Source organism: Rattus rattus, chromosome 8 (assembly GCF_011064425.1).
Source record: "Rattus rattus isolate New Zealand chromosome 8, Rrattus_CSIRO_v1, whole genome shotgun sequence".
Classification (NCBI taxonomy): Eukaryota; Metazoa; Chordata; class Mammalia; order Rodentia; family Muridae; genus Rattus; species Rattus rattus.
Genome location: NC_046161.1, coordinates 88,831,575 through 89,119,932, shown reverse-complemented (window position 1 = coordinate 89,119,932; position 288,358 = coordinate 88,831,575). Strand labels below are relative to the sequence as shown.

General features: G+C 44.2%; 1 protein-coding gene and 1 non-coding gene across 2 annotated transcripts; both read left to right on the top strand.

Annotated features, from left to right (window-relative positions):
* Positions 1-125,903: 125,903 nt before the first annotated feature.
* Clstn2 (calsyntenin 2) lies at positions 125,904-257,883 on the top strand. Its single transcript, XM_032910066.1, has 13 exons — positions 125,904-126,156; positions 126,997-127,205; positions 139,711-139,860; positions 167,399-167,584; positions 176,724-176,972; positions 181,789-181,910; positions 226,640-226,802; positions 239,662-239,828; positions 246,656-246,804; positions 248,776-248,999; positions 252,308-252,478; positions 252,874-253,253; positions 255,856-257,883. Exons 4-12 carry the CDS (start codon positions 167,440-167,442, stop codon positions 253,041-253,043), a joined length of 1,560 nt encoding a protein of 519 aa, XP_032765957.1. The 5' UTR covers positions 125,904-126,156; positions 126,997-127,205; positions 139,711-139,860; positions 167,399-167,439; the 3' UTR covers positions 253,044-253,253; positions 255,856-257,883.
* A 13,096-nt stretch (positions 257,884-270,979) lies between these two features.
* Positions 270,980-271,108, top strand: LOC116908391. The gene has a single exon (XR_004388936.1). It is a non-coding gene; the product is annotated as a small nucleolar RNA SNORA17 (small nucleolar RNA).
* Positions 271,109-288,358: the final 17,250 nt, after the last annotated feature.

Sequence of the window (288,358 nt, the reverse complement as noted above, 5' to 3'; positions counted from 1 at the left end):
AGGAAAGATTTCATTATTGCTGACTCAATTTCTGAGTACATGAACCCAATTCTTGAACCCATGGAGAATCACCCCAAGCATTATTAGAAATCGGGACTGTAGAGTCTGTTGGTTTGTTTTTAAATTGTGAGTGTAGGTGGGACTGCAGGCCCAGGCATATGGGGATGGGTTGTTGAGTTCAGATGACAACTTTGAAGGTCCTTCACTGTCCACCTTGATTGAGACAGAATATCTTGTTTGCAGCTGCCTAGAGGAGGGTAGCTTCCTGGGATTTCTTCTCTGCTTCTCCACCTGCGGTAGAGGTACTAGGATTGGGGGAAATGCTACTGTATCCAGCATTACACGGATTCTGGGATTCTTAATGCAAGTCTTCATGTTTGAGTGGCAAGTACTTCCTAGGCAAGGGCTCCACTTCTCTCTTCAGAGCTTAAAATGTTGTTAAGAAAAAACACGTGCTCCTGCATTCAAATACTAGCTCCAACTCTCACTAGACATGTGGTCCTCTCAAAGCTACAGGTCCTCCAGGACTCTCAGCAGCCTTGTCTGTACAGCCGTGATTATAATTGCATATACCTAGAGTTTTATGAAGACTTGCAGAGTTCTGAAGCAATCAACCTGGAAAGAAAGAAAACGAACAGAGAGGACCTATAGGAAGCTTTGCTTGATTCACTACTTATAGCATGTATACTCTTCTTGGCCAACATGTATCATCAACTCACTTTTATGGATGAACATGCCAAGAGAATTAGAAAGAATACAGTCTAGTGCTCACAAGGGCCCTGGTGAATAAAGATTTGACACTCACCATTACCAAAGGGCTTTTCCTTGTTCACTTGCCTTACACAGAAGCTGTGCATATACGTGAGGAGATCGACACTTAGGGACCAAAGGACCTGTCGGAGCTCTACCACATCTTGTACCAGTTCCTGGGCTCCATCTATAGGATGCCCTGGGCCCAGTGGCCCTGGGAAGGATGCAGCTAAATGAAAAATGGTTGTGATAGATAGTTTTAACCACCTTTGTGATAGAATGTGGGCGAGTCCTGATGAAGAGGTGCCTGAAATGTGGCTATGAGGGCAGAGTGCACGAGCTAGAAACAAACTACAAAAACCACAAAAGACCCAATGTCTCCATGGAAATGGTTCATGTGTTAGACCAATTAAAAAACATGCATACTTCTTCCCATTAGAACTAACTGTGGGTGCATACAAGAATATGGAAAGGAGGAACAGGATGGAGACAAATAGATCCACAGGGTGTGTCTCTGGATCAGCACCTGGAATTTCTGGTACAGGATTAGTAATTACAAGGGACATTCGACATTTCTGAGTGCTATACCAACAGTCCACAGGACAGCCTGAGCATCCCTCTTCTTTCAAAAGGATGCAAGTCACCACCTGGTTATTGAGAACAGAGTTGTGGACCCTGTGGTCCATACATCCAGGGATGGCCGTAAATCCATGGTCTGTCCCCAATGTCATTCCTCTCAACAGACTGGAAGTGTTTATGCTTTGACCTTTCATCCTTGCCCAAAGAGAATTCATCACCATTGGATACTCTGGCAAGAAAGTAATAGTTTAAGAGGAATCACTTCCTCATGTGCTCAAGCTGGACAATTCTTTGCAACATCTCTGGGGACTTTATTCCCGGGGACCAGAGTCATTTGCACTGGCTCACCAAACAGCCGATGACTCAGTGCATCATTGCCCCCAATCACATCCATTTAGAGGGACACACATTCCATGGTCATCTCCCTGCGTCTCTCAGAGGTCACCTCTGCTCACCAAGCTCTCAAATGTACCAGGACAGAAGCCTGAGTGTCAGGCGGTTCCCAAGCAGAAAGATAACAAGTAGCAGTTTGTTTGGTAGTCCACCTTTCTCCATCATCATGTTCTTATGTTACTGAAAGATCTGGTCAGTCTGCCAAACAAAAAAAATTACAGAACAAGTTATAAACCACGGGAGTTTATATCTCATAGTTTGGGGGCTCGGGGAGTCCAAGATTAAAAGAAAGTCAATTTGGTCTCTGATGAAGGTACTTCCTCATAGTTGAGGTTGCTTCATAGTTGGGGATTGCTCTGTGTCCTCATAGAGTAGAGGAGGAAAATGAACCAAAATTACCCATGGGTCCTTGAGTGAGAGCACTAATCCAGTGTATGAGGGCTCCACCCTCATGACCTCATTATCTCTCTAAGGTCTTGCTTCTAATCCTATCACCTTTGTAAGTTGGTTTCTACATTACTGATTTTGGAGAATTTCAAACAATCCTTAACTCACGAAGCTACCTGCAGAGGGCTTACTCCTTGTAAAAAAGGAAATCTATGAAATTCAAGCTGTGTCTATGTAATATAGACAATTCAAATGCACATAGGCTCTCAGCAGAGAACAAAACATGTTTACTTAAATCAACTAGTACAGCTTCCAGTACAGAAGTACAAAGAGAGGCCAAGTCTACATTCTCTAAGCCCCTCCTTCTTTTTCTTAGTCACCATAATAGAAGTATTTAGAGCAGCTACCAGGGATGCTTCACAACAGGAATGCCATCAACTTCCTGCAATTCTACAATCTGCCAGATGGGCAGGATGCAGGTGGAGAGGCTTAAGCTAGAGGAAGGACAATCTTTACTACCTTTATGGCTCATATGCAGATTCCTAAAGGGCTGTGGGGTGTCATTTGGAGGAAAATATAAACAGTTTTGAAAAACGCTGAATCTAGATTCAAACCCCAGCTCCTCAGGATTAGCTGAATAACTTTGAGCAACCTACCTAATCCAGAACCATTGGCTTCCTCCTGGTACAAAATATGGAGTAATAGCATCCTTAATTTGTGCACACCATGTAGAGGAGGCCACCATTAATAACCTCACGGGGCAGGAGGTTTATATGGACTCTAGTTCATATAAAACGGAGTATGTGTAGAAAGCAATCATTAATGAGTAAAATTATAATGATTTGAACAACTGCTTACAATTTTAGCATTTGGTATTTTGTATTTCGTTGTGTAGACCACAGGATGGAAATAGAATGAAGTGTTTCAGGAAGGACTGGTGGTCTTCTTTTTAGTCTTGCTCCATTTGGAAAACCTTGCAGATCCTAACATGTGTCTGTAGGTTGCAGAATCATCCCATGCCCTCCTCCACTCATTCCATGGACACTTAGGATGTGCTCCAACAAAGACAAAGAGACATCCAAGATGAGGGAAGCATATTTATATGCTGGAGGGACCTTCCTGAAAAATAACTTTACCTTTGGAATCAGACCCACCATCTGACAATTTCTGTGGCCTGGGAAATAGTCTCATTTTCATTTTTTGATTATATTGATCATCCATCATGCCTCAGGATACTTTTTCATGTTAAATTCAATTAATTCTCACAACAGTATTATAGCCAAGGAGGCCAAAGCTTCCCATATTTGTGACTTAAATGGAACTCGTAATGTTTTATGCCACATATGAATAGGGATAATAAGGAGAGGTGACACCTATACCTGTCCCCTGTGATTAAATGAACTGCCAAATCAGAGCTCAGGGCTTGGTATAAGATGGGTGCTTAATGAGTAGTGGGATCTAAACATCCTCTCCTGAATGCCAGTGAGGGCATCTTCAGCAAACCACATAGACACTTCCTCGGGTAACTCAACGACTCTGTCAACTTCTGGTAATGAGGGTGGGAGCACTGGAAAGCTGTCAACACACCAAATCACTGAGATTAGCATCCAAAGGCATTTTTTAGTTCATCAGTTCACATTGTTAACACATGACTCTGAGCGTTCAGTTTATCTCCCAAAGGAGTTCAGTTCACAAACCTCAGAGAGTGTTTGACAGTTGACCTCATCAGCACCACCCTCAAGGGACACATGTTGGGCACAGGTTGTAACTTGTCTTTTTCCAGCTCTAAGTCATGAGCCCAACTACCACCTGATAGCCTGAGATATGTCTGCCTCGAAGTACTTGGCATGGGTACACGGGAATCAAGGCCCGTTGGCCGCACCAACAGACCCTCATTAGAGGGTTTGAATGAACTGTATGCTCATGAAAGAAAAGCCATGGACGTCATCATGATTCTTCCCCCACCTTCGTAGGAATCTTCAGAGGAAAAGAAGCCCTGACAGTGCCTCTCCTGAGACCTTACACAGAACTCTGAGAACAGCATAAACGCTGGAACCTTCTGCCATGAGAGAGTCTCAGACAGGTCCCCACTGAAACCCTTTCCCTTTTCATTCTGCTAATTTTCACCATAATTCTTTGTGGCAACTGAACCTGTTAAGACTTCCTGTCAGGTATTAGCCAGTGCCTTCAGATGCTAGGAGCAGAACATGACAGTAAACAGGTGTTCAAAGGCCCAAAGGTCCATGGCACTAGGGGACAGGGCAGATGCATCAAACGTGTGGTTTCCCAGGTTCTGGCCTGGGTTGTGGTATACTAGGAGTCCCAGAAGTACCATAAATTGTACAAGGGGTCTCTGGGTTTGAGAAATAGTAGTCTCGGCAGACACAAAAAGAAAAAAGAAAAAAGGAAAAAGAAAAAAAGGGAAGAAATACTTTCGAGGCCAAACATACCTCAGAATCAGAGTCAGAGAAGCATCAGGCAACACATGGCAGAGGACAAGGTCACTTAAGCTGGAAACCAGGATACACTCAGAACAATTGTCTCTGTGTGGCAATAACATGTGTATCGTGTGAGCAGGATTATTGTGCCCAGGAACCATCATACCCCATTCATGTAAATGAAGACACACGTGTTCCCTTGGCCTGCCCAAAATCAAGGGCTCGAGTCCCATTCATTCCTGTTGCTGATTTTATTTCTGTACCCTCTTTGCTTACCTTACAAACAACATCCTTCATAGCCCTTCTTAGGACATGAGGTTCAAAACAGAAGAAGAAGAAAGGGGAAGACCGTGTAGCAAAACACTGTCTAGGTCTGCCACCCTTGGGTAAGTGTTTGAGTGTAGCCAGCTTATCTGAGAGGGGACCCCCAGGAAGATCCCAGGCAGGTTGGAGCATGTGAGCAAGGAAGGAGAGAAATTGTCAAGTAGCAGAGCAGGAGGGACTAGGATTCACCCCACTGGAGACCTTCTGAGGCATAGTCGTGGACACCACATGTCTTGCCGAGCCCAGACAGATGCAGTTTTGTGCTGAAGTTTCCATACCTAAGCAGTCTTCTCAGTCTGTCCCAAATGGCTAAGGTTGGTACGGAAGGATGAACAAGGCAGGGTCTTGACATGTTCCTCGTTTGTATTATGTGGCTTCTGAGGGAGGGCACTTCCGAGATGCTTCTCACAAGCTTTCACGGCACCGGAAGGAGAGCTCAGAGTAATCAGAGATCTCTAAGCCCTGGAGGGAAGAAGCCATCAAAGTGCATAGCAAAGGTCTCTGTAGCTTTAGGTAAAACTGGACTTGAGCCAAGAGGACATGGTAATGTCATCATGGACGCCTGTGGTTTTATAGATGCTGTGAGTACATCCCCAGAGTCCTGATACTAAGGGGTGATGGGGGTTGCTTGACGATCAAAGAGAGAACTTGCTTCCCCCCAGGACCACTGGCTATGTTTCTGTGGGAAGGCATGTCTAGCCCATGCTCTGCTTTTTCACACACTCCTGACCTGTGTATCCTTCAATAATCTCCAGTTGCATCGGGCTCTAGACACATCCCTTCTGAATGGGTCTGCAGACAACCGCTTCAAAACGAGGCGATTGAAAACCGTCCTAGAATTTAGATAGTAATAGCTCACCTTGAAAAATAACAAGGTTAAGGCTGAAGAATGTTCTACTCGATTCTGTTGTAATTAAGAGAACTTTTCTGCATTGCATGCTGCATAATTGAATTATACTACCGATTAATTTTTTTAAATAATTATTTGTAGATTTGTTTCCCCGGCCGGTGCACTTTTAGAAAAAAAAGAATATATGTACTTTGCCGCTTAATAAAGCAGATAGATGCCAAGGGAGAGACAGGGGAGGAGATATTGTTTGCTCTGGGTAGTTCCATCATTACTATTGATTGCACAGTCTTATTATTCAACCTCAAAGACATTGCAATTAATAGAAATGGAAATGAAGGAATATCCATGTTCCACGAGGCTTTATTGAAAGAGGAAATAAACAATCCATGTAGAAAAGCAATAATTCTTTGTTGGTCGTGACAGCTGTGCTTTCAGGGGAAGGCTTAGCCTACATCTTAGCCAGGCAGCCCAGCCCCTCACTGCCTGGAGACGTTTGACATAAAGACCAGACCTGAGCCTAAGGCAGGTCTCCCTGCAAGCTCTGCAGACTGTGGAGAAAAGCCACAAGCAGTAGCAGAGACATCGGAGAGGACCCATTCCTAAGCACTCTCATTACTTGGTATTCAAAGCTAATGGCATTAAATTGGATTAGGGTAAATCATAGATCCCTAGACAATTGGTGCCTGAGTAATGAGAGATGCTGGCCAGTCCGGGCTGTTGTCCGTGGTATTATGGGGAGTTCTCCACCCTCTCCATCTATTGCCTGCCTCTGCTTAGCTCACCTATTACAGCAGGTACTGCTCTTCCTGTGCTCAGTGGAGTGTCAGCAGTTCTGAGCCACTCCCCACTACTCCTCTCTGTCTGCTCACTTGCCTTAAAAACCCTTTTAAAAAAAAGGTAGTATTCTCACTTACTTCCTAGACCGGTGGCTTTTAATATTCAGGGCTCAGCATGCTCATTTCCAGGTCTCCTACAGCCTGCCTCTTCTCACAGTCCAGCTTAAGGGCTGGGTCTGTACCAGACCATGAACTGTGCACAGAGCCACTGTATTTCTTCATTTACATCTTCAGAGCCCAGCAAGAAGGGGATTCGAACCGTTCAGGGGCTTCGTGTCACCTGGAGTGAACTGAGCAGACTAGAATGAAGTAATTTATCTGTGTGCAGGCATGGTGACACCTTCACCAAAGCCCTGAAGGTGATTTTAGTTGTCAATGTTCACTGATGCGAAATTTCCACATGGTAAGCACGCAAAATGTACAGGTACCATAGGAGGTGTCTTCCCATAGGCACACAAGGATATGACTACCGTAAGAAATTAGAAAATGCCCAGCCCCTCCAAAAGTCTTCCTTAACAATCTATGCTATCTAGCTTCAGAACCCTAGCAGGCCCTTCTTCTAATGTCTATCACCTCGAATGAACTTTGCCTGCTATAAACCTCATAGAAGTAGCATCCCACAGCAGGCACGTTTGTTCTGGGCTGGATTCACTTGGCATTGTGCACAGGGCTCATCCTCATGGGCTGTTCTTCTGTGGGACTTCCTCACCCCTCCATTCAAATTCCTGATGAGCAAGCTCTTGGACTGCTCAGAGCTGTGGGTGATGGTCTTATCCACCGACTGGATGTAGAGGGCACTACATCTCAGAAGCAGGGCTTGCAGATCTGGACAGTGGCTGGGTCAGTGCCAACTACCCAGGGCCTTGCTGGAAACCTGACATGGGCTACAGGACTGGAGATGCCACTAGCTTCGGCTCACTATGGGAAAACACCCTAAGCTGAGCTCCGAGGAGTTTGGACATTAGCCTGGAGAGGAGCAGCAGCTAAGAGCTGTCTGCGATGGGATGGGCAGGTAGTTGTATTTCGGTAATCTCTAACATGCTGTGCCGTATCACCATGCCAGGAAGACCTGGCTTCTGGGTCACTGCAATAGCTCAGGTGTGGTCTGTGCACTCCCATGGGAAGAAAACAAGTGAGCCGGTGACACCTGCCACATTGCATGGGGCCAATTTCTCAAAGGCGGAGACCGGCCTTACATGCTTCTGCGCTCCTGGCGTCTGTCAGACTCTTGCTGCAGTAGCGTACTCAGTAACGTTACTGGCAGATTTTTAAAAACAAAGGGTCAGGAGCTCCACCCTTTGCTTCTTCAAAACACCCTTGTGATAGTAGATGAGACAACAGTGGTGGCTTCGTCCTCATGCCTACCTAGAGCTTTATACCCATCAGTGCCCTCTTGGTCTGTCTCAGAGAAGAGAACCACTCCTCAGTAGCATGGTAGGCTACAACGGGGAAGCCATGCCATGGCTGACTAGCTCTACTCTTTGGTCCCTTTACTCCTGAGTCAGGACAACCCCCATACCTTCCTTTGGGGACTCTGTGCCTACAACCAGCCCAGGGGCTAGGCCAGATAACAGCAGTTCAATCTGAAATATTCATGTCCTCTTAAATAACATTTTAGTCAAGGAAGAATAAATGTTCAAAGTAGGTTACATTCAGAAGTCCCTGGATCCTACATAAAGATGTGCGTGCACATGCAAAAGGAAATAAATATTACCATTTCAATACCCATGTTCTCTTCCGGTCCCCTGCCCCCCACAGGCAAGGTGCTGACTCTGTCACTTTGGATTCTGGGTCTTTTTGTACAGAATCATGGTAATGAGGAAGTAGGAAAATGGAGAGGAAGAGAGTCTTGCTGGATTTATTTGCATGAAAAAGGCACACAATTACTGAGAGGAGAGAGTAGGGGCTATCCAGAAGGTACCAGAGAGTGGAAGGCAAGATGAGGTGAGGGCTGGTTGGAAGAGAATTTTTGAGAGTTAGACAAGAGAAAAACGTAACTAGGTAGTAGCCACCATGCCTACGTGGAATTGGGGAAGAAAAAGATGTTCTTTCGGGCTCCCTGAGCGTTATATATGAATCCCTCTCGGACAGGTTCTGAGTGACCCTAGTGGACACGGATCCTGCTTAGTGGTTTGAGGTTTGAAACTGGAGCTTCCTCCAGTGTGCTGTGATGCGACATGGTGATGACAGATTGGCTTACAGAATACAGAGGCAGTAGCATTGGGGTAGGAGAGGCAGGAGAATTTAAGGGAATATCAAGAATGTGGGAAAGTAGATACTTATATCTGAGGGTACTCTGAGCCGTAGTTAAAGAGAGCTTTGATAAACTGACCTTGACTTGGGCTGGTAAATAATCTGCAGGCAAAAGTCAATGCTTACTAATTGTGATGTCCAAGGTAGAGTCCAGAGTTCAGCTCATTTGAGACTAAAAGTCTGGGTGTGCATTTATGTCTGTGAGTGTGGCAGGCAGCCTCAGGAAGGGTAGCATGGTGTCTTTAGACTGAAGACCTCACTCCAGAACAGTATGCTAATACTCTTCACAGGAACTCCCTTAGGGTCACACATGTATCAGGTGCAGCGGGAGGTACCTGATTCTCACTTTCAGTGAGCTTGGAGGTTTTAAAGAACATTCAGAAATGAAAATTAAGAGAGAGAGAGAGAGAGAGAGAGAGAGAGAGAGAGAGAGAGAGAGAGAGAGAGAGCCCATCACTATGCTCACCCTGATCATGTGACAGCCTCAGAGCGCTTGATGCTTGGTAGCTGGTGACTACCAGACTCGTAGAGAAGAGAACAGAGCTGTACAGGTATTGTGATTTTGCTTGTATATCTTAATCCAGAAGCTCAAAACAAGTCCAGCGATCTCATCACCTAAATCTGGGAGATGTGTTTTCTGCCTGTCGTGGCTAGAACACAAGCAAAAGCCCATTGTCCTCAAGAATGTGATACACTGAAAAGGGACCTACATTTCAAGACCCATTATTTTAAAAGCTTCATTGGTGACCCTCTGCTCACAGCTGATTGGAATGAGCATGTCTTGCAACTGGAGTGCCGAGAGCAGAGTCGGAGAGGGAGCCCTCTGATCAGTGATAGAAATGAAGCTGTAGAAGATGGTAAGAGGTGTCTACACAAATGCACATAAAGCCCAGGCTTGGGGTTGTGGCCAGCGTTTTTCAAAATCAACCCTCTGGGCACGAGCTGCCATATCAGCTAAGTGGACCAGCTTATTCGGACTGGGCATTGCTTACAGCAGTTAGGCAATTGGCATTCTAATCCCAAAGAGAAGAAACTTGTTATTTCCGAGGGCTTTGGCCATCTTCACCCCACTGGCCAAAGCGATCAAGGTCACCATCCATTGCAAAACAGCCTTCAAGTTCCCATTTATAGAAGGAAACTGATGATCACATATGCATGCACATGCATGCACGTGCACACACACACACACACACACACACACACACACACACACACACACACACCAATAGCTTTCTCTGCTAAAACCAGGATGACCTTGCTCCTAGCAGTAGCCTGCGGGAACTGCTCAGTTGAGCAACCTGAAAGCTCAAGGGCCAGAGCTTCATCTCGCCTGCAAACACAGTCTTACCATTTTGTCTGCTTTCTAAGAAGAAAGGAAAGGATTTTGTAATGTGCAAGAGTCTAAAGACGAACTCAGCAAGCCCTGCTTTCCTGTTGTCCAGTGAGAGAGATCATATCCACGGCTCAGGTGAAGCACACACGCCCTTCTAACCAGCTGGAATTTTGGAGATTTGCATGTGCCCTGTTATTTCTGGGGCCCAGCCTCTGTGTTTTCTTTCAGGTTGTGCACACATGCGTACACTTAGGGACATGGATGCAGTCATGTTAGCACTGGTCATACGTAGTGCTTCATCTTTAGCCTTGGACCTGGCTCAACCTCTGAAGGAGTCCCGAGAGTCTGGGTTGATTACATCATGGTATCTTCTAAAGAAAAACCATGGCATTCTGGAGAGGCGAACTAGGAATGAGGCCACTGAGATGATGGCAGAGGCAGCCTCACAGCCTGGCCTTCCAGTGGAAATTGGTCCTCAAATGCACTTCTTCCCAAGATTCTTAGCTGCGGCTCCTGTATGCTAAGCGGGGCTGTTCCGTTCTAGGCAAAGCTGTGTGAGTCCCCAAAGAGAGGCCATTCCTCCTGAGCCTGGAAGTATCAAGCTTTGGTTTAAACTCATTTCTGACTTATTGGGTGCCCCCCCTCCCTCTAGCTTTTCCCATGAATTGATAATACTCCCTGACCAATCCGTTCCTCTGTTCGCCTCTCGCTGTAAGGCTTGGGGCTGGGGATTGGATGGGTGGCATTTTAGCTATGACTTGTTTAGGAAATTGGTATTGACATTTTCTGCATGAGCTGCCTTTTCTTCTGCGAGTTCCTTTGCTCTAATTCTCGTTAGAAGAGCCAACTGTAAGGGAGATGCTGGCTAATTAAAAACTGGAAGCTGCTAAACTTCACCTTGAGCAGCTACTGTGTGCTTTTGCCAGGAACGGGTGCAATTATTGATCAAATAAAACTGTCATCCAAAAGAGCAGCTTGTGTGTGGGGTGGGGTAGAGGTAGGGGAGTGTGGTTTTGTTTTTGAAAAGAAAGCATCAAGGTACTTATTATTGGAAGTAAACCTTTACTCCAAAGATAAAGACGCGGCAATGACATACTAAATCTCGGTGGATGTTATTTTTTTAATGAAAGATTAAATTGGGCTTCTAATTTATCACTGGAGTAAAAAGCACAGTGTTAGGTTCCCGTCCCCCATAATTTCCTGTCAGACTGGACTGAATTGAAAAGACATCAAAACACCATCACCCCTAACTAATCGTTCAGGTAATATAAGCCTATTTGTAGAGTGGTCCCAGATACGCGCTACTGATGGAGTTCTAAATGAAATGTAAGAACATTGTCATCTCCACCAGCTGCAGGAATGGTGGGGCTGGAGTTCTCAAGTGTGGGCTGTGTTGCCTTTGTGGGTTTCCCAGCTTAAGTGCCTCTCCATCAGGACGCACCCTACTTCCATGCCTATTTCTGGTGGCGAGAAAAGCGCCAAGACCACTAATCCTCTTTCAAAGTCAATGCAAACCTCTATGGTTTCCAGGGCTTTGTTCTCCACAATCTTCAGGTTTCATTCCTCCATAGAAAGGCTCCTCTGCCAACAGCCTGTGTTTGCTAGACTGGAGGCTGCATAGCTCAGCTCTTGGCTGCTGCAGAGTCTTGACTGGATGGACTCAGCTGGGGGTTTTTGTTCAGGCCCCCACCAAACTCTCAGTGTTCACCTAGTCCCAAGAATGCTAGCCTCAGAGAAAGCTTGTGTATGGGTTTATTGCAGAAGATTGTATGAGAATAAAATCAAGGAGGCTATGATATACTCTCCAATTAGCAGCTTCTGTGGGCAAGCAGAGCAGGCTTTCCCGGGAATGTCTAAGGAACTGTGTAGAACAAATCTGTTGAGTAACGCTTTCTCTGAGGTCAACGATGTTCTCTGTACCATCCAGTATTGTAACCACAAGCCACTGGCTTGCGATTGTTTGAAATGTAGCTCCTTGATTTATTTCTGTCTTAATCTTTAGTTTATCATGCATGTGCATCTCATTGGAGATGGATTTCCAAGCTGTCCACTGGGATGGATGAGGCATCAGCATCTGGTCCACTCTTCTATTGCTCCTGCGGTGTAAGCTGTCATACTGACAGGCAGCCTAGGTGGCTACAGATAGTTCCTAAGACAGAGAGTTCCTGCTGTGTCAGAGAAGCAGGGAAGGAAGGAGAGTTCAGGAGGCACAGTGGAGGCTGGCACACAATCAGTGTCCTGAAGAGGTTTCCTCACTAGAGAGAAGAACCTGTGCGGATTTACAGGAGAGAGATGCTGGGAAGTGGACCGGACCAGATGCGGGTGCCTAGGGGAGCGACTGGATCCTGAGAAGGTAGTTGGGCTCTAGTCTGAGCAGGAGACACGCATTATAAGACTTGAGGTGACAGCTGCCACTTTAGACCACAGATGGGTATCTCCCATCACCAGGGCTGGAGATATCCTGACATGGGCATATATACACGGCACTCTGGCATGAGGAATCAGGCTGGGCAAGAGACAGAAAGAGATTGACTCAATCTCTTCCTCAGCCCAGCTGAGGAAGGGTGAGAGCAGAAGAAAATAATGAATGAGAGTTTCTGCGAATGAATATATACGGGCTTCCAAGGGTCGGAACAGAAGGAAAAGATGAATGGAGGTTTCTTGGAATGAACATCTGTGGGCTTCCCCTTTGACTATGGTAGAGTAGGGCTCGGGAGGTTAGAAGTGGGTAGGAGTGGATTACCTTATAGCTGAATCGCTGGGATCATCTTCAAATATTTAATAGTATGTGTCATACAAACATATTTATAATGAGAAAAACGGAAGAGGGTGGGGAAAGCAGAAGGAAGGAAGACTGAAGGGAAAGGGAAGGAGAAGATGAAGAAGGAAAAGCAGCTATGCACTCTTGGGCACATGCTGACATAGACTGGTATGCCGGCAGCTCCCTTCTCTGATGCCTCTGTACCCCCAGACCCTCTATAGCAAGGGGTGACAATTGATGTTTCCAGTACCCCAGGAGCTTCCCCATAGTCATAGATCCCCCATTGCAACCATGAACATTGTGTTGGGCTTCTTCTAGAGCCTTCCACACAGTTCTGACAGGGTACAAGCCTGGCCAAGATCTCTGAGTCCCCAGGTATCTTAAGAGAGTTCAGGCATGAAAGCCAGGCCTGGTTTTCAGTACATTGGCTCGAGAAAATGCAGATCCGTTGTTTTGATTCCTCTGCTCACCATGCCCCAGTTAGTATCCCCTGCCTCCCACCAACACCACAGACTAATTATCTCTCAGGATGCTGTGATCTTTGCTGTGGACAGTCCCATTAGCACCTTCCGAGGGATTTATATAAAAACGACTGTGAAGCAGGCTTGGATGCTAATGAATTAATCTGTAACTGTGGAAAATCCAACTGGTTCAGAGCAGTCGGTAGATCTGGCCACAAGCATCCCTAGTGAGCTAAGTCTTTATACCCAGTGGTTATTTTACCTCTTGGTCCTCACCACCTGGGACAGCTGATGCTCTACTGCTTCCTGGCTCCCAGTGATAAAAACCCTTTGGGCTTGCCACTGGCTGCTGCCTGAGGACAGAATACTTGGGGTCCCCTTTGTATTTCTAAGACTCCCCCCACCAGAATTTAGTAGTCTCATAGAGTTAGCCTGACCTCAGTGAGAACCATACATGATTCCAAATACTTTCTACTAGGGGTGTGTGTGTGTGTGTGTGTGTGTGTGTGTGTGTGTGTGTGTGTGTGTGTGTGTGTGTGTGTGTTCAGTATATAATGGTGCATTTTTGTATGCACACATGCATGTGGAAGACAGAGGGCAACATCCAATGTCAGTTCTCAGGAGCTGTCTACCTTGTTTTTTGAGACAAAAGTCTTTCACTGTGACCAAGGGAATCACAGAGTAGGCTAGGCCAGCTGTCCAGAAGGTCCTAGGGATTCTTATGCCTCTACCTCCCCAGCACTGGGATGAAAGACAAACTTTTTCTCTAGGTGCTAGGGATAAAATCTCAGGTCCTCGTGCTTGTGCAGAGAGCACTTTACAGATTGAGCCGTCTCTCAGCCACCTTCCCTAGTTTTTCAGGTTCCCGAGCCTCACTGGATGTGCTCTGTGATTGGTCCCAGATTGTACAGATGAGGAAATAAGAATACTGTGCATTTTAGTCACATGTCTAAGGCCACACATCTGAAGAGTTCTAGGATTCAAGCGCAGCCAACCCTCCTTTCACAGTTTGCAGATTGTTTTGTATGTATTGTGTTTTCTGTTCATTGATGTAAAATTTTATTTTAGAAATGAAATTGGTCAGGTACTCGTATCATATCCACTGGCAACTGAGGAAAAACCAAGGCTGTTGAGATGGCATAGCCATGGCCAGACATAACTTTATAATGCCCTCTGCAGCACAATGCTAGTGGCCTCTTCCCCTGCTTCAAAACCACCTATGGCTCCTCCTTGCCTTCAAAGTCACTTTAGCAAACACTTCACACCCTTTTCTCTTTAAGAGGCGGTGGCTGCTAGACCCTGGATGAGTTAACATTTGCTGAATGAAGGAATAAAGAATTAAATGCTTGCCCACACTCAGAGGTCCACATGCAAGAGGGCGCAGAACTGAGCCACTCCTGGCTTTCTAAAATTATATGCCTGCCAGCTTGATGATGAAGTAAAATATAGGTTAGAAAATAGAACCCTGCCAACAGTTTCATAGACATGTTTCTTAACTATCAGACAGCGTTTCAGAACCCCAAACAAGATTGTATCAAGATCCTCAAACATGTAAAATGGTGACAATTTTTCATTTCGAGTCAGGAGAAAATGAGTTTCTCGATTAGAAATGGGGCTTGTGAGGCATGTAAAATAGTCTCAGAAGTCTCTTTGACCAGGCTAGTGGATGCTAAACAGCTATTTTTAAGGCTTTTAAAATAGACTTAATGTAGAAGGTGGAGAAATCACGATTGAAAGTCTCTTTAGTGCTCTAATTTTGCTGGTAGGCATCGGCAAAGGTCTTCATTATCTCTTTGAATTTTTTAAATGATAGATTCTGAAATTGCCCTGGAATGCCTATTTTCATGAAGCATCTGAGGCGAGTTTCAAATACAATGGAGTTTTGCTGTCAGTTAGGAAACAGCTCCCATGAATCATGCACCATCCTCAGCTCTGGTCTGATGCGGTGGTCAGGTAAACAGGGCACTCTAAAGATGATAAACAGGGAAAGGCCATTTTCAAGGTTCTTCCCATCTGCGGAGGGCAGCTCTGAAAGAGGGGCCTACAGGCAGCTGCCAAGGGATCCCTTAATGTGGAAGTCAAGTCAAGCTACTTGGACAAGACGATGTTTGTGTGGCCTGGGGAGGAAGTGAGAGATAATGGGAAAAGCGCATACAGAGAAGACAGAGACAAAGAGACAGAGAGAAGAAAGAAGAAATAAAATATGTGTCGGTGCAGCCAACAGATGACTGAGGAGCAAGGGCTTTTCCCCCACTTGGATCCTCCAGAGTTCTTCTTTCCTTCACATTGAAATATGGTACAGAGGCTGGGGAGTTAGCTCGGTCACATAGAATAAAATAAAGATGTCTTTTCTATGAAAATTTAAATTGAACTTAAGGACTTGGCCAATCTGCCATGACTCCTCTTTAAATATCATAACAAGCACAGTTCATCCTTTTAAAATTAATCCTGCTTTTTAAATTTTTTAAAATTTAAGTGATGTCTTTAATTTCAAAGATCAAGCTCTATTTGCATCCCCCCCCTTTCCTCCTTTCAAAGCCTCCCATATATTCCTCCTTGCTCTCTTTCACAGTAAATGTTGCCTGACTTTCTCCTCTGTAAGGAGGCAGTGATTATGACGTTAGAGCAGGCTGTTCTGTGTTTCTTTGGAGGTGGAGTTGCAGTTATAGGAGTTCAGAAATCCTTTGAAAATTATAAGAGGAACATATGAATGGGTAGGTTCTTCGTTTTTAAGTATGGTGTCGGCAATGCGGAGAGGACGGTACATAATTCAAACAGATCTTTCCTACTTCCCCCTTCCAGCTCTCTCCTCTGAGCTCTAGCAGATTTACTTGAATAACTAATAGATCTTTCCAATTTAACGTCTCTGTATTAGTTTCCTAATGCTTTTATAAAACAATTTACAAGTAAAATGGCTTTTAGGAAGTTACACTGAAATATGGAACCCATAACCCAATGTGTAACAAACACTCCAACCCGCATTTCCACTTCTGTCCTCAGACCTTACTGTTCACCCCTGGCAACCCCATTTCATACTTCATCATCCAGCACAAGCTCTGTGGAGACACTGCTCTTACTTCCCAGTCTTTTCCCTAGAAGGAACTTCTGAGCCCTCATGGACGTTGCTTCACCTGGTTTGCAAAAATACCCTCAACTTTAGGTCCCACTCCACAACATGATTCCAACCACCACCAAAGCGATGTTAATATTAAAAATACAACCTAATCCACCTTTTCACTGCATCCTCAGCTACATCCAGAGTCTCTACTCAGCTTCAGCATCAATAACCATCTCTCAGCTTTGCTGCCTTCAAAAGGAAGCTAATATGAACACTATTAATATCAACCTCACGTAGCTGCTGAGAAACATGGATTTCTGTAGAAAGGACCCAGGCCGGACTGGGCCATTCTGATATGTAACCTATTAATAATCTTCAGTAAGTCTCCGTTACTCTTGGTCCATCTACTCCCTTCAGAGGATCACCTTGCATTCAGTTTGTCCTTCTTCCCAGACCATGTAGCTGAAATTACTTTTGCCAAGGCCACCCCGAAATGAAATGAAGATAAATCATGTAATTATTTCCCTTGCCTACTTCCTGCTAGATCTCTCAATGGGATTAAGCCAAGCTCTGCCATTTCCTTTGAAAGCAGTTTTCTCTCTCTCAGATACCTTGGTGCTATAGGAGTCTTGGAGCTTCTTTCTCTGGTACCTTTCACCTCTTCTACCAGAGTGATACATATTGGAAAGGCTTTTGACAATTGGTTTCTCATTGCTTTTAAAGTTTTTCTCTGACTGTATTGGTATGTGAGTGCCTTCTATTGTCTCCAGGCCAAGACTCCCATGATCTCCTCCGCATTCCCCTGCCTATTTGTCACCTCTGTCTCACTGCCTCACAGCACCTTAAGCCCAAGCAGACCTGGTTTCCTCCTTTCCCCTCAAATGGGTATCCCTGTCTTTCCCATCTCAGAAACAAATCTGATTCACCCAGCCCACCCACACCATAGATTAGATTTTACCAGTTGCAACATCGGATTACAATTCAAATCCCACCACCCCTCACCCCCATCTCAATCCTCACAGCATGGCCACTATCACCAGGAGCTCTCAGGAGCCCCCTGTTCTGTTTTTTCATATGTATTTGTTTAGGCAGTGCTCAGGATAAAACACAGGGCACCACACATGCTGGGCAAACACTGCACCACTGAGCTACGCTTGCAAAAGTTATGAGTCTCCTTAGTGGGGTCCCTGCTCCAACTTTGCCCCTCCTTAGTGCATTTCCCACTCAAAGCTGGAGGATCTTTCATTTTAAGAACTTTTTAAGTATGTGCATGTGTGTGTGTGTGTGTGTGTGTGTGTGTGTGTGTGTGTGTGTGTGTGTGTGTGTGCCTATAGAACTCAGAAGAAGATATCAGACCCCTTAGAGCTGAAATGACAAAGTGGTCGTGAGCTGCCCAGCATGATCGCTGGAAATTGAGCGCAGGTTCCCTGGAAGAGTAGCCAGCACTCTTAACTGCTTTGCTACCTCTCCAGTCCCCAAAGGATCTTTATAAAGCATATTTATAAAGATGTAAATCATCTTTCTCTCCTGTTTAATTCAAAGAGCCTCCCATGTATTCATGGTTAGAAACAATTCTCTTTGCAGCTTACTAGACCCACCTATAGCCTCTTTCAGATCTGCCTCTCAAGGTTTCCGCCAGGACATTGGTTTCTTGATCACAACACTCAAATCTTCTCTGATCTTTCTCCATTGCTCTCCAAGCTTGGACCAGTGTTCGTGGTCCTGAGCACTGTTGCCTTCTTCTGCCCACACATCTCCACTACAATTGGACTTTCTTGGTTCGCCCGATCAACTATGATGTTGATACTTTTTGTTGTTGTTGTTTCTGCTCCACTGAAACAAAACTTAAGTAGAAGAATACTATCTGCCTTGAAGAACTTGTGCTGTGTCTAGCCTAGCCCCACTAATGAACCTAACTGGAGCACCAGAAAATGAAAAAAAGACATGTGCACAGATACATAGATACAGAAAGCATTGGGATTAGGTGGACTCGGCTCGCCGGTGGGGAAATGGAAGCACTCCAGAAGCTCAGAATGTTTATTACATAGAGCTGAACTGAGAAGTGGGTTGTTACACACACCTGAACAAGGGAACGGGGTTCCTGGTGTATTGCTGAGTTTGTGAGACAGGTTTATCACATCTTAGTAGGATCAGTCTCAGTAAAGGAGCAGTCTTCAAGCTCTAAATATCTTCAGGGAATAAAGCTACAATAGAAATTCTCTGTACACCATTTCAATTCACACTCGGTTTCCCAAGGAAAACTTTCCCATCTCTCTGAGCCTCACCCTATGCCCAGGAGGCTTTGCCATTTCTTGGTGGGATCTGAGTCTAGGATCCTTGATAAGGACCCATATCAAAGAATACATATTCAAGGCTACAACTCCTCCCCCATAGCACCAAGAGTTTCAGTTTATAAACTGCTAACCATTTACCAGCTCCTCTGCAAATTAACCAACTGATACTGATCTCCCAAACTTACAGATCCATCTCTGGCTAATCCAGCATCTCCAGTACTGGTTGTAATTACCACACAGAGAAAAGAATCATGCAGGACATAGACTCGCTCAATCATAAATCTGTTTTCCAACTTTTATCAAAAAAGAGACATTAAACAAGTTTCCTACAATCTTTCACCTTGGATTTCATTGACCAAATAAGGGTGGGAAGAATATCCCCAAGTCCCATTCCACCCCCACCATAAATGCCCTGCATAGGGCAGCTGGAGAATGCAACAAGATGGCATGGGTGATTTCCATGCAAGGAACATTCCAAATAGTAGTTGCTAGGGGAATTACTGCTATAGATTTTGGACACCTACTTGACAGTCATCTAACAATAGGACTGAGCACCTTAGTGGGATAGCCAGAATCGACTGTGTCCTGGGTTCTATGTTCTACTACCCTTTACATCATCACTACTTGATGCTCATTGGAAACAACTTTCTAATTGTCTTGGAGTCCAAAGGACCTTCATGGTCAAAGTGTATGTGAAAGGAAAATGAGACAATCTTTACTAGGAATTCTTACTTGTTTATTTGCTGTGACTACGAAGTACCCTTCCACTCTGACCCTTGGTTGGTGAGGCAGGGTGGGGAGGATCATGTAAATGCATAGTCCAAGTAAAAATCGGGAGTCATGATTTGCTAAGTCAGTAATCCTGAAAGATTTTAATAGTGGAGGCAAGTTGCTGTTGCATTATATGCCAACACTAATTTTTCCTCTGAGCTTTCTTCATTCAGTGCCTCCTACTACTATTACCATGTGCTGCAGCATTATGAAAATCATGTGAAAATGCCATATTACTCCCTAGACATTAAGCCTTCTTCCCAGAAATGATAAGTCACCTCCGTTCTCCTTCCATTGGGCCAGAGCAAGACACATGTCATCCTTGGAAAAGGGTAGACCAATATGCAGTGTCTCATACTTTGACAGAAGGAATGACACATGTTTTTATGAGTCATTCTAGTGGCTCAGCAGTAGCTGTGGAAGTAATGGGCACAGTGGTTTTTCATATCATACACCCAACTCACTGGCTGTAGGTGAAGAGTGTTACATAATTCCATTTCTCAAACCTGTGGGTTTTGTTCCAACTCCATCACTAACCAGATGGGTACAAGCTACAAAACCTCTCTGTCCCCTGATTCTTCACTCAAAGAATTAGAATTTTATGAGGACAGACAGGAGAGGGCTTGGGAACAGGAACCTTTATGAAGATTGCTCAATGGCGTGTTAGCTGTCCAGGAGTGTGTCAGGAAGATGAGTTGTCACTGTGAGCTCATTCAGGAACCTTGTCTTCTCATACAACCCATAGAGTAAGAGTGGGGCAGGACATAGCTAGCCCCCAATCCTTCAGGAAGAGGGCCTTTTGGAGATGATACTGGAAGAGAAAACTGAGGGCGTAGTAGAGATAGTCAGTGGCATAATTGACGCAAGAGGGAGAACCAACAACAGATGCAAAGATATGGAGGCTTGAGTTGAGACCTATTTGTGGAATAGGGCCAAGAGGGTTAGAATTGGAACTGTCAATAGCAAGAACAACTACCACTTTAGGAGCCTAACTGGGGTTCACATATCAGCCCCCACCCAGCACTAGAACAGCTATATTTCCTCATTTATACAAAGTACTTCCTATTATTCCACCCCATGTCTTATGGTACAAGTAGCTAATTGGCATCATTCTTTTTAGTCAGTAGGCACATAGGAACTTCATGAGCCTGAGGTCTTAGTTTTCATTTTCTACCCCATCACTGAATAAGCATGCCAACCCTTTTGGTGCCTGTGGTGAGCAGTGGTATTCTCTCTACTCCTCTGACTCCTTCTTCTTCTGTCTTAGGCCCCTAGGATTGCTTGATGATCACCATCATGGAGTAGTTCATGAACAACAGAACTTATTCCCTTAGTCATGAAGCCTAGATGGGCCATAACCAGAGTGCTTAGCCAACCAGGTTCTACTGAGGATAGGCAGAAGTTAGGAGAGCTCCCTAAGGTATCCTCTGTATAAGCACAAACTGCATTCACAAGTTCTCTACCCTTGTGGCCTCTTAGCTCCCCAAGACCCATGCCCTAAATGGCTACCATCACGTTGAATTTAGGCCAACAGCATATGAATTTAGAAAAGACACAATCATTAACTCTCAATTACTTCCTTACCCATCCATAGTTTTTGTAGCAGTACCTGCTTTTCTACATTGTTTTCCCAACTTTCTTGGAAAAGTGATGTCTATATTTTTCCACTCATTTTATTATAATCCAGAGTGAAAATACTGTCATGCCTTCACCTTTATTAGCGATTTATACTTCTTCAGAAGTTATGTATTACTTTGTCAATCTTTTGGTTAAGATGTGGAGTTTTCCATTTAGCTTTGAAATCAAGCTTTGTGTATGGGGATTTGAGCTTTCTATCCATGACATAAGTTATTTCTCTGAGTTTTAAATTTTATCTTTCAGTGTGCAGAGCATAGATTTTCCTTTAACAAAATGGCTTCTGCAGTTCTTACCTCAAAATTATTTTTAAAATATTCACTCATTCTGGTTCAATATTTATGTGCTGGTATTATTTACACATAAATCTTTGGTCTGTCTGAAATTTATTTTGGTTTAAAGGGTGATATAAAGATCCAGATTTATTCTTTTTCCAGAGAAGTCCACAGCTGCCCCAACTCCTGTTTGCCAAATACTCCTCTGCTTCCTGCCTCACTGCCAGCCAGTGAGCGGCCTTCCGGCTTGACTTTGTGGATTCTGGATTTTCTTCTCCTGCCTTTTTCCTCCACCATTAATCTACAATTCCTTTAGTTATCTTCAGATTGAAGACAGTGCATCCTTTCTCTCACACTTCCTATTGCAAATATGTCTGAAATGGTTGTATCTGTGATGAAGATATTAAAAACTGACTCTGTTGACTCCTTTGAAAACAGAAAAAAACTGTCCTATTGCAAAGCTCATAGTGACAGGACACACACCTGTAAAACCCCAACAGATGTTGCTAAATTGACCTCCAGGAAGATAAAATCAACGATGGCCTCATAATTCCTTCACACTTCTGTCCATACTGGACTTCGTCATCACCTTGCCCAAGTGGAAGATAATATGCTACTGTCATTCAACTCATATGTCTTCAGTTACGCCACAACTGGGCTTCTTTTCAAAGACGTGCAGCCCCTTCATAAGTTTTTCATAGATTCCTAATTCACCCTTTTTCCTACTTTAATTTTCTTCCTGATTCATACGCAATTTTGTATATAAATTACACCAGTCCTTAGGTCAGCCACGATAATGCAAATACATTTAATACATTTGCCTTTTCATTTGTGTTTTCTATAGAAATCTTGGTTCTTTATATTGTGCGTGACCTTTAATAAAGAAAACCACCAACTTTTCTTTATGGTTTCTGGCTCTGACCTTCTCTCCCATGAGAACATTTTTTTAAATTACTTCTAATCCTAGCAAAAGGCTACATGTCATATCTGCCTTTCTATTTGTTCCTTGTAGCCTCCCAGTTAGGGAGACAGAAAAGGTCTAACAAGTTTATTTACAGATTTACAACCCAGGCTCAGGCAGGTAACCGAGAGCAAACTGGGGCTGAGTCAGAGAGGGGATAGACAGATGTACATTCAGACAACCCTGCTGAGCTCTGCAAGATGGACGGGTGGACAGATGGACAGGCAGCTAGCTGGCAGCCAGGCAAGCACTATCCATTGGGAGCCTCTCCTGAATGTGTTCATATCTTACAGGTGAAATTTGAACCCTCCATCACACCTTCCTCAGAGCTCCCTGGGTATTACTTAGAGTAATTACCTTAGGAATTTTCCACTAATTAAGAAGAGTTTGGACACAGTTCGGTTTGTTCCTTTGCCAAATATTTTAGTCCAGGGTAGTGGTTACTCAACCATCCTTGGACCTTCAAGTGTTCTTACAGCACCAAAGATCGATTCTCTACAGATAACCCACAGACACCGGAGGCGGTAGAAGCTGAAGGCAGTGCCTGGAAACGGGCGCAAAGGACTTTGGGAAAGATGGCCACCTCTGATTCAAATCTCTAAGCAGTATTAATAACCATCGGTATATGCACATGTTTGTTATGCCTCCCTCCCAGGAAGCATCTGCCAGCAAAATATGCTTGGCTCTCTAAGTGAGCTTGCATAGGGATCCACACGGGAATACTCAGTCGGCTCCCCGCCCCTTTCATCTGTAAAAGGCCAGATAGAAAATTAGACGTTACAGTCTAATTAATAAATTAAGAAGCTATTCCCATGAAAAGCAAGTTTTACTTTCTCCTTAAACTTCTATTTTAAAAAAACAGAAATTCTTAGCTAATAGGCCATTGTTTCCTACCTCCCTTGGTTTGCTCCTCCCACCAAACTGTCACCAGTTAGCAGATGGGGAGGTGGCTCAAGGAAGCTGTGAGACTCTTTATGGATTATATGATTGAGCTCATGGAACAGGGCACGGGGGCTCTGAGTTCCAACATGGTGACATTACCCGATATTCATTCATTCATTCATTCATTCATTCATTCTATTTATTCACATTTACTGAAGTTTCTACTGAGTGCTAGGCCTGGTTCTAATAAGTGGATAATGTAAACAAACAATCAAAAAGGCCAGTCCGGTTCTGATTTAGACAGGGCTGCACACAATGCCTGTCCTTACTGCATACATGCTGTCTACCCATAGTTATGTCACCTTATATTTCTGAGCCTCAGTTCCCTCATCTGTAAAATGGGTGTTGCGTAATCCAGCTGAAAAGAACATATAAAATCATAACTGAACTTTTGTATGTATTTCAAAGGACTAATCTACATGGAGTTTTTGAAACAAGTCTGGAATGAAATGTCCTTTTGGAGGAAAGGAAAGAAGAATGCATGATAAAAATGGCTGCCGTGTATATTGGTGTGTGAACATACAAGAGGTTTGCAGTGTGGAGGAGGGGATAGCATGGGTGTAGAGGGCTGCTGCAAACTCTGTGATAACAAACACCCAGGGTGCAAAGGAGCTGCAAATGTCAGCAGGGAGAAGCTGCTTGCAATGTGTCTGGCAGGGTGACGAGGGTTTGTGCCAGGGACAGGCTGTGCTCAGTGGGAGGCACCAAAAGGTCTGGCTCTAGGGTTCCTACCTCACCGCGGGAGGACATGGCATGGCCAGATTTTATAGACCCAGAAGCTGACGCCCAGGGAGGGGGAGAGAACTTGCCCAGAATTCACGTGGAGAGATTCATTCAGTTGTTTGTTCATTCACAAAATCCTTATTTGGCCCCCAGAGGGTGAAGCACTTCCTGAGGAATCCCATGCTCAGTGCTGCAAGCAGATGGGAATCAGCTGGAAGTGGTGACCATACAAGAAACCAGAATGTATGGTGGTGTCTGGAGATTAGCTGCAGAGCCAGAGTGAAAAGGCAGAAGGGGGGTTGGGGATTTGGCTCAGTGGTAGAGCGCTTGCCTAGGAAGCGCAAGGTCCTGGGTTCGGTCCCCAGCCCCGGAAAAAACAAAAACAAAAACAAAAAAAAAGAAAAAGAAAAGGCAGAAGGGTAGAAACTCACCAGGGCAGGATGAAGAGGCAGCGCGGAGCTGCATGAAATAAAAGGGTTTGAGAGCCAGGGAAGCTGCTCAGCCCACATCCCAAGCTCTACGGGGAATCTGAGATCTGGGATGGGTTAAATGGAAATGTCTTCAGCTACTGAAAGACCAAGAGATGCTCAATGTCTAGCCAGGAAGTCAGCAGGATGCACACTGAGTACTTAGGACAGACTGGACACTTAGCCCTATTGCCCTACACTATGGTTTCAGTGCCTCAATGCCACTTGGTTTCTCCATAGGCTGAGGTGGCCTCTTTCCCCTCACCTCTCAGCAAAGGGCTAATGTTTCTCCACAACAGTGTCAAGAGCTCCCTCCAGCAGGAAGCCCTTCCAAATTGTTCCATGGCACAATTTTCAATCACTGTAGTGTGTAGACTGTCTGAATTGAAAGTAGTCCTGTCTTGGCAGGAAGGGATTGCATAACCCTTGCTAACCAGATTCCTACTTGAGTTATTGCATAGGTACCCTTCATTTACATCCATCCTTCTTTACCGACCCTGCAGGAGTCCTTACTCAGAAAATGTTTTAAAGATTAGCTTAGGATTGAACATACATTATGCAATGCATTCTCTTCAATTTACTGGGCCACTATCCTTAGTCATAACATGCATGTAAGTGTGTGTCTACATACATATTCAGTGAGAATTCATGTTTAAATCCATCTGTAATGTTGGGTTTTCACGAACAGCAATCCTTGCTGACCAAGGATAATAAAGACTCAGCTAATACTAGGCACAGGCATTGCCCCTTCCTGATCCCCTTCGTTGTTATCTTCTCTTGCTGGGTTTTTCTTCTGGTCCCCCATCTTTGCTTATTTACCAACTGACCTACACCCTCCTTTGCTCTGCTTACTCAATTATTCTGCTGGAAAAGGATGGGAAGCTGGTTTGCAGAGGCAACTCAGCCCTATGACAATCATTGCTGTAGGCTAACAATACTGTGGTCCCTAGCACACTAGCTACTCTTCCTCCCATTCCGGATGCATGCATAGTTCTGCTATGGGGTGTGGTCTTTGCCAGCTTGCATGCTGGGACTCTGAGTGTCTTTCTCTTCTAATAGTAATGTTTTTATTGAGTCCCTGCGGGAATGCCACAAGTAGTGATGGGTTAGTTTAGGTGCTCTGAAGGAAAAAAAAAACTACTTCCAAATCATACCTAATCTGTAATGACTTCTTTTTGTTGACAGAACTATCTTCTTGTCCTCTCAGTTAAAGCTGTTGCCAGAATGCAGGATCTTCTTCCACTCTAACCACCATCCATAAAGAGTTTTGTACTTAAGTTATTTCTGGGGCTAGGTTGGCCGCATCTCCCACTTTTTAAATAACCCAAGTTATCCATCCATAGTTTGTAAGAACCCAAGGCTTGATTGCAAGAAGATTAGGATGTAATCATTACTTGTCTACACTGTGCCAGGTCTTTGATATTCATTAACACTCTTCAACAAAGACTTCACAGAGCTCAATTCTCCCAATTTTATCAGAAGTTCTCATACTTTTAGACTCTTGGTCCTCTTTAGACTCTTAAAAGTATCATTGAGGACCCCTAATAATTATTTATGATATTTTTGAACTCAAAAAATTTCTTCAGAGAGAAGAACCAGTACAACGTATATATATATATATATATATACACATGTATGTGTGTATGTGTATATGTATGTGATAGATATGTATGTGTAATGTATTATATAAGTCCTAAAGCCCTGCCGCCATCTTTACATCCCTGCTGCCATTTTTGCATCAATCCAAATCTGTAGGCCAAACCACCAATGCTGCTGCTGGTCCCATTCTCAATTCACGGACAAGAGAAGACTGATGTCTCAGCCTAAGCAGGCAGGCAAAAAGCAAAAGGGCAGTTGCACCTCTCCTCTGCCTGCCTGTGCATTTTCTTCAGCCTGTGCTGAGTGCATGGTGTCCACCCACAGGAAGCGAATCCTATTTACCTATATTGAGTCCACTGCTTCACTCACTCACCTCAACCAGAAACAACCTCATAGACACACAGAGAAATCTGGAAATTGTTTTCTATAATGGCTCTACAACTGTCAACACTCAACACTTTCAGAAATTAAGGCCGATGGTCTCAAACTGTTTGCACAATTTGTGTTTTTAGAATCAACGGCAAACTCTTTACATCTAACATAAATGACATGAAAAATCACTATATTTTGTAAAAATATGGCAAGTCTTATGGGAATAATTGCACTGGTTTACATGGCTGCACATCTTTCTAATGCCTAGATTAATAGAAGACAGCAGGACTCTTACTTCTGTGCTTTCATTTGCTCTATTATAGTAGGGTTCCTCATGTGAGGCTTGGAGAACATCGCTGTGCATTCCGAAGACAGTGAAGAATAACATCTTCATGGAATTATAAAAATAGTTTTGACTTCATGAATCTCTCCCCATGAAGGGTAGCAGAGCCCAGGGGTTCCTGGACCACACTTGGAGAGTTTCTGCAATAGATACAAGAGGCTTATGGATTTAGAAGCAGCTAGCTTGCCAGGCTGTGTGCTTCTCCTCTATGGGCAGGGAAACATGGGCTTTTCCTGAAGGTTGGGAGTGTACTCAGTGGCAATTTGCATCCCTCCCCTGCCCGGCCATCTGTCAGCAAATGGGAACGTATAAGAAAACCTTTAAGGCAGAGATGAGATTTCCTCAAATACTGAGTATTTACGAGAAAGAACCATTGTTATTATGGTACTTGGGTTTGTATAAAAATTTCAAGCCTTTATGTAAACTAAATATGCTTTTAAGAAGGCAAGTATAAAAGCATTCTGTGCATATGCAGGACTTTGCCATCAATAATGCAGTTTCTATCCTATTATGGAAAACAATGTTAACATTTGCTTGATTAAAAAGCCAGTGTCCCTGAACCTTTGTATCTGGACCGTTGTGATCATTTAAAGCTTGGCTAGGTTTTGCTAGTTTTCATTGTTTTATTTTTCCGTTAAAAACAATCCCAGAACAAGAACTGTGATTCTCTCATTGCAAATCTGGGTGCACTGCTGGGAGAGGGGCTGTAGAGTCGGAGGCCACTTGTTTACCGTGCTGCCATGCGGGGGCCATATTTATGAGCTACGTAATTGAATAAAGATGGGTTTATAGACGGAATAAAAAAAAAAGAATAAGAGAAAATGGTGAGTAACTGTGTTCCCTTGCCTCCCTTGGGATTGGGCTTGTTTTCTGCTTCCTTGCTATTAATGAAAAGAAATCCAATTTGTTCTACATGGTGAGATTTGTAATTTAGATGCTTATTAATTCTGGGTTCACATAGGCGCTCTTTGAAAAATATGGTCTTCAAAGCATTTACTCTCAAAGGCCGGTAAAACCTGGCTGAAACCAAGTCAAACGTGTTGCCTAAGATGGTCGCTGTGTTTAACACAAGTTTATTGAATACTTGCCAGGTGCAAAGCATTGATCTAGTTGTCGGAGTGGTTGGGGGTACAGAAAACATGTACTTACTGTTCTCAACTCCGCGGCTGGGGAGGAAGGCAAGTGTAGAGAGCAAAGAGAAGACAGTTCTACTATAGCAGACAGGTAGAGGTGGGGAAGGGCAAGGAAGATTGTAGGGAGAATGCAAACCTGAAACATCCTTTGATTGAGTTGTGACCTCAGGTACACAGTTTGAGTTTTAACCATTGCTAGAGGAAACAAGTACACGAGCATGTGTCAGCCGGCCACACTCTTTCATGTAGCTATTTCCTTTTGAAAAAGCTGTTTATTTTTATTTTATGTGTGTGAGTGTCTGTCTGCATGTATGTATGGACGCCTTGACAATGTCACAGAGGGTATTGGATCCCCTGGAGCTGGACTGTCTGCATGTAGGTATGGACGCCTTGACAATGTCACAGAGGTATTGGATCCCCTGGAGCTGGCCTTGGAGATAGTTGTGAGCTGCTGTGTGTGGGTTCTGAGACTTGAACCCCCATGCTCTGCAAGAACAAGTGCTGGTCACCCCCGAGCCATCTCTCCAGCCCCGGTAGTCAGCTCGTATTTCTTATCTGATTATTTTGTACCACTCACCCCTCCAGACTTGGGGAGCAGAGAAAATCAAATGCAAGTCTCACCCTGAGGCATCTGTGTCTCCTGCCCCTCCAGGTGCCTCATAGGAAGGTGGATTGCCCAGTAGATGGTGCACTGGGACTTGACTGGCTGCACCTCAACTCAAGGTCAAGTTGAAGGCTCATCTCTGCCACTTCCCAATCTGGTGACCTTTGGACATTCTATGTTTTAAAGGAGGGATAATACCTAAATATTCCTTCCAGGCCTTTTCTGAGTGTGGTTACAAAAACACCCTCCAAAGGCTGAGGTCTTTACAGTTTACAAACACCATTTTTTTATTTTGTTTTTGGTTGTTTTTGTTGTTGTTACTGTTGTTTTGCCAGCAAAATTTAAGATGTTCCCAGCTGAAGGTCACTGGGTCAAAGTAGGTAGTGATAATTTGCAGAATTGTCTATAAAACATATCCAAAATCCTTGACCCCAAAGAGGCCATTCCACGTCCTAAGTTAACTTTGGCTGAATATATGACACTGCTTCTATATCTGGGAATAAATTCACTTACTCTGACTAAACATATGAGGTAAGCACGTTTGACTGTGTCTCTTACTCAGGATTTCAGTAGAGCCATTTTGTTGATAGGATGAAGCCTGTGGCTGGGACACTACAAATACGGGGTCTGGACACTAGAGAAGTCTGCAGCATTAACACTTCTTCTCTGTGATTTTAAGCACGGTACTTCTTTCTCTGAACCTCCTTTCTATTTTCTCTGAAATGGCTACCAGAAAACCACCTCCCTAGAGTAGTCAGATAGATTAAGTGAAGCAATCTTGTCATGTTCAGAAAACGGTGTGTGGGAGCGAGGCGCTTAGCTGAGACCATCTCGGTGAGAAACCGAAACAGCGTAAACTACAAGGAACTTGATTGCTTTGCCCTGTCTGATGACTGGAGCTAACCTGAACGCTTTCATGTTTCTTTCTCATCATAGATAATCTAAACGTTAGTTTTAGTTCCAAATGGAGCCTTGTGATGAGGATGGAGCTCTGAAAACCTGGGTCCTTGGACCTGTGGCATAACAAAATACAAATAAATAAATGTAATTTTAAACATGGAAACTTCATTTCTTATTCTTTTCAGAAGCCTAAAGTCGGCGCCTCTGAACTCATTTGCCACTTGTGCTTTCTGTAATTCTTTATTTGCTGTATTTATAGTGTGTCAGGGGTGGGTATTTCATATCCCTTACTTCTAGAAGAATCTACATGCTGCCTGTCACCTGTTCAGCATCCCCTCTAGGAAGGCTTTCAGACTGGAGGAGGAAAGGAAGCATGTTCAACTAACAACGTCTAGGCTACGGCAACTCTTGGGAACCAAAGGAACCCAAGGAGACCTTAGGGAATTCACCTCTTTTCCCAGAGAGCCATGGGCCACATTTTTCAGCAGAGTTTGGCACGTTCGCGGGGCCAAAGAAGAACTTGAGAGCCCTTCAGAGAGTACTAGACAGCCATGGAAACCCAGATTCTTGTGAAATATGTCACAAAAACAAATATTTTGTTCAGTAAAACAAATCAAGCCTTGAGATTTTATATATAGTCCAATCACAGTGTGCTTTATTAAAAAAAAAAAAGTACACAAAACAAAGTCTGGAAAAATAGACCCAAGAAATAAATGGATAACATTTTCATTTTCTCAAAGGCTTCTCTATCTTTAAGGACTTTTTTTTTTTGCAGTCATCATGTGCTACTTTTATAATGAGAAAAGGAATGGTGTTTGAGATGCTCGTCTCTTTTCTCTGAGTAGGGACAGACCATGTATTCTAGTCATTCCATCAGCCATGGCTCAAATGTGGCGCCTCAAGTCCACCTAGAGTTCTCTTTCTGTCCATACATCTCCAGACCTGACACATCCCTTAAGCTCTAATGTCCCTCAAATTGCCCTTGCCCCATGAAATCATAGCTTTCATTCTGTGAACGGGCTTCTAGGATGCTGGTATTGTATACGATGGTTCTGGGTGTCTCTGTAACTCACGCAGCTCTCGGCAGCAGCTTTCAAACCTATTAATCAAATACCACGAAGCCTGGCTCCCCTACCTGCTGCCCTTTATAACCCAGCCTCTCTATCCCCTCTCACTGGAGAATGTAACTCTTCTCCTGCCCTCTGGCATGATTCTAGAAGGACAGAAACATGTCAGCAGGAAGAGTTCTATGGCGACACAGCCCTGGATTTGCTTTGTGCATGTGGGCACGTCCTGAACTTGGGTCATGGCTTCTCCTGCTGTAAATGGCTGTAACTGTGACCTTGTCGCACAGGATCTGAGAAATGGAGAAAATGAGAGTGAAAAGAATAGTAGTGTCTGCCACCCGGGAGCCCCCCACTAGCTTCTGTCCCTGCCTCTTTGTCCTGCTGTTTTATACAGAGCTTGTTCGGCGAGGGTCACTCAGTATGTTTCTGACACAGACCCCACCACTGCTCAGAGGTGCTGGTCTCACACATCGTACTGTAGCAGCTCCGGTCAGTTCCCACCTCACTCACTGAAGTGGGTTTCTGTGTATTCGAGGCACCCTGTTTTAGCCCCATCATGTATCTGGTGATCCTGGGACATGTTTGGATCTTCTTTTTATTTTTTATTTCTTCTTCTTTTTGTTCATGTCTGTTGTTTCTATGGGAACGACTCTCAGTAACTCAGAGCGCATGGCCCCCAGGACTCTTCCTAGATCCTTGCTAACTAGCTCCCTGCTGCAATCCCTTCAGATCTAGACCTACCCCCACCTTCTGCCTTCCTGGCTTTTCCTTCTGAGGTCTCACAACTCTGTGTTCTATCTCCTTGTGGAGATGTATAGAAAGTGCCTATTTCCACTGTAACATTTTGCCTCTCTGCTCTACATAGACCAAAACAAGCCCATGTACTAAGCTCTAGTTCAGGTATTCCTTTCAAGATTTGACATAACGTGCATGGTATATAATAATGTTCAAGAGTGTATGTTTAAGTATGTTTCGGGGGCTATGGCTTCCACACAATAGAAGTTGTCTGTCGTGAGAACCTATCCAACATCTCTAATTGGCTGATGCTTTATCATTTCTCAGCATTCAGCCATTTCTTTGTTGAGATTAACTCCACTAGGGTATCCAGACCCTAGTTTATTAATATTGTTTCTTTTGTCATTCATGTGATCCAAGAATGTTTTTAATATATTAAAAAATAAAGCAATAGTAGATTGATTCACAACTACTATGTATATATTAATGTTTACATGTAATGTGGATTTGATAAAGTCTCATGCCATGAAGACCTGGTACTCACCTGGTGATTGCTGACATATCTGATCCTGAGGGCTCTGACCTAATAAATGAATTGATCATTTACTGATTCACAATTTTGTGTCATTAGTAAGGTAGTAAGGAAAACTTTTCAGAAATGGGGCCTGGCTTTACCAAGTTGTTAATTCTCTACATCCTGTCCACCAAAGATGAGCATCTCTCTATACACTATTATCATCATGGTGTTCTGTCTATCCTCCAATAAAAGTTATCAACCTAGGAGACCTTGGGTGGAAAATATTGAGACCATGCATCAAAAACCTCATTTGAATTACTTCCCTTGGGTATTTGTCACAGTGATGAGAAGCTAGCTAACACACACACACACACACACACACACACACACACACACACACACACGCACACACACACACACACACGCACAGCCATCCTCTACAATTTGATGAGCAAACCTCCAGCAGTCTGCAGACAGAGCATTCACACTAAGCACAGAGAGTCTTGGTGTGAGCTCTTCCTGAAAGGAAAAGGTGAAATCAGTGCCCTCCTCCCCCAGGGTAAGCTCTGCCCACGTTTGCTGAACATCTCTAACTCTACCTCGGGCCATTTAGACCAACTTAGAATTGACTCTTGGTATGAACAAAAGCCTACAGAAGCCCTGCAATTCTAGAACAGTGGTACAGTACTGATGTCAGTTCAGGAGGCAGTCATAGTAGCACAGACTTAGGACCAGAAGATCGTACATGGCCAGGCCAGGTCTCCTCCATGTAAGATATTGGGACTGAGGGGAGTGAGATAAATCACGGTGCAGGTGGGAATCACAGAGAAGGACAGGAGTTCAGAGAGCACCATTCAGAACAAGAGAGATCCAGTGTCCTCAGCACATAATAGGTAGGTCGCCCCTAAGTGATTCCGGCCAGTCCACATCCTCCGCAGTGCCTCCGGGGCTTCATTTCCCCTCCTGAGAAATCTGCATGTGGTGCTTGTGAAGGAAGTGTGTGCTATGGGAGAGACTACCCAGCCAATTCTAGCAGGCACATTTGAAGGGAATAAGCCCAATCCCAAAACATTGTGGCAGGCATTAAAACCAGATTAGTTAGCCTGCCTGAGAGAGTTGGCGATTTTCTTTCAAAACCAGTGCTGCTCCTTTCTCAGCCAGCTGGAGGGCTGCATGCTCCATGCCGACAGAAAGCGCTCATCATAGCATGCCAAATTATTAAACAGCGTTTAACATTTTAGAAGCATGCTTGGAATTTCTGTCCTATGCTAAGCCTCCCAATATCTTCAACAAGCCCATGTTCATATTAGAATACCAATTCTTGGCCTTCCCTATCCCCCAGGTATACCTTCATGGCCTTTCCCATCCCTCTGCCTCCCGAGAGCAACTCTCCCAGGAGACGCTTATTTTCCTTTAAGAATCGTTTCCTAATGTGTCTGCCCTGAAGCCTCTACAGAGCAGACGATTTGACCGCTGATATGCTGATTCAGCATTTTGCTAGCAGTGTGATCTTTGAGCCATAGTTTCAGCCATCATTCATTTGTTCATTCATTTAATCAACAGGTGTTTACTGAATATAATGCCCTCATTATGCATTTCATTAGATTCCTAGTCTCTCAGAATTAGTCAGGCAGGAGAATCAGACATTAAGTACATTATCAAATAAACAATCATCTGAATTAGTCTTGATAAGGACATACAGAGAAGTATGTAATACTGGGAGCATGCTATGGGAGTCATGACTTAGCTGGCCTTCTAGGTAGGGCATCTCTCTGATGACCCAGCCAGGTACAAACTGCATACATACCCAATTATGCAAAGTAATACAAAATAGACGATTCTTTCCCAAAGTCCACTTGGAAACACAGTGTTATCTTATTATGTGTGCACCCCAAACCAGATCAGATGGCCTCCCTACTTTCATACCAGAGATAAACAGAGTTTGACTGAGTAGAATCTTTGTTTGATGTCATTAAGGGGAGAAGAAACTCATATCGTTGTTCACAGTAGGGCATGCATGCAGTTCAATGCAGGTGGGGGTTCCTAAATTGTTAACACTTTGCTTTGTTTGGAGAGGGATGTGCACACATAGTGTCTGCAGGCTAGGGTCCTAGCTGCCCAGTACAGAAGAAGGATAAGTGCTAGGTCAAAGTGAGTGGACTCCCAGGTTGCTAAGTTATGCCCTATGCTCAGCCTACCTCAAGGCAAGGCACAACCAAGGTGCATGAGTCTGGCAGGACTGAGATCATGCTGAAGCATTGTCTCAGGGACTTCTGACGTTAGAGAGGACAGGAAGGAGTCTGAATATTAGTGTCTGAATATCAAAAGGAACCAGGTGTCCCAGGGGGACAGGCAGAGCCATGGACTTACATGGTCTTACTAACAGCACATGATATCATGGAAGGCTGATGCTGCTGAAACAAGGCACATGTGCTGTCCAAGACATGGGCTGGGAGACTCATCAGAACTTGAATATATTAGGGTCCCTTTGTGGTCAGGGAAATTGTTTCAGGGTTTAGTTTACAGCTAAAAGAACCATATACACACACACCAAAGCCTACCAGACTAACGATGAAGTTTTTCCTTAGCCCTTTCTGGCAAGTATACCATAGGTCCTGATGTCCACACGATCATGTCTGGCTTTGTCACTGGGCTCTGCCGTATTTCCCCTGGTACCACTCATTCATACAAAGGCAAAAGGCATGAGTTTGCCGGACTGACACTTATCATGGCCACTGCTAATGCCTGGTCATCTTACTGGGTTCTTGTCTGAGCTGTCCTCCTGTCACCCAGGGCAGATGTGCTCCAGCGGTTCCAGTCTTCTTCCTCCCTTTGCTTCCCTGCTTTAGAAGCTCAGGATTGAGCATCCATTTCCTCTGTGGGAACAGGGACGATCTTCTATCTATTTCCCCTACCCTCTGTCTGACTCCATCCCTTTAAAACTCATTAATCTGTGGGAGATGCACGTAGGAACCATGTACCTCTCTGAGGCCACCAGCTAGCAGGGCAGCTGGCCCATGCCCTTCCTGCAAGCACCAACCCCCAAGCCTAGCTCCCTTCTCCCTGCCATTCTTTGTTCCCTTGTCCTACATTCTGGCTGTGTTGCTTCCCTTTTCTGAAAAGTTCCCCAAATTTCCGGCAGATGATTCCTGCTGGTCCCTCAGCCCTCATGCTGGGCTCCTCTATGAGGCCACTTAAAGTGTCTGCAGATACACTAAGAATGCCATCCTGGCTGCCGAGGTGTCCTCTGATCTCCATTAAGTGCTTCATATTCTGACTTGTGACATCTGCTAGCGGGTCCCTCTTTTCTCCTCTTCTTCCTCCTGTTTGTCCTCCTCCTTCTTCCTCCACCCCTCAGACCTATGCTAGGACCAACTGGCTATGCCTTTCCTAGCAGAACTTGTGGAATAGATATGAGACGATGTAAGAAAAGTGGTTTTAAAAACAAGGCTGACTGATCCACAGCTAGCACCAAATAAAATTAGCTCTTATTATTCACTCTTTTATTATTTATAGGGATATTCTTAAAACTTTAACACATTTATTTCAATGAGTTCAATGAATATTAATTATGTGCCTACTATAAACCCATGCTGGACTCAAGAATAAACAAAATCAGATATTGATTATACCCTCTAGAAGCATCCCACGCCAAAGGAATAGCCTATAAAGAGGTCCTGTGAGGGACTGGAAGCACAGCATGGCCAGCCAGAGATGAGAGCAAGGCTAGTGTTGCCAAAGCAGAGGGAGGAACTAGGCAAACAGGCATGGCCAGGAACCAGTGGAGTCTTTGTTTTAAAATAGTAAACAGAATTTGGAGAGATAGTTCAGTGGGTAAAAACAAAGCACATGTCATGTAGTCCCAGAAACCATGTAAGCCCATGGGGGAAAATATACCTGTGGCCCTAGCCATTTTAAGATGAAATGGGAGACCGAGACAGGAGAGTAGCCTAAAGCTTGTAAGCCAGATAAGCTGGTGTACACAACATGCAAGGCAAGATGTGACTGATACCTGAGAGTGACCTCCACATGCATGCCATGGCATGTGTGTGACTGCATGTGCCCCTCTTCCAATCCACCAAAAAACTATAAAAAAAAAAAATTAAAGCAGTAAGGAGCTGTTGAACCCAGGCTAATATAACCAAATTTGCCCAGCCTCCAATTGGAAACATTAAGACTACCAAGCCAACGTTCTTTGCATGACTATATGATAGAAGAATATGTAAATTAATAGCAACAAAGACTGCAGGTAAAATGACCAATACTTACAACATTCAAGGCACTATTCTAAAGGTTCCATGTGTGAATAATCCATGAATACTTCTTGTAACCCAATGGGATTTGCTGGATTTTAGTGACTTTAATCCTGCTGAGGGAGTCAGTGAGGGGCAGGGAATTGGCTCAACCCAGCAAAAGCTCACTTGCGAGTGTAGCCAAGATCCCACTGCTGCCCTGTGTCCAGGACCCAGGAGCCAACATTGTTTGGGAAGCGGCCAGGAGGAGCACAGTGCCCTATCTCAAGTTGTGTCTCCAGTTATGAAGTCTGCTCCACTGTGTGTGTTCTCAGCCTTGTTAATTCTCCTTAGAGTCACCCAATTAGAGATAATCCAATCACACCCTGTTCTGCAGCCCTAGGTTCACCCTGACTCCCAGCACTTTCTGCTTTTCCCGGGAAGTATATAGATGGATGTCTTCTCCAAATGCCGGAAGCCATACAGACATTGATTTTTTTTTTTTTTTTTTTTTGATGAGAGAGCCAGGAGTTTCATTAGGATGTAAAGCTGGAGTCTCCTCTTGGTAGCTATTTGCCCTATGCTTTTTGCTAACAAATAATTGGTTTCGGATCACCAGGTGGACATTGCTTTGCAAAGCAGATCCCTGCTATCCAGTATAAGTACTTCCCTGTGGCTTTCCTGGTGACACTGGCTTGAGCAGCAGCCACTTATCAAATTCACTTGCCAGCCTTAACCTTTGACCCCTCTGCATCACTGTGAAATGTGTGAAGTTGAACCTTTTCTTCTCTTGATTTTTCTTTCAGTAGTGTTCTCCCCCTCGGGGGGATGGAGCAAACTATGTTGGCAGCCTGGCAATCACCTTCTGTTTATAACTTTCTGTGGAGTTCGAACTGTGAGCTCCTTTGAAGCAATCACGCTACACCGGGAGGATGCAAGAACAATTTAAGCCCTTTTAAAAATAATAAAAAAAAAATATGCAAGTTGGCCACCTCGGGGTCTCTTTCCATCTTGTTGTGAACATTATCGGGAGGTGGGAGAAGCCGGTGTGCTGTAATCAGTTGGTGAAGTGAACTCTTAAAAGCATGATGGCATGGTAATTAATTGGGGCCAAAGAAAAACTGGGGGTTGAGGAGAAACCTGGTTTGGTTTGCCTTGCTTTTAGAGCCTGGCAGGGACTACACAGGAAGAAGAGGCATGGTGATTTGCATTTGTGTTGACAATCAAGATCAAAACCTTTTATGAGTTGACATTTTCACCAATGGAATTATTGGTTAACTCGATTCTAAAGGTCTCCACCCTAATCCTGGGCAATTTCTAGTTTATGTTAGTGGGGTATTTCTTAGTTTTTTTTTTTTTAACATAGAGAAGATACCTTAAAGAAGCCATGAAAGGGTTCTTGGGAAGGAAAAGAGTAGATAAACACATTCAGTGAATCAAATCCTGGGCCTTTGTGGTTCTAGGTGGTACGTTTGTCGGAACAGATGCATCAGAGGCCTAGAACTTGAACCCCAGCAGAAGAGCCAGGGAACAAGGGCAACAGACTTCAGAATGCTTCCTCACACTGCTGTGCATACTAGACACGGTGTTGCTTGATCTCCTGAGGTGACCCTGTGAGTAGGGTGTAGTGGTGAGGGGTGCTAGTTCCTTCTACAAATAAGGAAGCTGAGGCTCAGAAATACTGGGAAGGCCTGGATGACATGGCAAGGGGTGGTGGATAATAGGGCTTTGGCTTTTGTTCTGCTGCGGTTTGGATTGATGGCTTCAGAGACAGGATCTTGGTATGTAACCCACGTGAATCTAGAACTCAACACCCTCCTGCCTCCACCTCCCAAGGGCTGGGATGGTAAATTTCTACCACCACAGCTGGTGGGGTACTAGGCTTTCTAACCCTAACGTCTTCATCTTTCTACTCCCCAAACAGCTCAGTGCCCAAGAGGCCAAAAGATGAAGATTCCTTTCCTTCTCAGGAAGGCGCCTCCTAAAAGTCTCCCCAGATGAGATGGCAGGTCAAAAGAGCAAGAAGTGTCCTTTGGAATTATATGACAAATTACAACTGAGAGGCCGAGAGCAGAGGAGAGGCATGGACACCTGAGGAGGTGGCTATGTGGTCAGTGCTTTGAGGAAGCAAAATGGGTTATAACGTTGTAGCAAAGGGGAGAGTCATGATTGCAGGGGTCACACACTGGGAGACTGACAGTGCAGTTTTTACAGCTTTCAAGTGCACCTGTCCCGTGCATTCGGAAGCTATTTCAACACTCACAATGTGAAGTGTGTCATTGGTAAAAAGTCTAGGCAATATAATGGCTTTGCAACACACAGCACAGAGCACTGATCTCCAAATCACAGGTGGGCACTGGCAACTCTCCCTGCCATTGGTCACCTCGCCTTTCAAAGGGTGACCTCTTTCAGTCTGAGAATATCGAGGGCACATCGATGTAGAATGGATGGCAAGGGGTCGCCCCTTACCCTTTTGCCCATTCCAATCCCAATTGTCAGGTGGCCACCGCCGGGCCAAGTGAATAGAGCGCTGAGTGCAGCGAGGTTTAAGGTGAGTTTAAAGAGTGCTTTGAGCTGCCGGGACAATAAATGCTGCCACTCAAAGGGCACGCACCATCAGGGAACAGGCTCTGGGCATTTTCCCACACCACCTCACAGAACCATTGCAACAATCCCATGAGGCATTGTGTTCTTCATCTTCCATTTGAGGAAAGAACTCAAAGCTGACAAAGCCAAGCTCCTAAGAGAGTGTGTAGAAGTGAAATTTCTGGAGTTTAATTCAAAACTGCACACTCGTCAGCATCCATGAGATCCCCCCACCACACACACACACACCCAACCTCCTCACCTGCTGTTCCCTCTTCAGGATGTAATTGCTCCTGGAATCGTAGTTCGAATTCAAGGCCACTGGCATGGAGAAGCTGCCAGGTTATCCTCGGAATCCAGGCATCGTGTTTATTACTAAGCCATCTGTCATCTGACCCACCCTTCTAAGTCTGAAAGAGAGCAGCTTATTGTGTAGCTCTCACCATGCAGGCCCTCCCCAGACATACAAGACTGTGAAGGCAGAAGCAGGGATAGTCTGCAGCATCACCCAATTAGTGTTTTTATTTTTCCTTAAATAATTCAATCTGAAATTATAAATACCAACACCTCAGCCTTTTGTCTACCCTTTGACTGAAACCAGGATCTCACAGAACTCACTGAGTCATGGCCGACATGACGCTCTTCCACTGGTCATGGTTCCCACAACTCTCTGTTCTTATAGCAGGTCTATTTGCTTGCACTGTGCCCGCCTAGCCCCAGGGCATTATAAATGTCTGTCTCCCGAAGGAAACCGGAACATGTCCTCCAGGATACGCCTGCCACTCTTTGGAATGAATGAAGCACAGCACAATATCTGTGAGAGAGCCCATGGTTGAACTCAACTTCCGTGACCACAGTTCGATGAGAGGCAGACCACATACTAGCCTATGCCAAGGAAATTAGAGTGGCCCAAAGGATATAGACACTACAGGGCAGGGCCAAGATGCATAGGACAATTAAGTGAGTCACTGCTGAGGAGAGAAGAGTTGGAAATCACGAAAGCAGTTTTCATGAGCCACCTTGGACCCTCCTTACAATCACACAGATTTCATGAGGAGCTCGGCAGCCATCTGTGACCTGAGTGAACGAAAGAAAGCACCTGCAGAATCCTGGGAAGTCTTCATGCCGGAGTCTGGAAGTCCAGCTCCCTACAGCACCTGTGCTCTCCCAGTCAGTCATGAAGCCTGTAATTGAGCAAGGTGAATGCCAAGAGGGTTTGCTTCGGAGAAATCACGTCTGGCCTAATTAATGACTCCCGAGCAATCAACCAGGCTCCTCTGATTTAAAGCCCCACGGACCAATCCTTGTTAATTGAATTTGATTGTATTTGCTATTTTAATTAGTAGACAAATTATGAAAATGTTTATTTGTTCGTGTAGGTGCTATTATCCTCTCAGCAATGTGGCTCGTTTTGTCTTCTGCATGTGTCAAATGCAAGCTCTTCCATTGTTCTCTGGCTCTGGCCCTCCCCTTATGAAACAGATTTCTGATTACTAAAGGGAGATTAGAAGGTTCAAAGGTCCTGGGGTGGATCCACTAAGTGGTCATTTCCTGAAAATGGGAATCTTTGTAGCAAATTCCCTTCCACAGGGGCTTCCAGATACTACTTTTGAATAAATATACCAAGCTAGGGCTGGTATATTTCAGCAGTCACGTCGTAGCTGTTATGAGCAGTTTCAAGACAGAATTTCAAGGTGGATGCCTTCACCTGGCTCTGATTCTGAAGGACGCTGAAGATTTTATACATATGCTATTCCTTTGTTCAATAGATTGCATACTTACTGAGTGCCAGCTTGCCCTGGCTATGCTCCCTGCTGGGGTGCAGAATATAGGGATAAAGGAAAGCCACCTTTGTTCTTCACACCCTGCAGGCAGACAGGTGAGTGAACATATGATTGCATTTTGGGTGTGAACAGTGGCCTAAAGGAAGCAAATCCTACACATGAAGTCAAAGCAGGGGAAGGAGATCATCAAATCCTAGAGAAAACCTGAGGTGTCAGTTCTATCAACAGTAGCTACTTGAACTTGAGTGAGCCTCAGTGTAGAACCGAGTTCAAGTCCAAGTAGTATATGCCAGAGGCCTACCATGGTGCAAACACAGATAAGCTCTTGCTTAAGAACCCCTTACTCCTTTGAAAATTCTTATTCTCCACAAAGCCCATTCTTTGGGCCCCACTGTCTTCCTCGTTTGCTCTCTCTTGGGGTCCCTGTCACCACACTGCCTCTCAATTGCTTGTCATTTTAATCATGTGCTCATTTTGCTGGGATGTATCTCAGGTCTTTCCGAACTGTAGAGGAATGCAAACAAGTAGTCCACAAACACCTAAGTGAGGGGTGACTACTGGGGGGGAGGGGTGCCACACATTTCCCAGGGGTGGCAGGGATGTGTGATCAGATGCTGTAATCGCCTTGGAGATGGATGATAGTCTAATCTGTCATTGTGTCTGTGGAGTTAATATTTCATTTCACTCAGCGGAGGCGTTGCTAAATCGTTATCCCACTCAGCTTTTAAAGAGACACCTCATATCCCTGTCATCATACTCCAAGTTTTAAACTCCCTGTGATTACGAAACACCTGCCACAGAATAATGCCGAGGAGACAGTCAGGTGGGGATACTGGAAGGGAAATCGGCTCACTGTGAAGACGTTCAGGAATTCAAGAGAGTAAATTCTTCCTGTTAGGCAGACTCCCGATGCAGCGAACTATTAGCAGTGTTCTTCTCCTTTTGAAGGTTTCAGTGATTTCCCTAATTGTTGCACCTCTTTATAAACAAGAGTCCCTAGTAATAAAACTGGGCCTCAAAACAAACGAATGTACAAGTAATAAAAACATCTATGAACTCTGTAAAAGAAGTGCCAAGTGTACTGGATTTCACAAGTATCAGTGGCCTTCTCTTCTTACACAGTTTATTGAAAGTATATGTCATTCAGCAGGAGAAGGCAGGGACTGAGAGGAGGAAAAGGGAGGTGAGAGAGACTAAAACTCATTATATACACGTATAAAATGGTTAGAGAATTAAAAAAGAAATTAATGCCCCCAAAGGAACCACTGGTGGCAACATATTCAGGCTATTCAACATATTCAGGTCTGGGAGGACCCTTTTAGTAAGTCACCTCAAGTGGCTGCAAGCCTCAGTTTTGTAATGTCACCTTAGGTACAAAGACAAAGACGTCAGAATAGCATTGGAAGCCATAGATTTGGGCTCACTACTAAGGTCTGCCTCCTTCCAAAAGATCCAGTCTATGCAGTGGTGCCTGCCGACTGACAAAATGCATGCCAGCCTGGTGGTCTCTAGTTACTAATTCCTGAATTAGGCCTGCCAGTGACCAACTAAGTTAGGAGTCACCAGCAGCCTTGCTGGCCTTTGTGCTTTTTTTTTTAAGATTAACTTATTAATTATATATAAGTACACTGTAGCTATCTTCAGACACACCAGAAGAGGGCATCAGATCTCATGACAGATGGTTGTGAGCCACCATGTGGTTGCTGGAATTGGAACTCAGGACCTCTGGAAGAGTAGTCAGTCCTCAGTCCTCTTAACCACTGAGCCATCTCTCCAGTCCTGCCTTGGTGCTTTTCATACACAAAACAGAAAAATCTGTCTGCCTGGACTTGCTCAAGACCAATGGAACCCAAATAGGTAACATGTGCACAACAAATCTTGGAAACTCCTCTCCTTCTTTAAATCCTATAAAGCTTGCTGTTGTTCTCACCAACTCCAAGTTTTATGGTTAAAGAAAGGAGCCAGTGTTGGGAATGGTATTAGAAATCCAACTGCTCCCTCCTTTATAATTAACAAAGGCTTTCCGGCTGCGTGGGAAAAATACATAGTGCCTACTACCTCCGAAACTTGAAATGGAAACTTTAAGAGACCACATCTATTTTTCCACGATAAGATCTTGAATTAACTGCTTACTACATGAAAGTCAGGACCTCCTGTGCTGATGTGCAAGCCGTGTGGTTATCAATCAGGCTGTTCAGAGGTGAGCAGCTCATTCGCTGTGACCCTAGTGAACCATATAGAACTGCATGCTGGAGAAACTAAGACTCTTCCTGTCTTCAGTGAGAGCAGGGAGGTGCAGAGCATTCACTGACCTGCCCCAAAGTAAACAGCACGGAAGTGAGAGAGCCCTGCATCCTGATCGGGATGCTCTGATCTACCTGTGATAAGTCAACTCCAAGGCAATCCCAAGATGGCTAGAGGCAATCACATGATCCAGCCAGTAGCCACGGGGCCATGCAACCTAGTGAAGGGGAAAGGAAAGCATGAGAAATGGAAAAGGGTTTCTGGGCTGTGAGGAGACACATGGCAAGATCAAGCTCAGTGATGGCGGCAGATGTTCAGGAACCTGGGTGTTCAAAAGGAAGTGGTATTGGGGGCTACTTCATGCAGAAGTTAGCGTGTGGTGCCTGGCAGAACAGTGCTGGAAGAACCTGAATGGGATATTTATTCCTGAGAGATCATCAGAAGCCTTTCAGGCCCTATGATCAAACCTAATTATTAGTTATCAATTCTGAAAACAATGATACTGTAGGTACATTATTAAATAGAATGGCAGACGTGAATATCTCCATGTGCTAGCATTTCCAGGTACAGGAAGTGATCCAGAGACCTACAGGTGGTTTTTAGAGCCATGTCCACTGGGGAACTGTAGGTGTATTATTTAATAAGTATACACATTGTGCCTACTCTGCACATAGGCTTACATGTACCACTCAGGAGGGAACTGAATAAAAAGTGAAAGATACAAAATTAATTTTTAAGCGCAATCCACCCTGCAAAGTAATCTATTTTCTAGGTTGGCAGAGGACAGGTTTACTTTGATATAGCTTTCTTTCCTCTCATGAAGGTAAACTGTGAGATTTCTAAGTATTATTCTAAGAGCCTATATATCAGAGCAATGAAGGGTTTGCACTTTGGGTTAAATTATTCTTGGGTTTTATAGTGTTTACTAACGTTATTATGTTGGATGAGTTCATTTGTATTCAAACCTGCTTCTTCATCAGTAAAATAAGGATGATAATAGTCTTAGATGAATTAGGATTTTTACAAGGCTAAAAGTACTTCCAATTTACTCTGAATTAAGAATTACTACCGCAAAGTGCCTGGAGGCTGGCAAGCTGCTCTGTGGTGGCATCCGAGGTCCTTATCTCCTTTCCCTGAGCTCTCTCACTCAAGACATGGGAGCCCCAGAGACAAAAAGGCAGGTCCTGTGAGATTACAGGGCAGCCACCAGTGCTACTTTAGCTTCTGTGCCTCTGATGTCACCTGGCATGTGTTTTTATCTTTAGTTTGTCTAAGTGGCGGTGGCCAGGGAATGCCAAACACTTGTCTGCTTCCTAAAGAGTCAGGCTGCTCCAGTGGGGTTAGAGGTGAGCTTGGTGCAGAACTGGGAAAGGAGAGGAAAATGGATGGCGGAGAGCCAGCAACAGTATCTACCATAAGTATCACAATAAAGTTTTGTTCAGGGAATAAAACCTTAAGATGTAGGAGGTTCAGAGCTCCTGCCTTAGTATGGTTATAGATCACTCTAATAATAAGCAAAGGTGCAAACCCTTCTAGGAGTTTCCATCTGTCTGTTTCAAATAATGATTGCCTTGCTCTTTTGAAGCTTGCCCTGGGCAAGCATTCTACTGATGCCTCGGAAAAGTGGCAACCCAGTCACCTCCGAGAAAAGACTTACACTACTAACCCTTCCCTGCTGCTTTGTGGCTTTTCTATTTATAGCAAGTGGAGTCCCGGCACTCTTTGAACATTGTGTTCTAGTGTCCTAAACAAATGTCCTTGTCCTACTGTGCGATGCATTCACGTCTGAAAGTGTCATTGTAGAGCTTGAAGTATGCTCGAGTCTGGCTGCGGGCACTGATGCGTGGCTCCTTTCTTCATCTCAGTGACTCTGACAGCCCTGGTGCTCAAGTGCCTTCTAGTAATCCTGCACATTGCACACCAGGACAAGACTCTGACAACTGCACCCAGAGGAACAGTGTTGTCAGGACAACTCTGTCTACCTACAGATGCCTGGCTCTGGGCATTGGAGAAGTAAGGGTTTATCCCCAAGTATAGTTATTATAGTTACAGTTGGAAGAGCCATCCGGGGCACAGACATGACAGTCACAGCCAGTCGCCTTTACTTGAAAGGGGGAAAGTACTAGTGGTGGGGTTGATAAAGCACATGATAGAGTGACAAGTATATAATTGACTTGGTGACTACCAGTTACAGATGTCACATGCTCCAGGGCACACTTTGCCCCTGGTGGGCATTGAATACACAGCTTTCAGCTAGTGTCACCACTGAGAGCTGATGCCACTGAGCAGACCTCACTAGGTAATGCCTGTCTTCCTCTTTGTAATGAAAACTGTGTGTGTGTGTGTGTGTGTGTGTGTGTGTGTGTGTGTGTGTGTGTGTGTGATAGAGCATTTATGTAATCTCTTGGTTATTCAGAATTACAATCCAAATGCATTAATGGCCAGAGCCCTAAGTCATGTTAAATGAGGAATGAGCATTCTCAGGGATGATACAAGTACCAGCTACAAACAGCTTTGGGAATGGAAGGTGCAGTGGCAGAAGTGGGTAAAGCAGAAACAGGGAGACAGGATCCCTAAAAGCCTACACTGCTGATGCTCCTGTTTGATGAAAAGTGAGCGGGTGTGACAGAAAACAGGACTTAAATAGTTTTATGGGGCACCAGGGCATAACACTCAGCCCAGTAATAGCATACAGAGGCTGTAGTAGGAGCATTAGTGAATACTCCATCTTTCAGAGGTATGGAACTGGTATCAGTGGGTTTGGCTACAAAGACAAATGTCAGGAGTATTTTTTAAGTGACCACTGGAGAGTTGCTAGGGGGAAAGGGTGGGTTCTCTTGGCATGCAGGTCCATGGCGGTGGAGCACAGCTTGTTACTGGAACTGGGCACAGTCTTAGAACATTCCTATCTCTATAGTAAGTCTAAGTTAATGTCTAAGCTTTTCTGTCTGCCTCCTGTGTGACTCCTACCTGGCCACTCTGTGTCTTTCAGTCCCACATTTCTCTGTCCCTTCTTCCCTTAGCCAACCTTGTCCACTCCCTGCACGGTTTCCTCCCTCGCCTGCTTCTTATAGAGAAAGCCATGGCCATAGCAACTCTTCTAAAGGAAAACATTCAGTTGACGCTGGCTTATAGTTTCAGAGTCCATTATCATCATGGTGGAAAGCTTGGTGGCACACAGGCAGGCATCGTGCTGGAGAAGTAGCTGAGGATTCTGTATCTGGATCTACAGGCAACAGGAAGAGAACATGAGCCACTGGACCTGGCTAGAGCTTCCTAGTGACATACTTCCTCCAACAAAGCCACAACTCGTAATAGTCCCATTCACTATAAACGTATGGGGGCCATTTTAATTCAAACAGCCACAACAACACTCTATGTATGCGTGCTGGGCATGTTATCAGTGATGATGCGGACAGAGATGCAAGGAGCTAAGGAGCAGAACACCACAGTAAGAACCAACAGTCCTCAGATACCCAATGCAACAGAACCTGTCAAGGGGTTAGGATTGTTCTCTATGGGAAGAATTTTGGCACATGCATTTTCCTCAGAATTCTGTTTTAATGACCAATATGGGTTGATGCTCAAAGTGTCTTCATCGTGTCTAGCTTCCCTGGATTCCAACAGATGAAAGGCTGTAAGGCTTAGCCTTATTTAATTCAGGTATAGAATCTGGTCTACAGCAGAATGCTAGTGTCTTAGTTAGGGTTTTACTCCTGTGAACAGACACCGTGACCAAGGCAAGTCTTATTAAGGACAGCAAATATTTGGCTTACAGGTTCAGAGGTTCAGTCCATTATATCAAGGTGGGAGCATGGCATCATCCAGGTAGGCATGTTGCAGGCAGAGCTGAGAATTCTACATCTTCATCTGAAGGCTGCTAGTGGAAGACTGGTTTCCGGGCAGCTAACATGAGGGTCTTAAAGCCCACACCTACTCCAACAGGGCCACACCTTCTAATGGTTCCATTCCCTGGGCTGAGAGTATACAAACCGAAACAGCTAGAGACAGGGAAAGTTACAAACAGCAGAGGCTACTGTGACTCAAGGTTCCAGAGGCTTGAAGTTCAAGTGGGAAGGTGTCTGTAGCTGGCAAGGCATTCCTTCCTGTGATAATTCAGCAAATGACACCACACATCTGCAATAGCGACAGGGGGTAGGATCCCTGTGATAACCAACTCACTCTTCCAACAATGGTCTTGATCCACAGGAGAGCACCACCCTTGTCTCAGTCACCTCTGAAATGTCCCAGTTTTCCCTCATCAAGAGTAACTGTGGCCATTAACATTCAATATGGGTATGGAGGAAAATATTCCCCAAATTCGATATTCCTTCCTCCTCTTCCCTCTATGGCTTCACCTCAATGTTCCCTAGAGGAGAAAGGAAACCCATAGGGCGAGGAGCATTCTGAGGGGAAAAGCGTTTGTTGTAACTTTGCTGCAGTTAGGGAGAAAGAGTCAGACCAAAATGTTGGGGAGGGGAAAGGAGCTTTCCTGGGAACTCACGAGTTGCTAGTATAGGTTAGACACTCTCACTCAGGGATAGACATAACCCAGAGGCAACTTTCAGATCTGAACACTGAGCTGAGAAGTCACTTTCCTGTCTACCATCTAGGGTTACTGAGCAAATATTTAACTATCTCTGTGGAAAGCTCCCCACAGAGGCCAGGGGATATAAGCAGATATGTTGTGTCTGTCTAGAGGACCTCAGGGTCCAGTGGAAAAGACAGACAAGAACAGAGCCAAATGTGACAGTTGCCAAATGAAGAATATCTCACGGGACTCTGATACAGAGGAAGAGCCTCAAACCAACCTAAGGGAAGTGGGATTCAGGGAAATTCCTGGGACAGATGGCCTTGAACTGTGTGCATGTTTCAGAAAGATCCCTTTGGTTATCATTTGTTGTTGAACCTTAAGAGTACATGAGCAACACGATTTCCCTAAATGCAGGTTGTAAGACAGTGTGTGCACAGGGAAGCACTGTGTATCTCAGATGCACACATCCATCAGAATGCTGCCACTCCTGGAATCCCTGAGCAATGGTTGTAAAACCTCCATGGGATTTATGAGTTGCAAAATGTATCAATTACAAAAAAAGGAGAAAAAAAATAAAGAATCCCCTGTCTGCAATCCCGCATCCCTGCCACACAAAACCCTGTTTCCCCAAGCAGAGGAGTCTCATCCCCAGAAAGTCAGGTACATTATCTGAATTAAAATGTAAGGGAGAAATAAAAACCATACCACATGCTGGGCTGATTTTCTCTAATGATGTGGTCCATGCCCCCTTTTGGGGGGAGTGGGAAGTTATTACAGCCATAAATATTTGTAATTCTTTTCCTTATGTATTACATTTGTTAACAGCACCACAGGGTGGATGCTGCGCTTGAGAAAATAAGAACATTGACTACTGGGTACTATAGAGAAAACTGCAGCATGGGAGGGGTCTATTACCTGAGCAGTCTTTACCAGCAGTGGCTTTCTGGGTTCTGGCTGATACTGTTTCAGCACAGGTCGTGTGCATGCTGTCAAGTCGCTGGGACTTCGTATGTGCATCAGCTCTGTGTCTGGAGGATGCAGTTCCCTTGGAGTCATCCATCAGCTGTGGCGCTTCCAGTCTCCTCCCACTAGCTCAAACCAGAAAAACAAATCCCAGCACAAAGAAGGGGATTTAGGCACAAAGTCCCGTCCCCCCCACCCCACCCCCCCGCTGCCCATAACAAAAAGCTATTTGCATTTGGTAGCTTCTGGGAGAGGAAATATCAGATTATTCAAGAGAGTGGCATTGAGTATGTCAACTACACCCCAAAGCAGGCTGAATAATCAGGAGCAGTTGGTCAACACAAAATAGAGTCCAGATTTTAAGGTTTCCTCCCACTTTGATTTGGGTTATTGTTGTTATTGTTATTGTTGTTGTTAGGCTCTCTCTCTCTCTCTCTCTCTCTCTCTCTCTCTCTCTCTCTCTCTCTGTGTGTGTGTGTGTGTGTGTGTGTGTGTGTGTGTGTGTGTGTGTGTTTAAGGTATAGAGTTCTTGGAGGACTTGAAGAAGAGAAAGAATATGATCATAATGCATTGTATAAAAATGTTTTCAAAAGATACTTGCAGTAACCAATAACAAAAAAGTCCAAGGCATCTAGAAACAATAAGCAAAGAATGCTCTCTTGTTTAATATGAATTTTATGATAGGACAGCTAAGGATGAGTTGAATTAATACCTCATTAGCATTTACCAAGGACCTATGTTTTTCTGGCTGGTTCCTGTTCTTAGACAAACCCTGTGCTTTTTCTTCCCAAAATGGTTGCCAGAGTTTCCAACTCACACCCTCCTTGTAAGATGCTCAGAGGCACTGCACAGAAGCAAACCTCTCCTGGTGTCAATCAATAGCTCAGATAGTGTCCCTCAAAAACTGATGAGTAGATCTGTCACAGGGACCTGGATAAAGTGTCTGTCATAGTTCTTCACGTGCAGTGGCATGGGACTTCCAAGTCTTCCATACCAGCTTGGAAAGTATTATTGCACACATCGGATCTATTAAAAATAGTAAGATGGAGCTCAATTCTCCAAGAGTCATCATGCTTATCAATATCCACACTTCGATACAAACATGACCCCAGTAGTGTAAGGTTCTTTTTTTAAAAAAGAATTTAACCAGTTATTTAAAAAAAAACACTAGAATAATCAATACCATAACCTCCTACATCTATAATAATGAAAAACATTTTACTTAGCATGTAGACATGTTATTACACACTGTTGAGTGGATAATATAATGATGCATACATCTCACAATGTTTCCACTCAGGGAAGCAAAGAGAAAGAGAAAGTTATATGCAGTAGAAGAACATGGCACCAGAAGTAGACAAACACAGCCAGTAAACTTTGTAGGATCATGGAAGCTTGATCAACTGTTTTCTCCTTTCTGTAATTTACATCCTTGCTCCCAGTACAGGAAGTAAAACCAAGTTTTGTAAAAATAATGGTGCTTAGCTTGACCACAGAGAATACCTAGTTGGCCTGGACATACATGTATATTTATATATTTATATATTTCTATTATTTCCAAATCAGTGTGAAGAGGTAGTCTAGACTGTGTGTGGACTGACTCCTCATCTCATGCATCTTAAGCAGATTTATTGAAGCAAGTGAGGGACGAGCTAGAGACCTATCTGCCCTGAGAACACATCATACCAACTATAAGTGGAACTACAGTGGAGAGAGCCATAGAAATATAGGCTTAGGGACTTTTCTGAGATTGCAAACGTGTCAAAAAGGCTTATGACTGAGGAAGCCGCCACTAATACCTGGGATAAATTAAAAAGGATTGATGTATGTCGTTATTAGGGAAGATTTACTTTGGTTATGAAGAGCTTAAGGAATTGAGAATGGTCCCCAAACAAGAAACTTGTTGGGATGGGTCAGGAGGATAGAGTGGAGTTGTCAGAGGCCAGTGTGGTATATAAGTGGGAAAAAAATTTATCTCATTACAGGCTTGCTTAGCTAGCTTTCTCCATGCTGTGACCAAATACCCTAGGAGAAACAAGTGAAAGGAGGAAGGTTTGATTTTGGCTCACGGGTGAAGAATGACTGTCATCATGAGAAAGGCGTAGCAGCAAGAATTCATGGTAGATAATCACATTGCATCTGCCCTCAAGAAGAGGGGGGTGGGATTATTAAACCTCAAAGCCCTCCCAAAAGTGACCCACTGCCCTAGTGAATCACCGCATGGAGGCTGCAAAACAAGACCACTGGCCTTGGGGGATGTCCCACTCACAACACTAGGTTACTCATGGGCAACCCCTTCTCCAAATATTCTATCCACATCAGAGATTCTCAGGAGCCAGAAATACACCTCCTCTTTGCACTCCTCCCCTACCACGGAGTAGTAAAGTCCAGAAATGCCATCTCCGAGCAGTGTGACCAACACTGACTCTCAGACCTTATCCATCAAGCATCATATTCAAACAGACCTCACATTCCACATGCTGTACCTGAAATGCCACCTTTATTCTGAGTACTTCCTGGTTGCCTAAGGCTCTCCAAACAGGACTTTTCTATGGCAGGATAAATTCTATCGCTGTCTGCAGCATTTCATGAATTAGTAACTAATCACCTAAAAATGGCTTCTGTTGGTGGACTTGGGGAGGAGGCTTGGCAAGATAGGAAGCTGAAAATCCACGTGTGCTGATCTAGAGCTTTCTAAGACAATTGCTCTGCTAATTATCACAGTCCTTCAAGGCTCTGTATTATCCTATGCGTCCATGACACCAAGGAAAAAGTAACCATGACAGTACTAGAAATTTCCCGTTCATATTTTTTCGTTGCTCTAGCTCTTCCTGGACTCAATTTAGTTAAGGAATGTGGATATCGGCATTGTAAGACATAGTGGATATGAAATTTAGGTCTATGGTGGATTCCTTCCAAAGACTCAAGAACTTGAGAGATAGGCTTCTCTAGGGAGGGAGGATCACTACAATTAATATATTAATATATAATTAATATTAATATATTAATGTGTGCATATACTTGTATACAAATATGTGGAGGTGAGAAGACAACTTGAAAGAGTGGGTTCTCTCCCTCCACTATGTGGGTTCCAGGGATCAAAACTCAACTAATCTTTCTTGCCTTCCCTGTAGGTGTCCTTACCCATGAACTCCTCTTAACTTCCTAGGTCAAGATCCTTTCCCCTCAACTGTCCTCTTCATGAAGGAGGATTTGACATGGTGCTAGCCTTGGTGCTGAATGCCAGGACATTCCAATGATGATGTGGGACCCAAGAGGAAAAATCTCAAAGCTGACTAGAGTCTACAGCTTTCTTCCTGTTTCTATGCTTTCAGAGAAAGCTCTCCATGACCCGTGCAATTTGGTGTGACATTTTCTCAAACTGACCTCTATAACCATGCCTGCACTAGACATCTCTTTTAAAAGTTAAAGGTCAATTTCCTAGATGTGAAATATTTTATACCTGACCTTTTATCCATCATTGCTAGGATTAATAAAAAACCATTTGCCCTGAAGAATAACTTTTAAAAATGTGATTAAATCAGATTACCCATAGCACAGAAAAAGAAAACAACATTTAAAATGATCATGTATGTAGCTCTTGCAAACAGATTGGTATTGTTAAGGAAATGCTAGAAAGTGCAGAGAGGGACAATGAGGGTGAGCCAACCATACATTTACAGACTTGGGGAGGGGTCGTGGGGAGAGGGAGGATGAGCCATCATTAATTCCTATGGAGAAAACAGAGAAACATTAATGTTAAAGCCAAGCTGGCTGTGTCCAATCAGTAGCTCATGTTCAGCTTCATACTATGGTAACAGATCCATGTATGATTCTCCACATCTCTGCACTCACAGCCTTTCCTGCTGCCCGCAGCAGCATGCGGTTTAGGAAGCATCCTCATGCCTTCCAGGGACCACAAGCTTTCTTGTACCTAGATAGAATTCATGACCTACTAGACTCAATTTGAGAATGTAGGTCACCTGATGCCTTCTAGCTAGTCTTCCATATGCTTTTCTTCAAACATCAAAAAGGGTGATTATGGAAGAACTCTGATTCGCTACTTGGTATACTCTGGAGAATGTGAGCTTTGGAGCCAGACAAAGTGTGTTCAGATCCTGGCTCTACTAACAGCTGCGTGATCATGTGCAAACCACTTTATCCCCATAACTCAGGCTCCTAATCTCTGAGGTGAGTACAGCAGGAAATCCTGCCCCCTAGTGCTTGGTGGTGACTAATTGCCAGGAGTACATGCACTCAACAGACTCGTTTCCTTTGCTGCTCATTCTTGGAGCACTGGGGTCTGAAGAATTTGGTGTAACTATGTTTCACTTGTCCTTAGCCTCTAGCACACTGATTAATGAAGCTACACTTAGAAACCTAACCGTTATACTCATTAAAAGCTGAGCTCTCAGGAGAAAGACTTGGATTCCCATATTCCAGGCCAGTTGGTTGTCCTTTAGCCCCATACTCTGAAGCCATCTCAGACTCAAGAGAATGAAATGATGCCTTAGCAGTTGCTATGGGAATCTCGTCTGACTTCCTTCAGTGACCTTGACCTTGCTCTTGATATAACTTTATCATCAGAAAGCAACAAGTTATATTCACAAGCCTGGACTAGTCCCATAGCAGATGAATATGCTCTGACTTCTGGAAAGTAAGTGAATACCTCTGACCTTGGATCCTACAGCTCTCAGGAAGGCATCCAACAGCAGCAGTCAGACCATTCCCTTTCAGCCATGTTCTACTCTCTTTTTTTTTGTTTTGTTTTGTTTTGTTTTGTTTTTGGTTTTGGTTTTTTTTTTTTTTTAAGCAATTGATCTTCTTTTTTTTTTTTTTTGTTTTTTTTTTTTGGTGCTGGGGATCGAACCCAGGGCCTTGTGCTTCCTAGGCAAGCGCTCTACCACTGAGCTAAATCCCCAACCCCTCTACTCGTTTTTCAGACTCAGCCTCTGCACATGTTGCAGGAGCCTCTCTGTTCATAGGCCTTCTCCTTCAGTCCTCTTCCCACTGGGTTGTTAGGATTACTGGGAGTCTTTGGAGTCGTGAACTCAAAAATTTCCTGTGGTTCTCATTCCTCCTTTTCTTTCATTTTGCTGAAGCTAGAAACCCTAGGAGAGCTAAATGTGGATGGGATGAAAAACATTTCCCTGAAGCACAATTCTTAACACTGTCTGTGGTTGGAGTCTTCCTGGAAAGACAGGAGATAGAGCATTCTTATGAAAAGCATATTAACCAAAGGAGTAAGCCAGAATACTTGAGCCAATCTAGTGTTGAATCTGCCTCTCTTATGAATTACCTTATGCTCATTATGTAACCTCTCATGTCTTCAGTTTCCTTACATATAAAATGCAGCTAAGAGAAGTCCTTTCTCTCAGGATCTCTGTGAGCATGCAGTGAGTCACAGTGTCAAAAGTCTTCAAATAGTGCCTCCCATGTAGAATGCGCTCAATAAATTCATTGATATTCTGTAGGGTGTTTCCCAGGGAAGCTAATACAGAATTTTCAAGACCGCCAACTGAATCTAGACCTAAGTTCTAGCTGTAGGTCTACCACTGATTTCATCCATGACCTCTGAGGGTCTTGGTTTCCACACAGGCATCATCAGTGGGTCCTTATGGCTTCCTCTTTGGTCCTTAATGAACATCATTATACTTCATGGTACCATGCTTGATTCTGGGATTTGGTGTCTGCCCTTGTTCAGAACATCCTCACAATATCTGCTTCTGGTTGGACTCTAGGACAGTGGTTCTCAGCCTTCCTATTCTAGCAGTGACCGTTTAATACCGTTCCTCGTGTTATAGTGACTCCAAACATAAAATTATTTTCGTTGATACTTTGTAAGTATCATTTTCTACTATTGCAAATCATAATGTAAATATCTGTGTTTTCTGATGGTCTTAGGTGACCTCTGCGAAAGGGTCATTTGGCCCCCAAAGGGGTCGTTACTCACAGGTTGGGAACTGCTGCTCTAAGTATTTACAGAGCATTTCCCAGCCCTTAGTGACTGACAAAAGGAAATAAGGAAATTCAGCTCAACTTCAAAAAAACATGTTTCCTCTGATTTTGTATGAGCACTGTAGATCGCATTTATGGAGTTGAGATTCACACTCTGATTGATGAACTCCTTTCACTTCCTGTATTCGTGGATCAACCTCAGAAAAACAGCCACGGGGAATCTGTGGCTGGGTGCCACTAAAATATGAATGTTCTTCATTTCTAATAGATGCTGAGGAATGCTGCTTACACAGCAATGGCTGCCATAAGACACTGGGTGAATAATTAAAGGTCACCAAAGAGCCAAAGCCAATCTAGAGTCTATCCCTACTTACCCTGCTTAGGCATGAGTAACCCTGAAAAGCCATGATGGCCCCTCAACAGCAGGATACAAAGCTAGTACCTGTTTAAGGATGAAGGCACCTTTCTCTGATCCAGTGATGCAGACTGCTACAGGAGTAATAGATGACAGAGAAACACTTTGAGCTTCTTCTGGGACGGAGAAGCCCAGAGGAGCTTTCCCTCTTACTGAATTCTTCCCATGATGAAGTTCCCAGTGCTGCCTATGGCTCGCAGCTAAGCTAAGCCGGATGTTTTCAGTAGTCATGGCGACCACTGAGTGCACCTGATGGCAGGCTAGTGCTTTCAACAGCAGGTTCCCTTCCATAAGTTCGCTCCCACCACACTTGTGTACCTCCACATGACCTTGGAAGGACTGTTCCTGCTGACCACTCTTAACTAACTCGGGATGGGAAAATACAAGTGGTTAACAATTGAGAGTCTGGTCTTTCAGAAGGACGTTTTCTATGTGCACTTTGTGTGTGCTTTTCCCAACCGTGCTTTACGGGATTAAACTGCAGCTTAGCCACAAAAACAAGCAGCCAGTTCTGCATCGCTGGGTGGCTTTATCTTTTTTCCTTGCTCTTCTCTCTGTCCTTTTCCTTCAAATAGAACCCAAGTAAATCACCTGGACCAACTTCTCGTGTCTCTGTTTGCAGGACCACACCAAGACAGAGTTCCCAGTATGAAGACTTCTGCAGGGCAATACAGATTTGTTAGTTTGGGGTCAGAGACAAAAGCCAATAGGGCTTAGAGTATCACTCATTAATACAGTATTTGTCTAGTATCAAAGGCCCCAGTTTGCCCTCCGCAAACAAATAAATAATAAATCCATTTAATTTTTTTTTAAAAACGTAGCTCTCAAAATCCAGGATCTATACAAAGAATTTGGTTCTAGCTATCTGTCTGGCCTCCTGACTTCTGGCGTAGCCTCTCAAAGTTGGGTATCTTTACACAGTTGTGCTGTTGGGCATTGTATAAAATATCTCCTCATCCTAACCCTCAGCTTTAACACCTGCCATTGACTCTGCTCCCCGGAAGACATCAAATATTGGGCTGCATCTATCAAAAGAAAGGCCCCTTTTCTTTGACACAAAAATCACTGGCCATTCTCTCAGACGAGGGGCTTTAAGTTGACATCCACACAAAGGGGAATCTTTTCCCAGTCTATACAGTGACATCATATAGAATGGTCATGGTACTCAGCCATTTGGGCTCTGCCCTATGTCTAACTAGTTTCATGCCACAACCCTAACAGTTTATCCACATTAACTGATGTTTCCACCATGCCCCATATGACATTTTACTTCTGTTTCTGCCTGTGGTTAATGTTGACCCCCTCCTTCAGTCTCTTTCCAAAGATGGACCCTTGCCTTTATGCTTCACTTCTCACCCAAGTCAGTAAGCACCCAAGGTCAAATTTCAGTGTTTCTTCCCTCTAAGCCACTACAGTGCTCGTTGGAATTTACCAACCTGTTATTTTATTTGTCTGTTTATTCTTCAGGAGTACATTCAGTGTTATCTACTAATATGCTCTGAGTATGTAGAGATGAATCAATCCTATTTCTGCCCAGTGAGGAAGCAAAATGAACAGAGAAGAAAAGACAGCACAGTGGCAAAGAGAAGTAGATAGAACTGTACAGGGCCTTGAAAGCAGACACAGGATCTTTCATCCGGAAGAAGCACTGGCAGATTATCACCTGAGATGTCTTAACACTGAGTGAAGTGGGTGAGTGGTATCTGTGGAACCATCCGCAGAAGGTGGAGTAGAAGGTGCAGAGATGAGGCAGAAACCAGGGATACTGTGCTGTGTGGTGCTGCTGCAGGAGAAACCAGAGTCAGTGCAAAGTCAAGAAGAAGGATGGGGTCAAAGGATGCAAATCCCTGTCTAGGAGGAAAAGCAGATTAACAATCTGAAACCCAACCATGCATGGACAGGAAGATGTGCTGTGTATTCACTGAGGTTTCTACATGATTCTATTTTGCAGATAGGAGAAATACCATGTTCAAAATCTGCACGGAAAGCCCATGTTTGTGCTTAGATGAAGAGTTATGTGTGGTGAGTGGACAAGAAATGTGGTCACGGATGCTGCAGAGTCAGTGAAGGAGTTCAGATGCCACCATTACCTTTGTTGACCCCCATGCCTTTCCCAGAATACAAGCTGGATTTTCTGATCTAAACAGCTCCCAGGGGAACTTAATTGCCTTTTATGGTGAGAAAAAATCTACAGAGAGGTCACTTTGCCCTTCCTCCAGAGACAGGCAAGGCAGGCAGGAGAAAAACACTAGCTATACACAGGTGAAGGACATCCACTCTGCTTTCATTCCTGACTTTAGCCACACTTGAAAATTTAGGAAGTTCAGTTGAGCGCAAAGAGGTTGGACTGTCACTTAACTTCATTCAAGGTCAAGCCCATGTGCTCTTAGGGAGGTGTCAAACTTCTCTAAAACTTTAATCTCTACCTCAACACCAGCCATGGTCCTTTTCTTACTGCGTTGCTAACATGACTAAAGATACCCATACAGCCGGAAGCAAGAAAGACCGATTCTGGGTGGGACACAGATAAAGCAGAAGGTGCTTGGCCATTCCTTTCCCCTCCAATAGGAGTGAGTTCCTTCTCAGATTTCTCTGGCTTGTTTACTATAAGCACATAGACTCTACACCTAGCTTGTCAGCATCATCAACCTGGCACATGCCCCTATAGACTAATCCATTTCCACCCTTAGGCTGTATTAAAACTATCATTTGCTGCTCATAAGACTTTTGGCAAGCCACTTCCTGTCTCTGGGCCTTGGTTTGTCAGTCTTTAAGATGGATGAGTGAAACACATTATCGTTGAGACTTCTTCCAGACTGGACATATAGATTCTGTGCTTTTCAGTCTGCCACTGTCTAGAAAATGATGTTGAAATGTTTTAGCATACTGTCAAGTTCCCATGAGAGCACTTCTGCGAACTCAGTGCCGTGGACTGTCTACAGTCTTACTCTCGTCACCCTTCTGGTTCTTCTCACTTGCTCCCCCGTCTCCTGCATTCATATCCTGGAGGAATATTGTGTAGCAATGTGGAACCCCTGCCACACAAGATGTATCATCCTCAGTCACCATCAGTCCCATGAAGCAATTGATAGTATAGCTTAGAAAGGAGACATACAATAATGTTTTAATGAGTTATTTTGAATTCTCATTATTATCACTATTGCATTGAAGATAAAATGAGCCCTGGTTTATAACCATAGTTATAGTGGGTGAGTTAATTAGGCTAGGCTGCAGACAATTGTTAGGGCTAAGACACTGGCCTAAGAGATATTTGGAGCTCCACATTCAGCCTACTGATGAGGCTGTCCTAATCTGATTGGAAGAAAGCCTGGAGAAATGAAAAAATACACATGGATTTTTCTGTCTGGATGATACGCCACTTCAATCAGTGACATGCGGCAGAGTCATGTGGAAAGAGCAGTACAAGATGGCAGAGGCAATCTTTCTGTGCAACAGCTTATTCTCGGTCTTTAGTCATCTGCAAAGTGACAGTGCCCTCACACCTGGGATGCTGCCCCATCCTGAAATGCATTTCACATAAAAATTCCAAGGACAATAGTACATGCCTGTAATCCCAGTACTTAGAAAGCAAAGGCATGGGGATCATGAGTTCAAGGTTAGCCTGGGCTATATAGTGAAATCTTGTCTCAAAACTAGTAATAGTAATAAAAAATAAGTGTACATTAGGGAAAACCTACCAATGTTTCTGCAAAGAGAGAAATATAATCATGAAGTCACTGCTTGTCATTTAATAGAAAAAGAATTTCTGGAATGAGTGGAGAGAGTCACTTGCTCACACCACTAAGCAATGGCTCATTGCACAGATATGACTAGAATAAGTTGAAATAGCCGTGAGGTACTAACATGCAAGAACAGGCTGGGTGGCTTCCCGGCTGAAAGTTCTGGTCTGTGTTCTTATATCTCAACTCTTATGGCAACTGTAATATTTATACGGTAAGCCTGTATCTTAGAGTTTCCATTGCTGTGAAAGAGACACCATGACCAAGGCAACTCCTTTAAGGGGCAATATTGAATTGGGGCTGGCTTACAGTTTCAAAAGCTCAGTCCATTATCATCGTGGCAGAGAGTCACAGCAGTGTCTAGGCAAGTGCAGGCAGACATGATGCTGGAGAAGGAGCTCAGTGTTCTGTATCTTGATTAGAAGCCTGTCTCTTCTATCCTGGGTCAAGCCTGAGCAAAGGAGGAAACCTCCAAAGCCCACACCCACAGTGACACACTTCCTCGAAGGACACACCTCTTTACAGTGCCTCAACCTATGGGCCAAATGTATTCAAATCACCACCATATGCAAATAAGTCTGTTTTGCATAAGGTCCCAGGCCAGCCTTTGTAGTGGGGAGACACAGAGATAAGAGGGGGGCTTCTGTTCTGGAAGCCTTCAGTGACACAGAGGGAGGCTCACTAACAAGAATTTTGGTGTGATTTACTAAGTGTCAGAATGAATGGGACACTAAGAAAATCATCCTAGAGGGATAACAACAACTTCACATGTGAAAAATGTAAATCCAGGATTCCCAGTCCCCCCAACCTCCCGGCAGAACTACTCTTAGGAGACTTGAACAATGACAGAGCTATCCAGTAAGGAGAAAAGGGAGTCAGAAGGTCAGGTGGGCCTTGGAGTTTAGGCTGAGTGCTAACAGGAGTCAGTGGGAAATCAATTAGTAAGCAAGCTTCAAATGCAAGCCAACCACCTGAAACCTAGCTCTGGATGGTAAGCTTTATGTAGCCAGAGCCTTGGGAATGTACCATTCACGGCTTTCTTTTTGGCAAGTGGATTCAAAGCCTGAGTCTCTGGGGCAGGAGCCAAATCCAGGGCATAGTGAGTAGAGCCCCAGCTAAGGTGCCTTCTAAAAGAATGAATAGCTCCTGACCTCAGCCAGAAGTTGAAGGTGGTTCTTCTGTTGAAGTAGTCCTGGGTGGGGCTTCAGAGATCAGAGCTCTTCCCTTGAGAAAATACCATGGTAGGCTCCCCCTTGTCTCGATGACTCTCCAAGCATAGAGCAGGAAACCCACTTTGCCTCTGGCCACCTGTGAGCTCCTATTTGGGCTTGAGAAATGGAGTAAAGGGACAGAGCTGCCTACTGTTTAATGATTATGGGCTATTAGGATGGCAGAAGTTAGAGAGGGACAGGCTCTGGCTCAGTTCCTTTCTATGCTGTTACTACAGGCGCTGAGTGGGGGAGAAGGTTGCTGAGGAAAGACAGAGCCATGTGTGCCTGCTCAGAAGACATGGGTAACCTGAGAAACCACTCCCCTTTTGACTTCACTCTCAGGAAGTTATACACACACACACACACACACACACACACACACACACACACACACACACAGCGCCCATTCCTGGGTCCTCCATTCCCAGATGAGATGCTGTATGGAAGCCTCATCTGTAATGGAACAGCCATTGTCTCAGAGATAGTTAAAGGCGGAGGACACCAATCCAGAGCCTCGGCTGCCACATTGCTCCTCCATTTGCCTTTACCTTTGAGAAGAAGGAAGGAGGAAATTACTTCAGACGGTCCTTTCAGATGTCTGCCGTTCTCACAGTATTGATTTAAATTCAGTCACACACCTATAATTTGGAGACCAGAAGCTTAAGAAATTCGATGTTTCCAAGAAAAGGGGACAGGGATGAACTGACAGAAAACGGAACAGGCCTGTGTCTGTGTGGTTGAGGAGGGGGTGGGCATCCGCCACAGAGTTCTTGAACTCTACAACTGTTGGAAATTCTCTCATCATAGAGCCAGGGTTCCAAACTGGCTTAAACTAGACCCCGGGAAACTGTCATTTAATCTTTGACAATGTGTTGACAGGGGTTATGAAATTGAGGAACTAAATTGAAAGAGCTGATGTCTGTTTTGTTGATGATTGCTAACTCTCTTGTCAATTGCCGATTCTTTTGGACTAAATACTGGTAAATCCAGTTATTCATGGGTGAACTGGAAATGGTGGATCATGGTCGCCACTGAATAACATAGTTGAGCAATGTTGGACACCATGAAACACTTGAGGCTTATTGTACACAATGTCTTTAATAGTCTCAAAGAGTTTATGTTTATCTGTTCATTAACTGGAAGTGGAGACGAAGGGATGTGATAGCAGCAGGATTTGAACTGAGGTAGAATGAATCAATTGTTATATATTGTTGAAGCCCAAGTAGGGAGTATTGAGAGAGAGGTCTGAGGAGTTGTGAGAAGTCCTGAGAACCATCTGAGGGGCTTAGAACTCACTGTTTCTAGTTTTCCATTTCAGCTGGTACCTGGCCTCTAGTGCCCACAGCCTGAGGTGTGGCATGGCAGGTTTTCCCTCTGCTAAGCACAAAGATCCCACAGGCATGTCTGCCATAGTGCCCCCTCCCCCACTAATGGGAGTGGGGCTTGGAACTGACTCTCTGCCAAGCACACAGCAGCATAACTTCCAGCAACCTGTCAGGACAGCACAGACTTGCCAAGGCTGTATTGTATTAAAGCTGAAAGCCTAGAGGGGTGTGCTTCTGTCTTTTTTTTTTTCATAGAACCATTTGCTGCTGCTCTGTATGTGAATTGTACTGCAGAGAAATGACCACTGAAGGCTTTGATTTTTCTGTACTTGGTAGACAGCAAGCTCTGGGCCCAGAGACATCCTGAGCCACTTAGCACAGTAGGCATGAACACAGGAAGGGAGGGGCTGCTCCTCTATTCCCTTTCTCCTGGAAGAATGAAAGGTCAGGGGGAAAGTGTGCAGTCTCCTCCTCCCGTGAGTAACACTATTTATTGCTGGTCCAGGAGAACCTCTGTCCCTGCTGGGGTACAGCAGGCCTTGCCCTGGACACAGGTTTCAGGACATTTGCAAGTCAGAAATTAGAAATTCCAGGCTTTTTTACAACCCAGGAGCTGGTAGGCTACTGTAGATCATTGCATACTGTCTTTTCCCAGGGCTGCTGAGACAAAAACATAAAATAAAATAAAACCTAGGTGACTTAAATAAGAGACATGTATTATTGTCTTGCTGTTCTGGAATCTGGAAGTCCAACATCACGTTCATCAGAGCTGGCTCCTTCTGAGGACCAAGAGGAAAGGGTCTAGGAGCTTACCTGGTTTCCTTAGGTATAGATGCTTTTTCTCCTGTGTTTTTACAGTGTCTTCTCTTTCAACATGGCTTTGGGTTTTTGTTGTTATTGCTCTTGCTTAGTTGTCTGGTTGGATTTTGTGAGACGGAGAAGCATGTAACCCAGGTTACCTCAGATTTGTTATAAAGCAAAAGATGATCATGAATTTCTGGTCCTCCTGCTTCTGCTACGCAGAGGCTAGTATTACAGCCCTGTGTCACCATGCCCAGTTGGACAAATCTTTCTTTGTGTTCAAATTTACCCATCTCATAATGTCATCCATTATTCTGGATTAGAGGTGCTCAACTCTGTTGGAGGAACTGCAAATATGTATATACAAGCACAGTCACACTTACAGTAGTAAGGGATTAGGGTTCGATGCAGGGTGACAGAATCCACACCATCAGACAGTAAGATTCAACATCTTTCCAACTGGGTTTCTATGAGAGAAGGGAAAGCTACTGGGTGTCACAGCTCATACATATACACCCAGGTTCAGGTGGGGACTGGCCACCCCAAGATGGAGAACGTAGTGGCTGTTGGTCTGATTTCCTAAGCCTTGGGACGGACCCATGACTAAGCACTTCCGTCAGATAACGTGGAGCCTAAAGCTATAGAAGTAACCATTTGATTGACCTTGTCATTTTTAGAAGATCTGATAGTAACTGAGCGTAGAGCAGGTTGGGAGGTTGGTTTGTATAAACAGGCTTAACGTTCTGCCTAGGATAACTTCTGCAGGGAATGATGCTATGGTTTGGATGGGTGTCCCTCAAGGACCAATGTCTCAACAGACTTGCTCTCAGGGTGGCACTATAAGTATAGTGGGAATTTTTGCAGGCCTGGGTTGGGGAACCCTTGTGGAAGGTGGTCAGGCCGTAGAACTTGAGGGGTACTGTGGGACCCCAGCTGGTGGTCCTTCTTTATTTATATTTAGTTATTGGCTTCCTGGACATGAGGTGAGCAGTTTGCAAAACACCCGTAGCTGTTGCCATCTGGCACCCTCAGCGAAGACCCAAAGTAATGAGTCCTTGTGGTCTTGGAGTAGAGCTTTCAGAAGGGTGAGCTTCTGCTCCTTTATCCCGTACAAGTAAATTATCATATCGAAGCTCTCCTTTCTGTCTTCTAATGATAGAAACATGAAACTAACTAATCCAGGTGGGCACTAGCATGATGTTCACACTATGGACACAGGAGATCTTTTGCTCAGCCAGGCCATGGGGCAGCCTGACTTCAAAGCCTGAGCCCTTGACGCTAGATTCTTGAAAAATGTAGGTATCTGGGCTTTTCCACCAGAGCTTTGAATTCAATAGATCTTAGACATACCCCAAGAGTCTGAATTTCAAGGGAACGGATTGCTAATGAGCTCACACAATGCTAGAGGTCATTGACTTCAGGCCTCTGGGGCCAGGAGCATCCTAGCTTGCTTCTCGATTCTCTGTTCACTCTCTCTTATTTGAACAATTAAGTAATAGGATCCTATGTGTCTCCACCTAGTAAGAGGTACCTTCTCAGACTCTCATTTGTAGGAACCCCATGCTGGTACTGTGCCAGGGCTAGTGCTAGTGACTTTGGTGCTTTGGTCTGAGGACCCAGGGCACACATCAAGGGGAACTGAAAGGGACATGGAAGCCATCCTTCCTTCAGGATTCAGCATATACATGCAGCCCCCACCTCCCATCCCACCATGGGCCAGCTAGCTGCTTCCTTAACCTAATGGGTTCTGAATTTGTCTCCTCCTCCAGACAGACGGTGGAGTGGAATGTGTGTGCTTTTCTCTAATTAGGTAGCAGGCAGAGATAAAGGCTTTGACCGGCAGACACAAATCCACATATGCTACTCTATTAGGAGGAAATGAGGATGTGTAGTATGATACAGTGTCTCATCTCAAGAGAGCAACAACCCCCACACACATGCCTCATCAGCGGGTGTGACCAACAACCACACCATCTGTTCCTTTGCCTTTAAGGTGGGGAGTCCAGGTTTCATCATGGACTTTGGACCTCATTTGTACCATAAGGGGTAGAGTGATGAATCATAGAGATGCTTCGCTCATTTGGATGGCTTGTGCTTTTCACAAGAAGTGCTAACGAGTGTACACACACACACACACACACACACACACACACACACACACACTCACTCACCTTCTTTCTTCAAGGAAAGGTAGTAAGAAGGCCAGAAGAGGCCCATTGGAATTACAGTGAGATTTGTGAACAGTAATTACAGGGATTTAATGAGCTAATTAGTTGTTCTTAGAAATTTAAAGTGAGAAGGGACTGACCATCTCAGTAATTTCCAAATCTGATTTCACCTGAGAAACATGAAGTCAACCTCCAGCCTATAAACCAGACACACTGACTGAGACCCCTGAGGCTGGAGCCATAGGATCTGAGCATCCTGTCAAGCACTGTGCTTTCTCAGAGCCAGGGGACCTTAAGACAGAAGCTTAGAGGTTATGGTCCTTAGCTTTGTAACATCTTCCCTGCAGCTTCCCGGCTTCCCATGATGCACCTGGAGCTGCGTGCCTCACTCAGATTCTCAGATCTTGTAAAAACAATGTGCGATGGTTAACTAAACTACTCTAGTGGCAAAGCTGCAACCCCTCAGATATCCATTTTGTTTTCCTAACTTCCTCCGGTCTAAAAGTTCAACTCGGCCCAAGCATCAGTGCTACCTTGCACGAGCGTAGGTTTAGAGGTTTGACTTGGGTTCAGACTATTCCACTATGTACTAAGTTAGGAGTTAGGTAAGGAGCAAATGTCCCTCTGAACCCCAATTTCTTATCCTGGTGATGGAGACCTGACAGACGGAAGAATTTCTGTGAGAGTCCAAAGAGCTCCTTGTGAAATGAATATTGGGGACCACAGGGAGGATTTTGGGGTCGACTCCTGCTCCCTCTACAAAGTTCTTGTTTAACCTTGCTCTTGCTCAGCAGATGTTTCCTGAAACACCCGCTTGGTCTCGGCTGAGGCCATTTTGTGACGTGTGGTTGTCTTTCAGAAGTTTTAACATACATCTCACATGTACTTTGCTCTCTCTTGGATACAAAATGTGGTAGAAATGCACACTGCCCAGGCTTGCAAGGGTGGGCCAGAGGGCCTCTTTTATAAGAGGATTTGAAAAGGAAAACATCTCTCTGGAGAGCATAGCTCTATGTTTGGCAGATTTGGTTGAAAAGTACATGATTTTACCAGGCAGTGGTAGTGCATGCCTTTAATCCCAGCAGGCGGGAGGCAGAGGCAGGTGGATCTCTTAGTTCAAAGCCAGCCTGGTCTATAGAGTGAGTCCCAAGACAGTCAAGGCTACACAGAGAAGCCCTGTCTCAAAAATGTGACTTCTCATAAATTCAGAGATGACTGTAAACTCTCTTAACAGCTCCGTGAAGAAGATAACGCAGTGGACAGTTTCATTTTGCTTAGTTGTTTAAACAATTTTGCTGTGCTTTAAATAATGTAAGTTAGATTTATTGGATTTCCAAAAAAAAAAAAAAAAAAAACAAAAAAAACCTCTATTTCATTTATCCTGTTATATCCACCTAATATCACTAGGAAATATTTGCTATAACCAGTATTATCTTATTCTTAACTAATGTTGGTATTTGCTCAGATTTCCCTAATTGTCAGTTAACATCCTTCTCAGGGCCTTACATTCTATGTCGTCATGGGGTCTCCTCAGGCTCCTCTTGGCTGTGACAATTTATTAGAATTTCCTTGATTTTGATGACGGAGAATTCTGAAGTAATAGGTGTTTTGAGGAACTGGGGGAACGGCTCTCAATGGCTATTTGCCTCAGCACGTTCTCATGATTAAGACAGGAGTATGGAGAGACACTGGGAGGGCACTGCAGAAGTGAGTAAGTTTGTGATAGCGAGATGGCAGAGATGTGGAGTGGATTGTGCTCTATTGAAGAGAGGTGGAGCTAGAAACATGCCAGTGACAAGAAACACCTGATAAGAGAGGCCTGTGCTGCCCCTGAGGGCCATGGTGGTGTATAGACCTATGCTGCCATGCCACTGAGAGCCATGTCTGGATCCTCAGTCCTACTGCAGCAGGGGTCTGTGTTAATGTCTGTGCCCCATGTTACCACTATAGGTAATGAAGATGACTGTGGTCTGTACTGCAGCCTGAAGCTATGTCGATGACTGAGGGCTACACTGCGATGGTTCTACCCAAATCCCTGTTTGGGAGACCTGACTCTGCCTCTCCCATGCTTGTACACAAGGGACCTGGCAGAGGCCCAGGCTGACCAACTCAACTACTTCCCTGGCCCAGTTCCAGAGCTTTAAGTGGCCCCACCCTAACAGCTACTCCATCTATGAGCTATTGGAGCACATGAAGGGGTGGACCCTGCAGAACCGAGGCTGCCAGATCCATGTCTTTGGGCAGCAGCAAGATATCTGAGAGGAGTCTTGGTAAGGGTCCTGTATTAGCGATATAGCAAAAAGAAAGAAAGACCTCAAAGCAGACCAATGACCCATTGCAATGAATAAGTAGACCTGTTTGTGCAAAAGGGTGTACTGTGTGACACACCACTACAATGAACAAATATATGATAGAGAGGGAGGAAAGACAGAGGAGAAGAATGGTGCAGGCACAGAAGGCTGTGGTTCATCGAGGAGCAGGTTGTTACCCCAGGGGGTCAAGGAGATGACTTTTTGGTTTAATTGGTTGCTTGGTTGATTTTTTTTTTTTTTTTTTGCTTGGTTTAGTTTGGTTTGGTTTTGGTTTTTCTTTCTATTTTTTCCATTGTACTGCTTTTTTTTCTTTTAATTTTAATTTTTCATTTCCTTTTAGGGAGGAGGTTACAAGGGTAGAGGGTGGATATGGGAGGTCTGGGAAATGGGTGGGATTTTGGTGCATGATGTGAAATTCCCAAAGATTCCGTATAAAACTATGTTCTCAAAAAGGACTGGATTACAGAGTAGGTTGGTGGGGCCCTTGAAGATGGAGCAATCTTCCCCACATCCTCTCAGGGCACTTGTCTGAAAGATCCCTGTGGGTGTTGTCCTTGGCCCCCTGCTGGAACAGTGTCTTTCAGATTTCTCTGCTACCTCTTCTATATTTTATTTCATCCCCCGTTTTGTTCTCCTATACTACCTGATGACAAGGCGCATTCACTTTGGAGAAACATTGGCAGTCTTAGCCATCTATTTTCCCTTCTTCTATCTTGTTCTGTCATGATTTTCAACACCGTGGGCCACCCTTCTTCCAGAAGTCTGCTGGGAATGTGTGTAGCTGCTCTAGCCTCAGTTCCAGCTGGGGACCTCTGACCATGCTGCCTGCCTCACAGAGGGTGTATCATGCAAAATAACTTCTTCTGGTGTCGCATGAGCAGGCCCATAAATCAGGCTGGAAATCTCTACCCTCCCGGTAAAGCGAAGGGGACTCTCTGACTCTTTCTCCTCACTGCTGAAGGTAAACAGGGTGTAAATCTTGCTGAAGGAGATTCTTCTCATCCAGCCACTTTGAAAACACCCTAACTGTTTGGAGGACAATGTCTCCTTCGACTCCAGCTGCCAGAACCCAGCACAGAACCAGGTGCATCCTGTTCAATAGGTACTGGAACAAAGGCGTCAACTGTCACCGCACCCTCCTTCTCCCCACCTCCATTAGCTCTTTGACAAAGACGAAAGGGAATGATATGCGGAAATTAGATGTTTTTACTACAGTGAGTTTCCTGGCCACCTGCAACAGACACACAATCCTAACATTCGCGATCTTTAATGAATATATATGTTTCTCCAAAGAAGTAGTTCTCCAGAGCTAGTCTGGAACAGGTGGCTAATGATGCCACTTTAAAGGGAGACTGCTGGAGAAGGCAGGTTCCGAGAGGGTGGTGTTGGGGGCTGGGCGCTCTGAGCTAGGCAGCCTGCTGATGCTACTTTGTTATTATCTGAAAGACCAGCAAGAGTCTTCAATCATACCCCGTCATATTTTTACCTTCCTGGCCCAGGTAACACTCCTTTGTGAAATGGGACATTCTTAGCCAAGCAGCTGGCAGGCCGTAGTTGCAGTCTTCCTAAGCAGAAATTTTCAATATCACTGTGACTGACGTTGTGGACTGGGTAATTCTCTGTTGCTGGCAGCCCTGTGCAGGGCAGCACCCTTGCCTGTTACCCACTACCCGACAGTAGCATGGGCCTCCCCAGCTTGTGATGCTCCAGATGTCTTCAGACATTGTCAAATTTTCCTTGGGGGGACAAAGTTGTTCTCAGCTGAGAACCGCTGTTCTAAATGGATGAGCACCATTCTAGGTCCTGTACAACAAAAATTGCTTTTCTTTCTGCCCGAGGACTGGAACGTAGAAACACATCTCCTTGTGTAGAGCAGAGGAGTTATTATTTATTCACTCCCTAGGGTGCAGGAAAATACCTGGATGTTGTCCCTGCCATCTTCTTTTTCCGGTTGTCTTCTGCTGTGCAAGAGCATGTCCTAAACCTAGTGAGTCTCAGCAGCTGCTGTGTGTAGATTCAGTGGGTAGAAGAAAGAGTGGGGAAGAGCCTCGAACACATGGGCACTGGGGAAATTTCCTGAACAGAACACCAATGGCTTATGCTCTAAGATCAACAATAGACAAATGGGACCTCATACAATGGCAAAGCTTCTGTAAGGCGAAGGATACTGTCATTAGGACAAAATGGCAACCAACAGATTGGGAAAAGATCTTTACCAATCCTACATCCGACTGAGTGCTAATATCCAATATATACAAGGAACTCAAGAAGTTAGACTCCAGAGAATCAAATAACCCTATTGGAAAATGGGGGTACAAAGCTAAACTAAGAATTCTCAGCTGAGGAATATCGAATGGCTGAGAAGTGCCTAAAGAAATGTTCAACATCCTTAGTCATCAGGGAAATGCAAATCAAAACAACCCTGAGATTTCACCTCACACCAGTCAGAATGGCTATGGTCAAAAACTCAGGTGACAACAGATGCTGGTGAGAATGTGGAGAAAGAGGAACATTCCTCCATTGTTGGTGGGATTGCAAGCTTGTACAAACAACTCTGGAAATCAGTCTAGAGGTTCCTCAGAAAATTGGACATACAACTACCTAAGGACCCAGCTATACCATTCCTGGGCATATGCCCAAAAGATGCTCCAACATATAACAAGGACACATGCTCCACTATTTTTATAGCAGCCTTATTTCTAATAGCCAGAAGATGGAAAGAACCCAGATGTCCTTCAACAGAGGAATGGATACAAAAAATGTGACATATCTACAGAATGGAATACACTACTCAGATATTAAAAACAATGACTTCATGAAATTCATAGGCAAATGGAGGGAATTAGAAAATATCATCCTGAATGAAGTAGGCCAATCATAAAAAAGCACACATGGTATGCACTCACTGATAAGTGGATATTAGCCCAAAAGCTCGAATTACCCAAGATACAATCCACAGACCACATAAAGCTCAAGAAGAAGGATGACCAAAGTGTAAATACTTCAGTCCTTCTTAAAAGGGGGAACAAAAATATTCATAGGAGGAGATATGGAGACAAAGTTTGGAGTAGAGACTGAAGGGATGGCTATTCAGAGCCTGCCCTACCTGGGGATCCAGCCCATATACATAAAGCCATCAAACCCAGACAATATTGCTGATGCCAAGAAGTGCTTGCCGACAGGAGCCTGTTATAGCTGCCGCCTGAGAGGCTCTGCCAGAGCATGACAAATAAAGAGGTGAATGATAGCAGTCAACCATTGAACTGAGGGTGGGGTTCCTATTGGAGGAGTTAGAGAAAGGATTGAAGGAGCCGAAAGGGTTTGCAACCCCCATAAGAATAACAATACCAACCAACGAGACCTCCTAGGAACTAAACCACCATCCAAAGAGTACACATGAGCAAACCTGTGGCTCCAGCTGCATATGTAGCAGAGGATGGCCTTGTTGGGCACCAATGGGAGGAGAAGTCCTTGGTCCTGCCAAGGCTCAAACACCCCCCCCCCCAGTGTAGTGGAATGTCAGGGCGGGGAGGCAGGAAGGGGTGGGTTGTTGGGTGGGGGAATACCCTTATAGAAGAAGGAGAAGGAGGTATGGAATAGGGGGGTTATGGATTGGAAATCAGGAAAGGGGATAAAATTTGAAATGTAAATAAAAAATATTCAATAAAAAATTTTAAAAAAAATTTAAAAAGGGGGTACGACAAGGTTAAGTGACCCCACTCTAATTGCCAGGGTCTGCACTGGTTAGTTGTCTTTTGTGTTTGTTTGTTTGTTTGTTTGTTTGGTTGGTTGGTTGGTTATTTGGTTGGTTGTTTGTTTGTTTGTTTGGTTGGTTGGTTGGTTAGGTTTTTGGGTTGTTTGTCAACTTGACACAAGCTAGAATCTTCAGGAAATTTCAATTGATAAAATGTCCCCGTCCTATTGGCCTGTAGGTTATGTCTGTGAGGCATTTCCTGATTAGTGATGCAGAAGGCCCATCCTGAGTTGTATAAGAAATCAAGTTTATCAGGTTATGGGGGTCAAATCAATCATCACCCTTACTTCATGGGCTCTGTATTAGTTCCTGCCTCCAGTTCCTGTCCTGACTTTCCTTCCTCAGATGGACTATAAACTGAAATAAATCCTTGGCTTTGGGGTGTGGTATCTATCACAGCAGCAGAAGGCAAATAAGAACAGGCTTTCTTACCAGTCATATGCAAAGGATAAAGAAACTGGCTTTGGAACCTGGAATCACCCAGAGATGTGTTCTCTTATAGGTCTACCAATTGATACTGGCTGCCATCTGTGGCTACGCTGGAACTGAGTTCCAAACACATACCTGTGAGCCCTTTGGGGTTCCACACAACATTACAGACAAGTCATTCGGCTGTGTCTCAGAGGTCCAATGGTATCACGAGAGACCCTCATGGAAACTGTATCTCCTTTTATGAGGAGGACTTGTGACTTAGATGGAGTTGCTTTGGCTGTCGTCTGCATCCCTGGAGATGGTAGGAAAGGAAAAGTCACCTTTTTCAAAAAGTACACATGGAAGCATTCATCACTGTAACATCACCACAGTTTTATCTATGATATCATCTTTCTGTAATGTGTGTGCTCATCCCGATACCACCATCCTCCTGCCCTGCTCTGTCAGCCCCACTAACCCTGGCTGTCTTTTCTCAGAGTGTCTGTTTGGCTTCATTCTCCACATAGACTCACTCCTCCATAGAGCCTTGAGAGATCAGGATGCAAATTACCTCCAACTTTGCCAGGAGACACTACTGCTGCTGTTTTATTTTGCACATTCCCTCCAAGTATCCTCAGTGGCACTGAGAACCATTCAGATTTGCAAATCTAGAGACCCTGAGGATAGCTCAGTCCATTTCATCCTAGAAAAGTGCATCTCAAAACGAAGCCACAGGATTGGCTATTATGAGGTTGGCCTAAGGGAAGATTATGTTGACAATGTGCCTAAAATACAATTGCACGTTCCTTACCTCTAAAAGATCATTGCAAATCCAAGATCTGCCAATGTATAAACCATAGAATGCTAAATAACTGATTACTGCATACATATTTTCGATACCAGTAACTGGGCCTTTCTGTATGTATGTTATTAGTTAGTGGGAGCTTATTCCATTTTTCTTGAGTCTGTGGATTTTGGACTAAGCATAGTTCAGATATGAATCATGACTGATCACTCACATTCATCCAAGTATTGTTGAAACTGGGTACATTTCTAAGACTATTCTGTAATCTTGAACACATTTCTAGGCTGGAGTCCTAGTTGGAATTTTGGCTGTGTTGTCTACTCATCCCAGAGATTCAGATAGTTTTTATTGCTTGCACAACTATCCCCTTAGGTTTCTGCTTTGTCTTCCAGCCAAGCAGTTGCCATGTGTTAAAACCCATGCCAAGTGCTAGGCAGGAGTGGCCAAGTGATTGTCAAAGGAAAGCCTGGACCTTATGACTCGAAGTCTCTTCTATTGGTTCTTTGCTGTGGCTGTTTCACTCAATTGGAGCAGTTTCTTCCTCCTCCAGCCTCCTTTTTCCTTCTTATTTGCCTGGATTTCCACTACAACTGCATAACAAAACCAGGCTGTAGGTCATTGATCTGTAACTACAAGGACATGTGTCTGTTAGCTTTTGACTTTTGGAGATTTGGGCTGAATTCAGCTGAGGTTTACTCTGTGTCTAATCTAGATACGTTTGCTATTAGATGCAGACAGAGAGTTCCAGGACATGCTGTCCTCACAGTGTCATGGGGAGGTGAAGACTAAACACACAAGCTCATCTTAAAGTCTGCTGACATCACATCTATACTCACAGAAATGGCCCAAGCAAGTCACTGTCCCAGTCCAAACTCAAGTTTCATTCCAAAAGATTCTGAAGGAGCAGAGTAAGAACACATGTATATTTCCTCAACAGTAATCTCATCTACCAACCACACCACACCCTGTATTTTTTCTACAAATGTCTCTGGACCTTTGGTATAATGCCCCTCTTCTGGAACAGCATTCTCTTGGGAAGCAAATAACCCTGCTCTCTGACTAATTCATTGTTAGCCATTCCAAAAGGAGATCTACCTTCTCTGAGAGATCTCCTCTGCTAACACACTTAGCAGTGTTCCTTGCTTTGCCCCTCCTCTCACATGAACTCCATATTACTTAAAAGAGCCAATTCTTCTGTTTTTAACCTACCAGATCATCCCATGAATATTTAGCTGTATTTTTAACTCTTATTCTGAAGCATACAGCACAGAGCTCAGAGGACTGGAAGAGTGAACACATGCTGTATTTGTGGTGTTGGGTGAGGGGTTGGGCCCTTCCATCCTGGCATCTCTAGGGAACTTTGCCATTTCCAAGTAGGCAGGCTATTTGGAATGAATCATACGAGCCGTCTGGGTGCATCTGACTGTGCCATCTGCTTTGGGGGCAAATCAAGACTGAGAAATCAGGGCCGACCATGTGGCAGTCTCTGTTCTGGATGGCATCAGATCTACATTTGCCTTTTTGCCTTTGGTTTTCCCTGTTTGTCTCACCGAAGGGGATGATCTGCTTTGTTACTAGTTTACTCCCCACAAGTTAGGTGATGATCCATAAAATAAAAGAATCGGAAACCAGTGGATGCAGGCTCTTTTGCAGGCTATGTCTGCAGTGGCTCTGTGTGCATTCATGGTTGCAGGCTATAGAGCACCAGGCTCTGCAACTGTTCAAAGATGCAGCAGGTGTGGCTGCCACTCAACCTCTTCAGAGTTTTCCAGAGGCAAGAGTAGGAACGGAAAGGACAGACTTGCTGACTGCTTTCAACCTGTTCCAAACTCCAGCTCCTTCAAAATGGGCCTGGAAATGGGAATGTATGTTTGCAGGGTGGTCCCGTAAAGTCGCAGCTGTTCCTCATTTAGAGAAACCCAAGAGCTTTCAGTGTGAGCCATCATTCCGAAGGTAACTCAATTATCTGCATTTGCCGGTTCAATATGGTGCTCTTAGATATATAATAGCTCATCACCTCAGCTTTCTGAAACCACGCATGGCTTCCTATGCCAGCCTTCATCCAAAGAAGGGAGGGAGAGATTCAGAAGTCTTTTTCCAAATCGATACACAGAATAGGAGAAATGGAAGATGTGGCTGAGCCCCAAACCCTGCTATCTCTTCTTATGCCATCTCTAATCCCCCAAGCATGCAAACATTGAGATGACTTGCAGCAGTTCAGAAACATCTATTCCATGCCAGGTGAAATGGCTGCAAAGTTATAAAGATTGACTATCATACCTTTGACTCACATTCAGAATTTCAAATTAGCCAAAGTCATGTAGTCATCTCCTATAAAATGGCCCAAGCTAATTACTTGGGCATTCCCTTCATTTAAGGGGGAACTACAGAGAACCCCAGTATGAACTTAGGAAGATTACCGAGATGAGCAAAGGGGCTTGCTGTCAAGCCTGAGGACCTAAGTTCAGTCCCTGTATTTTGTGTTTGAAGAAGAATCCCAACTGATGTACCGCCCCTACCCCCACAAAAATCCCACACATAATTAGTAAATACAATGTAATATTAAAGAATAGGAACGTATGGGACTACAGCATGTAGCTCAGTGTTAAGTACAGTGTATATTGGGTAACCCGTGTTTTCAGAGCCTCAATGACCTTCAGTCCGTTTCTGCTCCCTAACATCTCCCTCCATCTATCTACACTCCTTTTCTATCCTCTGGTAGCCCAGAGTTCTAGTTTTACTCATTCAGATCTTTGGGCTGTGCCTCTTCCCAGCATAAATAACAAGAACAGGAGAGGTCAAGGTGTGGGATTGAACTGGGGTAACTAAGGAAGCAGGTTTAGACTTAAAGCTCTAATATGCAGGCACTCTGAACAGAGACATGATCAACCTTGTTTATCCCCAATTAAACTCAAAAGCTTCCTTCGAGTTCTTTGCACTGCCAGATTCTCAGCCAGTGGTTTCTCTAAGCGGTACCTCTGAGTACCTCGTGATGTTTGCCAATAAAGAATGAAGTCAAAAGGACTTTGATGTTGGCTATGAGAGTTAGGGGTTTGGATCTGGAGAGAGATGTGCATAGCATTGGGTAGGCATTCCAGGCTCTAGAAGAGTGTTTAATATTGAGACCCTACTTAGGAACTCACATCCCTAACCTCGGCTGACACCATGTTTTCCTTTACTTATAAAGGCAGATAGTGAATACTAGAAGAATATCTTTCTTTTATTTTTTACAACTTTTCTCTCCCAGGAGGGATTTCACAGCTCAACTGAAGTTCTTATTTTATTTTCAGAGTAGGAGCTTAGATTCTCTTCTCTCCTAAGAATCGTACACATTTCTAAAAGAATTGTCTTTTTCATCATGGTTCTTTCACAAAATATCAGCGACTGAAACCTTGAGCAACATCTCTTACTGGCTCACCATCAACAATAACAAAAGGTGCTTAGTAGCCTTTGAACTTTTCATTCTTAAACAAGAGAGATTAAGTCATTCCGAGTAACCTGGATACTAAGAGAGTTGAACAGGTTTCTCAGGGATGCTGGAACTTGAGGCCACTATGGCTTTGTGTCATCACCATTTAGAAAATGATGCTTCAAACTGCATCCTGGGGTGCTGCAGTCATTTTCCTGGAAGCCTAGGTCAGAGAGCCAGTGATGATGACCTACCTGCTATGGACATATTACCTCCCCATGACTCAAAGCTGGACTTTGAAAGACAAACATCTTATTCATCATTAAAGAACAGCCTACACCATTTCCTCTTTGCCAAGCACGGCTGGAGCTGTATGTAGCAAATACCTTGGTGGATTATTTCCCTTCTAAGGGCAACAGAAAGAACAATCACAGCAAACACACTCCCTTCATCTCACATAATCCATTCTTTAATCATACTCTCAAGGGTAGTTGCTAATGGGCTCTCTTTCCCATCATTCTCTCACATGAATTTTCACCAAATACAAATAGATGTACACTACATGTATTATTACCATCTCCTGAGCTTCCTTTCCACCAGAAAAGGCAAGGAGAAGAACCGCTCAAGTGGGTTATGTGTGGAAGCTGATCAGAGTTCTTGTCCAAGAAAGAGATGTGCATTTCAAGCCCAAGAGCCAAGTTCAAGCAATTAATCCTCTTAGCCTGGAAAGCTAAGAAGTTCTGCAGCCCCTGTAACCTTGGTTGGAAGGAGGCACTGATGAATTAACATGGCCTGTCACTTCGAACCAAAGGAAGAGTGAAGCGTGTCTCCTAGGCTTCAGAAAATAACTAACTCTTATTAACTTACAGAGCTCTAACCCTTAGACATATTCTTCTCCTGCTCTCAAAATGGCTGCTTTCAAGATGGAGGTGCCACTCTATTGCTTTGACTTGAAACACTTAAGATAGAAAGCAAGAGGTTTGGTTGAGTCCTGAGAGTGTAGATGGGCCTAATGTGTGGTTTTAGTTCTTTTATGTATTTGAGCTCCAACCCAGATTTCTAAACGTGCTAAAAGGACTTTCTCTTGCTCTAATCTAGGATCAGTTAGCAAAGATTTCCTTCAGTTGCCTTGCATTCTCCTTCCTTTGTCTGTGCCCAGGGCAGGGTACTTGTGTCCTCCCTTGTATCAGCACCAGTCTGCCCTCCAGAATGGTTGTGGTGTTAGTGGGGGTAATCTCAGCCTGAGCTTTGTTCGTGCATTTGTCTTCACTCAAAGGATTGGCTTCAAATTATTCTCAAAATCGAATGATTTCCCCTTGTTGCAAGAAGATACAATGCAAAACCTTCCTATTATATTCTAACTTATGCCACATATGTAACAGGAGGATCTGTTCAATGTGAGGCCAGCCTTTCTGGGTTGTTTTTCATTCGTTTAGTTGTTTGTTTGTTTTTGTTGTTTGTTTATTTTGTTTTTTTGACCTATGCTAACCTGTCCTTCCATGAACACACCATACACATACACATTTCTCTTTCCTCCCCGAAGTCAAACCAGGAATGCCTAGATCAGAAATCTGTGACTGATCTTTGAAGCAGTGGCTCAGATGTGTGAACTTGCAGGTGTGTGTATCAAATTACAGGAAGACAGTATTTCGACCACATGCAGCTTAGTTCCTATACAGTGTTCCTTGTAACAGGGATCTAGAAAGTACATATAGGAATAGCAAGCATATACCTAATTTTTTCTCGGTTTGTCTTCACAGTTGACTTCTAGGCAGAGGACGAGCATGTGTGACATCATGACATTTCTTGCCAAGGTCTCCTCTGACTTTCCTATGTCTCATATTGTTGCTATCTCACATAGACTAAAGGCGTCACTTGGACGACAGGCTCTCATACTTTGTCTGAAGTCCAGAGAAAAGAGCCTGGAGTCTGGTAGAGGCTGAGAGCTAATGGCCTCTTTTGAATATACAAGATGCCCTGCAGTCCCCAAGAAAAACAAGCTGTCTATGACAGCCAATGCGAGTCCGTTTCTTTCTCTGCTGGCAGATGAGGAGGGAAGTGAACAGGAAGAAAGATAATAACTCTGAAAGGCTGAAGGAGCTCATTCCAGAAAGCTAAGTCTCTTTAATGATGCCAAGAAGGCGCCTACCTGAAATCCATACTAATTTCTGAAGATAATAACAGCTACCGGATTGTTACTGAGGCAAAACCAGTTTAAGAACACAGATGCAGCCTCTCAGCCTTCACCAGGCATCTTAGACCTGGGATTTGACTTGTCTCACTCAAAGACTCAGTTCAAGTGCTGAGGAAGGGTCCTCAGAATGCTTGGGAACAGATCAAGGCTAGGAAGCAGGACAGGATGAAGGTCTGTCATGGGGTTGGGGTAGGGAGTAGAGAAGGAAAGAAAGGAGCCAAGTGCTGAAGAAGAATTAAATATGGTAGGAGGAACTTGTCAAAATCAAAGACTCAAATTCTCAAGCTCTCTCTCTCTCTCTCTCTCTCTCTCTCTCTCTCTCTCTCTCTCTCTCTCTCTGTGTGTGTGTGTGTGTGTGTGTGTGTGTATGTGTGTGTGTGTGTGTGAGAGAGAGAGAGAGACAGAGACAGAGAGACAGAGAGACACAGAGAGAGAACATATGATAAAACTTACATTTATCACCATTGTATTTAACTTCTTAATGAGATAGCCACAAGAATGGCAAAAATAGTCAAGAGGGAATATGAGTGTGGTGATGTATAGTCTGAAATAAAAGGACCACTGAGAACAGAGAGCTAAGGTTGATACAGAGCTTGGTGGTTTTCCAGGGTGATAAAACTGTGGCTTTAAGATTCTTTCCTAACAGCATCCCTTTGTCAGACTGCAAACTCATCATTAACTTTAACAGAGTAGAAAATACCTAGGCCCTAATCAATAGTAAATAATAAATCAGAGTCAGATCCCCCTTAAGGAGGGGTAAGTGAACAATGTCCTAATCATCCCCACCATGGTAAATACTTTAAACATTGTGGGCATAGGGTCTCTGCCATAACTATTTAGGTAAGCTACTGTAGCACATCAGTAGACTCCATTAAACTGTGTTTAAATAAAACTTTATAAAATTCAAGTGATTGTCTAGATTTGACCTCAAGACTATAGAATCCTGATGTATCATGACTTATGAGGGGCATAGAATCATCCTTCAATGTATTTACATAATGGGCATAAAGAAGCAAAGAGCAAATGCAAAGATATTGGGATATGAGCTCAGACATTGTGTTCTAGAAGTTAGAAGCAAGAAAAAAAATCCTGAGTTACCAGTCTTGGTGGATTAGCCATTGGAGAAGGGAGATGAGTTGGAAGAGAGCCACCATCATTCCTAAGTGTATCTGCCTGGTGTGCCTGGGCAGGACCATGAGGCAGACCTCGTTCTAACTTGCCTGGAAGGCTGAGAGGACTGAGTTAACTTTTCTCCACCTTAGTTGTCCTGCTTCAGGAGTAAGGAGAGTGCTTCAGCCTGCAGGAGCAGTGTTGTGACTGTTGAAGGAGACAATCCATTTCCTAGTTCTCATCAAATGGTAGCTTTCAACTACAAAATAACCCTTACCATGTATAGTCAATCAAAGCCAAACTGAGGTCCCAGGGTTCCAGATGAATCCACGTCATTGGTTGGAAAAGGGTATTCTTGATCAATCCCTTCCCAGCTGAGGTCTGTGGCCCTTGAAGCTTTGTTCTGAAATACCTCAGTCTTTTCCTATGTATCCAGGTGGATTTAGTTTCCTGCAGTTCCTATTAAGAATCTCCTCACCCTTACCCTAGTACCAATTAATAAACAAGAAGAGTTCTGGAGACAACTGCCTTGTTAACTGGGACACAGCTAGTGTACTTAGGGGAAGCTGCTGGAGTGGGCAGCCTCATCTGCATTTCAACAATGGATGTGCTAATTAACAAGGATTCCTACCTATTCATTAAAGCGCTAAGATTCTCTGAGAAACATTGCAGTTCTATTCACTGGTGCCCAGGTCAGCATTGCCCAGTGCTCACTCAGAGCAGCTATCTAAGATGCTATCTATTATTGGACTTTTCTCCTAATTGGAACAAGTTATCTCCTTCAGAGCAAGGGAATCCATCTTTCTACCCAACTCCTAGAACATCAACCAAGCACCATAGTTCCAAGAAGCAGGGAGAGGTCACTATAACCTGGAATATTCCCACCTCTCCCCATCCCAGTAGCTCTAAAGCTGCCCAGTAAGACAAGAACACACAATGTTATGTGTCTCTCTCTTGTTTCCAGACATAATACCCAGAGAATAATGATGCACACACTTTGGGCCATTCTGTGTTTCTGCCCAGATTCTGTCAGGAACCATTGTTTTCTGATCCTCAATAACAGACATCACGGTGCTGAGAACACATCAGCCTGTAGAGATGCTGAACAAGAATGGAGTTAGGGCAGATCTGAAGGCTAAGCCAAGTGGAAAATGTTTAGCCTAAGAAGTTGCCTTCCCATTCATGTGTCATATACGATGCACTCAGGAACCTGCTGGTTTATTTTACAATGACTCCTGTCATTCGGAAATTACCTGGGCACAAGGCTTTGGTCTTCCAAAGAGGGAAGAGATGGGGTATTGATGCAAAATTACAATGGTCACATCAGCAGGGATAATTACGGGAGGATTTTCTCTGGAGCTAGATATGAGTGACTGTGCCCCGAGAGCACAGGTTACCCCAAATTCCATGTTCCAATAGGGTAACAGTTTGATAAAGTTGTTTGTTTCGTAACAGAACAAAGAAAGTCGTGATTAAGGTACTTTTCAAATACATTAGTAGAGGCATTAGATAGGCAGAGCAAAGCAGAGAAACTCAGCTCTAGGCCTCAGTTGCTATCTGATGACAGTTTTAGCTTTTTGGTCAGTGGAAACTGAGGTTTGATTAAGTTAGTAATTCCGAAAGGTTTCTGTGTGTTTTTCATAGGATGTTAGGGCTGACACAGAGGATGGCAAGGAATGGCTATTTATGGGGTTAAAGACAGCCCAAATTAAATTGTAATTGGGCTCTGGACCTCCAACATTCCAACCTCCCCATGTTTATAATCAGTGGAGGTTCAGTTTCTGGGCACTCTTGTTGCCAGAGATCAGGCCAGACAGCCCTGTATATGATTCCCAGAATTTCTTACCTTGGCAGCATGTGTCTCAGTGGGATCCTGTCATTCACAGCTGCATAGCCCAGGAGCCACACTACTGGGAATGGGCCTTCTTTTTATGTTTCTAGCTTTGTAAGGTTCTGTATCTTTTGTGTTTAAAGATGTCTTAGACACTTCTTTTTAAGCTTTGACATAAAAAATTTATTTCAAATAATCAAAAGAACCTGATAAGTGAATTATTTGTACTAAGAAGAATAATTCTACCCTACCTTGTCCAAATTCTCAGAACCCATGAATATATTCAGCTGCTACTCATTGATATATATTTTTGCATATTTATGAGGTGTAATATGATATTTAATTCATGTGTACATGTGATCAACTTGGAATAATTAGCATATCCATCATTTAAACGGTTATCAAGTCTTTATCATTAGTTGTAAAGATATTCTATACACATGACATATGTCAGTAGTGCCCATCAGTTCATGTCACCCTTGTGACAGCCATGTAAATTCCTGCATCCCACCACCATGTTTGCACTCATGTTAGCTTTAGGCATACCTTGATAAGTGCTCTAGAATTCTGGGCAGCTCCCATGGTGAGTCAGCCTCTTCCAGTCCCACAGGCTTCCCTAACCCCTTCCTGGGATATCTCCCAAGGCCCTTCAAGGGGCCCTGCCTGAGGGATGGCTGTAGTCATGACTAAGGATTTAGGATAGAAGAGGAGAGCCATGAATGGGGTTGACCTGTGTTTGATGGGAATAAAGTGTTATTCTAACAACCCTGTGCTTGTCCTTTTCCTATGTTACCATCCCTGTCATTGTGGCCTCCAGGTAAACAGGTGTCTTTCCATGCTGTAGGCCTAAGAAGTCTGCCTTATTGTGTATCTATCTGGCCTCAGCTGGCCTCTTGCTACTTGCAAGAAAGACACCTGAAAGATGAAGGAGGCCTCCAGCACCTTCCCTTGCTCTGATCTGATTCTTGTGATAAGGGTCAGAAGGAGGAAGACGCCTGGCTCCACAGATGAAGTAAGTCTAGAACTGGAAGTCTGCAGAGGATCTATCTGCCTGTCACTGAGTTATGAGAAGTCCAGATACACTACTGTGTGAGTCAAGATGTTTCACAGAAAGGAAGCATTGCTGTTATTCAGTCGTATATAAATAAGAGATTTGCATTTCTCAGAAAGCGCTTTTGTTTTTTGTTTTATTTCCTGAAGAAAGATGTTCCATATGTGTTATTCCTCCATACCAGTAGCACAGAGATCTCTTGGGGGAGGTTACCACAGTCTGGAATGTTCTAGTCTTTTCCTGTCTCCTCAGGACAATTTCCCAAAAGTCTAGCCACTGGTGGGAAGCTAACCTGGCTCTTTGGAGAGGTTGGGTAGGTAGGTGTGTTAGCCTCCCGGGGTAAGCAGGTGAGGTACAGGCATAGCGACTGACTGCTCACACCATGAATGTGAACGTGGCATCTTGCACATGTGGGTAGCACAATCTTAATCAAACTCTGAAGAGCCTAATGGATGGTAGGATCTGGGGACTACACAGAATGCTGCAGTCTCCTGAGGCCATATCTTGGAATGGGACTTGGAAGATCCAGAAGACGACAAATACACAGTCACTCCACTCCAGCAAACCTGAAAATTCCAAGTCACTCTGCCCCAGAGCCTGGCTGCTATGTTGGATGACACCATGTCACCTATGTTTTCCAAAAACAGAATGGAAGTTTGAGACACCACATGGAGCAGGAAGAAGCCTCACTTTCAGGGCTATTGCACAACTAAGTCATTCTGCCTCCCCCTCCCTTGGCTCACAGAGTGCCTACTGTATGCCCCTCCATGCTTCTACCCAGACCCCTCCTCCAGGCAGTTTCCTCTGCCTTAGCCTGTGCCAGGTGTCCCAGGAATAGGTCAACTCAACAGTGAGACTTAGATAATAGTTGCTACTTTATCACTTGACTCAGTAAGCCGGGTATAGGGGTGCACACCTTTGATCCAAGGAGGCAGAGGCAGGTAGATCTCTGTGAGTTCAAGACCAGCCTGGTCTACATAGTGTATTCCAGGATAGCCAGAGCTATCTACTGAAACAAACAAACAAAATAAAACAAAACAAACAACAAAAACTACCTGACTCATTAACCCAACATAGTCCTTGTGCTAGGAGAAAGCGGAGAAGATCACTATGCTGGAGCTGGGCGTTGCTTGCAGATGTGAGCTCTTAGCTGATTCTATCATGCTCTTCCTCAGCAGGGTACCTAAAGAATGAAGGGTAGGAACTAGGATATTTGAGACCCTCATTGTCTCTTGCAGAGGCACAGAGGACTGTGATTTGAACATAACTAGACTGTCATTTTTAGCATAGCCAAGGGTTACCAGGGTTGCTCTGGAGGCTCAGATTTCTCCATTTAAGCTGGTAAACCAGGAGCTGAGCTGACCAGCCGCAACAACTTAATACTTCGGAGGAAAGGATGTATTTCCAGATTACATGGCAGAAAGGCAATCCTGTATGGATTCTGACAGCCCATTAACCAACAGCAAGGGGTTAAGTGTGAAATGTCCTGGCAAGAGTGTCTTCCCTCGTTATGGCGTGTGCCAGGCTAATGCTGAGGGAGGCTGTTCGTGTCACATCCGGGTTAAGCTGTCTTTGATCCCCCGTCAGAGTTGACAGCTGGCAGAGTGTGCCTGCTGGGCAGGCTGGGACTTTGCCTGCTCTCTGTGTCAGAGGTGGCCAACTGATGGGTCTTCTCTGCCTGGAATTTTTGAAACCTGGCTCTGGGGTCTATCAGAGTATCTGAGGGTTATAACCAACTTCCTATACCTCTCTTTGGAGAACTTTCTGGAAACTGCATGGATGTAAGGAGCAGTTAGAGCCCTGGAAGTGGCTAAATAGATGATAATATTGAGAAAAATCTATGAAGTGTTCTTTTTGGAATAATTACTGATTTAGACATTTTTTCATAAAAATATTGCCTCAAATACCTACCTCACTCTGATCTTAGTATTTAAAGATCAGCCCCTTGATGATTATGAAAATCACAAGGCATTATCAAAGCAAAATTCTCCAGATACCTTTCAGCCATGGGAGTGTAATGTGAAACCATGACCCTTTCTTTGCGGGTCATGTCTTGCTTCTTTGAAAGCAAGAGCTGTACAGAGCTGGAAGGGACCCAGGAGATTTTTCTAGATTTCATATTACTCTTGTTCTCAACCTTGGCAGTTCATTATCATCACCATGGAGTGTCTGCAGAAGTCTGTTCTCTGTCGCCATTCCAAACCCAGACTCCCATAGTTGGATCTTACTCATTTAGGGTGGGATAACAGCCAGGGTGGTTTTTAATTAATGCTTCTCCTGTTGCATGTCCTGGGAGGAAAAGGCTGATTTGGGTCAGCTGGTTGTTTTGTAGGGAAGACTACAGTGCAGACCTGAGAAGAGCAGGATTCCTATGTGGTACACACCAAAGTATGGGAAACAAAGGGACAGATGGATGCCATGGTCTAGCACTCTCCTAAGCAGATTTAGTGTCCAGTTTTCTTTTGACAGCCAGGCATCCACACCAAAAGCAAAGTGTCTACTGTCCAACGCTCTCCTCTGTGAATCTGTAATCACCTCATGGCCACCCACCATCCCTGCCCAGTCAACTATGGTCTGAAGCAGGAGACGGTACTTGATTTACTGGCATTTGTGGTAGCCTTTTCTTTAGGCTCTGGGCTTAGAGCAGATGGCAGTTAAGTCACCTTTTCTCTGCATTTTGATTGACAAAGTCAAAACAGAAAAAACTAAAAGCTATATGGGTGAATGAAGAAAAACACTTGAAGAGCTTATGCGCAGGCGTAAGCTTCAGCCATGTATGTCATATAATGAGATCATTTCTATGCCTAACTAGCTCATCTGCCCTACATTTTAATTGAGTCAGCACAAAAAAAATGATTTTGATAGCTAGCCAAGGCTTCACTGATGCTAAACATTATGTGTATTCACATTAAGAAAAGAAAAAGAGGAGGAAATGGGGCTTTTGATTCTCTTCCTAATTCACAATAAGCCATCTATGGTGTTAATTGTTTATAATAATCTAACAGCATAATTACTCCCATGTAAGCTTCTCAGAACAGCAAAAGCACAGAAGAGTCTCAAATCTGTTGAGCTGTTTGAAAGGAAGGTTGGCTCCACCTTTGGTCAGGTGGGTGAGCACTGTTACAGCGCTGAGCCTCAGACACGAGTCTTGTCGTTACAGGGGGACAATATCCTTATGTTGCTAAGTTCTGAGAGTAGAAGCACAATGTTTCATCTCTAATGATATCTTCTTGGCCAGAGCCTAAGAAAGGACTGACAATGTACGCTAGCTGCCCTCAGCTCCGATAGACACTGACTTCACATCCTCCTCTCTCCTGATCGTCTCTCTGTCAGCCTACCCTGGAAATATGCCCAGGATTTTAGAAGTATGGTTGGAGATTAGTTTGTGAGGATTTATCTCCTTTTTAATCCTTTCTTCCTTCTTTCATTTCCTTATTCCTTCAGGTACTCATTAAGTAGCAGGTAAGGACCATATCCTTCTATCTGCCGTAAGCCCGAGGATAGCCTTCCTGGCTTTGGTATCCTGGTGCCCAATGTGAGCAGGTCAATGTGAGCATGGGGTACAAGCAGACAGTGCCCAGTTGAGGATGTTAACAAACGGAAGAATCTCCTCAGTGATCAGCACAGTACAAAAATAAAACTGGTTGATGTCACAGCTCCTAGGGAATAGGAGAGATTTGGGAGGATGAGGCAGGCCAAGAACAGCTCTCAAAGGAGGAGAAAATGGCTGATGGAGTCCTAAACACAGTCTTCTCCATTAAGAAGGGAGGATGTGATATCAAACTGAAGAAAATGGCATCCCATCTGTGGTAGTGGAGGGAAGAGATCAACAACTGCTCCCAACCCTGACTAAAAAAGGACAATATAGCCAAAAGAACTCATCAGAACCAAGCACTTCATGGTTCTGGAAACTAACAGACAGCAACTACACATAAAGGACAAGTAATTGATGAGCAGTTCTCTGCCAACAAGTTACAGTGTTGATGGTATGGGACTTTTAAGAAGACACAGATGCTTTGAACTGATAATTCAAAAGAAATAGAAAGGCTGAATAGACTTTAGTGAACAAATGAGTAACTTGAAATATACCCCCAGAAAACCTCCAACACACAAGATTTGACTTGTAAATCTTGTCAAATATTTAAAGAAGAAAGTCATATCACTCTTTCATAGACTATCTTAGAATACACAAAAGGAAACTTCACAATTCCTCTTGTGGGGTAGGCATTGTCTAGATCCCAGTGGATCCTCATGTCCTACTGTACAGATCTTAATCCATGGGCAAGTATCTGTCATGAACTTGAATACATTAAGTTATCCATAAAATATGAAAAAAAAATATTAGGACCAGAGAGATGATTCAAGAGCTGAGAGTAATGGCTGCTCTTGCTGAGATCAGGACTTCGTTTTTTAGCACCAAGGCAAGTTGACTCACAGCCTTCTGTAAACCCAGGTCTTGAGGGTCTGACACTATCTTCTGGCCTCTAAGAGTACCCACATGTTCACACACACAAACACACATCTCTCTCTCTCTCTCTCTCTCTCTCTCTCACACACACACACACACACACACACACACACACACACACACACACAGATGCACACAGGCCCACACACATGTACATAAGTAAATAATGAAACAGATTCTTTAAAAGATATATATATACATATATACATATGTATACATATATATATGTATCTTTCGCAACAAGTTATAACAAAACTTTTGTGTTCATTGTTTTGTTTTGTGAGACAGGGTTTCTCTGTGTAGCTCTGGCTGTCCTAGAACTTGACCTGTAGACCAGGCCAGCCTCAACTCAAAGATCTGCCTGAGTAAGTGTCCTCCCTCCTGAGTGCTGGCATTAAAGGCCAGCATACACCATCACCATACACCACCATCATCACCACCATTCTGCTTATATCAAGTCTTAGAAAAGGTTATGTACAATGACTAAGCTGGACTTCTCCTAAGAGCCAAAATTCGGGTTCATGGCAGTAATCAGAATAACGTGCTATGTCATACTAATGAACACGATCACAAAGGAGAGCAACTCTGTCACTAACATCATAATTAGTGGCCAAAAAAGAAGAAGAAGCTTCCTTCAGAAGATGGGACAGGGTACAGAGGTTCATGCTCATACTTTTAAAAAAAAATCTGTTATTTACCTTTTAATACTTATTAACTCTCAGAGTTCTACACATTATATTTTGATCATCAGAATATATATATATATATATATATATATCGTATATTATATATTATACATAAAATGGACCTTACTATAAAGAAAAGAAAGCAAGCTTTCCCTCCCCTGGCAGCTGTCAATTACCAATAGCATCTCAGCTAAGGGTAGAATTTCATGCCCACCTCCCTGCCCCCTTGCTGGGAATTTTTTTCTGTCTTAAGCTTGCACAGTCTTGTGCACACACTGCCACAAATGTTCTGAGTTTATAGGTGCAACTGCCCTGTTGTGTCTGGAGAGCACCATTTGCTTGTAACCATCCACCATCTCTTGCAGTGAAAGACCCTTGCAAGAATTCAAGGTTAAACCCCGGAACAGAGACTGAGACAGAGACTATGAAGGAACTCGGTTTCCTGGATTGCTCCTGGACAATTCAGTTACCTTTCTTCAATAGCCCAGGCACACATGTCTAAGGACAGTACTGCTCACTAGGGCTGGGCACTTCTGCATCAGTTAACATCCAAGACATGGTCTGGAAGCCATACCACAGCCAATCTAATGGAGGACATCAAAAGTCTCAATTGAGACTCCCCTCCATGTTTGTGTGAAGTTGACAGCAGAAGGCAAAAATGACAAATGATACAAACCCACAGAATTAATGCTCTTCTACCAAAACTAATCAGCAAATTGAGCCAAGTTGCAGAATCAAGATAATATTTAAAAGTCAACTATATGGGGTTTTCATTAGTAATGAACAATCTTAGAGCAGAGTTAAGAAAATAATTACATTCAAATGGCAAAATACTTAAATATCTAGGAATAAATTTAGCAAAAGAAGCATAAGACTTGTACATTGAAATCCATAAACAACATGACTTAGAAAAGAGGAGAATCAAAGTCAATGGAGAAACAGTCATGGTTTATAGATTAGAAGACCCGATGTTATTATAATGACGGCTCTTCACAAATTCATCTCCAGAGTCAATGCAATTCCTAGCAAAATCCCAGCAGGTGTTTTTGCAGAAATTGACAAGATGACTTTGAACATGAGGAGGATCCAGAACAGCCAAAACCATGTTTGAAAAGAAAGGACAAAGGGGAAGACTTAGACTTCATAATTGCAAAACTTGACATCAGTCTACAGTGATCAGAACAATGGTATTCTAGTGCAAAGGTAAGAATATAGATAATAGGACAGAGTTATGAGACTTCAAATAAGCCCCTATGCTGTGATAAAGGGATTCTTTTTCAATATACATGCCAAATAAATGCAATGTTTGTTTTCAACAGAGTGAGGATAATGAAGAATGTGAAAAATAAGCCACAGATTTTTCTTTCACACATGTGATGAAGAATTTGAATGCAAATTACATAAAGAGTTCCTATAATTCAATAGTAAAAGGATAAACAGCACAAATTGAAGAAGGGCCAAAGATTTGAATAGACATTCTTCAGAATCGAGGGTCTCAGATTCCCAGTGAGAATTTGAGATGATTATCAACATCATCAATCATTAGAAAATGCAAACTTGAACAACAGTCAGCTCCCAAGCCCTTCAGGATCCCAGAATGGATACAATAGCAGAAGGTCGCTGATACGAAGTAGTGTCAGCAAAGACAGGAAGAAGTCATAGCACTCATGCATCCCATAGTTCGGAGAATGGAGGAAGCAGAGCCACTTTACTTAGTCTTGAGCACTGAGCCATCTCTCCAGCCCGACTTTACTTAGTTTTGAGCAGTAAGGAGTTGCCTAAAATTTCGTTCCTGGATAATTATGAGATCTGAGAATCAAATGCCTTCATATCAACTTACACATGAATAGTATAATGATATTTCTGATGATATGCTAGCCTAAAAGTGGAAACAGCTCAGCTGGTGGGTGGATAAATGAAGTCTAGTATAGCATGCCATGGACTACTATTTAGCACTCAAAAGGGAAGTTACTTATGCATAGTGCAAGATGAATGAATCACAAAATCTTTAAGCCATATAAAATGAGTTCATCACAAGGGAGTAGATATTGAATAAAATCCACCCATATGAGATATCTAGAAATAACAAATCTACAGAACCAGAAAGCCGATCTGTCTCCCGCGGTTTCCCAGGGTGGGATGTGACTATAAATGCGCACAGGGGACTTTTTTGGTATGAAGGCATTGTTCTAAAGCTGGGTTATGACAACTGCACAACTCTATAAACTTACTGAAAATAGCAGGCAATGGATGAATACCAGAGTATGTAAATGATTCTCCAGTGTAGTTATGAAAAAATATATAAAACAACATGTCTGATTCTCCAGCCTACACCAGTGGAGTAGGCAGGGGGCTTGGGTTCTGGAACACCTGACCGTGGAAATGCCTGACAGTTGATGGGATGTTGAGGAAAAACATCCCGAAGAGCAAAGGTGTTTGGGACTTTCTGCTGAGGATGGCAGGAAGCTCTCCAAGCCTCTGTGTAAAACAACCAACCTTGGGTGTTGCAGAGGTGCTCTGGTAAGGGGAAACTGGGGACAGGCAAACTGGAGAGCAGTAGACCATGTGTTCCACTCTAAGAGCTGATATAGAAAAGTGAGGAGCAACACAAACCCTTACGTGGGCTTCAGTCTGGCCCTGACACTTGGTGACTGGAACTTTGCTCAGTTGGTCCTTAGATCTGCACATCAAAAGGGACAAATTACACCCAATCTCTAGTAGCATTCCCCATACCTTGCATGTAAACAGCTAGCTCTTAATATGTGTGTCACCAGCAAGTGCCTCTGTAGCCCGTTTCCCTATACTTGTTTCAAATCCTGATTTAAATCTCCAAGAGCACATTTTGAGCCAGCCTCATATCTTGTGATCAGAGAAGCAGCTTAGAGTATAAGATACATTCATTCACTCTCCAGGTCCCAAAGCCAACACTTTTTAGTACCATCATAATAGGAAGTGACTTAGATGATTATAGAAGTTAATCAACAAGAAAGCAGTTCTATGTACAAAGCCCCTTTACCTTTGTAAATATGATCTGATATTTATGATATATAAGGTATATATGATCTGTGTGCCACAGCCAAGTAGGACAGTGGGACTGCCATAATGTTTCTTACAAGTCTGTGCGAGAGGTAAAAATCTCAGGGCAAGCCATGCAAACAGTAAAGGCAGTGTCAGAACACCCCTTCTGGATCCACCCCCTGGCCTTCCTTCCATTGCCCCAGAATGCACGCCTTCATTGAGGAACTGCAACCTAGGGAGCTCTGCTTAAACCCTGATACTTTCAAGACAGATGAGAACAGACAGTTTCATATTTGAAACAAAAGTGTTTTGCTGACTCTTAATTATTTCTTATGGGTCTGGGAAATGTAGAAAGAACACCAGATGCAAGCCCATACCCTGGGGCTGAAGAGAGGATAACCCCAGAAATATGTGTTTTCCCTGTTTGGAGATCAGACTCAGGACATTTCCTCAGTGTGGTTCTCAGGAGGAGGCCTATGCTTCCTGAGCTAGAAGCCTCCCCAGCACGTGTAACCGTGTTTCTACTAGCTAGGAAACGGTAAGGTAGCCCAGCAAGGAGAAATGGTGGTTCCCTTACACATTAACTGCTTTTCTTATTGCTATGAGAGAGCATCTGATGGATGAAACTTAAGGGAGGAAGGATTTATTTTGGCTCAATGTTTTAGGGGATCTCAGTCTACTGTGCCAGGGGAGACCTCTGGTGGGGTTCACTGAGTCCTTGTTGAAAGGAGAATGAGAACCCTGGCTATATTGTGGTAGCCAGCCAGGAAACAGAAAATATGCCAGAGGGTGGGACCAGAGCAATAGGCTCCACCCCCTAAAATTGGCTCAGCTTCTCCAAATTATCTCAGGATAAAGCATTAAGAAAACATGAACTTTGTGGCTGGGTGTGACGGCACACACCTTTCATCTCAGCACTCAGGAGGCAGAGGCAAGCAGATCTCTGCATTTAAGACGAGCCTGGTTTGTGATGTGAGTTCCAAATCAGCAGGGCTAAACAGAGAAACCCTGTCTTAGCACCATTCCACTCTCTGAATGCCAAAAATCTCCATGAACCTACAAGAGGCTTTGCAAATTTATTCCACAACATGTCTATGACAACCTGCCCTGAAGTCCACCAAATGTGAGAGAGGCACATATATGCGCGCACACACACACACACACACACACACACACACACACACACAAACATACACACACACAAACACACGCACACACACAGATTTTCATCTACCCATTCTAGGGCTGGATGGCACACAGGTGTACTGGTGCAGAGTTGTGGGACACCCTAAAGGAGAAAAGGTCTGCTACAGGAAATGTATCTGGAACTTTATAATCATACAACTTGGATACTACCTCACTTTCACTGTCTTCCTAAGTGTGTGTTCATGTTTGTTGTATGTGGAAGTGTGAAGGTAATAGGCTCTGTAGCATTTATTTTAATTACATATAATATATATGTATATATAATTACATATATAATATATATGTAATTAAAATAAAATATAATTATATCATTCTATACCATATTTCCTTCCCCAGTTCCAACCCCTCCCATGTCCCTTCCTTCAAACCCTTTCCAAGTATCCTCCTCCATTTGATGACTTTTTTATTTGATTATTGTTAGATAGATGATACATAGATAAATAGATAGATAGATGATACATACATACACACACACACATACATACATACATACATACATACATAGATGATAAACAAATAAACACAATCTACTGTTCCCATTTTCGTTATTTGTGTGGATATGATTTCAGAATCGACCACTTTGTGTTAGATAACCAGTTAGGGGGCTCATCCCTAAGAAAGGCTAATTTTTCTTCTCTTTTCATTCATTAGTTACCTGTAGTTCTTTGTGAACAGGGCTCCATAAATGTCTCCCCATCTGTTTTAGCATGTCTACTAATACTGTCACTGATCAGGACTTGCTTAAGCAGCCATTTCTCAAAAACGTAGCCTCACAACAGACTCCCTGGTCCTCTGGCCCTTACAATTATTCCACTCCCTCTTTCTCGATGTTCCCCGAGTCTTAAGTAAAGATATATCTGTTGACGCTTGGCTCCCAACAATCTGTTAATCTGTGTCAGTTGTGCTTTTCTGTAATGGTCTCATTTGTTGTAAAGAGAAGTTTCATTGATGATGGGGGAGTGCTCTACCTTGACAATAATCGACTGAACCTCTGAACCTGTAAGCCAGCCCCAATTAAATGTTGTCCTTATTTTAAAAAAAAGAAACAAAGAAAGAACATACTATGATCACTTTATTTTCTACCAACATAATTCCTAAATACATCCTAAAATATGTCCTTAAACTCACAAGTAAGTAGAACACTACCCCATGGTAACAGCATCCAGACAGGAATGGTGTAGGAGGAGCTGAGAGTTCTACATCTACGTCTGAAGGCTGCTAGTGGAAGACTAACTTCCAGGCAGCTAGGGTAAGGGTCTTAAAGTCCGCACACAAAGTCATACACCTACTCCAACAAGGCCACACCTACTCTAACAGGGCCACTAATAGTGCTACTCCCTGGGCCAAGTATATACAAACCATCACAAAGGGGAAAAAAGGACCCTCACCAATGTTCCCACTAAATTGAGCTTTGTACAAAACAATAAAAAACAGGGTTTTATTCCCACCATGGGGCAGGCAGTCTTCTCAGATGGGAAGAGTCTCTTCTGAGATCCATGAACACACTATTCTCAAGCAGTTGGCTAGGTTTCTTGTACCAGGCAGCATTTCCCCCTCCTGTTGACCAGACCTTCCTCCCTATTGAATAGCCGTTGGTTACCACGAAGACCAGCTACCCCTGTGGAGATGGCTGACCATGCTGCTTGTCGTAGTTCACAGCCATCACACCTGAATGGGACTGTGATTGTCTCCCTCTCCTAGCAGCTTGCCTAATACTTTCTGATACTAAGGCTGGGAAAGAGGCTTTAGGTTAGATCCAGCTCAAGTCATCTGAACCTCATGTCCTAAGTATGCAGTGTCTTTAGCAATAGGAACTTACCTTTGACCTCTGCAAGACAACCAAGGGCAACAGCCATCATCTATGTCATTTTGGGAGACACTTGGACTACCCTGACCAATATCTTGAACAGAAGTTTCCCATGCATGGTACTGGGTTTATGGAGGGTTCTTTTTTGTGGGGAGGGGTTGTTTATTTGTTTTTATGTTACCTTTTGTAGGAAGCATTGTCTTCCCAAGTGGCATAACTTTGTTTAAGCTATATATGTATGCATATATATATATATGTTTGTGTTTTATATCATTCTAGGTAGATATAAAATAACATTGCTTGAAGCCTTATTAAACAACTGTGGGACAGCATTTTTAAATGCACCAAATGCCTAAAGTCCTGACTCCCTGCTTGATTCTTCCTCTTTCTATATCTGTAGCACTGAGCACTCTCCAAGCCTCAGCTGCTGCCTCTGCGGTGCTACATGGTGGTAGCTCCCTCATTGTTCCTTGTCAGTTCTCTCCCAGAGGCTGGAGCAGAGTGAAGCCCAGCGAACATACCTGTAACACAACACCCTTGCTCATGGGGAGGCAGGCATGGCCCATTTCAGATCACCATGGAGGAAGGAAACAAACCTGCCCTCTGACCACAGAATCGAAACCAGAAGCTTAGAATACAATTCCTTTATAAGGCTCATTACTGAAATTTGAGGAGTCACTGGGAACATAAGAAGATAAAGTTGACTTTGTATCTGTGGATTCTTTATGTGTGGATTCAAACGACAGCTTATAGAAAATATTAGGGGGAAATGTACCTATACTGAACATGTCTAGACTGTTTATCCTTTTTATTGTCCCTTAAATAATATGACTTAAGTATTTATCTATAGTTTTTTTAACATGGTATTAGGTAATATAAGCAATGATGGAATGATTTAAAGTAGAGATGTTTGCAGATTTTATGCATGTATTGCCTGTCCTAGTTTGCTTTCTGTTGCTGGGATAAACAGCACGACCGAGAGTAACTTGAAGAAGAAAGGGTTATTTGGCTTTAATGTCCCAATCACAGACCACCATGGAGGGAAGTCAGGGCAGGAGCTCAAGGCAGGAAGCTGGAGGCAGGAACTGAAGCAGAGGCCATCAGAGTGCTGCTTGCTGACATGCTCTCTCTGCTTTTCTCATCTTGGCTTCTTATATACACAGGGGTGGCACCACCCACAGTGGTCTGGGGTCTCCCACATCAATCATTAACCAAGAAAGTGCCCCTATGGACTTGCCTACAAGCCAATTTGACAGAGGCATTTTCTCAGTTAGGGTTCCATTTTCCCAGATGATTCTAACTTGTATCAAGTTGACCAAAAAAATATAACCAGCGAATGATCCCTCTATCTGGTAAAGAACTTAGGCACCTGTATGTTTTGGTACCTTCTGAGAGAACTGGAACCGACCCCTTGGAATAACCACATACACCCATGTATCTATCACATGTACACAACACACCTTCAGTGAGTACAGGGCATGAACCAGTCCCTATGTTCTAGGAGCATAGAGGGAAAGACAATTATATTGGCCTAGGTAGTGGTGGTAGCTCAAAGAGCCCCTTCAGATGAGAGGCATGATGGGATGCTGAAGGACTGGTAGCTGTGCCCTGGACTCTCTTTGCCCCTCAGAGTCCTCCTCGCCTTTCATGCCTGCTCCACACCCTCAGCAGTGAGCTTTTGGCAATTTCTTTGCCTGCAGATTACAGTTGATGCAGCCCACTAGAGCCAAGCAGGGACTGATGCCCATTCAGGGATCTGAAGCCACCTCCTCATGCCCATGTAGGGTCTACAGTAATGCCTATACCCTGACTCTTCCCATACCCTGTTTCTTATCTCTTTCCAAGTCTCTCCTGCACCTGCCCTATGTTCTGGGTCTCCAACATGTAGCCAGAGACTAAGAGGAACTATCACATGAACAAACCAGTTGGGACTGCAAGGCATTGGTATAGCAAGACTATAGGTATTTAGTCTGGAGAAGTAGGCAGACACCATAATGGAATTACCTTTGTACTAAACCCTTTTCTCTCAGAGCACCCACAGTCTGCTAGTTCACTTGATGTGGAAATTTTAGATTTTTTTTAAACATCCAATATCATCATCGTCAGTTTCTTGCAGTGTTCGGGTCGGCTCTAAAATGAAAGCAGCTAGAAAAACAAGGAAGCTCCCTGCAGCGTCCTGGTTAGCTGGTCTCCCTTGCTGTGCATAATTGTAGCATTTAGACTTACTATTTACTCTTCCCTGTGGTAGTGAACTCTCGTGGTAGAGCTTGCTATTTCTTCTGTACCACAGTGTGCACTTCAAGCAGAGGTTCAGGAGTCATTTTTAAGTAAATGAATTTTGTGACCGAGCCACATCTAGGACCCTTAGTTCCAAGGAAGAATCATTTGTGGCTTTGTGAACTAGATCTTAGACACATCACTTGTTATAGCTATCATCGAATTGTCTGGGGTGCCACTCATCAACAGCCATTTTAAACCAAGACTCAGGAACGTGAGAGAATTTCATGTCACGGGTCATGATGAACTTTGTTCCTTACAGTGCCTAACAAGCAACTGAGGAACACCAGCTTTCTGACCTCACTGGGATCAGCTCATCATGTGACTCATCACAGGATGTATAGACTGAGCCCTTCCTAGGCCATGTGTGTACTGTCCTCTGAGCTCTCAAGTGGAACGTGAACACTTGACGTGTCTAACTTGCACGTTACCTATGCTTTCACTTTATCTTAAGAGCTTAAGTTTTCATTGGTTTTCAACATTTAGAATGTAGATGTCACATCTACAAAAAACAAACAAACAAAACACCTCTGAGGATTTGCCAGCGTGTACTCCCGTTTCCTGTTCAGTTACATCTCTTGAACCCTGTGTGTTTTAGAGCCAGCACGGGTGTTGCTGCGGCCATAGCTTTCAACTCGCATCTTTTACTTAACCACTTCACTTAATGCTACCTGGTCCTGAATTTCCCACTAGGAACTAATGGCTGACTGAAGAGCATTAGGTTGGCCAAGGTACACACATGGCCCTATGGAGTGCCCTATGCAGGTCAGACAATAGGTCCTCGGCTGTTATTTCTGAGGTTTACTTTTTGTTATAGACCTATACTTCATGGATAACAAAAACGTGAGAGTATGTATATATTCTGGGTGTGAATAAGGATTGCTTCCATGGGGTGTTGAGGTCACGTGTTCAGTGTTTCTTACGTGCAACCTACAGGGAAGAGTCCTGAGGAGTTTAGTCTTCTGAAGGCCAGTAATCCTGGGCCTGGAGTGTGGTCCAAGATCAAAAGCTTGGGCTCTGCCTGCACCACCAGGGCAAAGGTTCCTGATGGCTGTATGTTTAGTCTATACCCTCCCCCAACTCTGTGTTATACCTGTCTGGTAGAAACTCATGAGTATGTATGAAAAGGGCAGGGATAATTCCTGTGGAACACTTACAACCTGATTGACGCTGCTTTGGTAGTTTTAGGATATGGTTATGGTGTCACGTGTGAGGTGGGGAGGAACCTTAGTGTAATTCCACAGGCCAGAGAGAACTTTATTTACCCAGCATGCCTTCAGGCAGGTGGTCTAGATTTTATCTTAAGTGAGAAATACACACAGTCGCAAAAAAAGACAGCCATTCGGCCTGTAAGAACAAATACACATTTCAAGGTTGAATTGTCTTCTGGGTACTAAACAGCTATTTCTGCAGCCTGGCTCTTAGCAGGATCCATGCTGGGCCCAGGAGCACATTTCTTCCATCAGAATCCCAGAGCATGCCCTCACCTAGCCAAACCAAAAAAAAAAAAAAAATACTACACCCATCTCCAGAGATGTTGTGGGAGAGTATGGTGAGGTGACTCAGTCTATCAAACACCCATCTGAAGGCCTATGATTTCCATGAAGTTTGTGTCTCATAAAAGTTTAAGCACCTGCTAAGTGAAAACAACACCTTTTTGCTGTCTTTGTGGCAAACGCCTTCTGCAGGAATTTTCTCACTTCTCAGAGGCGACATATTTCACAAGCGATTCCCCTGGCACAGACACTGCTAAAGCCTAACAGCAGCCAGGTGAGAGGTTGGATGCCCTCCAGGTGCCCTGAGGGTGCCCTCTGGGAGTTGTGACAGGCACTTTCAGAGTCAGGGGTCTGACGGGCTTTGGAAACAAGGGGTTTGCGGCTGCCAAGTAGTCGATCTTGAGTTTAAGGGTGATGGTTGGGCCTGGATGACATGGTTTCCAAGGCTGGGGCAACAAGCCTGCCAAGGGCCAAAGGGAATACTTACTCAGCTGGCACACAAGATTAAGGAGAGCCAGTGGTGAGCTACAATTGGGACAAGTCCGTCCTGTGCTAAGAACTAGCCATTCATCAGGCATTTTTATATGTTTCCCCGGGGCTCATCAATCTTTAATATCAATAGGACCCCTATAATAGAAATTGGGACTATGCCACACGTCTACCACCTTCAAGCTGTCCTTACCACTGGCATGATGTGGGCTACAAAGCAATGAAGGTTCTGAGTTCACATAGTGTCTTATGTTCTCCTAGGAACCGTGTCATCTTCCCCCCGTGACTCCTAAAACCCATGGACCAAAGTCCTAACTTTAAGTATCTCTGGAAATGGCCTCCATCTGGAGGAGCAGTCTCATTTCAAGTGTAATTTGTCAAGATGAAGTCATCCTAGCACTTACTGTGCTTCTAATCCAACACAATGGGCGCCCTTATAAGATAGGGATCCATGAACTCGGTTGTACTCAGGAAAGGGATCATGGGAAGATGACAACAGAGACACAGACATTGTGAGAAACCACAAGAAGCTTCAAGAAAGGAGTAGCATGTTTTGTTTTTTTTTTACCTACAACTCCAAGGAAGAGTCAACCTTGCCAATATCTGTATCTCTTTCTCCAGAAACACAAAACAACACATTTCGTTGTTTAAACCACTTGGTTTGTGGTAATTTGTTATAGCAGCTCTGGAAAATCAATCAAACAAATTAAAAATCACCTCCACGATGATGACTTCCTTTAGGAATGTAAATGCAGGCCTCTGGAGCCCTCTGCAAATGACTCACAGTTTCCTGGGTGGCCACTTGTGTCTGGGCACATGGAGTATCAGCTTAGGCTCAAATATCCATCACCCCATGCAATCTTTCTGAAGAGAGCCTGAGTGGGAAATTAAATGAAATCCCTAATGTCAGTTGAACAGTCACAACTCAGGGAGATTATAGAAGTAGCCTAGGGCTACACATTCATTAATTCCAGAATATCTCTAACAAATCAGTTATAGTTCAACAATACTGAGAAATATTTGATCAAAACCGTCTCTTCTTGGACAGTTTTTGTCCTATTACAAAGTTTCATGGTAAGCCTGAGAGCCAGCGGGACTAAGCAAGTAACTCCTGTGTAACATTGGGGTTTATAAGTGGGGGTCATGGGAGAGCAAGACTACACGCATAGATCTGGATGGATGTGAGGGAGGCTTACCCCAGCCCTGACCAGTCCCAGAGCTGAAGGACATGGCAGAGTCTTACCTAACTGGAGCTCTACCTGCTTGCCCACGCTTGTGTTTGTCCACAGCTGCACAGCTCCTTTAGCCTCCAGGATGGAGTCCATGCTCCTCATCCAGATGCTCAGATTCCCTGCTTGGGACCTACACCTCCCTGCTGCTGTTATCACCAAAGCCATCCTATGTTTTTACCCTGCTGGTCTCTCAAAGCTCTCCCCAGCTGAGCACGCTGTCTTGCTCTAAGACTTTGGTCCTGTTGATGTTTTTTCTGGAGCATTCTCCCCGGCCTTCCCAGTGAGAAGTCATCTTATAGAGACCCTTCCTGTCTTCTCCTCTGTCTGTCTCCTAAGTGCTTGGTACATTTGCTTTCATGACAGAGTGTCCAAGAGAGAAGCTTCCTGATGCATCTCAACGTCACAGACAGGCTTGGTTTCTGACGTTTTGCCTCCACCCCTTGTGCCTACCACATCGACACTGCATATTTTCTGAAAGGAAAAAACCCATTGATTAAAAGACATGCCTCTAAGCATAGGCAGCTCAGCAAACCTTCTATAGCCATTACGTCTTAGTGCAAATTATTTGTGCATGCTAAAAATGTATAAGAACAAATTCATGGGCAAAAAGAAGGAAGAACTATATGGAAAAGATTGGAGAAACTTGCTTGCACAATTTACTGCCTTCATGCCTTCAGGGGATTTAATATAACTAACGGTGACACATTACAATCCCCTGTATAGTGATGCTCTGATATAGAGGGAAGTGAGTTGTATGTGACCTTCAGAACTCAAGCCTTTTGTCAATGTACAGGAAAGATGGGTATTTGGCCACCTTCTGCCTTACACTGTTGCTCTAGGAAGGCTGGTCCCAGAATGTTTGGGAACATGGGCTCTCTTGGAAATGTATAAAACCATTTAGCATGTTAAAGTCTTGCCTTTAAGAAACCTGATTTTAACCCAGCATTTGCCAAATGCATGCAGTAATTGAAAGAGCAGTGAGTTTACATAACATCCACTCTGAAGAGCAGTGCATACCTTTGCAAACATGGTCATAGTGGCATTCCAATGTGGAGAATGGAAGAAATGACTACACTGGACTACTGAGCTCTGGTGTTCCTTATTCTTTAGATAATCTGTACTCAGACATTAGAGAAAGATGAACTCTTCCCCATGCACTTCTCTGAATTATCTCCAGAAGCAGAAACACACCCAGAATTCATTTCATTTCAGAACAAATAGTGATCAGATTTCTGCATCATTGCATGCTTAAGACAAGGCCATTCTGAGTCTCTCTCTCTCTCTCTCTCTCTCTCTCTCTCTCTCTCATCTCTCTCTCTCTCTCTCTCTCTCTCATTCTCCTAATCAGAATTAGAGACCAAATTCAGTACAAATCTTCCCCCATTATTCTTTTTTTCGTCCAGATTTGGGCTAGCCATCCACTAGCCCTTGAGGAAAATAGTCCTCTAACTATAAGGGACACTGACAATCAGTCCTGCTGTCTCAAGGACCAATCACACAGACCTGCATAGATGCTCTGTATGAGACCCTGTCCACTATAAATCAGGAAGGCACAACAGCTTCTTGGGAGAGCAGACTGGAGCTCATCTTCCCAGTTCACAGGAGGGAAAGGGCCCTTCTGCCGGAACAATAGTGCTAAACAAGGTCTTCATACCTTCCAGAATTTTCCATAGCCTTTCCTGATAGACTGAGGAACCATGTTCCTTCAACTGGGGTCCTGTCCCTTCTCTTCAACTTTACCTAGTCCCTGAACCCAGATAGCTTCTAGCACTTTCTACCTCTCCCTGTCCCAGCCTGATCTATCTCTATCTCTCTCCCTCCCTCTCCCTCTCCCTCTCCCTCTCCCTCCCTCTCCCTCTCCCTCTCTCCCTCTCCCTCCCTCTCCTCCCCTCCCTCTCCCTCTCCTCTCCCCTCCCTCCCTCTCCCCTCCCTCCCTCCCCTCTCTCTCCCTCTCTCTCTCTCTCTCTCTCTCTCTCTCTCTCTCTCTTCTCCCCAGCAGAAAGGTCTGTCTCTAAAACAGCATTCCCAGAGACACCAGAAACCCCATTGGCTTTGGAGTGTGCCCCCCAGATTTCACATCATAGCCCTTGATTCTCTGGCCCTTTCTTATCATTGACCTCTGGCCTTCAATCTGATGATAGGCAATAAACCTGAGTTTCTCAGTGACTTGGCTCAAGCCATCCCCACTCATGCCCTCTCAAACTCCCTAGACTGCCAATAGCTCTTCACGGAGAACACAGACAGAGCTGACTGCTAACAGGTCATGCAAGGCATTGCTGTCCTCTCCCGTTGCTACCTAACATGCGCAGGCAGCTCAATTTTTCCTGCCCTAATGGGTTTCTATTATATCTTCTTTGCTATTTTATTAATTTTATCCTCTGGGCTTACTGTTATAAAACCTATGTTGTAAAAGTGCAAAGGTGTTGAACAATATTACCTAATCCAATCCCTGTGTTCTGCATGACAAGAGTGAAGAAGGTGCAGATATCAGGTGTTACATGATAATAAGATGTAGTGCAAATAACTTTTGACAACGAATTTGAAGACAAGTGACATGAGAAATTTTCCATTAGTTAAATGTCAAAATTGACATAAGAAGTAGAAAGCCTAAATAATTCTATCCTCTTGCATATGGGAAGTGATCAGTTTTCCATAGGCGTATGTCTACTCTTTCTGACCATAATGAGAGTTCCCTATGTGAATATACAGCTCCTGGTGACCTGCCTACTGCTAGTCACCAGGCCTTCTTTGCCACCTTGGTAAGGATGGAGCCAAGGAAGATGGCGGCTGTGTTTCTCTTACCTCAGTCATTCCTGTAGCCATGCAGGCTAACTTCAAAGCCTCCGTGCGTACCGCAGACTCCTAGACAGACTGGATCCTCAGCCTTTCGCCTTCTCATCTAAGATGACAGCTTTGAATCTTAATTCTTGGACTCGCACAGACTATGGGCACATGCCCCGGCACTTTTCCTTACTGCTCACGAAGTGTAGCTAAGGAGCTGAAAGAGACCAGATGGTCTGGCTCAGTTTCCACCTGAAACGTGAGACAGGCTTTTACACTAACAGAGCTAGGGTGGGGAGAGGCACCCGTTAAAGGAGAGAGCCCAACAGTGAAGCATAAATGCCCTGCTGTCTGACCCTGGGGGGTTGCCACACATCCGTGGGATCTCTTGCCTTGGGAAGACCAAGAGGTCTTCCAGCTCCAGCAATGACCAACACCGCTAGCAAGGCCATGCAGTGTGTACCTGGAACTCAGCTTCAAGCATTCACCTTGTGACTGAGATCCATGTCATGTTCTCTTTTGTTTCATTGCTAGCTTTGTAGTTTGTAGATTGTGTTCCTCTAGCGCTTATTCTGCCCCCTCGGTTTTCTGTTAATTGTGCTCTGGTGACTTATGGCTTTCCAAGCCTCCTGTGTCTCACGTCCACCCTTATGCAGGGTCATACTTTATCCACTTCTCCCACCGTGTTCCATGCTTATTTTGAGCTTTATTTTTATATCACCTGTTTTGATTTTGGATTTGTGATTTCACATTTTACACTGTTTTACACGACTTTTACCTGATTCATCTCTTTGCCGAGAGCACACTGTTACATTACTGTCTCTTACACAGTTTAATTACCAAGCAGAAAGTCTAGGGCAATGAGCTATCTGTGAGGCCTATCCAGTATCTCAGCACTATTTTAACTCACGGTAAGGAAGTCACCCAGACCAACACCACACACCGAAGGTTTCCAGAAGTATTCACAACTATGAAAATGGTGTCATGACGACCTAGGCCTCATTAGAAAGGAAAATTCTTTTATTCAAAATACCTTCTCCCTCTGCTTGTCAGTCTGGCCTTCTCTCTGCTTGTGTCTCCATATGTCCCCCCATAAAGCCCAGGGCACTCTGCCAAGGCTTCTTTTGAAAACTAAACTAACGAGAGAGAGAGAGAGAGAGAGAGAGAGAGAGAGAGAGAGAGAGAGAGAGAGATTTCCAGATTATCTTTTTTTATTAACTTGAGTATTTCTTATATACATTTCGAGTGTTATTCCCTTTCCCGGTTTCCGGGCAAACATCCCCCTAATCCCTCCCCCTCCCCTTCTTTATGGGTGTTCCCCTCCCCCTCCCCCCCCCCCTGCCCCCCTACCCCCAACCATCACCTTCCCCCGGGGTTCAGGCTTAGCAGGACCAAGGGCTTCCCCCTACCACTGGTGCTCTTACTAGGATATTCATTGCTACCTATGAGGTTGGAGCCCAGGGTCAGTCCATGTATAGTCTTTGGGTAGTGGCTTAGTCCCTGGAAGCTCTGGTTGGTTGGCATTGTTGTTCATATGTGGTCTTGAGCCCCTTCAAGCTCTTCCAGTCCTTTCTCTGATTCCTTCAATGGGGGTCCCATTCTCAGTTCCAGATTATCTTTCATATGCTGTACCTTCACTGGATGACATATAGTAGATACTCAGTAAACTGCAAAGCCATCTGCTCTGATCCTGCTGAAGAAAAGGAAACCAGACTACACATGTCTACTATGTTTCTGGTACTTTATCAACATGGTTTACATGAGACGAGGGTCCGAAACCTTCCTGAATTAAGAGAGCCCTCCTAAAGACCAAAAGCTCCCCGCTGCTGCCACAGGGAAGGGAGGAAACCAAGCTATGCTTCTTTATTGTTGGGGTATCATACCCATTTTCCAGAGAGCCATGACTTTTCTCACAGACACTATAATTCTGCATCAGAAATTAGCCAAGAGGAGAGCAGCAGGTCAGACAGGGGGGATCTGTCAGGAAGGACTTTAAATCACACCTACTCGTCTGCCAACTCTCTCGCAAACTCTGTTTATGGGTCACAGGCATCCACGAACGCTGACTGTAAGCATTGGTTTTGCAGCCTCTTGGGGACATACATCCCAGTCTACTCCTGTCTTCATGTCTGGTGCTAATTGAAAATCCCAACGAACCCCACCCACATTCTGGGGAATGGAGTGGCAAGTAAGGCTGCTTCCTCATGTGCTGGCTGCTGGCTGTTTACCAGCGGGAGCCAAGAACATCTGGGTAGCAAGCATGTGCCTTGGTTTCACTGCTGAGAGTCTCCAGTACCAAGCCTGGGCCATAACCAAGGGGATGAATTCTAGCCATACTGAGTGGAGTGTGATCCCAGAGGGGCATAGGCGATGATCTCCTTGGAGGCCACAGTGACTGTGAAGGGTATCTGACTAGTGACTGATCAGAGCAGCTCAATGGCTGAAGTTTTCTTGGGTCTTAATTCATCTACTCTGAGTGGACCATCCCTGAGCCACGCTGGGTCTTCTTCCCTGCTGGGGCTGCTAGCTTCCTCCAGAACTGGACGCTCTTGCTAGTGCCCTGAGTGTCTGGCTTCTGCCTGGGATTGTTGGTGTGATTGACAACACATCTGCTGGGAAGGTGGAAATGGGAGGCTGCGTCTACAGAAACACAGCACAAACTTCAGAGTGTTCGTGCCCTGAGTATCCATTTTTAGGGTTTCGCCACCCATTTGTCAGATAGTTTAAAAATATCTCAGTGTTATGTATAGCTGTATAAAGTTGGAAACAGCCTACATTTCAACCACTTGGATACAGGTTATATACAACTGTCATATCCATCAAATGAGCTATTACAGATCCTTCACAATAATGCTAGAAGGAAGTCTTAAATAAGATAAGAAAATGCTTTTATAATATGAAATACAGATCTAGGTACAGAATCAAACATAAGCTATGTTCTCTGATGTTTAACAAAAAAAGGTTCCTAGAAGGAAATTGAGAATAAATATGCCTGGAACTCACTAACAGTTGCTTCTGCCAAAGGGTTATGATTTGTTTCTGTTTGTATTTCTTATAAAGGGAGCAAAAAGATGAAAATGGGAAATGAAACAAAAATAAAAGTAAGAGACATCAGTCAGTGTGGGCAACCCCAATACGGGCTTTCTTGGTGGAATTTTAGGTACAAGAGGGGAAGACCTTTTGGCATGCAAACCATTTTTATTTTGTTTTTCTTCGTGTCTTGGTAATGTTTCACTGTGCTACACATTGGTGACTTGATATGGAAAGATCAAGTTGGTATTAAGCAAAATCTTCTTCCCAATGTCTAGGCTGCATATTACTACAAGGTACTAACAGGCTGCCTGGAAAAGAAGTCATCAAAAGTTTTAACAAACTGTGAATATGTCTGAAATAATGAAAGGCATGATAAAATATGCCCATGGCTACAGTGCTGGTATAGTTGTTGTAGGAATAACCAGCTGGTTTCTGTTTGGATTTAAGGCCACTTCATGTTCGTTGCTATAAATCCGGCTAAAACCCATGATTGAGGGAATCACAGGTGAACCTACTATCATTAGTATACTAAATGGATATTGTATCATATTTCCTCAATTTTATCTCTATACCCATCGATTATTATAGCTGTCAGGCTCTATCAGAGAAATTTCCTTGTGCAGTGGATGATGGTTAACACAGAAACTCATAATTGGCCAAGTGTAGAGAGTCAATGGAATGCCCATGGTCAAATGTAGACAGTAAGGGTCAGGAATGCTCAAGCAAAGATGATAGCGTTTTACTCTATCCAGGCTCGGGGACTATCACAGAAGAGTTGACAGAAAGAGTGTGAGAACCGTAGGTCAGAGAGGACTGGGCTAAAATGTCTTCTGGACATGGTGAGACCATTACACTCATAAATTCATAGTAGCTGTGATTGCCTGCACAAGATCAAGTCAGTCACTGCTCTAGCATGCAGTGAGAAAGAAATTTGTGAGACTTACTGGTCAACTGAAGAGCTATAGACAGCTATGGCTTCGGTTTTCTTTAAGTATGTTGCTCTTTGTGAGTCATCCATACTCTAGTGGGTAGCCCCATGCCTAAGAGTATGTGGGTACCACAAATGGGAGTCAATGGACTGTTAAAGATAAATAAAGGAGCTGGAGAGATGGCAGAATGGTTAAGAACAGCAGATGCTCTTCCAGAGGACTGCATTCAATTCTCAGCACCTACATGATGTCTCATAACTATCTGTAACTTCAATTTCAAGAGATCCAATACCCACTTCTGGACTTCACTAGTGCAAGGCATGCATGTGGCACACAGACAGGTGAAAGTCCAAACACATAAAATACCATGGCATGATGTTAGGGAGGGTGAATGTTGGGGTTGAATCTAGAAGGAGTTAGGAGGAAAAATGAAGAGGGGTGATTATGACCAAAATAAAATGTAAGAGATTCTCAATGAATTAATAAGAATTTTTTCAAAACTTCTATTATGCCATAAAGAAGAACACAACTATATTATTAGCAGGAAAATAAATGCTTCCCAGCTCTAATAGTAACGCCTCACTGTCTTAACAAGCATACCCCAAGCTGCACAGTCCTGTGGAAGCCACCATGGGGCAGAGAGGGCACAGCCCACTCTGGGTCTGAACTATGCCTTTCTCCTAGGGGCTCCTCCCTCTTTGCTTCTTCCATGGAACCCAAATGAGCCTAACATACGTACACTGAGGGGGAAGTATAGCTGTAGTTTGACCAACTGGAAAGCAGGATCCATTCTCTGCACTGAAGTCTGTAGGAGTCTGCTAAATACTATCATAAAAGATGATAATAGAGCCTAAATGGCTTGGTATAATGGGAATGGATTATCCCATAGTTCTTGAGTCAGGACAATTGAATATATACATTTATGTATGTGTATATATATATATATATATGTGTGTGTGTGTGTGTGTTTACATATATATATTCAATGTGTATATATACACATACACACACATATATAAATTTGTATATATACATATATGTGTGCCTATGTATATATACATTGTATAATTATGTACAATGTATATACAATGTGTGTATATACACACATATCCCTAACAGTTAGTATAATCTGAAATCACACTTTCTATCTCAGACTCACTTCTCCTTTCCATCAGGCCATTCCTAAAGGGCAGGTCTCCTTGCCCCTACTCCCCACGGACTCCCACACCTAGTGCGAGTACTGAACAGAGCAGGGCCTGGGGCTGCTAGATGGCTCATGAGAGCATAGCTACCCTCCGGTTCCCAGATGCGTGGGCATTTAATGCTGGAGCAGCCAATCACCCAGGGGAGAGCAATGATCTACAGTCTGCTTCTGATTGAGTTGTATTTCAATCAGTGTGATTTATCAAGGAAGTCGGTTCACTTTCCAGGCAGTTGATGAGTGCTGCTTCAGGCTGCACCCACTTTTTGTCTTCTGGCTGTGCTCTATCTCATTTCTCTGGGGACTTACATTAATGAGGTAATCATCTGTGTCTGTTAAGGTTGGTGTTAAAACCTAAAACGGATAAATAGTGGTGGCTTATAAGGAACAAGCACTGTACCTTTCTCGCGCCTCATAATTTGGGAAGTCTAAGATCCAAGCACTAGAATGGATGTACCCTGGGAAAGGTCTTTTCTGTGTCCTCATACAGTGTAAGAGACGAACAACCCCCGTGAGCCTTTTCCCCCAAGCCTCCTGAGCCTCTTTTCCCAGGGAAATGAATTCCCTCTACTTCCCTTTAGGAGAGCTCTGTCTTCATAACCCGCTCACCTCCTGTATGTCCTGTCTTCAACAGGGGCAACTGGGGATTGGTTTAAGCACTCAGACCACAGCAGTAACCCTCAAATAGTATCTCTCCTGGAAGAACTGAGGTCAAAGGAAAAACACCACACGGGCTGGTCTTTGTGCAAACTAAGCATTCAGCATTCAAATATATTTGCATAGGCTCCATGGTGTGGGGAGCACGGGAGAGGCAATTCTCATTGCTGAAAGAAGAAACAAAAAAGTTCAGCTATCCCTCTCAGTCAGGTGAATCTGGGGATCCAGCTTTTCTTCCGTAGGAAGTGTCGACTTGGAGGACAGGGGTGGAAACATACATCTTTTGCCTCCTCTGCAGAGTTCAGTACGTGAAGGCACTGTAATAATTATTCCTAACATCCTGGGCATGGTGTGATTGGCTCTCAGAAAAACCGACAAATGGTGTATGTGACTGCATTCTAGGCTCATCCTGGAAATGTTGAGCCAGATATATCTTCCCAGCAGGAGTAGGATGAAGAACTATTGCTGATAGAAATGTGTGGAAACATATAATGCAGGCTTCCCAATCGATAAAAGCATAGGCATTTCGGAAGAAACACAAAAATGACCGTTGGTTCTATCTTTCTGGGCTAGGTGGAAGTTTGGATCTCAGTGGGGGAGGTGTAATCATGTGACCACCCACCTCCCCCACACCTCCCCCACCACCACCACCACCCCCCCACCACACCCACCCCACCCCCACTTGGGTCCCTGGATCATCTATAAAGACTTCCTTTGGGGAAGAAGGAATTCTAGCTCTCACTTCTAGGTGCTTTAAAAGGGAACTGGGTGGAGTCCTTATGCATGGAAAGTAGGAGGTGACCGAGAGGTGTTTGCAGCAGCGAGATGAATCACCAGGCTATTAATTTGTCTTGCTTTGGTGCAGCTGGGAAACAAAGCCTCCCATCTGCCTTGCCAGGTCTTTGTGAGTCACAATAGGCAACTTAAGAGAATGATCAAGGTGCCTCTCCTCAAAATACCCACGTTCAGTGCAGGAAACGGTCAAAGGTGGAGTTTGTTCTACTGCAGTTGGTTTCTGTTTGGACAGCATCAGCTCCCAGATACCATAACACCACAATTTACAGCTCTTTTGAGTTACTTCCTGTAAACCTGCACACAGCCGATCTATTTACATTTGTATTGGCTTTGTATTGCCAGGGGTTTTTTAAAAAGGCATAAGGAAAGGAAATAAGAGAGAGATTGGGAGTCTGTGTTTCGTGTACTGATAGGCTGACTTGCAGTAAGAGCTTGCCCCTGAACCGGCAGAGCCTAGCCACATGGCTCTCCTACATTTCATCCCCACGCCAGCCACATTTTTGGAAAACAATAGTTTTATTTTGCTCTCAAATTAAAAATTGAAGCAGCTGAAGGTGGGAGGCATTCAGTCTTCATTATCCTCCCTGGCCTTTTCTGCAGGAATCTGAAATTGATTTCCAAATTTCTCTTCAGAGTTTGATTTAACATTTTAATCTGCATGCCTTCGGTGGGTGCTATGCAGACTGTGTTGCTGACAGGGCAGTGAAGAATTAGCCAGGCACCTAGGCTCTTGTTATCAGTCCAGCGGCTCTGGCTGTGACTGGAAGGGGCTAGAGGTCTGCCCTCTGTGTGAAGAAAGCCTTACGTTCCACTCAGCTGGATGGAAGAAAGCAGAAATGATGGCCAACGGACAGCAGGCCTCCGCATTTTTGTTTTAGAGTTTGAGGCTGTCCCCTGAGAGGCTGACTTATTACTTCTAGCCATTGATGGAACAGTAAAAGAGTCCATATACCTCTGTAGTATTGATCAGACTGCCATTTCTCTTTCTTTTGCAGCTCAAAATATGGATTTTCCAGGCACTTGCCTTGACTTAAATTAAACATTTTAAATATACCTCTCCCCCGTTGGGGCTCCTCGCCTAAAACACTTGAGAACTTCGGTACAACATACAGAACATGGGACCTGTCAGAGCATAGAAATATAAAGTCCCTTGTACAGGCAACTGTCTATGGATTTCAGGGGCTCTACCACACAAAGATGCAGTCAGTGCTATGCAAGTCCCAGAGCCAGGACAAGGGAAGGATCTCAGTGTGTTTTGAGCTAGCCATCCCATCCGTCAAATGGGCTGAGGGTTAACTCAATTGCCAAGTTGTTGCTAGACAGGAGATCAGGTCACAGCAGGCACAGTGACCTGCAGTGTGTCTGGGAGGGACTTGGAAGCCGTGTGTTCAGCAGTATGACAGAATCAAGCCAGCCAGCAGCGCTCAGGGATGGCATTATGCTTGAGCAGGCCCTAATCTCTGGCAGCCAGGAGACACTGGTCTCTGCACAAGCCTCTTAAGAGCAAACTAGGGCCTAGGAAATGGTTATGTGGGCCTTGAAGAGAAGCTGATTAAAGAGGATGGACAACTGGCAGAGAGGGGCAAGGAGGTGGGGCCCTAGTGAGAATATAGTGGCTAAGATAGTTTGGACACAGAATGGTGACCCCTCAGAAGACTCTTTTTTGCCTTGAGATATCAAATCAGGAGAAGTTTCGAGGCCCCCAGGAAGTTACTTTCACTGACATCTGCGATGACCAACACTGCTAATTCTCCCCCCAGAATTTGCAAAGTGCATTAGGCAGTTCCCCCTTTTAACCTTCATAGTAGCTCCGTGTGGCACACTCAGGCAAGCTTCCATCTTGCAGGTGAAAAGACGGAGGCTACAGTGCAGTTCCCTGGGCCAAGGTCATGGTTAGTAATGACCTCTTGGAGCCTAGACCTCCTGATTCCATAAATTCCCATCCTAGCGATGATGCCAAGCTCCCTCTGACTACATTGAGACTTGGTTTCTTTGACACTCGGCCTACATTTCTGGAGCATGTGGGATTAAGTTCGGTCTCCCCATAAGCTGTGGGGGAAAGTCTGGGAGGTGAGTGAGTGTAGACTCTAGCTGCAGAGAATTCTAAGGAAAAGATAACAATAGGCAATGCTGGAAAAGAGAAGGAAGGGTGGGGCTAGGGAGAGCCGAAGAAGAGATGACTGTTAGAAATAAAAAGGACAGGGGAAATGGAAGAACCCAGTTGGACCTCTGACAGTGAGAGCAGACTTTAACTTGTTGGAGAGAGAGATGGAGCCTGGAAACACAACAGCTCGCTGCACCAGAGAGCTTTGCTGTCCAGAACTGAGTTTTTACAAAAGTTGAGGGTAAGAATGAGGAGAGCATTTGCCAGACCCAGAAACTACTTTTCTGGCTACAACTGCTTTTCTGAACTGCAGGGAGGGAGATTAAGTCAGAACACCTGTTTTGCAACCTCCAGGGTCTGAGTGGGTGGTGGGTGCTTTCTGAAAGTTCGTGGGCAGCAGATTTGCAGGAGCCTGGCGTTTGTTTTCTAACTCTGGTTTTAGGGAGTTCCCTATAGCAGTACCCATCTCAGCTTGAGAAGCCTGAGCAGGCTCTTGGGAGGAAAGGGCTGAATCTTTCACAGGAGTTCTGTAGGCAGATAGAAGAGGGATTGTCTGTTACCTGACCAAGAGCAGGTAGGATTATAGCTCAAGCCTTTTGGCAACAAAGGCTACTTACAGCTTTAACAACTGTTTGACCTCTTAGCATTTTTGCAAACCCGGGGAACTAAGAACCGTGCGATTTTGCAGTTTATAACATATCCCTTAGTAGGAAGTATTGAGGTTTCAAATGGCATTAACTGTGTAGGAAAAAGTGTCCTTCTTGACGAGGGCCACTTCATGAAGAAAGAGGCCTTGCTCTGGATTGGTTAGCTGAAGATTAAATGCCACAGAGGGAGATGACAATAAGAGGATAAGAGTCTATCTATCCATCTGTCTATGTAGCCCTGGCTGCCCTGGAACTCGATATGCAGACCAAGCTGGCCTCAGATTCTCTGCCTGCTTCTGCCTTCCAAGTACCTGAATTAAAGGCAGGCAGTACTCTACCAAGCTAAACTGGGTAAGATATGGAAATTAAGAAAAACAAAAATCACTAACAATCAAGCCAGCTTTGGCACTTTATCGGCAAAATTCGCACGGTTCGTAGTTCTTAGTCCATCATTAAGAGGTGATGAAGTGACATCATGGGTCTAGGACTCAGACTTCCTTCAACGTTGTGGTCAAGCTGGTTCACACACAGAAGGGAAGAGGGTCCTTTCCCTGTGAAAGGGAAAGAATCCATCCCCTGCCAAGGGAGTCTGTTCTTCTGTAAGACAACAGCAACACTAACGTGCCCCTCCCCCAGCCTCTGGAGCCTTACAGGCTTTAATGTCTTGCTTGGAATTAAAGTAATGGGAAACGTGGTCTTAAGAAACCCACCTCAGGCCCTACCAGGCCATAAAACCAGCAATAGTGTGAAAGGCAGGCAGTGAATGGTAAGGAGTGAGTGACGTGAGGTGCCAAAATAAATATCTGCTGGTTTTTTTAATTAACTGCCTCTAAATAATGAAAATGAGCAAATTAGGCTCACTTTTAGTAGCAAAATGCCATTGTGACTTGAATGTTTCTGTTGATAGATGGCACAGTGCTCAGATGGAGAGGCGTAAATCTGACTGCAGCTGTGGAAGCGCCTTGAGCCTGGGTCTGCCTCTTCCCTAGGGAATAGCAGCAGAGGTTATTTTTTCCCTCTGGGTCTGTGGGAGGGGAAAGTGTGAAGAAAAAGCCAAGCACAGAGGCTTGCTTCTGGCCTTAGATTACTGTAGTAATCATTAGCATGTGGCTTGAAGGCCTTCGTGGACTCTTAAGCTAGAGCAATAGAAATTCAAATTTTGACTGATAAGGTTTACTGAACACTGGGCACACTTTACAAATATTTTCTTTTATTTTGATGTGTAGAGTTGAGCCCAAGTGAGACTATTACACCACAGGTATATACACCATAGCTTGTACACACGAGCTTGCAGAGGCCAGAAGAGGGCATCTGGTACATTTGTACTGAAGTTACAGGCACTTTCTGAGCTGCCATGTAGGTGATAGAAAGCAAACCCCAGTCTTCTGCATGAGCAGTAAGAGCTCTTGAGAACTGTGATGTCTACCCAGCCCCTGGGGCATATTTCTTAACTTCTGTAGTTCTCTGTGAAGAAAATACACTTGGAACTCACTCACAGGGTTCTGCAGTCCTGTTGGCACAATCCCTCATCTCAATTCCCAAGTGCTGTTAGTCTATAAGCATGGGCATCCTTCAACTTGCCTTGGTCTCCATCTTGGAAGAACGTAAAGACACTGTTAAAATGAGTCTGTGTTTCTCTTCTGTGCCCATTACCAATCTGAGTAGGTCACATTTTATGGCTAGCTGACTGGCAGATTTTACTACATATGGATGTTGAATTTTGGCAGAGTCTTTCTGCATGTATTAAAACAGTGTTGATCACTCTCTTTAGTGTCATTAACATAGTGAAGTAAGTTAACCGAATCTTGCTATCCTGAAATAAATACTATTTATACATGATCTTTTATATAGAGTTGGATGGAATTTGCTAGTATATTCTTAATGTTGTGTTATATCTATGCCCTGATAGATAAAGTCTGTAATTTTATTTGGTGGAGGTAAAAGGGGGAGAAAGAGTTGGGGAGGGGAATCCTTCGTGTGTGTGTGTATGTGTGTGTGTGTGTGTGTGTGTGTGTGTGTGTAAATATATATATATATATGTAAAAACCTATGCACAATTGCTGTTACTTCCTCTTTGAATACATGATATAGAAATTATCAATGAAATCATCTAAGGCATTGAGTGTGAGCATGTTGTCCCAAATACATCTAAGGACGAGGTGAAAGAATTGAAATTCAAGGTTACAAAATTGAGACACAGAATGATTTCAGGGCCAGCCTGAGCAACTTAGCAAAACTGTCTCAAAATAAAAAGTAAAAGAGGGCTGGGGATATCAGCCAGTGCCTAGCTCAGGCTTGGAGAACACACACACACACACACACACACACACACACACATTGTATGTGGCTTACATTCAATGATACCTTAAATCTACTTAATTGGTTCTAATTTTCTCTTTTTCGAGCTTCTTTATCTTAGCTTGTTCAATTTTTTTTTAATTTAAAAATATTTATTTGTTTATTTATGTATCTACATGAATGTTCCTGAGTGTATGTCTGCCCCGGGCCTGTGCAGGAACCCACTGACATCAGAAGAGGTGTGTTGGAACCCCTAGGATTGGAGTTGCAGAGAGTTATGAGCTGCCATGCGGGTGCTGGAAATTGAACTCAGGTCCTCTTTAAGAGTACTCTAAACTCCTGGGCTTTCTTTCCAGATCCCGGGTTGTCCATACTTTATTACAAGTTTTGATATATGGTGCTTGTGTTACATTTGGATTTATTTACTTTCTCATTTCTCTTTCAATGTTTTCTCTGATCCAGGCATTAGGATGTATATTGCATAATTTCCAATACCTGGAGTTCTTGATTACTGACAGTTAATGTTGGCGGCTGTTTTATTTCCTTTGTTCTCAGAGAATATATTTCATGCGTTTTCATCCTTGTAAGCTGTAGGATTCATTTTATGACACAACATATGGTCTCCATCATGTGAGGTTGAAATGAATGTGCTGTCTACACTTGCGTGGAGGGCTGTGTTATTACATATTAGGCAGGACAGCATAACGAAGGGTGACTTTAATGGTATGTTTGGATTTGTCCTATTAATTACTGAAAGGATGTTGCTAATGTTCCCCAATTATGAGTCTGTGGCTATCTGTTTCTTCTTTTCATATTGTCCACTGTTGCTTCATGATTTTGAGCATTCTCACAAGAATTCATTTAAATGGTGGATTAAGGATTCAGATATCTCCAGAAACCCAGGGTTGATTTCTATCATCCCTCTCTTTAAGAAAGGGCCTTATTTCCCAGCTTCTATATTTTATATTTCTATATTTTAAATGTGATGTGGAATATATTGTGGATCATCCCATTCCTTCAGAACTGTTGATATTCTTAAAAGCAATCCACAAACTCAGCTAAATTCAAACTGACAATGAGTGCTCCTCTGCACAGTATGGAATCTGTTCAACTCATTTTTCAGGGCCTGGAGACCGCCTCCCATCTCCTAAATGTCCCAGTGCCAATATAGTTTTCATGGGTCTTCCTTCCCTAGGTTTTTCCTCAGGACCCCCATCCCGGGCAACCCATTTGCTAAGCTAGAGAGACAACTAGTTTCCTCTCAGAACTGCTCTCCTGCTCCTCACCTGGTAAGGGCTGTCTCAGAGCAAAAGGTCAAACCAGAACAGGGACTTAATGCTTTCACTTTATAGTAGAAAGCACATATTTTTCTTGTCTTCTTTTAAAGACTTGAATAGGAAGTCTCTTGATATAAATGAGAAGGAAGGATAAATCTATAGGTATTAATGCAAATTGTGTCAACCCATTGCAGCCAGGAGAGAAAATACCAGAGCAGATACTGGGTCCAAGGCTCAGACTTTCCCACTGTTAGACCACTTTTGCAGGCTTATGATGTTACAGGGAAATGGTCCGTGTGTTAGTTCAGTCATTCACATCACACAAAACTCCCCAGATCCCTTATTAGCTTCTGGCCTTATATCGTCAGTTAACAATGCAATACATGTGACATACAGTTTATAATGAACCTGTTATTCTAGTTATAATTGGGGCAATCAAAACATTGTCAGAGTATGACTTGATCTGCAAAAATATTTATTCTAGTACTAAACCAATTCTTCTGTAATTTCATTAAATTTATTGGTTTTATAACCTATTTAGGAAGAACTTTAGTTTCAGTTCTGATGACCCTGTGTGAATTGTAAACTAGGTTCTTCGGCTACAACACTTGAACATTAGCTGGGAATAGTAAAAGCCATTTCTCATCATAGATATCCAATGGTTACAACTGACCAATAAGCTGTTACTTTAATCTTTTAAATAGTTATAAAATTATTATTTTATCCTATAATAGTTCTATGAAAACAGTCATAAAGAGAAGTGCTAATTCAAGGCCCGGCAATGAGCACTTTGGGAACTGCAGTTCAGTGTGATTTTCCCTCTGAAGAAGGTCAAATGGGCCATTATTCTAAGAGGCAGCATTATCCTAAATGCTATGAATAATGCCAGGAAACTAATAATCAACATAAAAGAATAATTTCATAATTATTGTAGGATGCATCCTCTCTGAGTTTAATTAATTTCTTTGGAAAAATTGGACTTTGATGGTATATGCTATTAATTATATATCACAGAGCTGTCCAACTGAATCCTGACCCAAGTCATACACATAGTTGTATATTTTCTAGTAACTACATCACAGGAAAAAAAAAAGAAAAAGAAAATGTAGGTTTTGGTAGTTTGAATGAGAATGATCCTTATAGGCTCAAATGTTTGAATACTTGATCTTCAGTTGGTAGAACTCTTTGGGAAGGATTAAGAGGTGTGGTCTTATTGGAGAAAGTAGATCACTAGGGGTAGAATTTGAGGTTTCAAAAGAAAAGACTGTAAGGTAAACCAAATTTAGTGCTTTATTTTATACGTTTTTTGCTCGTGGTGTTTTATTATAATAGAAAAGTGGCTAAGACATGGGTGAATTGATTTGAGTAAAACATCATTGAATGCATAAAATTTCTATTGTTATATCAGCATTTCATTTTATCTCACCCAATTTCACTGAAATAGTGTCTCACTCTGTATTCCAGGCTAACCTTCAACAGATGATCCTCCTGCCTCAGCTTCCTTGGTTCTGGAATTATAGAAATGTAACATCAGCCTGGGTAGTATTTATTTTAAAAGTCTTTACCATTATAAAATATCCAATTTGGACTCTAAATTTTAATTAGAACTTCATGATTGGCATTTTGATTTTGCATAATTTGTTTTTCAAAAAATTAATCACTTATTTAAAGTTTCCCACAAGTATCTCTTCTTAATTTTAATCTTAAACAACAATTGAATAAGATATAAAATCTAATTCCTTAATCAGACTAAGTGCATGTTAAGTGTCAAGAGTCGCATGTGGGGAGTGAACTCCACAGCTAAGAGGCCAGACAGAGAGTGTTCAGTGAGTATCTCTTGAAGAATATTTCTCCCTGAGTTTTTCTGAGATCCAAGAACAGAAAACCTAAAAAGCAGTAGAAGGTGATCTTAAAGATTTGACTTCTTGGGGCTGGAGAGATGGCCTGGGGTTAAGAACATTGGCTGTTCTTCCAGAGGACCTGTGTTCAGTTCCCAGAACCCACACGACAGCTCACAACCGTCTGTAATTCTGAGTCAGTGGATATGATGCCCATTTCTGGCCTTCTTTGGCACTACACATATATGGTGTGCAGCTTACATGCTAGAAAAATACCCAAACTCATAAATTAAAATTAAAAAGTTTTTTAAAAAGTCTTAATGAGTTGACTTCTTAGCATAATTCTGAACAGACTCTGCCTATACTGTAAAGTCTTCCTCTGTAATTGTCAGTCCTGGTATCTTCTGGTCCCCCTGGTGTTCTTTAGTCTGAAACACCTCTAGTGATTTGGCTTTACATTTAGCTTCTGTTTCAAAAACCCAATTATCAGCCCCTGAAAGGCAAGATCAGAGTCCTAGGCTTCTGGGAGCCTCTGCAACTGCTACAGTTCCCTCCCTGTGGGAGGAAGACGCTACTCAAAAGTGTATGAAGATAATCCAGAAATAATTAAGGACCTTTATATTTGCATGTAACCTTTCCAGTATCCACAGCTTCTAGGATGGCAAGTGAGAATTGAAGGGGACAGACTGGACGTCAGCCTCTGCTTACATCTGGCTTAGCAGTTAACCATGTGCTTTGAACAAATGGAGTCCATTTTTTAACAACGTGACTCCCCAACCTTACTCAACATGACCCCATTCCAGCTTGACAGTGGAAACAATATTTTTCCCAATTTCATAGCTGGGCCCAGAGACTACACTTTTTGGAGGTCGTTGGATTTTAAAATCGTTTGGCAGACATTAAAAATGTAGCCATTACAAGTACAGTCACTATTCCATTTGGCATGATTTGATTGTTTCTTCTGTGGGGCTCCATGGCACCTGACTCTACTGATCGACCCTTAAGATCCCACGGAAGCCACTTGAATCAGTACACCTGTGACATGGAAAGAGCACTTGCTTAACTGGAGAAGGATCCTGCCATCACTCATTAGTTCTGGGTTTCAGCTTAGCAAGAGTTGTAATGATAATGTGGTTTTTGGACAGGAGGAAAGCAATTTTATTTCCATTACATAGCTGAAGGTCTAAAGATGACAAGTGGACAGCGAGAGTTCAAGTCCAGGCCTACCTACCCCAGCAATGCCTTGCAATAGAAGCCCTGAAGCATAGTCTAGAGGCATGCCCATGTTTGTAGGACAGGATCTTGTGTCCAATGCTGTTCAGGCTGAAACTCCTTTTCTGCAGCCACAGCACCCTCTGCGATGGTGCCATGACACAAGGCAACCAAGTCTGGAAGTATTTGAGAAGAGATGGACTCATCTTTACCGATATTCTAAGAGAGAGAGAGAGAGAGAGAGAGAGAGAGAGAGAGAGAGAGAGAGAGAGAGAGAGAGAGAGAGAGAGAGCAGAAAACCTTTGCCTACCTTCCTGCTTTGTCTGCAGAGACAGGGCTGGCTTCTCTGTCTTCCAAGCCTCCCTTCTCCAGCCAGGCAGGTCAATGCAGAGAAATGAAGGCGTTCCCATCACATCCCCCCTGACCCCAAACCCACACTAAACACCCAATAGATGTGAGCAGTCGTGATCTCTAAAACTCATACCATTTGTTTGTGTCCTACTCTGTTCTCTTTTACCCAGGGATGGTTTTCTTTAAGACTACGTACAGTAAGCTTTCATGCCAGCAGCCCTTCCAGAGCAGATACACTGGTCACGAGGCAGACCAAATGACCACTCAACCCCTGCTCAGGTTTTGCTTGACCTAATAATGGCTGTCGGGGCTCTGGGACCTTTCCACGTCTCCAGCATATATATAAGCTGTTGCATCATTTATTTATTCAACAGACACTGCCAAGGAGGCAAAAAATGCCTTGTCTTCAGTTTCTCAGAAATAGATAGCTGTGCTATGTGAGGCTTTAAAAAGAGAAAAAGAGAGAGAGAGAGAGAGAGGAGGGTGTGAGTGGGGTTGGTTTCAGCACAGACTTTAGGAAAGTGGCTTCTCAGATTAAAGAATATGCTCTTGCTTTGCTCAGTCCTAAGCAGGAAGAAAGCTATAAGCAGTGACAGACAGACACCCGCTCTGGGTTCTACTGGGAATTGAGGCAAGGTGACAATATGCATCTAAGTGCTTGCAGGCCAGAAGGCAGGATTTATTGATCATAATAAAAAAAAACTGAGTGACCTTCATACTTCCCCAGTTGCACACTGAGTATGGCATTAGAGCCTCATGGTACTTTCAGGATTAAACATGGCTGGTACTCCCCTGACTGAAATGAAAAGGATCCCAGGAAATACCCAAGGTCAGATGCTAGGGAGAGCTCAGAGAGAACTCAGAGCCTGGTCTGCCTGAACAGCTCCCCACTCCAGATCTCAGAGGGGGCCCCCACAGTGACAATCCCCCAATACCTTCCCCCTTATTTTCTACTTCTGGGTGATTATAAATTTTTAATCTGAAGTAGGAGGGCTTAAAGTCAATTTGTTTGAGTATAAATTTATTTCTAAGTTCAGCTCTAATTTGATATTCTGAGCATGATTACCCCAGAATGTAATTAGCATTTGTCCTTTCCTGTTGTGTTATACTTACAGGGACTGCAAATGACTTCATGTAGAGGTGTACTGTATACTCAAAATCCTGTACTCAACCCTCGGACTATTTGCTCATTGCTGTCTAACTGCACGTGGGTACTAGGAAGGACAGCACATATACCTCACATCCAGCTGTCAAACTCTAGAAGGGACCTCCCCAGCTTGGAGGAGTGGTTCCCAAGACTCATCTTTTTCTCTATTAGAAGTATGGACCTGGGGGTTGGGGATTTAGCTCAATGGTAGAGCGCTCGCCTAGCAAGCGCAAGGCCCTAGGTTTGGTCCCCAGCTCCGAAAAAAAGAAAAAGAAAAAAGTATGGATCTGGATAGATGTTCACTCTAGGTAGACTGTTTTCATGATTGTGGTGTGGTGCAGTTTCTCACGGGGATAGTAGGCCATTAGGATGAAATGGCTCTTGGAGACACAGGAATGGTCTACTCATGGTAACATTCAGTGCTCCTACCTTTATCCCAAAAAGCTTTTACCCCACCTAGTCACTCCAGAGTAAAACGAGTTCAGCACATCCCTTCTGTCTCACACTCTGAGCTCCCCTGTGGCACAGTACTGATATTATGTAAATTCTAAGGTACTGTCATTGACCAGTGACACTCTGGGGACAAAAGAAACATATGAACTGCAGCCAGTTGGCACATGATGCTTTAACTTGTCAGGCTGTTTGATGACATGCAGAGCATAAACTGGAATTATCTCTGATGGCTAAACAATCTGCCCATTCACTCTCTCTGGTTCTCAAGCAGGAAGAGGGACTTGGCCAAAATTTTGTTACTATGTTTAATATAATGACAGAGGGCACAGAGAGCAATTCTGTGACACTTACTCCAGGCCAGACATGAAATGCACTGCATATAGCAAACCACTTAACCCTCCAACAAGTCTGTGAGGCAACCACTACTCATAGAGCCTCACATAAGTGATGAACAAGCAGGCAGGGAGGAAGTGACTCATGAAAGACCACAAAGACAATCTGCCACAGAGCTAGATCCCAAACTAGCCTATCTGGCCCTAGAGCCACCAGGAACAGAAACGATGCCCTGTCATTAAGCCACTCTACTGCACAGATATAAATTCTGCTTGGACACCTCCGCCAGTGACCCACTTGTAAGACTCAGCAAACTGAGTCTCTGAGTTCTCTGCAAGGCTTGGGGGTCATACTTAGATACCAGGAACAGGATATGGCCCTGGGAACTGTGTGACAGCTTTGTCTGTGGAATGGCAAGAGTAGCAGTGCCCATGAATTGTGTTCTCATGACCTCTCATGTTCACAAACACTAGGAAGGGACCTCAAGCATTTTTTCTTTATGTGGGTCATCCATCAGTATTTATTCAATTAGAAGCAAAATTGGAGACACTTTCAAATGCATAGTCATTTATTTAAAGTAGCAATAATAAACTCATCACGTGTTGGCATACATAACATGATTGGACAAATATATTTTCCAAAGCAAATTTATAGTAAAGAGCATTGCCAACATTTTGCAATCTCTCTAATATCTAGCTTAATAGGAGTATCTAGAACCTTAAATCTGGTTCTGCCTTCCATGTGCATTATTAAATTATAATATAATAATAAGAAGGAGAAGGAGAGGAAGAGGAAGAAGAGGAGTAGGAGGAAGAAGAAGAGGAGGAGGAAGAAGAAGAGGAAGAAAAAGAAGAGGGAGAAGAGGAGGAGGAGGAAGAAGGAATTATGCAGTAAGAAAAGGGGGGAGTACTTTAATAATCTTTTCTGATAATTGCAGACATTCTTGCATAAATCTCAAGTCCTCTAGTTGCTTCTTCAGAGGTAAATACAGAAAGTGAAATTAAATTGATACATTCATCATATAATGTGTCTTCGTCCTTGCAGAGTGCCAAAATACCATGGACTGGAATTTGTAAAACAGCAGAAATTTATTTCCCACTGCTATGGAGGTTGGGGAATGGAAGATCAAAATGTTGGATGACTCACTTTCTGCTGGGGAATGATTCCTTCTTAAGTGGCACCTTCTACTGTAAATTCCCACAGCAGAAGAGGCAGGAGCTCTCCCTGGAGTTTATCTGTAAAGGCACTAATCCTAGCCTTAAGGGCAAAGTCAGTGATCCGTTTACAGACATTTCTCCCAGAATGTTATGCAAGAGCTGCAGACACAACTAGAACAATCGATTCCCAAAGGTACTTCCTTCTAATGTGATCATTTTGAGGGTTGAGTTTCTAAAAAGAATTTAGAGAATCTCACTCTCTCAGCCCAGTGCACACTGCTACAATAAAAACCATCAATCTGCCTTGTACTTTGAATTTTTATCCTATGTGATCATTTGGTGCTCTACACTGGTTATTTACTAGATCTCTTCTATCTTGTTAAATGCGATCTTTTAAAATTGGAAATCTTTCATAAGCAGGTATCAGAAGGTCCCCATTCATTATAACTGCCCAAGGCTGTTTAATAACAGCAGACACAGGTTCTCGAAAGCCAGAAGCTCAAATGTTAACCCTGGCAACAAACATTTCCATATCTCTTTTTCAGAGGCTGTTTTCAGGAATGCGCATGCAAGCATGGATGGACCCAGAGTGCCTGTCCATCTGTGAAACACGATGCTCTGTAAAGCCTCTACTGAGCTCTCAACTCCTTTCTTCACACTTTGCCAGACACCGCACCTGCTCCGCCAGGGCGGTTAACTGCACTTCCGCCTTTCACATGGGGCGCTAAAAGCCACAGAGGCACCTCGCTATGATGGTACATGCTTGCTATGCCAGCCCTCAGAAGGCTGAGGCAGGAGAATCACAAACTCTGAGCTTAACTTGGGCAAAATATTGAGACCCTGTCTCAAAACAACAGTAACAAGGAGAAAATATGAACCCAGGAGTTTAGAATACCAAATTCAATAAATTGGATACCATTTACTGAGGAACTAAAGTCATTCTCTGGTGATATTGAACGATTTGTTTATTTTTTTTTTAACTATGAGGATCCTGTGTGAAAATGTAGTTCCTGCTCTGCCTCCGACATCTTTACTTTCCATCGCTTCTACACCAGCGCGAAGCGAAGCTCACTGAAGAATCAGATCCCATTTTAGTGAGAATAGCATGGTCATCATGCCCTTGTGCTGTCCTGGGCTGGAGCATCCTCCCGACAGAGTGCTGAGTGCCGTTCATACTGAGCTGACAGATGCTCAAAGTAGCTTACCTTTTGTTCCTTATTGTCAAGTGAGCTCTGATGAGCCCTTTGACCTCTCCCAGACTAAGTTTCCTCATCTGAATTAATAGAATCAACACAATCCATTGTTCAAGATTTCATTGTTCAAGTGTGAGAGTTCTGCTTTCAAAAACATTCTTTGAAACCAAAGTATTTGAAAACTGATTTAAAGGGCTGGAGAGGTGGCTCAGCAGTTTAGAGCGCTTCATCTTGTACAGGACCAGGTTCGATTCCCAGTACTTCTGCCATAGCTCACAATCATCCGTAATTCCTGTTTCAGGGGATCAGATGCCCTCTTCTGACCTCTGTGGGCATCAGGCATACATGCACGGAGAAAATAATTACACGAATAAATCTTTTTAAAAAATAAAATGAATTTAAAGACATTTTCTTCAGAAACTTCTGACAGGGCTTAAGAGAGAGCTATGCCAGTTTCTGCTGAGTCTGAGGGATGTGTTGTTGCTGAAGAGAAGGTAATCGTGTGGTGCAGACAAAAGCCTGAAGAGTAGGAGCCAGCATCCCACCCAGGCACTATGACCGTTCCTTCTACTCAGGTCTTCAAGGGAGTTTGTGATGAAGCTGAGTTCATCTACCTCCAGCCGCACTGGGTAAGGAATGGCACCTAGAGGCTCAGTGACATTCAGGACCCCACTCAGATGGCTGTCAACCCAATGCACACCCTAACCTGTGTGTGTCATATATACAGTTTTTGCTGTGTCAGCTCCCCACCAAAAAAAAAAAAAAAAAAAAAAAAAAAAAAAAAGCATGGTTTTGATGGTGATGTTTTGATGTTTTTATCTGGAAACCATTCAGTCTGATTTGCTTTTTCTTTTAAGTACATCATCCTCCCACAGAAAACCTTTAGCAACAAACTCTAGACCAAGGTGACCCAGTGTATTGGGTACTGATGCTGAAGGCAGGTTTGAGCATCTCTATTCTAAAACTCCATCCCAGATCACTTGCTCACCTCTTTCATTCTCTCAACTCATGGTGTATTAATATTTTCTATTTGATAAAGTTCTAACTATAGAAAAATAAAGCCTTTCTCTATTAAGTAATGCCAGTTTGCATGTGGTGTGTGTGTGTGTGTGTGTGTGTGTGTGTTACATGTAGCCCCTGTGCCTGTGTATGATCATATGGAGGTTGGGGATTTAGCTCAGTGGTAAAGCGCTTGCCTAGCAAGCACAAGGCCCTGGGTTCAGTCCTCAGCTCCGGGGGAAAAAAAAAAGAGCATATGGAGGCCAGAGCACTAGTAGAGTTCCTCAATCATTCCTGGAGACAGAACCTGTCTCCTTTTCTCAATGCTGTGCTAACAGATATGAATAGACATGTCTGTCTTTTTATATGGGTGCCAGGGATTCAAACTCAAGTCCTTAGGACAGCAAAGCCCTTATCCCTGGAGCCTTCTCCCCATCCCCAGCAATGCCAGTTTTAAACACAAACTATTCAGCCATAGCTCACTGCCTTTCTGACCACAGGACCCTGTGTGACTCTCACATCACACACCCAAGAAGCTGGTCCTACAAGAGGAGTTTCAATTCCTGCCACGCTGAACCCTGAAGTGTTGGACTCACCCTAACCCTCCCCAGGATAGATTGTTCCCCCTGCCTGAAATGAGGTATCATTCTGTTAGCCTTGGGGTCTCCTTTTCCTCTTCCTTCAGTCTCTGCAAAGCCTTCATATCCTTAGGCAAGCACACAATGTATGTCCCGCAAGATCTGAACTCTGTACCTCCTCTTCAATGTGGTTGTGGCACTCCCTGTTCCTCCTCTAGGGATATGGCTCTCTGACTACTTATCTCCCTGGACAGCAGGTAGTAGTCTGTGGACCATTGCTGGAGCTGGCCCTGCTCATCATTGATGCCCAGCATTTAGACCCTAATAAATATTTCCTGTGTGAATGAATGGATTATCTAGCAAGAAAATGTGCAACAGGAGAACAAGTATTCAGTATGTCCAGTAATTAGTGTGATATGAGTTCTACGTTATGTTCTAAAGAGACCAAATTTTGCTTCAGTCTGAGTTGGTGAATACTAAGAGGTTCCTGAACTGGTCCTGTTTGTAAGCAATCTTTTCTACAACTTAAGGGATGCCCGAGAACACCAGAGCCTTACATTTTAAAGTACCCAAGTCCCCCATCCTTGTGTTTCTGGTGTAGTGAAGTTTCCAGGGCTTATGTGATGCAGTCCTCAGCTTCCTTTCACTTTGAAAGAATACCTGAAAAGAAGACAGTCCTGAAAAACATGCCTGGAAAAAGAAGTGGTTGTTATGGTTTTAGGGGTCTTAACGTATGGACTCTTGGTCCTGTTGCCCTGGACCTGAGGTGCGGCAAAGCACCTTTGTCCCTATTGCCTTTGTCTGAGGTGGGGCTGAGAGTGATGGTGGGGTCACGTGGTAGAACGAAGCTGCCACCTCATGGAGCCAGTAAGGAGAACAAGAGGGACAGCTCTATCCTTCACAAGTACGCTTCCACTGACCCACTTTGTGCAGCTGGACTCTGGCTTTTCATAGCCGTTCAGTTAGGAATTCATCAATGGATTATCAGCCCAGCCACCAGGTCAGTGCCTTCATGATTCTACAACCTCCCGGGGCCACACCTCTGACCTTTGTTGCATATGGAACCCAACTTACAGCGAATGAGTCTATGGGTGGGCATCGCGTCACCTTCAAACCATAATAGCTGGCCCTCCAAAATGCTAGTCGCACTGAATTACAGCGAATTGAGCAAGATGGAAATATGTGACCGAAAAGTTTACTTCTCTTGTCTCACCCCAGGTCTCCTCTGTGTCCTCACCCCCCACCCTCACCCTTTGCTTCTTAAGGACTGCTGAGTCTTGTGAACTACTTTGGTTGTGCTCAAACGTTTCCAGCAGAAAATTACCCTCATCTATTTTAGGTTTAACTTGGCTCTTCAGAATGAAATGGACTGATTAGCCTTATAATGATGGTGATGCTGGTGGTTGGGCTCTCCAGAGAATGCCCCAGAACCAGTTTGGATACACTGGTAGCACTGTCACAGAGGTACTGATCTTGGGATAAAAAAAATCACAGAGCACACTAGCTAATTCAGAACGGGAATTAATCTCAAAAGTCAGCTAAAACCTATTCTTCTACCCTAAAAGCTACAGCGTTGCCCTTGTCCATATGAGCAAGGCTGAGATGCCCAGCAAAAACTTTGGGCAATGGCAGCAAGCAGGAGCCTGAGTTCCTCTTAGAACTTAGCCCACAACCCATTTTATTCACTATAGTTTATCTGTATTTCAGAAACAGCCTGGAAGGGAGGTAGTAGAAAGTAGAATGTTCATAATGAAATTGAAGATAAAAGAAATAATAAGAAAATCCAAAGCCCACGGGTAAGATTGCTATTGATTGAACATCTTAGAAAACATTGTTTTAAGAGATTGGGGCATGCTTCCTCTATGGAAAGTGGGGAACTCAGCTCAGCTACACTTGAATTAGAGTCTGAATATGAATCGTGCCCTGGGGCACTCTTTAGACATTCTTGAGATTTTTAGACATTTTTGAGATTCTTTGGGGATACAGTGGTAGATTAGAACATATGGGGGCTTACAAGTCAGCCATACCTGAGTTTAATGCCCAAGTTTATCTCAATGACATTAAGCAGCGAGTCCACGATCTTCCTCCTCCTCTTCTCCTTCCTCCTCCTCCCTTTTCTAGTTTGTATAAGTTTGAGTCAGGAAGGCCTGTAATCTTAGCACTTAAGAGGCCAAAGTTAGAGGATCACAAGGTCCAGACTGTCCTGGACTAAATAATAGGGCCCAGTCTCAACAACAAAAGTACAATGATTTGTATGAACTTATATAGAACAACTGCCTCGTATATTTGCTATGACGGTCGAATAAGATTGCCTGGAAACAAAGATCATTGCCCAAGGCGGGCATGCAATCAATTCCATTATCCCTTTGCCTCCAATTGTCAGCTCCTATAACAGCTGGACAGGATTTGGGCTAGGGAGAAACATGTCTGCGCCTCTGTTACCCTGAAAGCAAATTCTCCAAGGAGTCACATACCTCTCCCTGGGCCAGGCAGTGTAGCTGAAGGAATATCAGACCAAGGGTGAGGCATCTCAGAGTAAATGTCCCTCTCTATAACTTCATCCCCTGGGCCACCTTAGCAATGACACACCTAAAACCCAGAAAAGCACTGTCACTTAACTTAAGCCTATTACGTCACCTAAAGCACACTTGGAATTTGAACCCAGATATCTTGGCTCTGTACTTCAGTAGCCTGCGGATTGGTTTTCCTACCCATCTCAGAGTGCTAGGAGACACCCCCCCCACCCCGTACTGTAAGTGGCCTCTGGACAGCAGAGCATCATTGCCTGGAGCCTGCAAGTACTCTCAATACCACAAGAGGACATGTCTCAGATTTGCAGCACATTTCAAAACATTTGCCACAGGACTTGCTGTACAGTCAGAGTTCAGGAAATAAATATTCACGAGCAGAGGGAAAAAGAGAAGATTCTTGTGGCCTCATAATTTCAATGCAGAGTAACAGCTATAATAAACATTAACCCAGCAGAAGGGGCAAAATGCATTAATTTCACAACATGCTCTGCTCTTTAAGAAGTTAGCTGTTTGAGCTCCGTGGGGAATCTTGAACTCACAGAGATTCACTCCCACTGTTTCAAAAGAGAAAATTGCCTGCCCCCACTGTGAGTGGGGGCTGGGTAAAGAGACATAATGGAGACTGGGGGAGGCGAGGGGGGTTCGGCCGCAACAATGTGCTCTTTATAAACCCGAGTGATGGAAACAGAACCAATGCTCATGCTTAAGATGAATGAAGGCTCCCACACAGATCTGGCAGGACCTGGGTCTCTGTTTCTAACCATCTCCTGGCCATGCCAATGCGGCCAGCCCGTGCTATGGACATTCAAGCCCTGAAATGTTGTCACAAGACAATAGTCATTTGTCTGTTGATTGTTAGCAAGTTCTTTAATCCCAGACTGAGCAAAAGACAAGGTGAACTCTGCCAGGAAGACGAAGAAACTGGGGGAAATCACCACCCATATAAAGACCACACAAGCACCTGCTGGGTGACATCTGCACACATGAGTCACTTCCTCTTTAGAAAGTGAGCAGGTAGGCCTGATCTCCAGAGGCCAAGGCTAGCTGAGCATTGTGAGTGTGCAGAGGAAATTAGGTAGAAGCTTTGGGCTTCTGGATCTGGCTCTCTAAAGGCACCACCTTCAGCCTAGAGACCCCCAGCACTCACCCTCACTGCTCTCTCCTGCAGGGGAAATCTGTGCATTCAAGATCCATGGGCAGGAGCTGCCCTTTGAAGCTGTGGTGCTCAATAAGACATCTGGAGAGGGCCGGCTCCGTGCCAAGAGTCCCATCGACTGTGAGCTACAGAAGGAGTACACATTCATCATCCAGGCCTATGACTGTGGTGCAGGACCTCGGGAAGCAGCCTGGAAGAAGTCACACAAGTGAGCTTTCTCCCACTCCCACCCTGGGCTATCCACCCCCATTTATTCTGTTTACAAACTGTTCTTTAAGTATGTCTACCTATAGTTCACACCAGGGGTATGTTTGGAAGATGGTTTAAAACTCCCAATTCCTTTAGCATCCCTTTGCCTAGGAGCAGGAAGTGGGCTGTGGTGGTGGTGATTGGGGGCAGAGGTACTCAAGTTATAACTGGTCATATTGGAAAAAGACCCAGATGTGGCCTAGGTGATGGTGAATGCTCCCAAAACATCTCCACAAGATGATTTCTACCCCAGGGATACTGTACCTGTTTTTCTTCTCTGGAAGAGACTCTTAGGCCACCTCCAGGATCGAGTGCAAACACTGTTTCCTATAGGAACCATTCCCTAATCCACCCCTCTCCTCAGACCCAGTCTAAACTTTTCTCTGCATTTCTCCAAAGTTCTTTGTTTCTCTCTTTCACATTCTTCTCTCCTTGAGTCAACAGTTCTCTCCCTTATGGAGTTTGGCTCAGAGTATAACACATTGACTTCTTCCTGAGTGGAGGAAGGAGTAGACAGATGAAGGGAATAGGGAAAAGGGAGAAGACTAAGAGGGAAGGTGTCACCTGAGGTGAAAAATAGGGAATGACAGAGAATGAAGAAGATTTGTTCAGCATCAAGACAAGAGCAGGTTGCTCTGGTTGGTACCCAGAGGGAGGGAAAACAGAGCACTCAGGTAACAGTTGCTCTGAGCCCTTGAGGCCTCGTCACTCATGTGGTCTTGGGCTCCATCAATGCCCCCACAACACATGGTGTGAGTCCTTCTTTACTGTGCATTCTTCTTTCTGATTGGTGCTCCAGGGCTGTGGTCCACATCCAGGTGAAGGATGTCAATGAGTTCGCACCCACCTTCAAAGAACCAGCCTACAAAGCCATCGTCACAGAGGGCAAGATCTATGACAGCATCCTGCAGGTAGAAGCCATCGACGAGGACTGCTCCCCCCAATACAGCCAGATTTGCAACTATGAAATTGTCACGACGGATGTGCCTTTTGCCATTGACAGAAATGGTAAGTGTCCTGAAAAGATCCCAGTTTGTCAAGGAAACATATTTACTGTTCCTGCTCTCAAGACCTAGAAGGAGCCCAAATGGTACCTCCCTAGAGACCCTTTATCTAAGCACCATGACCTAATTCTGCACTTGAGTTGATGACTCATATATAATTAGAAACTTTTTATGTATAAACTACTTCCAGAAAACCCCAGGAATATCAATGAATATGGTCTGGAGAACTCATAATCTCGCACATTTGAATGCAAAACAAAGGCAGTGTCCTGGAATAATTATTTATTATCTAGGTGTGTGCCTTATCATCACCCTGGGCACATCTGGATGCCTTTGAATAATTTTAGTTGTAACATGAGCCCCCCAATGACCACCACAACAACTTGCTCTCTGCTCCCGGGCAAATAGATATTAACAGAACTGGGAATTTTAAACCACTTTCCAACCATAACTTTGTTAAGAAATCTTTAAAACTCTTGCCAGCTTTCCCTTTGAGAATTTCAACTGTAGCAGTGCCTTCCTCCCAGTTTGTATTGAACTGAAAATGATTCCATTAAAACCATTTGGATATTTCTCATCACCATTAATATCAGTCTTATTAGAGTGTACACATGGCTAGAGGTCCAATCAACTCAGTCCATTTGGACTAGACTTGATTGTAAGGAAATAGTACTATTTGCTGAGTACATTGCTCATTATTAGTTTGAGTTGTGTGGGTGTCTGTTTATTATCCCCTCTTCATTTCAGGCAACATTTGAGTTAGGATACAGTAGCACAGGATACAAAAGTTGCAAGCCCTGAAGCATTCTGTAAAGCAAGTGTTAGGTGTAGTGATGGGCTCAGAGTAGAGCTAGAATAGAACTCAAGAGAGACACAAGCTTGCCCTCATGGAAATTACCAAGCAGCAGGGTGAAGAGGGAGGGAGGGAGAATGTTAAGGGAAAATAAATAGTAAAAACAATGTACAAAACATTCTGGGAACTGGCCTTAGACTGGAAATTAGATTTGAGAATTTTTCTATCCAACATCTATGAGGGAAACAAATTAGTCACTTGCTCCTAAGTCTTCAGGAATGCTTCATAATATTGAGATCAAAAGGAAGCTTGTTCTGTAATGTAATCTTCTGAGTCATCAGAACAATAGCAGAGTCCATACAGGAAGGAAACAGCTTCACTCCCACCTTCAAATAGCTTCCCGTATGATCTGCCTGACTGTTGGGACAAAAGGCTAAAGGGCATGGGACTAAGAGTTACCTCTCTGGACATCATTATTCCAAGTTGCACAGGGAAGCAGATCTGTGCACAGGAAAGGGAAGATGGGAATACAAAAGTGAAGATGAGTTCTATTTGTAGAATCATCCAGACCCTCACAGCTTCTCTAGGAAGCCAAGCCTACAGGCGGGCCTGTACCCAGCACACACACACACACACACACACACACACACACACACACACACTCACTTGGGAATTTGAGCTATGACAAGTACATGGTAAATAGTAAGACATCTGAGCAGAGTCATCAGTGATTGGTGGTCAAGCTCCACTTGGCCTCCTGGTCCTTGTTCTCAAGAGCTCCCAGGGAGAGATAAGATGCAAATTCTTCCATCTGAGGGTAAACTGCCCCAGTCATGAAGATAATTACTCACCTTGATGAGCCATTCCGCTAACATATGCCAATTTATTTCCCTGGCTGTCTCATTAAAAGTGAGTAATGGGCCTTTGCCAGGCCTCTACCTCCAACTTTGGTTTACAACGTAAAGATGGTGAGGAGAGTTGGCTCTCCTAGAGAGTGTGGCTCCCCAGCAGAGACGTTTACAAAAGCAGCTATCCAAGTAATGAAGACAGGACCTGGGCAGCTCCCAGTCTAATGAGCTTCTCAGCGGGCCCTTATCCATCACTTCTGTGGTGACCTTCTCAGCTCCTTGAAGTTCTTCGCGTGTGAGCAACTCAGAGAAACTGCGGCTGAATGTTAGGTACCTCCCTTGGCCACAGGTTCTCCACATTCTTCATCCCGCAGCTAAGTAGATGCTCCCAGGTCTTCAACTTTCCGGGCTCTTTGCTTATGGGGAGAAAGAAAGAGACATAGAAGCAGGAAGGGTGGAAGACATTAGGTAGAGTCAAAATGACCTCCTATACCTACAGACTCAACCTCTTCCACCTGTAAACCCTTCACCTTCTTCCTTGTCAAAGCTCGGTAGCATCGACCCAGTTATTGTGGAGTTCTGAAGCTGTGGACGGATGTGCATTCTGAGTACTCACCAGATAAGCAGTGCTGAGTAAGGTTGCTATCTAGAGTCATTGAATATTTCTTCCTGTGACTGGGTCATAGGGTTCTTAGCCACTCTCCATGCAATCTGGGCTGAGAGGAGCATGTAACTATAAAGTAAGGATTTTACCACCATCTTGGAAAGTTCTAGATCTGGGCTCCATCTGCTTGCTCCCAGCCAGCCTCTCCTGTATAAGCAGAACCTGGATCCCTATTTTCCTTAGACAAGTGGTGAACCCTACAGCAGGAAGAATTTCCTAACACTGTTGGCACCTGGGGCTTACCACTACAAATCTCTTCCTCAATGATAATCAAAAGGAACAGATTGGAGTTCAGGTTCATAAACAGAGTGTAGGGTAAGACCGCCAAGGAGACAGAAAAAGTGGTTCCCAGTTTGTTCCTCCAACAAAGAACAAGTACACAGCCATGCATAAAACACAAGACAATGAAAATATCTTGAGAATAACTGCACAAAAATTAGGTAAGAGCATCAGTTTAATTTTACCTACATCATCCCTTCCCACACACTGGTGGTACCCAGCACAGAGAAAAAAATCCTTTGCTCACAAATTCCTCTCACAGAGAAAAATGTAGCATGCTGAACAACCAGCTTCCCCAGTCTTTCAAAACAGTTCCCAAGTGACTTACTTCAGCATCCCACTCTGATCACTGGGGAGGCCAGCATAGCTAAGAATGTCGGGCAATAGCTAAGGAGAAAATTAGATGGCCAGGGGCCTCTCAGGCTCAGCCAGGTGGCAGAATCCGCCATGGTCTTCAGTGGCCTGCTCTGCAGGGAACACCCAAGGTCTTCACTGGGCACCTCTGCCTCCCTCTTGGTCACTACTGCATGGCCCCTGTAGCTTTCATTATTATGTTTCCCTGCAATGTCTAGCCTGGTGGATCAACACCATCAGCCACATAGGGAGCCAGCAATAGCACAGTAGAAACAGATCCTCTCCTCTTTTACTACTAAGGAGCCCATAACTTTTCACTATCTCAGTGTCCAGGTGTTTGAGCCTTTATGCCTCTTCTTCCTCTCACCGGGAGATAACCTTGGTCATCCAGGGACACCCAATCAGATACCAGTACAACTTGTGTATCATAAGCAAATGACCTATGCACCCAGTGCGAGCATCAGCTGGCCATAACGTATGTGCTTGTGATTATTCACATGAAGCATTCATGATTATTCACCCTGATCCATGTGCCAATGAGCAGCTAGCCTTAACTCCTCCTATTATCAGGTCTGTCCACTAAGCATGTGCCTATGGTTATCTCATGTAGCTGTCTGTGTGCCTTCCAGCCCTTACCTCCCATCACCAAACCCTGAAGTCACATTCACTCCTACAGCTGGCCCTCATAGACATACAGATGTGCACTGTAAGCTCTAATGCTTCTAGCTATAAGTGTGCATGGAGCCGCCCACCCAGCCACTAATGCCCAGTGTGCTCACAGTCAACCCTTGTAGCTACACAAAGGTCCATAACCAGCCCCAGCTGCATTATCTTGTTGTTTGCACCACTGCCCTGCTTGCATTTATAGCTACTTCTGGCATCTGCCTGCATTCATACTGACAGCTTGAGCCCTACTGGTACACATATACAGACAATTGGCCTAATCCCTTTTGCTGGCTTCTATGAATAAACTGGGTAAACAAAGCCAATCTTTATAACAGAGTATCTGCACAATGCCAGCCTTATGCCTGAGGCTGTGTGCATGTACAGTACCCTACCCATACCCATACCTAGTTGGCCTTACCCCAACCCTTGCCATCATGTGCATTCCTGATGCCAGTTAGATGCTCAGTATCTGCTGCCTCAGCTGCTTGGCACAGTTACCATAAGGATACCAAGATGCTCCCCTGCCACAGTATCCATAGCAATGCCAAGGACTGTATACTGCTGATGTTGTAAACCCAAGATTCCTGATCCAAGACATCATGTCCTTCCTTTCATACCTAGAACCATATGCTTGACACTGAGTATGGTGCAACAGTGTTTCTCCTCACAGTGAAGGTATTTCATTTCTGAAGCCATTCCTAAAAGTCTAGAAAAGGAAGTTGAGCTTTCTTCAAATGCTCAGGCAGCTACCGAAGGCTGCAAGAGTCATTCTCACATCCCACATATAATTTCAGTTCCAGGGGAACCAATGCCTTCTCCTGGCCTCTATATAAGTATGAGTGTGGGACATACATACATGCAGGCAAAACACACAGAGATAAAAATAAAACAAAATAAGTTAAAGTGTTAAAACATTACCGACCAGGAGAAAATAATGTACTATACAGAAAGCAATAAAAACAATGATAACAGAAATCCCTGCCAACAAAGAATGAAATCCATCCTTCAAAAATGAGAAAGATGAACAAAAGAGAGTCCATTAGCCCTAGACCTATCTTACAAGAAATGAAAAGTCATCTCTTGAACTGAAGCAAAATGATGTTATTTAATAATATCAAAACCTATGAAGCCCTTGGCACTAACAACCACATATCAAATTTACAGTATTCTGATACTATTGTTGAGGTAGGTAAGTTACTTATAAATATATATTAAAGGCAAAAGTACTAAGACTGAGTATAGATCATATAATATATGAATAAGTACAAAAGCAGGGAAAGTGTGGAATCCAAAATACACACTTAAAGATAGAAGTTATAGAGCTTTTACTGAAGTTAAGTTGTCAATTTTTAAACAACTGGCATTACTATAAGACATTTTATGTAAACCTCTTAGTAACCCTAAAGGAAATCCTCATGGGTACATAAAAGGGAAACCAATAAAAGGACACTACTATAGAAAATTATCAAGTCACAAAGAAAGGAAAATGAAGAAGTGAATAGAATCAGAATCTGGAAAATAATTTAAAATAACAATATTAAGTCCTGGTGTACTGATAATTACTTTAGGTGCAAATGGACTAAATTTAACAATCAAAATTCACAGGGACTAAATGAGAAGAAGGTCAATATTTAATGATAAGGATTGATTTATCAATAGGCTAACACCATTGTAAAAAAAAAAGCCCACATGTGTGTAGCATTAAAGAATCTAAATATAAAAAGAAAATACTCACAGATCTGAAAGAAGAAACAAGCAATAATAGCAGGAGTCTTTAATGCCCACCTTTAGAAATGGACAGATCATCTGGATAGAAAATCAATAAGAAAACATTGCACTTAAATTATACTTTAAAGCTCGATGTACACAGAGCATTTTCTCAACAGCAGCAGAATACAAAGCACACAGGAGACAGATTCAGAACGGATAATATTGAAGCACAAAACAGCTTTAAGTTTAAGAATAAAATCGCATCAACTACAGCCGTATGAAACTATGGAGTAATAGAAGAAGGAGAAGAAAAAAGAATTTTCATAAGACATTTCATGTAAACCTCTTAGTAACCCCAAAGCAAATCCTTGTAGGTGCATATCAGGAGAGAGATGAGAGTTGACGTGTAACCCATCCAAACTTGAACGGTTGAAAAAGCAGGTCTAAGAAGGCAATTTATGGTGGTAAGAATCGTGGTTTTTTAAGAGGACAAAACCAAACCAAAACAAACAAACAAAAAAAACCCCGTAAAAAACTTGCTGTTGAACCTCATGGAGATATAAAAAGAACAAAGAAAGTAAAAAAGTGGCAGGAAGGTTGGCTAACCATGATCAATACAGAATAAGTGGGAAAAAACAACAGACAAACAATAGGAAATAAATCAGTGAAGGATATTCTGCAAAGATAAAACTGACAAACCTTTAGCTACAGTAGAAGGATAAAAAGGAAACAAGAAAACAGATACTGCAGAAATACAAAGGAAAGCAAGATAGTGCTAATTATGGCTATGCCCCACCAACTGACTAACCTAAAAGAAATGATTTCCTTCTTAGGATCATATGGTCTACTGAGACTGGGTAAGTAAAATGAGCAAGGAGATTGGATCAGTAATTTTAAAATGTGGTCTTCTATGCATGGACGCCCAGGATTTGATAGCTTCCCAGCCCTCTACCACATATTTAAAGACTCACTAGAACCAGTTCCTCTCAAACTCTCCTTAAAAAAAATTAAAGATGAGAAAGTGCTTCCCAACTATTTTTAAAGGCTGACTTTTCCTCTATACCAAAATCAGATAAGGATATCACATTACAGAACAAGGATGCCCCAATATCCACAAGAACTCAGAAGCAAAAAGTCCTCAACAAAATCCTAGCATAATACCTTAGCTACTCTTCCTGTGGTGATCAAATGTTCTGACCAAAGCGACCTGCAGGAGAAAGGGTTCTGACTCACAGTTCAAGTACAGTCCCTTTTAGTGGAGAAGATGGGGTAGCAGGTCACTTCTCTTTAATGGTGCTGATCTCCTTGGCAGCTAGTTTCAGCTGCCTCGTTACCTCTCTCCTTGTCTGGAAGTCTAAGCTTGCTTACATATCTTTCCTCTGGCAAACAAAGGAATTATCTTTAAGTTCAACTTCGTACAAGTTCTCATGTAGCAGCAGAAAGAAGCCAGATTCTTGGACAAAATATAATACAAATTGACCCTAGTTCAACCGTAAGAGTTTGTGTTCCCCTCTGAAACCTTATGAAGCAGGCCTCTACTATCTATGTTTCTTCCAGTATTGTCTTTAATTCTACCACCACCAGAATGTCCTATTAAGCTCTTTCCATAGTATTCAAGGTATTTTATAACCCAGAATTCCAAAGTGTTCCAAATTCCTCCCACAAACCATTCCCAAAAACCTAAAAATTACATGGTCACGTTCATCCTGCATACTATATAGCAAGTCCCCGTATACCATTATGAAACTGTATCTTAGTTACTTTCTCACTTCTGTGACTAAGATACCTTGACATAAGCAATTGAAGGGAGAAAGAATTTGTTTTGTCTTATTCAGTGTTCTATTGCTGTGGAGAGACACCATGACCACAGCAACTCTTATAAAGGAAACCATTTAATTGGGCTGGTTTACAGTTTCAGAGGTTTAGTCCATTATTGTCATGGTGGGAAGCATGGTGGCACACAGGCAGACATGGTGTTGGAGAAGTAGCTGGAGTTCTTCATCTGCAGAGAGAAATCTGCAGGCAGCAGGAAGAAAGAGACACTGGGCCTGGCTTGAGCATTTTAAACTCCAAAGCTTACCCCCAGTGATGTACTTCCTCCAACAAGGCCACACCTCTGAATCCCTGTAAAGTAATGCCACTCCCTAATGACCAAGCATTCAAGTCTATGAATTAGACTCCCTGTAGGGGAGGGCACTCTTATTCAAACCACTGTAGGGCTACACCGCAAGGCTAAAGTCCATCCGGCAAGGAGGGGCCACAGGCATGTAAGGCGTGGTGGCAGGAATGGGAGGCTGGCTGCTCATATTGTATCCCCACTCAGGAAGCAGAGGGTTAACAAGGAATGGAGATGGACTATAAATCCTTAAGGGTCACCCCCAGTGACCCACCTCCTCCAGTGAAGCCCCACCTCCTACAGATTCTGTAACCTTTCCAAATAAAACCATTGGTTACAGCCTAAGTGATAGAATACATAAACCTATTGGGAACATTTCACATTCAAACCATAACACACACTAAATTAAATAACATATTAAAAAATTATACACCATGAGCAAGTGAAATTTATCTTTGGGCTGTAAGGAAGATTCACCACACACCCATGAAATGATGTAACATACCATATTTATCAAATCAAAGACAATAACATATGACCATTTTGATAGATGCAGAAAATGTATTTGGGGGAATATCCATACCTTTTCATGATAAAACACAAACTTCTTAGCAAACCAAGACAATAGGCAACAGGGCAAGGAAAAAAAAGATTTAACTAAAAATCTTTTTTTGCAGTAATAAAGCAATCAGCAAAGCAGGACAGCAGCCTACAGAATAAAGAGAATATTTAAAAGCTGTATGCACAGTAATGAGTTATGCCACACATACACAGGATTCATCAAACTCATTAAGAAGATAAGTGCCAAGCACCTGAATAGACTTTCTCCCTAAGAAAACATAAAAAGGCCAGCAGGCATGAGAAAAAAAAATACTCAGTGTCACCAACAATAAATGAAACACTAATTAAAACCTACCTCAATGAAATGTTACCCCTCAACTGTCATACTGCCTTTATCAAAAAGCCAAGAGAGTCATAGCACAAATGTTATAAGGTGGTTGAGGAAAATGAAGGTTTTATATATGGTTGGTTGGGATGTACATTTATACAACCATCCGTTATAAAAATGACAAAAATTAGAAAGAGAATTGCTATATAATCTTAATTCTCCCAGTCCTGGAAAAATAAATTGACTTTCTAGAGGTGATAATGGATGCCCATAATTTATTGCAACAAAGTTTGCAGTACCCAAGACATGTTACCCTAAGGTGTCTGTAGACAGATGAATAGAAAAGAAAATGAAAGAGATGTGCCCCCCACACACACACACAGAGTGATACACACAGACATGTGCACTGAAAGCTATTCGGTCTTAGAAGGGAAGTGGTTTAAATGCAACAACGTTGATAGCCTGTAGAGCATCACGTTCAGTGAAATAAGCAAGAGAGAACCACAAACAGGATATGATGTCGTGTATATGAGAGGCCTTTTGAATTCATAGTAATGGAGAGTATAATGGTGTTTACTAGGGATTTGGGGGTGGGAAAATGGAAGACACCAGTCAAAGTTAAGTCTAAGCATTCAGTTATATGGGGAACCAGTACTGGGGACCTAATGACAGTATGACAACCATTGTTGCTATGGAATATATGCATTACAATTTGAACTTTGACGAGTGTAGATCTCAAGTATTCTCAAGCACATACAGATAACTAGGTGAGGCGTAAATACATCAAATATTAAAGTATTGACTATGGGAGTCATTTCAAGGAGTTCAGTTATATCAAACTGTCACACTATACACTTGTTATGATATAGATAGAAACAGATAGCCAAAAGGTTCCTGTGTTAAGACTTGGTCTCTAGGTAGTGAACCCAAACACTGAGATGTGATTGGATTGGAAAGACTCTGACTTCATCAGTAGATGAGCCTTCTGATGGCATTGTAGGAGGGTGTGGGGACTGAGAGGAGGCCTCGTTGAAAGAAGTAGGTCACTGGACACATGCCTTGGTAGGGAATACTGTGTCCACACTTCTCCTGGCTTTCCCTGCTTCCTGGCCCACTATGAAGCAATTATCTTTGCCAACCCAATGCTCCTGACATTCGGCCTCATCTCAGGCCCCAAAGAAACAGAATCAACAATGGACCATGGACTAAAAGCCCTGAAACCATGATTCCAAATATATCTTTTCCTCTTTTGAACTGTTCCTACAGTGACTGAAAGGCCAACACAATACCCTAAACATATAGGGCTTGTCAAGTGCACCTTAGAAGCCTGAGGGAGGCCCACCAATGCTTCCTCGGCTGGGAGGAGCGGGGATGAGAGTCCTTGACAACTTAGTTCAGCCTTGTCGCAAAGGTTTATCAATAAAGTCGGAATTGGATATCTGAGTATATTCATGCAACAGGGAACTTGCTAGGATGTAGCACGGAGACGAGCAGCATCGCGCATGTCTGCGGTTTGCTCCCTTTGCCATTTTCCTAGAACCAAGTTTGAGCTGAGGGATTGATTCTGAAAAGGTCTGGGCAATTTCACAGTAACTGCCATAGATCACCAAGCACATTTCCAGAAGGGCGGCCACGACTGAAATGCCACCTGCAAAAGGGTGAAGGGCTGTGTGCTGACTTCAGCCTTCTCTCCTACATTTAATTAAAAAAAAAAATAAAGCAATAGTAACTTAATTAATATGTGAGGTAAATTTTGATTGGCCCTTAAGGGTTAACCTCCAAGTTCATTTAGACTTTGATGAACAGACTGCAGCTCACCTAAGTTTACTGTTCTGGTAAGCAGCCAGGAGGTAAAAGCTCACTCATAGGTGGAGTAAAAGAAACATTTGCAACAGATGGTGGTTTGTTTGTTTGATTGTTTGCGTGTTTGTTTTTTGAAAGCTCTCTCTGAGCTTTCAAAGCATTTTTAAATGTGTGTCTTCTCCCACAAACAACCCTCTCCCATGCAACAATGGGCCACGTTATTATACCCTCGTTTGTGACCTAATGTTTCAAGTTCTTCCCTTTGAAAGTCATTTGCACGTGCATGGAGTTGGTGGTGGTGGTGGAGAAAGTAAATTAGTCTCCCAGACAGTTTCATTAAGACTTGTTCCGGAAGTAGAGCTGCAACAAATTGAGCTAAAGATTCCCTTTGTGTGTTTATTTTTCTGCTACAATCAATAGTGCTTCGTCAGCTTAATGTTACACCAATTGTCAATCCCGAGCCTTCCTCTTTTAAGTGACATGAGTTTCTGGACTCATTTCATTCTGAAGAAAGAGAAATACTTCTGCTCAGAATCCAATCGGGTGCTGCAGAAACATTTCTTGTGATGAGTTTAAGGTACTTCTGTTTGGCAGAGTCCTTCCCTGTGTTAAGGACAGCCACAGACAAGATCATAGAGTCCAGAGGATGATGGATCTCAACCTTCTGAATAATTAGACCTTGTAATACAGTTCCTCACTTTGTGGTGACTCCCAACCATAAATTTATTTTTGTTGCTGCTTCATTACTATCATTTTACCACTATAATGAATCATTGTGTAAATATCTGTGTTTTCCATTGGTCTTAAGTGAACCCAGTGAAAAGGCCATTCCACCCCAAAGGGGTCAGGACCAATAGGTTGAGAACCACTACCATAGGGACTGCTACCAATCCCAGGAACCATTCCAGACTCGTGCAAGCCTTCAGGAGTAAGGCCAATGTGTGAAAGAAAGTACAAGGAGCTCTACATACATATCACATGGCAATACAGAAGGGTAGCAACCCCACTTTTACTTAGAAAATGTGGTCCTGAGTCAATAGGTGCTTTGTGTTTTCAAAAATAGCTGAGAGCACACAGCAAAGGTGTGTCTCGGTTCCAGTGTCTTGGGTGTCTTTGTATTCTCTGACATGGACCAGAATGTGCTGGGAGATGTGATGGTAAATCAGCTTCCCCACTCTTAAGAGCAAAGTTTGGTTTTCTATGATTGTGGTGGTGGTGGTGGTGTTATTGTTGTTGGTGGTGTTGTTATTGTTGTTGTTGTAGCACATTGCCACAATCTGGATGGATAATATTTAAGTGTTGAAATAAAGTACTAGGGAAATATAAAATAGGTGTCAGACACAACCATTCTGTGTTTGTTGATTTGTTTTCTTGTTTCTGTATTCATAATTTTACTTGGGGTAAGAAGAGGTAACATCTGAGCTCATGTTTGCTATCAATGCCAAAATCAAACGGAGAGGGAGAGGGAGAGGAGAGGGGAGGGGAGGGGAGGGGAGGGGGGGGGGGGAGAGGGGAGGGAGAGGGAGATGATTTCAAATCAAATGATTATGGGAGGGAGGGAGAGGAGAGAAACAAAGAGAGAATAAAGGGAAGAAATGGTCCCCAGAAATTGAAGATCTTAATGTTTAGTACTAAACACTTGGCCTTTATCCACACACACCCTCACTTGGAACAAAATAGCATTCCATCAAAAAACAAAAACAAACAACAAACAAACAAAAAGCCAGCCAGTCTATGTTCTGCTCATTAATGAGCAAATATTTGTTTCTGATCATATTAAATTCTTCTGAGCAAATACCCGTGAATGGCTCTAAACACAGTGTTTGGTCTCTCTTGGAGAAGAAAAATGTCTCTTTCCTCAGGGCGAGGGATCTGTTATTCTGTGCAGCTTTCAGAAGGGAGGTCACACATTTTCTTATTGATTTTACTTCCTATTTGGTAGCAAAATAATGTGAGAAGAAGCAGTGAGCCTTCCTGGCGACAAGCCCAGATGCTAAAAATGATGTGCCAGGATATTGTCTGGATTCCATCTCTTTCCCAGAAGCTTCATGGTAGATGGGTATTCTGCCCCACATGAGGGCACATGTGTACACGCTCAGGGTGGTTTTCTGGCAGCCTACCACTTGTAGGCCAGTTAGACTCCGGATGTTGCTCGGGATCCTCTAGCAACCCCCATTGCACTAAGAGATGATCTACCCAGTGGTCCCTTGGAACCTACCACCAAAGCACAAGGGGATTATGGGTGGCAGCTATGTTCCTGTTGGCCTTCGTTTTCACAAAGAGGTGGAGGGGCGCTCTGAAGGCTGGTGGGATGGGAGAGAGTACTGGAATAAAGTGCAGCCTACTGTACTTGATCAGAGATGAGCATGTGCCTCCCTGTTCTTCAGGCAACATCAGAAACACTGAGAAGCTGAGCTATGACAAGCAACGCCAGTATGAGATCCTGGTAACTGCTTATGACTGTGGACAGAAGCCCGCTGCTCAGGACACCCTGGTCCAGGTGGATGTGAAGCCAGTGTGTAAGCCTGGCTGGCAAGGTGAGTCTGATTCCAATCGGTCCTGCTGTGTGAAGGCAACTTGTCCTGGGCCACAGAGGGTGCCGGCTGTGCCCACAGATCTCATAACACTTGCCTAAAGGGAGTTTTAAAGTACAGTCATCGTGTATTCTCACAACTCTTCCATGATACAATCTGCATTTCACAGTTAAGAATATCAGAGGCAACTTAACTCTAACCACAATTGTCCCTTGCTCAAATTTCACCATACTTCAGAGCTTGGGAGATAGTGCCAGGGTCTGTTGACCTCACGCAAGGGTACCGAGCCTGACAGATGTGCGCCAAGTTCTGCGTTCATGCTCAGCACATAGGGATTGTCTGCTGATCCTCATGCATACCACACAGGGGTGGGAGAGAAGGATGGAGCCTCTGGATGAGGGGGGTTTCTGAACGCCTGGTGCAGGGAAGGGAAACAGTGGTCCTCAGTGGAGTTTCATTTTGTGTCAGTTTAGATTGTTCAGGAAGCAAAGACAGAGCATGTCCCAGTCATCCCCTTGGTGACTGACTGATGGGAGGTAGGGAAGGCAAGGGCAGCTGCCTAGATGGTTCTTGCAGAGAGCTGAGTGGTCTTTAGAACAGTAACAATTGTTCTAAGCAGCATCACTGGGTCTGGGGATCACGGAGGGATGGATGCTAGTCTTGTCTCTGTGTCTCGGGTTTGGTACAGACTTGCTCTGTTTCTTCTGCATGTGTTGAGGATGCTATCACTCAGTCTTAATTCCTCGTTCTCCATAGTGCTTTGCAAGGCCACTCCTCTTGTGGCTTCTGCTTGCTGCTTCTGAATGATGTGCCTTTTAAGCCTCCGGTCTCATTCTTCACCCTCTCTCTGTCTGTCACACATGCCTCTCTCAAGCACACGGATGCCAAACCATCCTGTAGTGCCAGCCACTCGTTCTGAGTGCAAGCCACCACAGCTGGACAGGGCAGTCAGAACGCAAAGACACCTGTGGCTGAGACACTGCCTGCGCTTGCCCTGCTCAGAGGGCAGCTCTCCATGAGCTTCCACAGCACCGCCTGAGTGTGCATAAATTGAGAGGAGAGAGCTGGGAGCCCAGTACTCATCTCTGAGAGAGCTGGTATTGTGTGGACTTGAACAAAGTAGTGGGATGTGTGTGCATGTTCGTGTGCCTGTGTGTTGTGTGTGTGTGTGTGTGTGTGTGTGTGTGTGTGTGTGTGTGTGTGTAAAACAAAGTACAGTACCTTGGATCAGTATGCTTAGAATCAAGCAATAGAGAAAGATGGATATGCTAGCCAGGCATAGAGAATAATTTAAACATTATTCCTGCAATATCATACCCAAGAAGGTGGAGTAGAGGGATTGGGAATTGGAAGCCAGCCTGGGTTATAGAATGAAACTGTTTTAAAAAAAAATCTACCTGCCTCCCTGCAATAATCCAGCGATGAGGGAAGAAAAGAAAGAAGAGAGCAGAGCAAGCCAGACTAGAATAGGAAACTGGTTTTGCAACTTCAGGAGCCTGATCTAAAGGTTATGGGAGGCAGGATTCTGCCTGGCTCACTATGGCACTTCTCAGGTTAGCACAGTACCTGAGCCTCATGGATGATGCTTAAGAAATGATGGATGAATGAATAGCTGAGCAAGAAGTCACTGTGTTATTTTAACTTGGAAAGATCATCAGTGAAAGACAACCCTTTCTAAGAATGCCCAGAAAACAACAAGAACAACAAAAAACCAGATGCTTTGGAAGCAGGGAGCGTGATCACAATGGAGTTTTAAGTGGGAAAAACAAAACATGAGGTTATATCTAAAAAAAAATGATCCCAGTACTTTTTGACTTTGACAAATGAGGCACCTACAGCCTATGGAGAATGTGTTCATGCCTATATTTAAACATTATTTATAGAGTTTTGTACTTGTTAAATCTATGCAAATTTAGCATTAAGTGTATGATTAAAAAAATAACTTGTCATCATGCTTAATTTTGTGTGTGAAGGGTGAACCAGGCACCTACCCTGTAGTGTGTAATGGTGCTGGCAATGAGCGTAAGTGATCTTGGGCAGCCAGGGTGGTGCCTGCTGCCCGTACTGTCTTCAGCCCCACCAGAGGCTCAGGCATGAGGAGCCTCTTAAGGATGTTAAGAGGATTAATGAATGGGCAGTGAAACCCCAGTTTAAAAAACTGTCTTTCCTGGAACAAAGGAAAGAGGAAAAAATCCATTCCCTGAATCAGTTCATCATGTCAGGCAGTGATTTACACGTGTGTGGTATTAGAACCAGCTGCTTCCTCGTGGCTCCTTGCCTAAGTTGGTGACTTGTGGTGGCAGTTACCGCCATGCTTTATGCTTTGAGAGCCTCTCCTTCCAGGTCACCTGCTGCAAATTCTAGCAAATCCCTCTCCTTCTTACTACCCCCAGTAGCCTTTCCGATTAGAGCTGGGCTCTCCAGGCAATCTGTTGTGTTCTGGAGTGTTTATAGTACCTTTCAGCCACTTGTCACACGTGCACGAGCATATGCGCGCGCGCGCGCACACGCACAGGCCCTCCATAGAACACTTCTCTCACCCACCTAGCATCTTTGTTCCGGACGTGTAAGCACCTCTTACCTCTAGTCCTCCCAACCCATTATCTCTTCTACCATTGGTCAAAACTACAGACTACCATCTATGTGGACATCTTTCTCCAAGGAAAACTGTACCCAGATGGCTCCAGATGTGGTTCTTGCCTTGTCCGGTATCTCAGCTTTGCAGGTCAACTTAGAGTGAGCCACATCTTGTGGGTTTCTTTGTTGCCCGTAGATGAAGCCACCTCATAGTGATGAGTAGAGAGGTTAGCCTGTACTAAAACATGGCTGAAGGAATACTTTGTATATGGAAGAAGGGCCAGAGAGGAGAGACGAGCGGCCCAGCTTTCAGAAACTGTTCTGACTAGGAAATGGAAGAGGTGTGGTTAGAGAGGTTGAGGGTGAGGTAGATAGACGACCGAGACCTTGAAGTCAGAGTGAAGAGCTGCAAGACCTCAGACCCTACGAGGAGTCCCATGCATGGGCCCAGTGAGATTCCCTGCAGTCCTGTAGGAGAGCACCGGCCCCCCTCCAGCTCACTTCCTACTAGCAGCTCAAGCCAGCAAACACAGCTTGGCAGTTAGAATTCTTGTACCTGTTCTAAGCCATTTCCCTGCAGGCAGGAGGGGATTGCAGCACAGCGAAAGCAATCCATCATGTTCTGGAGCCCTGCCTCCTCAGGAGTGCTCCCAATCTGCACCCCCACAGAGCCTCCCCTGCAGCCAGCTTCTTCCAGGGAATTTTCACAGCTGAGCAAGAGGAGCTCATCTCATAGGTGGAGCCTCCCCAAGCCCACAGGAATCTGCTCCCAGACTCCAGTGATGCTCCAGAGCAGTCTCCTGGCTTCTATCACAATAGTTGCACCCACCCACATTACTTTGCTCCGTCTCTGGCCTTACCTGTGTCTCCAGACACTGCCTCTGCTGCCAACTTTATTTCATACTCCAGCCAAGCTGTGGTCTCCTGAGACTATGGTTTTCAGCTCCTGCCCCTTTTCTGTGGGTTGCTCTTGACTTCTCAGAAAGCACATGGATTCCTTGAAGGCAGGACTGCCTCTCACAGCTTCTGACATTGAATTTTCAATCACTTGCACAAAGACAAAAGACTCACATGTTAGCTTCGCTCCCCAGAGTGTGCACCGGGGACTTACCAGGGATCGGCAGCTGGCAGCAAGAGGAGGAAGGAAGGGTTTGTTTGCAAAACAGGAGCCCAGGCATGCGCCTCCGAGGCAGTAACATGGACAAGTGAAAGGGGCAGCTCACACCAGGTCAACAGGCTTTACTAGTGGGAACGTTCCCTTTTGTGCTTGTACCGGGAAGAAGCATAAACTGCCGCCTTTGTTTTACCCAGCAGCTGGGAAAGTGATGTCCTTAGAGTCACATCCAATTGTGGGATGAAGGACAATATGGCGAAGCACACATAGGACAGAGGCAGGCTGGTGGTACCATGCCTCTCCTGCAAGATGCATGGACTACGGTCATCTTGGTGTGTCGTTTCCCTCTGTTGTTGGCTGGAATGTGGTTGGCCTGGGTGTTCTAAGAGGACATGAAGCAGGATCCACACCTGTGGGGAGCAGATTAATGCTGAGTCAATATATATTGTCACCATGAGCATGGCCATAGAGAGCACCCCAATACCTCAGACCCACAGGAACAGCCAAGCCTTCCCCAGGTCAGGATCAAGGGAAAGGCAGAGCCTTCGTCTGCCCTCGTCCTTGTGCAGATGTTGGCAGTGTTTGTAGGAAGTGTCAATAGTAGTTCCCTCTTCCTTGATATTAACAGCCTACACCTGCAATACCAAGACAATCCCCTCCCCACAGAGAATAGCTAAACCAGCCCCTTTGCTCAGCTGCATGCAATAAACCCATTTCCCTGACACAGATGTATAAAGTAAACACACCGAGTCTCTGGTGACCTCTGCGGCTGGTATGTCTCCATCAGAGTGCACGACCCACGCACTCGGTGTGTGGTAATCTGTCATTTCTTCATTCCCTGTTGGCCCAGTTAGGCTAATACCTAAGCTGTGCAGGTCTCAACAAATACCCACTCATGAGTGAGAGAATCCAAAGGGTAGAGTGAAGCCTGTCAGGGGTGGTGGCAGGAACAGCACTGTGGCACCACGGGGATGGAACTAAGCCATAGGACCGTGTGGACCCCTCACTTGGGCATCATTCTGTCCCTCATTTCTTGTTCAGTTGTCAGTCTGGAGGTTTTGTATATTTGATTTCATTTCGCCTGTTGTTTGTAGAAATGCTGTCCTTGCCCATGCTTTTGTTTATAATTCTTTCTGCTTCCTTGGTTCTCAGACTGATAGCATTGTCCTCCTTAACCTGCATGCCAGGTTATATACTTTCTACCTGGTCCTGCCAAGTGAGACCCAAACCCCACTACTTCACTTTCCCTTCAGGCAAGATGATAGCCTACAAAAGACAGCATTGGAGATGGGCCTTCCTGGTGGCCCATCACTATTTGTCCCCTGGACTTGTAATTGTCCAGGCAACCAGACAAATGGATTTAGGCTTCCCAGGTTGCAGAGTCAGCTCTGAAATCCCCAAGAGACTCCCCCATCCCGGAGCAGAGGTCTCCAGGATATTAGGCATGACCCTCTCAGCACTTCACCCAGCTCGACTGCAAGTTTCTCCGTGGGCTCAGACAACACCTTTTCTTCAAACCTTCATGATGATGGATCCTATTCAAACAAAAGGAAGAGAGATGAAGCCATGCAGTTGGATGCAGTCTCTGTGTTCTCTGGGGTTTGGAGGATTCTGCAGGTGCACCAAATCATCCCAGATGTTCCCGTTTCATCAGGCTGGTTCTCAAGGGGAAGAAAATATGACATTTGGGAAGGGGGTGCTCCTCACAGATCATGCAGGTACCTGGATAAAATGCAGGTCCAGACTTAGTAAGACTAGAGAAGGTCTGATTTCTACGGGTGGATAGTGTTGAGGTTTGGTCTTTTTTCTGTGTATTGTAATGCTAAGTGTAGGCACCCAAAACCTGGTTGCCCTGAGATGAGAGTCCCCACATAGACCCAATGCTATGTGACATTGCCCCTAAGTTATTTCTGACTGGTAAATATAGATGCTGACAGCCAATAGATGGGAAGAAGAGACATAGTGGAATTGAGGATTCCCAGGCTTAAGGTCAGAGGAGAACCACAAGGGGAAGAAGAAGGTGAATGGAGGAGAAGCCACCATGGGTTAGGTGAGTCTTGAAAACATCCCTGAGGGCAGTTGGAGTTAAGAGCAGCGTAGATGAAACATAGTATGTAATACCTTAGGGTTATTAATAGGAAAGTAGATTCTAATCGCATAGAGCATAGATATCTGCCCAGCTCTTGTGCTGTTTAAGGCATATTATTGTAAATATAAAGGTTTTGTGTGCCTTTTATCGGGAACTAAATGGTCAAAGGTGGGGTAGAAACCCTGAATTGGGAAGAAAAAAATTTTACAACAGGATAGACTTCATTTTAAATAAGATCATGCAGAAGACACAATCAAGGCCACCAGAATGTGTCTATAACACTTCCACTGTAAAGATGGTGGAAGAAAAGCTGCTGGTTGGTATTCATTCTCCTATTTTAGTTGCCTCATTAGAGAGAACTGAAGTGCACACACACACACACACACACACACACACACACACACAAAATGATGCAGAAGATGTTCTTAGAGTAATATTTTCCTGGCCACCTCATTATCAAGGCAGGACCTACAAAGACCTAATCTGCTTGGATATGACCAAGTAGAACTCCTAGCCTTGGGAACAATGGCACACTGAGGATGAAGGACGTGGTATGGGGACCATAATAAGTGCAAATGAAGCTCTGAATTTGAAACAGGCAGGCCGGGGCCTGGTTCAAATCTAGATCAATACATGGCTTTGAGCACTGAAGAGAAGGTTGTTATGGGTCCTACCAGTTGTTGGGAAAGGAGAAGGGACCACAGTGTGGCCAGGCACAGAGGAGGAAGACTAGACTGACCAAAGGGGTTGAGATCATGGAAGAAAGACTTCATTGTCATTCTGAGGTCAAGAAGCCCCAGAGACTTTCCTGTGTCAATGGTCTTATCACGGATCTCAGGGAGGAATGGTTTCACTCACCACCAAGGTGAAGGTTGAGTGCATGGAGACCGGCTAACAAGAATGATTATTTATGAGTGTACGTTGCTAAAGCCAATTATTTATTCCAAAACAAACTTAGCGTGCTTGGCAGGAAAGGAGGTTAGATCTGTAGTTTTATCTGAAGGCTTCATAACTGGGAGACAAAGTTGCACTGGGGTGGTCTGAAGCCTTGTCCAAGATATACCTCAAACTCCTGTCATGTGTCTGTCACTAGTGTCCCCCACAGGCCCAAACATGAGAGAATAAAGCCCAGCAAGGGACCAGCTGGCTTCATCTCTGCCCCTTCTAAAACTCAGATTAATAACGAAGAGCTTGTTTAAGTTTTATTTGCTGAAGGAAAGTGATTCAAAATCGTGGATGATGGGCCCAGTGAGATGTCCAGACCTGCTCCTAGAGCCAAGTCTTTCAGAACTGAGAAGATGGCACTCGGTCTGTTAAAGTGGGTGGTGATGGTATGGTGCTGATACACCAGGCTCTGGCAGGAACACAGAGTAAAGGAATGCTCCCAGCTTCTCCTTCATAGTATGGTGGGTGTCAGGAATGCCCCCCATTACATATTGACTCTTTTTAAAGGAATAATCCCCTCTTAAAATGCAAATGCCTCCTTCAGTAATAATGGATTAAGCCAGGGTTCCGAAAACTGTAGCCCATCGGTAAGTCTAGGGAATCACGTGTTTTTGTGATTACTAAAAAGTAATGTATTTTTATATTTTTAAATGGTTATCAAAAATATCAAAAGAATAATATTTTATAGCACACAAGCATTGTAAGAAATTCAAACCTGGGTGCTGAGAGGTTCCCTGGGACACAGCCCCATTCCTCACAGGTAGCATATAGATGCCCTGAAACAGTATTGCTGAGGACAGAGACCACCTGTCTCTTGAAATCTAAATATTCACTTTCTATGGAGAGGTGAGCAGGGGGAGGAGGATAAAGCTTCCTAACCCCTCTATAAAGCTTGTATTGTCCATTGTCACCATAGGTAGAAATAGCTTACTGTATTATGTAAATAGCCTACAAAGACCATGAAAATCCCCTCCCTTCCTTTCCATTCATCAGAGTGGCACCTAGCTTATTTGAAGCTCATCTCCAGGTAATCAGTCCCTTTATCTTCTAGACCCACTTTCTTTCTCCTCTGCCCCTGGGCTTCCCCTGACCTTTCACTCTCCTCTTTGGGCCCATAACCTACTCTCCACTCATCTCTGTCTAACCTTCAGTCTTTCTACAATCTTCCTCCAATACCATCCCTGTTCCTCTCTTTGCCACGCAATGCACCCTAACCCCCGCATGGAAAAGCTTTGGAGCCCTAGAAGATAGAGGGCACAGGGGTCAAACACAAGCTATTGATTACTGAGCTGGACATGGAATGTGGACTGGACTCAAAGATTAGCTTCACTCCTATCTGGTCACAGGATTTGTTTCAGCCATTTCTCTGCCCTCGATTTGGTCTCCTCAACAATAAATTATGAATCATAATTCTTGGCCAAACTATTTTTTATCGGATTGTTATGACCAAAAGAGATTGCTTTGTAGAAATACTTTGCCATATTTAAATCATGGTGCAAACAATGCTTTGATTAAGATCGGGCAAATAAGGGATGCCCCACAAATAAACACACCCCATAGAATACACAGATTGGTAGAATACATAGAATACATAGATTGATCAGCATACCCCGAATGTTGGTGATAAAGAGTAGAATCAAGGGAGAGGCAATGGGAAAGCAACACTGTCCCAGAGAGTGGGACACAGTCCCAATTTAGCTGTCACTACTCTGAACTGGAAGGCTACTCCCATCTAGCCTTGGCTTCCTTCATTTAAACTCTCCAGGATCAAATAGAAGGCACCTTGCACAGAACCACAGAGCATGCTCAGCAAACAGTAGCTCATCTGCGTTCCTTTTGCTCTGATTTTTAAAACCACAATGGGCAATTTTGTCCCAAATAACTAGCAAAGGCCTGAGCGCGGCTGGCTGCTCGAGGGTGACCCTGAGCTTTGCTTCGGCTGAGAGCTGCCAGGCGAGCAGCTTGCTCTGGCTGTGGGCCTCATGGGGCACTCCGCTATGAATAACGACCTGTTTTGACATCTCTGACATAGCCGATCATTAAGGTGCAACAAATGGCTCTGTAAGGGATGCTGGTTTACCTACTCGGTGGCATCCTAATGTGCTTAAAGACCTGCTGGATCAAAGTAGCATGCTCTACCTGGCCCCTGTGTTTGGAAGAAATGGGCCAATAATCTCAGCCCTTGGGGGAGGGGTGGATGGCCACAGTACACAATATTGAAAACAACAACGATAGCTACTGCTGTCTGGGTAATCACTATTTGCCAAGTGGCACCTAAGGGCCAGGTACTCTTTAACACATCCTAAAAGATGCTTACACATTTATAGAGGAGGACACGGAGGTTAAGATTTTTCCACAGGGTTCATGATATCCAGGCCACCGCCATCTTGGATACTAGGCTCTCCGGCCTGGTCCTCTGTGATGCTTCAGAGGAAATGCAAGGCACTGTTATCTTTGGAGCGCTGCAGCAGAGCAGTGCAAATGGAGAATGTGCGCTCAGAGCCACTGCATGGTATCATTGCACAAGGCAGTTTTCAGGAAAGACGTTGGCCTCCAGGATGGTGGGAGGGGGAAGTGTCACTCCTCCCTGTAAGCCCACTACTGGGATCTGCTTCATTCAGCGTTTACAGGTACAGATATCCATCAGACTCCTTAAGTGACCTCTTGGGAACCACAAAGGGAAAGGGCTTAGACAAGGACACGCATGTGAGATGCTAAAGAGGAGAAACCATGACTAGAATCAGATCATTAGATCCCTGTTTGTGAAACTGCCTGAGTCACATAGTCACCAGACTGTGGTTTCCACCGACATAGCCTGTAAGTTCTTTCATACAGATCTAGTCCACTGGATGCTGCCCCATAGGAAGTTGGTAGGAACAGAGTTCTGCCTCTTACATCAGAAAAACCTGAGTTCAAGTTCAGGGCCTACCACACTTTGACTCCAGAGCACTGGACTAGCCAATTAGTCACTCTGAGCCCTCCAGTGTGGTATCTGCAAAATGAGGCTAATATCAACCTTTACCAGGAGGCTGTCACAAGGAAGAACTGTGCATGTGGGAATGACTAAAGTAATACTACTAATAACAGAAAGCAAGCCTGGAATGAAGAGAAGCCACTAACGTATCTGGGGAGTCTGACCAGCCTCTTAGTCTAGCCTGCTGGCTGTACTACTTTGGACGTCTCAGCCTTAAGTGTGTCAGGGTGAAGTGAGCCTCCTGCCAATGCCTTTCCCAGATGGATAGCATATGTGCTGATAGCGTGCATAAGGGACCCTGAAAAGGACATTAGCTTCCTCCTTGCTCTCTGTTGTCAAGAGGTAATTAGCCCAGCCAGCTTTGAGGTCATGCTGTCTGTACACCAGTCAGACTCAGTTTCTGACGATTATGGCCCAAGTAGCAGGCAGGCCAGATCTCTTCTTCCTACACTTTCTTCATCTGAAGTAGGTAGAATGAGCCATAAGTCTCCCCATATCTTCCACATGGGCTCTTAGTAGATGGAGTGGATTTGCATTGATGGGTGATGTGACCTTCAGAGCTCTGATGCCACCCTACCATGCAGAGGGTCAGCTGTGGTCTGGGATCAATTAGAAAGCTCTCAATGCGCAAGAAAATGTCCTCAGAGCTTGCTTAATGTCCAGCCAGTAATGAACCCCTGGACACCATGACCTGCAGTGGTGAGGTGAGGGGCAGGCAAGACTGTGACCACACAGAGTGGCCAGGATAGTGACAAGTGCATCCAGACTGTGATAGTTGAGATGGAAGGCGCTTGCCCCTGTGCTCAGCTGTCCAGGGAATGTGACCAGCATTAGAAAGGCTTCGCCCAGGAGACAGCATTAGAATTGAGCTCTAAAGGTGAATGAAGATAGCTAGGTGCTCTGAGGGACTGGGGAAGGTGCAGGGCTGGGAAGCGGTGGTAGGAAAGCAACCCACAGGAGGGCTTGCTAATTAGTTGTTGTGTCCTCTAGGAATTTGTTTGCACCTACCCAACACATACTGCTTTATGACAGAAGGGGCCAGACATCCACCATGTGGTTGAGGAATTTGTAAAAAAAAAAAAAAAAAAAAAGTTATTGCCTATTAGTTTTCAATGGGGCTTCAGAGGTAGACAGTTAATAAGAGTAGAACTCCTAGATCCTTTCAGAAGGATCCTGTAAGATGTGATAACCAAGTTCTCCTCGCTCCCAATGGGAAAGAAAGGGGGCTTCAACAAGGAAGCTCCTTCCTCCCTGCTTTTCTTAGACTACATTGTGTAGCTATATGGAGAGCTGAGGCTGGATCAATCACAGAAGGAAAGGTTTGTTTTTACGCACAGTTCTAGAGTATCGAAAGTACCAGATAAGGTGCGAGCATCAGGTTGGCATCTGCTGAAGGCCTTATGCTGTAGCACAACACAGTAGGGAGATGAGAGGGAAATAGGAGCCTGTAAGAGCAACCTGTGGCTGAGAGAGACACGGAGGTTGGACTACCTGATAATGACCCACTCTCCTGGACACTGACTGAGTCCTGTGATTTAATCCTGCTTTCCTTCTTCTAACCCTAACCTAGCCCATAATAAAATGCCTAATCTCTTAGGAGGGTACTGCCACCATGACCTAATTACCTTGCCTTAGGCAGAGTTTAAAACAAGCTTCATTTGTCTCACTTTAATGTCAAAGTCTCTGGCCAAGGACAGATGCCAGGATGACTTTGATACCCTCTGTGTCCCCATTGCCAGTGTCTGTCTCTGGTCTGAGACTCTGAATCCCTGAATCATAGCAACCAGGTTCCCATAGGTAGGTCTGGGGCTGTGAGGAGTAGGAGCCTTGTCTCCCTGCTGGGAGGCTTTATTAATGACAACGGGATCTCCCACCTGCCATGACCTCCTTGGGCAAAGGAGCCTTTCTTCTGGGCCATCAGCCAGAAGCAAATGCTGACAGTATGTTTTTCCCTGTCAGACTATGAGCTTTTGAACTTCAGCCCCTAACTGAAGTATCCAAACTGATTATTATAAGACACACAATATCAAATCCCAAAGTGCCCCATCAGTGGCAGTCACATATGCCAGTGGGGTCTTGTGACAAAGACGGGACACAGACACCTGTGATCATAGGAGAAGGATGTTTCTTGGGTAAATATTATATGCTGTGCATTCTAGGGGAACCTGTTTCAGTTTTTTTTAAAAAATGGTGCAACCAGTTCCCTCGAGTACCGGGGTGGTCACTCTCTTGCTAGTTCTGGCTCTGTTGAACCATAGGAACCAGCGTTAATTTATCTCAGTAGCTCCACTCTGCCCCCAAGTACTCTCTGACCCGGGCTGTCCACCAACCGTTTCAGCGTGACACCTTGCCACACTTGTCTCTTGAGTTAGTTCTGGCACTCATGGGACCATATGGGCTCCCTACTAGCTGCAAACCTGATAACAGCTACCGGGTAAAATCAGGGTTCTAGAAGTCCAGCATGGGCTGGCCTACTGAGGCTCCCTGCCACAGACTCTGCTCCCACTCCCAACAATCCAGTGAAAGCAAGACTCAACAAACTGCAACCCAGCAATCAGATTTACATGTTAAATTCTCAATCTGCACAATAAACTCACAGCCAATTGATAAGGATATAAACCTCCCACCTAGATAAGATAAATTTGCCTACTGAAATCCATCCCAACTACCTTGGCAATCAAGACCACCCGGATCTGGGTCATCCTTCTCCATTTCCATTTGATTCTCCTAGCTCCTTCTCTCCTGCTTCTCCCTCTTCTTCTAAAACCTCTGCTCCTGTCCCTCTTCCTTCTCATCCAGTGAGAGGCCTCATTTTATCTTGTCTGCCTTCACCTGCATAATGACATCAACCTACCAGAAACTTCAAGGGAAGTGGCATTTGGGCCACCATAACTTTTGATGTTATCTTTACTTAAAGAGTTTATGATCATTTTTTAAAGATTAAACAAATGAAAGAGTAATAACCCCCTCAAAATTTTCCTGCAGTTGGGCAGGGGAGATTGCTCAGTAAGTAAATAATTGCTGTGCAGGAATGAGGACAGAAGTCTGGCTCGCCAGAACCTATATACTGGGGTGCAGTAGGGCTTAGTCTGTAGTTCCAAAGCTCCTGCAGGAGATGCAAAGTGGACATGGAAGCGTCCCCGAGAGCTTGCATGCCAGCTAGATTGGAGGACAGAGCAGCAGAACCTCAGACGAGGTGACAGCAAAGACTGACATGAAGTTATCCTCTAACCTCCACAGGGATGAGCACAACTGAGTCCTCTTTCACACACACACAAAACACTGTATACACTCACATATACACACAATTACACCGTCATAAACTCATTCATACAGATAAAATAATATTAATGATAATGCTAATAATAAATAATAAAATATAGCCATAATTCTTTTTATTAACTTGAGTATTTCTTATTTACATTTCGATTGTTATTCCCCTTCCTGGTTTCCAGGCCAACATCCCCCTAATCCCTCCCCCTCCCCTTCTATATGGGCTTCCCCTCCCCATCCTCCCCCCATTACCACCCTCCCCCCCAACAATCACGTTCACTGGGGGTTCAGTCTTGGCAGGACCAAGGACTTCCCCTTCCACTGGTGCCCTTACTAGACTATTCATTGATATAACCATAATTTAACAATGCCACATTACCATCATTGTGCTTTCTTCTATTCTGCCACATGCACCTTACGATCTTTCTTACTTCTGGCATATTCTCCCACATCATAAAACCTCACCGGATGCATGATGCTCCTTCATTGAGGAATATGCAAATGTGTTTGGCGGAGTCCTGGAGTCCTGTAGGCTGGTTCTTATCAGGCACTGTCATGGTTCTAGTTTTGTTTTCACAGCACTCATGAATATTAACTCTCCACAGTGTTTAACTTCTTACTTTCTCAGGAGTGTGTGAACTAGCCCGAAGTCCAAAGGCTTTGAGGCCTGAGATAAGTTACCAAGCACCTTCCTAACCTTTTCTGAGGGCTCAGCATTGCCCCCAGAAGCTGCATCTCCCAGCACCCCACATGTGCACACTAGAGTCTCCTATTCTGTAGACTGTGGCTTGGGACGTATTTTTCCAAGACATGAGAATTTGACTCTAACTTGAGACTACTGTCCAATGAAATGTGAAGTTCCATGCTCTTGGGCCACTCAGAGTCAAAGTCTTTCTATGTAAAATTAGATCTTAAAGTTGTGTGCAACTGATAAACTAATGAGATTTATAAGACTAGAAGGTGACAAAACATACATAAGCCATCTTTTCAAAGGGCTGGAAAATGCATGCATGAAAAACCATATTCCTCCATTGGAAATGCTATTCAGAGACATAAAAGTAAATATTCTCAAAGAACAGATGCTCCGTCTTATACCAATAATACATTTTTCCCAAGATAAGAAAATTGCCTGAAAATGCTCATGTTTATTGGGCATGAGAGAGAAGCATTTCTATAAATCCACAAGAAAGTACCCTGGTTGGCTGAGTTGATGATTTCCCCTTTGGGAGAAGCATCTTTCATCAGGGCTGCCCAGAAGTACCTGCATCTCTTCAGAATTGAGCCTGTTCTGTTGAAGAAGCTTGAGGGTGGAGGCAAATGCTTACACAAAGGCTGAAGAGAAGGCAGAAGCTCAAGGCCCCGGAATGAGCAACATATGGGTCTCTTCTGTGTCGGCTGCTGCTGCTCTTGCCTTCCATACGGTGTGGAACCAGAGGGAAAGGAAGAAAAGGGCTATTATGGGTTGAACCACGGTGGTGCCCACACTCACAAGAGTACACTCTTGGAGAACTGAAACACTCATCCCAGAGTGACAGATCTGTGCAGAACAGAGGGTTTCGTTGTGCAACACATAGAAGGCCAGTGGCTGCTGGGACCGGGACAAGGGATCTCAGGTGCTTGAGCCAGGATGGCCACTGCAGAACCTGCCTAAGGTCTGGGCAGATATGTGTGGATCCCTGAAAGACAGCGTACTGGATAAAGACAAAGCCAGTCAAGCAGAATGGCATCATCTTCAATTCAGAAGGACTGGAATGGGCTAGGAAGTCTACATCAAGCACAAAGGGAAGAGAGACTGACCATTGCAACCAGGCCAGGGAGTCCCTGCAGGCATTGACACCTTTTCTAATGTGTGCCGTCCCTGCAATTCATTTCTGAAACACTTAGTGAAAACCTGTTGTGTCCTAGCAATTGGTCCTACTTTGGAGATTTGAAAGGTAACAAAATGGACACAACCCATGCTCTTCTGGGACTTTTGATTGGCTGTAGTCCACAGTTGTAGACAAATGGACAATCACAAGGGGCTGGTAAACCATTTGCTATGCAAGTGTGAGGATCTAAGTTCAACTCTCAGAACCCGTGTGAAGTAGGGTCATATAGTGCAACACATTTAATATCCCAGTGTTGGGGAAACTGGGACCAGTGGATCCCTCTGGCCAACTTGTTTAAACACTATGACAATGTGAGACTCTGTCAAAAAACCAACACACACACTCCACACACACACACACACACACACACACACACACACACACACGTGTTTAGTTCCTGAGGAATACTTGACATGACCCCTGACATCTCCATTCACACACACACACACACACACACACACACACACACACACACACACACACACACAAAGTGTTTAGTTCCTGAGGAATACTTGAGGTTGACCCCTGACATCTCCATTCACACACACACACACACACACACACACACACACACACACACACACACACACAGTACTGATTCAGACCTCCCATACTGCCTCCTTAACAGATCGGTGAGAATCTTTAGCAAGCTTGAGCTGGATTCATATCCACTAGGATTTGGATCTTAACCTTCTAGTTCCACCAAAGTCCACTGACATCCCCCACCCCAGCATTCTGTCTGCAAAGATAAGTGAATAAATAGAAACTAACATGCTAGACAATGCAGTCCAAGGGTGGAAGATGCTATATGGCCTAGCCTGACTCCAAATCAGCATTCACTTGTATTTGTAATTAACTCTAAATCAATATGTGTGACAAGAATGCAGCAAAGTGTGAAGAAAACTCAAGAGAACTTTCCAGGGGACTCCTTATCTGTCTCCTTTGAGCCTTGGACTTTGGGAGGCAACTTCAGGAAAGCTCCAACCTTCTTCCCTCAGCCCATGGGAGAAGAGCCTCAAGACAAGCTAAAAGCAAGCCAGGATCACCCTACAGAATAAGAGGTGCCCACAGCACTCTGGTACCATACATTCACAAATATCCCTTAACATCATCTTCATGTCTGCTCATTCAGATTCACCAGGCTGTCTCCCTAACAGACAAATGAGAATTTTAGCCAGCTTGCCCTAGATCCATCTCCACATGGGTTAGGATCTTGACCTTCCTGCTCTACCAAAGTCCACTGACACCTCCCTTCTCTCCCAGCATTCTCTCCAAACCACTGTCAACCCATTCTAGTAGCTCCTTCTGGGGGCAGGATACTTAGCCTTTTTTCAAACTTGGTATTGACTCCGGGTCACAGGGGGACTTTCTAGTCCATCTTCTTATTCTAGAAACTTCACTGTTCAATAGCCTATCTGGTGCATATGGGTGTTTTTTGGGGGGAACAGATACAGAAACTAGCAAGAGTGAATAGAAACATGCATTGCCTCACAGAGCTTCTACACAGAACTGTCTGCTGTCACATTCATCCACGCTCCACTGATCAGGCCACAAACCAAACCCAAAGCCACAGGCGATAATCCAGTCCCTAAAGACATCTCTTTATCGCAAGTGACCTCTTCTCTGTGACTATAAAATACATCTGTGTCTTCCCTGGGATCTTCAAAAGTTACTCAAATTACCACCTAAAGCTATGGTGCCCACAAGGTCTAGAGCAAACTGTTCAGAGACCAGTGATCCAAAGAGGACATGGTATTTGCTATACACAGACACAATATGCAGCACAGAGTCCAGGAGCAGGATAACCTGTAAGAAGGTTTATTCTGGAAAGGGAAAGAAGGAAACCCACTACTGTCCATCAGTTTTACACAGCACTGATGCAATCTTATGGATAAAGGTTTAAAGTTCTGTACTGTGGGGAAGGAAGGCTCGTTTAGGGGCCCTGGATCTAAATTCTGGGTGCAGCTCTGTGCATTGTTCTATGGTATTCCCGGCTCCAACTCATGAAGTCCTTTCTTTTTCATTATCCATCTTGACCAAATCTAAAAGTAACCCTGGAGCAACAATGTCCTCCTCAGCAGCAAAACGGCTCCCTCCACCTGCATTCTACCCAGGAATACTGAGGTCTGGAGTTTTTCCATAACACTCATAGACCATTAAAATTTCCCATGCAGAACTATCCACTGTTGTTTTACTGGTTAAAAACCCCAATGCAATAGGGACAGAGATGTGTAGCCCTACAGAAGCAGAAAGGCATATTCTAGGATGTTACAAGAACCCTGTCCTGTATCTGTGGTACTTATGAGACTATACCCTGTGTCCTGAAAGAAAGGGAGGACAACTTCATGTGAGGTCCCTTGTTATGATGTCTCATTTCCACTATGCTACTGTCCAGTAGCTACAGAATTCCTCAGCATGTGTTCAGTCACAAGGTTTGAATCTTCTTTGAATCATCCTGTGTGGCCAAGGCTCATAGATGTGAGGGAATTTCTTGCCAAATATTATCTGGAATTGGGTTTTCCGAGTCTATTTATGCAATCTTCTGAGGTTGGGAAAGGAAGTCATTACAAGTGTTTGTTTGTTTGTTTGTTTGTTTGTTTTGGGGTGAAACTAAAGCCAGCCACCATCCCATGCAGTCTACAGACAGAAATCCAAGAAAAACAATGATGGGCCTTGTGTGATGAGTGAATTCTGAAGAGAAAGCAAAGTCTGGGACAGGGAACATCTCATAAGAGAAGTTGAAAGAGTTGTACTTGGATAATGGTGTCCCATGTAAAGGACAGAAAAACAAAGAGAAGTAAAGAGGTTCTCATAGTAATTAGTTCAGGGGAGAGTCTGATGGCCGTCAGACTGGAGTGAAGACATGTTGGCCTTGGGAGCCATCTAAACCATAGTATAGGTTTAGTAGGCTCTAAAAGCACCCTGGATATACAGCTTAAACTTTGTGATGCTCTAAAGCTGGAACTGAAGGCCTTTGAAGCAGGTTTTAGGAACTAATTTTGATAAGTACTATTTAAACCAGAGCTTCTCAAGTTATCTTCAGGGAAGAACTGAGGCTTCTCACAACCAGTCATGGACCAGCATGTCATAAAACCAAAAGAGAAACAACTTTTTTTTAAGTGAAAGGGATGGCCAATATGCCCACCCAGAATTTTATTGTCATTAGAATGGATAAATATGAAATTACTCTGTGAAAGAACTGCTGGGTACCTTGCCTTCAATCATTCTCTCTCTCTCTCTCTCTCTCTCTCTCTCTCTCTCTCTCTCTCTCTCTCTCTTTCTCTCTCGACTTGGTAGGCCTGTAGCAAACAAGTTGAAGAGTCAGATCAGGATACAGAGCAAGTGAGAGAACCTGTTCTGGGAGACGCTTTTGACCCCACACCACACAGGGTGAGGTAGACATGGATCCTCCGGTCTGCTAGACAAGTCCTCTCAGCACGCCCTGTGCTGGAGGCACGAGTTCTCCTGTTCTCAGTGAAAAGCCAGGGAATTAGACCTAAGAAAAGCCTGACTGTTGGGCAAGAAGCTGCCTGAAGCTTCCCAGTGCTGTTGGGATGAGCCTGGGAACACTTACTGCTGTCTGTGACTCTGAGGTCTGCAGGATGAGACAGAGAAACCAGCAGTTACATCGCTGATCCGGGATAGGAGGAAATCCCCTCTGCTCCCTGTAAACTAGAGAAAATGTGTCGTTGGCAAGACAAATTTTGAGTTACTTCATCTGGCATTCACTGACAATAATTAAGGAAACTAAATATGGCAAAGAATGTGAGGATATTCCCAACATCAAAGTAGTTGATAATAATTTCAATGCATGCACCCACCCCGTCCTCCACACACAGTATCGGGGGTGTCTTGAATCCAGCCCACTTTAAGGCCTGGCAGCCCGTCACTTAGCAGTTGAGCAGGTGCTAGGGGGATGAGAGATAGGCAAGGCGTGCTGAATCGTAAGGATAGTAATAGATTGCTGAAGTTGGACAGCAGTAATGGCAGAATACATGTGCGTGCATGTGTGCGCGCAAACATGCACCTGTTCTGAGTCATGCACATGACCACTTACCTTACAGATAATTATTGAGTGTTTCCTCAGTGTGTGACATACTGATCTGACTCTAGAATGAGGCTGGGACATAAATAGGTAAATCGTTCTTTCTCAGGAGCCAGGATCAGATGAAAGAAAGACAGACTCTCTACAAAAGTAGACATGAGAAATCTTCATTCCAGAGCCACCTAGCAGCTGAGAGTAGAAGAAGGGCTAGAATCCCAGAAAGAGGGAGCAGCAAGAGAGTGGTCTGAGGCTTAAGCAAAGATCTGGGTCCAGAGGTCCATGCCACCTCCCTTCTGTGCTCTTTGTAGTTAATTATCTCTTTTAGTGGGAATTAAAAGGTAGTAAAAACGCTGTTGCTAAAATAAAATATAGCAAATGGCAGAGAGGTCAGTCATAAAAAAAGAGAGGGGAGTCCTTACACTTGTAATTGAGTTCACGGAGTTTGTGTTGTGTTTCTTTTTAAACGGTTCCTGTGTGTAATTGTTTTTAATTGGAAAAAGAGAAAGGCAAATAATTTAACACTCAGACACTTGGAATGTATGTGCCTATGCATATCAGGCGCAGGGCTAAGTGGTTGGCATTTATTATCTCATATAAACACTATAATTGACTCTGAACTAGGTGTTTGCGTGAGTAAATTCACATAGAGAGAAGGAAATGACTTGCCCCGGGGAGTAAGCAGCAGAGCTGGGATCACATCAGAGCTGGCTTCAAAGCCTTAGTCCTAGTAATTACGCTATGGTGCCTCCCTTTGAGACAGTTAGTGCTCCCATTCTACAGATGAAGAAACTGAAGCTTATAAAGGTTAAAGTGCATGACCAATGAAAACTGGCAACGAGGTCCAGTCATGTCATTTTGTGGGCTCTGGTGCCAATGGAAACCAGGAGCCTGGCGTTTTGAAATCATCGGGAACTTAAAGACAGTGACAGCAACCAACCAACCCATCAGGGACCCTTCCAAGCAACAAGTAGCTCAGATCGCATGCCCTCCTCACCCCAGACCCTTCAGTGACTCCAACTCCTGCCTCCCTCCAACAGAGGAAGAATCTGAGCCTTGACTGACAAGGTGGGAAAAGAAAATCAAGTCAGAAAGGCAAAGAATCCTTTTGGAAGTTTAGGGCTCAGATCAATCCAATACAACAGAAGGTCAGCCTCTGGCCATAAGATTCCCAGGGAGTCCCTGTCCAGCCCCAGCTTCCTCTCCCTCTCCGGTAAGAGAGAGCAACACTTCCCCTTCACAGGGCTAGTAGGAGCAAGATGGAGAACAGTGTTTCTTAGCTCTCTAGAGGGCTAGTTGCATGGATGACAGAGCCTACATTCAGATTCTCAGGTATTCATGAGAAGAAGCCAGCATTCAGAAGCCTAATAAAGATAGCCCACATTCCCTGAGCTCTGCTAGGCCTCTCCCTGGTACCATCTCAATACAGGAAAGCCTCAGGAGATAGAACCATAGTCCCCCTCTACTCTCCCACCCCTCCCCCCATTTTGTAGAAAGGTGTCATAGCCTGCCCGTGGTCCAGCCATTGGTAGCAGAGGAGGCAGTGTCTGCACTTAGGGTCCAGCTGCTCAGTCTGTACCTTACATCTACCATCCCCTGGCCCTGCCCAATGAGGATCCCAGATGCTGAGGGAGGGGCTCATCCTGAGAAGCCATGAAGGGACAGGATTCTGAGAACTCACTCTCTCCACTCAAGCCATGGGGGACTGTTTTGTATATACCAAAGAACTCTCTTATGGTCCTGGTCACCTGTCACCAACACTCCTTTCTAAAGCCTGTGCTCATAGCAGGCACCAGTAGCCTTGTCCAAACTCTCGGAGTCATGCCAGGCTGCTAGGTTGTTCAAACTGAGATTGGATGAACATCACATCCTTTCTACCTACGTCACACCATTTGAACTTACCTAGCCCTGGGGGAGCTGTATTGGAGTTGTCCTCTAACCTGTGGCTTTGTGCTGATTCCATAGCATGGTACAAACTCTTATATTTTCTGAGTTTTGAAGCATTGCTATTTAGAGCTTTGCTTGCCCTGTAAAATGTAAACCAACCATTCCACTGTAAACCTTCTACAGCTGTCTCTCACACATGTCCGAATGCCCCCAGTCACCCAGACATGGGTACCATACCCTTGTGCACAGCTCCGGTGTCTTAGAGGCCTCTGAAATTCCTAATCTGGACCTTCCTCTGCCTCTTGAGTGGCACCACTGCTCCTGTATGGTCACTCATTTCTCTGGGGAACCTGTGAGAATCGCAACATCTCCAGCAGCAATTGTCTCCTGATGTGTTGGCCTTACACACATAATAACAACAATGGTTAAAACCCTGTTATTAAAACAAACCCTAGTCACTCCCTCCAGAAAGCCTTCGAGTGTCCTTGGTGCTATAAATTACCTCGTTGTTCCTGTCAAGCCTTAAGTTGATGGGTGACTGTGGCTTTCCTAGAAGTAAGATGTAAGGACCCTGCCTCCCATTTCCCCAGGTTCTGTCTGGTACATAGTAGGGGCTTAGTAAGTTCCTATCATGTAGAGTGGTACAAGGAAGGAAAACACATGAATGACTATAACAGCAATAGCCTCTGCCCATGGGCTTTGGAGCATTCCCAGAGAAACTGCATTTGACTGGTCCTCAAGTGAAATGAAACTTGGGATGGCCCAGCGAGTGAGACCTCACATCCAAGAACTTGGGATGGCAAAGCCAGAGTCAAGCACCTGTCTGTCTAGATGTGGAAAGCTGACTGAATTGTGCTGGATAGAGGTCCCTACTCCTTTGTATAGCAGAGCACACACTGATCTTGGGTTAGCTCTTCTAACCCAAGGAGTGCTCTGCTCTTCTGAAAGTGACTCCTAGGGCCTGGCCTAGCTCTCAAATGAGCATTTAAATCCACTCTGGGTATTTCATGGCCTCTCGAAACACATACATATGGCTCTTCTTTGGCCCTGAAATTAAATCTAAATCTCTTACACAGATCGCCCTCTGACTTCCACTTGACCTCTGCAGCCAACTCCTTCCTTACCCACTGTCCCAGTTTGATTGTGCAAGATGGCCACTGCTTAGCCAGGTACCATGGTAGCTTCTTCTGGTAGCAGACTAGACCTTTGGTGCCCAAATCCAAGTTACCATATCTTAGAGAAAGCACTGAATGATTCCCATTCAAACCTGTTCCTTGAACTCCTTTTGTATTCTTCCACACCCCAACCCCAGTATCCCAGCATCCAGATACCAAGCTTATGGGAGTCCAGCAACTTCCTAGGACACCTGATGCTCCTTCAGCTCCTGAGAGCTGAGAATGGAAAGAGCTGGAGGTACCCAGGCATGCACAGCTACGGAAAGAAAAGAGAGTGTCTAGGCCAAGCCCATGTCTGTCCCTTCCACCCTCCTGTGACATTCTCAGAGGCCACATTGGGACAACGAAATGACTGGAATGTCTTGGTAAAAAAGGCACAAAGCTTGTGCTTTCTGGAAACCTCTGATTTGCTTCTTTTCAACTCTAGGTATTCAGTGTGAAACTTCTAGGTGGTTACTAGTCTCCCAATAAGAATTGGGATTCCTAAATTTAGCAGGAATTTTAATAAAATCATCATGTTTCCAAATCCTTAATCCACAAAACAGAGTTTAAATCCTGATGCCATTCCAGTCTTAGCATCCTCAGGGAAACTGGCAGGGTAATTTAGGCCTTGTTATTAAAACAGCAGGCAGTCAGCGACTTTCTGTTCACTTAAGAAGAAAAAAATTGAGTCAGTTTGTAAACCAACATCTAAACCTTTTTTTTTAAGTGCTGGGTATTTTAATCATTTTGACTTGATCACTTCTTAATACCCAACGTACACATCAATCAAACATATTTCAATCATAATACATAGAGATATTATGTCAGTCAATAGCATATTTACACCCCCTTGTTTTTAATCACAACTTGGATGATTTATCTAGTTTACTAAGTATATTTAATTTATTATTATTATTGTTGTTGTTGTTATTATTATTATTATTATTATTATTACTATAGCTTATTGAATATACCACATACTAGCTCAGTGTACAGGGCAGCAAGAGAATTGCTTAGACCATTTACAGACAAGGATTTCTGTTTTATTTTGAAGGGTTTTATTTGTTTCTTTGTTTGGTTTTTTTTTTTTTTCATAGACAAGGCAGTTTGGGAAACTTGTGACCCAGAAGTGAGATGTTCTCACAGAGGCATCATGGGAAGGTCCTTGGGCTGAGCCCTTAGGTTGCATTGAGGCTCCTGATCACCTCAGGAGCAGATGGAATCATTTCAGAGGAGACGACAGTGACTCTGCTAAGGTCACATGTCTGGGTTTGGAGCAGTTGAGGTTCAAACCCAAATCCCTCCACTCTTCTAGATAGAAATGGTCCCCTAGGCCTCATGAAGCCATGGATGAAAATTGGTGTGACTTCCCCAGGACCATACAATTCTCTCGCAAAATCTCCCCACTGAGCCTCGGGACTTACTAGGACTGAAAACAACTCCCATTTTCACAGATTTTTTTTTGACCATGGGTGTGCACCAAGCCCAAGAATGGGGCTCTGTCACCTTTGCTAACTACCATCACATATATCTTTTGCTTGTCATTATACCAGAGGCTGTGACTTTACTAACTGGCTCGGCGTAAGGATAATGCCAACCACACCCCTCCATTCTCTGTCAATAATAGGGTTGTTCCTTTAAGAAACCAGTGCCAAATGTACATAAGAAATACTCAAGTTAATATAAAAAAAAATACAAAAAAAAAGAACATAAAAAAAATAAATAAATGTATAAAATTCTGTAAAAAAAAAAAAAAAAAAAAAAAAAAAAAGAAACCAGTGCAAGTAGGCCTTAAAAGTGAATCTGTAAAAATGGCAATTGTCTTCAATTCTGCTGAATTCGATGGCTCAGTGGGGAACTTTTACAAAAGAGTTGTGTGTCCCTGGGCAAGTCACACCAATTTTCGGCTGTCACTTCTTCATTTGAGCAATTAGGACACTAACATCCCCACACTGGGTCCCAGTGAGGATTAAATAAAAAGGCAGTTGTAAAAGTGCTTGGTGGATGAACTGACCAATAGTCTCTTCCTGACATATCGTTTAAGAAGCAATAACTTAAGAGCTACGTATCTTTTGAACACGTGCCCCGTGTTTGATGGTGACATGACCTTGTTTTAAATTCCCTCTCCCACAATTCGGGGTAGCTGTTACAAATTTATGAAAACCTGGACTCTGGGAGGCAGATGATTTCCACAAAGTTCCATGGCAGGGCTGGGGCTGATGGCAGGAGGGCTAGACCGAGGGGCCGTACTCTTAAACACAATACTCTCTCACCCTGCAGAAAATGAAGAGGAATAGATGTGTCCTGTGGTGTAGGCTGAATGTGATGACTTCCTTTGGCTCTCTCGAGCCCTCCGCAGCCTCCTTTTGTAAGAGTTTAGAGATGCCTGTGTAAGCTTTCTAGTCTCTCAAGGATGTTGTACTCTGAAAGCGTCATCGATTTCCTTTATTAGATAGTGGCAATTTTGCCTGCTCCTCGTAACCCTCAAAAACAAGCCCTGTGAGGTCGTCACCAGAGTGACTGGCAGTTTGCTGCTTTTAAAGCTCCTCTGTTCCTGACTTCCATGAGGGCCAGAGAGAGACCAGCCTCCCAAGCAAATGGGTGACCAGAGGATAGAGTTGCTAGACTGGCCTTTTACATCACAACTTAGTTTCTGCTCTATTTGCTCCTTTTCTATGCTATATCTCATCAGAAATAACCATGTAGATATATAGAGGAGAAAGATAGCAAAGCCACAGGGAAAATGGAATCAGTTCTGCGACCAGAGTCCCTGTAGTGGAGGCTTCTTATTCTTGAGGGCCCTCAACTCCTGCCACTGGGTTCGCACCAGTCTGCTTCACAAAACCATTAGCAACTCACTAAGGGGATCCCAGGAGGGAGGGAAGAAAGCAGGCTGTCTCCTAGATCCTGTTTCTTATTCAGAAGGAAGCAGATTATTCCATTGTCAGCCATGGACCAAATGCCTTGCCAAGAACAGAGAAGCAAACGTGTTCTGTGGGGAGGGATGGTTCTAAGGAGTTGAGGATAGCATGGATAGGGCAGCAACAGGAAGTTATTGACAGGCTTTGGATCTGTCTGCGTCTCAGGATGGGCTGCCATTGCCGCAGTGAGGTCTCCAGCCTTCTCCAGATCCGCCTGGCAAAGATTTCCAACACTAGGATTAGAGTGTAAAAGCCAAGTGCTGGCTGTGGAAGATTGAAAACTGAACATCAAAACCCCCGCTTTTAAGGATTTCACAGCTACCGAGGGAAACTAGCCACAGGTAGATAGTTTCAATGTGCTCTATTAGGGGACTCCACGCACTTTTCCCTGCCAGCTAATAAAAACTACTCTGGACCAGGCACCTGCTCCCTGATGGAGAGAGTCAGTCACCTCCCAGACTCGGGCCTGATGCTGCATACTCACTCATGTGCCGAGCACCGTGGAGACACGACAGAGGCATCTACCTAGAAAAGGAAGCTCAGAAGGAGACACGAAGGCTATGTCAAGAGCAGAGTAGAGAATATGCCATGTAGAAGAAATAGCGTGATCAAACACGGTGACATGAAGCATTTTGTACCTGGGGCGCAGTACTCTCTAGTCGTGGATGGCGTCTTAGAATACGGTGGCTCTCAGACAATATTCTGATTTAAAAAAAGCCTTCCTTTCCTTTGTTCTATGGTTTGTTCTTAGGATTGAACTGGGGCTCTCAGGCCACGGGCTGCAAAGGGGCTTCCTGGATGCAATAGGACGGTTTAGTCTCAGGTCCTGGAGACTGTAATTGGGTATATTTTCCTCTGTGGGTTTGGGTGTAGTCACCAGAACATCCCCCTCCCATTATCTGTTCCCTGGGGTCAAGCCTCACAACCATGATATACAACTTCTTCTCCTGGTATGCCTTTAATACTCCCTGACAAAAACCAGCGATTAATGTGGGAGCTCTAAGCTAAGCTTATATTGCATGTTGGGGATTGTCCTTCCCTTACCTGGAAACCCCAATCAGAACCACATTCTATGCAGGAATCCATCGCCACACATGACCCTCATCCCAGCTCTGTTAGACCCATATTAATGTCCCAGCTTTACTGATGAGGTACCTGCAGCTTCAAAGCCTTTAGAGCCTACTTGTGACTGCCACTTCGCCAAGCAGAGCACATCAGTTCTTGGCCTCAAGTTCATAAAAGAACTGTCAATCTGTAGGGACCTTGCCATTCTCCTTCTGATAAGCCAGTACAACCTTACTCATCACCTCCTCTTTCTCCTGACCTCTTCACCGCTGTGTCCATTGTGCTCACGGCCGGGTGTAGCATATAGAAACACCAAACAAAATAGCTGCTCAGTAAAGGCAGCCACTTGGTCCCTAAGGCTGGTTTTCTCCATGTATCTCTTTGATGGCTGCCAGTGTCCCACTAGGGACTCCTGTGCCTGGTGGCTGCACGCTGACGTAAAGTCCCACAAATGCAGGAATTCCCGATGCTCTCACAGGTGAGGTCAGGCGTTTCACTGATGTCTGTTTCTAGTTGGAGCACCGTTAGATGCTCCACATGCTGAACACTTGGGACTCGTGAACTCATGGCACCCACAGTTAGCTTCTTTCACTGATTCCACTCACCCTTCTGCTTTTAAGTGTGGTTGGGAGTGGTTGCACAGCCTCTCGGATGTATCCTTACCGTGGGGAATTGTGCCTGTTTTCAGGGACCGTGAGTTATCAGTCTTTGGGAGCTTGCTTTGTCTTAAGCGAGTGTCTCTGACGTTCGATTGATCCTATTATGTATCAATCAATCCCCACGCGAACCCAGCGTTTGTTCTCCTTGATTGCTCTGTTCTTCTGAGCTGCCATTTTGATTGTGATTTTTTTCGCTTCTCTTCAATGCTTTATCACCGCGCAATTATTTTTCCACTGAAAAGCGGTGGCAGAATCATCAGCCATTCTTGCGTCGTAGTTTTGAATGTTTGAGAATCCCTGTGTTCTCTGTAACTTCACATATACCATAGAGGGAGGACCATGCTTCCCTTTGTTTTGAAGTAAGACACCTGTGTTCTCCAAAATCATCATACAAGATAACATAGGGGAGGGATGGGGAAAGATACAGCTCTCTAAAACGTCTCCCGTAGTGCACATAAAAGGGGAAGGAGAGCATTGGCATCAGCCCGTCCACACCATTGGTCCCACTTGCTCTCCCAACCTCAGCTCCCACCATTTCACAGTGTCACACAGGCTCTAAGTGTCCCAGGCATCTTTCAAGGTCAAGCGATTTAGTCTTTGTAATGCTTGTATGAGATAAGATAATGTTTTTCTCGCTACTTTTCCGGTTTCTCACCGATGTTTCTGGGTGCTATGCCTCACTCTGTTTTCCGTACAATACATAGTACCTGAGAAGCAGGTAGATGACCAAGGAGTGTATGTGTTTGTGTTCTGTGGCTCAATGCAGCTGCATCCAGCCTTCTGGCTCACCTGGTATTTTCTTAAGGTGAGATGAGAGCTTTAATCCAGCAAATGTAAAATTCCCATTATTCTCAAACTGTTCCGTAATCTATTTGTTGAAACAAATGATTTATTGGAATGCATTCACCCTTTCAAAACAAGTGGTCTAGCAGGGCTGACTGTAAATGATTTAATCTTCTTGTTTTTTCAGATTGGACCAAAAGGATTGAGTACCAGCCCGGCTCGGGGAGTATGCCCTTGTTCCCCGGCATCCACCTGGAGACGTGCGACGGAGCTGTGTCCTCCCTCCAGGTCACTGCGGAGCTGCAGACTAATTACATCGGCAAGGGCTGTGACCGAGAGACCTACTCTGAGAAATCCCTTCAGAAACTATGTGGTGAGCTTTTCCTTTGAGACTCTGTTCAATTAATAGCTTTCAAGTGATACATGCAAATGAAGTTTATCTAATTATAGCAAAAAGGCCAGCCTTCCCCACCTGCCTCAGTCCTCCTGAATGGATATTTGCTTAGGGCAGAAGGGTGAGAAAACTCAGCTTTTTGGCCCCAGACACAACTGTTTCAGAGTCTGTGTAGCTTTAGGCAAGGAGTGTGACCGAGCTTCCTTTCTTCACTGGTGAGACAGGGATTGAATGGCAAATATTGGTTCAAAGTTTCCAGCACAGAGGCAAGTGCCACTCAAGGTCTTCCCAACACGCTCAGTTATAGAGAGCTGCTTGCCGAGGACCATTATGAAAAAATGGTGCCAGGCAATGTGCAGAAGGGGTTGACTCATCTCCACCAAGCAGCCACATAATTTCCAAGGCCCAGTGCAAATGAAATGGTTGGGAATTTTAATATAGGAACAGCAAAGCGCTAAACCAAGGGCCTGAAGCTAAACAACTGATCGGGGTACAGCCTGTGAAGTGAGCCCAGCTGTCCAGAGCAGAGCCGCTTCCGACAGGATTGAGGTGGGTGAATGAAGATAGTCACAGGTGAAGGCAAAAGGGGAACAGACAAGGAATTACTACTGAGAGGGAGAGTGGGCTGCAAGAGAGGAAATGGAGCTGATTACAGGATACCCTAGAGGATGGCTTGGAAGAGCCCTTTATTGAATACCCCACTGTGCATCCCGTGACACTCCGCATGGGATGCTCCACTTAGTGTTGACGTGTATACCAAAAAGAAAACATACCCACCCAGCTTTAAAGACGGAAGCTTGGAGACTCAAAGTGTGACCATCATTGAAGTTTACACAGACAGGAAATATCAGAGTTTGACTTTGAAAACAGGGCTCTCAGAAAGGTAGGCTCATTGGTTGAGAATTTATCAAGGCCAACTTGGCTCCTAGAGCTGACCTGTAGCTCTCCGGTGGGCCTGTGAAGGAGAGGCTAAGTAGCCTGTGAGGCAGGGCCAGACCACATGCTTTAGTAGTCGACTGCTACTGTGTTGGCCGCCCTCTTTGCCTCCCTTGGACGAGCAGTACTTCTTTGCTCTCTATAAGAATATTCAGGGACTCACGTGCAGCGCTTTGCTGTGGGAGCTGAGGAAAAGACTTCTTTCCACAGTGGGCTACACTTGGCTGTAACCATGCCTCTTCCAGAGGAAAGTGAGGGTCCTCGGTGTAGAGTTTCGTTGTGTTATTTCATGAGGGCCTACTATATTGTCTTTGGGATTGTTCTTTTCATTTTTCTCACCTGAAGAACCAAGTGAAATTTTAGAACCAAAATAAAGCAAAGCCCTATTAAATAGCATATTCTGTTATTCTGTGTCATATCACTAGGCTTTCAGGGAAGACCTGTGGGGATGCCTGCCCTTCTGGAACAATTCAGTAAATTGGGGGAAAATGGCATTTCGAACAACTATTCCAAAAGAGGATATATAGGGATTTACAATGCTCATGGACTGCTCACATCCTGTCCTTTCTTCTACTTGGTTTATGGAAGTCATCTAAGGTGACATCTTACTTAAAATGAATATCCCTTTTCATCCTCCTGGTACCTGGAGTGTCAGCGAACTCAACCCCACATGGCCACCATGGGTTGTAGTCATTTCCCAGAACTCTGGCTTAGAAGGAAATGATGACTCTGCTTGCTAAAGATCAGAGGGTCCAAGGGCACATGCTGTGACTTGATGGTGAGATGGGTACTGCTGGTGAGAGGTAGAGAAGGCTCAAAAGTATTTTAAGAGAAGAAACAGCAAGCCCAAATTGCATGTGGCTTGCTAATAGCTCACTCCCTCTGGGCTGCCAGCCTTGCAGGCTAACTCAGCTGGGGAAGGCAGCTTCCCCAAGTGTGTCTCATCTGCATCTGAGCGCTGCCCTTTGAATGAGACAAGCCTGCTTCTCTCTAGCCACCTTCCCAGTAGCACTGCCTATCACTCTTATGAAGTCCCTGCCCAGATAAGTCAGGTCTCATGTCAGAAGCTGGGATTTATGATTGGCCTAGAGTAGAGTACTGCAAAACAGGGCAGAAGCAAAGGACAGAACATCAGAAGTCAGGCACCCTGGCATCTAAGGAAAGGTTAGGGGCTGGGTCATGCCCAACACACAGGCTGTGTGGTACTGTCTGATTCTTGTGGGCATCATGGCTCCTGGCGACAGACGTCTGTGTTTTCAGTAGATGGTAGGCAGGTTCCCTCCATCATTTCCCAACCAGAGAGCTGCTATGACATTTTAAACTCGGCATTCACGCATTTTTCATCCTACAAATCTTTATTAACTTTAAAGAGAAACATGGAGAGCAATTAGGATACTATTACCATAGTCTAAGCAACAGATAATGAGTTCTGAGCCAAGGGAGTGGCTGTAGGGATGAATTTAGGACAGTTAAGAGGCAAAATCAGCAAGATTTAATAAGTGGTAAGCGGTTGGAAAGAAGAGAGAAGGGATCTCTAAAGTCTAACTTAATAAACAGGCCACACCCTAAGCCAGAAACCCAGGAGCAACATTTACAGGAGATCACTGGGCAACACCACCTTCTAGCCTCCTCTCAGTTCTCCTGGGGATCTGCCTTAACCTATAGTTCCACCCCCGTGGCTCACTTCATGCTTTGTCCATTTCTTTGCTTCTCATCCCCAAGTCTTTGCTTTGCTCTCCCAAGCCCTTCCCCTCAGTCACTAGTCCATCTGTTCCCTTGCTCAGTTAGGTGAAGTCTCAGGTTGCTTCTGTAAGAACTGAAGCTCTGCGGCATTCTCTGCGTTAGTGTCTGACACCAGCAAGCATCAGCTCCACCCGCTTTCCCCTTAGGTGGGATTCTCTCCCTTTAGTGCTTGGGAAGCCAGTCTGGTGTCAGAAGGCACATAAGCAGACATGGCAGCACAGGAGACAGACCTAAGGAAACACGGCTTGGCGGACATTTTCTTTCCAAGATTTAAGCAAGGAGATGCTTCTTTTCTGCTCTCCTTGGAACAATAGAGTGGAGCTCTCTGGACCTGTGTCTCCTCCAGATTGTATACCAGATAGCTGATCCGTCTTCCAGACTCCCTGAAGCCTGGCTTCTTAGAGGAGATAGCCAACTGCCCTTTTCCAACTTCAGGAATTCCGGTATCAATCTTGTCTCTGGACCAGGATTTCCAGATGTGAAAAGTCACAGTCCTATATTGAGAATGAAATGCAAGAAGAAGCCCTCAGGGAGACCTCTCAGCCAAATCAAATTTGACATTAACGACAGCCCAAGAAAAGGTTCCCTTCCTTGTCCCTATGTCACTACGTATTATATGAAATAGAAAAGTACTTTGTGGTGTATATGCCCTTTATACCACAGAGGCCAGGCTGTTCTGAGGGGATCATAGGGTTCCTGGCAGCTGGCCACTACTTCCTGAACACAATGCCAAGGGCGGCTGTTGGTAAGTCAAGAGTTCCCAGGACAGGTCCTGCTGAAGGAAAGGCCACGGTGTATGAGCATGCTATTAAAATCAAGTACTTTCTAAGCCAATGGAGAGTGGATTAACCCAACCCTGTTCTTCCCCAGATTTATATGCTGATGAGCTGGGGAATTCATGCATACATTAATTACTTCAGCAAATGTTTTTTTGTTTGTGTAAGTGCTGTGTAACTCTTAAAATGATATAGAAGCGTCCATAGCATCAAATCACCTAATAATTTGGGTTCCTAGGAAGACAGACGTATGTTCAAAAAGGAGTTGCAATGAAACATTTAGGAAGTGTGAGGATCTAAGGTTTTCTATGATAGCTTTCAGCTTAGCAGAGTTTGTCCAAAGAATTACCATCAGAGGCTCTGATGCCCTCGGAGTCCCACAAATCTGGGATGTCATCACGGGTAGTGTTCCCTGGGTGACTGTAGGAATCTTTAGTCTTCTCAAAGCTTTACTCCATAGAGCTTCGCTTCAGTAGGTTTGGGATCAGATTAATTCACTAATCTGATAGGACATCTGCTGAACACACTCTCTCACCATGATAGTATGAGCAGTGAGTCTCTCTTTCTGAATCTGCTAATTTGTGGAGGCCACTTATACAACTACCACACCATTGCCTTCCTTTCAGAGAAGGCTTTTGCCTATAGTGGTATTTCCCAAGATGGTCAGAAACTCAGTAGGTGTCCATGGCCCCACCCCAGGAGTCTATCAACCAAAGCCCAGCTTGTTTTACCTAGAAATCCAAGTTTCTGTTTTCAAGGCCTTCAGATCTCAAGCATATAGATGGAAAAATGGAAGCCATAGTTGCCTTCACTATTTGCTCCTATGAATCATCAGGAAGGATGGTCAGGCAGGTTATGCTGCAGAACCTCATGATTTCATTGGTTTAAAATAAACGAAGTTTATCATTCTGACCATGTGTCCTCCTTGGATTGGACAAGACCCCAGCTAATGGAGTAGCCTTGATCTAGAACATCATTCATCCCAGGAAAGGTAGAAAAGATTCATGGCGAACTGTGAACCACCCCTTAATGTTTCTTTCCTAATATGACACATGTCACTTGCATTCCTGTTTCTCTGGACAGAGCGGGACTTATGGTCAAGCTGATATAATGGGTCAGAGATGTGTGTCATGCATACATACACTCTTCTAGTACCTAGACCCAGTGGTCCACCAGGCACTTGAAGAAGGCCTTTCTGGATTCTGCCAAGAATCTCTACTCAGAGATGTTTTTACTCATTTAACTCTTCCCTCAGGAGAGTTAAAAGGCTTACTGGGTCCCTAAAAGTGGGGGCATTTTCATGAGATTAAAGTTGTGTTCTCATGGCAGTGCTCGGCATGGCTTGGACATTGCATACACATTTATTGAGAAAATAGAAAATTATTCATGCATCTGCTTATTGCTCACCATGTGTCTCTCTGAGAATACCGTAGAATGAGCCTTGATCTTCGATGATCTTAGACGAGGCAGTTCCCCTCTCAAGATTCTCCCACTAATCTCCACCCCTCCTAGGCCTAGAGGCTCCATGCACATCACTTCTGCCACAGATCCACTTCAGAACTCTAGAGGACACCGCCTCTCCATACCTGGGCAATGCACAGCAGTATAAAGACCTAAGTGACCACCATTCCATATACTGTTTGACCTTCTACAGTCTCCTGTGCCCATAAAGCTCTCTCATTCCGTCCTGTCTCTATTTGCTGCTCAGAACAGCATTTCCACACTAATAGAACCCGGGGACTTGAAAGCAGATGCTGTTGTTAGTTTGGAGTACCTAACAGTGAGGCAGCAGTTGCAATGTACCCGAAGAACATGAATTCTTAGCATCTAGTGGCTCCAGGGACTGTCACAGGGCTCCAAACAAGCAGTGTAAGCATACTTGGATGTGCAAATGCTGCCATACCATGCCTACAAGTGACTTGTTTTCCCACAGCTTTCCCATGGGATCCTTTGGAAAGAAGAGATGAAAGAACTTTGGGTGGAAGTGAATCTTCCTCAGATTGTTTAAGTGTAACAAGAAATACATTCAATCTGCTAGGTCCATAAAAGTCTGTACCATCTGGTTAAATGTATCAGGTTCTCCAGCAGCAACATCTGCAGGACGGGGAAGAGGGACTGCCAGTTCCCTCCACAGAAGACACGGGAGCTCTGTTTGTGTGGTCTCAGTGTGCAAGATCTCTGGGAGCAGACACATGGATAAAGACTAGGTATTTTATAGGACTGGGGTGGTCATCTCAGCTAACTGGTCATTGGATCATCTGCATGTCACAGGTGCACCTGTCTCCAGTTAGTCACAAGGTGATACAACCCTGGTCTAGTCATTTCCTCCCCTGGTCCTCAGTTTCCACATTTGCTAAATACACAAAAAGTTATAGACTTTTGCTTCAGTTCACTGAGGGGAGTTCAGTAAGGAATCTCAGCTTTGGGTCTGGAAAGCTCCAGCGATGAATCCACTCAACAGCTGGCTGTAAGCCTGGGTCCCCTTAGCCTGGGGTCCCTTACCTGTCAACTAGAATCTTAATGGTAGTCACCACACAACCATATAACAAAGGAACCTGAGACGTAGCTCAATAATCAGACACTCAGTGGTCTGGTGTCTACTCAGGGTCCCATAGAAAGATGCTTGGGATATAAGAAAGTAAACGTATAAAAAGGATAAAGTTCTGTGGATTCCAGCTCTGTCTACAGAACACCCCTGCCCCACGTTAGGTTACTCTGCAGCCAGTTTGCTTCCCAAACACCTTTCCCACTATGCCGCACTAGTGTTTGCTTTGTGCTTCTCTCCAAATCTGTTTTGGGAAAACTTTTCCCTCAAATCCTCTGCTAGTCTAAATGATTAAGTGCAGTGTGAAATCTCCAGGCACAGTAAGAATCTTAACCGATAGAGGGAGCCTCGGGTGATACTTCACAGCCCTGCCAAGCCTCATTCTGGGTCCCCTGTTTGCCACCCTGGCTGCTCCGTTGATGGCATAAGACACCATATGTGTCCCTGTACGCTGTTCTTGGATGAACCTTATAGACTTCGCAGAGGTTGTAAATGATCAGCCTGAATCTTTGCAGATACCACAGGTTTCAAGAATCCTTGTGTGCCCCAGTCACTGTCATCATTTTGCACAAATCGCAGATCTAATGCCGTTATCAGTAAAACAAGCTGCTGTGATATGATTCTGTGGGTGGTGGGAAAATGAACTTTTTGATATCCCATGAATCTCTCATTTCCAAACGACCCACTAATCTCTCCTTGCTACCATATTGACTGATGTCTCTTTTACCAATATATATGGAGAGTACATCCCAAGGAGGGTAAAATGGTAGTGTGAGCTTCTTCTTCAGATAAGTGGTATGTGCTGGGGGAGGGGCGTTGTGAGGTGAGAATAACTGGCTCTGATAAGAAATGTGAGGCATGGCCAACAGGCAGGAAGGTCACCTGAGCACTGAGAATTGCCAGAGACCACCTACTGTCTGTCCCTTCTTTCCTCCATTTCTTACGTTTTCCCTTTATTCTGAGATATATATATATATATATATATATGCTGTGTTATGTGTATGTGTAGTGTACATACTTATTAGTGCATATGTGTATACATGAGCACGTGTGTGTGTGTGTGTGTGTGTGTGTGTGTGTGTGTGTGTGTGTAAGTCAGAAGTAGACATTAGGTGTTTCTCTTTAATTTTTGAGTCAGGGTCTCATGCTGACCCTGAGGCTAGGCTAGGCTGGTTAGACAACGAGTTTCCAGCTTCTGTTTGTCTCTACCTCCTAGTTCTGGAATTAAGGCACACACCACACCACACCACAGTGTGTTTGCTTGTTTGCTTGTTTGTGTTTCTCTCTCTCTCTCTCTCTCTCTCTCTCTCTCTCTCTCTCTCTCTCTCTCTCTCTCCTAGAGACCCTACCTTTTATGTTTATATGACTGATTGAGTCATCTCTCAGCCTCTACCAGAGAATCTTAGGAGGGGCATCGGAAAAGAGGAAGGGCAGTTATAAATAGGAACTGAGTTCCTATTATGTGTCAAGGGCAGTAACAGACAACATCCCTAGAACATCCCCATGTGATTCATGCCAACAATTCTACCCACACCTCTCATCATGAATGGAGAGCCTGCATCCCACACCAGAAGGATGGGCCTTCTGCAGGCCCTTTCAGGATGAACTTAATGCAGTGCAAAGCAGACCATCTGTGCTCAGAAGAATCATATTTTCCCCATATATTCTAGTCCTTCACTCCAAGCCCATGAACATGTGCCTGGTGATCCTTTCCAAAGCCAAAGGGAAATCTGGCAAGGATGAACATTATAAAGAAGTACATTGGTTTCCAATATGGCACCTTCCTGGGGATACTTTTTGTGACAGCTGACCTTGAAACACAAATCCTAGGTGAGGTGACTTTCTGCTCTGCAGATGGCCAAAGGCTAATGACCCAATGAACATCAGGCAGTGCACATTCGCCACCATCCTTTAGAGTATCAGCTCGATCTCCTCTGTACCACCATCACAACGTTTACACGACTGCTAAGTGTCCTGCCAGGAGACAGCCCCATGCACAGCTCTGGCAAAACTTTCATTCCCCAATCCTTTAGACTTGAACATAGCAGGAAGCTCCCAACCTCCTGGAAAGGATGATGCTCAAGAAAATGAATAAGGGCCCAAAGCTCCTCCCAGAACAGTTATTCTTTCCTGACAAGCCAGCTGTTCCTCTCCCTCTTAGCCTACTCTCCACAAAGCTGCCTTGTGATTGCTGCAAAATGCTAATCTGCCATTATAGGTATAACCTTTCTGTTTGAAGATAACCCTCCTGTTCTAGCCTGGAATGATCATGATAGCCAAAAATAATCACAATAATGGAGATGTTAAAATTATAGCATACATTGAATGAGCATGCAATGTGTGTTAAGCATGTAGCTGTAGGCTTGAATGAATGATCTCATTCATGCCCCACATATACGGGGAAGGGAATCTAGTCAGAGGGATTGATGTGTGACACAGAGCTGCTGAGTCAAGCTGCCAGGTGTCAAATTCAAGTGGTGCCAACCTCAGAGCCCCTGTTCTCAAGCACTGTACCATTTGGCTTCAGCAAATGGTTGTAGAAAAATGTAGTCTATACAAAGTAGCTTGTACACCTCTCTAGATGAGAGCCTAGAATTTTCCTCGGTCTTAACCCTGATCATGCTATGTTGTCTCATAGATTCTTCATGACAATGAGTATATCGTATTTATCTTCAATGTGGCCAGACCTCAGAAAGTGTCATGGCATAGGCTGAATGCTTAGTAAATGACTGGCAGATTAATTGATGGTTGCATGAATGAATTTATTCACCCAACCAAAGTCCTGGCTGTCTGCAGGAAACCAAGCTACTAAAAGTCCCAATGGTTCTCCCAACTCTTGAGGCTCATCTCACATCTTTTCCTTGTATAGTACTTGATTGTACCTTCCTGGACAGATGCATCGGTTTTATTTGCGTACCAATGCATGTCTAAACAGACCAGGATCAAGTCAGAGGGGATCGAATGATATTGGACTCTTTTCTGAGCCACTTAGGTCAGGAGTAGCAACAGACCTCAGTAAGTCCACTAACTCCACTCTGACACAGAAACAGAAGTCAGAAGGTAAGCGCACCACCAACCTTGAGGAATAACCACTGAGCTTTCATCTCCTTCCATGCAGGAGCATCCTCGGGCATCATCGACCTCTTGCCATCCCCTAGTGCGGCTACCAACTGGACTGCTGGACTCCTGGTGGACAGCAGTGAGATGATCTTCAAGTTTGATGGCAGGCAGGGTGCCAAGATCCCGGATGGGATTGTGCCCAAGAACCTGACAGACCAGTTCACCATCACAATGTGGATGAAACATGGCCCCAGCCCTGGCGTGAGAGCTGAGAAGGAAACCATCCTCTGTAACTCAGATAAAACTGGTGAGTCTGAAACTGTCTGCCTGCCCTGATTAAATGTTTTCCTTTATAAGAGTGGGCGTGGTCATGGCATCTTCATGGCAGGAAAACCCTAAGACATTGTGTAATTATTTTCCAAAAGCCCCCTCTTTGAATAAAAGGATCTTGTCAACTTAAAGCAGTGTTTTGAAAAGGGAAAATGGATGCTAGCAGGTGCTGCACATTTCTCTCATGCCAGGCCTGCACAGGTATCTTTGGGGTTTGATCATTCCCCATCACTTACTGATGGGTCTCTGCCTACACAAGAGCATCTTAAACAGAAGAGTTAGAGTCATGGGCAAGGACAGTTCCACCACCTAGAACAGTGTGGTGTCTAGGGCCTCTTATTGCATATCCTAGAGCCAGACTTGTACAATAAAGGCACTGCAGGTATAAGAATAAGCCAGCAAAGCTTTATAAACTGTATGTGCCAGGGCCTCGTCCTAGCTGCACAGGCCAGTGCTTCAGGGGACTCGACAGGGCAGCCATGTCTGCAGTCTGCAATGATGCCTTCCAGTCATAGTGGCACATCATCACCAGAGGCTCAGAACCTCAGACCTGCAAGGCCTGTGCCTCAGCTCTGCCTTCACAGGAAGCCACGCCCTAACAGTTCGCTTGAGATTGGCACAGAGGGCAGGAGATGTGGTACAGTGGAGAGCAGCACTTGTCACCAAGGGTAACAGCCCAAGCTTGATGTCTGGAACCCACATCATAGAACGAGAAAACCAATTCCTGCAAATTGTCCCCTGACCTCCACAAGTGCAAGGTTGTGCTCATGTGCACAGACATGTGCCTAGACATTAATATGCACATGTGCACACACACATATGCAAGTACATAAACACATACATCATAAATACATATTTTAAAAAAAGATTGTTACAGTGAAAATGGAAAGGGTCTGGCGGGGAAAGTAATATAAATACAAAATATTGGGGTTTAGGAAAGCCTGATTAGGACTTTTATTGTATATCAGAAAGTCTTTCCAGTAGAGAAGTGATACAAATTGCATCAGAAATGGAAAAAGCACGAGAAATTATCAAAATATACAAAGAACCTAAAATCCAAGCACTTGGAGAGGTATCTGGTAAAATTCTGTATACTTTATTTAAAGTTACTTTTATTTCTGTAAATAAGTAGAAAGTCTTCACACTTCAATCTATTTTAATAATACCCATGGGATGATTGTTTCATGAATAACTTACCCAGGTCATGTGTCCGTGTGATAAAGTTTTGGAGGGGTCTGATTGACAAAATGTCACATGGCCCATACTGGCCTTGAACTCCTGAGCCTCCTGACCCACATCCTCAGTGCAAGGATTACAGGCATAAACCACCATTCCAACCGCCTCTGGAAACTAAATTACATGCCAGTTTAAAACTCTGCCATGTGGATTTATCATACTTTATTTAATGGCTTCCTTTGTTGGCCTCTTAGAGTGCCTCCTTTTAAAGGTAAATGAAGCAATGCTGTAGTGAGCATTCTAGAACATAACTTTCACACATTTCTGATTGCTCTGTGGCTGGAAGTTGAATTACTAAGTCATAGAATATAAATATTGAGGAAATTTTTGTGAAAATGATGAAATTGGCCTTTCTGGACAGCATATTGCTTTCTGTTTGGTGCGCCGAACAAAACTTACTAATGCTGGCCCACTATAAAGTCCTCTATAAATAGCTGGAGAGCAGAATTGATTAGTCAGCAAAGGCTAATTGTGGAAGGAAGAGAGAAAAGGAAAGCCACTATTACCATTATCACCAATAAAGCTCTCAGTGGCTGCCACTCTCACGTGGTTCTCCTCATTCATTGTCCAGTGGTGGGTATGGAGGGAAAAGCTCTGCCTGGTCCAGATATTCTGAGACAAGAATCCTTTCATTGTTTAGTCTGCCTTTACTTAGCCATCAAAGAGGAAGAACCAGTGTTGCATGCAGAAGGTTTTAATGACAAAGACAGCAGGTTGTATGTGTCACCTCTAATCACTACCTTCCACTTGCTGGAACTTGATCATGGGACCTTCACCCAGCCACAGAGAGGCTATGAAATGCAATTAACTATATCCTGGGAGCAAAGGATGCAGGGTTAGGTACACATGGAGCAGTGCCATTGCCACAAGGGATGTGTGGGCCTTTGCTGGCCTTTGTCTCCCCATTCTCTCTGAGAATGATGCTATTGCCTGTTACCACCCACAATTCCCAGCTCCTGCCATCTCCCCATAATCCCTGCATGCTCACACACCTGTCTCTGCAACTGGGACCCCTTCCTCCTCGGGCAGCAAGGAGTAGGGTTCCTTCCTGTTCTTATATTTGCAATCCTTCTGAGCAGTTTTCTAGTCCTGCTCACTTTGAATTCAGCTGGAAATGATGAATGATAAGTAGCCATGCATGGTGCTTGATATTTCCTGCTTGAAATTCTAAGATGGGGGGGGGGTGACCTGGCATAGCCCTGGTAGGACATCAGCCTGGTAGTGAGTACTACAATGGCTCTCCAGGTATGAGCAAACAAGGGTGTGCCCACAGACCTGAAGTAACTAGAAAACTGCTCAGAAGGATTGCAACTATAAGAACAGGAAGGAACCCTACTCCTTGCTGCCCATTGGCTGACCAGGAGATGTCCCTTGTATTTGTGTATTGACCAAGGTGTCTTCATCAAAGAGACAAAGGGAGGGGTTGGGGATTTAGCTCAGGGGTAGAGCGCTTGCCTAGCAAGCGAAAGGCCCTGGGTTCAGTCCCCAGCTCTGAAAAAAAAAAAAAAAAAAAAGAGAGACAAAGGGAAAGGGAATAGACTGAAATACGTTCTAGCAGAGGAGGTTTGTTCTTCCAGTCTTCTTCCCCCTAGTTGATTCCAAATAAAGCTAATAAAGCCTTTGTTCTTTACTTTTCCTAAGAGCTCTTAACAGAAACCCAGAAAATTACTTATACAATCATGAACAGGACAAGAAATATTTAGCAGAGGCCATGTGGGCAGGAGAATGGCCCTCTCTGTTGACCTTGGGCTGGCATCTTGAACCAGTTCCTGTGTTGGAAGAATTGGCAGGAGTCTATTTAGTCAGAGCTAATCAAGGCTCACCTTTAGACATGAAGCCAGTGTTGACCTCATAGCAAGGTCATAACCAGGCCAGAGAAGTTTTGCCAATCCAGAGGCTAAGGGTTGCCATGTAGTTACTGCCCATCCTCCCTCCTGCCATTGTTGCACTGGGTTCTGGAGAATGCTGGTGCTTGGGTGGAAACAGCATCTGACGTGGCTGTCTGTGATGCTGTAGTCCCCAGGCACAGTAATGGCCTTTATAATAACCGACAGCCACGGAGCATCTGTTCCAGCCAGATGCTTTACACACATTTCCTCATTGTGGCAATTAAGACGGTATCCACTACAGAGATGGGAAGTCCAGATCGAATGGGAGCAGAGAACTGAAAAATCAAACTAACACGGAGAATATAGACTTTCTTGTACCTGAAAACTCCTAGATCTGTGATGGCTTCCTGGTCATCCTACAGGTAAAGTGTGACCAAGATCCATGTCCCTTTTCCCTGCATCTTCTCAGATCTGTGTCTGCACATGTATCAGTTTAAGATGGACAGATAAGGCTACAGCTGCCACAGACTTCTGCTTATCTACTGCACTTCTCCAAAGCAATGAGGACATCCCTCAGTTTTGTGTTCTGCTGTCACCTATCCCAGAACTGCTTAGGAAACTGCTAAAAATTGGCCTGGACCATATCCTCCCTGCCAGTTCTCAGCAGAGGCCATGTGGGCAGGAAAATGGTCCTCTCTGTTGACCTTGGGCTGGCATCTTGAACCAGTTCCTGTGTTGCAATAATTGGCAGGAGTTTATTTAGTCAGAGCCAATCAAGGTTCATCTTTAGAGATGAGGCCAATGCTGGCCTCATAGCAAGGTTAATATAGATGTACAGGAATCAGTCACAGTATTCCAGCCTTAGGTTACCTTAAGCGAGTCCACTACCTACCCTAATGCAGGCCTTAATGTATGGCTATGCTCAACCCCATACACGGCCATGTACTGGTTTACCCACTTGGCGCAAATGCCTCCCAGTAAATTTCCCTTGGTCCTACAGCCAAGTAAAATGTGTTTTCTCTATGTGTTGGTACAGAACAGCTCCTTTCTTGCCAATTGGTAGTGTCTTGTGGCTCTAAGTGTCATGGCTAAAACCATGTCATAAGATTTCCTAAGCAAGTAAGAAAGTCTTTATATCCGAGGAAGAAAAGGTTCCATTGATTGATGGCTGTGCCTGGGGAGGGGGTGATTATTCATCGCTTTGAAGAGCCACAGAGTTATGCCTAATGCTGGAAAATCAATTTGTCTCCTCCTAGCCGCTAAAAGCAAGGCAACCCCTCTTAGCATAGATTAAGGAGACAAAAGAAATGTGTTTGTGGTCACTGTGTCAAGTCTGACAAAAATAAAACAAATCCCAGAACTCCGGGAGAAAGCAGCCATGCTAGAGAGCCCAGAGAAGCTGATGTGATTGGCAGAGAGCCCTGAAAGTACACATAACAAAGCTTGCCAACATGATCACCTTTCACCGGGCTCTGATGGAGTATAGGTCAGACAGCGTTTAAAGGCAAGATCTCAGAAGAAGTTTTGCTATGGGTCCTACCGGAGCTTATTCTACCTCAGTGTCTTCCCCCAAATATGTTCTAGAAAAATTCACCAGAATTTATATATGGGAAAATAAGAGAGACCATTTCTTTGTCGTCTGAACCATGCCTAGCAACATAATGGAAGACTCTTTGGTGGAAACGGACAGAGAGTCTCTCATCCTTCAACCCCATTTCTGCCTTTCAGAAATGAACCGGCATCACTATGCCTTGTATGTGCACAACTGCCGCCTTGTCTTCCTCCTGAGGAAGGACTTTGACCAGGCAGACACCTTTCGCCCCGCAGAGTTTCACTGGAAGCTGGACCAGGTAAGGCTCTCAGGGCATGCTTTCTCCTCCTTTCTAGAGACCACCAGTTTGCTCTCAGGGTAGTGACAGTGGGTAGGCTCTCCAGGTCTGCTCAGTTTCTTGGTTTTGGAAAAGTCAGTTCAGGAAGACAGACAGCATCTTAGGTCAAAATAAAAACTGCCTCCTGAAAGCCAATAGAAGGGAAAAGGACCATGTGTGCTAGCTGAGACACCACAAGGTCAGAAGACCCGTGGACCAACCATTGCACCTGCATCTGTGAGGCTCACTCTTTGTTGAGCCCACGGGAAGATGTTTGCCCTGCCCCCTGACCAGCTGAAGATCTTTATTGATAGATACATCTTTGCATCAGTGAGCATCCTGTCTCCCCTTTGATGCTCTCCTCCTCTGGATGACAGTGTGACTTGCTTTTGGTGACAGGCGGTTGAGAACGGGGACACGAGTACTTTGAAAGAAGCAATGGCTGATCATTGTTAACAGTGTCTGCTTTTCTGAGGTGGAAAATCTGACTCATTGGAGCTTTGTGGCTTGATCACAGAGACTGGTACATCACACTTCTCTGTGTCAAAGCTGCGTCTGGGTTGAGTCCAGAGCTTTGAAGTGTGTGCTCCTGAGTGCAGTACAGCACTAAGACTACCAGAAAACACTCGTTTGTGGGGAAGGGCGCTGCACAGTGAGGAAGCAAGATCAATATGGCATTCACTTAGAGATAAAACTGGGCAGGGTTTTGTTTAAAAAAATTGTATTAATTCAGCAGAAGAGGGAATGCCAAAGGCAGGAATGAGATGTCACCTCACAATGCTCATTTTATAGTCCCCAATGAGTTAGTTCTCAACCACTTGTTTCATGCTTCTGTAACCCACAGACCTATTTACTCTCTTATATACCCACAGTGTGTATTGCTACCCTGCCATTTCTGGGACTCGGGTGTTTCATAATCCTGTGTTTTCTGTCTTATTACTTTCACTCTTCCCCATCCTCTCCTAAACACCCTCTCTATCAGCTCCCAGTAGGACTGACTTCAGCAAGAAGTTACTCATTCTGAAATGTGAGTGGTGGCTGCCCCTTCCGTCCTCACAGATGCTCACATGTATGCTCTGTGAAGCCCAGATATCTCAACCCCAGGAATTTCCTCTGATGGAGTCTGTGCAGCATGAGAAAAGCAGAGACACTACTCAGGAGACAGCCAGGAGCCAGTGGCAACTGTCTGGCCTGATCTCAGTAAAGGCCACCCTGCTGGATCCCGGGCAGCTGAAAAGACAGCATATGTGTTCATCTGCATTTCTTTGTGTTAGGAATTCTGGGGCGTGTAGGAATGGTAAAATGTTGACATTGTTTATATAATTTCTCATCAACCTCCTAGCAATGTCCTGAAGTGCCAGATGGCTTTTATGGGATGTTTTAAAATATATAATACAAATTGAAGTGAATTAAAATAAATTCCATATTGTGAGGGGTTCTTTAATAAGAACATTGCCATACTGGTGGAGATAATTATAGATACCCCGAGGCATTTTCTGAGATGGGATTGAGAAGCAAGGATATAGGCAAATGAAGTTGCAGGGTTTGAAATTAAAAATAGACAAGGAAGGAATCCTGGTTATATAGATAAATACATAGCGAATGTAGCAATTCTGAGAGCCATGCATTTAAAGAGGAACTGAGGCACTGAGCAATGCCCTAGTCCCAGGGATGTTGCTTTGGTTGGTTTGGTTTGGTTTTACTTTGCTTTGCTTTTGTTTTGTTTTGTTTTGTTTTGTTTTGTTTTGTTTTGTTTTGTTTTGCTGAGCCTGCTCTGTCCCAGGCGGGCTGCATATATGAAGCCATCCCCAGCTCTGCCATAAGAGCTTCCAAGCAGGAGACTCCAGCCCCAGTGACTTGCCCATGGCCCACAGCAAGCCATGGCCAATACCTGCCCTTTCTCTCTTGCTACTCCTTTGGTAAGCATGCTGACTTAAAATGTAACATCTATTCATTCATAGAGAAGAATTACACCTACTAGGCAAAGTATTTGTGGCTATCGTGGAACCTTACAAGCTGTCAGATCTTTGCTTGGCTTAAGCTCTATACTCGTCTGTGTCTCCCTGAAGGCTACCTTAACAAAATGCCCTGGGTTGCATGGCTTAAGGGAGAGATGTTTACTTTCACATGGCTGATAAGGTTGGGAAATGTAAGGTCAGAGTGCTTGATGCATGTCCTAATGAGATCTGTTTTCCTGGATACAGAGGACTTCCTTCACCTGCTTTGTCCTCAGTTCCAGAGAGAAAAAGATAGCACCCTCATGTCTGCTCCTCTCAAAAGGAACCAGCCCTGCTATATGAAGCCCCAAGTCTCACTCCCTCATTTCATTTCAGTTGCCTGCCCTAGGTCATATCTCCAAATATAACTGGGGTTTAGTATTTCATACCGTGAGTTTGGGGAGGACAGAATTCAGTCTGCAGCATGTCTGTACTGGTCTTGTCTGTACTGAGTCTCATGAAAGTCGAAGGACTTCATGCTATCAACCATCCCAGCTCAGAGGACAGTTGACAGATGAAGGAAGGAGGCTGTGCCGTAGGAAAGCATAGGAACTCTTTACAGTGCTCACACTGGCAACCCAGTGGTGCATACAGGCTAGCCCAAAGAACCACCCTTTTTTGTCCTCAGCTCCTTGTGATATCAGAACCTTACCGGAAGTTTCTCTCATATAAACTACCTGATTCTCAGAGCATACAGACCTGATGAAGTTTCTCGACCAGGAACCACCCTGGCCCACCTCCTGGAGGGTCATCTGTCCCCTTGTTTGTCAGACTCCTCATGACTCTTTCTATGCTGCATTCACACAGTTACCCCCACCCCATCTGCTTCCTTAGTGCTAAGCTCCTGAAAACAGGGAGGTGTCTGACTCAGCCCCAGCTGTACAACGTGCCATAGCTCTGAGCACATGGATAGTCACAGAAATGTCTGCAGAACAGTGAAGGAAGACAGTGAGGCTGAGAGAAGGGGAAGAAAGAGAGGGGTGAAGAGAAGGAAAACCAAGATATCTAAAACCAAACAAACACGACAAATCTTCTGGTGATGAATGGAAAATTTGATTCATTTCACTGAGCATTTAAAAATTCTAAATTTTTTGCTGTTGTTTTCCTTATTTTCTGGTTCTTAAAGCAGTGTTCATCTTTTTTATCGTTTTAGCTTATTTCAAAGATCTAGTTGGATTAACCACCAGTGAGTCTATAGCTTGGCCTTTGCCAATATGTTGTGTGTAACTAAACTCCTGGCCTACCTTAGAAATTCTCAAAGCCTCTTATCAGTTCTAATGCCTGCTGGGCCTTTTTTATTTCTCCTCTAAGTAGATTATTCTTTGGGTTAGCCTCTGGGCTTCATCCCCTAGATCAGCATAGAACTAGAAGCCTTGGCTGTGTAGACGTCTCCATGATCATGGGTCAAAAGGACAGTTTATAGTCTCAGGTAGGCAGTGCTTGGGCAGACAACAGGGCACATCCCTGGGAGAAACAGCAGGCGGGGCTATCTTATGTAGCCCTGTGGATAAGAGTTTAAGAAAGCATCCAGAAGAAACACTGGAATGGAAAGGTACATGTGCAGAGACAGGCATTCAAGATGGCAGACAGTGAACAGGACCCAAGTGTTAGGATTCAGAAAAAGTGGATCAGAACAGAATTAAGTTCAAATAGATTTTTGTCATGACAAACCCTCAGGCAAACAGATCATAATCAAAGGATCCATTAAATACATTACTCAATGCAAGACCGTGGATGTTATGGATGGGCAAACTTGGAAAGTCTTGTATGTTATACATCACATCACACTCAAGCAAATGTAACTGTCTAGAACAATACACGATACCAGTGGCAGGGACCAATCTCTCCTGTCCCTGTCTCCACAGCCATGGCAGGACCCAACTCAAGATAGGTGCATTTGAACAACTGGATCCTCATTGCCAGTGAAGCTAGAGTGTAATGTTTTCCACATAGCTCTTCAGGGGTGGCCATGAGTGAAGCAGTTGCTCATACCTCAGAGGCCTCATGTGTTTCCACCCCTTTTCCCTACACCGATACCCCAGAAGGCCTTTGCCAAGGCACATGAATTGCCTGTAGGTGTAATGAGGCAGCCCCAGGAAAGGCCTCTGAGAATCCAGGGCATCTCTCTGAAGTGATGCTAACAGCAAGGGAAATGTCAGTTTAATGGGATTTTTGCTCACGATCTACTAATGCAAATCCCTCAAGCCAGCAGTCAGTCATGTGCAAACTCAAACAAGAGCTCCCAGCACATACAGAGAAGGTTTATCAATCCATGGGCCCTCTTGGCTTTAACATTATTTGGATATAGTTAGTTCAGTATTGTGAATTCTGATCGTCTACCCTTTGGAAATGTTGGTATTAGAATGGTGTTCCCTGGGACTCCCATTAGTGGAGATAGCTTGAGTGACAGGCTCAGTGAGACAGAAAGAGCACAGGTGTCCTAATTCATATGAGGAAAATAATGTATCCGTGAAGAGCATAGAGCCCACCAGAGGCAGAAATTGGTCTCATTTGGCTAGACATTGTCTTGTCTGGGCATCAGGGACTGAGACAAGAAGGGTATGGCTCACTCTGAGGAAGCTCACTGGTTTATGGCCAGTTAATGTTCCCTGGCAGTGTTCCCTTGCAGGGGTCCCAGATTCTAATAATTCTGGGCTACTGGGAGAAGCAGCAAGGATTAGAGAGGCCCAGCCAGGTGAAGCCAGATACCTAGCTGGGTGAATTAAAGATTTGTCTCTAAGCCATACACTTAGGCCTGGCACTGTATTTTCAACTATCTGGAAGCTGAAAATCAGGTTTTCATGTAAGCCATCCCAATTTTCCATATGTTCTCATTTTAAAATGTATAGCATTAGGCCAAACCTGATTTCTATTCTGTGGTATACCTTTATCTTCTGACTAGGTTATCCTGTTCATTGAAAAGGGCACTTCTGATTTAAAAAATCTCTCTCTCTCTCTGTCTCTCTCTCTCTCTCTGTCTCTCTCTCTGTCTGTGTCTCTGTCTCTCTCTCTCTCTCCCTCCCTCCGTCCCTCCCTCCATCCTTCTCTCCCTCCCTCTCTCAGAAATTTAGATCTTCATCAATGAAGTCTATTGTGTGCTTCTTCTAAAAGAAAATCTTTGTGTATGTGTGTAAATTTGGGTGCATGCATACCACGGCACAAATGCATACCACGGCACAAATGAGAAAGTCTCTTGACTGCCACTATGCCATGCTAGCTGCCTTTCAGGCTTCCAGAGGTGTTTCTGTCCCTTTCTCCCATCATGCCATAGGAGTGCTTGGGTTTTCAAGCTATCTTTACTATATATGTATTTGCATGGATCCCAGGAATCCAAACCCAGGTCCTCATGCTTGAGTGACAAATGCTTTATCCTGTGGACCATCTTCTCAGCCTCTGCTTACTCACTAATTAGTGCTTCTCATTCTCCCAGCTCCATAGCTCACCTCCCTGGAGGGGGAATTAATGCATGGTAACCAACACTTCCAGGCCTTATGTAGAGGGAAGGGGTAGGAGGACACAGAGTCCCTTCATTTAGGCCACTAGTGTTGACAATGATCTTCCTCTTTCAACATAAAGGAGACAGTCACAGGCCTAGATTTTCCCACAATGAAGATTTATACACATTTGTCTTGAGCCAAGGCCTTAGCCCCTCAAGTCCATTGTTCTTACATAGAATGTGAAAGCTCCTAGAAGAAGATTTGAAAAGATCGCATCCTTTATTCTTGGAGAAGGGGCATAGGAATGATGCAAAGGCAGTTTCTTTGCATTTGCCCATTCAGCCACACTGGGAGTCAAATGGGCTAGTTCAATCATTATTATAGCCCGTGCCAAGGAGTTAATTAGAGAATGGTCAGTCCAGTCCAGACCAGTCATCTTAATGAGCAAAATAATTGGCCATTGTCAGCATTCCGATTCTGCTATTAAAGACTCACTCCTGGGCAGGCTGGCATTGTTTCTTCTGATGTGAAACCGCTGCCCTGCTCAGCAGCCCCACCTGTAAGGTGTCTCCAGTGATGCCTGCCTTCCTCTGAGAGCATGTGTCCCACACAGACAGGGAAGGTTGAAGGGAACCTCTATTTTCTCATGCAGGTAGACTCCAAAGCAGGTTTTTCAAAGAGACCAATCTGCATGGTTATTATGAGTCAATAATGGGTACACAGAGGGTCCCAAATGCAAAGTCTCTAACTACCACACAGAAAGAGAACCTAGAGAGTTTACCTCTCTATATGTAGAAACAGTGCCACGCCCCTGCTCCTCTTAGAACCCACCACTCCCCAGCTTGTATCCATCTCTAGCAGAGCTTCTCATCCTTGGGGGAGAAGTAGCTACATGGTTTCATGGAGCTGCCAGCAAATGGTTCCCAGACACTCAAGGCATAATCATTCCTCAGGTCAGCACTGCAGTCCTGGGTGGTCTGTCCTCTGGGAAGGTAATAAGAGGCAAGCTCGCCCCGTTTGTTCTCTTTGTGACATGGTAGCATGCAATTCGTTGCTAAGCCAAGTCCCCTTCATTGGCCTTTCATCAGGCCCTTGGTCCCTGCTGCACAGCTGCCTCGGTTTTCCTCTGTGGCATGCCTCTTCTCATGAGTATTTGAGGTAGACACTTGTAGCAGACAGAAAACTGACTCCCAAAGATATTCATCTTCCATATATCATGTGTCTATATCCCCTTGTATGGCCAACAAAAGTGTTTGCATCTGTGAGCAGTCAGTGATCTTGAGATGGAGAGAGAGTTCTGGATTATTTTTATGGGTCCAATGGAGACAAGAGTCTAAGTGGGAGAGAGGTAACAGGAAAAACAGGAAATGTGAACATGGAAGGAGAGGTCCAACATGATGTGTAGAGGGTGGAAGGCCATGAACCAAGGAATTTTGCAACCTTTACAAAGTGGAAAACTTTCTTCTTCAGAGCCCTCAGAAGGGGCCATGCTTACACCATGATTTTAGTCTACCGAAACTTATTTCATCCTCTGACCTCCAAAACCGTAAGATCATAAATCTATGTTGTTTTAAGCCACAAAGTTAGAGGTGATTTGTTATAGCAGCGAAAGGAAACTAATGCATCACCGTGAGCCTTGGGGAGGTCTTAGCATCATAAATCAAGCCACGTGACCCATCCCCTTGCATCTTACCGAGGTGACCCTGAGCCACGTTTTCAGAACAGGCCTAGAGACTCCTCTACACACCGGTGTGATGCCTCAGCCACAGGTTTCCTGAGCCCCTCCATTTCTAGAAAGGCCCTAGGCTGCCTAACAGTGACCTTCAGTACTTATACCTGGCTTCCCACGCTGCTTGGTTTCTCGATAGCCTCTGGAGGAGGCTGTGCAAGGGGCAGATTTTGAAGCTCTCTTTCCTCTCTGAGATACATTATACTTTTGCCTAAGGGACCTGCAAGGAGAAATGGAAAAGATTCTGCCTTCGTTGGAAGAAAGATTGCATACTCTGTTTTTTTTTAGTCTGGAAATGCTAAACCCAAATCAGAAAATGTTCTTTCTCTTGACAGAACCTTCCCTCAGCTTACAGCTAATCAAACTGACATGAACTTACACTGGGCTGATAGAATCTAAAACTGTTCCCAAAAGGCTCATGTGTGAAAGGCTTGGTTTCTGGCTGATGAGTTTTTTGAGTCCTGATTGTATGGTTGAAGGTTCTAATTTCATCAATGGACTATAATCCATTATTAAGCTCATGACTTAATGTTGGGAAGGGGGCATGGTTGGAGGAATTGATCGATGGAGTATGCCCCTGAAGAGCACATCTTACACCTGAACCCTTCCTCTGTCTTTCTGTTATCTGACCATCGTGAGGTGACTAGCTTTCTCCTCCATACACTGCCACCATGGATATATTCTGTCTCACTTCAGGCACAAACCAATAGACAAAACCTACCTTACACTGATAAACTGGAAACCATGAACTCACATTCTCCTTCAAGTTGCTTCTCTTGGATATCTTATTTGTTTTTTTTTAACAGAAACAAAATACTAGCTCACACATATTCTCTGGATATCACCGATGCCTTCCCCAAAGTACAGAAACTCACTTCGGCCTCCCTGCAGTTCACAGCACACACCACTATGCCTTTAAATCTGCTGTGCCAATGCCTCCTCCAGGGTAAAACCAGCCTACTTAGATGCAGTGAGTATAGCCTAGAAAGGAAGGCACTGTTACTGCCCTGAGATCCTTTTTACCACTAAGAGGGGAAGAGCAGCCTGCCCTAAGGTGGGAAACAATTATAAGAAGTGCACCTAAAGAAATGTTCAACATCCTTAGTAATCACGGAAATGCAAATCAAAACAACCCTGAAATTCCACCTCACACCAGTCAGAATGGCTAAGATAAAAAAAACTCAGATAACAATAGATACTGTCGAGCATGAGGAGAAAGAGGAACACTCCTGCATTGTTGGTGGGATTGCAAGCTGGTACAACCACTCTGGAAATCAGTCTGGAGGTTCCTCAGAAAATTGGACATAGTACTACCTGAGGACCCAGCTATACCATCCCTGGGCATATACCCAAAAGATGCTCCAACATATAACAAGGACACATGCTCCACTATGTTCATAGCAGCCTTATTTATAATAGCCAGAAGCTGGAAAGAACCCAGATGCCCTTCAACAGATGAATGGATACAGAAAATGTGGTACATCTACGCAATGGAGTACTACTCAGCTATCAAAAACAATGACTTCATGAAATTCATAGGCAAATGGATGGAACTAGAAAATATTATCCTGAGTGAGGTAACTCAGTCACAAACACACACACATATGCTATGCACTCACTGATAAGCCCCAAAGCTCAGATTACCCAAGATACAATCCACAGACCACATGAAGCTCAAGAAGAAGGATCACCAAAGTGCGAATGCTTCAGTCCTTCTTAGAAGGGGGAACAAAAATATTCATAGGAGGAGATATGGAGACAAAGTTTGGAGCAGAAACTGAAGGAATGACCATTCGGGGCCCCAACTGAGGATCAAGCCCATATACACACAGCCACCAAACCTAGGCAATATTGCTGATGCCAAGAAGTGCATGCTGACAGAATCCTGATATAGCTGTCTTCTGAGAGACTCTGCCAGAGCATGACAAATACAGAGGTGAATGCTCACAGCCAACCATTGAACTGAGAACAGGGTCCCCATTGGAGAAGTTAGAGAAAGGATTGAAGGAGCTGAAAGGGTTTGCAACCCCATAAGTACAACAATACCAATCAACCAGGGCTCCCAGGGACTAAACCACCATCCAAAGAGTACGCATGGACAGACCCATGGCTCCAGCTGCATATGTAGCAGAGGATGCCCTTGTTGGGCACCAATGGGAGGAGAAGCCCTTGATCCTGCCAAGGCTGGACCAATGCAGTTTAGGGGAAAGTCAGGGCAGGGAGGCAGGAAGGGGTGGGTGGATGGGTCGGGGTATACCCATAGAAGAAGAGGGGAATGGGATGGGAGGTTATGGATGGGAAACCAGGAAAGGGGATAACATTTGAAATGTAAATAAAAAATATCCAATTAAAAAACAAAGACGTGTCCTGTACCTCAGAGGTTCTCAGAGGACCCAGACAAAGAAGACACCATTGTCCACAATAATGACAACAGCAATTTTCACTTTACTGGATATCCCCTTTTTCCAACCCAGTCTTCTCACTGGATCTTTCTTGTAATCCCTGAGTCATTGTCTTAGTTACATCCAGGTTCTACTAGAGGTGACTCATGGTACAAAATGAAGTGTCAGATCACAGGTGGGAAGTTAGCAAGAAGAGACTGCTATGATTATGAAGAGACTTCTGTGGCGAGGAGGTGCCAAGACTAGGGGAGGGCATCAACAGAAGACTGAAGTGGAGATCAAGCATTGATCAGAATGGCCAGATACTATAGCATCCATGTACCTAACCAAAGGCAAAGCCCGAGGATAGGTAATTCTCTCCGTGTCTCCTGGCAACATCATCTCCTCACCAAGAGTTTCTACTCATCTGTCAATCCCACTTGAGCCATTTGCTTGAAGAGTTGGTTTCAAACCACCTTTCTCTGATTTCTCTCACTACTCAAAAGTTTTTCTTCAGAAGATCCCATGCAAAAGCATGGGTCAGGCTACAGAGTGTAGCATCCAGAGGAAACAATGCTGCCTTCTTCCCTGTTGCAGTCCCTCTGCCTCATTCTCTCTGCCTGTTGGCATCTAGAGCTGGCCAACTGCCTTCCTTTACCACTCAGGGTTTCTAACGGATCTACAATCTCCTTCTGTGGGACAGACCCTACCCTTCTCAGGTCCCCTTTCCCTAAGTAGCACCTGTTCAGCAAAGCTTCTTTCTCTGGTGGAATCTTTTTGTTTTGCAGCATGTACATCTGCCCAGAGGCAATGACTGCATGTTTTCAACTGACAGCCCTTAATGCATATTTAAAGGCAATGTGAAAAAGAGGATAAACCAACATTAAAAATAATAGTTTTATTGTTAAATGAGGGAACAGTGTCAACACAGTTAAAGATGCTCAGTAAGTGAAATATTCTCTCAGATAATGAATTAAGCTGCCAGCGCCTCGGGTGGTCCTGAGAGAGGCAGCTTGGCTGAGTCATGCTCCTGCCTTCCCAGTTTCTTTCAAGCACCAGAGCCAAGGGGAAAGACGGGAGCTGATGCCTTGGCATAGAACCCAAATGTTTTCTTTAGTCAGTATGATTGATATTTTCTCTCAGAAAAAAAGAAAGTTGAATCTTACTGTAAAATGGCCACTTCTAATGATAATGTTCTTCCTCATGAGAGGTATGTCCAATGATCAGTAGTATGTCCTTGTACGTCAAGCAGCTTTGGAACCAACATTATTTTGACTCTTGGTTCATGTTGGACATTATCTTAGTTCATGTTGGGCACTCTACACAATGTTGAGGTTTAGGCATAGAAGGCAGGTTGGGGGTTGAAGACTAAGACATAGCGAGGAGTTTCTATAGTTCTAACCTGACCAATAGAAGAGCCTTAAACATGACCTTAAAATGCTGAAATTCCAATAGGAAAAAGGTACCATTGCTGCTTTAAAATGTGATTGGTTGTTATGGAATCTCAGGGATGCATTTTAACCAAATGATTGACTGACTCTGGGGACTGACCCTTGAGAGTAGTGCAGTCTAGTTCTGAAGGTCAGAGGATCTTTTGTGGTTGTGTTTAAGAATTTCATACATTCATATAATACATTTTTATCAGATCTACCCCACCATTTCCTCCTCTTTAAGTTCTCCCCTATTTTCTCCACTCCTCCCCCTAACTTCATCTATTAAAAAATAAAACAGCTGAGTAGAATCAGTGTTCCCTGTATGCATATGGCGGCAGGGCCATCTACTGGAACATGGGTAGACTCTTGGGCCTGAATTCCTGAAGAAAACTAGCATTCCTTCCCACAACAGTCACCATGTTTCCATAGCTTCTAGAAGCGCTTCTCCAAGCTCTCGGCTCTCTTGGTCTCCTGAAGGTCTTGTGGATGCCATCACAATCACTTTGAATTCATGTGCCCAGCAGCCTTGTCATGGCAAGAGAATACTGTTTCGCTTAGGAATTCCCAGTACCTCTGGCTCTCATGAATTTTTTGTCCAGCTCCTCTGTCATGATACCTGAGTCTTTCGAGGAGGAGTTTCGCATTCAGAGCTGAATATTTGGTAGCTCTAATTCTCAGCATTTTGACTAGTTGGGGGTCTCTTCATTAATGGACATTTGCTATAACAGTGAAGATTCTCTGACAGGGGCTAAGAGGTTCTCTAATCTATGGTTATAAAGATAAGAACTTAGGGAGTAATTTAATACTTTGTTCGTTTACCATAAATAATAGTACTAGGTTTTGTCCTAAGGCCTATAACCTATCCAGCCAAAAGTTTTTGTCCAGTTAATGATATGAGACGTGAGTTCATGCTGTGGAACAAGCATTAAATGCAACCAGAAACTCATTGGTCATTCAATAACATTCATGTCACTGTATGTACAGCACGCATTTCTTGCCAGGCAGTCATTATTGTGACATACAGAGTATGTTACGGGCAAGTCTGTTGGCTCCTTTTTTTCTCCCAGAACTATGCACAGCGTCTTCCAGCACATGAACACTAAATAGGGATGAAGCCTCCATCTTGGTACCAGCTTGACTTCTTCACGTCCTATGACTCAAGTATGTGGTATCTTCACCAGTAGGATCTTCTATCAGGTGTGCAAGAGCAATGGCAACAGACTGTAATTGTGAGAGGGGTGTCTGTGGAACCCCAGTGACCAAAAAACACTAAGAGAGGCAGCCCATACATGACACTGAGCTTTTAATTCATCCTATGGTGCTTGGGAAAGGAGTTGACACTCCATTATAGGGTATTCTATTTAACTCCATTTATGAATCTTTGGAAGCTTCTACGGTAGCAGGATTCCATGTGGTAACTTTTACATTTTGTGGTCTTGAGTGTTATCATTTCTCGGACTCCCTCCTCTAACCTTCCCCTCCCCATTTAAGCCTTCTTATTTTATTATTCCCTTTTTGTCATCCTTAGCAGCGTCATTCTTTCCCTTCCTCTTGAACTCTCCCCTCCATGGGCCCTTCTTTGCTAGTTTCTTGACTTCAAACCTAAGGATCCAAAGCTAGAATCTGTACATAAGAGACAGTGTAAAGAATTTCTTTGTCAGGGTTATATCAGCAGACTGACCATGTCTAGCTCCAATCATTTACTTGAAATTTTCAGAATGCATTTTTTCTTCGCAGTTTAATAATATGTGGGAACCACATCTCCATGTATTTACCAGTTGACAGTCAGTTAGGCCCTTCCCACTTTTTAAAGCTGCTGTGAGTAACACAACCATGGACGTGTATGAGAAAGTCTCTCCACAGGAAGATACAAAGTCTTCTGGAGGTATGTCCAGGAGTAGCATAATGGGAGCACATGGTAGATCATAGAGCAGATCTAACTCTAGCTTTGGGAGGAACCCCCACACTGGCTTCCATGGCAGAGGTACCAATTTTTACTCCTAATAACAGTGAATAAATATTCCCCTCTTCCTACATCTAAAGCAGTATCTGTTGTCATTTTCTTTTTTAGTCTTAGCCATTTTTGCTAGAATAAGATGAAATCTCAGAGTAGCTTAATTTGCATTTCCCAATGGGTAAGGATGTTTAACATTAAAAAAAATATTTCTTAGACATTTCTCTTTCTTCTTTTGAGAACTCTCTTTAGTTATAATTTTTAAATGGAGTGGATTTTTTGGTATTTAATTTATTGATTTCTTTGTATAATTTAAACATTAACCCTCTGTCAGTAATATAGCTAGTAAAAAAACATTTCCATTTCGTAGACTACCTCTTCACTCAAATGATGGTCCCATTTGTCAATTGCTAGTCCTAATGCTTATGTTACCAGAGTCTTATTCAGAAAACCCTTTCCTAAATTTATAATTTGAGGCATTTCCCCTACTTCTCCTGTATTAGATTTAGAGCATTGTATCTTATGTTGAGGTTCTTGATCTATTCAGAGTTGAGTTTCATGCAGACTGAAAGAGAAGGATCTAGAAACTATCCACTCTTACCAGCACCCTTCATGGAAGCTGCTGTCTTTTTTCCAACAAATATGTTTGGACTTTGTCAACATCGGGTGCTAAAGGAGCGTGGGTTTATGTAAGGATCCTCAGTTCAATTATCTTTATCTGTGTGTCTGTTTTTATGCCAGTACTGTAAGGTTTTATTATTTTGGCTCTGTAATATTAATTCAAATCAGGGACTACTATACTTCTGTTATGTTTTTACTGTGCAGAACTTCTTTGACTATGCTGGTGTGTGTGTGTGTGTGTGTGTGTGTGTGTGTGTGTGTGTGTGTGTGTGTGTGTGTATGCGTTTCCACATGAATTTTAGAAATAGTTTTTCCAATGTCTGTGAAGAATTTCATAGAATTTTGATGAGGATTGCATTGACTCTATAGATTGCTTTTGCTAAGATGACCATTTTCACAATATTAATTCTACTGGTAGATCCATGGGCATAAAAGTCCTTCCCATCTTCTAGTAACTTCTATTTATTTCTTTAATGTCTTAAGCTTTCACTATAGTCTTCCATTTCCTTGGTAAGATTTATTTGCAAGATGTTTTTAGACTATTGTAAATGAGATAGCTTCCTTGATTTCTTTCTCACCATGTTTGTCATTGGTTTGTAGAAAGGCTCCTGACCATTGTGTGTTCATTTTATATTCTGCTACCTTGCTGAATATGTTTACTAGCTGTAGCAGTTTTCTAGTAGAGTCTTTAGAGTCTTTTAGGTATAAAATCCTATCATCTGTAAAGAAGGATATTTTGACTTCTTACCTCACATCTTGAACCATAAGCAAGAAGTGAAGAAATTGCTGTGGGGTTGGAATAGGGCTTTTGAAACTTCAAGGCCCACCCCCAGTGATATACTTCCTCCAATAAGACCACACATATTCAACCTACCCCAATAGCACCACCAACCAGGGACCAAGGATTCAAATATCTGCACCATTGGAAACATTCTTATTCAAACCACCACAATGACCTTCCTTCTGGGGAATAGTAATGAGACAGTCATTCATGCCCTAAAACAAGAGGAGACAGTAGAGCCAACCTCCCAGAGAAGACCTCTCCTTTGAGGAAGTCTTAAAAAGCAATAACCCTGGAGGCCCAGCGGTGAGATTAATTTGTTCTACCTTCCCTGCTTCCTCCTAATCTCCTACGAATCATCTGTTTCCATCCTTAATGTCTAAACATGCAAATATTGCTGCACTTACTGCTCATTAGTTTAGCTAAAGGAAGTGCCCTTTAATTATGCCTCTAAATAATGAACCTCCTCCATCACCTTGACAATCAGTGCATATTTAGAAAGAAGCAAGGCCTCATTATGAAGCAGCAACTGCATCCCTTGGCTTCTTAGAAGATGGTAGCTTTCTTGAAGCAACAGAAAAGGGAATCACAAGATGAGCAAACCTTATGATTGCCTTAGCTCTTTGTGGCCTTAGATGCAAGAATGGCAAACACGTGCATGGTAACACATCACATTTAAGAAACAAAAGGGAAACTAGCATTTGCTAAAACACTCTTGTATACCACTCCATAAACTCCCCATCTCTAATCTCACAGTTACTTTTGTAGTCCAGTACTGACTTATGTGTTCTGCAGCTAAGTCTGTGGGAATGGAAATAATTTGACTAAAGCATTAGCCCAAGCCCACCATTCTACAAAGCTCCATGTTCCTTACCATTATGCTTTTCTTTTGTTGAGATTTATGGAGCTTGGCAGAACTAAGCCTTGACCATATTTCTTCATTTGTTGATCTAAGCGGAAAGCCACAGAAATTGTTTGTTGACATTCCATGGGCTATAGCAAAGGCAGATTGGACAGCTCTATTGTGAACCTGTCTGCCTTGCCTGGATCAATGAAACTCATGCCGTGGAAACAAGTCATCCCTGCTATCTGACATGCCACATTCCTGGTTCATCTGTCAATCCTGAATTCATGGGCCACATCCCCGGTGGACCCCTAAGTCCCACTCCAATAGAGACTGACTTTACATCCAGATTTCAGAGATCCATTCCAACTTTTCCTGCACTTTATTGCTTTGACCTGTTCACTGGTTCACTTCCGCCACTACCCTGGGATAGATGACCCTCTAATCTTTAACTCCGCTTCTAATCTAAGTATGTGTTTGGTAAATGTATATTGATCTCCAGCTTATCTGCATGGCATAACGTGACCCACACTGTGGTTCCTGAGGAGACATACAAGTATCAGTTTGGCTTCATATATATCATCCAAGGGACACTGAGAAAAGCCTCCACTGAGTCTCAAACGCATCAACTATTTATATATATTTATTCTCTGAATGGTATTTAGAATGTTTTTTAAATGAACAACTGAAAGGACTAAAACATGAAGCAGGCATCCTTCATGGCTTCATGTACAGGAAGCGTCCATAAAGGCAAGTCTATAGATGCAGAAAACAGCCCTGTGCTGCCTAGGGCTTGGGCTCAGGGTAAAACCAGACAATTTTATTGTAGGATGCTGATGTTCTAAAACTGGATTCTGTGATTACCCAACAAAATGAATTTATTAAAAACCCTTGACTTGTATGTTTACAATGAGTGAATATAAGAAAGTATAATCATACTTCAATAAAAGTGTTATATATTAATAAGAATTGAAATATTTTTAAAAGGAAGAAAGGGAGGAGAGACAGGTGACCACACTCTCTTGGCTTGAAGTACTGAGTCATTGAGGAATGCCAAAGTTGTTAGGAACTGAAAGGGCAAATACCAGAAATAATAGGGAGGCAGGAAAGAGACTGACACTCTGAACACAGGGTCTCAGAGAATCCTTCAAATTGTCAAGCACCCTGTGAACTGCATCCATGGGGGAAAACACAAGAGCCTGAGAAACCACAGCAGCAAGAACTAGGAAAAGCAGCACAGATATCAAAGCCACTGTGCATGGAGAAGAAGGCACATTTTGGAATTCCTCTAAGAAAGGATGAGGACACATCTAGAATTTTCAGGTGGAATTCCCTTGGAGAAGAGAAACCCTTGGAGATGGAGGAGCATGAGAGTTTACAGGGCTGGCATAGAGCTAAGGATAAACAAAAGCAACAAACAAACAATCCTGAGTAAAACAGAAAGCCCAACCTGTGCCGAGTGCCAGGGGATCATCCGGTCATTCATCGTAAAGCTGGCAACCTCGCAGAACGAGGACCAAAGCCAGAGCATCAACCCCAGGGGCTCAGTGGAACAAAATTGTCAGATACATGAAGTCACAGCAGAACACAAGTGAAGACCCAGAGTAACATTGTGACATAGAGTATGTTGTGGCCAATGGATCGAACAGATGAATGGGGAAATATCAGCTACAAGCAAACTTGGAAAGCCTAGGTGGGAAGTTTGACATGATAATTAAATGGGTGGATTCACAAGTGCCGTGAAAGAGATACGCCAGGCAGGGATGGTGCAAATCATTTTTAAACTTGTTAAAAAGCACTATTTTAAAGGTGGGAGGAGATCAGCAAGCTTCGAGCTTAATGATACAAAGGAAACAAACCTGATCATATTGTCTACAACCTGTTGAATAATAAAAATGAAAAAGACATGGTGGAAAAATGTGTCATACACAGGAAAAAGGCAATATAAAGTAACAAGCAATATTTTATGAAAATTTGGAATAGCAAAAGACAAAAGGAATGACCAGGAAAGTTCTTCTCGTAAAAAGTAACTGATATTCAGAGTTGCCCATTGGGAAGGACAAGCTCTAGAAATGAGTGTCCATGTAAGGACCAAGTCTTCTTTCTCAGTCTCTCCAAATTCTTAGCTTTTTAAGTACAGTGTCTTTGGCAGAGAAGTGCATAGCATACATTGAAGGAAGGTGTAGTGAATGGAATCCTGGAGGGGTTAAATAAGTTATAATGATCCAAGGTTCACACATTTTCTGTGGCTTTGTAATGTTAATCATAAATACACAGTAATATAATAAAGATTCATATTAAAGAAAGCCTGCTTGAGGTTAGACATGAGAAGATAAAAGGACTGTATGGACAAAACGTCCATGCTCAGAGGATTGTAGACGTCTTAAAGCAGATAGACAGAAAGGTCAAGTGCCAGCTGCTGAAAGTCACTGTCACTGGGTGTGAGCCACTATCCAGAAGGGAGAAGTCAAACTTGGACTTTCCTGACCATAGCTTCAACCCCTGGACTGTAGATCACACATTGTACTTAAGAATACAGAGTTGCTTAGTTACCGTGAAACTGAATTCAAGAGCACCTAGACAGAGAATCCTGAGGGTCAGACTTGAGAGAACAGGGAAGAACGATAATTGGGTGAGTGAGGAGTATAGAGAGTGCCCAAGAGGGTGGAGTGTGCTGCCCTTGGGGCTACAGGCAACAGCACTGGCATTATCTAGATGTGGTCCACACTAGAAGAGCTAAGACACTGGCAAGGGCGGAGTAGACATCATGTATCCTTCATAGAATGACTGCTTACTCAAATTGTATGTGCAGGTCGTGGGTGTCAGTCCGTGACCAGGTCTACAAGCATGGAGATCCTAGACATAAGCTAACACACAAGGGGAAACTCTGAGAAGAGCTGAGGGTGTCCACAAAGCCTTAGAAGTTTTGTGTATTTTTTTGGAATGTCTTTGAGTCACCATCTGTTGCCTCTGGGTGTTTGGGCCACTCTTTTCCCCAGGCCTGTTTCTGAGACAGCCCAGTAGAGGCTTTCCTCTAGTGATTTCCTCTGACTAGTGTTAAGTTAAAGATAGAGCCACGTCTGACCTCCGTGCCTCTCTGTCAGTGAAGTGGCACTACCTCTGTTTCTCTCCTGACTCCAGTATCCAAAGAGGAAGGCAGAGGACAGCGCTAGAAGCACTCTGCATTTGATTCCGTGCACCCACACGTACCAGCCTCTTTCTCCAGGACCATCCTAGCTTCTACCTCCTTGGTAGTGCATGCACTGTTGGTTGTTGAGCATCCCACATCCTCCCATAGGTTGTCCTGGAAACTGAGCCCTTCCCAAGAAGCCTCTGTCCTTTCCTGTTTTTTTTTATTTTTTTAAACCTACATGGATTCCCATGAACTGCCACCTTGTCAAAGGTTTTATTACTGTCATAAATATAGGGGGGCAATGAAGTTACAGTTATTTGAACACAAAGCTAAGATAAACTCATATCTATTATCTGGACTCCAAAAGTGACGCCACAGTTGGGGCATAAATGTGATTTGGGACTTGAATTGCTTGGAGAATCTTTTGATAACCACATGGTGCTTTTCTGTCTGCAAGCATATGAATAAAATGAGTCTCAGAAGCCACCAGTGAAAATATGCCTTCGGGTTTATTCTAGAATACTAAAAATATTTCCTTTCCTGTCTAGCAAAAATAGAAATATATTGTGCTGAGAACCCAAAAGAAGTGGGAGCCAAATGCTATTTTGTGTTTACACAATGCCTATTGAATCACATACTCACTCAGTCACTCGCTCATCAACTTTAAAAAAAAAAAACCTATATTTTAGGGACAAATAGTCATTAAGGCCCACATGCTTTGTAACCTCTCAGATCAACTCATTCCTGCCCCATATAACAAGTGTGGCCTTGGTGAGTCATATCATCTATGTGATCCTGTTTCTTACTGGTGTGATATATGAATGCATGTATACTATGTGTATATGTATGTATCTATTTATGTATGTACATATGTATGTGTCTATGCATGAATGTATGTAGGTATGTATAATGCATGTATGTGTGTATGTGGCATGTTTGTATGCATGCATGCATATATGTGTGTATATACATGGATAGATGGCCGGATACATAGATGATAAGGGAGAGAGAGAGAGAGAGAGAGAGAGAGAGAGAGAGACAGATGGATGGATGGATGGATGGATGGATGGATGGATAGATCGATAGATCGATAGATGGACAGATGGACGGATTAGATAGGTAGGTAGGTAGGTAGATAGATAGATAGATAGATAGATAGATAGATAGATAGATAGATGGATGGATGGATGGATGGATGGATGGATGGATGGATGGATGGATGGATGGATGGATGGATGGATGGGTGGGTGGATGGATGGATGATGAATGGATGGGTTATATAGGTAGGTAGATGGATAGATAGATAGATAGATAGATAATCAATGGGTAATAGATGGAAGATGGACGATAGACGATACTTTTTTTTATTATTATTAACTTGAATATTTCTTATATACATTTGAGTGTTATTCCTTTCGGTTTCAGGCAAACATCCCCCCTCCCCCCTCCCCCCTTCCTTATGGGTGTTCCCCTCCCCACCCTCCCCCCCATTGCAGCCCTCCCCCAACAGTCTAGTTCACTGGGGGTTCAGTATTAGCAGGACCCAGGGCTTCCCCTTCCACTGGTGCTCTTACTAGGATATTCATTGCTACCTATGAGGTCAGAGTCCAGGGTCAGTCCATGTATAGTCTTTAGGTAGTGGCTTAGTCCCTGGAAGCTCTGGTTGCTTGGCATTGTTGTTCATAAGGGGTCACGAGCCCCTTCAAGCTCTTCCAGTTCTTTCTCTGATTCCTTCAACGGGGGTCCTATTCTCAGTTAAGTGGTTTGCTGCTGGCATTCGCCTCTGTATTTGCTGTATTCTGGCTGTGTCTCTCAGGAGCGATCTACACTTCTGCACTTCTTTGCTTCATCCATCTTGTCTAATTGGGTGGCTGTATATATATGGGCCACATGTGGGGCAGGCTCTGAATGGGTGTCCCTTCAGTCTCTGTTTTAATCTTTGCCTCTCTCTTCCCTGCCAAGAGTATTCTTATTCCCCTTTTAAAGAAGGAGTGAAGCATTCACATTTTGATCATCCGTCTTGAGTTTCATTTGTTCTAGGCATCTAGGGGTAATTCAAGCATTTGGGCTAATAGCCACTTATCAATGAGTGCATACCATGTATGTCTTTCTGTGATTGGGTTAGCTCACTCAGGATGATATTTTCCAGTTCCAACCATTTGCCTACGAATTTCATAAAGTCGTTGTTTTTGATAGCTGAGTAATATTCCATTGTGTAGATGTACCACATTTTCTGTATCCATTCCTCTGTTGAAGGGCATCTGGGTTCTTTCCAGTTTCTGGCTATTATAAATAAGGCTGCGATGAACATAGTGGAGCACGTGGTTTTTTTTATATGTTGGGGCATCTTTTGGGTATATGCCCAAGAGAGGTATAGCTGGATCCTCAGGCAGTTCAATGGATAGACGATACTTTAAATGGCATAAGCAGTCTTAGTGCTGAGTTCATGGAGCCTTTTAGTCTGCAGCTTATACATAGTAAGCGCTGCTCCAGTGAGAACAGAGTGTACGGTGGTCCCTAGAATAACAAAATTCTTTTTCTCTGTATATAGATTCGGTCTTAAAATACCATCAAAAGAAATTCAAATGAAAAGAGCTGGCTCTGGATTTGGTACCAATTATGACCACAGTGCACTTGGCTCCCCTCGCCTAATTACAGGAAAGAGTGGGACAGAAGAACATTTAAGGGGAACATGAGTGTGCAAATAACAAAATCCGAACTCTAAATTTTTTTTCTTTCACATGCTCAGGACTCTTCTACAGATGAATTGTTGGGAAAATATAATGAGGGAGGAATCTTTAGATGTCAAAGGATTTGGGAAAGGCATTTTTAATGGTCAAATCTGCTATACAAATATAGACATTAGGCTAAAACTAGAGAAACAAGACTTTGGGTGCCAAAAAAGTGTGTGCTATGGGGAGGAGGGTGTGGCAAAGTTTGGGGTGCTGTTTGAGGAAGGGGCTTTTGGTTAGCTGGTAGAATGTCAGTTGTTACTGTAGGTGTGGATAGGTGGAATCCCACTCTCTGATACTTCATTAAATGCTGTGTGGTTTGAAATCTTTGTATGTCAGCAGGAAATGCCTTAATGGAGAAAGCATTATGCACTGAGGGCCACTGTGTGAAGGCCTCTGTCCCATGACAATGAGTGAAGCTCAACCTTGGCCCTGAAGCTAAAAGTTGAGTAGGAGAGAAAAGGAATTAGAGTCTCATGATTGAAACTAGAATGGGGGAAGGGCAGAAAATTAATGGACCAGGGTCACCTCATATGCACGAGGAACTGCACATTAGAGCAGGACCTGACAAGTGTGAGATCCCTGCTGCAAGCTGGCCTGCTCCAAGGATACAAGATGTAACTGACCCTCTCGGGGCTCTGGCAGGCACAGTACAGGCTGACTACTTTCGTGGAGATGAACTTCATAGACAGGGCTCACTTGACCTTCGCCTCGCTGTCCTGGCTTACTCTGCCAGGCACCGTTATTCACATTTAGACTATGGTTTGGAGAGATTGACTAAAACTAGCTAGAAAATATAAAAGTGATACGTGAATCAAGACTATACTTTTGTCATGCAGGTAGTAAGTCTGGGGTCCCTGAGAGGCACAGCTAGCCAGATGGGAAGAACACAGACCAGCAGTGCAAGAGGTTTACAACAGAAAAGCATAAATCACAAAATGTTCCTTAAAAATCATTTGGGGGAGTTGAGGGGATGGTTCAGGTAATTAAGTATTTGCTGTGCGTGTATGGAGACCCAGCTTCAAGCCCTAGCACCTACAGAAAAATCAAGGCATTGTAACCCACACCTGTATCCCAGCCCAGGGGAAGGAAAGACAGCAAGTAACTGGTACTTGCTGGCCGAGTCTAATTGTTGGGCTCCAGGCTGAGTAAGACTGTGTGTGGTGGTTCCTGCCTTTAATAGCAGTACTCAAGAGGCAGAGGTATGTGGAGCTCTGTGAGCTCAAGTCCAACCTGACCTACATAGTGAGCTCCAGGTCAGCCAAGGCAACGCAGAGGGACCCCATCTCAAGGCAAACAAACAAACAAAATACAAAATCTAAAGTGAGATAAAGAGTGACTGAGGAAGATGCCCAACAATGGCCTCTGCTTTCCACATGGACACATGCACACATATGTGCACACATACACACACACACACACACACACACACACACACACACACACACACACACATAGAAGAAGAATCATTTTTCCCTAAATAAAGCAAAAAGTTGTTTTTGTTTTAGTGAAACTGCCCAAGAATCAGCAAAGGTAAATTGCAGATATGCTGCCATGGGCAAATGTGCATTAAACTTAACGCTCAGAGTATCCTGAGGCCTGAAGTTCCCTTTCTAGGGGAAAAATGAGGCTTTGCACCCAAAGGCCCCTGGAAAGAAGGGCAGTTGCACATACAGTACTTTCAGAGAAAATAAAAGGCCCTGTGAGGGCATAAATAAATATGTAAAGTTAACATGTGTCAAAGTCACTTGCCACCAAGGCTGGTAACCCAAGTTTAACCCCCACATGGTGGAAGGACAGAACTAACTTCTGCAGATGTCCTCTGATGTCTACCCATGCACCGTAGCATGTCCCCTCTCTCCATAATAAATGTTAAAAATGGAAAAGAATATAGATTTTGACCAGAAAGCTCTTGGTCTGCATGTCTCTGGGCCTACCTTCTGGTAGTGGGAAATTGGGAATACTATTCAGCCACTCCAGCCCCTACATCCTTACCTACAAACCAAGCTATGTGAGCACTACATATAAACATAAAGCATTTAATTCATGCTAGATGGTCACCAAATAGAGATAGTCACTGTTTTAACGTTACCGATATTTTTTCACCTTGTTTTGACCCAGATCAGATGAGAATTCTGGCTAAATCAGATCAGCCCTGCCCTGGGGGAGTCTAGAATTCTGGGAAACTAGAGGTTTTTCCCTCCAACGAACTTATTTATAAGTGACACCCTGGCTCAGGGAAGCGTTTACATTTTAGAACCTGATTTCATGGGTTTGAGCCCTAGCTCTGACACTACAGGGCTCATGGCCTGAGGGCTGGGTGCCTTGGTTTCTCAACTTCTTAAACCTCGGTTTCCACATAGTGCTGTTTGTATAAAATGGTACCAAGTGTAACTTTCTGACTTGGGGCCCCTGCACTAAGGGACTGGTGATGACCCTTCGCCATATGCATGGCAGAGAGATCCTGTCAGTCTGGCTGAAGCCGCCTGGTATCACCAGTTATTCTCACCTCTGTGGCTTCTGAGTTCCTGCCCTGAGATGTTCTTTATGATTTACATGGGATCTGGCCTTTCCTTAGTCCAGAGATGTCGAGTGTTTAAGTCTTTCCCCAAGCACTGCTCCTGACTACTGCTCAGCTGTACACTGGAAACATGGCAGCCTGTCCTCTGACAGGATGCTCCGTGATGCACACCACATCTATCACTGCATCTCCACACATTCCCTCACCACATGCAGACAAGAAAGGACTTCTGAGTCTTAAAAAGAAAGGACCCTTTACTACTGAGACAAGGCAGGGCCTAAATAAAGACCCTGAGCCTATATGTAGGAAAGGAATTATGCTGGGGACTCATCTACTGACCACATGAGGGCATCCCACTTACTCTTGCTTCATAAAAGTGAGGGAGGCCAAGCCACCAACAGGGTTCTCGTGCTTTGCTGGAGGAGACCCAGGTCCAGGTTGAGATGCGGCACCTCCATGAGAACGGATGTTCTGAGCAATCATTGTAACTTCCCACCTTTCAGTAATGGGCAGTCTGTTCACCAAGCTGCCTCGCATCTGGGCGTTGACACCATCTTCTGCTCCCTGACCTGAGAGAGGCCACATACCTCACAAAGGTCACACAGCCTACTCTGCCCAGCTGTGATGCCCTGTATAGGCTCTTGTGGAACATCTGTGTTAATGGCCAGGCCAGCAAGAACCCTAATTACTGTTTATTACTCTGGGCTTCAACATTTCTGCATTTCATCACACAAAACTTATCCAAGGAGAGGCAGGAGATGAAAAGATACTCATTTCATATGGCTTTACACAGTCTTAACCCCTGTAAGTCATCTGTCCCTAATAGGCTTAAAGACTTTTATCTGTAAGAGCAAAGCACAATTGGTCACTAAAAATCTTGAAACAAAGATTATATATTACAACCTAAGTCAGATGCTACTTACCTTCTCTATGTCTCTGTAGGTCCCTGTCCTCTGAGACCCAACCCCCGCTCTCTGTCCACTCTGCTGCCTGGCCTCAGTGATCTCAGTCCCATGACCTGGTTGGGCACACTGCTACTTTCCTACATGGGTTTAACGGATATTCAGGCCACTCTTGCCTTGGGCTTGCTTACAGAAGGTCTCGTCAGTGCCAGCATGTCAGGAACACTTAAATGTTTCAAGGGAAACAAGTCACTTAATTTGGGAGATGTTAATATATCACCAATGACATTAAGGGAGAGATATTAGAAATACATGAATGGACTTTAAAAAATTTTAATAGCCACCCATTTATTTTAATGAGTCTAAGAAAACGTGTAACTTGCACATTACAACATGATTTCACAGCTATGAAATGATATAAAATTATTTTGTCAGTTTAAGTGAGTTAATTTAGAGAAAAATGCTAAGAAAATGAGATCAGAAGAGCCATATTGAGTCAATCATTTGTAAAGCAGACAAAACTCTCCACCACCAGCCCCCCAAAGACTCACGCAAGTGACTTTATTAGGAATATTATCCAAATATTGGTCAGAACACACACAAAAAGGTATTCAACTTTATTAAACTCTGGGAAATATCCATTGAAATGCATAACGAACTACCCTATATCTATCAGAACTTTCAAAAATAAATTTAAGATGGACAATACAGATATCTGGCAGAGATATAGAACAAATAGAAACCTTTAATATTGTTTGTGGTAGTGGAAGCTGGTGTAGCCATTCAGAAAACTCTTTCTCTTTAGGCGGTCCCTAAAATTGATTCAGCAGGCCCGGCTTAGTCATCTACCCAAGGGAAACATACACATCTTCACTCAAAGGCATGAATGGCATTCAAGAAATAAATAAGGTTCAGAAAACGCTATTTGGAGGAATTAAATACCTGTTCTGTAGTGCTCTGTGAAGAGGTATATAAGTCGCTGTTCCCACCCTAGAGAAGGAGCACTCTTTTGGAGTGTCACTGAGCACTCTTCCAGAGTGCTCACTGCATTCTGGATTTCAAGCAGGATACCTGGAATACAATACCAAATCTAAAATGTCCCCACCATCTCAGACAAACAGCCACTTACCTCAGCAATGGGGACCGTGGTTGTTTGACACTTTGCTCAAGGAAATTTGGTTGAGCGAATAGCCATATAGACAATAATGCTTTTCACTCTGGATCTGTTTCTCTGTGTAAGTCAGCATTGTCTCTCTGTGAGAGGAAGACCCCTGTCTGTCTCACTTCCTAATATACTGCTCAATAGCTGTAAGGGACTAATTATAAAATCTGTTTCATTCACACAGCTGGATGGCTGGGGAGGTGGATGGATTCACAGGGACATGGGACAGAAATAAACTGATGGGGAAGGCTGGGAGGTCTGTAGTTAAACCATCTCTCTCCCCACAAAAGGCAGAGCCTCCAATCATATAAGGAATATTCCACAAAGAGTCTAACATACCTTAGCTATCTCTGCCAAGGACATTCTCAGGCAGTTTGAATTATTACTGTCAGCCACAGCGGGAACAAAAAAGAAAAGAGAAAGAAAAACTTAAGGCACAGATTAGTATTTCAGGAAAACAAGGTTCTAATTTATAACCAAGACCTTTCATTTAATCAGCCAAAGAAAGCGTGTGAACAGCTCTGGTTTTCTCCTGTTCTCCTGCCACACTCGGAGCCCGGGTTTACCTCTTTGGCCTTTAATTATTCTGTTCTCTCAGGTGGCTTTATCTCTGACACTTGGGGATGAAAATTTGATTTGCCATTCAGAGGTTTCAGCAAAAATTCACATTCAAGTCACTAAATTGAGAGTTAGAAAAGGAACAGAGGGTTGAGACTAGACTTTGAAAGGATGTTTTAGAAGTGTTTTTAATTAAGTCTATGTTATTATTTAGGATGGAGGAGAATCATTTACATGCAGTACAGGGGTGTTTGCAAACTCAGCCGTGCCGTTCTAAAAACTGCCGTGTTAGTCATGCAGCCAGAACAGGTCTGCCCCCTTGTTCTAACACTGTGAACAGTGCCTACTTTACCCTAGACAGCAAGCTGGGGTTTATGGGGTCAGAGGAATACTTGACAGAGCCCCTATTCTGTCGAATCAGAATCTTGGTAATAATCAGCTAATGAAGGGGGAGCCAAAGGAACAAATGTTAAGCGCCCTCTCCCCAACCAGGGTCTTGTAACCATCACATCACAGCAATGTGTAAAGTACAATCACCACAGATGTCACATCAGGGCACTCAGGGACAGAGAATTGAAATAGCTTGTTTTAGCCACACAGCTCTTAACTAGCCTCCAAAACCTTTGCTCTCTGAAGGGTACATTTTTTTCACTTATTCACTTTACACCCTGCTCACTGCCCCTCCCAGTCATCTCCTCCCATAATCTTTCCCTCAACCCCCTCCCTACTCTTCTGAGTAGGTGCTCCCCCTCCCAGGTATCCCCCTGGCACTTCAAGTCTCTGTGAGGCTAGGCACTTCCTCTCCCACTGAAGCCAGACAAGACGGCCCAGCTAGAAGAATATGTCCCGCTTATAGGCAACAGCTTTCTGGACAGCCCCTGCTCCAGTTGTTCATGACCCACTTGAAGACCAAGCTGCACCTCTGCTACACAGGGAGGCTTAGGTCCAGCCCATATATGTTCTTTGGTTAGTGGTTCAGTCTCAGACCCCCAAGGGTCCAGGTTAGTTGATTCTGTTGGTTTTTCTGTGCAGTTCCTATCCCCTTCTGGACTTGCAATCCTTCCTTCTATTCTTCCATAAGAGTTTCCAAGCTCCATTCACTGTTTGGCTGTGGGTGTCTGCATCTGTCTGCAAGAAAGGCAAAGACTGAAGATGAGGAGACACGAAGGGTGTGGCCAACCAATAACCAACCCAATTTGAGACCCATCCCTTGGCCAAGCACCAATCTCTGACACTATTCAATGATACTCTGTTATGCTTGCAGACAGGAGTCTAGCATGGCTGTCCTCTGAGAGTTCCACCCACCAACTGACTCAGGCAGATAAAGGTTACTTCTTGATGTTATCTTTTTGACCATATGGAAGAACATTAGGAAAACTAGCCCACAAGACTCAGTAGATGGATGAGAGTGTTGAAAACAATGGTTTCCACATCATAGGAGCCCCCTTTGTATGACACACAGATTTCTATCCAGACTCTGTAGAAGAAAGGGCTGTCTACATTTTTAACAGCAGGTGTCTGTTCCTTTGCTAGGCTTAAGATGTGGTGCATCAGGTTTCCTCTTTGGGCTGGCAGCTTAATAGCTTCCATCTAATCGTATGTTCCGTCTGTGAAAGTGTGTCAATATTTTCAATGTATATTTAGGGCAGAAGCCACGTACACGTCCTCCAAAGATTCTTACCAGCCGTGTGCTTTGTCCTAAGTCTTCTTAAAGAAAGGCCTGAGCTAGAATTGGGGGAGCATCTGCTTCACACTGAAGAGACCAAATGTAAGAAGATGAGAAGGGAGGGCACAGACTGAGGCAAGGGATGAGAGGAGGTGCAACAGGTGCTGTGCAACTGCATTTGGGTGAGATTAGCGTTCTCCAAAACAGTCTGTAAACAGCAGTAACTAAAGAGCGTGTCTTGTGTGAGGGGAGAAAGGGGGAATTCAGGACTATTACACAATATACAGGACATGAATACAAGCTCCATCATGCCTAAGAGCTACCTTGGTGCAAGGTGCTGCTGGGTTATGCCTCTGAGATGCCCATTCCTGACATCTGGTAGACCTTGCAGGACTGTTTTCCATAAAGATAGGAGGCATCAAAAAGCAGCCATGTCCCAACCCTTTTCTTGATTCAGATGGTGCTAAGACTTGAGGGGTCTCAGACAACGAGATTTTCCAATTCACATTCTCTTCACAGCTTCTATCTCCCAACTTAAAAAATATGTGTATCTTGTATTGGTATTCCAATACATTTCAGGTGGGTCAACATATAAATAAACGCCACAATTCCTTTCTTGTTGCTCATCTGCGCTCTCCAGTAAGAACAGCACCACCAGGGCCCCTTTCCTATCTTCTCTCCCTGAGTGCTCCCAGGAGTGCCGAAATGAGCACTTGAAAACCAGTGCTCACAAGTACCGCCTCAAATCAAGGAAGCCTGGAGCTCAACCTTGCAGTCCAGGTAAAAGTTTTTCCTTTTGAGGATATTTCCTTTTAGCCTTGGTTACATTTGTCAAAAAGAAAAGAACAAAACAAAACAAAAAAACCCTCAAGATTGTTCAAAGATAGCAAGTCTTTAAAATTCCCAATACCAACATTTTTTCCTGAATTTTGAACATAGAGTCAATTTTCATACTAACCAAATAATTAACAATGCTTATGTCAAAATAAAAACTGCTTAGTATAACTGAATTACCTTTGCTTCAGCTTCATGTAACTCAACTCTCACCAGCTGGGCTCAGTTATATAATTGGCTGAGGAAACCTGATGTATGTGATTATGGGTTTTTGCTAAAAATCAAAACAAGCAAACAACAGAACATATGCACATGTGTGCCGTGTGTGCGTGTGCATACACACACACACACACACACACACACACACACACACCTACCAACTTGACTGATAATACCTGCCATCCCCTTCACCCCAATACAAAGCTAAACAGCCTGCTGTACTTGGGGGCTTCTTCTCCTGATTCCCTGGCATCCATGTTTGCTTTGTCAACTGTATAACTCACAGCCCCACCTACTGACAACAGCAAAAGCAATATACCTTTCTGGAACTCAGTGTACAAGTGGCCTTTAATTTCCTAATGTCTTCAAGGTCCCTGATGTGCAATTACTTTAATTGGCCCTCGTAATTAGATGGTCAGCCAAGGGCAAGGAAGGATATATTGGAGTTGGGCTTTTTTTTTCTTTTCTTTTTTTCTTTTTCTGGACTGAGAACTGTAACCCAAGCACCAAAGACCTAGCTGGTTCCTGTCATGGCACCGAATGCTTGGAGAGCAATTGAAGATGGCAGAAACTGATCTTCATGCCAGGCAGCTCAACTCCCTGTCAGAGTCACCCTTGGTGTGGGAATAAATAATACAGTCTAATATTTCTCTGTCTCTCACTGAAAAAAATCCTACAGAATCAAAAAATCTCACTGAGGGCCAGGCAAGGTTGGAAGTTGAGGTGCTTCATGGGAGATCAGGAAAGCTCATGCCAGGGGTTCCCAAGCCTGGGCACAAAGATTTGGAGTCATTAGTCAGCATCAGGGATGCTGAACCCAAAGTGTCTTCTTAGTCACCCACAAGAGTTAATACGGGCTTTTCATCTAACTGACAGGAGCTGGTCCAAACAGGAGCTGTGTTGGTTACTGGGCAACCAAGGAAACAAGCGATAGATACAATATACACAATTATATATGACTACTGAAGAAATACACTCAGAATATCTGTGCGAGAGAGAGACACTTTCCAATCAATAGGACTATCCTGCTACCGAGTCCAAGAAAAATCATTCAAGCCAACCCTAAAGCCACTCAAGTCATGACCCTAAAGCAAGGATCATCACAATGAATGGATGGGCCTCTTCTGTGCCTGCCTTTGGTGATTCCTGTTGTGTTGTGGCTGGTCTCCACTTGATTTCGATGTTTGCTATATCACGTTGCAAGGTCAGCCAGGAAGAAATAGCATTAGGATTTGGGAGAAGCTGGGCTCTGGTTGTAGCACCTCTTCCTTGGAAGCTACTGATAGAATCATTGAACTTTTAACATTCTTGGTGGTGTTTTTGTTTAGTTGGTTGGGACTTTTGTTGTTGTTGCTGTTGTTGTTTTGCTTTTGTTTTTTTGATTGTTTTGCATTGTAGAGTAGATGCAACACTCACTCATCCTTCCCGGGAAGAAGAGGGTAGTATTGTGGAACGCTTTGAAATTAATAAAGCATTCTTCACTAATGGAAAAACGATTAGTTCTGTGGCCCTTAATGATGGTTGTTAAGGATCTATTATTAACACAAATTAATGTTAAATCTGATGAGGAATGAAGTGAATGTAAATACATAAATAACAACTAAATGAATGGGTTCGGAGGCAGTCATTATAATAATTGAGTACGGAGCTTGCTGCTCTTGCTCTGGGTCCCCAGTGAAGGGAGGAACCCCGACACTGGATGATGCATGATGCCGCTTTCTCCTTCACACGTTGACTCTGGGCACCCCAGCTCCGGTCAAACCATTCCCTCTCCATCTTCAGCCTGGCTCCCGTTCTTGCTCATGCTCTCCCACGTGCCTGATGGCTTGCACTAACGCAATGCCTTCCATCCACGGCTCAGGCTGAGAGTTCAGGGGAAATCAGGGACTACTGCAGGAGCAGGCCCAGCCACTCTGCTATTTTTTGGAGACTGCTGGTTCCCTTGGCCACCACATAAGGATTCAAACTCAGTGTCAGTTCTCTAGCAAACATATGGAAGCTGCTCTCCCCTGCCTGGACTGAGGTTTGATGTAGGAGGAGAAAAACCAGTAAACTAAGTCTTTAAGGCTTAAGTAGAGAAGGGGCTTCTTCTCCTGACCCAGAACTTCCCTGCAGGCCACAGCATCTAATTCCTCCTAAATTCCAAGAACCTTACACAGACACACTTCAAATTCATACCCAATAAACGGTTGATGTTTGTGGTTGTTTGGTTTTAAGGGCATGCACCGCCATCTAAAATCAGAGGTCCTCAAGCATGCAGTGCCTGCAAATAGTCTGAAAACCTAGTAGGAAGGAAGGGAGATTCAGAAGGTCAGCATCTAGGCTGAGCTGCGTCCCTAACTAGCTCTCAGGCGGCACAGGGTCTACTCTGCTCTGGAACGGTGGTGCCTCTGGTCGATGACAATGAACGCTATAAAGAAAGCCAGTAAGACGGGAAGCCCAAACTCATGGTGCGACCTTGGATAAGTCATTCAATTTCTATGAGCTTTAGTCTATCTGTAAAATAGAGACTAGAGTAGCTCAGTCCCCATGAGTTGTCCGTTGTATAGGAACACACTAGAGAAAGCTACAGAGAATGTAGTCCACGGCCAACAAGGGCCTCAGAGAGCCTGAACACACTGAGTCTTAAGTCTGAGTGTCCCCTCACTTATGCCAGTCACTAGAGAGGGAGCCTAGGAGATGATGAGGTCAGTGCTGGAATCCCTAGTCCCCTCATCTTTCTCTGTATGGAGGCTCCAAGCATGTTTAGCTTCATAAATTAATGAGTGAATGACTAAATGCATAAATTAATATAGTTTTCAAAACATTCAACAGCTATTTAACATGGGGTCCTCCTTGTAGATAAAACAGCATTTCCTAAGCATATAGAACAGGTTGTCATTATTACTTTAAGGAGTTTTCTTTACTTTTTCTGTCATAGTTGGTTGTGGGTTTGAATGCAGTTCATCTCCTTGGGCTTCTCTAAACAAACCCCTGAATGTGGGGGTCATGAGGAACACATATACATACTTACACACACACACACACACACACACACACACACACATGCACACACGTGCACGCACACACAGACAGCCATGACAACAAAGTCAGAGAACTGGAGACCTCCCCAGTCTTGTACGCAAAGTTCATAAAGTATCTGCTTTCTGAGCAGTGTGGCTTGGCTGTGAGCCAAGATGCATGAGCCTCTTAACGTCCGTGGAAGCAGAGCTGCATTTACTTCTGCATGTCTCGACATCCACAACCAGCCTGCAGCTTGGAACCGGCCCGCGCTTTGCCACTAATGGACACTGATTAGTCTATGCTCGGGGGTCCACGGGAAGCAGAGCACAGAAGCGAATGGACCATCTGACTTCTCCAAAGCCACAAAGTTGGGTCTGGCCATGCTGTGGTTTGCTCTGCTTCCTGTTTTCCATTGTTTTTGTTTAGGTGGTGGAGAGGACTAGATTTTAAACAGTCTTTCAAAGCTTTTTAGAGCTCAAAACCCAGGTGTGAAAATTCCACTTGGTAAATATTCATAATATTGGAAAGAGCCTGTGCTCAAGACTCTGAATGCTATCGTGGATTTTTAAACTACGACTGTTCCCCAAAGAGTCCTACAGATTCCCCCAAAAATAATGGCCTAATTTGTTCTGTGGAGTAAATACCCAGTTCCTTTGCTGTGGAGTGCCAAGCAGAAGCAACCCGTTGGCAAGCCTTCGTTGGAAGACCAGTTGTGAAATATAGATCTACCTCTCCAGGGAAATGGCGTTGCAGGGGAGCAGATGATCCAGCTGCGGCAGTGAGACTCTGCTTGTCTGGAGTGTTGACGTGAGTGTCACAGCATAGCCTGCTGACAACTCCAACCCCACCAGAGCAAGATCAGTTTTAGGAGTGCTCTGTGCTGGAAACCGATAGCACTTCTGGGCATGTGCTCTATTCTCTGCTGCTCCCGACACAGACGGGCACATACCCCTGTGGCCAGCCAGAAAGTCCCCTGTGAGCTCTGACATGCAGAGTATGCTCCCTGCCAATAGGTACCACGTCTTTAAAAGTGGGAACACTTAAACATTTCACTTCTCGGTCACTCCACTTTCTCTGGGCACAGGATTTATTATTTGAATTATTCAGTGGATTTTTTTTCCCTAGCAGACTGAGATATGAGATATGTCAACAAAATTACAATTATGTTCCTCTAAAGATATCCACTGAGATTTTTCCCTTTTATTTTTAACTTGTGAGGATTTCACCCTGCATCACTTACAGATAGACTATATTAATGGAGAGCCACCCTCAGTACTTAGAGTGAAAATTTAGGGTTTGTTGTTTCTTACAAATACACTACCAAGCTTCCTGCTTGTTTAATGTGAGAGGGTTCTTACAGACTTATTCTCTTTGCGAAGAAATAGCTTTTAAAACCCAGACCTGAAGTCAAGAGAGGAGTTCTGGGGTCTACCCCGCCATGAATATTATGGGCCAGTTGTGTCACACTGAGAAGGTCCCTGCCCACTTCCGGACTGCAGAACGGCTGAAGTTGTATTCTGAATGATTTCCACTCATTCTTCTTTAGTCTCCCACAAACACCACCCTCCCTAGGGGTGAGGGAAGTTACTTGTGAGAACTCTGATATTGGTCTGGGTAAGAAGGAACAAAAGGAAAGAAACATTTTTGTACAGAGGTATTTTCCTTCCCTCCTCTGCTGGTCCTCTGCTTCTCCTGCCCTCCCTAAGGGATGCATTAGAGGCCTTGCTAACCTCCTGCTCCCATCTTTCCTCCTTACAGGATTCTCTTATGCAGGCCCTGTGTCTACACAGGTGAACCCTCACCCCACATTTCTTTGCAATTCCCTCCTCATGAGGCTGCCTTGGATGCCTGGGGCCCTAAGCCCCACCCTAGCTTTTTCTTTTTTTCTTTCTTTTTGGATAGAGTACAAGCAAAATTGTTTCTGTTGTTTCTTAAAGACCGTGTGCCCCGTGTCAGAGTGAGACCCTTATGAAGGACACAGGGACATTATAGGACATGCACACTCTCATCCACCCTCTCATGTCTGCCTCCCTTTGTACAGCCAGTCCTCACGAGAACCCGCCTGATACCTGGCTGAGGTTTAAGTTGCCATAGGAGTCCACGAAAGATATGGAATGGACGTAGTCCTTGTCCTTGTGGACCTCAGGATACAGGGCAGGGCTCACCAATAGGATACAGGCGACTCTCGAGCATTTCGGTGGTGGCTAGCTTGAAATAAGACATACTGTGAGAATGAAATGCACACTGGGTTATAAAGATTTAGTAGAGTCAGGGTGGGGAGGTGGGAAGGGGTAGGTGGGTAGAGGAACATCCTCATAGAAGCAGGGGGAGGGGGATAGGATAGGGGGTTTATGGACAGGAAACCAGGAAAGGGGATAACATTTGAAATGTAAATAAAAAATATATACAGAAAAGATGATACTTGAAAAATTGAAAGATTTAGTAGAATAAAGGTGTAAAATATCCTAATTTTTAACACTGATTATATGTTGAGCTGGCTGGATGGATTATGTTATTTAGACATGGATATAAAAAGATGTAAATGTCCATGCGTGCCTTGGAGGTGGAGCAGGGACAAGAACAGCGAGGGTTGACACAGGCTGGTGCCCTGGAAGTGGTCCGTACAGTGCAGAGAGGAAGGGTGGGCAGGGCTGGGGGCTTCTTAGGCTGAGCTGTAGGCACAGCAGAGAGCTCACGCCAGCACAAGGGAAGTAGACCAGTGAGTGGGGCCGGCACCAGCAGTCAGGATGACCCTGGCCTTGACTAACATGGGCCAGGTAAGGTTGTGCTTGTAGGAGACTGTGTTTATCACGATTCCACGAGGCAGCTACATCTGTTCTCCGTGCCACACTATAAGTGGAGGCCCAGAAAGGGAATGCGACTCACATGAGTTCACACGGCTGCACAAGAACGGCATCAGAATCTGACCCTGAGAGTTCTGGGTCCGTGGTACACACGACCAACATCCGAGCATGAAGCAGAAGGCTTTGCCATCTCTCTGAGCTTCACCACGGGAGGCTTTGCTATTCCCATAGGTCTAGGGTGTTAGGATCCTCAGCATGGCTATGCTCAGTCAACAGCAGACACTCACTGAAGATTTCACTCACCCCGTACAGTGCTCAACTCATTTTAGAAATGGGTGCTTAGTAAAGTTGAGGTCCCATTTCTGAGCCGACTTGCTCACAGCCTCCGGATTTCGATAGGAGTGTAGATCTGCCAGACCCTGAGATAAACAGGTTTGTAAGAAGATCCAATCCACCTTCCCTAGCCAGGGTCTCACAGGGCCTCCATGCCTGTCTGTAGTGATGTAAACACCTACACACAAAGCCACTGCAAATGTGGTCTGTTGTACAGAAGCCCCTGTGTCTGCTGGGCCCTCCTCAACCCTCTGCTTGAACAAGCAAGACTACTAGTCAATGTTAATCGTTCGGTCTTCTTGTATGTGGAAGAGTCCATACCCTATACTTTACACAATCCTGACACGACTCCCTCTCAACACTGTTCCTGTTTGGAGGCAAAGGCTGCTTAGATTTTGTGCAGTGGATACTGCTCAGTGTAAGAACACCCATGGAAAACGGGCCCTTTCCCGAATCTCAAATTTAAAACATATGCTTCCTGACCAGGTAAAATATGGAATTTGCTTGGTATATTTAAGCTTACAAGTTCCAACAGGCATACAGCAGGCCCCCTGCGGCTCTGAATCTGTGCCTCAGGGCCCTGACAGATGTCACCTGGCTCTAGAAATTCATGAAGAAACATCCTGGGGGGAAGTCAGTGGCTCATGCTGGAAGCAGTCTGAAGGAAGAAAGTGTGACCCGCTAAGGACAGACATTTGTCTTGGAGTAATCGTCCTAGAGTTCCAGAAAAGCAGCAGGGAGAACATGTGGGCCCCAGCTTCTGGTGATGGGGGAAGGGGACAACGGCATGTAATTCACTGCCACCTCCCGGGACCAGGAAGTGTTGGGAGGCAGTGAAAATACAATAAACATGGGTTGGGAAAATTGAATGAATTTTGCAGCAATCTTCTGAGAACTTTTATTACAAGTGCCTAGTAAGAAAGAAAACAAGTATGCTTCTGAAATTATGTTACTTACTTTTTCGTCGCTGTGAGGAAAAAAAAATCCAGACAAGAGCAATTTAAGGAGGCATAGTTTCATTTTGGCTCTGGGTTCAAGAGTTCAACCCCTCCCAGTACGAAAGTGTGCTGGCAGCTCTGGCTGTGGTGGCTGTGGCAGGAGATGGCTGAGCACAGTGTCTCTGCAGTCAGGAAGCAGGGAGAGATGAATGCTTGACTCTCTCCCTTTAATTCACTCTGGAACCCTGGGACCATGGGATGGTCTTGCCCACATCCAGAGTGGGTCTTGCTTCATTGAAACTTCTCTTAGAAAGAGCCACATAGACAGGTCCAGAGGCACAGCTCTTAAGGTTTTACACGTAGTCAACCTGACAGAGATTAACCTCCCTACACTGCATCTCTGAGTGGAGGTTCTCAAGCATAGCCGTTTGCTGCCTGCAGACTTTGCTGACAGGGCCGACCAAGCACAGCCTGCCAAGCACCACCCTGGAGCTCCTGGCTTGTTGCAAGTAGGGACTAGGGTTGAGGCCTCAGGAAAGTCTGCCTTCTTAGCAAGTTCCCAAGAGGTGCTGTTGCCTGTGAGCCCAGTATCATGCTTTGGGAATCCTACTGAAGCCAATGAGGTTTTCCAAAGAGCATCTATGTGGTACATCTTGCAAGGCAACGTTTTATAGACTCCCAGTTGGAAACCAAAGCCTTAAAGGGTCACAGAAGAACATTTTCCTGAGTGATAACAAAGGGGGCCCTCGTGACTCCTCAGCTGGAGACTAAACCTGAGCACTGAGAGGGCCCAATTCAAGTTTCATTGGCTCTGACCTCTGACTCCTATCCAACTCCACCAACCCTTCCTTCATAGGGTTCTGAAGACTTTATAGGCAAGCCCCAAAGGGAGCCAAAGTGGCATCATCCGGGGGTGGGAGAGGGAGATCTAGTTAGAATCTTCTGAAGGCGCCGGATTAAAAAACGATGGATGAATGAATGAATGAATGAATGAATGAACAAGTGAACAAACCAGATGACTATGGAAAGAGGAGAGAGAGAGAGAGAGAGAGAGAGAGAGAGAGAGAGAGAGAGAGAGAGAGAGAAGAGTGTCATGCCACAGTTCCAGGGTGTCAGGGTGCCAAGCCCACCACCAGTGTCTCAGAAAGGACTAGCGTGCTTTTCTGTCCCTGTGGAGTAACTGAAACCCTGCATATTGAGCAATTCTTTATGTATGTGCTCCGAATACAAGTTGCAAGGGCAGTTTTCAGGATTGTTTTGGCGATTGGCCCAAATGTTGCTCAAACAAATATCAAACACAGATAGTCTCTTGGACACAGGCCATCCGCTATATCTCTGTCCCTGAGCTCCTGTGGTCCTGAGTCAGCTTTCTGACAGAAGGCCCAGTGGATAGTACCTGACTTGTCACAGTCACCTCCACAAGTAGCACACTAGCAGACATGCAGGTGACCCCTGGGAATATCTTAAATGGATTAGCAACAAGAGAGGGGCCCTTTCCTTGGCAGGGCAGAGATGATGCACAGCCCCATCTTGGTTCCAGCCTAGCAGTCCTGTTTTCTTCCATCCTGTCTCTGCTTAATGTATTTGAAGTGGTCTCTCTAAAGGCTCTATGGACTTTATGGATGCATTTTAAGTTAGTTTCTGAGCTCAGAACTTTTACCTGTGTTAGCTGTCTGCACCTGGACCTGATGCCCAGGCATAGAGCAAGCTTAGGAGACAAAGTACCTGGCTGGCTTCCACCCTTCAGCCCCAGGTCAGCAGCAGTATTTGTCCTGGGATCCAGGCTTCAAGCTGCCCCCCCACAGTACGAACTTCATGCAACTATCCGAGCACAAGTCTTTTTGGCAAGGTCTAAGGACCTAAATGCCCACTCTTCTCCTTCTTCAAGGGTCTGTGAGACTCCTACAGATGGGGTAGGGCACAGCCCTCAGCAGTCATTAGTTTCAATTCTCATCTCTAATTTCTTTGTGTTTAATGTCTGAAGAACTCTCTTCCCAGATATCTTATTCTTGTTTCTTCATTTTACTATTGTCATTATATTTTACCCAGCATCTCAGTTTATTTTGGATGAGGTAAGATGTCACCATTTGATCTTTTTCTAGTTCTGTCCCGGCTCCTGAAAGAGGACACAGAGACTTTATTTATATTTATGCTTGGCCCTTAATCTAGGCTTGTTCCCCAAGTAGGCCATAACTCAATTATCTGATTTATGCTAATCTAAGTTCTTCCACATGGCTGGGTACTTCACCTCAGTTTCATGTGTCCAACTTTCTCAATGCCTCAGTGGCAAATCTCCCATGCCTGACTCCTTCCCAGAATACCTCCCCACCAGCCCCCCTCTGCTGGATGTCCTACCCTCTAATCCTGCTTTCACACAGTGCACGAGAGATTATCCCTACAGAAAGACTAGCAAACTGTGCTGAACGTTAAAGGTGCCCTCATTAAACTCAAACAACCCCGTGAGTGATACTGTTATCGCCAATCTCACTTAACCATTGTTGCAGCAAAGAACTGAAAAGATTCTTCTCCCGAAGTTCAGAACAGAAATCCTAAGAAATGAGTAATTAGATAAAAAGCAGTGCTACTCAGCCAGTTACCCCAGAATCCCAGAATCAGTCTATATGGATTCCCTCCTGCCCCTTTGTCTTACTTCCTTGTTCTTCTCACTTTGTGGCTTCCACAAGCCCCAGGGTAAACTGGTTACACTGGCCAACCCAAATTATGTCATTCCATTGCTACAGAGCCCTCCACTGCTCAAGCGTTTCCTCCTTGGTGTCTGTACCAGGTCTGCCTCCTCAGTTCTCTTTCTGCCCTCTCTGCCTCTTTGTTCTCTCTAGCAAGTGTGGCAGGTGCTGAGTGACAGACGGGAGAGAGGACAAGACAGAGCATCAGATCAAGACAATAAGTAAGCACAGAGGGCCGAGTGGGGAAGACTAAATCTGTGCCATGTGGTGACTTAGATGACAGATCACATGGGACTTAGATGGCAGGACACAGAGAGCATGTTTAGGCTGGCGTGGGAGAGGAGCACTGCGAGCCCAGTTTGGGACCCAGTACGTCCGAAGTGCTGTAGAAGCTCCAGATGCAGCTGCCCAGGGATAATCTGACATGTGATTATCCCACAGTCCAGCAGCCAAGTCTCTCTGCTCAATGGAATGTGATGCCATTGTGCGAAATGAAAGGACAGAAAGCTAACCATGGAAGCCCTTGGTGACCCGAGTGTCACCTCCAACTCGAGATAAGTTTACAGGCTCCATGCGATAGGAAGCCACGCCATTTCTTTCACTCTCTTTTCAGACGATCCCTGGAGCAGAATTGATCCCCCCTGCCTAGCCAGCAGTTGAGTAGCCTAAGCTAGAGTATGGAAAGCTGCTTACACATGGAAAGCATGTTCCAAGATTGGTTGTTGCTATGACTGCCATCCCCTCCCCCACCGAGACCTCCAGACTTCCTGTTGCCTACAGAATAAAGGCAACACGCAACACGGGTCCTCAGCCCTCCAGCTCCAAAGGATGCTTGCAGCCTCAGCTCACGCTCCTCATTGCTCTCAAACATTCTGTCCTACCCCATTCTGCATCCATGTCTGCTGCCTCCATCGCCTTAACACATCAAACACACACACACACACACACACCACACACACACACACGCACACATATATATATAATATTTATATATACATACACACATACACACATATATACATAAACACACATATATACACACCACGTACACATATGTACACATATATATACATACATATACACGTATACACACACCACATACATGTACACACTTAAACATATACACACATACATATACACATAGACAAACACATACACACAGGCATACACACACACCACAAACACACATATACACATGTACACACATACTTAGACACACACATACATACATGCATATATGTGCACACACCACATACACACATACACACACACACACACACACACACACACACACACACACACACAGACCTAGGATGACTATGAATTCCAGAATGTTAAAGCCTTTTTATCAATACTTCAGTTGGGCTGGAAGCACCAACTAGTTTTTCAGGCTGTTTTTCACAAAATAGGCTATGCTTTTTGTAAGTCTCTACAGAAATGACTGAAAGAATTGGACTCCATATGCTGCCAAACTGGTGCCTCCAACAGTAAGGAGAAAAAAAGAGACCGATTAAAGGAATAAGAGGCTTCTGCTTCATTTGCTTGGAATTTATTCTTACCTTCTATGCCCAATGAAATCTTAAGAGTCCTGTGGTATTTTCCCTGATTTCTACTTTCTCCCACCTGGAAAGATCTCTCCATTCTCTGGAACCTTGAAGCGCTCCACACCTGAGTTACAACACAACACTTATTTCAATCCATATTATATTGGAATATTTTCTGTATTTGGGCCCCTAGCTCCCACTTCCCCCTCTCTCCTTCCCCATTAGGTTGAAACCCCTGAAGGCGAAGACTCTGTTCCATGTGTTCTTTTAGGACCTCAATAGACATAGTAATTGACACGGAGGTTGGCAAATCAGTGTGTCACATATGGAATGGCTGCATTAAAAAAATATGCCTGACTTAATGGAGAAACTAAACCAGAACTTCCAACCGGGCCCTAGATGGGGTCTTTGAATCAGACTGTCACGAGCTACGAAGGCAGTCTTCTAGGATCACCCCCCTTCCTCTGTGTGCATCTCTGGACCTCTGATCTCTCTCCCACCTAAAGAGCAGCTGTGGCCACCTAACATAGAATCACATCTGCAGGTTTCTGAAAAGGAAGTAACTTTGTCTAGGTCATGCCTTGGGCATCCATTCTGCGGAGCATGATGGGACAGGCGTCGAGCCAGTTAGGTGCGCCAGTGATTCACACACGGTTAAGAATTAAAATTCGTCTCTCCCTTAAGGAAAGGTCACTTTGCCTAGTTTCCTTGTCTTGCTTGACCTATGTAGCAATACTTCTATTTCTGCTGCCTCCTGGCTCGATCATTTTTCAATTACAGTTTGTCCCTGCCGTTCTAGCTAAGGTCAATGTGGGTCTCTTCCTGATCATAGATCCACATTTATGAAACTCTAATTAGGCATTTCCTTCAGCCGCTGACATAGCTCATTGGGACAAGTCTGCAGCTATAAGCTTAGTATGAGCTAAAAGACTGTTTGGATGCCCAATTAAGGGCTCATGAGCACAGCTCTGCTTGTCCCTGTATACCTTGGCTGCTCCTCACATAGGTAGTAGCCTCTGTTTTGATTTGGGAATGCGTAAATTGTACCATCTTTTGTGACTCACTACAAAAATGAGACAAGATGTGTTCCTTCACAAATGTCTAGGATTTTGCCCCTTTTTGGTACTTAATGTGGCACTGGTACAATACAGGAACCGTCTCACATCCTGTGGGTAAAAGAATAAAGAGATACAATTTTTAGCTGGAAAAAAATCACTATCTGTATCAAGAACTTTGAAAATAGCTATAATATTTGAGGCATTAAGTCCTCTTCCAGGAATCTCTCCTAAGGATATAATCAGAAATAGAGACAAATATTTATGCCCAAGAAATTGATGGTAGCATCATTTGTAATTGCTGTTATAAAATTAATCTGATAATGAGAGGATAGTTAAGTATGTTATTGGATATCCATATCCACATCACATCACACTTACAGCGGGGTTTTCGAAGTTAGCATTTCATTGCCAACATTAACTGATACATGCAAACTTTCAAATCATTAAAGCAGTGTGATCCAATCAGGGCTTTCACAGCCGTTGTTTCTTGGGGTTTTTATATGAACACTGTAATACATATATTCCCATCTTCAAGGTTGAAAGCATATTATAGGCATATTTGAGGCTGCTGGGAGTCTTGGATATGCTAATGAGGGTGGAAAAGCCCCTTCACCCCCACTAGGAGGCTCAGTTCAGGACACAGGCTCATTGGATCATGAGAAGTATCAAGGAAGCTGTCTATGAATGAAGCACCAGTCAGCAAAACTGTAGGAAATGCATCTAGGGCAAACTACAGTATTGGGAAGGGCAGTGCTACTTTTAAGATTTGAAATGGTCTTGACTTTCCTTGGAAACTTTTTCTGCTGCCTTATGAAAAGACTGAATGTTGAGGAATTAAGACCAGAGGACCATTCTCCTTCATCTCCAGCAATCCCAGAAGCTCATAGGAATCAACCAGCCCTGTGCACAAAGGGGATGACTGATGGCTGTGAAGTTGGTGAGGGACCCAGGATGGAGAGCACTCAGAGGCTACCTACCAAGCCATCCCTGATGGCTTACTTTCCATGAGGGAGGACGTGTATTCAGGAACACTTCTGGACCTAACCAGGAGCTTCCAGACACCTCTTGGGCTATCGTGAGAATGTAAACCATTTTTCAGGTTCTTTTGATGCCTGACTATCTGACTCCAACTCCGAACAAGGATGCATTGAGATCCTTTGGGTGGGGTGCTTCATTGAAATACTCCCTTGGTTCACCACTCTTCCAGCATCCCTACACTCTGTCTTTACACCCTGTCTACTGCCCCTATAACCTGGGGTCACCCACTGTAGTCACAAACTCAATCCCAAATCTCAACCTCCAGATAGGGTTTGATCCAAGACATAAAGTGCAGAGTATAAACCAAGTCAAGGACTCTCACTGAATGCAACAAGACATTGGGGTAAACTGCCTGGACCCTTCCTGTGTGCCTACTAAAGCCCATAAAATATTCTTCGGGCTTTATCAGACTAACAGGCTTCAAAAGGAGTAATTTTCTGAGACATGAGATGGGACAATATAAAAAGAACATTAAGGGGAAATTTCTTATTCCAAAATGAAAGCGAAAAGATCATTTAGCATCCCTGTTGGTGTTATCTATTCATGAGAAACAGCACATTTAATCCAGTGCAGGATGGAGGGGGGCCTTTGATGCCCTCACCTTGGGGTCACCTTCATGTAGAACTCATCAGCCTCCCCTGCCATCTGCAGCAGGGGTGACCAAGAGCGGATGATACAGATGAGGCACACTGCAGAGGATCCCATGGGATGCAGAGGGGACGGAGGAGACTAAATACAAAGGAGAGAGCCCACGCCTGCACAGAGGGGGGGAGCACTGTTCCCTGGTTCTGCTGCCTTTTCTCTGGTCTCTGTCTCCCTCCCCATGGTTTTGTTATAAATTGTACAGTGTGAATCTGGTCTCTTGGGTCAAGAACTGTGACTCCTTCTAGTTCAGCAACCTTTGCACCATTGTAACCACATAGCTAAGGAGAGGAGAGAGCTGCTGTTGCTTCAGAAATTTCAGCCCATCATAAGGGAGAGAATGAGAAGGCAGAGCCAGCCTTAGATATAGTCCCAAGGATACCCTCCTAGTAACCTCTTCTTCCAACTAGGCCCCACAACCTGAGCTTTCACCACCTCCTAATAATATGGCGATATAATAAATCCATTAAGGGATTACTTCTTTCATAAGGTCAGAGTCATATGGAGCCATATGGCAATGACCCTTAGAAATGGCCTCATTGGCACAACCAGAGGGGTACTTCAATGATTCCCCATGTGTTTCTCAACCAAGTGAGGGTAACCGTCAAAACTAGCCATCACACCACTCTCTCCCCTGAAATTCTACCAGTCCATTAATGCTGGTTCCCAATCCTGGAAAAAGATAGGACACCTGGGTGGGGCCAGTTGCGAAAGGACACGTTACAAGGTTCCATCTGTGTCCTCCCTAGTACACCAAGGTAGAGGAAGACAGAGTCCTGCTGGAAAATCCATGTCCCTTGGAATTTACCTTCCTTGAATTGGAAGGACTAGGCTACACCGGCTTCTCAGACACTTAACATAGAAACATCAGGATTCGGGGCTCTGGCTCCTAGGGTTCCTGCTTCTTCCTTTTTCTGAGTCTCCCTTTACTTTAGATCCTCTCCAACCCTGAATTCTGCTGCCTTTTTCTTTCACCGTCCTTTCTCCTCTTCTCATCTATCTCAGTCTTTAGCTTTACTCTCCCTGGGGCACTAGTCCATGTTCAGCTTTGCCTAACCCAAGACATAGAACAAAATAGGTTTTCAATTTCATCTTTTCCTATATTGGAGAGAAGTAAGACACTCTAACTTATCCATCAAAAATTTGTAAGCCCAAAATAGGTGGTAATTATGTGAACAAAATGTTCTTTCTGCCCATTTTCAAATGTAGTCCATGCTCTGTGCCTGAAGGTTCTGCGTCAGTGAATCCACCCAACTGAGGAATTGCTCCCATATTGAATATGAGTAGCCTTTTCCTTTTCCTGTTGTTAGTTTCTAAGCAATACAGCTGAGCAATTATTTAAAGAATTTACATTGCATTGGGTATTGTATGTAAGCTGGCATTGATTTAAAGTACACAGGAGGATATGCATATGTTATGTGCAAATGTAACGCCATTTTATAGAAGAAACTCAAGCATCTGCAGATTTTAAACTCAGCCAGATTTTAAACTCAGATTGCTTCCTGGAGCCAATCCTGTAAACACTGACGGATAGCTGTATTCAGCCAATGACTAGACCTATTTGTATTCTTCTTCTCATTGTGTCTGATGACCTTGATGTGTAATATAGGTCAAAACTGTGTTCTTTGAGTCTTTGGGGCAATAATTGCTGACCCCAAAGCATCTTTCCTTTCAGAATGAGACTTTAAAGGGCTGTTTGGTGATGCATTGTAGATTTGATTTTAAGTGTTGCTTCTCTCTATGTGTTCTTTTTTCCCCATTAGATTTGTGACAAAGAGTGGCATTACTATGTCATCAATGTGGAGTTCCCTGTGGTCACCTTGTACATGGATGGAGCAACATATGAACCATACCTGGTGACCAATGACTGGCCCATTCATCCATCTCACATAGCCATGCAACTCACTGTCGGCGCCTGTTGGCAAGGTAACCCCCAAGTGGAGCCCTCTTTCCAATCTGTGTGATGGCCACGGGAGAGATTGATAGAGAAAAAAGGAAGAACGGTAACATAAAAGCTAGCCAGGAAGAAAGTCACTAGCCCTTTACTAGCAAAATAGCACTTATAAACGTAAGCATTAATCAAGACACCAGCCCTAAGTAATAATGGAGCACCTAGCCTAAGAATGGATTGTTATTTTACATCAACCTAGACAAGTTCATGGTTGCCTCTGAGTTACCAAGGCCACTCAATAATTTGGAATCTTAACTGATTCCAATCTGTGACTGCATGTAGGAAGGGTTGAATGCAGAGTCTTTGACTGAAATTGTCTCAAGGTTGCTTAGAAACCAAGGATCTCATTATTACTCAAATGTCTAAACCCCTGGCGTCTACACGACCAGAGCTATGGGAAGCAAATTGTCTGCAGGCCATAAGGTCATAGCAGCCACTGTCAGAGTATGCTCGGCCCTCAGTTCTGAACCCTTGCTTTAGCCCTGTCCTTCCCCGCTTAGGACAGAGGCTCTTGGTTGACAGCACCCATAAAGAGATCTGTTTCTTCTACTCTTCCTTAACCATTAGGGGACTCTTCTAGCCCCCTAATCCAACCCCATTTCTGTTTTGGAAGCAGGCAAAGGAGTTTTCAATGCACACAGCCTTGTGTCTTACTCAGCTCAGCTGGAATGTTTCTTCTTCCCTAAATATTGAGGGGTCTTCAGTGAGGGTGACTAGCAGGTAAAGAGGATGCTCCCAAGTAGGCATATTACGCTCCGAGGTAAGACCCAGCCCTGTGTGGATGGCTTCTATGAAGACTTCCAAGACTTCTAACTTCGGCCATTCACCACGGGATGGTGAGGGGAGAGGTGTACTTTATGAAGTCAGCTCTTACATTTACAGGAAATTGGTTCCCGTATTTCACATGGACGGTGTTGCTCTTGCATAGAACCCCTGCACAGACTCCTGCATACCTTAAATCTAAACAATTATCTATAGCCCATAATGCAATATAAACACCATGCAAATAGTTGTTGATACCGTTGTTTAGTAATTTTAAATCTGTAAATGTGAAGTGCGGACACAACTTTTAAAGACACATTTGGAGCCGCCCAATATACAAGTGTCAGGGAACAATCGCTCAATAATCTGTTCTCTGTGGATCAGTTGACCCAGGCATGACTTGGGAGATACACAAGTCCCTGTGGGCTGGACTTAGAAAAAGTGATTCAGGGCAGCTTCATGGGACAAATTATGGAAGGAGGAGCAGGCAGTAAACCCTGTAGCCATGGGGAACAAAAAGCAGGGAGGAGATACAGGTGAGTAAAGAGCAAAATTAGCCATTCCTGTGCTGAGACTGCCACGCCACCATGTGTGATGTTTCACCCAAGGCTTCAAGCCTTGTTTAATATTTTTCCAGGACTTGGGGATGAGGATGTCTTTTCAGTATTATGGGTTCTCCCCTAGGGTTACCAGGTGAGGACTATACCTTATGGCAGGGACCCATGAAACCAACAAAGAGAGAAAGGCACTAACTATGAGACTGAACAGAAATCATTAACCACTGGACATAGCTGTGCTGAAGTGGGGACCTTGGTATGACTCAGTGCCCCAGCCAGATACCCACATAGGTGTTCTGGAGCACAGCCCAGAGAAACCCTATAAGAAAAGACACTTGCGGGTATATGCTTCTACAAACTTTACCATGATTCCTTCCTGGTTGCCCCTCAGAGATCACATCCAAGTTCTTGTCACTCTAATCTGCAACCAGCCTCTGCTTAAGCAAGTCAGTCATATGCTTCCCAGTTGTATGCTTGCCACCAAATCAAAAGTGACTCTGTAAATAATTAAGATGATGCCTGCGTCATTTGGAATAGGCTGGCGTTGCGCTGTGACAAGCATGCTCTGATTCTCAGTTAATTGGTACTTGTGTCTTGGTATTCTTTACCAAGTTCTTGTCTGCTTTGGCATCAGCGTGGGACCCGAGCAAATACAGCAGCCACTGACAGACTGGTATATGCGAATGCAGGTCCTGCAAACATTTTACTTTCTAGAGCCTCATTGTTGCACAACATAAAAACTGCCTTCCTCTTAATGGCTGTATACATCTCCAAGAAGCAAAAGAAAGAGAGCAGTCTTGGAGTGAGAAAACCGTGAGTTTTCTTTGCTGATTAGGTTTACACAGGATCCCAATTCCTCTGTATCCCACGGGATTTTTCTCTCTGAGCTATTTGCTTTTTTCTTCTTTCTAGATTTCACATATGAGAGAAGATAGTTGTCTGTGTCTGCCTCAATTTTCTTAGCATGACCCCCAGTTCTCTCCATTTTCCTGAGACTAGCATAATGTCACTCCTCAATGTCCTAAATAATACTCCACTCTGTGTGTGCATGTGCGTGTGCATGTACGTGTGCGTGTGCGTGTGCATGTGCGTGTGCGTGTGCGTGTGCGTGTGCGTGTGTGTGTGTGTCTGTTTCTTATATAGTTTATCTCTTAGTGGCCACCTAGATTAATTCTGTATCTTAATTATTGTGAGTGGCGCTAAAATAAATATAGGTTTGAATGGTCGTGCACTAATGTCAATTTCTCAAGATACATATGTGCCAGAGTAGTACATCCTAATTTTAAAGTTTAATTTGCTTTTTCCTGAAGACTAATGTCACTGAGCAATTTTCATACATTTACCAGCCATTTGTAGTATTTCTTTTGAGTTTTTTCTCTTCAGGTCATTTGATAATTTTTGATGACATCATTTGTTCTTTTGAGTTCTTTATGAGTTCTGGATATTGATCTCCTGTTGGATGGCTAGCTAGCATAGGTTTTCTTCTGAGTAGGTTGTCTCTCATTGTCGGTTTGTTTGTTTTTGGTTTGTTTTTGTTCGTTTTCTTGTTTGTTTGTTTTGCCCTTTGCTGCACAGAATCTTTTTAATTTGATATAACCCCATTTCTCACTTCTGGCTTTTGTTTGCTGGGCTAGCAGACTCTTCTTCAGGAAATCATTGCTTGTGCCATTATCTCGAATATTTCTAGTATGTTTTCTTCTAGAAGCTTCAGAGTTTTGAGTCTTTGATTCATTTTGGTTGCTTTTTCAATGCAGAAAGATCAATAATGGAGACTCTAGGTTGCATTTACTCCATGAAGATATCTTATTTCCCCAGCACTGTTTGTTGGGCAGGCTGGTCCTCCTCAATTCATGCTCTTGACATCTTTGCTGGGATAGTTGGCTGTAGGTGGCCGGATTTATCTCTGGGTCCTGTATCCTCTTCCCTTTTGTCCATGTGTCTGGTTTCATACCAATTTCATGCTGTTTTGTTCCCGTGCATCTGATATGATTTGAAATGATGTATCACGATGATACCAGCAGCATCTTTGTGCTCCTGAGCTTCTAATCTCTAAGTTTACAAGTGAGATTAAAGCCTGCCTCTTGAGGTCCATGAAGAATGTGTGTACTTGGCATGTTTTGTGTGGATGGATGTGTCACCTTAACTTATCTCCCAGTCTTCCGACATCTTCCTTTTCATTTCTTTCATCTAAATCTGACATAATAGGGAATCTACAAGAGCCAGGCCTACTCTAACACTGTAGCCCAAGTCTCCTAAGTGTCTCTCCATTCCCTCACTTTCCTAACCTCTGTAGGACTAGCCCTTACAGACAGACTGCCTTCCCAAGGCCCATGCATAAGCCAAAAGAAGCCCAAAGAACAGTTTATCAGGAGAATTTTGGAAGACAGGAATAGAAAAGCATTCAGGACCATGATTGTGAAGTTTGGGGGGGACATGGAGAACACTCAAGTACTTTCCCTACAAGGAATGACAACACAATAGTGCATTCCCCGCTGCCCAAATCTCCATCTTTAGAATACAGAATGAGTTAGACCACACAAAGAAGGGGAGGGGAATGAGAGTAGGTGTGAGCATGCTCAGATCTCCCCTAGCGCTGCAATATACATGGCCCAGGAATGATGAAGGGGAGGATGAAGAAAGAAGTTGAAATTAAGTCTCAGGACACTCTACTGCCGTGTTAAGGAATTTGGATTTCTATGAATTTCTACATTCTTCTGGGAGCCACATTTCTGCCAGTATAGGACATATCAAAAGATCTTCCAATGAGATGCAGAACTGTGAAATTAATGGCCTGTGGAGCAGTCCTCATCTCCATAGTTCGCATCCTCTACTGTCTGCTTACACACAGAGCACAAAGCCCTGCATATGCCCCTCTAATTGCCTTGAGCTTGCAAACCTGGGGCGCTTTTCTGGTGCTTCTAAGGTAGACTAGGGAACTTGTTCTCATTTGTGAAATTTCTGGTTGGGGTTGGACAAAGTGAATAGAAAAGGACTGGAGAGACTCTGCCTGTCGGGTTCTCCTGGGAGCCAGCAACAGCACCATTGCTGGTCTGTGTTCTGCAGACCCAATTAGCCAATGGTGTCCTGTTAGCGAATTTGAAAGCCATGCAATCAGTGGAACTTCATTTTCACTGGGATTTTTCCAGTAATTAAAAAAATGAGGCTTCATTTACACTTAAGAAACGTCGCCAGTGAGGCCAAGTACACACGGCATCACATAATTGCAAGGAAAGCCTTTGAGTCTTCCATTTTCATTAACAAATTCCAAAGAGCATGGCCCTAGCCCTGGCAAGGGCTTCCTGGTTGTGTCACCTTATGATGAATAGCATCACAAGGGTAAAAGATTATCTGAGCAGAAAAGGTGTTGTGCTAACACTCCAACCCAAAGCACTGGAAGAGGCCAATCTGATGATTACCTACTAGGTTTCAGATTTTAAACGTTCGGCTACCTGTCAGCATTGCTACTCTGGAAATCAGGCTTCCAACCGATGAACCCAGGGATGAAAAATTCAAACGATAGCAGGCCACAACATGGTAGATCATTTAAAGACTAAGGTAACTCCTTTTCCTTGGGGCTTTTACTTATAAGAATAAAACTTTGAGTCAGTTGAGTTCAATTCCAAATACTATGAAAAATCTGATAGCCACATCCTAGGTATCTACATCTACTGACTGTCCAGGTCCTGTAGGCTACTTGTGCCGAGAGGTTAAGTCAGATGGCTCCTAATTCATGACAGTGTCTTAAAGAGTCTTGAGGTTTCTAGAAGATTCTACAGAGTGCAGCAGGCCAGGTCATCTATCTCATGCTAAACTAGACTGTCTCTGACTTCCCTTTTGTGAGTTAGGTATCTCGGGGCAGGTGGTCTTTTTTATCAAGTGCTTGTGTCTGAAGAGCTGTAGAGACACACTCAGCAATACATCACCCTGCTCCATGTCTGACCCCCATCCTCCTTGATGTGTTTCAGCACAAGGGTCCCCACTGTGGCTTTTTTTGTTACCACTAATCCCTGTCTCTGCCAAGATGTCCTCCTCCAGTGCAGGAAATCCTGGCCCTTCTAGAATATACAGCCCTGATAGCCCATTCCTAAGGATGTCCGTGACCTTGGATAAGGAAAGACTCCTCCTATGCCATCTTGGGCCCTAGCCTGTCTGAGTCCTATCCTCCACTTAACAAAACAATGAGAGACAAAGAAGTTTTTTTTTTTTTTCTAAAAAATGGAGGTTGAATGGAGACAGATACGAGACACTCATTGGAGCTTTGAAGTGAAGACAAAGAGAAGAATGGCCTTCAAGGGGATCAAGAGACAGACATAGCCCAAGGGCTGTAATCGGTGGCTTATCAGCCTCACATGTACCTGGAGCCACGTGCAGCCCTGAGATTTATACATTTCCAGGTCTTTTTCCCCCCTGCTAGAGTCTAGAATCAGCACAGACAATTGGACTACATCCTTCCAGTTAATGAGCTTGGTCTAATTTAATACAAATTTCTGTTAATAAAGTCTGTGTTCAAGTTATTTGACATCCCTCGGGTCTCAGATTCTGAAAAAAAAGAGAAGGCATGCAGTGGCATAGACGACTTTCTATCCAGGCAGCATTTCCTCCCTAAGGAATCTTTATGGAACTTCATTCTCACAGATGCTCCTTCTACAAGGAGGCCAAGGTCAAATTTACGAAACAGCACAAACCACCCCCACTCCTACCCGCCATGTATACGTTGTTGGCATGCACTAGGCACTGTGCTGAGCACCTTAGGTCAGCAACGAATGTGTAGCCTGGGCATAACCCACACCCCATGCTGTATCAGGTGGCATAGCACCTGGACTTTAAGGTATCGAGGTACCATCAGAACTATCACTGTCAAAGACGACTCTAGAGGCTGCTAGAATCTAGGGCAAATCAGTTGCCAGATGTGCCTGACGAAGTCCAGCTAAGACCCAAAGATGACTTTAGAGCCATCAGGCATCAGGCTGTCATAGGAAAAGGCTGGGCTCCAGCGAGTAGAAAGGAACTCTAGACCCTTGCCACCGCTGACAGTTCTGCCACTCAAGACTCTCAATTTCTTTGTCTGGAGAGTGAAATCAATATTGTGGATGACACATGCGCAACCTTGTGACTCTATCAATTTAGGTCCTCAGTTTCAGGGATCTGACTTTTGGGGTCAATCCTAAGTCATATGTTTTGTTCTCTATGGTGTCATTTAAACGTTTGCTGTGAAAGCAAGAGAACGGTACACTCCGGATTCTTTTTTTTTTTTTTTTTTTTTCCTTTTAGAAAAAGAGGGTTAAGAAAGCTTGATGAGAATGTGTCATGGCCAGCCCTGAGTGACAGATCATTTTTCTTTGCAAGTCACCTGCAACTTAGAGCTCTGTGAACCCCCTTTGGGGTTATGTGCATATAGTCTGAAAGCTGCAGCTCGTGAGGGTCTATTACACACTTCACTTCGTCTTTGCATTCCATGGGTGTCTCCATCACTGAAATGAGGAGAAAAAGAGAAAGCAAGATTTTAGACAGTCTGGCCATTTGCATTGCTCAAAATTGATAGTTGACCATCCGTGAAATTGCGTTCATTGAGGGGCATCCCCATCCACAAGCCTTGCAAAGAGCAGTGCTCGACTCAAGCAAAAGAAAGCACAGCCTCCTCTCTTTCCCATGTATTTCTTAGGCTCACCGGGAGAGGGAAAGATAGCAGGATAGACAGTAGCTTCCTGATACCTGTGCATAAGATGGAGACTCGGTGCCTTCACCTTACATAGGTCGTCTACTTCGAATTTCTCTTACAGCTGCATTTCCAGAGGAGAGACCCCCACCTCTCAGGAGACAGAGCTGGGACAATGGGTAGTGGATATTCTTTAGTATCTTTAGTATCATTTAGATATTTTCAGTCTGTGGTTGGTTAAGTCAGTGGAAGTAAAACCACAGATTTGGAGGAACCAACTGTTTGGCTGGTTTTCAAAACAACTAGCTTTCCCAGCCCTCTTCTCCCAACCCTGAGAATTGCTCCTGAAGTCAGTTAGTGTCTGCAGAAGCCAGCGTAACTGGGTACCCACTGCCAGCACCATATCAGTCTCAACCTGTGCACCTCCAGTTAGTCTTCCTTGGATGTAACCTTGGAAAAGTTATCAAACCCTATCCGTAAACTTCTCTTGTAGAAAGAGTTGCCCATGTATCAGGTCACACTCTTAACACATAAAAATAAAATGGTTTTTTCCATACCCATCTTTGTTTCATTTCAAGCTTCATTCCGTGTGAATGAGAGAGCATTAACCACCCCAGACTTGGCATTTTTTCCATTTCCTTGGGTAATGGCTGGTTGAGTCTGGAGGTGAGAATACAGAGTTATAGGGTAATGTGGAACTGGCCACCTTTCCATGTGGTTATTCATTGAAATGATGTTCCTCTACATCTTTTGGTCCTCAGTCACTAATGGTCCTTTAGGATTGATAGCTGTCTTGACATTTCCTTGCCTTCCACCATCAATACTTGTGGTGCTTCTCTTGTTCTCTGTGTGTGTCCCTCTGTGGACAGTCTACCAAGCACAATACAGATATCACATATGCAGCTATATGTGATTCTATTCTGTAATTTATTCTCTATTTCCCCAACCTACCTCACCTGGAGTAAACTAGAGTCTCTTCTTCTAAGCCTCCCAAAGGTAGACAACTGTCAGGTCTTCCTTGACCTTTGAAGGGTTGATGCCTCTGAAATCCATACTTGGATAGCTATTCAGCTTAGGGTTCTTCTGTGGCCTTTCCTGTGGCAAAACTAGACTCATGCACAAATGAAAGCGAGATGAAAGAAACATTCAATAAAATATAAGGAATAGATCTTAAGATCTCCAAGATTGCCTTGTCCTTAAAGATTAATGAAATAGCTTATGAGAGAACCTGATGGGTTTCAAGGACCCATTAATAGCTATCTTTCCCTTTGACATAGTAAACATATTGTTTAGAAATTAATCATATGCTACCTTAAAATTCCTGATTATCTTAGAACATCTAATTCTTATATTTTAATTTAACTTAGTGTTTCTACTCAATATAAAGTCTAAAGATTCCAGCCCACAACCTAGAATTATCTAAAGCTAACATAAGACTAGACACTCAGGAAATGTTTTTGAAATGCTGATCTAGTCTAAGGAATCCAAAGTCGTGTCTGGAAACAACGTTTTGAGATGTTTTTGTTCTCTTAAAATGATTCATGACCATGATTATCCTAAATTTTGACAGTGGAGCTGTGTGGCCCATGTGGACATCTTCAATATTAAAAAGAGAAACTTTGCAGTATATCTATTATTTTTAATATCTTACATCACATCTAGTCCTGGGTAAAATGCATTTCAAATGCTATGCATGTCTCTCATTGCTAACTAAATCTCTTTCCTAGAAACTTCTGACTCATACGCAGGGCATATCCCAGATCTTAGATTCTTAAGTTGAAAATACAGAACATGATACCTTGCTAGCCAAGCCTGTCACAATCATTGGCCTTTGAGATGGAGACTCCAAGAGAGATAATAAGGAAGGCTGAAAGATAGATGTTTGGAGTGTAGGGACATATACTTATTTTACAACTTCAAACCTAAATTTTATTAATATGGGTGCTATCTTATTTGTGGTTTTATTGCTGTGAAGAGACACCATGACTACAGCAACTATTGTTTAAAGGAAAATATTTAATTGGGGCTAGCTTATGGCTCTGAGGTTTAGTCTATTATCATCATGACAGGAAGCATGGTGGCACACAGGCAGACACGGTGCTGGAGAGGTAACTATGAGTTCTACATCTGGATGGGCAGGCAGCAGGAAGAGAACCATGAGCCCACTGGCCTGGCTTGAGTATCTGAGGCCTCACAGCCTGCCTCCAGTGACAGAATTCCTCCAACAATGCTGCATTTACTCTGGATTTACTCTGGCAAAGCTACACTCACTCTGACAAGGCCACACCTCCTAATGGTACAATTACCTGTGAGCATGTGGGGGCATTTTCTATCATCAAAGGTGCTTATATGAGTGCTAGTCTCCCAGGGGGTTCATGAAGACTCAAAGAGATGCTATATGTTGAGACTGCTCATGGTGTTGGGACGCAGGTCATACCTAGGCAGTAATGCTCATTGACTCTGCTACTCAAAGGTAGAGACACGTGTAAGCAGGAAATGTATGAGCACCTGGATAGCACCTTCATCATTCACACTCAAGCCTTCATCCTCTTTTCTATAGGCCAAAAAAGATATCTAGATATACAGTCACAGGTATTAGCCCAAAAGCTCGAACTACCCAAGATGCAATCCACAGATCACATGAAGCTCAAGAAGAAGGACGACAGAAGTGCAGATTCCTCAGTCCTTCTTAAAAGAGGGAACAAAAGTATTCATAGGAGGGAATATGGAGACAAAGTTTGGAGCAGAAACTGAAGGAATGGCCATTCACAGCCTGCCCCACCTGGGTATACAGCCCATATATACACAGCCACCAAACCTAGGTAATATTGATAAAGCCAAGAAGTACATGCTGACAGAAGCCTGTTATAGCTGTCTCCTGAAAGGCTCAGCCAGAGCATGTCAAGTACAGAGGCGAATGCTAGCAGCAAACCACTGAACTAAGAACAGGGTCCCCATTGAAGGAATTAGAGAAAGGATTGAAGGAACTGAAGGGGCTTACAACCCCATAAGAACAACAATGCCAACCAACCAGAGCTCCCAGGCACTAAACCACTAGTCAAAGATTGACCCATGGCTCCAGCTGCATATGTAGCAGTGTAGGGGAATGTCAGGGGGAAGGGGGTGGTTAGGGAGGAGGAACACCCTTATAGAAGAAGGGGAAGGGGATCAGATGAGGGGCTTATGTCCAGGAAACTAGGAAAGGGAATAACATTTGAAATGTAAATTTAAAAAATCCAATAAAAAAAGAAAGAAAAAAGAAAAGCAGTGAAACTGAATTTAAAAAGTCAGACATGTTGCTGCTATGACAAATACTCAAAAATAAAAACATTTTCATGGGGACAGATTTATCTTGGCCTTCAGAGCCTTCAGACTCGGGCCAGCCTGCCCCATTGTTTCCAGGCCTTGGTGAGGCAGAACATCCTGGTGGAAGGGTGTGATGGAGTAGAGTTGTTCCTAAGACATCCAGGGAAAAGATAAGAGTGTTCTGCATCTTCTAATGAGGCCTCATCCTCCACAGTTCTGTCAACTCCCAACAGTCTATTCATATTTTGAATTCCTCAGTGGGTTAAGTCAACGATTTCATTAGAGACCTCATGACCCAATCACTTTCTAAAGTTCACTATCTGAACACAAAGGACCAACCCTTCACTATGGAAGCCTCTTTTGGGAGGCACTTGGCGTCCGACCCACCACTAGAGTATGAACATGTAAATGCTAGGGAGGGACGTGTTATCCCCAAGGAAGCATCTAGATCAGAAAATCCCAAATCGTCCTCCCATGGCCATGGCTATCTCAGGCCATTCCTCAAAGCCACGGTTATTTTGGAATTCCCTGTTAACCAAGCATTAAACAGAAGACTTGTCTTAGATTCAGAGCAAAGAATCCTTATGTGGCCAGGAAACAAGCCATGGGGCAAAATGGTTTAACACATAAAGACAGATTGTTCCTGAAGCAGAGGATCCCTAGGCACAGCGGTGGGGCTACATCTGGTCCTACTTGGTCCCGGGTGCCTCTTCTAGCTCTGCCCTACATTCTGCATTGTCCTTACCATCCCCCAGTCTAATGGAAAGATGGCTTATGCAGCTGTGGCTTCTCTATAGAAAGACAACAAGAGTTAATTGAAAACCTTCTGAGAGGCACAAAATAGAAGCTTTCGTGTGTAAGCTACCAGTCATCATCTCTCATGATGGTAGCCTAAATTTGGTCCCATGCATATTCTTGAACCGTAATTGTAGATTTTTGAATGCCAGGTACTGATTGGCTTCATTTTTAGAACTTGGCTCAGACCCACCCCTGAATCCATCACTGGAACAACGATGGTATAATATAATTTGCTTAGACTCTATCCCAGTAGTCAATCTGTGCCCAAGGCCTCAGGGCTGCCTTAGCAAGAAGGAAAGGGTGAGAACGAACCGCCGTGCCCATGATGACTCTGATGGGATTCGGCACATCATCTCCTCCAATTCAACGGGCAATTATAAAGTGTCTGCTGTGTGCCAGGCAGAGTATAGCATGCCAAGAGGACACAAGAGGCCAAGTGTTCTTGAGAAGAATAAATGAGTCAACTTATGCATAGTGTCTGGTGCACCCTCAGCCCCTAATACTTACTTGCTCAGTATTGTCTTCATTAAAATGAATAATGCATGAGTCATCCTTGCTATCCAGGAAAGAGAGGCTTAAACTAATAAATTATAGCAGCTTGCAAAGAGCAAGCCTGCGGGTAGCATCAAGGAGAGAGATCACATAAGGAGTATGCAAAAGGACCAACGTGGAGAAGCTCGCTGCTCAGTGCTGCTCAGTGCTTCTTAACCTTGCCTTCCCATCTGCTTTACCCAACAAGCTTTTAAAACTCCCCATACCAATTAAATAAGACTCCCTAGGGGCATCCGACCAAGTACTAGGCACCAGTTGATCTTTTTTAAAGATTTGTAGAAGGTTAAAATTTGTAACCAAGGAGAGATGATAACCATTTAAGCTACTGAGGACAACACATACACGGAAACAATTCTCCAGCAATGCCAGGTGGATGGGGCTGCAATAAAACCAACTAACAGTGATCCACACTCTAAGCCTGGAGCATAGTGGGACTCAAGGCTGGGACACTAAGAAGCAGGGACTCAATAAAGCTTGAAGAAATAGCATTGACAGGGAATCTAAGAGACCTTGAAAACTGGTGAAATTTGCCTAATCTGGGGAACAGGGAGGGCAGGGTGGGGCTGAACAAGTGTAAGTGAAATGGAACAGGTGTGAAGGTGGGCCCAGGCAAGCCAGTATCTAGGCAGTAGAAAGAGCCACTCGCTAAGTTGACAAAGTACCAGAGCTAGGAGAGACAAAAGTATCCTGTGAGCCATGGGGGCCCAACAAGTTTTCAAAGCCTTTCCTGGAAACTATCAAGATGGGGACCTGATGTGTCTTCCCACCACATTCTGTTTCCTTTCTGAACAAAATTTCAAGCAAGATCTGTCCATGTAGTCCTCCCAAAGATGGAGGATGGAGGCTATAATTAGTTAAAATACCAGGAAAGGCTATCTAGGTGAGGTGGGCTATAAGCGGTCCTCAAGGTAAGCCTGGCTTGGAGACCAGGGAGGAGATGGGAGTGGCTCCTAATGAAGCTGCAGTATGACCATTTAGAACCATATAGGGAAACCATACAAGGGCACGGTAACAGATCCAAGCTCCCACAGTGCTCAGCATCTACACACACACACACACACACACACACACACAGAGGTTTGTTTTTATCCCTTAGGCTTAAAGAACACACAGGCAGTGTGAGTGATCTGGGCTTGGTACTTTGTGTTAGTCCTTCCTACCTAGTATCCTCAAGGCAGATGACAATATTTCTTGTTCTTACAGGAGGTGAAGTGGCCAAACCACGGTTTGCACAATTTTTCCATGGCAGCCTTGCCAGTCTCACAATCCGTCCTGGCAAAATGGAAAGCCAGAAGGTGATTTCTTGTTTGCAGGCCTGCAAAGAAGGGCTGGATATTAATTCCTTGGAAAGCCTTGGCCGAGGGATAAAGGTAAGGAAGTCACCAGTACTGGCTCTGACCAGACACTGATTTATGAGGCTAGGACTACCCAAGACCTAAGCGTGCCAGGAAATAGTTATTCCCAGTGAAGCCTCACAACAATGGTGCCTCAGTTAAGGTATGGCCACACTTCAACAGGGAATAAGTAGTGACCTTGACTTCCAGAATGGACTTCTGATGCCAGCTCCTGAAACTTCTAAATCAGGTGCTTTGGAGTAGACAATTGAAGCCATTCCGTGTCTGCCTAGAGGGACGTATGAAACTTCATTTGTCTGTAGATTGGTTGGTTGCTTTGCTATTCCTTTGCCTAAAGGCAGTAACGCGGCATGCAGGAATGTATTTCAGGAACATAAAAAGTAAACAAAAAATTACAACTGCAAAACACAAGTGAGGAAAGAAAAAGAAGACAGACATGAGGTAGAATTGGAAAACAGATATGACAGCCACTAGGTCTTACATTGTTAAAGTGAAACCAGTTCCCCTCCGAGCAATATCTGGAAGTCAGAAGGAACATGAAAAGATTGGTTTTTATTGCTTATGTGAAACAAAAACATTCAAGTGATTTGGGAAATCAGAGCTGTGTCCTTAGAAAAGCATCTACTGGGAAGCAGGGGAGGGGCGGTTATGGCCCCAGCAAGCTTCTCTCCCACAGGTAGGGTTATCTTCTGGTCTCACCCAGCTTTAAGAAACTCCCACTGGTCCTGGACCCCTGACTTCTAAATAAAGAGAAGGGTCAGTTCCATCTAAGGCCCCTGTGAAGTATGTACCAGGTCCCAGTGTGAGAAGGATAGTCCCAAACCACTTTCTAGAAGTCAGGATGTCCCACTCTCTGTGTCCTGGAGACCAGGAAAACTCCTTGGGTCCCCATAGGTGGATGCTCTCAGCTTACTGTCTTCAGATACTTCAGTGGCCCTGCTGGTGAATAAACCTGCTTGGGTACCAGCTACTTGGCAGTGAGCACTGACACTTCCTGAAATCCTCCAAGAGGCAGATACTGCTTGTCCTAAGGGCTTTATGACCATCACTCTTCTCAAGACCTCTTCCCTTTGACAAAAGAACCATGAGGTTCTCAACCAGGTATCGAGAGCTGACAGATAAAGGATGCTCAAGAGACCCTTAACTTAGTGTTGGGCTGGGACAGAATTGGAAGCTAGGCAGTCCCACTTCAGACTGAATGGCCTCCAGGGAAGGCTCCCAAGAGGAGGAAATGTGAAGAACAGGCTATACCTGGGGAAAGAAGGGATTGGAAAAGCCAGCCATTCCAAGCAGATGCAAAGGAGCATTGCAGAAAGGAACAGAAACCTCAAGGCCAGTGTTGTGGGTACCCAAGCAGTGGCACAAAAGTGGGACCAAAGAGCTCAGTGGAGACCACATCATGGATACTCCTAGACACATTTAGAGGTATACTTTTTACCTATCATTCACTAAGAGCCATTGAAAGATCAAGCAAAAGGGAATAATCTTGGGTTACATATGTATGTATGTATGTATGTATGTATGCATGTATGTATGCATGCATGTATGTATGTTTAAGGTGCCTACCCCAGATATTGGGTCAGAATGGGAAGATGGATGGAATACAGTAGGCATGGTTAGGCAATATTGACTTTCCAGATTTTGTTTAGCATGGCTTTGACATACACATACATGCACGTTAAATCACATATCATTGGAGAAAGCATATACAACCACTTCAGACTGGAAAAGCTTCTCTAATCATCATGTGGTATTTCCTTGGGACAGTTTCTATCCAGTACTATGGAGAACCAGCCTCCAACAGTTTCTCACTCCAGCTCACTGCCTGCCTGGAATGCATGCTCTGTGTCGAACCATCCCCAGGGGCCACTGTTGCAGAGAGTTGCAGGCTTGACAGAGCAAATAAAGCAGAGATGCTAGACTTAACAGCCAGGCAATTTGTGAATTATAAATTAAGAACCAAAGTGATTTCTACAGAGGAGTCCTAGCCTGTGGAAAGGCAAGGTGCTAAGATAAGTGTCACACAAATGAGAGGGGTCTGCGGGGAGACTTCTCGGCAACCCACCTGCTCTTATCCAAGTCACCGCAAATGGTCCTTTCCCATCCCTAAGGCATGGCTTGTGAGAGCCTGAGGTCTGTGAGAGAAGTTAATAAGACACACAGTTTACACAGCACTCACTGGGGGCTATTTTACGTTCATTATCTCTGCTCCTCAAAACAAATTAAATATTATGACCTCATTTCAAAAGCAAGGGGACTGGGGCTTGGGGACTTGTCCAAAATAAGTCCATGTTCTTTCCCACACACAAGCAACTCTGATTAAAAGATGGCCTTGACCACTATTAAAACTAACTTCTTTCAGTCCCTCTGTGTCTCCCACACATCATTTCTGAATGACTCTCATTTGATTTGCCAGTGACCATCCTCCTTCTGTGTGGCTGACTTATAAAGAAGCGAGGTGTCACTTGCTGAAGGAATTTCTCCATGCACAAGGCCTAGTACCAGCTCTTTGCTCTACCTGTCTTCCTCTGAATCATGCATATTTCTTGATTACTTATTGAGCATACTTCAGTCTCTACAGCAATTGTTCTCAACCTTCCTAATATATGTGACCCTCATATTATGCTGATCCAACCATAAATATTCTTTCACTGCTACTTCATAACTGTAATTTCTTACTTTCATGAATCACAATGTAAATATTTGTGTTTTCTAATGATCTTAGGTGACCCCTCTCAAGGGGTCATTGAACCCCCAAGGGAGTGATGACTCACAAATTAACAACATCTGTTGTATAGGGTTGTAGTGGCTGTTGTCTTTTACCCACACAAGATGCTGTGTAACAGCTACATTTTGGAAGAGTAGCTTGTTCTGATTTTCATGACACCACTCTTGCCATCATCAGCATGGGAGATCAAGAAAGAATAGGGACCTTAGAGCCAGATGCTCCTAGGTTCTCAGCACCAATATTTATTTACTATTTACCACTTGGTGTTTCTGGGCACAGTATTTGAACCCCTAAAGCCCCACCATCATGTATAAAATGGAATTAATACTATGTATCTTTTTGCAGTGTGTTAATTTACTAAGCATATGAATACATCCCTGTACCAACTACTGGGTTCTCAGCAAATCACAGGTCCTTTTTGGCACAGGAGACCTTTCTGACAATTTGTTACTGAATTCTTTTATGTATTTGGAGCCATGATAGGCACATGGAGGTCAGGGAAAAACTTGAGGAATTCAGTTCTCCCCTTCCACCATGTGGGTCTCATGAATGGAATTCAGATGGTCAGGCTTAGTGGCACTGGCCTTTTACTTTTTGAGCCATTTGGTACAGATCAAAGAAGCTGTCGGGTGGCCAGGGAATGGCAAGGTGCCCAGCAAGCTATGGCCAGCCTTTTGCTGGAGCACAAGGAGCCCAGGCTGTGGATAGCAATTTCACTGGTAGTCCAGCCCATAAAGAAGCAGAAAAAGCCAGCTGAATGTCTGGGAGAAGTCGCCATTCTGGAAGGCATCTTTTAGCCTGGCATCTTCCTGGCTCTCTATTGCCCCAGCACAGATTCCTAAGGACCTGCAGGTACCATCTGTCTCTATAGTTATGCCACATAACCACAGACATATCCTCAGAGCATGGAATACTGCAGCTAGAAAAATATGAGAACCCATGTAGGCTTTTATTGATCCTACAGGAATTATATTGACAGCTGGGCTTAGTACCGTCTTCACCTCCTTTGGTAGGAAGGAAGTTCTTGGGTGGATGTTAAGATGTTGGAAGGATGTTAGCTGGAAATCCAACATACTGGCAAACCTAAGCTTTTGCCAAGAGGATTCAGTGACAACATGTGTTCTGCTCATTGCTTAGGAAATGCTATCAGGTCATCTTTCTAGAATAGCAGTTCTCAAATGACCCTTTCAGAGGGGTCACCTAAGACCATCAAAAAATAAATATTTATATTATGATTCATAAGAGGAGCAAAATTAATTATGAAATAGCAACAAAAAAATTTTATGGCTGGGGTCACCACAATGTAAGGAACTGTATTAAAGAGTCGTAGCATTGAAAAGATTGAGGACCACTGTGTAGAGGAACCTGCTGATCTTCCTAGCCACCCATCATGCCGGGCTCAAACCTTAGCCTGCTCTACAGTTCTCACTATCCTTCTTCATACTACTGCTGCCCTAGATCCTGTGGGAAAGCTAAAGAAAACTAGCCTCCAGGCCCTGGGAGTTCTCACACACCTATCAGCAGCACCACACACCTGTGCAAAGCATCAATGACACTGAATAGAGCAGACGAGAGTTCCAAGTAGTGTTTTTGGAAGGATGACCTTAAATCTTGGACCTAGAATGGATGGCTTGTAAAATGTCTCCGATCTGATTATGACCCTCTGGTATTCAGAGCTGAGCATCCTCAGTAGAAGTCATCTGCGGCTACAGACACACCCAATGGCTGGCTGTGACACATAAACCTGGGACCTCCTAAGTCTACAGCAAGAGAGCTAGGCTCATGGACAGAGGGCACAGCTCAGAGAGATCCTACCCAGGGGTTTGAGGGACAGGAAATAGTTGGACCATGGGAAGGCAACAAAGGCACAGTAGCCTCACCAGCAAAAACTCAACAAAGATGGATGTACCACAGCACTGGAGATTATTACCCAAGTGTTCACATTGTGAATACAGAAACTTTATATCAGGTAGGCATCCTTAAAGTTCTGAAATAAAAAAAAAACCTTCATAAGCACCGATAAGCTAACACAAATGGAAAGTTTCACTCCTTTGGCAGGCCCCAGTCAAACTACAGGCACACTAAAACATATTATATATAATATTCAGACTTTAAGACTGTGCATAGGAGGTGTGCATGAGCCCTAATGAATTTCATATGTAGAATTAGGTTCTAGTCCTACAGCATCTCATTACATATATGGGCAGATGTTTCAAATCTAAAAGAAAAAATATAAAATCTCAAATGCTTCTGGCCCCAAGTGTTTTATTTGTGGTATATTCATTCTATTTGTAATCTTATCTAAACTTTGGACAGATAGATAGTCATTTCTTCATGTTTGAAATGAGGAAATGACGTCCAGAAAGAGGAACTAAATATCCAAAGTTATAGATCCAGTGTAATGTGCACTGGATATAAAGTGACAGTTCCAATGTTGTGGTCCCTCAAACATGCTCCATAGCCTCAGAGAAGAAGCATGGCTTGGAAAGGCTGACTTCATTCTCCATACACATTGACTTACTTATTGTAGTAATAACTCCCCAGACTCAGTAGATTGACACATAGAAGTGTTTTTCTCTTAAACTCAGTAGAAGAGTTGAGATAGAGTTCAGTGTAGAGGCTGAATGTTGCTGAATTAGAGGAAAAAGACTAGAGAACCCCATGGGGCATTTCCCTGCCTTGGCCTAGCTCATCATACCTCACTTCTGCTCACGTCTCATTGGTTGGGTATGGTCATGTGACCTTAGAACACATGGTACAAGGGAGGCAGTAAGTATCACTCTCATGGTGCCCAGGAAGGGGAATGAAGCAGGGTTTGGTACTGTGATGATGTGCTCTGATGGAAAGAAGGTAGTCCTGGGTGGACTGAGGGAGATTATGCAAGTAAAATGGAGGCTTGGGAGACCATTTATCCATCTACATGGAGTTCTCATATCACTGGGGCTAGTTTCTGGGATTAAGGGATCAGTACGGAGTGTTCCCTGTGTTCAGTGAGAAAAGCCCTCATCAGTGTGCCAGAAAATCATGCTACAATTTGGAAAGTGCCATAGGAGAAAAGCACACAGTCCCAGTGGTACCTACATGAGGAAAACTAGTGCTTCAAGGAGTAGACAACAATCAAATACTTACATAGTAGCTAAGACCCATCAGTTGACTAGGACCACCATGAAAGTGACTTACATGGTTCAATGTCACCAACAATGACACACCCATCTCCAAACACAGAACAAGAATATCACTGTGCAGACATTGAATCAGGTCATGGAAAAGTGAATACATAGTTTTTCTTAATCCTATTAAAATATATATTCAATATCCTATATAGTAAGGGAAATATGAATTAAAACTATGTAAGTTGGCCTTCATTACCTATCAGTCTAGCCAAGTTGCCAACGGTTGACAGCATACAGACAGCTGTGGTTAGAGAAGAGGTACTTGCTCTCACCTGGAAGTTGTGTGTGTGTGTGTGTGTGTGTGTGTGTGTGTGTGTGTGTGTGTGTGTACATGCAGAGGCACACAGGCTTTTAACAACTCAATGGAAATTTGCCAATGTGAACAAAAAGCATATACTACTATTTGACCTAGAAATTTCCCTTGCCAGGATTTGTCCTCCAGATACATCCACATGTGTGTGTGTATATATATATATATATATATATATATATATATATATATATATGATTATAGATTGTGATGATAATAATAAAAGATTGAAATTAACACAAAAACTCTATCACAGGACATGATAGCTCATCCCTTCATCCCAGTACTCAAGAGGCACAGGCAGGCTAATAATCTATGAATTTGAGGCTAGCCTGGTCTATATAGTGAATTCCAGGCTAGTCAGGGGTATATAGCGAAAAGCTATCTGCAAAACAAAACAAAAATACCTCTTACTAGGAGCAGTATGGCTGGGTTTTCAGAATCCCATGCTGTGGTTCAGATTGATATCTCCAGGAATGTTTAGACCTTGGGTAGAAGCCCTACGGAAGGCCCTGAAGTTCTTAAGAAGGTCTAAGAACAATTTTGGTGGTGTTAGTTGAGTTTGACAGTTTTCGGAAGGCCATGCCAACCTTTAACCATATTTCCCATAATACCCACTTCTGTCTTCCAGTATCACTTCAACCCTTCACAGTCCATCCTTGTGATGGAAGGCGATGACATTGGGAACATCAACCAAGCCCTCCAGAAAGTCTCCTACATCAACTCCAGGCAGTTCCCAACAGCAGGGGTCCGGCGCCTCAGACTCTCTTCTAAAGTCCAGTGAGTGAAAGTCACTCAGCCTAGAACCAGCAGAGGAAACAACAGAGGTCCCTTTAAAATACTGCTCTGCACATAGGCCTTCTCTTATTCAACATTCCTCCATTCTGCCATCCACCAGAGGGTGCTTCAGGGATCGATGTTTTTCTCCCTTATATTTTTGATTGTGAGCCTAGCCTTTAACAGCTGAGCCATCTCTCCAGCCCAGCTTTTGTGTTCTTAAGGGAAATGTTATCTTGTGTCACCAATTTAAACCCAGCTTTCTGTGTTTTATCTAATCTGGTGCCTAGAAAGCCCTGTTTTCTATAAATTCTCCAGCAGCTAGATCTAAAATGGTCTGACATAAAGGCTTAGTATCTGGTACATGGTAGATGCTTGGCAAATATGTATTAAATTCAATCAAATTAACCAAGTTTACTTGTAGAATTGCTAATTACAGGAAGGCCAAGAGAAGACAAAGCCTGGTTCTTGCCACCTGGGGAGCAAAGTTCAACTAGTGAAATGAGATTACTGAAGGTCTTAGATAAGCTCGCTTATAGTCTTCATGAGTCACTTGAGTTGCTGGCTAGGCAGGGAACCCTGGAGAGACCCCCAGGAGGTGGAAATGCAGTCAGTGACCACCTGGGATAGAAGAACTCAGGAGAAAGGAACAGGGGTAGAGGAATGAATGAGTCTGCTGACTGTTACATTTCTGGGTCTGGCAGAGATGCCCCTGGGTAGCAACACTCAACAGAGTGGTGCAGAGAGCCTTCCCACTCCACAGGCCTAAGGTTAGATGACGCCTCTGAGTCAGCTCCAAATTAGAGCAAAGAAGAGGGAAGAGACTGCCCAGTGCCCATCCCTCTCTGAGACCTACCTTCCAGGTCTGCAAGGAGAGAGGACCCACTGGGCAGACATGGCAAAGGCCACAGGAAGGTGATGGCAAGGGAGACAGGAAGCTGGGCTGGGAACCTGCAATGGCAGGCAGATCTTGGCATCTCACCTAGAGCATGAAGAGAAGAAAATTCCATCTCTACAGGGGACTTACACAAAGGACCCTTTCTTCTTCTATGGGGACCTTTCCACAGCGGGAAGGATGATGGTCGCCACTCTGGGGCTCTAGCATCAATCCCTAGAGTGGTCCAGGCAAAGCTCACTCTTTTCCCCCCAAGTCTTTGGATTCAATGATAACATTCGATGACATTCAATGCCATTCGATGACATGTAGGTTTCAGTGAGTCTAGTGAGAAAGACTGGACTCAAAACATGATGCAAGCTCTAGAGAGCAGTTTTTTGAGAGTCTTTATAACTATTAGTAATGTAGGGTAAGCATTGCTCTCCCTAGTGTATAGATAAGAAGTTAAAGTACAGAGCAATGATTCACCCAGCCAGAAGCAGCCTAACAGGGCATGGACCCTCACCTATCCCACTTCCCAGCCTTGGTTCTTGCAATATCATTTCTGCCTCCCAGACCTTCATGTGCCAATGCACTACAGTGAAATAATAGGACTACAGCTGCTCTCACCCATAGAAGAGGTGCACTCCTGTGCTGTCCCCACAGAGACAGAGCACATACATATGCCACAGCAGGAGAATTTAGCCCTGGGGTCTCATTTAGTAAGATGACTACAGCCAACCAGACAGCAATTCCCTTACCAAATACTAATGCACAAAAGCAAGCAGTTACTTCCTAATTAATGCTGCCATTGATTACTTTGCTAAAAGATAATGAAAGCTTTAATGGTTACGTGTTGCAAGTATAGAAAAGTCCCATCCCTCCCAGGAGTCTATCTTTTAAGTCTCTGCATTATTAGTGGTTAGAATGGTAATGTGGCTTTAAATGTGAAGGTCTGCAGACATCCTCAGAGAATCCTAACAGTTGGGACACCTGGCAAGGACTAGAAGTGTCAGTCCCTTACTCGTGGCTCTGGGGCATGGTTTAAATGATCCGCTGGTCTGGGCTATGACTGCAGATGACTGCAGATGTCTTCCCAGGTGCTTTGGGGAAGACGTGTGCATCAGCATCCCAGATGTGGATGCCTACATCATGGTCCTGCAGGCCATCGAGCCCCAGATCACCCTCCAGGGAACAGAGCGTTTCTGGAGACCGGCTGCCCAGTTCAAAAGTGCCAGAGGAGTGACTCTCTTCCCTGACATCAAGATCATCAGCACCTTTGCCAAGACTGAGGCCTCTGGGGACGTGAGAGCTACAGGCACAGGTATGCACAGGGCCATGGGGAGGATAGATATTAACCTTTACAGACAAGTAAAATGATAATTCAGGACAAACACACTGCTCACCCATGGCAGAACGATACATAATAGGAAAAACCAAACAAAGCTAGAAATATTCAGATGATCAGAAGGAGGAGGGACAGACAGCTTAACCAAGTGTAACACACCCATGTTAGTGGGCAGGACGCAGGAAGGAAGACACTGTTCCACTATTATGGTAAGTGAAACAAAGGGACATGCAGACTTTGCCGTAACCATGTAGCCTGATGGGAGAACCCATGTAAGAGATATCCAGAAGAAAAGGTACTTGGTGCTAACAGCAGCGTCCCCCGAGAAGCATGGCGAGAGATCATTTGTTTCTGCTTGCCTTCCCTTTTCTGTGTCTGCAAAAATGTCTTTCAGTGGGCGTGTATTTTTCTGATCATTAGAAAAAAAGCTAGAGGAGTTCAAAGGACAGAATCCAGCTTTGCATTACCACTTACAGAGCAGAAGGCTGGGTCTCCTGTGCCAATATGACTAAGCTCTGAGCGTGGGGAAGGGGGGAGATTTCCAGGTTGTTATTCCCACCAGTTTCATTATTAGGACCATTGCTGAGGGAAGGATTCGTTTCTATTCTCTGCTGGGGAGAAACGCACGGTTACACAGAAAGCAAGAGCATATGCTGTGGGCAGTAAAGAAGCCAAGAGAGAGGGAAGTCTACAGAGAGGGAGGGAGGGAGCCTTCCTTCTGCAACTCTGAGGCACTCAGCGTTACAGGGCAGTGCTTGCTTGAGAGGCATCCTTCGAACGCTCTTCCAAAAGCACAATTTCAGCTCTCTTCCTCCATCCAAAGCCACTGCTAATGATGTGCTGCCACCAGTAGACCTGCGTCCCCGAAGAGCTGCTTCTAAAATAATCTCAATTACCCGCCACCTTAAACCACACTGGTCCCTGGTGATTAGGTTCTCAAGGGGCAGACCTCCCGAGCACCTAAAAATAGTTGGTATTTCACACCTGACCAGCCAAGGTGGTTTCTGAGTTATATGCCAAGGTGCATTAAGTCATGTGACCTTCCCTCCTCTGTTGTCCTCATTTGTGGCTAAAAGCAGACCGAAAAAGGAAGGCCTGCTGATTTCCCTGGTCGCAGCCCAGGAGCAGGGAGCTTCACTGCAGCTGACACAATGCAAGAGAGAGCAGTTAGCTGGGCCCACATTTTCCCTGCTATTTATGAGAGGTGCATGCAAAGCACAGGGCCCAGTGCCCGAGAGCTATTATTGGTAGTTTTCAATTTCTACACTTACTGTTGAAATAGTCATTTTTACAAGAGTCTTAAATGAGGAGGCTAACTGTGTTTGCTACCAAGCCGCAGTGGGGACAGACTCTAGGGTCATCTTCTGCACCCCCATTGACACCTATACACATGGCTTCACACTCCTCCATATTTATGCAGAAGTACACAATGCACACTCAACACCCCCATGCACACATGCTTTCGTGCTGCTCTGCTACTCAGCTCTTCTGCACCCATCTTCTTTCTGACCCCCGTTATGAACGGCTTGCAAGTATCTTTTCATTCAACACTACCTCTGAAAGGTTCTGCCCAGCACCACCCTGACCCCATGGCTGAGATCATCTCCTAATCTGTAGATGACCAGTTGCTGGCCCAGGAGCTCACAGTAGTCTTTAGCTCTTCGTGGTGACTACCTGTCTGATAAACCAGAGCAGGAGATCCTCGAGGGCTCAGACTTGCATGGTTCCCCCTCTGAGTGCCTGGATGATCCCCCTCTGAGCGCCTTATGCAGTAGTCTCTTCAGCCAGTGGATCCAGGAAAGTATGGGTGGAAGATAATGCCGTAGGGAAAGAGGCATGCGATGACAGCCAGGACATGGTCCCGCCTAGTGTGACGGTGCCGGCCGTATCATGAGGAAGATCACCTAACTTCACCTGACAGGAAGCTAGAAAGCACCTGGAAGAGATTTGAAGTTACACATTCATTGCCATCAATGGTTGGCCTCAGTATTAATGTAGATTGTTGCATTTTTATATACTTAAGTTAGTGGCACGGAGAACCATCACGGTTGGCTAACAGTAAAAAAAAAAACTAGGCTTGTGAAAACTCTAATAATATACAGTCAATGAGGACAAAACTATTCCAGGTACCACTGCATTTTTTAAAGTAAAATAACTATTTTGTCCTTTGAATGTCTTTTTAAACATTTCTATTTTTATAAATACCAATAATATTTGAAGGCATGGCTGTGGCAGTTACACATTTCCAAATTTATAGGGTCAGAACAGCATGCTCTAGCCTCTGCCTCCTGTTTCTCTGAGCGACTCTGCCCACTTGTTTGATCAACTATTTCCCCAGTGATGGGGTGCGGACAATGCTAGTGTCTGTTATGTTTCCACTGTGCCTAGCATGCAGCACACATCTCACAAGTAACAATCACCTTTGTCTTAAACTGGGGTTTTCATTGTCTGACATTCCACTACATTGATATGACTGAGAAATTTGAGGTCATAAAATCATCCAGCCTAAGCCACTAGACTGACCAACTTGCTAGTGTGCTTCTCTGTGGGCCTATGAACTAATTAATGTGCTTGAATTTACCAATTATTTTTGGCTTATATCTTATTGACTCCATTGACAGTTAGTGAACAATTCATCTTTATTTGGGTAAAGCATAGTGATCACTGCTCATGGCCATTCCTGTGCAGACTGTAAAGAAGTTCCTTCCATTGAGAACCTCAGAGCCTGCTGGACACACATGCACATGCACATGCACATGCACATGCACACATATACATATGTATGTATGTATGTATGTATGTATGTATGTATGCATGCACACACACGCATATGCACATTCACATGCACACATACACACATGCATGCATGCATGTGCGAATGCACGCACACACACACACACACACCACACACACACACACACACACACACACATATGCACACATACACTATCCACATGGGAAAAGCGCTAAGAAGTTGATGAAGGGCCGCTTAGCTCTCCCTTAATGGAAGTTACAGCTATGACCTATAATGTCCCTGCAGATGAGGAAACTGAGTCATATGTGACTTCTCAGTGGCAGAGTGGGTTTGAGTTGCACACTTTCCCCCACTAATTCATGCCACCTTCTTGAAGATGGCCTGCTGAGCAGTGGGCATGGCTGGTGGGTTGCACACTCCCTTCCCCCGACCCACCTGGATTTGCAAGCAATAACAGAGGAGGTGTTGTGATGAGCGAGAGCTTTTTATGCCGGTTTTTTTTTCCTGCATCCCTTTTTTTTTACTACAGCCCCCAAATCTGCAGTCTTGGAAGAAATGCTACACAATTTGGATTTCTGTGATATTTTGGTGCTTGGAGGGGACTTGGATCCAAGACAAGAGTGCTTGGAGCTCAACCACAGTGAGCTCCACCAACGACACCTTGATGCCACCAACTCTACTGCTGGCTACTCTATCTATGGTAGGACCCCACAAAGCCCCTCTGCTCAGTGATGTTCTCTCGGAACAGCCTTGTCCAGGGGCCACTAAGTATGGCAGCAACTGGGGGTGGCTACATTATGCAGTCCTAGGGGTCAAGTGGAAGTGTTTATTTCTAGACTTTACTTTCTAGAGTGAATCCAGGCTGTGAGTAAACTGCCTCCATATCCTTGCTTCTGGGCAATCTGTAGATAGACTACATGAAAATTCTTTGGATTGGTTTAGTTTTTGGAATTCCACTTCCACTTGTTCTCTGCCCACAAGCATTCTGACTTTTACTCTTGGATTCAGAACCCCTGTGGCACCAGTCTGTCCTCTGTGTCTTCAGTTCCTCCCCTTCTTTTACCTCCTGTCAGTAGCTGTGGTCTCTCGGTACAGGTGTGGGGTCCATGAGCCGTTATGAGCAGGTACTGCACCACCTCCGTTACCGCAACTGGCACCCCACTTCCCTTGAGACTCGGAGGTTCCAGATCAAGTGTTCAGAGCTCAATGGGCGTTACACCAGCAATGAGTTCAACTTAGAGGTGAGCGTACCCTGCCATCATTAGGGGAGGCCTGACCCACCTGCCCATTCCCTCATTCGCTCAGAGAACTATCACGGATGCCTCCTCACTCCCCTCCTTGCTCTTCTCAGGTCAGCGTCCTCCATGAAGTGAGAGTCTCTGATAAGGAACATGTCAACCATCTTATTGTGCAGCCACCCTTCCTCCAGTCTGTCCATCACCCTGAGACCCGGAGTAGTATCCAGCGCAGTTCAGGTAAGATATCTCAATGGCAGTTCAGACACTGAACCCAATAAGTAGTCACTGAACGGACAGCTATAGAATCCAAAGGTATTCAGAGGAAGGGAATCCTACCACAGAGAAGCTACAAACCCTTTCTCTGAACACTCTTGGTTTCAACAGGGAGTCAATCAACTAAGCAAGAAATTTCAGACAATCACTAATGACAGAGGTTAGTACAAAGGGCTAGGACAAACTTATGCTCGTCATTTAAGCTCCCAACTCAAAAGCTTCCCAGGAACCCCTCACTTATTCACCATATTCAAAGTCTTCTGCCCATGGTTTTGTTTGAACACTCGTCATATTTTGTCACCACCTGGTAGTACTTGTGTTCCTACTAGACTTTATGGTGCCTGAGTTTCATTGGGAACTTCCATATAATTTGAGAAAAGCCATGGATAAAAGACAGTCTACATTTATTGAATGCCTACTATGCACCTATGTAGAAGCTCACAGAGATTTTCTCCCTTATTCTCCACAATTACCACAGCAGAGTGAGTAGAACAGTTGATATACATCTGATGAAAGTTTATCCCAGACTTGAGGACCTGGAACCCTACTTTTTGGAGTTGGGAGGGAAGGTTGTATTGTGAACATGGATGTTTTGTGTTTCAGAAGAATGAGCTTTATCTTCGATTGTCATGTTGTTTGGGTTCCTTTCTTGTTTCAGTGGTCCCGAGCATCGCCACTGTGGTCATCATTATCTCTGTGTGCATGCTAGTGTTTGTTGTGGCCATGGGTGTGTACCGAGTCCGAATTGCCCACCAGCATTTTATCCAAGAGACTGAGGCTGCCAAGGAGGCTGAAATGGATTGGGATGACTCTGCACTGACTATCACAGTCAACCCTATGGAGGTGATCCTCTCTGGGATGGGAGCTCTGAGTGGGGTGCTTCTCTTGCTAATCAACTTGGTTCTTCCTCTGCCTCGATCCAGGATCCAGACTCCTCCTATTCTAATGAGTCCATTTCCAGTGATCCTCTCATCTCTGTGCTTCTTTGGTCCTCTTGACATGAACAAGTCATAACTTCTCTGTGAACTGTGTTCTCTAATTTAAATGTGTGAATCACTCTTACCCCATGAACATAACTGGAATTTTCATAGAGCAAGCAGTCATTCTATATCTGTACCTCACCCCCACTGTAGTTCAGAGCTGACTAACACTCAGGAATTCAATATTGAACTCTTGATTAGCTAACAGTGCAAATTAGATGGCCTATGGAGCTCACTTAAAGGCTCAGAATAAGTTAAAAGAAAAATACAACAACAACACCTGTCATTTGATCAGCTCCCTGCAAGCCAGACCCTGTGCCAGATGTTCCATAAACATCAGCACCCTGGGAACTGGGAAGTGTTGCCCTCATTTCCCAATATGGGGAAATGAGAGAGGAGTTATAACATGTTCAAATACATGCAACCAGCATTCAAACTCAAGGCAGTACAACTCTGACGTTCACTTGATTTCAGTTGTCCAAAAGCCCGCATAAACTATCCACCACCATGCAAGGGCCCTGATCTATATATCTGTCTATCCTTCCTTGTTCCCATGGGTGCTCATTCTGGAAGACACAAGGCCAGAGGAAAATCAGAAGTCATAGGCAAAGAATAGAGATGATCATTGCTGTTTGGTTGCAGTTTTAACAGCAGCTCGTCTCCTGCTCTGGTTTCACACCCAGCATGCCAGCATGGCTCAATTGCTCTAAGGATGCTGGTGGTGAGCGTTCCTATCCCCCAAAGAGCTGAGCTTAAAGTGTGAGAAGCAAGAGTGATCTGAGGAGCAGAGAGTGGTGTGCCTCAAAAACGCTGACCGCAAGAGCGGAGGCTTCGGTGGATAGAGTCTTGAAGGCTGGCCATTCAAAGGAATAATAGTCATTAGAGCAGGCTACAGTAAGGGAGTCCTTATAGAAAGGGCACAGTTGGAAGATAACAGAATTGGATAGAAGGCCGTCTAAAGAGCTATGAAGCCTCGCAAGGCAACATATCACTCATGACCTGATTTTCCAACTTAAAGCATAAATCCTGAAAAGGGATGTTGCAGGGATCGCTGCAAAGCTGGAAAACAGGGAAGAGGAACTGGAAAGGGTAGGGTGTGCTTTAAACTCACAAATCATGCCAAAGGGGGACAGGAAGAGAATGTGTGGGCATAAACATTGGCTTTTGCAAAAAGAATAGTTTCGAATGATAGCACTTTGGTTTAGAAGTGACCTTCTATTTCCAATGACAGTAAAGTACCAAGATTAAGCACGATTCTGCCCCTGGAAAGCAAATAGTTAAGAACCTGAAATTTCCATTTGAAGGGTCTGAAAAAGTCAGTAAATGATGCTGCTGGTTTAAAAGCCCATCTATCTTTGACGCTAATATGTTTCCTTGACTATGTGCTGCTATTTTAGCTCCTTATCTGACTTTCTGAGTTTCCTCTTACCACATCTCTTTTACAGAGATCCTATCTCTGGGCAGGGTGAGGAGTTTAGCTCTAAGTAAAATGAATCCCAAGACTCCTCAGCGTTTGCTGCTCTCAGTTCCCAAATGGCCTCTGCTGAGTCCTTGATGCATACTTCTTTTCTCTCCTTGGTATCTAGAAACATGAAGGAACAGGGCATGGAGAAGACGAGACTGAAGGAGAGGAAGAAGAAGAAGCAGAGGAAGGCATGAGCTCCAGCAGCAGTGGCTCTGATGACAGTGAAGAGGAAGAAGAGGAAGGGATGGGCAGAGTCAGACATGGGCAGAGTGGCACCAGGCAAGCCCAGCTGGAGTGGGATGATTCCACCCTCCCCTACTAGTGCCCATGGGTCTGCTGACCAGCCCATGTGCCGCTTTTGTAAAACCCAACCCAATGTACGCCCAAGCCTGTCACAGTCACCTCTGGTTTTTATGACAGGTCTGGGAAGGCCATGGAATCTGCCCTCTATGCTTTGGGCTCTGCCTATGTCCCAACCATGGGGCAGTTCTAAGAATCCAGTGTCACCATCAGTGGGGACTGTAGGGTGTTATGTTGTCCTGTAGCCCTCACTTCTTTCTGCTCTGGGCTCACCCAGAATCCTGTCACCCAACCTGCAGAGTTCTGATCACCTTGCTCTTTTCTGCAGGGGAGGAGCTCCCCTTTTGTGTCACTTGCCACCCCTAGACTCAGTGTTTTCAAACTCCTTGGGTTATAACTCACTGTGTACGTACTTGACTAAATAGCCTTTCGCCACCTACACCAGCAGGTCCTCCCTATGCTGGGTCTCCAGGTTGCTTTATACAGAGAAGGCAGTAGAATCTCAGTCATATACCTAAGATCTTAGGGCTTAAGAATTGAAAAGAAAGCCTTTGTTGAGGCAGAATTGAGTTTCCATGGAAAGGCCCATAGTACATATGTATATGTGCACATGGGTGTACACACACACACACACACACACACACACACACACACACACACATACACACACACACACACTTCCAAGCTTGGAGAGCCTTTCTTTTTACTTCTTTTGAGACTAAATAAACTGTATAACAGGTTCAAACCCAAGAGTTAGAAGGTGTCCTCATCATAGGGTTTGCTGAGCAGCTTTTCAACCTGTCTAGACAATGCAGGTGGCTGCCCTACCCAGGGCTATAACCATGATGGAAGCACTCCATACAGGCACTCTTCAAGTGACAGCTTGCGTGTAGATGTCACTAGGAGCCAAAGAAAGGATTGATGAGGTGACCCAGCAAGGCTTCATGGTCCATAAAGATCTCCTTTGACATGGGTTTAGTATGGCTGGACTCTCCCACATAAAGGTAGCCTAAAGGTTGACAAGGCTGTCACCACCCAGCCTGTGGTCCCTTATCTCCTATGTTACTGTTTTCTCTTTAGGACACAACATCATTTCAGATGTAGTCAAACCAATCTAGGCTCTACTAGTCTGAGATGTTAGGTGGGAAATTTAACTGCTAGGGATTCAAAGTGTCTGTGTAATAATAACAGCTGTTTGTTTCTTTTTCTCATAAAAGGAGGGATGCTTTGAATAGAGGGCAAGTATATCAAAACCTTAATTTCTTGTTCTTTCTTCTGATTTTAATAAGAAAGACTTTTCCATCTCCATTCTAACATGGGCACTTCGTGAGGAGAATTGTTGCTATAGTAACTGGTGGACAATCTTTTGTGGCCTAGAGAATAGCAAGCAAGAATTAAGGCCAGAATAAGAGTTTCACGAGGCTTTGAGGACATGTTTGTTTCAAACACCTTGAGCTCCTCTTTGTTCTCAATCTGTATAGGTCATCCTCGTCATACCACTCTGCCCCACGCCCATCCTGAATTGGCTTAGCTGAGGTCCACAATTGGTCTCTCATCACACAGCATTCAAATTCAACTGGATGTTGAATCTCCCACATGTCATCTAAACAGAGCATTCAGGGAGTGATTATAGCCAATGTCCTCCAGCCCTCTGCTCATCCTCCAGGCATTGAGGACCCATACCAGGTCTTTGCAACCTTTTGGCTGGGGAGATCTACCTTCTGTTGTTTTTCCATCTCTTGGAGTGTTTTGTGCATACCTTCCCTTTCTTGAGCCTTCGGAAAACCCTGTGAGGTATTTGAGAAATTGGTTATTAGGGACAGTTTTGTGATGGGTAAACTGAGGCTCAGAGTCATTCCAAGGTACAGACTACCCCTCTGCTCCTCGTCCATGGTTCTACTTACGTTCATGTTAATATGTATTTCTGAGCACCTACTATGAGCTAAGAACACAATCAGCACAATAGGAATGGGATGAAGCAGAATGAGACAGACCTTCCCCCATAGAGGACTCAGGAATTATAGAAGGGACACAAACAGGAAGGGAAATTACATAGGAGAAAGGAGGATGAAGTGGCAGATGCTACTGGAAGGAGAGGAACACATTTACCAACCCAACCAGTGCCCTAATTTTGTCCCTTGGAAGAAACTCCGAGATTTTTATATTCATTGAAAGGAAATAGACATATCTCCTGTGAACTACCCCAATCAAATCCCCCCTTTTCTGTCAGGCCATTTCTGCACATTTACAAGGGGGAAAATCTACAGGAAGATTTCGGCTTTATAATCCTATTATTTAAATAATAAGACATTCTTCAGTCAAGCGTTTAGGAGCTACTGAATTCTCCCAAAATTATGTCAGTAAAGGGAACAGTTTGCATGTTTAAAACCAATCCTTTTTGAATGGGATTTTGATTGCAAATATTTAAGTCTAGAGTTTGAGGACACTTTTCTCGGCTCTGGCTTTTCAGTGCCGATCGGTGGACAGCTGTTCCCATGCCCCCTAACTCTTGTGGCTGCATTACTCATTCATGATTGGACTATTAGAATTCTCTTGTGTTTTGTGGTGGAGGGTAAGAGGAGAAGCAGAAGAGAGCTGGGAAGCTTTGGGGTAAGGCAGCCAAGATGATCCAATTCAGGAGGCATTTGGTGACTGGACTCATTTTCAGACAAATAGTGGGGACACAAACTAAAGCCTTCCCCTCCTCTGTCTTGGCACAAGGTCACTCTGCAGGCCAGCTCCATAGCATCACTAATGATGCTTCTGGGATTATCCTGATCCCAGAACTCACTTACCCTGGGTACGATGAGGAGGGAGTAGTTATAAAATAGTAAGCTTCAGCAGGTATCCAGGTGAGTGGTAGGTCACAGCCTAGACCTCCTGCCAGCTACTCTGACCAGGACTGCAGGGTGCTAATCACACTGACATTTTCCATTCTCCGGAGTATGGTATTTTGAAACCAAAACTCCCAGATGACCTGGACACCATGTGACTTCTGGGCAGAAGTGAGCAGTCAAGCAAAGGCAGACTCAGCCCCAAAAAGAGTAAGCCGACTGGTATGGCCATAGACTAGTCCATTGCTTTTCTTGCCAAGTGACCAACCAGGGTCTGCTATTCAGAGCTTGAAAACAGGTGGGCTGCCAGCTTCAGGTAGCTCAGAAGATTGGGAGGAGGAGAAGCAGGAGGACGCCAGTGGGTTGCCCTAGTGGAGGAAAGCCATTAAGAAAAACTACTTGGAGAAGTGTCTCAAGGAATCCCGAGTGTATTCAAATAGATTTAAGCAAATTTTGTAAGCCTGACCAAGGCCTCAAGTCACACAGGTAAAAAGGAATGTGGTTGCTGTGGCAGAACATTCTGTGAGAACTTTATTGAATTGACCACTCATTCCAACCACTCGCAGTTTAGACCACATTCTCTGGCATTGACAAGAGGGACTATCTCAAGGGACACCTACCAAGTCTCCACGGAGATAACTGCTACTAGAAAAACAGCGCCCCCTCCTGTGTATCAGAGATCAGCGAGCTTTATCTGGAAAGATCCAGAAAGGAAAGCATTGGGTTTTGCAGGCCATTTGCTCTCAATGTTGCCTTCTAAACCCTGCCTCATGTCATGAAAGCAGCTGCAGACAATACCCAAGCAAGGGAACATTCCAATTAGTCTTTCTATCTACTGCCCAGGAAAACTGAACTATGATACTGAGGGGGAGGGGAGAGGCTATTTGAATTCATTGAATTTTCATGTCACGAACTTTTTACTCTCTTATTTCTCGTTTTCTACTCAAAACTTGTCCTGCTAGACATCTAGAAAACTAGCCGCCAGGCAGATCCATGTGAGGCCGACTCTCACCCTCAATACATAGAAAGCAGCCACTCCCCCATTTCCCAGAAGAAAACACCCAACAGCTCCCCTAGTGGTCATTGCCTTCAATTGAACAGCTGGGAAACTGGGACTCTTTCATTAAAGCTCTCTTAGAAGTTCACAGGAGATTGGAGAAGAGGCAAAAGAAACAAGTAAATGAACAAACAAAATCCCACTTGTTATTTTTGAATCGAAGAAACGAGGCATATATTCCTAAGGGTTGGACGCCCGGGCCCAGAGAACTAGCTAATCACTGAGCACAGGGACCCCCTCCTCTGTGGAGGCAAGCGCTAACTCCCCAGGCTTAGCACCTTCCCAGCAGGGCTCAGTCCATAATGATTTCTAAGCAGGAGTGTTCATTATCTGGGACTGATTTTCATTTCAGCCTTGCTCGTGTCTTCGCTCTAAAAATGATCCTAAAGACTTGTGGCTGTTCAAATCAATAGCAACACAATCAGCAGAAAGCCCTACCCAGCAACACTTCAAAATTAACAGCCTCCTTGCCTCTATGCCTCGATATTAGCTGCAAAGAAAAGAGTGCTTTTTCTTAATCATCTCCCCATTTAAATGAACCAGATAGGCTTTGCAAAAAAAAAAAATGTGAGGGAATAAGTCTCATTCTTTAGAAAAGTGAGTGATGCTCACATAACGTATGGCCTCTGGAGGATCCCAGAAGCCTCCCGCAATGCTTGGGCAGGTTGCAATGTAGCAGGCTTCTCTATCTGGGCCAGACATTTATCGAGGCTGACAAGCCAAAGCCCTTGGCATGGTTTAATTTTCATATGTCACCACGTTCCGTTGTCCAGCTGGAGGCAAGGGAAATGAGCAGTGTGAGTTTCGAAGTCATCTCCGCGACCTTCACTCGCCTGTCTCTATTTGTTTGACTTTATACATTTATCCCGAGTTAGCTTCCTTCTGACCCTAGTAGCAGAAGGGGAGTTGGTTTTATGGGAGCTACGAATTAGGAGCTAAGCTTGACTTTGTCCCAGGGTAGCCAAGAGAGACAGAAGTTACCTCCAAGAGCGTGTCAGAGAGCAGTGGTGCTAAGTCACTCGGCAGATGGGAGTCTCTGTTTGCACCTATGTTCCACAAATTCAGCAAGTCCTCACCGAGCACCCATGTGTGCTTGACTCCAAGCCAAGGAACAGGGTAGAGAGGATGAACTCTCTCCTTGCCTGTGAGAATCCCTTACTCTTGAAGTGTCAGAGGCTGCCATGCACAGTTAGGACTGTCAGGGGGAGAAGTTTATGGGTAGAATAATTGCTTTGCTGTTGTCTAGTTCAAGTCAGATGGTAGGGATGATCGTAGGGGTGCTGAAAAGCCTCCATGAACAGAGAGAGATCTTCAGGGAAGTAAGCAATGCGTTCCTAAATGCTTCTTAGTTATCATGGCTCAGGTCATGTATAGAGGAAAGACTTTCCCTCTGTGGAGAAATATGGCTGATGGCTGAGAGTTGGTAAAGCTCAGACAGAGGTAGTCCTTACAATGGAGCAGCAGGCAGGCAGACCGGGCAGGTTATAAACAGTGGTTCAAATGGGTTCAGGGAGCTTCCAGCCAATGCTCAGGATCTGGTCAGCCTGATGCAGGATTCACACACGAAGGATTGAGCTCTGGGGGCTCCACAGAGGTTTGCCTACCAAGTCTCACTGCTCCAGTTCTTTGACTGAGAGATCTGCAGGGCAGCGGCAGCGGCAGCAGCAGCATCCTGGAGCTAGTAAGGCAAACTCTAGAAGTGAGGCTTTCAGCAAGCTGTGGTCTAAGAACAAAGCTCAGAAAGGCCAAGGTTTGAGAGTTGTCTCTGTGAAGGATGAGGCCAGCCTCTGCTGGCACTTGGATACTAACAAGAGAAAAATAACCAGCACCTACTGCAGTAAGGAAAGAGAAGCAGAACAGGGCCCCAGTTCCCACCCCTGAAGCAATCATTTCAAAGAACCTGGTCTCAATTCCAGTTCCTCTCCTCTGCTCGGGTGTGAGATGCATCCTCCCCTCGTGCCCTTTCTACAGAGAGACACTGCCCGGGAGGGTTGTGTTGAAGTCACCCAGCACTAGGGAGGATACCTGCCCAGTTCCTGTCCACTGAACAGCCTGCTTCAAAACCTTGTTTACTGACATAGCTGTAAAGCTGCAGCTATGAGCCCCGACCACTAGGAGGCTGCTCTGCTCACTGCCTACATCCTGGAGAACAGGGTCATTCAAGGACATTCCCAGGTTACCACAGCACTAACCATTTGCAGTGAGAAGGGCGAATGCCGTCACAATTCAGGCACTAAATTGGCTGGGGAATGGATTGTTTCTCTTGGAAGGGCAGTAACCCATGTTACTAAAAGTAGGAGAAAGAGAAAAGGAAAAGAAAAAAGGTCAAAGCTGCAGCTTCATCTACAATGGGAATCTCATTCCTATGGTCCATGTAGGCACCAGGTTCCAACCGTTTTCCCTTTATGGCATGAGATCGATGGTGTAAGTCCCATAAGACCTTCAGATGGAACTCCTTATGTTTTGCCAGTCATTGTGCCTAGGACCTAAGTCCAGCCTCATATTGGGATCTCAAGGTCAAGATCAGAGGTCAGGGCATAGAAGAGGAACCGACAACGCATAAGCCAGGAGAACCAGTAATACTGAGTTTCTACTAACCTAGCCCCCATTCTGCTCAGAAACATGTCACCCCTGACAGCCTCTTTACTGAGCCCCCTAAGTCCTCCAAAGGGAGCCTGAGACCGGATAGAGACCATGTTGAGAGGACACATCTCTATGACTTTAGAATCTGCCTTCTTAGAGTAGGAGAAAGGGGAGGTGGAGGAGAACAGAAAAGAAAATATAGGACATGCAAGTTTTTTGCCTGTGAGAAGCACAGGAAGGCAAATAGAGGGGTTTTCTTTTACAGCCTGGGCTCTCTGAGTAAAGTCCCTGCTGATACTTCTTTCCCAAGACTTAAGGCAATTTTCTTGTTTCCATGAGGCATTTATATAAAAGCCTCTGATAGGACAACACAGAAAGTAATGGAGAGTAATGTTGAAGCAGGACTGTCCTTGGAGTGTTTGTTTGTGTAGGATAAGACATTTTGCTCTGGGGCTGGAGATCAGGTCCAGTCAAGGATAGCAAGGTGGGGGATGGAGGGCTGGGGGAGTTATAGAACATCATCCCTGAAGAGACCAGCCTGTCAAGGAATGAGACATGGGATGGAGTCACCAAACAGAATATGTGAACTGGTACTTCTGGGCCATTAATGGGCATACCCCAAAGTGGAGCCACACTGCAAGAACCACAGTCTACCCTCCCAGGGTACCCTAAAAACTATGACTGGATACAAACAATACAGACCCCAACTTTCCCCACCTCCACTTGCCACCTCCCTAAGGCAAGAAGAGTAACCAATGTGTCCCAGGATGCTAGTTCTTCTCTAAGGATGTAACCATTGTATCCAAAACACTGCATCTGGTCCACTGCATGGGCTCAGCAAATGTTGAATGGAATAGAATCCCAGAGACCACCTGGCCTCAGGGAACGAGTGTGAAAAGTTAAGATGCCATGATGGAGAAAGACTCTTCAGGCCCGGTCTTAGACTATAGTTGTCCTTTGTGAAATCACTAGGAATGGAAAAAGAGTGGAAGGGGGAAGGGCTGGTGACAATATTTTTGTGGTTCCTCATAGAAGCTGACAAGAAGAGACTATTTTTTCTTCAAAGTAATCTTTTCCAGGTAGGAGCAGTAAAAGAATGTCTCTATGCCACACAAGGAGCAAGGGCAGTTAGGTCATGATGAGCCCCACTTTTTCCATATCATGAGTCACAGTCCTTTAATTTGTTAGTAAGACCAGCTCTTTGCCGCGGACCCACCCCTTTTAGCAGATATACCGTGGAAAGATTCATCACTATGAAGCTCATTCCCCAGTAGTGCAATGAGACAAGGGCAGCGGACACGAGAGCCTTCAGAATGCAGGCGGTGTATATTAATCACAGGAACAAAATCTTGTTGGCTTTAATGTTTGCTTTTCTTTTATCTGGGAGTGAAAATACACCTCTGTTACGTGGACCCTTTATACTGAGCATTTCAGAGCAGACATGGGATATAAACACATATAAATATTGAGGGTTCTTTTCCTCAGCAGAATGAGTGGTCATAAAAAAAGAAGCTAAGAAGTTATTTCTGTTTGCAAAGGCAGAAAATCAACTCACAGGTTTTAGGTCTAGACTCCAGCCCCCTGTGGAAAAAGGACAAGGGCGTAGCCTCTACTCTCTGAAAGGATTCCTCGAGGGCCCAAGAGTAAGGGTCCAGCTGGATCCGTGGCTCACATCACTGACTGAAATGCATACATGCATCTCTGGATGCAAAAGTGCATCCATCCTGACCATCAGGGAAGGCTGGATTACGGCTCTCACCACTACCCACTCTCCATGATGCAAAGATGCTCTGGAGAGAGTACTGATAGCCCTTTTGCAGACACACTCCAGAGGATTGGAAATGCAGCAAAAGTTTTGGGCAAAGAAAGTTAGATTTGGCACCCAGGTGAATCACTTGAATAGGAGGGGAAGAGATATTGAATGAGACGGTGACAAAGTTGGAGAGTAAACTGGAAGCTGAGAGGGATCAACAGCATCAGAAGCAGCCAGAAAGCCAGGGCACTGATCTCTATGTAAACTTATATTCATGTGCCCAAGGAATCATGGGTAAATAATGCCATGTGACCACAGAGGCAGATACTACGGTTGCTTTACAAGTCAGAGCCACTGGAAGTGGATGACAGATCAGTCTACCTATCAGGTTTCCAACCTTATCTGCTCCCAAGAAAGAGCTGTTGATGCCCTAAGCTGGAAAGGCATGGCAGGAGATTGGAGGAAAACAGGTGGAAAATAGAAGAAAGCTTATGTAGAAGCCAGTTGTTCCCACGGAAACCTGTAGTTAATAGAGTGGGCCTTGTTACGTTAGTGCATGTATATTGTAATGTCTGTAAAAAGGAGTCAGAATGATGTGACAGGGTTTAGAGAACTGGAGTAATAAGTATAAAATACCAGACACAACTAGGTGAAGAGTGGCTCATTTAATATATAAAATTTACATATGGAATTAAGCTATAGAACAGAGAGGTCATTAGGCCCAACAAACTTTAATTCTCCAGATGCCTTAGGTTATTCTTATTTGCTTTTAGCTCTCAACGCCCTGAAAGAAGTACCTGGAATACAGCAGGAGTCATAAACATTTGGAAGTGAAGCACCTAGCTTGTCCTTACTTGGTGAAGACCGGGTATATCACTAAAGACCATACTGACTGAGTCATAGAGAAGCAGGTCAACCACGCGACTCTCCCAGCTTAGAGAAGCCTTTGTGAATTTTCCTATTTCGTGCAGTAGTCAGACAGTGGCAGACACTGGGTCTGGGTCTTAGGCAGTGAACAGTGACAGTGTTGCACATAGTTGCTTGCACACATTTAGAACACGCCTGAATAACACCCACAATGCTGTTTCTGCAGAGTAGTCTGTCCAACCTACCACTGTCTCTGTCTTGCCCTGAGTACTTGCTAAATACTGTTTACTCCATCATCTTTCGTCATTGATGCTGGGACTAAATATAAAGGTTCCGGGTTCAGCCAATCTCAGACCCTTCCCTCCTCCCATGTCTGGAGATGATGCCACCATTTCAAAGCCTTGTATGAGAAACCTGTTTGTCCCCAGTTCCTCAACCTCAGTGCATGGGAAAGGCCTGAGATGGGCAGGCTGTTTGCTCTACTGGAGCCTTTCTGGCGTTCACTCTGCAGAGAGAAAGAGCAGCCTCATTGTATGCAACCACCTTCCACCTGCACCTGACTGCGAAGTGGCCTAGTGGTCAATGCAGCCGGAGTGTCTTTGCTGAGAGCCAGCTGCACTTGGGGATTGTGTGCTCTTGGCACACAGCAGACTTCTGAGGCTCTTGAGCTGCCTCCAAGAATGAATCTCCTTAGTCTACAAAATGTATTTATTTGGTAACTATGCTACTGTGTGTGTATGAGTCTGATACAATGCAAACCTTGAAATGTCTTACTAAAAGGACTTATGAATTCATAGGAAATTGGATCCAACTTCAGAATGGCGAATTACGTTGCTGGTCAATAAAGTTGCCCAGCCACAAGGGACCAGAGAAAAACCTTCCCCTCCCATCCCTTTTTTGACGCCCTTTCCCTGCCTAATTGCCCTACTAGATTCTAACTGATGTACAGTGAAGAAAGGTGCTGAGAGAGTACATGCACATAAAGATTGAAGAGGGAAATGACCTCTGGGGCAATCAGTCGAGTTTCTTCCCATGGCTGTGATCCTATCATGCCTGATTCCCAAACTTTCAATTTCTAACAATTTCGATTCTTGGAGTTTCTGAGCAATTTGTTAAATGCCTATTCAACACAGACAGATATTTATTTTCAGCCTTGGCTTGTAAATGCCTACAAACTGATTCATGTTGGTGGTCGTTCTGACACTTCTGTGAATTGGTTGAATAAATATGATTTTAGAATTTCACAGTAATGATGGCTTCTGAGAGTTTTTATTGTTCAGACGTGTGGTGGGATGAGAGACCGCAGACTGCTTTGTCTGGGTCAGCGTCTCTGGCACTCTATCCTAGATCTGCATGAGTGAAAGAGGCTTGGTAATGTGACAATGGCCACACAAGAAATTGACCCTTATAAGGGTCACATGAAAGCCGAGCCTGTAAGTGTTGTCCTGGGAGACAACTAGAAAGATGATCGGAGTGAAATGAGGTCTTTGCTGAGTACCTCCAAGTCGCTGGAACTGGGAACCCTAAGGTAGGTCATTCCTCTTGGTAACCATGAGAAAAACATAAGACCCAGAGGAATCACTTTGCTTCCTGGGCAAAGTGACCATGATCACGGCCCTTCCCCTCTTTAGATCCAGTTCCCCACCCCCATGCTGACCTGCCTTTAGACACAGATGCCACCCAGGGCCACCTGGCATGGGAGCTGACAGAGATGAGCTCCCTCTCACCATCCAAAGCCAGTGGAGGCCCAGAGCACTTCTCTGGGATTCTAGATCCTGTTGTTACAGACTCTCCCTCTGATTTCTATGGCAACACACAAGGCTAAGCCCTACCCTACCCTGAGTATCAGGGGGAAGAGGGAAAATTCAAACAGAATATCCTTGGATAGCTGCGGGGATAGGTCAGTGATTAAGAGGATTGGCTGCTCTTCTAGATGGTTCTGTTCTACATGAAGATGCTTATGATCATTTGTAAGAACAATCCTGGATATCTGATGCCCTTTTCTGGCCACCACAGGGATCAGGGATACATGTGGTGCACATGCATACATGCAAGCAAAACACCCATACACAGAGAACAAAATACACATTTGATGTCCTCGGAAGTTATAATAGTTTGTTAATATCTAATGGCCAAACAGTGGTAGCACATGCCATTAATTCCAGCACTCAGGAGGCTGAAGCGGGTGGATCTCTGAGTCCAAAACTACCCTGGTCTATACACAGCGAGTCCCAGGACAGCTAGAGCTATAGGGCTACCTGGGGAAACCCTGCCTTGAAAACACACACACACACACACACACAACACACACACACACACACACACACACACACAGTGTAAATGACAGGGAAAACTTAAACACAAAGGACAGGTTACTTTGGATCCCAATTTTTAAAAGTTCAGTTTATAGACTCTTAGTCCCATGTACCTGAGCAGGACATTAGGACAGAAGTCTCTGGTGGAGAGATGTGTATTTTACGACCAAGAGACCTATTAGTCAAACAGGAGGTATCCAAGGACCCACCATACAGTAACCCACTTCCTCTGGTTCAGCCCTCTAAAATCTCAGAACATCGACCAAATAATGCAAGCAGCTGGGGTTCCAAGCATTCAAATAATAAGCCTATGGGGGACATTACAAATCCAAATCATAACAGAACCACTGGTGACAACGAGTAGACACTGAACATGACAAGCACACTGCTGCATGTCACAAGAGGCATTTTAACTTTCCTAATCCCTGTGACCATCCCCACAGACCCGATCTGTCTTCCATCCATCCCCTGCTACCTAGCATCCTCTCCTCTTCCTTCTCAGATGGATGTAAAACAGGGGTGGGCCTCTTCCTTTCTCTGGGAAAAGCAGCTTTACCACCCTCCCTCCCTTTCCTGATGCCCCACCAAAACCCACCTCCACCATCCTACCCCAAGGGGAAGACTCTTGTCCATAACCACCATGCATACCATCAGCGTTATTCCCATTTGATGTCAAGCCAACGTATTTGTCACAATGAATTATATTTTCTCTTTTGCATCACAGAGTCAGTAAAGAGACAAAGAGGCCTTGATCTGATAAATGGAGCTTGATTGGTGTTCACCTTGATAACTTGTGCATATAGCCCATCCGTGCCCTTCTGTTTCAGGGTACCTTAGAAAAACCACTTCTTACTTACGACACCATTATTTTTTGACAGTCTCACTGACCCTTTGCTTTGTTTGTACAGTGTTGGTAATGGAACCCTACTTAAAGCATCCTGGTGATGATTAGATGGGATAACGCCTTTCAGATGTCTGCCACAGTGTCCAGACCTTTGGGTATTCCCTAAGTAAGATTCACCATGTCCATTTAATGCTCCAAAATAATACATAGTGTGGGTCACACCTCATCCCTCAGAGCTTCCTGCATTCGCTTGCTGAGTGAATGCATTCATTCACTGAGTGATAGGTGTTCTCCTCGTCTTCTCAATGGAGACTTCAGAAAGAGAGAAAGAGAGAAGGCCAGGGGCACATGTTTTCTAAGGGTTTATTTTGGTCCAAGACTTTACCAGTATTTTCCAATTTAATTCTTCCAATGACCTCAGGAGAAAGTACATTTCATACCAGTCTCATAAATGAAAAAACTGAGCCCAGAGCCGTCAGCTCTCCTGTTCAAGGCCACACAGCAGATGACACACAAACATGACGTTCTGAGTCCTGTGCTTGTCCCACTAAGCCAAATGCCAGCCCATACTGAGGAACAGCAACTTTGGAGAATCAAATGTTGCCTTTGCAAAAGCCAGACCTGCAGGTGCCAGAGCTGGTGACAAAGGCTGGTTTCCCTATCTAGCACCTTGGACTAAAGCCATAACCCCCAAACACACCAGATACAAACTACATCCCCTACCCCCATTAAATAACTAGTTTCAAAAATTAAAACTTTGTGTTAAAAAATGTAAGCCAGGAAATGACGAAGAGCCAGCAGGAGAGCAATTGTGTGAAAATATACACTTAGAAACTAGGTCAAACACATCTCCTCTCCCAGAAGAGTGACACCAGAAAACGGTCTCAGGACCTTAGTAGACCCTCATGTCCTGGAGACATTGCGACACAGGGACTCAGAACAATGTGGAACCTTGGGTCACTTATCTCGTCACTGCCCAAAGATGCCCACGGCTCCTTACAGGATATCTGGATTTACGGACTAGTGGAGGAGAGAGATAAAATTAAATGGACTCATTAAGTTCATAGCTGCACTTGCTGTGAGATCTATAAGGAGATACATCTGAAGCCATGAGTGACATCTGCAGAGGAACACGAGATATTCACAGACTCTTGAGAGACTAGTGGGTCTAAGCCTTTAGAGGCCTCCATCAGCCTACATAAACTAGGTCACAATGATCAGGAAGGACCTTTGCCTCCTTTTCTCCTCTACATTTCTTCCCTGGAGGTGCTCACTCCACACTGCTCCTGTATTTCCTCCAGGGCAGTCTGTCAAGTCGTCACCCAAAGGCACAACAGAGAGTGTGCGGTGCAGGTGTGGGAACCTCCCACCTGCACGTGGACTGAATCACCCAAGGCTACGTTGCTCACCTGCTGAAAATGGCTGCAAGACCTTAGCCCATGGGAAAGTAATGTGTGTGGCTCTTGACATGACCCATGAGCAGCACGGAGCTCCTGCCACAGTTCTTGCTGTGTAGAATTTTGCAGTCCCTGGCTCATGCATGCATTCACAGGACTGAGCTAGACATGGGGGGTATGGATAGTGAAACTCATCACAGAGAAGCAGTCTGCTCTCTGGAAAATGTGGCTATTTATCTGCAGTACAGGTGATGGACAGCCATGAGCTGCCTCTGACAAGACTTGAGACGCTGGAAAGCCTGCATTGTGCATTTTCCTTTTGTGAATAAGTGATAAAGTAATGCTTCATTTTATACAAATACATCACTGTGTCACTTGGGAGGAGAGCACTTTGGTTCTAAAATGCTCTCCGTGCACACTCTTTCCCGACAGCTGCTAGAACGCAACCATCAAAGCCTACTTCTAACACATTTTGACCCAAACACAACTTGAAGCAGATTCTCTCGCTCGCAGGAGCCTCCCACTCAGGAAATGTGTTCGATGTGGAGCAGGAACAGAATTCTCATTGGCAAGACCTCCGGTGAGGGACTTCACAGATGGGTGGTCTGTGTGTGTGTTTGTGTCCAGCATTTGTGGACCAGTTTTTGCTGCCAGATTTTTCTCAGCTCGTTTAGTAAATATTGTGTCTGGATGGATGAAGGAGCAAGCATTCCCAAGTGAGCCTCTCTGGGTTCGATAAAGAAGAGACACCTCTGGCAAGAAAAATAAATGTAAGGTAACAGTTTCCAAACTCTGTGCTGGCTGGAGGGAGGAAGCAGGCTCAGCCTGCACCCTCAGCCCACTGGGAATGCAATCTGTGCTTCTGCCATGGGGACCTCTGGAGGATTTGGCTCTGTCTTAACCCAAGACAGATGGCCAGGAATGTATTCTCTTGACATAAATGCTCCCTGGGGAGAGATAACAGACTAGCCTGGGGGTGTTTGCCTCCTGAGTGAGAGACATCGAATGAGGAGAGAGCCCAAGGATGTACCCACTCAGAACTGTGCCATTTATACATTGTGTGACTATAGAATTTACATTTTTGTATGAAAAACACATCTCAAATTACACCTTGTTTTTTAGATAAAAATCAAGGCCTTCAGAACAACCATAAGGTTGTTCATCTCTGTTAAGTCTTAGTTTGACGAATACAGCAGAAGAATAAAACTTGGGGAGGAAAGGGGACGTAATGAAGGAGACAAGGATGCAGCAAAGCCCTCAGCTCTCTTCAGTTCCTTTATGGATTCAACTGACTACCTGCCCCTAGAGGTATTGTAGATGTGGCTGCTGTGTCATATTGCGTCAGTAGGTGGCAGAGTAGAGAAAGACTATGTCTGCACTCTGTTCTGACCTGTGGACATATGAATGATTAGTAGCCTAACATCCCCTGAAAAAAATAAAAAATAAAAACCTGATACAACCACCAGTCCAGCACCAGGGGCCATGGACAGAGAGCTAGCAAGAGACGCCCACCAGTCCAGCTCCGGCAGGTCCCTATGGCTCCCAAGATGGGGAGCAATAGGAGACTAGAAGAATTCCTCTTCCCTACGTCTACCACCTGGCACTGGGGGCTCCTGGTGGTGAATGAGCCTGAGAGAGATGACCCTTGTATGGGCCACTTGGGTAGCCAGGCCAGGCAAGGGGAAAACCTGAGACAACCACGTCAGGCATCATGCAGGCCTGGAGGGGGCAGACAGACCATGTCTGAGATGACCCCTGCCCTACTCCATAATGTACAAGCAGGGCATAGAACTCTTGAAACCACTCCTGAGGCCACCCCATACACCCAGAGACCCCAGAAGCCTCTAAGAGGTGCAAGTAATTAGTGGAGAAATGGAAGAGAAAGAGAAGGGTACGGGCACAATGAAGAGAGGCAGAACTAGACACCTGAGGGTAGTGAGGAACAGCCTAATTTAAGTAGCTAGCAATGCCGCATGGGACCACAGTGGGATCCTGGTCTAAGCTACCACCCTGGGACACATTTAGGTCACTAGGCCTGAAGTGGTAGGGATCTGTTACTACTAAAGGCCAGACAGATGTTTCTGGTTGGTGCCGCCTCCCGAGGGCATACTAATGTCTGAAAGCAGTGCAGAACTGGATCAGCTCCTCACATGGTCATCACAGGAGAGCTAGTCCTGGGGCCATAAGAGCAGGAGAGATGACCCTGAAGCCTAGCCAGCTGCAGTACTCAGGGCACATTGCAGGAGTTGCGGGTGAGCCCCCTCCCCAGGATAGAAGCCTGGGAGACCTGGTCCTACTACTTGTCTTCCATGCTCTGTCATAGACAAGGGAAAAATACCCCCCCTCTTTTCCCTCCCCCCCTCCCTCCTCTACACCTGCAACAGGCTGGAGACCTGGCTCTGGGGTCATGAAAGCAGGAGTGTTGGCCCTGCCCCTCACCAGCTACAGCACTCAGGAGAGCAGGCCCTGCACCTCACCTGGGCAGCACAGAAGAGCTAAACCTGGTTGGGGGTTGGAGGGTCATGGGCAAGCTGATTCCAAAGGTGTGAGCATGAGAGAGCTGGCCACAACTTGTCTGCCCTGCAGTGACATGAATGAGGAAGAGATCCCCTCCCTTTTGCCCTCACCAAGGTTTTGGGCAGGAGAGTTGGCCCCAAGGGAGTCATGAAAGCAGGAGAGCTTGTCTTGTCCCTTACCTGCTGCAGCATTTGGGCAGCACCTGAGTTCCTGCACCTCATCTGGGCAGCACAGTAGAACTGATCATGAGAGCATGATGCAGATAAGCTGGCCCTGAGGGTATGACTGTGGGCGAGCCAGCCCTGCCTCTTTCTGCTATGTGGTGGCATGAATGCTTACTCCTCTCCCTCATCCCTTGTCATCTATGGCATGGCAGAGAGCTGGTCCTGGGGTTATGAGAGTGGGAGAACCAGCCATGTCCCTCATGGGCTGCAACACTCAGAAGAACTGGTCCTGTACCTCATGTGGGCAGCAGGGTAAACCTAGCCTTGGTAGAGCAGGGCTGGTGAGCCAGTCCTGTGGGCATAAAAGCAGGAGAGACAGTGGGATGCACAACCCAGATACCTCTAAGGCCCCGATCCACCCCTACATCTTCCTCCTTCATGAATTGCTAGAGTACATTAAGTGGCCTACAGATCCAAAACTACAGGATCTCCACGGCACAGGGCAACAACAGGCTATCCAAGGGGAACCCCAGTGAGGTTCCAGTATCAACAGAGTAGCAGAAGCCAGAGGCCTCATACCAGACCAACAAGTTATCGAAATGAACATTTATAAAAAAGAAGTGTGGACAAAAAGGTATGCTGTGGAACACACCGTGACACTATAGCTTCCACGACAAGTTTTTTGTCTCTGTTGGTGGGTGTTTACAAGGGTTGGGAGGTAAGTGGGATTTGGGTACATGATGTGAAATTGGTAAAGAGCCAATAAAAGTTTAAAAATAATAAATTCATTTGGCTGTAAAATAAAGTTACGACTCAGAAATGGTAGAAAACACTCTAAGGCTTCATCAGTTTAAGGATGATAGGACACAGAGAGAGAGAGAGAGAGAGAGAGAGAGAGAGGGGGGGGGGAGGGGAGGGGGAGAGACAGGCAGACAGACAGACAGACAGAGGGAGAGGGATATGGAGAGAGGAAGGGAGAACAAAGAGATAGAGAAGATGTTTTTCTAAATTAACCACTCTCAAAAATCCTTAGTTAAAAACTACATGATTGTTATATAACTGAAGTGATCGTTCAAAATTATCACAAACAGCTATGCATGTGTGAGAGCAAGACAGAAGCAGAGAGGCAGACAGACAGCAAGAATGACTAATTAAAACCTAGTTATTCAAAACAGGAGCCCACACACCTAAGAGTGTTGTTTGAATTCTTTAGATATCATTATCAAAATCTTTGAGAGATTGTTCACCAGCTAAAGAGACCACAATGATTCTCCAGAACTCAATAGAACATTTGACAAAGAGAATGAATAGATAATTCACAGAAGGAACCTGAGAGACCACAAAGCACATACAATATTCTCAAAGACATTGATAATTTTACAAATGCAAATTTAGCGTCACAGGTCCATGAGCTTGGGACAACGCAGAGACAGAGGAGAGACAATGTTGGCGAGGCCCAGAGACCCTTGTGCACTTCTGATGAGAACAAAGTCGAAGACAATGGCTCCAGACATCCAGGAATTCCTTCTTGACAACCCCTAGAGAAACTTTCACCTGTTCGTGAATGAATGACGTAATGTGAAATGCTATGTCAAGGAGTCTGGGCAGATAGATACTCATGTATAGAGTGGGTTATGCAGTATAGGTGAGTGAGGAGATGCTAGACTGACACAGATTGGCAGCTCTACCTGTCCTGCGGTCTTCTTTTTCAAGACTCAGGTAGTCATCTTTCCAGCTCCCAGGAATGTCCAACTGGCTTCTCTCTATTTTGGCCTGATTCCTTCTGTTCTTCCCAGTGTTTAATTCTGAGGAGATGACCAGCAAACTCTCTCCATGCCCATCTCCACCTCAGAGTCTGGTCAAGAAAAGCCCAACATAAGACACAGTCACATGGGAAAATCATGTACACATATTTACAAAGGAAAGAAAATTAAGTGATAGAAGGACCTCTAACCCACTGGTGTTAATATAAATTAATAGGTACACATGAAACTATACATGTTCTGAAGATGTATACATAGAAAAGACAATATCAATACACACAGAAAGAAAAAGAAAGAAAGAAAGAAAGAAAGAAAGAAAGAAAGAAAGAAAGAAAGAAAGAAAGAAAAGAAGGAAGGAAGGAAGGAAGGAAGGAAGGAAGGAAGGAAGGAAAGAAAGAAAGAAAGAAAGAAAGAAAGAAAGAAAGAAAGAAAGAAAGAAAGAAAGAAAGAAAGAAAGAACACTGTATAGGCAAGGGATGCCAGGCAAGTGAGAATGGGTCCTTTAAGAGAGAACACTTGTGGAAATGGAACATGAATCAAGAGTTTCAGCCAATAAATCCTGTTGCAACCAAGATGGAAACTGGTATAAATTTTAGTTAACGAAACAGACAGCAGGTAGTTCAGGACACAGAACTGTGTGCAGAGACAGCTAGGGTTTCCACAACCTTTATGTTAACATTATTAACATATTTTTTTTAAAAAAGCAAGCACTGCAATTCATTTGCTTCTAGAAGGATCTAGAGCCTCACTCAGCCCATGAGCCTCTGTTTACAGCATAGCATTCAGCTCTCAGACTGGTAGTCCTGAGTCACAGTATCCTCCAGTCCGTCCTGCATGACTCATCAGAGCGGGTACAATAGCTGCTTTGCACTTCTGTTTCTGTGACTGCTTTACATTTAACAGAATTGGTCTGGAACTTGTATAATTCTGATATTTCTTTAGCAAAACTATGGACTAGAGTGATTTGGCTCCATGCCTCTAAATGTCAAACACAAGCAGCATTTGCTATTAACAAAAGAAGCAAGTCTGTTAGAGACTTAAATCAGCTGGGTGACTGTGGAAGCTGGATCTTCACCAAAACTCCTTCCCTCCTCTTTCTTGCAAGCTTTTGTCACCGAAAGGCTACCATTTACATGTAGCACACGGGTGCTCTAGACTGTGAAAAGTCTGTGGGAAAGAGGCCAACCATTCCTGAAACTGACCTGACAGGAGAAAAGGTAGTCTAGGAGACACTTATATCTCCACCCCTCCTGCTTTCAGGCTGTTAATACAATGAACCCCAAAGACTTAAAATTTCCCTGGAAATGCCATGCTGTGAGGGAAGAAAAGGAAGAAACCCTCATGCAAACGAGGGGGGACGTATCTTCCAGGAAGAGATTTCATAGGGTCTTGACAGCCAATGAAACCAAAACCTTGGTTTTGAAGGCAAGGTAACCTTGGACAAAGGAGACCTGAGATGATGATGATGGAGCTGTGATGGGGGAGGGGCACACAGTGGCCATGGCCACTAAGTTATAAATATCCTTGCCCTCCATTTAAACTCCATGTCAGCACCCCAAAGATACAGTGGTCACTGGGGCCCATTGTTTGTTCTTCTTCCTAATGTCATACTCAACAAACCTCCATCCACCCCTCCCATGGTTTTAATTACCATGCTGGGAGCCAGTGACCTTGCTTAGTTTGTTGGAACTGCTAGAGCACAAGCTTTCATCCTGAAATCTCCACTACCACTCTCAGATCTGCCTTCGGAAGCTTCCTGTCAACCATGCAGCTCGTGGCCTGGGAACTGTCAGTGAGCAAGAGATGGAGGTTCTTGTAGGAGAGCCACCTGGCTACGGATTTCATGCAATCAAGACCCAAAAGAATCAAGGCAGATTCTTCAGGACTAAACAGAGAAAGGCAACAATTTATAGTCTGGGGAACCGTGGCACACTGGGATGACATTGCAGTGTTTCCTTGCATGGGTCTGTTTGCATCGGCCTGCTTCCCCCTGCCAAATTACTGAAGAGTCCTCATTTTATGAAAAATATAAATAATCATGTGTCACCTATGGAAGATGACCACACTGAATCTCAGATGAGTCCAGCATATTCTCTTTATAGGGGAAAAGAACAGGAGATCAACTGGAAATCACTAACATTTGAGTAAAGTTAAATCACTCTAACATTTGAATGGAATAGTTTAATAATTCTTTCAGAATTTCAGACAATATGTTTGGTCACATTCACCCCCCTCTTCCCAAAACTCCTCCCAGATTTACCTCCACCTCCCTAGCTCCCACCCCAGCTCCATGTCGACTTTATTTGTTAACAAAACACAAAGTCCAGATTGTGTTGTTCATATACTTCTGGGAATGGGGCCAAATGGAACACAGTTGACCTGCCAGGAGCCATGTCCTTAAAAAACAATGACTCTTCCTTCCCCCAAATCATCAGGTATTTGTAGGTCCTCAGTTAGGAATCAGGGCTCATGACTCTTTCCTGTTCTACTCTAGAATATTGACTACCTTGAGCTTCTATGCAGGCAACTACAACTGCAAGCTCACGAGTGTAGAGTCTTGTCATGTCTAGAAAATACTGTTAAGGTCTACACACACACACACACACACACACACACACACACACACACACACACACACACACACACACACACGGCCTCTGGCTTAATGATCTTTTTTCTTCCTCTTTCATTGTGGTCCCTGAGCCTTGGTCATGGAGGATGCTAGCAATATCCCATATGTGGCTGATCACTCCACTGGCATTTATTCCTTGTGCTATGCCAGTTTTGAGTCTCTGCCTCCCCCACTGTCCACTGCATAAAGAAACTTACTTGATGCGGTCTGACAGCTCTGCTTATTTATGGGTGTAGAGGCACAAATTTAAAAGGCAATCTGATACTATGTCAGATTAGCAAACTATAGTAGTAGATTCTTCCCTGGAGTTTGTAAGCTCCCATGCACGGGTTCTTGGCCAGATTAACAGTGGAGTGGGCTTTGAATATAATTCTCAGAAGTTGTTGGTTACCCCCCATATCATCCATGCCACTATTGCATCCATGGACCCTCTTGCCATTATGGTCAGTATTGTAGGTGACAGAGTTCACAGCTAGGTAAAATGGTGACCTCTCCCCACCCCACGCAGCCGACCAGCACTTTCTGAATCTGTGAGAACAAGCACAGCATGGGGAAAGGTTTATGGCAAATGCAAATTTGATTTCTTCATGTCCTGTGACCAAAGTAAAATCGTTTTAAATATTACTTATATACTTGTGTGTATGTACATTTGTAACTATATAAAGAAGTTTATTCTGCTAACTACCTGTTCACTGTATGCTCTATTTTCAATTCCCATAGCTACTTTTGCTGCTGTCTGCTTAACTCAGCTTTGCCCAGTAAGAGGAAGCCTGTGGGAAAAAAGTATTCATTCCTGAGTTAGAGAGCAAAGCTTTGTTTAAGAGTAGTTTTTACCATCTCTTTCTTCTTCATTCCTGTGGGGTAGCATGGATGAAGTTTCAAGACCACCGACCACTTTGTAACCACAAAGGCACCATGTCTGAAGCAGAGTCACCCTAGACCGAGAGTAACAAACTAGGCAGGTGTGAACTGGTATCACGCTGTTTTCTGGATCTTCACTGCCTAACCCGTGCTCCCACCTCCTCCCACTGCTCAGCAAATGTTAGTTGGTTGTCACTGACACCTTGGATTCTTGAGACATTAGTTTTTCTGTAGAGACTTAGATTTCTTCCATATTTTGATAATCCTGTGAACTTAGCAGTGCACTAAAGTGTATATACATCCTACAGAACAACTACATTTTTAGTTTTAGAATGATGCTCGGAGATTATAAATGGAGAGAGAAATAGGTTATAGGTCAAGTTTCTCTTGAATTTCCAATATAAAATATATAACTAAATGTCAAACCCTACTTTAAACAAATATTTCTCAAAAATGCCTTTTTAAAAGTCTGCTTGAGACATGACCAGGAGGGAAATGACATAACACATGTTTTTTAAAAACCATAAGTGATGAGTCTTACCAATTCTAGCAACTTTTCAGTCCCAAGAAACTACATGCTGCTAGGATTAAGCTGTGCTTTAATTATTCATCATAATCTCTTCATAAGGGAGTAACTGACGTGCTACAAAAAATGGCAACACTTTAAAAATCATACTAAGGCAGAATAATAGGAATCTAAGAAAATTATAATAATATTAAAATTTCTTCCATAGATAAGAAAATGTTTTCAAGTTGGAGAAAAAGTATTCCTTTCTATCATGCCTGTGAAATGTGACCTGGGGGTGGGGGGGAGGGAGAGAGGGAGAGAGAGAGAGAGAGAGAGAGAGAGAGAGAACATAGAGCTATCCCAAGGGGAAAAATATCTTATATATGAGCTTTATTTTCTCTAAATCAGTAATTTCAAATTATAAAAGTTTTTATTGAATGCTTTTAATTCAAAAGAAATAAAAATTGTATCATATAGTAAAAGTAGGAAATTTAACAATTTATAGTCTAATAATTTCATTATAAAATTTAATGAGAAAATGATAAATTTTGTTGAAATTCAGTCCTTTATGAGTGACCATGTTTTCTCTTTGTGTACAGTTAGTACCAGAAGAAAGGCTAGAAGTGTATTATGGCGTATTTTAATTATCCCAAGATGGGGATTTATAGCAAATGCAAAGTAGCTCTTTATGGCTATGATTTTTCTTATTTTCATATAAAAACAACAATAGAAATGGTCTAGTTATTCTTAATTACACTGATATTGGAAAATACATAACATCTCAAAAAACTAGTTTAAAAAATAAATTGCATCTGATAAAACCAGACATTGGGAAGTCATATAGGTGCATCTCCTTTTCACTTTGTTCAGACAATCTTAAGGAAACCATTTTAGTAACACCTGTTGACATGAATTGTAAGGCATCTTCTTACTAATTTGCAGATGTTTTCTCGCCTTCTAAATTCACTTTTAGGAATCTGGATTCATATAATATGGAATGTGACAGAGGCATGGGTTTGTCATATACAGGCATGCAAATTCCATGCAGTCAGATGTGACTGCATGGCTAGCCATGGGTCCAAGGAATTGTTGTTGTCTTAGCTCTCAGCCTCCAGGATGGTCTTTGGGGTAGGAGGTAAGAAGGTGCAGAATCAATGACACAGACTCCGGGAGCCAGGTGAGGAGCAGAAGCAGACTCAGTTATTGTGGATGCAGGGAGTGCCTTTATACCCTCCACCCATGTCCTGTTTGTCCATAACTGCTTGTCCTGAATAATTGGCACCAGCCAATTGGCTGCCCGGTCACATGCTCTGTCATTCCTGGATGTCAGTCAGGTACCAGGGTTAGTAAATGTAGAAGTGCTTGCTGCTTGCTGTGCATACGTGGCCATTGCAGCCACTAGTCAGAAAGTACTGACTCACTCCTCCCACAAATAGTGTCTAAGTGTTCTTCCCAGGCAAATCGTTTTATGGCTTCAGAGCCAGGACGTGACAGAGAATCAACCCCAGTCTTTCCTGGAAATGGAAGCCAAGGCAAATGTTCGGATGACAAAGATTTCAAGAAGGTAGACTTCAGCCTGGATCCTTAAGTAAACGTGTAAGGCACATCTTTGGCAGCAACCAATGGTTGATGCGAACAATAAGAAACTTTTCTTGTATTGAGTTATGCAACTGTAGTCTGGTTAATTTATTGAGATAATGATCATATATCTTTATATAAATAGAATTCAACATAAACTAACTAAAATAAGAGTTGATATTGTAAATACACATGTATAGTCTTAAGCTACTTCTCAGTTATAGGTCATAGAGACACAGTTATCAGAAAACACCAGTAAAATCTGCAGTTTATATTTAAATGTGTTCTATATTCATCGCATAGAATTCCCACATGCCTCCAGTACTCAGCCCTGTATTTTTGCTTTTCCTTAGGTCACTCAGAGGGGGAAAAATGACAGGAAATAGAAGTAATTTTTCCTTCTAAATCATCAGTACAATAATCTCATAATGACAACATGGAAAACCATCTCCAACTATAAAACTTAAGCATCTTTGGACCATTTGGGTTTCCTTTGAAAACTCTCTGATCATATCCTGGTGTAAAAGCATGTTCATATGCAGGAGAGAGAGAGAGAGAGAGAGAGAGAGAGAGAGAGAGAGAGAGAGAGAGAGAAGAAGAAGAAGAAGAAGAAGAAGAAGAAGAAGAATGGAGGAGGAGGAGGAGGAGGAGGAGGAGGAGGAGGAGGGGAGAGAGAGAGAGAGAGAGAGAAGAAGGAAGGAAGGAAGGAAGGAAGGAAGGAAGGAAGGAAGGAAGGAAGGAAGGAAGGAAGAAGAAAACTGGGGAGGAATCTTTTTCCAGCATTCAGTCCAAGCACCCCTTTCTCACCCCTCCTGTGTACCCCTCCTCTTCTGTTCCTTTGGAGTGGTGCATGACAGTGTTTTGTATCCTGGTCCCAGATCTTGCATGCCACACTCTTTCCTTTGGAGAGCTCATTCTCTCCGACAGACTCCTCACTGTGGGAGCAGCTCTGTGAGGGGTGGACATTTTCACTTAGATGACCTATAAGAACCTCAAAATCTCAAGCAGCTAATGGCTTTCCCCCAACCCCTTCCCTTCCCTCCCTCCATTTATCTCTCTCTCTCCTTTCCTCCTTCCCCCAATACCTTATATCCATGCCTTCTCTTCTGCTGTGGAAGCTGATGCCAGCTCTCTAGAGGCCTCTACTGGGTATAGACAGAAACCTGACTTACATTGCAGAAAGAATTTCAGGATGAATGGGTATCAATCAAAGTCGGTGTTTATGAAAGAAGGCATGTTATGGAGCTAGAATGAGAGAAAGGCTACCTCAACAAAAGTTATAAATGTGGCTTTGTGTCTTTTGATGTTACACTGATCTCAGGATGAACTTAATAACTAAGTTGGAGGATTAAGGCCTCCTCAGTGTCATGATATTCACAAAAGTACAGATAATGAATGATATACATACATATGCATGTACATACATTGCATGTGCATATACATATATTAATGACTGGTCTGCAGTATCATATTTATATATATGTGGATATATGTATGCACACATATCATACACACACATATATATACATATATACATTTACATGTACATGTACATGTACATACACACATATGTACATAGTAGAGTGAGACTATGCACTCACACTACCAAGCAAGGCACCACATGCAAAGAGAGACAGAGTGGAATCCACAGGCTCAACACAGGAAATTTTTCAAACTCACGGCCACTCTCCCATTTATGTGACACATTTCCCTAAAAGTACATGATGAGTAAAACTTTTCTCAACTACCAACCATGTGAAACATCTTTATGGGTTCTACAAACGTCCTGGTCACCTTTCTGTCCTCCTCAGAAAACAGAATTGTAAAATCCTTATCATGAGCAGACCATCAAGCATGTGGTGAAAGAAATTTACTTGTGTCCGAAGCTCAGATATGGCGTTATTTCTCTAATTCTTCAGTGCTAAGAAGGTACAGGATGAGAGAGTTTCTCCTTCCCTCATTCTATAATTTTGCTTTTGTCAATATTTATATTCATGATCTTGTACTGTTATGAGTAAAGGGGACAAAATATCCAAATCCACTGCCAGATGTGTGAGAAGTCAGGGTTTCACATTTCTGTCTCATCTCAGCCCTGCGACTGCTAGAGTTATCTTGTTCAGTGAAGGAAAGGGTGTGGGAACCAACCTGTGGTCATTGTGCCTCTGCTGTGCCTCTGTAATTGAGAAACCTTTCTTATTCCAAAAGCTGTGCCCCCTCACACTGCCAGATCTGCCCCAAAGTCCTACCAACTCAACCGCCAGACTTGAAAACCAACCTGAACTCTGTGATGAGCGTCCTGGGGACTTGGGCTCCATTTTTCACTGTTGCTGCTTGTTTTGTTTCAGTTTTAGGGCTTGGGCTCATTGTTGTTGCTGTTGTTTGTTTTGTTTTGTTTAAAGATGTTTTTGGTCCACAACAAAATTAGGTAGAAGTCACAAATTTCAGTATTCCTCGGTATAGTGGTACATGTTTACAATGTATGAGCCCATGTTGACCCCGTGTCATCACTTGGCATCTCTGGTTTATCTTAAGGTTCACATTTTTACTAAGAAGTAGTAATTGTTTACATTAATGCAGTTTAGTGAACTACATCCACACATGAGTGAGCATACAATGTCAAATCCAAGCTCCCTTTATCTATAACACCCAAACACACTTCCCAATCCCTAGCAATTACTACTTTATTTCAGATTAACTTAGTTTCTATTAGTAGAGCATGCAGTGAGTACTGTCTTTATGTGCTTGGCTTATTTCACTTAGCGCCGTGGTTTCCAGTTATATCTACTCTGCTGCGAATGGCAGAATTTCACTTTTCTTTGTGGCTGAACAATATTCCTTGATGTATATGTTCTATACTTACTTTATCCAATCATCTAATGGCTCTACATTGGTTAAGTTGGTTCTATGCTTTGTTATATATCCTATGGATTTGAACAAATGTGTAATTACATGCATTCATCATTATATAATCATGCATTTTCACTACACTAAAAATTCTCTATTCTTGCAGTTTATCTTTCTCCTCTTGCTAAGCCATTGGCAAGAGCAGATCTTTTGTATTCTTGCCATGGTTTTTACCTTTTCTATAAAGTCTCACAGCTGGAACCAAATGGCTCGAGACTTTCCTGATGGACGACTTCTCTTCCTCGTGTGCACTTATGTTTCCTCCATAGTTTGTCATGGTTTTCTAGCTTATTTCACTTTAACAGTAGATAAAAGGCACAGTCTTGGGGTGCCACAGTTTACCCACTAGCTTACTGAGAAGTGTGTTGGTTGCTTTCTGCCCTGGTTAATTATGAATAAAACTGCTCCAATCATCTATGTGTAGGTTTTTGCAGGGACAGTTACTAATTCCTTTAGGCAAAAACCACAGAGACAATGATTGAGTCATTTGATAAGACTTCTTAGTTTCATAAGACGCTGCTAAAACTTTCAGTGTAACCAGCCCAGCAGAGAGAATGCCTCAAAGGGACACAAATACACTTGGGAGAAAGGATTCTCAAATGAAGGGTGCTTGGAAAACACTATCTCCGTGGTGCTGGATAAAACTGGATCCTTGTCTTTTGCCTTCTACAAAAGTCAACTCACCAAAGATCAAAACATAAATTCAAGACATGAAACTACTAGAAGAAATACCTCAACCTTGAGACAAGTGACGATTTTCTACATTAACCAAGAGAACTATAGGCAATGACGTTTCAACAAACTAGAAAGATGCATATAACCAAAGAAACAAGGCACAGAACAACCAAAAAGAAAAAAATAATCAAGAGATCAGAGCTGGACAGTTAACAGTACCTCCTTGCAGAGGACCCCAAGTTCTGATCCCAGCCCCCACATCAAGCAGCTCAAACCTCTTGGAATTCGAGCTGTAAGGAGTCCAAAGCTATCTTCTGGAGTCTGCAGTAAAATCTGCACTCACGTGTGCATGTACCTACACTAGTACACATGCATATTAATGTAATCTAAGACGAAAATAAATAAATAAGGAATGATCAATAAAATGTAATATATTTATGTTCATATACCTACGGGTATAATTTAAGTTATAAAATGAGGATGTCACCTCTGTGATTGGAAGGGACAGTTTAGGCAAGGTCACAGAAATGAGTAGTCCCTGGAATAGGAGTCCCATGCTGCCTGTCACCCTTCTGGGGTCCTGGGATAGCTAGTGCTTCCTAACAAGGATGGGCCACATTAATTCACTCTGATCTTAATTCCCCTGCTTCAGCGCTTTCATAATTGTTAAAGTGGTTTTCTCCTCAGCACACATGATGGAGTTGAACTTGCCTCAAAAGCTGCCTTCCAGCGGCCCCCTGCCCAACTCCATAACTGCTCTGAAACTTCAATTCTGCAGCAGTCTGTCCCTACCAAGCGCTGAGAGGCCATGTCTAGAAGCAGACCCGCCCCATATGGATCACACCCACAGCAGTGCAGTAAAGGATGTGTGTCCAGTGTGCAGTTTTGGGGGATATGTGGCAGGTTATAGGCTGAAGCACCTCTGCAGGGGTTTCTTGCTCTGATGAGCAGCTAGGGCATAGCCCTGCCTGGGGGCCTTATTTCATGGTTACCTTCTCAACATCCTTCCAGAGTCCTTCAAGGGCAACCCTATTTTACAGAAGTACATATTGAGACTCAGATGAACTGAATGATTTGCTCAAGGCAGAACAGTTGGTAAAGTCCAGATAGACAGGCAGGAAGAACTTGTGTTGGACACTGTTCTCTTAATTATGAAATGACAGTGATAATGACAACCATGATTGATCACTCAGTTATTTGGGGGCCAAAGCTTGTGCTAGACCATGGGACACATGGTCTTTCTTCAAAGAGCTCTTGCAAGGGTGGGCATGTATTAAATCCTGAGCTTTGAGCGGGGGAATTTGTAACACATCAAAAAGCAAACACAATGTGTATTAGCAGTTGGGTGGGGTGGGGAAGGGACATGGACAGGTTTCGGAAATAGAAGCCAATTAGGAGTAAAAGTAGGTATCTTTGCTTCTTCCAATAATTTATTGCTGAAATCCTTCATGGTCCATGCAAAATAGGACTAGTCTTGAGAAAAGACAAACAGGGCAGGAGGAGGCCCAATCCAGTCATCATACTTCTGGGGCATTGCTGCTCCAAGGCTAAAGAATCTTTGAGCAAGAAACTGGAAGTTCAGAGACCTACGGAGACTGAAGCCAGCTCATAGATTAGAAGCTGGATTTGAACATAGATATGTACAACCAAGTCAATGGCCTCTCCAGCACCCAACTCTGCCTTTCTTTAAGGTAGTCATCATCTGACTGAGAGACCACCTTATGACCTGGAAGCAGAGAACCCCACAATGCTTACATTTTTCAGCTCTGACTCCCTGCCCCCTCCCTCCCTCTTCTTCCTCCTACCCAACCGCAGCTGGTTCACTGTACCAGACCCATGATTCATTGCCACTGGTGTCCAAGCCTGATCTCAGCTCTCTGGGGACCATGTTTGAGGAGCTCAGTAACTCAGGGCCTCCACTCTAAATTCCTATTAAGCACTCTAGATTTAATAGCTGCTATTAATACAAATTATGCTTCATTAAGCATGAAGCTAAGGAGAACTGCGCTCGAAGGCTCCAGTTCAATACCAGGCTGAAGGACAAACAGAACAGCTATTTTTAATCCTGGCAATGTCAGTGGGGAGAGAGCAGCCTGCCACTGTGTGTGCCTGTCACCGCTGTTGCAAATTGAGTTTTTCACAACCTCAAGTAAACATCCCTTGTTTTTAGCTCACTGCGTGTGATGGAGGTAAACATTTCACGCCCTTGAGGGGATGGTGGCTTCCACAACTTTTCCCTTCATGATTATTTTTTCCTGTAGAAAGTGAGGAGGTACAGGGCGGGAGAACCTACCAGCAGGTGTCCTCACAGAGCTTGCTGCTAGGAATCTCCCTGAAGCTTGCTGCCCAACTTAATGGATTCTCTAGCTCCTCCCAGCTTGGGGAATTAGCCATCTGTGGTGGTTTGAATGAGACTATCCCCCTAGGCTCATTTGTTTGAATACCTGGTCCCAGCAGGTAGGACCATGTGGGGAGGATTGGGAGATGTCACCTTACTGGAGAGATGGTTCTGAGAGTCAACCTTGAAGTTTCAGACCACTTGGGCCATTCCCAGAGTGTTTGCTCTCCATTTCTCAGTGGTTGCCTCTGGATGTGAGCTCTCAACTGCTGCTTCGGCGCCATGTCTGCTTGCCTGCTGCCATGCTCTGCCCCATGATGGTCATGGAAGCTGACCTTCTGAATCCATAAACCCCGAACACACTCTTCTGTAAGTTGCTGCCGTCATGATGTCTCATCACAGCAATAGAAAACTAAGATATCATCCTGGCCAGTGCCCTCTCTGCTACGTATAGACTGTGTCATGTCCAAAGTTGTCTCAGGAGGTGAAAATCACCAGAGTAGCACTCTACAGGAACAGAAGGCAGAAATCATTTCCTTGGAAAAAGCCAAGTAGGGGTATTATGGGCCTTGTGGCCTCTGCAATGACTATTTGGCTGCCACTGATACACAAAACTAGTTGTAGACTGCAGACAAAATAGCGTGTCTAGTTACATTTTAATAAAACTTTATTTACAAAAAGTGAGTGCAGGCCACGTTTGCCCTGTAAGTCATACTTCTCACTTCTGATTCAAATTTTCTGAGTTAATTCAGACATTTTTATAGTGAGTATGCCAGTCTTTGCTGAACATCCTTAAGATATATCTGCCCTCTTGCATTCTGCTACATGTTAAATACGATGCAAAGCATCATTTTCATCTGTTCTAATATCTTAGAAAGCCTGCATAGCAAAGAATTCTGTGGATGTGTGTCCCAGCCTGTGTTGGGTTATACATTTGTTGGTCTTTACTCCAACACCATTTTGAGAAGCATCTTTATTTAACTCTGAGTACAATTGAGGGGGAAGAGGCTTAAAATGACATGGTTGGCCTGCTTTCTTCCCTGAGTATAAGACAGAAGAACGTGTGAGTATGTGAGAAGCAGGATTTGTATGTCGACCAACAAAAAGGCATTTCAAAAACAGAATACTTGAATAGGAAGCCAGAGTGGGACAGGAGATTTCTAGACCAGATGCAAACCCAGTTCAGAGTCTACAAGGCAATAAAATAGTAACTGGGGAAGAAGGGGTTACTTGCTATTAAACAGAACCACAAACGGGCATGTAACTTTACAGTATCTGGGCTCTACCTCCTCATAAACAGCAAGGTCAGACACAGGTCATCCTCTCAGATAATTAATCCTCCATCAATGCCATTCCCAATTAATAGGACAGCTGCATATGTATTTACCAGAAGTAATTTTTCTTCACAGTCCTCTAAGGGCTACAGAATTATCATAGAGAATGACCTGGAAGATGCAGAGGGAAGTGAGTTCTTGGGAATGTCTTTGAAACTGCAGGCCTGTTAACTAGACCGCTGATGAGGCCACGCAGTGTGAGTGAGCCAACACTCACTGCGCCCTACCACCTCGGGTAATCTGCCATCCCGGAAGGTTCTGCTCACTCTTCCAGTGTGGTCGCTTTTACACTGGCTTAGGCGGAGAGCAATTGTAGCACCCATAGCTCTGTTGGCCTCCCTCCCTGGCCTTCAGACCACCAGAGATTTGAGCAGGTCCAACTGGGCCAAGGCAGGAAGTGATGAGATCACACTAGCCTTACTCTGCCTAACAAGAAGATACAAGAGCAAAACAAAATCAGGAAAACGAAAAACCTTCATACATACATACATACATACATACATGCATGCATATATGCACACAGACACACACACACACACACACACACACACACACCTCAAAATCACAAATACTTTCATGAATCTTAATACCACCTCATCTTCATGATACCTTCCAGAAAGAATTCACACCTAAACTTGGCTGGTGACACAGCCCAAGTTAAATGCAATTACAGACTCCTGGGACATGGCTATAGGAGTCAGACACAGATAATAGGGAGGGGGTGGCAGGAAGGAGGTCTGGGGGAGGGCTATACAAAATATGAGAAGGCCGTCTTAACCTCTTAGGGGTTAGTGTCAGCAGGAAGTCTTAAGTTCCTTTTACTCAAAAGACTAGAGAAAAGTGTTTTCCAATTTCATTGCAAAGGACCAGAGAGAAACATTCTGGGCCAAAAGCCACAGGATTGCTGCTGTAACTACCAGGCTTAGCAAGAATGTAGCAATAGAGAATATGCACACACACACACACACACACACACACACACACACACACACACACACGAGTGTGGCTAGGTGGACAGGAACAGGCATCGTGCTGTATAAAACCCACCACCCACATTTGCCCATCCTTACTGTAGGCTATAGCAGTCTCCCTAAACCAACATAGCTAAGACCTCACTCCCTATTGCTTATTTAGCTCCTAAAGACTCTTCCTACACCCCATTGTACTTATAGCCTTAAAGCTAAGTAAACTGTTGGTTTACTTTTGCCAACATCTGCTGTGAGCTTCATCACTTACAGGCAATTAGCACAACAGCCTCCTCCATTTGGCAGCGACTGAGAAGCTACACACGATAATAGCTCCCTCAAGTGGGCAAGGGACATGTGGAGGCTGAGAGACAATGTGTTGCTTCAGCAGATGACGGTGCCTCGGTGGCTCTGAGCTTAAGTTGCTGAAAGGAG

Coding starts and splice junctions, on each gene's coding strand:
- Clstn2 (XM_032910066.1), top strand. CDS start 167,440: ATGCCCTTGTTCCCCGGCATCCACCTGGAGACGTGCGACGGAGCTGTG. Junction 167,585..176,723: donor ATCCCTTCAGAAACTATGTG/GTGAGCTTTTCC, acceptor CCTTCCATGCAG/GAGCATCCTCGGGCATCATC. Junction 181,911..226,639: donor TTCACTGGAAGCTGGACCAG/GTAAGGCTCTCA, acceptor TTTCCCCATTAG/ATTTGTGACAAAGAGTGGCA.